At 39.5% G+C, this 288,358-nt stretch overlaps 1 protein-coding gene across 4 annotated transcripts; it reads right to left on the bottom strand.

Annotated features, from left to right (window-relative positions):
- Positions 1-50,083: 50,083 nt before the first annotated feature.
- On the bottom strand, positions 50,084-281,426 carry EPHA3 (EPH receptor A3). Of its 4 annotated transcripts, XM_074597684.1 has the most exons (18): positions 280,996-281,225; positions 262,628-262,692; positions 203,686-204,091; positions 203,431-203,604; positions 129,515-129,670; positions 128,697-129,032; positions 109,616-109,740; positions 102,838-103,000; positions 100,363-100,465; positions 99,833-99,900; positions 95,379-95,504; positions 88,808-88,993; positions 83,377-83,438; positions 80,853-81,062; positions 70,920-71,069; positions 68,803-68,996; positions 53,844-53,999; positions 50,084-52,367 (listed from the first exon to the last, which is right to left on the bottom strand). In XM_074597684.1, exons 1-18 carry the CDS (start codon positions 281,087-281,089, stop codon positions 52,262-52,264), a joined length of 2,880 nt encoding a protein of 959 aa, XP_074453785.1. In that variant the 5' UTR covers positions 281,090-281,225; the 3' UTR covers positions 50,084-52,261. The 4 variants fall into 4 exon arrangements, with proteins under 4 accessions (XP_074453785.1, XP_074453794.1, XP_074453765.1 ...); XM_074597693.1 differs by lacking the exon at positions 280,996-281,225 and adding an exon at positions 281,314-281,426 and having other exon boundaries at positions 203,431-204,091; XM_074597664.1 differs by having other exon boundaries at positions 203,431-204,091.
- Between the last annotated feature and the right edge of the window lie 6,932 nt (positions 281,427-288,358).

Below are 288,358 nucleotides of genomic sequence, written 5' to 3'. Positions count from 1 at the left end.
GAAGAGGCAAATCATCAGCTTACTGTAGGCACTGTGTAGCTTTATGGCTTTTGCAATGCTTCCCAGCTCAAAAGCTTCAAGTATCACGGAGATGGCCCAGGAGAATGAGAGAACAGAGCGCAGTGCTAAGCCAACCCCACACCTTCACAGCAAACAAGCTCCTTAGAAAGACTTTGACCCGCAGACTAACCCTCAGAAGGTCAGGCATTAGCTTCTTAGCTGCAATCAGACTAACCTAGATTTTTGACTCTGTTTTGGTTTCTGTGTTCGATGTGCAGAGCAACAGCCAGGTCCTCTCTCGCTGTAGAAGGGTGAAGTCCAAGCTTGGATACAGCCTTTTGTTTAAGACACAGTTAACAGGAGATTCAGTTTTGGGCTTAATCATTTAATACTCTAAGAACAGAGGCCACCATGAGGTCTGAAGTTTAATAAGGCAAAGATAGAGTCACTATTGTCATAAGTCTCTACCTGAAGTAGAGTACCTGGAAGCAGAAAACACTGTTCTTCCACCATCTCTCTCAAGACTCATGTACATCATTTACTATGATTTTATTTTGTGTGTATAATCAAGGTTCAAGACTGTGAAATGTTTTCCAGGAATTGCAATCGTTGTGCCTGCTGCTTTCAAAGCCAGAACGGCTTGGTTGTTTGAAATGAACCAAGTCCCCTACGTACAGCCGAGGGTGTTTAATGATACCACGTGGACAGACAAAGCTTGTTTTCTGCTGTCGGGAGGAGCTCTCAGTGCGCCTGACTCCCAGATCACCTCCCAGCTCCATTCCTCGTTCCCAAAGAACATTAATCTCCAGCAGACATCTGAAGAACTAATTAGATTGACAAATTAGCACAATACACTATTGCAGAAGAGCCAGTAAAGATAGTTATGTTCTTCTAAGTCCCGAGGACCAGGAGGGTATGCAACTGAATATTATGGTGAATGAATCAGCTCAGAGATTTCCCTGTCAGTGGATAGTCCCCCTTCAGTGCTTGAGAGAAATCACCTGCAAGCTACCACGAGTCTAGCGTGGGGTAACAGCAAGGGGAACGAACGGGAGTCACAGTGTATTTAAAAGCTATTCCATTTATCAACAAAAAAATGTGAAGTTTTGGCAGTCTGTGGACACAAGGTCAGAAGCTGTCCTGCCAATGTCCTCCTTCAGCCTTCTGTTTTGACGCATACCTTCTCTGTTTGGCTGACGCTTTTCCCCACTGTATGTTGAGATCAAAGCGGAGGCTAGACTGCCACCCCCTTACTTGTTTTCCTGTTTGTTAAAGGCACCATCAATAATGTAGGCAGATCTTCAGGAATAAGGTTTGTTATTTAACTTGTGACATTTTTTGCAACTGGATCCAAAAATTGTAAAACATCATAGATGATTCTGTGCAAGTGAATAAACAGTAGCTACTGCTTTATGGATATTTTGGCTTAGAAGCGAAGCAGTTTCTAAAGAGGCACATTCTTCATTTTTCATGAGGGACCTAGGGAATACATCACACCAGATTAGACTGAATTCTAAGGTAAGCAGAGACATAACAGGCCAAACTGTTTACAGTCTTGATATAATAGATCCGACGAACTTAGGCAAAAAAAAAAGAATAAGGTGTGTTAGTGAATTACACTTACTTTGCTCAACACAACAGATGGTGCTAGCTCTCTTTTTTCTTCCTCTGCTTTCTTTTAACTTAAAGGAAAAAAGCTTTGGAGACATGGAAGATGACAGAAAGCCTACATTTTAGCCTAATGAAATTAACTCAACTTATTTGATGATTTTAAGGAACAGTCTTCTGCCAAAGAGCAGGATCTCTCAAGTCATTTGTGGCTTAAGGACATAAAAGTTGGCTGTTTGTGCCCTTCAGCTATCGAACAAACAGGGTACCCACCCAGTTGCAGGGCTTTCACACACGCAGTGTAAAGGAGTGCAGCCAGCATCACCCTGCCAGGCTCAGAAAAAAAAAACTTCCAGTGTTTGTTTCCGAAACCAACCTGGCTCCCAGGATAGGGTTTTATGTTGGTTTTTTTTTTATTATTTCATACCCAGCAAAGAAAAATGAAAGGGTATATCAGAGAGTTGCAAGTATTCAGTTTCATTTAGTCTTGAACACTGCCTGTTCTGATATCTACCAGCTGAGTTACTGAGTGGTGACTTCCAAAACATCAGGTCTGTACTGAGGTTTAAGCATATGCGTCATTAATGAGAGAACACACCTAGACTGCTTCTCCTTGGGGCACCTACATTCACTTCCCCAGTGCAGCAGAGCTGCCCCTGTCCCAGCAGCCCCTACCTAGCTCAGCACTCCACAGCCCCAGTGCCCACCACCCCTGTGGATGGGACAGGGAGGAGGAAGGTGGTGAGGAGAAACAGCAAAATCACTGTCTCTTCTCCCTTTTCCTTGCTTAGGGGGATGGCTCACTACCTGCACACCACCTCAGGGCAGGCCAGTCCATGGCTGGTAGAACACCCTGGATGGCATGACCCCAGCCTGCCAGGGAAAGAGATGCCCGAGAGAGACACTCTTTCACCACTGCTGGATCCAAAGCAACAACAGCTGCTGAGAACCCTAGGTGGTCTTTCTCTGTCTGGCTTAAGGCTGGAATTTTGGTGCCTGAGGCATCTGCCTTCTTTTGCTTATGCCTAAAGCCCATCCTGCTTACCCAGGAGATGCAATTAGCAGTTTCCCCAGCACAGCAACTATTTGAATACCATTTTCTGATAGTTATTTCTGCTTGTTGACTTAGCATAACACTATATTAACGTTTATTTAGTTTTCAAGTTAGCAAGGTTTGTATCCTAATCAGCTTAAATGAGGCAATTTCCATGGCAGTTCTCTTGTCATCCAAATCTGAACTACTCCATCCGAGTATTCAGATCACTGACCCTGAAACCTCATCCTAAAGGTTGATAAAGGAGGTGCATTCTTTATAATGAGTCTCATTCCTGATAAGGATCCTACAAAGTAAACACAACTAAAATATGGGTTTGAAAACTTCCCTACTCCTCCTCTGATTTCTATCTCTGATCCCCAGTTCTGAGGATATCTGCTGAGGTCAATTTGCTGAACACTGCCCCAGATCCCCCTCCAATGGCTTCATACTTTTCTAGGGAAGTTCAATTAAAACAAGCAGCAGATAGAGTAGGTTAAACCTACAATAGTTTTCATAGATGAAGCCTGCAGCTGCAAGACTCACTGTAAGAGCACAGAGGTAACTTTTCACGGGCTTCTGAAACAGGCATTTTTCAAAGCCGGAACAAAGTTCATCTTTGCAAGACCATCTTTAATCTAACAGGCTCACAGACAAATACAAGTGTTAAAATAACCACCCCATCTTATCTATGGTACATCAAAGCCGCTTTCTCTCTTGCACAGTATACAGAGTATATAAGGTACAACTTTTTGGCTGTTTGGTACTTTATGCAGCTGCTTCTCCTCACAGAGAACATAATTCAACACAGAGAGCATCCCTCTGTTGCACATGCATGCCTACATATGAGTGGAAACAGCATCAGACTCCTACAGAGTGTTTAGCAAAATTGGAGCAAAAGTGATTGAAAAAAGTCTAGAAAGTGGCTGGGCTACCAAACCTGGGCTATGTCAGCTCAGCTGAGACGTCTCATTATACTTCTAAAGACGTTCTCGAAGCAACAGAACAATTCTCTTAAGAATAAGTAGTTGATACTAACTCCCAGCTGCCACCTTTACCCTGACGCCAGTCTTCCCATCACCATCGATGCCACAGTCTTGCTACCAGTTGTCCGCTTTTTCTGAGCGAGTTCGAAAATCAGAATGCCTAGGTTGTAACCTGTATCCCAAGCGCATTTTCCCCCATCACTATACCAATAAGCAGGTCAATTTAGCTGGCTGAAATGAGCAATTTTTCCAGAAGATGTAAGCATCTCATCAAATGTTATGTCCTTAAGCAAACTAGCAAAGGTCAAAACAGCATTAACATTGACAACCTGCTTACAAATTGTTTCTTACACACAGAATGCAAGCAATTCACAATACTGTGCTAATTCAATAACTAGAATAGCCAGGAATCTTGTACTACGTTGTGTTTTTAAATTAATTGGTGCTGTATCAATCTTAAATGTCAAGTACCAAGTTTCTAAGAGCTATGCACCATCCACGAACATAACAGAACTGGCAGGTATAATGCATCATATCTTATATACTAATAAAAACACTGACTGCTATGCTTTATAAGGTCATGGCTTACTGCTGTCTCTCAACAAAAAAGCTTAATGCAACACTGGTCTCTGCATGATCTTCATAGTCAGACTTAATGAGGAGGAATCACAATTAATGGTTTTCTACAAACCAATAGATCATAAGTGGCAGGAGCTTATTCACAATTTACGAAGATCTGATTTTTTCTCTTGGTGGGGAGAGGGCAAGAAAATTGCAAAGCAATAACGAAAAATAACTGTTACACAGAATATGGTAATGCAGGTTTATAATCAGAAACCAGACTTGTCCTTTGCAGGGGATTAACAGGCTGCAGGCTTGCAGCTCCAACAGGGATGAGATTTAAGGCACACTGACAGGAAAGTACTTGGGGTAGCATTTGCAAGTAAATCACCAGTGTACAATATGACCTATAGAGGGCATCTTTCCATATGATTTCTGGTTTGAAATGTGAATCAGAAAGGACAGGGAGGAAAGGTACGCGATGGGGCAGAGCTGAGCAGGGAGACAGACTTTCCTCTGCTCGCTTACCAGTCTAGCAACAAATTGGTCACCGTATCAAAAGCTCCTGCAACCCTCAGTACTCAGGCTTCAAAATAAGGCTTACTCCAAATACCCACAACTCAAATCTAACTTGTGGATCCAAAAGCTCATGGCCATCTGTGGCCCAAGTAGAAAAAGCTCCAGTTCCCTGGCCTTTTCTAGTTTTTTCTTTAGAGTGAAAAAATCCTACAAAGGCTTACATTTATACCTTTGGCCATGTACAGCATTGTCGCAGTCTTGACACAGGTTGGTCCCTTGCTCCTTTTTAAAATAAAGGGATTATGATATAGAAATTAGATATTTTTCTGTTTAATCTCCTGTGGGGAGAAAAGGACAGGCAGTTTAGCAGGCGATCTTTTAAAACCTCTGATGCACATTTACAAGTTAGCTCCATGCAGCGTGTGCTGCCAGTTCTTATTTATGTTTAAGACATGAAACGCCTCCACTAGGCAGGACTTCAGTCAGTAAGGCTCAAGTACCAGCTGCCCTCCGGTGGTCTGGGTTTATAGTTTACACGAAGGTGGTTCTGAAAGAAGACTTCTCTTATTTACTTTCTCTGGTCCAATTACTCTTTGGTTCTCTGCCTCAAGTTCAATGAGAAGCATGAAGAGGCTCCAGTCCAAGCTAGCCAGGAGAGCTATCTTCAAAGCAGCCTTCAGAGAGGCTGGGTTGAGGCATTTGAATCAAAGGAAAAAAAGTGGACAAGAAATACCAGCTCCTAGACAAGGACCTACCAATCAGTAGTAGTGAAGCATTAAGCTCCATCTCTTCTCCCCAGCCTTTTAACAGTATTGTCCCTCTGTGGATCACAAGGTCATTTTAGACTCCTCCTAAACTGCACGTAGCTCTGCAAGTCCCCAGGAGACACCATTGCCACCTACAAGAGGTTGCACAGCCACCCTAGAGCTTAGACCAGAGTGTCAGTTGTGCAGTGCCCAAGCTGCTCAGTGGCTCAAACCCTCCACTTCTTTGGCTCATTAAGATCTCTTGTGTGCCAGAAAAGAAAAACAAGATTACCTCCTTTATCAGCTTTAGCTTGAAAGAGGAAAATACCAATGGAAGTATACTGCTAAAAAGTAAACATATAGGACAAGCGGAGGTTCACAAAGATTGAATAGTTCCACTACCTGCATCAGCTATCACAATTAGAGAATTAAACCCCCTAATTCAGTGAATATCCCTCATGTAAAGGCATGTATCCGAGTGAACAGCAATGTCTACGGGGTCTTCCCCTCCCTCCCCCCACCACTTACAGAGAAGACAAACTGGTAAACAAAGGCAATTGGACAGCCCGCAGTCAAACGCAGCAGCAGGTGAGGTCCTGCACCCTGCCACCCTGGAGCAGCTGGACATGGGTTGCCTGGGGTCTGGAGGAAGTGTGACTTGTGGCAAGGTGCTGTGGAGAGTTTGCAAGACGCTCAGTAAAACATGTTTTCCTTGGTTTCTACTGGAGCACATGCCCTTTTGCAGCAGGAGGCAGCGACAGAAAAATATAAACTGGAGTAAATTTGGAAGGATTTTGCTTGCAGTAGACTAATATAAAAGCACTGGTGTTAAGGTGAGAATCATTGGTTCAAAGCTTCCATGCCCACTTCCCTCCTCCTCTCCCCCTCTAGAAGAAGTTTTAGCACCTAAAGCTAAATGTGTTTTCCATCTTAACATTTTGCTTAAGCAAACCCACTGATTGTTTTCCCTGTCGCAGCCAGTTACCAGGGAGATACGAATGAAGGCAGAGTGATGAAACCTGGCATAATAATTCCAGTTATCACATAGATTGTGCACTTTTAGATTAATTATTGAATTGGAGTGATTAGTTACAAAGAGAACGCCTGTTTTCCTTCTGCAGTAATACATGCAAATCGGAGCAGGCAGCTGGTGACATCAAAAGGCCTGGCCGGCACATCTGATTTTCTCCTTGCATCTGCCTAAGTCCACCGATTCAGATTTATACCAGTGTGGAATAGAGAATAATCAAAGCCAGCGTGCACTGTTTGAGTTAGGGCGGAAAATGTCAGCAACCTTAATCTTTATAAGAAATCAATCAAGCAGGGCTTTAATGTAGTCTTGATGTTGTACCCGAATCCACTATTGCATAATGATAGATGCATGGTAGGTAACGTAGCTTGAAAGCAGGGAAGAGATAATTGAAATACACGTGTAAACTATTACACTCTTACTCCCTGCGGGGTGGGCAGGGGGAGCAGCGTCAGGATGGCTTCCAGGTGGAGCTCCTGGAACCTGAACTGCCCAATTGCACCTGGAGGAGGCACATTGCAAGGGAGTGGGGGACAACAATACCCCTTGTCTATTGACCTAAAAACCAAAATAAAGCTACAGATGAACACAATATAACTGCAAATTGGAGCTGTGTCACAGCTGTAGGGCAGATCCTGGCTAGGACCCTGCCGCTAACAGGCTGCTTTCCTTTAGATGGACTGATGGCGGCAGGAGCCTGGGAGAAGGAGGAGGGTGGAAGGAGCAGGGGAGGTGCGAGGGGCTAGCAGAGACAGCATCAGCCATGCCCTGCCCTGGGCTAACTCCAGCTTGCAGCCTTTTAGCAACAAAAGTGACTCTGTTTGGACTACATCCAGCTTAAAGCCAGTGCCGCACAAATCCCACATGCCCCTACACCTTTGCAGCACAGAGCACACGAGCTGAGCCAAACAGGCTGTGTGCTGGTACCACTGCTCTGCTGGGAAGAACCTTCAGAGTGACAGTACACAGAAACAAAACCATCAGTAAAGTTTATGCAGGGGTCTAATGGCTTCTCAATAACAGTAAGAGCAGAAAAAAACACCACCTTCAAAATCCTCAGTGCATCTTCTGCTGTAATGCATCTGAGAGTTCAGCCCCAGTACTTCATTTTTACCTACACTGTTATTTTAGTGTCTGATGTCTGAGAACAGGAACTTCAGAAGTCATCCCATCCAACGTCAAGGAAACAACTGGAAAGCGGATCAGTTTGCCGGGACCTATATGGCATGGATTAGCTATTATGTCTAGTTATTAGAAGTGATAGAAGACAGGACCGCATCTTTTTACACAGAGATAAGTGTCGGAGCTGTCCTTAGCCGCAAAAGAATAATTAGTACAAGAAATAAAGCCGGAACATTTCATATAAACACCCAGATGCACAAATGGTGAACTTGTAAAGCTGTGTGCTCGTTGCAGTGCTGTAGAAAGTAATACATCAGATGTAATTAATCTTGGTTATAAATGGACAAAATGCCTGCACGTTTACCTGTCAGCCACAGCATATGGTCTGGTTGCAGTTGTGATTTCTTCCCCATGTTCCTGGTCCAAGTGGATTTTGTCCATCCTTCCCCCCATCCCTGGCCAGTTCTCATAAAACACTGATAGACGGTTGAACTCTTTCAAACAATGATTCCAGTTTGACACCAAGTTTGTTTCTGCTTTACACTCTGAACAGGAAATAGAGCTGAGTGACGTTGCAAGTGATGACATCAGCATTAATACAACCTCAAATTTAGATTATGTATAAAACATTTCTTCAGCAATCCCCCAAACCATTGGTATCTTTCCTGGCCTCGAAAAGCAATGTGTTGGCCAAAAAAGATGTGCTTCATGGAACACACTTGAGAAAGTGAGCTCTGGATATACTTTGCTCTGGTGATGGCTTGGAGCTGCATACAGCATAAGCACAAGGGAACTGAAACACTACAAGCCAAGCTACCACCTGCTCCTGTCTCCCAACACAGAACGTTGATTCTGGTCTCCAAAACCCCTTTTGCACCTCCACTTTCTCCCACCCTTCAGAGAGCAGCTAAGTGTGAAGCAATGGGGGACTTCTCGGCTCTCCCCAACGTGCAGGGGATTCTTGACCACTGTGCAAGATGGGTATCCCAGGGGGGCTGGCTGCCTCCATTGTAAGCTGGCAGCCCACAGGCAAACACCGTCAGGAGACCCGAGGCAGCAGAGGATCCAGCCCACAGCCCATCACAGGCTGGGTCGATCAAGCAAGTCCTTTTGGGGGTCCACTGGCACTTTTAACCTGAAGATGTTCTGTATTTGTAGCATCAAAGTACTTTCATCAAGACCTGTGCTATTTGATGTGCACATGGTTCTTATTAGTAAGGAATGGTTTGGGCTCTATGAAAAGATTAACTTTGGTGAACTTGTTCATTGGGTAAAAAACAGCTTTCAGATGCAGAACTTCTGTGATCCTCACTCACCCAGGACGATTTTATGATATGAAATAAACCAGTTGCAAAATCAGTCTGCTTCTTGCAAACTCTGGGAGTGAACAGCAATAAAGGGCATATTCATCAAAGGTTAGTGCTCAGAGTGAAGTAGTCCATATGGCTTTAGACTGGAGGTGGAAGGGGGCAGAGGCGAAAGAGGGGGAAGAAGGGGAATATTACACTGAGGCCAAAAATCATGAGAGCTGCTGAACATTTGAATGAGTGCATTGCATCAGGAGGCCTGAATGCTATTTCCAGAGATAAGTCCAACAGGCAGCGACTTTGCCAAATGCTAAAGGGAGAGAGTAGGACTCTTAAAACATCTGGTACTGCATTTACCATGCTTACTAGAGTGGCTGAAGAAGTCAGATGAGCATGCAGATTGAACAATAAAAAAACTCCTGAAAGTAAAGTTATGAACATTTAATTTCAAAATATTTTAGTCTCATTATTTGGATATTTCACATAGGTATTCCTCAAGAACTACTAAATAGTTCATTGTTGCAAGACCCAGAACAAAACGCTATAGGTAAATTTATCCCAAGCAGGAAGACCTCTATTGCCCTGAAAGGTTTCCCTAGTTATTTCAAAGTCATGTAGTCCATACCTTGAACAAGTGTTGAGAGCCTCCCACTGCAGAAAAGGGAATTTATAAATTCTGGATATTAAAGCTGGATATTTAAAGTCAACATTAAAAAGAACTATTTAATTACATAAAAATGAAGTGCACAGACAAAATGAGAGAGAAATTTGTGTTGATTCAATTTAAATATAAAAAAAAAAATAAATCTATAGATAGTAGGCAAAAAGACCTCAAGAAGAAACAGCTGTTCCTTGTCAGTCGAGGATAAGGAAAAATAGAAGACAGACAGAAACAGGGACTTCAGTCCCTCTCGCTGCGGACTACATCAGTCACTTCTAGATGCTTAGCACTCATAGCTGCTACCACCAAAATGGCAATGTAGATTTTTCTCCAGTTTGCCAGCAGTCTGATAAAAACCGGGCAGCTTGTCAGGAGCTGGGGATTAAGGGAGCAAATGGGCCAGTGCCCCAAGTGCATGACCCAAGGTATCATACTGCAGTTTAGCTGGCATTCACTCCAGACCTGCTTCTAACCCATATATCACAGAGAGAAAAAAAAAATAGTTTAAAGTGTCAGTATCATCAAGAGGTTTATAAATGGTGAGGTTTAGTTACAGCAGATTGAATTCGTGTCTGCATCTTATCAAATTGGGGCCAAATTATGCCACAGATCTCGAGTCTAAGGCAAGGCGCGTGGAACAGACGCACTATTCATTTGCATCCAGGGCTCAAAGGAAAGGGCCAGATGTGGGAGGTAAGGTGAAGTATCATTTAGCCATAGATGTTAAATCCAGATCTTAAAGTGTGCCAAGGGAAAAAAAAAAAACAAGTGAACAAACCCATCTGTTGTTGTTGGTTAACTCGATTATAGCCCCACATCAACATGGAAGAAATTCCAATGTGCTGAACAGCTTTTCACCATGATGGAGCTGACTGCATCCCTGAGCTTCCTTCCCCAAGAGGTAAAGGGGAATGCTTTGTGCAACTAAAAGCTATGCGATAGCTGATCACATTTTCTTCTTACCAGCACATGCTGTACAACCAAGAGAGAGTTTAAGTTGGCAGAACCAGTAGTCAGAAAAGCTTGCAACACACTGTCAGACTTCTCACGGCTTCTTTACACTTCTTCATGCTGAAGTAGAATGAAAGTTCTTCCAAAGACTGAGAAATGTCAGTTTAAAATATTCCTGTGAGAATTTGGCACCAGTTATCTTGCTTAGTGTTTTCACTGTAAATTAATTAGCTCTTCTACAGACACATTTTCTATTTATAACACTTTCTTCTGTGATATTGATGCTGACTTCTTCCTGCCTAAATATTAGATGCCATCTGTGGGTTCCCCTATGTTTCACCCACAAGTCAAACAAACAAACCACAACAGAAAGCACTGCTATCAGTGCATTCAGAAACAGAGCTGACGGTATATTTTAACTTTGACAATATATAATGGACAACACATATACCTAGAAAGACAAAAAGAATTACACAAGTAGCTGCCCTGGCCTTCTGTGAAAAAAGGATTTTGATCCACCTTCCCCCCAACACTGAAGGTTTCTTATGCCCTGACAATAGGGATGCATGCATCCCCTCAATCTTTATCTTTCATTAAAATAGCCATTAAGGAACTGAACCCAAACCTGCAACAAAGTCACTAGAGGAACACCCCATGCAAGCTTTCAGCATTCTGAAGTCAACTGGAGAGCACAACATCATGGAGGAATCTTACAATCGAAAAGAAAAATAAAATTCAATTTCTCACTGAATCCCATGGGGAAAGAGAATTTCCTGCTTTTTCCACCCAGGTCTTTGCTTTCTATTGTCCCCATCTCAGATCAGCTGCGGACTTTGGCCATCCCTGAGTAATGAGGCTGTGCAGGTTTATAGCACCCAGCCTGACGGCATTTCTTTCAACCCTCTCCTCCTGCCAGTCACCCTCAGCCCACCCGTCAGACCTGGGGCAGCATCCCATGGGAAACAGGGAGACGACCTCCCTTGTCTGCAGCAACTCTCCTTCACCTCCAGGGGACCAGGCCAGGAATGATGAACTCTGTCTATAAATAATAGGATGAGAACCCCTGTCATCTTGTACAACTTCATTTTACTGTGGACAGCATCCTCCTAGATGAGATAAAGCCAACAATAATAAGCTGTTGCACAGCCTGGTCTGGAAAATTTTTGGTGGGTGGGTTGGAGTTTGGGCTTCTGAATTATTTTTTTATTAATTTATTTTATTTCTCTTTAAAGATATCAGACTCCATAATGATTATTCCAAACTCTTACGATTTCTAGTAGCATGTTTGCAAAAAAGTGCGAGGAAGAAATATAGATATTTAAAGGTCTTTTTCAGCCTTGTCATTCACTCCCTTTCTCCTAGAGCGATATGCAGCTCTTCTACAGCACTTTCATAAAAAAATCTTAAAGGACTGTGAAACTATGATAGTAATATGTACAGGGAACTGAAATAAGTTGTGAAAAGCCACACAACGGACTATAACCAAGCCAGTAAATCGCACATACCCAAGACCTAACTCCATTGCTTTCTTCACTGGGCTGCTCTGTCTCTTCCTAAGGGCTTTAACTTATTAATGACATACAGAATAAATATAGGTTATGAGAAACAAAATGAGAGATAGAAAATACTTTAAATCTTTGCTTCAATCCCAGGAGGCAGAGCTGCCATCTCATAATATAAAATAAATTTCTTGTAATCCCCTACAGATAAAAGACATTTAAATTTACAAAAAGTAAAAAAAAAAAAAGCACTTCAACCGGGAATAGGTAGCTAGTATGCTTCAGCTGGAAGTCAGAAACAGCTATACGAAGCTCCTGCCTGCCCCCGCCCCGAATCTAATGTAATGCTGTCATTATAAATATGTTGAATAAGAGTTTTGCTCCCTCTAAAAAAAAAAATTAAAAAAAAAATATCAGTCTTAACTATTGGAATGTATATAGCTCATGAAAGGATACGGGGGAGGAGGGTCAGGAAAAAAAGGCCAAGAAGTCTTCAGAGGCAGGAAGAAGTGGTGTGAAAGGGGTGCACCTGAAGAACATATATTTCTCTGCAGTGACTTGCAGACTCCAGAGAGTGGAGAACCCTGCATGATGCATCCAAGAGATTGTTGCTCAAGCAACCACAGAGATAAGAATTATGCACTGAAAAGAGTATGAAGAAGCTATATAGGAAAAGGTGTTGTCAGTCTAACAATATTTTTCTTTCTCTAGATATAGTGTGATAGAAAAGGAAAGCTTATTGCCTTCATGAATTCTTATCAACCTTTATAATGCCTTTATGTACCATGCACTAATATTTCACACATTCAAGATGTGTGAAAGTGTCCCTATACCACAAGCATTTTCCCTTCAGCATGCAGCAGGGATTCTTAGAGATGCGTGTTATCATAAACCAATTACTTAGCAAACATTTCTCTACAGCAATTTTTCCTAAAGCTTCATACAAGACCCAAAGTCTGTTTCATTTGATGCTGCACATAACAAAAAATACACCCCTGTGCCCACAGTCTCAATGATCTGAACCCAATTCCATGGATATTGATTAATTTTCTCCTTCACATTCTTATCACCGTTTCTGATTTAGATCCCAACATGAAAAAAAAAAACAAAAACCAAAAAACATCTTGACCAAACATCCTCATCCACCTTGGACAATTGACATGCCTCCAGGTAGCTCACAATAGCAGTATGCAGTTTTAATCGGCTTTTCATCTTGGCCAACACATCATGAACATCAGTAGCTAGCTAATGGTTGTGTCTGTTTCTCTCCTTATAAAACTGGGGAGATGTTAACAAACTTAGTTGTAGCATTGAATAATTCCTCAACCCCATTCTCAGAGATTACTGCCTCCATACCAGACAGAAGAAAAGAAAAAAAAACTAAAATATCAGTCTTCTTCAGCTGCAACTTTGAGGTTCCTCAGTAACATTTTAAACAGAGATTTTTTCAAAAATGAAGCCAATCAGCACCCCCCAAAAAAAATCCTCAACCACAGCCACTTAAGATTGCAAAGTGACTAATTAAAAGATTATTGAAACTCTAAACAGTCACATTCCAGAGGTATTATAAGAACAAGATACAATTTCTGAAAGGCTTTGAAGCGATAATGCTCTTTGCATCTATAGCAAGTGCTTAGATTCAGCAGCTTTGCCTTGATTACACACTTCTTTAATATATTAAAGTCCATCAAATTCCTGCAAGGGCAGCATAACATGTTCTTGGCCAAATGCCATGTAATCCTTGCACATACAAACTCCAACAGTACAAGAAAGTGAAAATGGAGTACAGTCCCATGATTTGTTTTCCACTAGTATTGCAGATCATCTCTTCTTATGCAAATTCTACCAAGAAGTAATGTAATGATTAAATGAAACCCAAGCTAAAAGCAATGAAGATTTCAGAGGGCGGAAAAGGTGGCGGAGGGAGAAGGAAATGTGACAAATAGAAACAGAAGACAAGTCTTCTTCCTCCTTTGACAGAGGAAGAAAAAAAAAAACAAAACAAAAACAAAAACCACCAACCAACCCAAAAGCAGAGGCCCAAAAAAGGAAAAGAGACACATATACGAGAAGAAACTGAAAAATTATGAAGTAAACACACACATGCAAAAAAAAAAAAAAATCATCCAATACAAAAATATCTCAGGTACTGTATTTTCATAAGTTTCCTATTTACATAAATAAGAGATACAGCAGGAACCAAGGGAAAATTAAACGCTAAACTCCTACCCAATCACAAATAGCGGAAAGAAGTTTGTAACATGACTCTCATAATAGAATGGACATACCTGAATCGCTTACTGATATTAAGCTTATTTTATCTCTTTAATATAATGGACATACCTGAATCGCTTACTGATATTAAGCTTATTTTATCTCTTTAAGGACTCTGTCTAGGGAAAGCAGTTATACCATGAGAACAGATACAGTAATTACATACAGGCCTTTCCCCTGCTCAGTGATGAAGTACCATCCACGTCTCGACTCAGCTTGGGGTATGTCTAGCACAACATCAAAAAGGATTGAGCACCCATCAGGTCTCCTAGAAGTCCTCGGTTACTAAATTGGGAAAGCACTAAGTACAAATAAGAAGGGAATGATGGATCTAAGGAGCTATTCTTTTGACATTTATGCTGAAGGTTCTTCCAGAAGCAGTTTATATTCAGGCAACTAGTCTTACCAATGCCCACAGCTTCCTAATCAAATTAGAAAGATTGAGTCATTAGGGTCAAGTGACCAGCCACAAAATGATTAAAGACAGTAATCAAGAAATCGAAACTAATTAGTACCTAAGCCTGTTAAAATGACTTCGAAATAAATTACTTCTACATGAATTTATGTCCATGGGTCCAATTTTGAAGAAGTAATAGAAGTTTCAGAAATTGGTAGGTACGAGTCACAGTATTACCGAGTAAAGTGCACTGGATTTCCCTAAGATACAGCAGAATACAGGAAAAAGTGCATGACTCCAGGTCAGCTTTTTCAGGTGAATAAGCAGACTTTGAAGGGTCAAGTGTCACAGGGCTTGAGTGGACTTTACGCTTAACTCATCTGCATGGAAGCAAGACTACGTCTGTGAATACCTAACTTCAAGAAATTTTACTCCTAGATGTAAGACCAATAAAAACAATCATTTTCAGAAGTTCTTAGAGGCTAAGGGGAGAAAGCTAGAGAACAACTAATCTCTCTCAATTTGTAGTTACTGGAAAACCTCAAAGTCTGAGATCTTGGTTTATGTGAACACCCAGAAGTTGAGGTACCCTCTAGGGCTTGTTTAGCATGCTGAACTGGAGGAGGTGCCACCAAATTTCTAGCCTTTACTAATGGAAATACTGCAAATGCAACCCTTCATCATGGCATTTCAGTACGTTTGTATTTATTCTCCATTAAAACCAAGAAATGGAGATGAGCAGGAAAATCAGAAGTTATGGAGAAGAGAAAAACATCATCCAACTATTTTATATGTCAAGTTCAATTCTGATTTCACTTATGAAAATTATTTTACTTGTTTTTATTAGGAACATGAATCCAAAGAGATTTATGCATTCACTGTAAGTGTTATGCATGAGCATAGACAGAGTGCTTTTGGAGACAACACTTCTAAGAACTGTGAAATTAAGCACATTATTCTTTCCTTAGCTGAGGTTTTCTTGCTATCCCAGTGTCGACTGAAAGCTATCAATACATTTTAGGGAGCACATTTTCTTGCATCTCGGAATACCTTACTTCAAAGTACACTTCGAGATTTTTCTTATGGGAACAAATAACAGCACAGTATGCATAACTAACTGGATAATCAAGAGTAACAATATAGCAAGTATTTTTTAAGTTCAAAATTAATGGTTTGATGGTTATAGACAAGAGCAAAACAGAAAGATTCCTTTTCTATTTTAACCATAGCTAGTCTACTCCAGCTTTTTTGCTTTGATATCTTTCTTCAGCTGCAGCAACAGTAGTAAAATGAGTTTGCTCTTGTGTTCCATAAAGTAAACATACCTACCCAGTACCTACTACCTCCTACAAGAGAGCAAACATCACCTCTTTTGACACAGCAAGAGGATAACTCCTAAGATTAATTATACTGTTTTTCTTTCCCTTTGGAAAACTTACTCCAAAAAAAAAAAAAAAGTGAAAGCAACATCCTTACCGGAAGAGAGAGAGGGAAGGCGCTCCTACTCATCATGCAAGCAGAAACGACACCAGTGAAGTTGTGCCAAGAATATTATACCTAGTTATGTGAATTCTACCTGTGCTCAGGCCACCTTTTCTTCTTGTAAACACCACCAATGCTACTAACTGGGGGAGACAGGGAGGTGTTCTGATATTTTTTTTTTTTTTTTTTTAATAACGCAGTCTGTTAGAATCAGTCTTAGACTATCATTTTGCAATTCTGTCAACTGAAATACACCTGAGCATGTTTGGAATACTGGAACTATAATTGTCTGCCAGACATTGTGATTTCAACTGAATGAGTTTATTTTCAGAAAGCAACCTACTTTCCATGGAAGATTTTATTTAATTTAATTTTTAAATCATACACTTGAAAATTACGTACCTCTGATGCAGAAAGACGTGTCTCAAAGACATCCTGACAACCAGTAAGAACAGAGATTGTAGACCTTATGCCTCATCACCACGCTTTCCTTTAGGAAGTTAAGCAACAGTCACATATTTTATCTTTTAAAGAAATGAAAAATTGTATTCCTTTTCAAACTTTTCTCCTTTCTTCCTTACTTGCACCAGTCCTTACTATCTTTCATTTGCTCACTCAATTCTTGCCTCAGCTTGTTCTCTATGCCTTCTTTATCTGTTCCTTCCCCCTACAAAATCACATCAATTCTTTCAGGGCTATGGCTGCAGCAGTATCTCATCCCCTATTCTGATGGCCCTTTTCCAGTCATTCCCTCGCTCTGTAGCAAATGATGGGGCTCAGTACAAAAAGAACTGTCTGGTACATGTTAAATAAGCTTAGATACTGAGAATACAATTTTTAACTGCACTGGACTATTCTAGCCATAAAAGCATAAAGCACAGTGAACACTAGCTGCAGATTTTGTTCAAGAAGTGCAGAAGACTGCATTGGCATCATGGTCTGAAGGGAGGGCACTGCAAAGGTGCAGTTCCTTTGGCCTGAGGCAGGGCTGCTCCGGTTGGTGGAAGAAGGTAGCTCCAGCTGTGGTCGGGGTAAGGACAGGAGCACATCTGGACTGAGGGGCAGGGAGGCACCGCTGTGCCCCGCTGACTCCATCCATAATAGAGCAGGGGACCCTGAGCCTTTGTAGGTGCCTGCACACACCAGTGTGGGCTGCGCTCAGGTTGGTGGTATTAACTACCGAGATTACTTCAAATTTGTCCCGGTAAGTGGGTTTCTGCAAGTGCAACATGAACCATGCAGGACAGCACACAACTCTGCCTGCTGTCTTACACAGACAAGAGTTAATAATAAAAATGACATGCATGGCACATTTCTCAGTGTTACATGAGATAAGCAGCGTGTCTGGCAGTAATTCAGTCTGAGCTTGTTATATTTTTTCATGTGTGTGCTTCTTGAGGTTTGGCTACCAAATGTTGTGCTCTAATTATCATAGCTTCCTGGCGTTCTCCAGCCCCTGCGAGGTATTTTCGCTGGATGTATTGTGCTCTTTGCAGTAGTAGCAGCTGCTGATAGTCACCTGGATGCATTCATCAGGGCAGAGCTTCTTAACACTATTTCCATCAGTTATGCAGGAAAATCTGTACTAAGCAACACCAAATCTCTCTGCTTCTTGCTTACATTAAGCCTTCAGTCGCTCTGGTTACTGCACTAAAGAGATATGCAAGTCAATTTCTTGTTAGCTTTAGAAATGTTAATTTGTCTCTACTATAAAACAAACCCAATCCTAACAAAAATAACAACAACAAAAATCAAAATCGCATTAAAGTAGTTACAGCAAATTTCCCAGGTAATGAAGAAGGTATGGTCCTTCATTTCCACCTCTATCATTAGTTACACATGTTGAGTTTTAAAATATTTTTCCATGATCATGAACTATACGCCCTGGGAAAACAAATATCTGGGGGAGGGAGAGGAATTTGCTGAGGAACATTTCTCTAACAGTAGTTTTTTCATCCGTTGATTTACAAGCCACTGATTTACAAGCTGTGAATGAATAGTAGCCTTCAACAACAGGAAGCCATGCCATTGAGAAACCCTATAGCGTCAGGTGGAGCCTGGAGACAAGCCTGTCTGCTAGCAGGGAAACTCACTCCAGGAGCCCCCTGTAATCAGAGCTGTTAACCAGAAGGAAATGTCTTCAGTACTCTTACATGGCCCTTAATCAGATACTGACAGAGTCCCTTTGATCAATGCATTTTCAAAACGAGGGTAACTGCAGTTTATGGTATGTCTACACAGATTTCACAGCCAGTTCCCAACGTGCGCAGTCAGAGGAATTACTCTGACTTCACCCTCTGCTCGCCTTTTCTTTTGCTGTCTCAGAAAACGGAGTCAGAGACTTAGAAATTAGCAACACAGAGCACCGCGGATGCTTAATAGCTTTGCCGGCCCCCCATACGCGGCAGGGAGGCAGCCTTCACTTGCGTGTCTCATAGCATTTTACAGCCTTGGGGATGGGGCAGCAGGAGAGAAAACACAAGTGGTCAGCTTATTTTTAACTGGTCCGGGCTGATGGGGAGCCAAGGCTGGAGAATCAGGCTAAACCAGCCTCTCATACATTTACTCTGGTTTAAATAATATTGTAAGGAAAGTATTACTGGAGATTAAAACCCTGTATCCTGGAAAGCTACCTCAGAGTGAATTGCTTTAATCAGCTAACTAAGTATTTGGTGTGTAATAACTTACAGAGGAGTACTGCATGAAAACAACCAACTTTGCCCAGAAGCACGTAGTGCAAAATGCTACAGCGTTTGGTGTGAGAGGCGAAACAAAGAGAGGCAGCTACCTACATTCCCTGTTCACCATTGCGGTGGCATTCTGCAACACGAAAGCTGGCATACCTGGGGACTAAGTTCTTCAACTGTAAGAGTAATTTGTGAAATCTGAAAGGCCTGCGTGCTTTTACTGCTTGAGGAAAGGACCTCTGTTTGTAATGAGCGGAAGACCACAACAAGAGGTTCCACACATTACAGAGAGAAAAGAGTGAAAGAATAGGAGACTAGGGCGGGGGGAAATACGGTTTTAGGTCCCATTCCACTAAAAGAATGTGCTGCAAGCAGAGAGATCATCAAGAAAAACAGCAATGTATTAATCAGGCAGCCATTCCCCATCCTCTTACATCACCTGGTTGTACCTTGGTACAGCAGGGGTCCAAAGCAGTGGGTGATCATACATAGCATATGCAGTGAACTGTGTAGCACATGTGGTATATACATTGCAGAAACATAAGATAAAAGCTCGCCTGCTGTTCTGTGGGTTTCTTAATAGAGTGCCTATGCACCACCGGGTGAATTAAGAGTAGGGTAGCAGCTTTAACTCCAGATTTCCTCACCTCTGTGTTAGAACACTTTTCTTGTTTAATTTAAGTACTTATTAAGTCACTGAGGAAATGAAGGAAATGAAGAACGTGATGTTAAGACAGAGTGTAATTTAAATGCAGCAGTCTTCTCAATTTGATACAACCTTATTAAATAATGATAAAAGACACCCCACAAAACAGATAAAGTAGATCTAGTCCATAGCACATGTACTTCGTAATAATAACAATAATGGCAGTAATTATAAGGCTAAAAAACCCCACAAATGGCTCAAAAAGGTGAAAGAATATTAACACTATTGTTCACAAACACGTCAAGGAATCAGATGAGAACAAAACTAGCATTCAAATGCCATAAAATGCTGCACACGTTCAACAATGAAGTGAAAAGATTAGAACATCAGAAAAAGAAATGGTGTTTCATTTTTAGTTTGATACTGCACCTGTATGCAGTGTAAACATATTTAGTTAGGCATACAATTGATTTGGATGATGGCAGCACCCAGAAAACTCACACCATTTTGTGACTGAGATCACACCTTGAGCTTACTCCTTACCCCTTCCTCCTTTGACTATAGAAAGAGACAAGATAAAAATATTACGCCCCAGACTCATCCCACGTAACCTTTGGTGCCCCAGTTAAGAAAACAGTTTATCAAAACCAAACAATATCTCCATATCTTGATCTGGACCATATAGGAAAGTAGACATTGTGTTGGTCTTTGTTTTGGGCACTTTCCTGAAAGAAAACAATTTTCCTGGACTTCTCCAGTACCAACGCCACCTGACATACAAGGCATATCATATGATCCTGGTTTTCTACTAAATAAATTTTAGATTTTCCTTCATGTATAAAGTTGACTTATCACTGATCCATATGATGTTGCTTGTAGTAAGAATGACTTCTAAATTACCATTTCCCTCTTTAAGGCTAATTCTGCCATTCGTCTGCTGTAACCTTTTACTACAAGAAATTCTCTGAAACAGTTTTCCACAGCTTCATGCATTATTCCATGATATTTGAAGAATATCAACAAACCATAAGAGCAGTTATCTGTTAATGTCTTCTATTCCTTGGCAAAGTATTTTTATCCTTGTTGTCAAGCATCATAGTCAAAAAAAAAAAATAAATAGTTTTATGAGCTACCATAACACACGAAGTAATCCTGTCCTTAAGTCTGCATGTATTTTACGTGCTCCTATTCATCCATATATTCCCTCTGTTTAAGAAAAAGAACAAAGAAATGGTAGGGTGAGATAAAGATATTCAGCGCATGCTTAAGAAAGCTGCGTTGTTGATAAGTGACTAAGCAAGTGTAATACGCCACCAGGAAGTTGCATCTTACAACTCTGCACTGAATTATAGGAGTGTCTATCCCTTGTGTTTTAAGGGACAAGACCAACTTTTGGAAACAGCATTCTTGGTTTTGCCTCACTCTCTCCCCCTCGTCACCTCTCTTTCAAATTTTCAAACTGCTGCAGGGCTCATGCTCCCCAGCCACCAGGAGCAGAGCCAAGTGGCCAAGCAGCCCCTGCAGACCCCAACGCTGACCTGAAGCGGGCAAACGTTCACAATTAAATGGTGCTCAGCGGGAGTAAGAGGCTACTGGGCACTGGGTAGGAGTGATAAAATCCAGAACTTCAACCCATTGTGAGGCTCTATTGCTTCAGTATTTTAGTTCTTGCTCCCAATCTTACATTAAAACTTTTCACAAAATGAAAAGAGGAAAAAAATTAAAGCTTTTCCTTTTCCCTCCCACAAGATCTGTGCTTATCGCTTTCACAGTGAAGTGTGCTCCTTTGTCTTGCCGTGATGTCTTTTGTCTTCTTATCGGCGGCGTGGGCAGGAACTTCAAGGACACATGACCATTTCAAGGAAAACTGAGACCAATGCAACCCATAAGAAAGCTTACACCAGCAGCCAGATATCTTTCCGCCCTATGCCCATTATACAGTATCTTTTATTTCAGCAAAACTTTTTGCAGTATGGAGGGAACCAACCCAAAAGGTGGAGAGGGATGCCTTGATTCAAGTCTTTAGCCAGTTGGGTTCCTCCTTGTTAACCAAAGACAGATGATACAAATTGAAATAAGAAGAGACTAACATTAATGAACCCCAGTATGGGTTCAGCGAGTTTCATTATCTTAGAGTTTTGTGTCTGTCCTGGCAGAGCTCAAGTGCCTTGAGGAGACAGCAAAGTGTGGAAGTGGAAATCCTACTTAGCTGTTGTATGACAGATGTCAGATGTAAGGATGTTGTTGTCTTTGTGGATGTTTATACAAATACATTTTTAAGGCAAAACATAAATAAACAAGTGAAACCACTGTGTAAGCCTAAATACAAGAGCAACCTTGTGTGCTAGCCCATAGATTAAAAGCAGATGTAGGACTTTGTAATTAGGCCTGATTCAAGCTGCCTGAAGTGCATAAAAGCAGTTGTTTTGGAAATTAAGGGAGGGACTAGGGTAATGTAAACACAATTTGTCTTTTTGCTGCACATGGCAACAGATTAAAGGAAATGCAAGCAAATTAATCATGGGGCAAAAAAAAAAAGAAAAAATCTTCAGGGAGGGCACTTACACACTATCATCCTTCAAAAATGAAAGGTTTGAATGTTACTGTTTCAGAGCTTGTATTCTAATTATTCAGATCTGCAACCGGATCAAAAATTTGAACTATTTTAGGAAGTTCTATATTTATTGAACACATGCCTCTGAAAGCATATAATTAAAGTGACTGTGAATTCATCAGGAAGAGATTACTGCTAGCTCTCTGATCCAGTCGATGGGATGCCTGCTTTTGGATCAAGACCTTGTGCTTGGGAAAGATTGAATGCTAGCAAAGGCTTTTCCAGGTGAGTGACACAGACAAAAAACGATGCTTGGAAGAAATCACCGTAGATGTATCACACCATTTCATAAAAGTTTCTGTTGGTTTTTGCTTTACAGAGAATTAAAACACTTCCTACTCTTTAACCAAAGAACTGAAGTGTGACTGCATATCGGCAGTACACAGAGTTCATAGACTGCTCCGATATCCTTTCAAGGTGAACTGGACCCTCTGAATGTTGGATCTAATTATTAAGACTCCTCTGACATCCCCACCTGAATGTGAAATTCCTTTGTTTATCTCACTGCAGCCTACTAGATGCTGTCAATCTTACACAGTACACAAACACATTTTATTAAACTTAATGAAAATGTTACATTAAACACTGAAGTCATGTAGGATAACAATCCATTGCTTACAGTATTATCACACAGTTGAAAAAAAATCCAATTTTTTCTTTGAGAAATAAGATCTGATGTTTATTAACCGCCCATAGCTATACTGAGGACATCAGTATTAGAAACATTCACTATACTTAATCCTCGCTTCCCATTCTCATCACATAACTCAAAATGTTGCCATTACGTGGAAGTAGGATTTTAGTGAAGTAATTCCAAAAGCCAAAGCATCACAGAAGACCTGCACTCCTCCAGGATTAAACACACGCATTCCCACCATGCCTACTTTTGTTATAGCAGTATTGTGCCTCTTTGTCTCCAATTTTGCTCTAGTCAGTGTATAAAAAGCAGACTAGAATAGTGCCAGTCTATTGTTTGATACCAGTTGAGTCACAGTATGCAGCCACTATGTATGCAAACACAATATTCCAGGTTTCTACACCAAACTCCAGTCAAGAAGGAAGGAGGGTGTCGAAGCCCCCTCAGAACAGCAGCGTCGTACCACCAGGGCTCAGCTCCTAAGTTTGCTAGCAACTTTTTGTGTAACCTCGAGCAAGTCACTGACACACACTAATTTTAAGGTTACTGCACTAATAGGCCTTGCAAGAAGTTTAAATCCCAGCCTTCCATTTTTTAAAGTAGTTGCAAGGGCATACGAGTTTCCAGTAGCAAATAAAATTTAGACTCCTTGTCCCTGTGCTCAGAGGACTTATATATATATACACAAAAAAAGCAGATAGAATTGCTCTTTCTCCCTCCCTGCCCTGAGTTTTGTCAGTTTTGTGTGGGATTAGCTGCTTTAGAGCATAGACAGCATATCTTTATCCATATTTGCCGTGGTTTTTGGGAGAAGGCTCCTTCAGTGGAACCTCCAAGAACAAACAATACAAATATTTCTGATCTGTGCCATGCAAGATGTCCTTGGCATCTTGCACCATGAAACTGCAAAGATTCTTGATGTAGCCACAGATGCAAAGAGTTTGGACAGAATAGTAAAAAGGCTGAGGAACCCTCCATCTAAAGCTAGCTTTCCTGTAACATCACTAGTAGTTATTTACTGATGTCGTTTAGTTTTGGTTGTTGGGTTTTTTTTGTTTTGGTTGAATATTGTAGGGTTTATATAGTATCAGGCTGAAAGGAAGTACGTAAAAGCACTTTCATCAGTACAGAGCAGTAGAATGGATTTTTTATTCCCCTTTGGTTGCTACATTTAAGACAAGTTAACGTCAGATTGTTGCCCTGCAAAGGGAGGTGGCACGTTACATTTTTAATGCCTCAAAAATTTACGTATTCCATATTAACAAAAAGAAAAATAACCACAACAGCTTCAGTGCCATTCCATTAGAATTTTAAAACAGGATAACGAGCTAAATATCTCCTTCATTTCTGATAATTAGAGGCTTGAATGCACTTTAAAACATTAGTGATTGGTGTAGCTTTAGCCTGAATGATACAGCAGAGCACATGCCAGTAAAAATAAATCTCTCAGAAGGAGGAAGCGCTGAGAAGGGGATTTTGGGGGTGGGGGTGGCGTTCCTTGAGTGGCACGAGCAAGCAGCACGTGGCTGGCTCCTTGCACAGTCATCATCAACCCTCGACTCACTTTGGTTTCTGAACTATTTACATACCGATTCACAGAAAGCCTACGTATAGCACTACCCACAGAAGAAAAGAGTTTTGCATTGGGGTTGTTTTTTAGTGTTGTGGGAGGTTTGGGAGGGAATGTGGTGTGGGAGTTGGTGTTAGGTTTGGGGTGGCGTCTTTTTTTGGCTTTTGCTTTTTGATCGTCAAGTCCAAGGCAACAGAGGCAGTAAAAGCAGGGAACTCTAACCCACCGCAGTACTAAGGGCTTTGTGTTCCCCACAGTCAGAGAGATTACTACAGCCTCAGAGGCAATGAAGCACATCAGCTCAAGCTGGTACAAAAAACTCAGGAAAAAAAAAAAACAAACCAAAAAAAAAACCAAAAAAACAAAACCCAAACAAAAAACAACAAAAACCCATACAGGAAATCAAACTCAGAGGCTGAAAATGGAGGTTGTTTGTTTTGAATGCAGTGACATTAAATTCCAATTTAAAGGCAATTCAGGAGTCACTGCAACCATTTCAAAGTAGTCAGCCTAGCGGTTTATGAAAACAAGATGAACTCCCACTCAACGCAGGGATCCTTCCTCCACACACAGACACACTTTGGACCATGCAACCCTGGAACAACTTTTTAAGGCGAATTCAGTGCCCTGTGTCACTTCTGAGAGGGTCTGCTCTCTGGTTAGGGGAACCTCTATGCCTACAGTGGGGAGAGGACTGCCCTGGCAAGGACGACCCAAGCAGCAACCCATTTTCTCCGGTGTTTCATAGCAATGTCCTCACCACCTCCTGTGAGCAGCTCTGGCCATGCTTACTGGCAGAAGCGACAGAGCTCAGTACACCGACTCCGTATAATAATACCAGGGCCATAACGGCAGAGAGTCATTTTCTTTCTTCTCCCCCGAGAAGTAAAAAATAAAAATATACGGTGTCCCCAGTTTTGTTTTACTAACCTGTTTCCATTTCACTGACGTAACACTTACTCCAAAAAAAACAACCTTCGATTGAAAGCTTTTGATTTTCACTATTTAGCAATGCACAAGTACTTCTTACCTGAGAGTAAGGTGGTTGTAAGGTGTCTAAGATTATGCTGAACCAGTACCTAAACTACATTGAGCTTTCTTCCATATTATACAAAATAATACTTTCCCAATCCGTATTTCTAGCTTTCTGTCTAAAAGAGTGACTCCAGGCTGGGGAGGAGTAAGCACCGCCGGGGAGCTGCGGTGACTCCAGAAGATGTCACTGTTCTGCAGAAACCTTCCCAGCAGGCCGGGGAGCTCTGCAGCTGGTAAACTGGCATCAGTGTAGTTCAAATGAATCAAAGGGTTTTCAAAATAAGTCTCCAATAAGTTCAGCTACTCTGTGTTTGCTCTCAGTGAATACAGCCCTACCATCTAGGTAGGCCTTTTCTCTAATACATAGCTAATTAATGATTCAAGACATAATTTTAGTCTCTGATCATTTCACATTTGCTGAAATGTAAAAAAAGTTACCCTTAAACTCCCTTTTACCCTCTCAGGATGCACGTTCTTCTCCCAGTATTTCAGTAAGAATAAAAACTGTTGAGTAGGGTGGAGGATGAGGGTTTCCAGACAAAGCAACAGACGGGTACCTCCTCTGCTCCTTCAACCACATACTCCTGGCAGGCAGAAATCTAAACCTTAAGGTTTTCCATCCTCAGGTATTCCTCCTCCCCTTTCCCCCCGCCCCAGTTTAATTCTCATTGCAGTCAACCAATGGCCAGATTTAAAATGCCTGTTAGATCAGCTGGATCATCTTTCAAAAGAGCAAGGTGCACTAGAAAAAGCAAAGGATTTTTCTTCACAGAGCAAACCTGTAAGCTCCGTAAGATGAATGTAGTAGCAGCTCTCAGGCACTCCTTTAGTGTTATTTAGATAAAGTAATTCATGCACATCAACAGATGATTGCTTTATTATGAGTTTTTGGAGTTGTCTTTAGGTCAAGACCTTGTTCTTGGTAGAATAAGCCTCAGGGGAAGAAAAAAAAAAAAGAGAAGTCTCATATCAGGACATTGGGCTGCACAACTGTTTCTGTAACTCTGCTTCTGAGATTTTATCCTCTTTCTACTTTACTGGATTCCTTGCTCTATGCATTAAGAGCACTGCTCACAGCAAAAACGTTGCCAGTATCCCTTGCCTTGAATGCTTATTTGCTCTTACTAGAAAAGCTATGCGTGACTGGACAATCACCTGAAGGCCAGATCAATTGTTCTTCCCTTAGCTGATTTTTATCTCTGTCAGTATTAAAATATTTCAGGACTTGATCATTTATGAAAATTGATTTGATCCTAACAATTTTACCTTGACAAGTCTCCTAGCCTCTGTAAGTATAAAACTCTAAGAGATCTCCTGGTTCAGGGACCTGATACCTTTTAAGGCACGTGTCTGCAAATTGCTTTCTATCCTCAAATATATAATCATACAATTTTTCCTTATTACATTTGCTCAACTGCCAGCGTAATGAACTCTTCGTAAGTTTCCTTGTGGTGCATTAAAATAGTCCATGCCATGAGTCAGTTCAACACATTTTTAGGAATTGTTTCTGCTCAATAAAGAATTATTCTATTGATCAATGTGGTTGTTCAGTGGGAGCCATGAGAGTCTAAGGACATATGGAAGTATGCGAAAAGGTATACTTCCATATAGGTAAGTATATACCAAAAAGGTAACCGAGCTGGATTTCCATCCTTCAGCCCCCTCTCCAGCCCCCCTTAAATACAGACACCCAAGGTTTTGGGCAGACAACCCCGCCATCGATTGGCCCCATCGTCTATTTCTATATAGGATTAACTGAGATTTACTACCTAACGTGAAAGAAAGAAAAGCCGGAATAAACAGTGATATCAGCTTTGTAAAGATCTCCCTTTAATTAAGTCTTTTTGTCCCTACCACAAAGGTATCACTGCATTTACAGAGGAAAAGGAATGGAAGTGCTTTCATGATAATACAAGTAGTTCCAGCAGACACTTAATGCTGCTTCCATCACCATGTTCCCACCAGTGACCATAGTGTTACTCAACCCTGGCACTCAACCCACTGCTACTGCCCCAATTCTACTCCAAAGACAAAAAATGGAAAAAAAAAACCAAACCAAAACCAAAAAACAAACCCAAAACATCAACACAAAAACCACACCACAAAACCTCCCGAGAAACCAAAACCAACCCTCAAACAACACACTCAGACCCAACACACTGGGTTCCCTCTTGCTGGGAGCTCTTCAAGACACACAGTAGAGATAGCTTTCCATTTCTCCTTCATTCAGAGTGAATAAAAAGCTGGGCAGCCATGGGTGAAGATGTGTTACTGAAATCCACAGAAATGTAAGAGGTTTTAAAATTGAAACTGCTGGCCTTTAAGTGGCTGTAGATAATAGCTGAGCTACAGCCATGCTGCTTTTAATCTAACAGCACTGAGTGACAAATGATAGCACTAAGTGGAGAGGAATGTCCGTCCGTCCGTCCCCCTCCCCAGAGTCTTGCTCTTTATTAAGTTTCTAGTGTGCTTACTAATCAAATATGAAAATAAGCATGCCATCAGCAACACCTTTTAGTTTATGAAGGGGCTTGAAATAAAACCTCACATACTTCTCATGCAGTTGAGTTAGAAATTAATGAAAGGTTTTCCATCTGGAAATTATCATTTGCTGTAAACGTCTTTCTTTTTATCAGAAGACCAAACATCAAAATGTAAACAAGGGAATTTGTAAGTCTTTAACAAGCCACAGCACAGTCAAAACCAAAAATGCTATGTAAACTACATAAAAGAAGTTCCTCAGTTCTATCAAGGTAGTGCTCTCTAGCCCTAGCACTTTTTGCAAGACTTGTTTTCCTCAGTGCTTCTCTAACTGCCTGCCAAACTCCACAAGATTTATCCTCAGACTCCTCTTTCTGCCTTTTTCACTAGATCTCATTTGCTCCCATGTTTTTAAACATTCTGGTGATGACAACTGTGCCTTCCTACTTCTGACCCCGCTCCAAGCTTATGCTCAAGACTTCGATTTCTCAGCCTCTGTGCTCTACCATCTGATGATTTTTGACTTTGATTTAACCATTCAGCTCACCACATTGTCCTACAACTTAAATGTTGTCTCTAAGCATGAGTAGTATCTGATAACCGTAAGTACAAAAGACAAAGTTAAAGTTTGTGCAACCAAGCAAAGCAGGAGAGAGCAGCTTTTTTCTCACTCCTTTCGGTACGAGGCTTATTCAGACATCAAAATATCATTTAAATCAGCACTGAAAATTGCTCATAGCAGAGTAATTTTGGGGTACCCCAAAGACTTGGGCCTGTATTAGATTATGCTGATGAGGTCAATGTGGTATTTTATCAACCAGTAAACTGATTCAAAATTGCTCCTGCACAGAAGCAGGTGGTGTACCTTTGCTTCTCCAGGAGAGAGCTGGGTTCTTCACTTTGGTGAGAGGGGACAGTGTAGCTGAAGAAACATGCAGGGGCTCACGTGCAGCAAGGCCTTCTCACACACTAACAGGGCAGGACCCCAAAGCACCCCCAACTCCAGGAGATGCCATACCTGCCTCGCCACATCCAAAAGGAGGAGGAAAACAACACGGCGCAATTCCCCAATACACAGGGGTACGGGTGCCACAGTAGGACAGGCGAAATATTCATTGCCCTGCTCCACTAAGCATTGCCTTTGGCCACACACATGATCCTCATGTATGATAAATTGTACTGTCTCAGAGGACGACATGCAGCTCTTTGTCTCCAAGTACGATTTCCAAGCTTTTCTTTCCCCTTATGCAAAGGGTAAGTCAAAGCTCTGATTTATGTGAGGCTACAGCCACTGCTTTGCTTTGCAAGGAGGTTTTTGATGTGTGTTTTAGACTTCATGCTCACGTCCTGTGCACAGGACAAGCACAAAGGTGGTGACGTTCAAAGGAGCGTAAAGGACTCGCACTCATCTGTCATTCAGTGACAGCAGAGCTTGGACACTTGGCTTCTGCACAACTCTAAGTCTCTGTAACTTAATAAGTAGGTAGGTAGGCTATTTGGAACCCCATGCATCTAGTTTAAATATGTAACGATAACAGAGATGAGCTAGGGACACATTTGGAAAAAAAAGTATTTTTCAGCTCATCTGACAGATTCAAGAGGCTACTGCTATTTTTTTTAGTTTTATTCAGGTGAAGATCAAAAAAAAGGAGCGCATAGATTTAAATAACTGAATTTGCACAATTCACATTAAAGGAAACCCCAGCTCTTCAACAGCAGAGGCTCAGCAGCGTTTGCCCAGAGTGACAAGCACACAATGGTAACATGGATATAGACAAGGCTTGACACGCTCCAGGACATATCTTTGGCAATATTTTATTTGATGGAGCCAAGCCTCATCCTACCAATGCTACTGAACAAAACCTTTCATTGGAAGTTATGTTTTACATCCTCAAAAAAAAAAAAAAAAACAAACCAAAAATGGCCTTCACCTTCAGTGTCGACATACACCCCTGAGGGGTTTAGTTTCCAGAGGCCAGTTTCCTACCCCCCACTGAAATTCTGGTAATGGAAATTTGACATGCAGAACATGAAACATCCAAAGCCACTGGTCTTATTAATTAAGGGCCTCCTGCCTTCAGTTTTCTTCCAAAAGTCAGTTTTTCCTTTAGCTCCTCCAGGCCTCCCTTGTGTTGCTGTTCCAGTTGCTCCAACTTCAGCTCTGCAATGCCTTTACCAGAACTGCAGGGGTATGTCTGTAAGGCAAGGCTAAAAAAAGAAAGTCTAAATCTTTCACTAAAGCTCCAAAGGTTCAATTAGATGAGAAACAGTTAAAACTCTGATCAGCAATGCCTAATTAGCGTAGATGTGGCCCTCTATCCCTCCCTGGCATAATCGGCAGTAAAACATGAAAGAACAAGAGGAAGAAAGGATGGGCTGGAGAGAGAGGCAATCATCTTAAACAACTGTCTAATCATTCATAACCCTGATTCACATATATAGTAAATACATCCTCTTCCTTTTCATCAGCATGTGTTGACACCTACGGTAATTACTCCCAGAAAGTTAACTCTCTGAGGCAATATTTCTATCCTGCTTAATTGCACAAGTACCAACTTGCAGTCTATTGGTACTGATGAGCGGTGACATCCTCCTGTCAGCCAAGTAATTTGTTGGCAGAAAACGCCACAGATACTTTCTTCTCTATCTTTCAAAGCCTCTCATGCAAACGAGGCAGAGTAATTAGCACTGACCTTTGGCTAATGCTGGTTGCCAATCAGCAGTGCTTCCCTACTCGGCTCTTGCATTTATATATCCCCATTTAACAACCAGGAGTACAAAATACGCACACGATGCTCACAGCAGGCAAAGGGCAGCGCTCACAATCTGGTCACCATCAGGGTTAAGGATATTTCCCTAGTACTGCCAGGGACTGCTATTGTGACTGAGTGCCCAGAAGGAAAAAAATTCCGTGACGCTCCACACCTCATAGTATTAAAGGCAAATTTTAGACTAAAAACCAAGAAAACCCACAGACAGAAAACAAAATAAATTTGACAGGCAGTTTTGAGTTAGAAAACTTTTAGCAAAAAAAAATAAAAATGCAGGCAACTGGGAAGTCACAGAAAGTGCAGGCAAACTGAAGCGTTACAGTCTGGTCTGGCAATGGGACTTCCTGGTCTGAGACAACTTTATGGAAAAGGTTATTTGAAGCTTCAAAACACTAAGGTTTAACAGTCAAAAGTGACCACAAAATGCTCCATTACTATTTTCAGAAGTGACTTCCCCAGGACATGGAAGGACGCAGGGGGCCGTCCAGTTCAGGTGGTCTGTCCATCTGTCTGTCCCCCTAGCGAGCAATCTCCCTAAACCTCTAGGGTTTATTCTGAGCTCCCCTGCTCCAGGCAAATTGGTTACAGTCTCGTTCGCTGTCAAGCGAATCCAACGGAAGATAAATCACCCTGCGTTAATCTTTTACAGTCTACGTATAATACAAAAGAGCAGTAACTTGACACTTTAATCGTGGTACTGTTACAAGCTGCTGTTCCCCACCAAGCTGTGAGCGCCTCCTGTGCTTGGGCCCATCGTCACAAGCCACCCCACAGCTGTCACAGAGTGAAAAACGCCATCTCTGCCTGTTTGCAAGCATGAAGATTAATACAGAAGTCAGTGAAAGTTGCTGGTGCCTACTAGCATAGAGGAGGAAGAAAACGGTCCTGGAGCCCAGGTATCCAAGCATCTCCCCCCCACCCCAGAGGGTTTCAGCTTGTGCTGAAGATGCTGAAGTGCTGGCATGGGGATCACCATGATGATATCCAGGGGCTGTATTCTCCATATACACCCCAAGTACCTACCCAAGAGATTCTCTCTCGTGTTCTGCCAAAGCTTGGTCTGACTCCAAATTAAAATAAAATTTGACCCTAGGAAGCCATTTGCCAATGGGAAGCCTTTCTACTTCCCACAACCATGGGGTTAAGGAACTGCATAAACTCTCTCTGGTGTTTTCAGCATCACCAGTCAGTCAAATATAGAAAAAGCACCATATTTAATGGATGGAGAGAAAAAAAGGGTTACTTCAGAAACCCACAAGTAGTGAACTAAATCACAAGAAAATATGTACCTAATCTATCTATCAGTAGTCTACACTTAAAGAAGCTACTGTTGCCTCCATCATAGCAGCTATATGTTTTGAAATCTAGGGATAGCAAGCTGGAACACGTTCATGGGTAAGCTTTATTTGGGGAGGGGGGAAAGGAATATTTCTATTATCCTTATGATTTACTTGCAAACAAGGTCATATTTCTATAGAAAATGAGTCCTGCCCAAAACATTCCCATCAGCCAACAAGGCAGATGTACAGGCTATACCTGGAAGTAAAATTGAGACAAATCCTAGAAGTCGTGCACGCTTCTCTTTCTGTGTTACTCCATGGAACAAGTCGTTCCCTTTGGACCAGATTAAACATTCTTGGACAACTTTTCTTTAGGAGATCCTGAGCCAAGAGCTTTTCAGGGAAAGCTGCAGTTTCTCAACACCTTCAACTACCAGGCAAGCTTGTAGATATACACATATGCGTGGATCATATATACATAACACACACAGAGCTGCAGGAAGATATTTGAAACAGAGTACCCTTTCTTATTTACTTTACAATCACCATGGGACACAACAAATTAACTGAACTAATCAGCTAATAGAGAGCATTAACTCTTTCAAAATCTAGATGTTGTGGTTCTTGGATATGGGAATTGATACCAGACAGTCTTTAGTCACTGACTGTGTTACTGATTATGTCCAATTATGGCAAAGAAAAAGGAGCCTGAAATGCTGGAGGAGAGAGAGAATCTTAATTCGTGCCTTATGTTAGGCAGATCCTCTTCACTATTATAGCGTTATTCAATTATTCACAATCTATTTACCATCAAGGAGACAATCCGGCCATGTGCTCTGTAATATTTACCATTTCACCAAGCTGTCTGATGCTAACACGTTCTATTAATAGGGTACCAAGGGGTGACACTGAGGGAAACTGCACTGGAGTGGTTCAAATCATGTTCAGCTCGCAGACAATTTGTCAAGGTGGGAGGTTGAGTTTCAAGCCTAGAATGTAATTCAATTCAGTGTCCTGACAAGACGTGGCATTAGTGCCTTCTGTGCACAGGGTAAGCGATACTCCAAAAGCCTGCAACAGACCAGAAATGCTATTATCCCACACATCCTCCATAAAGAATGCCTTCTGTGTTTTAGCACCACAAAACTGCTCTTTCTTTTTGCTAAGATAATTAGCTGTGTGATCTTTTTACTTATCGCTGTGTCTGGCATCCATAGTTCTGACACATACACAGCATTTGGCATAAAACATAAAACACTCCCTGCTTACAGGAGGGATCTGGGCAAAGTATTGCTTTAAAGAAACAACTTGTTTCACTGCTTTTCCACTACAGTCATCTCTTCCCCCCACAGCCTCAAGTTAAGAAGGAAAAAAAGAAAAAAAAAAGTAATCAACCTATATCAACTCACAAAAGACAACTTCAAATTCAACAAAATATTTGCAGCTACCAAGCAGCTGCAAAGTAGGTTGAGATCACCACTCTCCATGCTGAGTGCGGTATCTAAAATGCCTCTAATCCCTCACCTGTCCCTAAGCATAAATTCTTTCCCTCCCTCCCCCATCCCATCATGCACATCTTTGATTTAGGAAACATCTTTATAGTGTGTTAGCCCAGCACCCACCTTCCTAGGTAAGGATGGTAAGAGGAAGTCTAGAAGGGAAAAAGGGAAGGCAGTTCTATTTCCACGATGCACACAATATGTGTTACAGGGAGCTTTATCACTTTTTTAAAAGGACTAATACCATAAAGTCATATAGCCATCATATATGTAAACCATTGGGTCTAGCTAACACCAAGAAGAGCCAAGCATCCATCCTAAGGCATATCTAGTTCAGGGCTCACAGGGGCACAGCAAGTCTAAAGAAAACAAATTTAAATCCCCCTACCCTCTACAGTTCAGGAAGAAAAATACTACAAGGATTGAGCCAGAAAGTGAGGCTCAGTGATACAGAGATGGGAAAGAGAGACACAGGAAAGCACGGATTTCTTTACCACCTTTCTGGAGTTGCAAGGATGGCAAGTGGGTCCCCAGCTCAGTGTCCCATGCCCATACCAGCTCTGGGCAACTGGGAAGACCATTTCCCAGAGCCATTGCTCCCCCTCACAGCACAACAGGGGGTTCTGCACCTACATGTGGCTGCCCACCACCTCCCAAGGTACCAGTAGGACAGGGCCTGGGGATTAGTGCCTGGGGAGCAGGGCAAAAACCATAAAGCAGCCGGGAACAGGAGGGTGACGAGGGCAGAGGGAGCCCACGTTAAGCAAAAGAAGGGAGAGGGGAAAAAAGTGCAAGAAGCTGCTCTTTGCACTGCTTCATATTTAAGTCTAACACAGAGTCACCTCCACAAATGCAGAACATGATTTTATCAGCATTCCCATAGCATGGTGCAAGGCTTATCCTTGAAGCACAAGAGGCGTCCAAGTGCCTTGACCAGAGCCTAGGAAACGTTACATGAGGAAAATCCTCAGTATTTTTTTAAACCCCCATCAACACCTCAACTCCTGGCAGCCGTAGCACTTACTGAGCATTAAACCACACGATGAGGATTGGTCAGCCCAAGCTTTAACACACATCTGCCCACACTGTTTCCTTTGAACAAGCACACCAAACACACCAACAAGCCTTTCAATCTCCAACACTAGATGCTACTAAAACATAAGCTATGATAATTTTATTGACATTTTTTTTTAAACTCAAGCGGAGAGCACGACAGATCAGAACAACAGGGATCCATGGACAAGCCTGCGGCCTGCCCAGGCAGGCAGGGACATGCGAGAGGAGGCTCACAAAGGAGGGCTGCCACCACTCCTGGTTTCAGTCTAGCAGCTTTCACTTCTCAAGTTGCAAAGAAATCCCTGCGTCTCACCAAGGCAAGGGCAGGCACAGCAGAGCTCACAGCCCATGCAGTATCCCAAGGTGACAGGGCCAGGCACACACAGGGGCTTCCCATGGAGATGGGTTCCCCTCCATATCTCAGAGCTTCCAGCTTACCTGCAGCACAGCAGCCATGTCAGGAACATCCCCCCTCCCCCCCCCGCCTCAGCTGCCACATCACAGCCTCTCAAGCCAGATTATTAACCTGTGATAGCCTGCAAATTAGCCCATACCATCTACCACGAGACAGCTCTAAATTCACCTCATATTCGAGAGCACCAACTAGGACAATATCGGGGCTATTTTACCTTTTGTCAGCCAGCAGAGAGCAGCCCTCACAAAGTCATGGTGTGCTCAGGCATCAGGGAGAGCCAGCCACGCTTCCCCCACGTTTCTGTAAGTATGCACAGCTGTGACAGGGGAACCTGCATTTACACCCCTGCAAAGAAGCTGCCTTTGGATTACATAGTATTTTAAACAGGTGCTGCGGACTATACATGATAAAAGGCCATAAAAAAATAGGCCCTTTAATCCCAGGGGTGCTTTTTTTTTGTTTCTTTATAACTGTTTTTAATTGATTCTGCAGGATAGAAAGCCAGAGTAACCTATTAATCCCAATATAAGTTTTTCCCTGAGTAAAAGTTTGGACTGGATTTACTTTTACCCAAATCTGTCCCCTGTGTAATTCTGTGGAAGACAATCAAATTACAGCGTGGGAAAATATACATGTTTATATCTAAATGCAAGCTCTCTTCATTATTCACTACAGATGGATGCAGGTATATGTAGTGGCTACTGATACTCTTTAAAAGCTGAGATACACACCTTCCCCTAAAGATATGTGGATGCTAAAAGGAAAAGGTTGAAGCTGCACAGGTCAAATGTTAAGCTCATAACAACAGAAACAGAAGTTCCTGTGACAGGAGGGCAAATTTCTGGTTGCTTAGGTCTCCAGCGTTGCTCCCCGATGACCACCAGGTCCATGACAAGGGACTCCTTGAGCACTTCATGCACCAGGGAATATCCATCTAGATGATTGGTAGATGTGTTTTGGGCCCCTGGGCATATGACATATTTCTCTCTCACATGTCAATATATGAAACCATTCCTTCTGTATCAGATAATCGTTTCTTAAATATTTTCTGGAAGGAGGTAAATCCCCTAACTGCCTTGGAATAAATCTGCAAGTCATTAGGCATCTTGAGGGGACACGGGGCTCCAGCTGTGCCAGACTGGAAGGCAGCGCTCCTTCCAGGCTTGGAATAGCAAGAAAGGGGACAAGCATCTTTTTACTTAAGCCTCAAAAAACATGATACAAGCGCAATACAATTTGATCATCTTTCATTTTTGTTTTTGTTTGGCTGCAGCCCAGTTAGTTTTGATTGTATTGGTTGGGTTTTTTTCACTCTCATCAGTTAACAGGAATTAAACTGAAGGGTAGGCCCCGTGCGTTTGATCAACCCACCCACGCCGTTTTGTAAACATCCAGCGAATCTACATGTGGTATCACTCAGTTAATAAATAGCAGCTCATGCTTTCACCATCCCTGTCACTGTACAGTGTCCTGAAAGGTGGTGTGGTGCACCAGCTCCTCGCAGACAAGAAACAGGAAGCTGGTTTTTACTGAGAAACTGCAGCTAATGAAGAATTGGAGTTCAAGACTGCAGAGATCCAAAATAAGGATTTCACAACACCTTCAGAGGCACACCTGCAAATCTGAGCATGCTACAGACAATGAAGCAGTGTTTCTGGCGGGCTTCCACCTGACTCTCTGTTTCAGAGGCCACTTTCCACCCCAGAGCCACCACGCCATAACGGAGTCTTGTCCTCTTCGTCAGGAAAATACTGAAAGGCAAAGGATCTCAAGGCTATATGGGAAATGTTTTGCCTCTGGATAGGTTTTATATGGCTTGTAGCTCATGAACTTGCTTATACGGAGAAAAAGAAAAGGGTTGGGGCACGACATCGAAGTTTGCACAGGTGACATAAGCCCCTTCATCCCCTTCTGTCCAGCAAGAGGGTTTAACAAGACCATTCTTTTGATGTACACTGTAGCCAAGAGAGAACAAAATTCTCAGCTCTGTGTCTGTGCGTCTCTATGACACCCAACTAAAAACACCGATCGGTTTTGTTGCGTTTGTTAGCTGATCTGTTAATGACTTCTTTAAAAACATCGGTCCTTCACTGTCTGCACCTGCTCAATGCATCGAGCCCTGGGACTGCTCAGCTCTGGTGGTGCCAGCTGCACGTTGCCTTGCTCTGGGGCCCCTTTGGTGGTCCAATAGCAAAATCATGATTTTATGTATACGGTTACTTTTTTTTTTTCATTCAGGGTGAGGCCAGGAAAGGGAGGACTGTGCTGAAGTCCATCAGGAAGCTGATTTCATGAAACAGAAGGTAAAAGTGGTGTGCAGGTGTGTGGGAGCCCTCAGCTGGCTTTGGTACCTGCAGAATGGTGTGGGGCACCAGCACACGGATTTGGTGTGGCCTCATCCTGCCAAAGACTCTATGATTAGCTGTCTTCAGAAACACACCCAAAATCTGTTTTAGATGAATGAGCTGATGTGCTCCAAAAATGAGTCTGTGAGTGAAAAAGAAAATGGTGGAACTCAGTATAATTCTAGTATACACCTACTTATTTTCTTCAATTTCCCAGCACCCACAGTGCAGGGCATAGATGTTCACACGGGTACAAATGAAGATTAAACATCATACATAGTACTGGATAGATCTAAGATAGCTTGTGTCCCCTGTATATTCCTGTCCCACCACCTTGCAGGTGCATGGTTTTTAGCAGGATTGCTTGCAATGCCCTTGAGAAAACACCTTCTCATTAGAAAATGCTGATTTGTGGAAATGCCAATATTCTATGAACATCCCAAAACTGTTTATCCTCAAAGCAACGTGATAAGCAGCTAATAAGTTTGCAGACGTCCCCGCCTCAGTTTCTCTGCTATGAGGGCTGCCTCAGAGTGGAAAAGCAAGGGATTTAAGGGAGCACAGGAAGTCATATAAACTCCAGCTACACATCCGGCCTGAGCCTGGGCTCTTGAAAATTTCCAGTTTCTTGGCAGGTGGGCATGGATAACCACACTCTCCTCCTTTGGGCATCTGGGAGTCCCGCATGTTGGCAGGCATCCCAAGCAGGGCTTTTCAAGTCTTCATCAGGCTGGAAATCCCATTTCTTTTGGCCTCCTCAGGGTTTTGTGCTCCATGGACCAGAAATCCCCTGAGGCCCTGAGAATCAGGAGCGTCCAAAAAAATCCTCCAAAGGTAATGCCGTGGAATCCACAGCCCGATGTATTCTTTTGCTTAAAAAAATAAAAGTAAAAAAATCGGAGGCTGGGCTTTTGCCTCCTTCAAGGGTGCTGCCCGGCCCTTTGGCTTTAGCAGCGCCCTTGGTGGGGTGGATGTGCCCTCCAGCTGTGTGTTCTGCAGCGCACTGGGCACTGCGTGGCTCTACCCAAAGGACAAGTGCTGCTCTCTGCCCACGGCCACAAGACATGTGGCCTTCTTCAAACTTATCAACCACTTCCACTTGTCTAGATGGCAACTTTCAAGCTTTGGAGATGCTGTCACCCCTGATTTTCACGTTTTGAGCTGCTGCTTTAACATCAGCTACCTAAAATGGTGGGTAACGATCATGTACAAAGAAAATTGGTACATACCTGTGATATGAGTGATGTATATTGGTGGCATTGAACACCTCATATTTTCTCTGCTGATAACTGCCAGCAAGAGAATCACATGCTTTGTAATGCTGTATCCACTAAAGAGGTCCTGTTTCTAACTGTGGGAAAAAAAAATCCAAACACATGGTGTATTTTTAACTCCCTGGATTGCTGTCGTGATGTCTAAATTATCATTAAAATCTACTCTGAGCTCCCAGACGCAGGCAGAGGCATTTATTTCAAAACTGGACAACCAGACTGACTCAAACACTTTCTGTTTTTCTTTTTTTTCAGGATTTTCTTTTTTTTTTTACACTAAACTTTTTTTTTTTTTGCATGCAGATGTCAGAAGTTCACATAAATAGGTAGTGTCTCTGGCACAGGCTGGAGGAATTAGTCCTACGAACAGATGTGGATTAAGCCAGGCTAGGGGACCGAGCTAAATTCTAGGGGAACACAGCAAGGTACAGAGCTGAACATAACAGCACTATAATGAGATTATAATGGGTATTGTAAATACCTGGTTGTAAAGGATGATGTCTTTCAGCCCAGTGAAGGGCTTAGAGTAGATACAAACTGAGTACTCTTACAAAGACGGGCCATTGATTATCTCCCATTGCTCTGCCAAGGAATTAACACCAAAGTATATTGTTTTATATAATTTATATATTTTTATTCAAAGGCATGCTCCTAATACCATCAAACAGAGACTTCCCGCAGGAAACTGGGTCATGCTCATATGCACCTTTGCATAGGACTGCAGCTGAAAACATACATACCAAAAAACCCCAAAACCTAGAAAAGCTGACGGAGCAGCAGCCTCTGGGAGCCCATCATTGCAGTCCTGTTCCCAGGCCCTTCGGCAGCCCTTGGATTTCCTGTGGGGGAGTGGGTGGTCGGTCCCTGCTCTGGCCCGTGGGTCCTCACCACACGCCAGGCTGCCAAGGTGGGGCTCAGGGTGGGCCTGGCTTGTCCTGTGGAGGTACCGGTAAAGCCTCGATGGTTTGCGTTATTTTCTGCCCTGTTTTTTCAGCTTGCTCATATCACATGCACCATCACAACAATACCAATAACTACCAAAACTAGTCCTGGCCAAAGACAGGATTCAGACCCTGACACATCAGAGCCAAGTGCGTCTATCGTGAGACTTAGGATTTGAAAAATGCTGGCAGCAAAGAACCCGTCATTGCCTCTTTATAAAATGTTGGGCCTTTTCCTGCCACCACTGTGAATCACTGTCTTATAATAAAAATAAGCTATATTATGACTGCATGGAGCCAGTGATCTGTAGCTTTAATTGCTATCAATGTCTCCCTTAGTTAATTCAAGAACAAGAAAGGTTACAGTGAGTGGGGAGGTGAAAAGTCTTTTCTCAAGCCACTGGACTCTTCCTTCAAGCTTTTGGTCACCATTGACACAGGCTGTAGTGACACAGGTCCTCGTAAGGCTACATTAAGTGATCTTTAACAGGATGTTCTTTAAACACAAATTCAGCAAAAACCAATGCATTCAGCGAACAGTATAAAAATACAGTGGTTTGCCAATACCTGAAGAAATGCACGTGAAATTATTAAAGCTGCAGAAACATTTATTTCCACTTACAGAGCATAAACTTGCCAGCAAAATAAAGTTGTCTGATTGATTTTAGTTTTTATTAAGTCATCCAGGCCTGCTACAGCCACGGTCTCCTTGTTAAAATATACCACAATTTCATTTATTAAACATTAAAAAAAAAAATCATACAAGCAGACACCATACTCTTAAATTTCTTGAAGCTACAATTGACTTGTAATAAAATCCCCCTGTGCGTTACAAAACGGGGCTGTCAAGTCATAACAGCTCTATTACAGCTTCTGCTTCAGTCTCTGCTAGCCTTTGTACAGACTGCCAAAATTTTCACCTACCCAAGGGAAGTCATACTCAACAACAGAGAAGAGGAAATTGTGCTCAGATGAGTTGTTCTCTCGCTGAACAGATTGCGCACGTTGTTCTCTTGTTACGAAAGTGGTGAGGGTGGAGGGCTGAGGGAAAAGTGAGGGAAAAGCTCTCTCGGACTGATGAGCAGCAGGAGACCAATGTGCAATTTTGGTTTTTCCCCCACTTTGCGACTCTCACAGTATGTCAGTATTTTGTAACACTAACAAGGCAAGGCAGAGCAGCCCGGTGGCAGAGGGACCGTACCGGGCGGGAATCAGCCCCGATTCAGGCATCAGAGATATTCATATTCATGTCCACCTGAGACACTTCCAGCAAGTCTTGTCATCTGCCTGTGCCTGGCCTACCAGGGAAAAGGGAACGACGATATTTGTCTTTTAGTCCAAAAGTCTTTTCAAGGGTGGGGATGGGAAGAGCTGCGTGACTATGGGTGAATCATGCAGTCTGAAGCCGAAAAGTCCAAGGGGTTTTCTGCCTTGGGTCATGCCTCAGGTACACCAAATGATTTCTGTGAGATCCCAGTCTACAATTTTCTTAAAAGACTTAAGTGACAAAGGTTTCATAACTGCTTTTGCTGCTGACCGTGAAACATAGCTAGTGTCCAAGTGAAAAATTCTGAATTATCCAACAGCTCCAGCCATCACTATATTTGTTTTTCTATTTGCTGTGATTTAATCATTCCCACCCTCTATATAAAGCTGACTTAAGGCACATTAAGAAGTTCAAACAGAAACAAGAAAATTTCCAGTTGTTATGCTACAAAGTAGGCCTGAGATCTTCCAAAATGCAACGACAAAACCAACAAGAACTAAAGCTACTGAGGTGTTTAATAAAATCCATGCTGCTACCTTGGCTCTCCTCTACTGATGAGGCACAACAACCGATATACACGGAGAACGAAATTTAATGATATTCAAATAAAGAGCATTTTCCTTAATAAAGTATTCTACCGCTGGTTGCTACTTTGCCTCGCCAAAACTGACCGTGCTCCAGCGAGGACTGGGGAATTGTTGCGCCAGGTGCTGGTAACCCACAGGGAAGGCTGACACCGAGCTCACAAGTTTGCAGCCTGAATGAAGCCCTTTCCCTTGCTGCCACCCCCCTGCAGCTGCCGCTTTGGTCCCTTCTCCAGCTGGGAAGCAGGCCTGGAAATCCCAGCCCCAACAGTGAAACTGTAGCCTTCTGACAGCCCCCTGCCCCGAGGCTGTGGCACTGCGGTGTGTGGTGCCATGAACGCGGTGGCTGGGACTCATAACCCAGCTGAACTCATGACATGCATTGGTGTGTCTGACCCAGGAAGATCAAAACAAAGGAAAAAAACCACCAAATTCTACAGGACATTTTCTTTTTCTTTCTTTCTTTCTTTCTTTCTTTCTTTCTTTCTTTCTTTCTTTCTTTCTTTCTTTCTTTCTTTCTTTCTTTCTTTCTTTCTTTCTTTCTTTCTTTCTTTCTTTCTTTCTTTCTTTCTTTCTCTTTCTTTCTTTCTTTCTTTCTTTCCCTCTTTCTCTCTTTCTTTCTCTCTTTCTCTCTTTCTCTCTCTTTCTCTTTTTACCTCTGAGGGTTGGATAAAGTGTGCATGGTCTAAAAAGAAAAATATGTGCACATTACTCTAAGCTTATAATGGTAGCAATAAGTCTCAGGGGTGTTTCTCCAAGTCGCAGTTGGACTTTTACAATATGCAGAACCCACTTGTAAGACATCTCATTCTACTTTCTCACAAATGCAAAGTGCTAGGCAATTATTGCAAGGTTGGAAATGCTGCAACCCTTAAATGACACAAGAGTCGATATATTTTTCTTCCAAGAATCTTACAGTCTTTTGCTCGGCAAAGAGATTTATAGTGCACCGTTCCCATTCCACATGTAAGACCCTGCATAGCTTCTCTGGAGAGAGCGGTAACTTTAGCCTTGTGTCCACACTCATCTAAGGCTAAATGAAGGAAACAGGAATGCTTCCCCCGAGTCCTCTACTTCTGCCTCTGATTTTACTGAGCTTGGTATTTCAGGGACTCAACCAGAGTTGTTTTTTTTCTCACTCTCCCATTGGAAAATTAATCAGTTCTTCACAAACTGTAGGTGAAATTTCTGACAACTCTCCTGAGATTTTTCAGATTCTTTTGTACTGGAAGATATAGTTTTTCACTGCATAGTAGCGTCAATCTCTGCCTCAAGATATAGGGCTAACATTTAGCCTAAAACATTAAGTGCATTTCATACATCTAGCGATCTGAGCCCACGCAATTTTTATTGGATAAATATTTAAGAAATTACAGTCTCCATACCACACTAACTCAGACCATTTACACATGGACCGCCCTGTCACAGCAAACTCAATGTGTTTTACAGTGTGATAAGAACAGTTACTTGGGGAAAGAACTCATATCTGTTGATAAAACAATATCATACAAATAATCGGTTTTGAAAGTTTCCTTTTGAGCAAGCTCCTAAGACATTTTTGACTATTGATTCATTTGGGTCTGTGCCTGTTGAGTCAGGATACTGTATGGGCACCAAGGACACAGACTAAGAAAGTGTCTGATCTGCATTTCAGCTTGCTTCAGTAAATTCAGAAAGATTAGGAAAAGAATTTTCTGAGTTGATTGTTCCACTAGTTTCTCACAAGATGGAAAACTTCTGCTCTGTTTGGAACAGCATCCCCTCCTGTGGCGCAGTATCTACTGCAGCCCACAAGATCTTTCTTTTGAGAGCGGGGAATTATTTCAACTGCAATTTTAGCGCTCCCCTAGCAGGCACTTAGCAACAAAAGACTACAGCCAAAATCATTATATGGTCTCATTAGGAGGCCATATAACAGGTAGTGAGTGCCTATACTAAACTTAAAGATTTGGGACAGGGAACGAATCCTGTGAGACAGGTTCCTGTAAAAAGGCACCTAACAGATACCAGTGAAAACTGGCATGTCATGAAAGCGGGTAGACTGGGGGCATCGGGGAAGAAGGTGTTGTGCTTTTGGTTGCACTTTCCGTAGTTAAAAACAGACTAGATACAGAACTTTTTTTTTTTTTTTTGGCAGCTTTGCCCAAAATGCACTTCAGATGGAGAGTGCTTAAAAACAGCACCAGGTATCGCGGCAGCCAAAGAGAATAAGCTAAAGAGCTACTTGTATCCATAATGGTCACATCCTTCATGCCCAAAATACACAGCTGAACTAATGGAGCCTGGTCTATATAACACAGACCTAGATCACCATCTAGTACCAGGCAACTTTATCTTAAGCACTATGACCGTGGAGGAGCCAGGTAGCATGTGTGTGCTATTAAAGATCTTTTCGCAGTACAAATGCAGAGCTTAGCCAGCAAAGGATATAGTGAATAGAAACCTCAGGAGAAGGGAGGAAGAATACATTCTAGTTTTGTACGTGAAGGCTAGTGAAGGTCTCTGACTTTGACTATTTACCTGGCCTGCTTGAGACATAAGCATCACAAAATTTATAAAGCTGTGTTACAAGGTATAATGGTTAGCTGGTGCCAGGGAGAGAGGTTTGCTTTGATTTGGTTTCTCTGTTTTATTTTATATTATTTTACATTTGTTTGAAGGAATCAAATTATTTCTTTGGCTTAGTTACAGTTCTTTATATTGTCCATGGTGGGGAGGTGTTCACATATGCATTTTTAGTGCCTTTGATATGCTTGGTTTTTCAAAAACAAATGATGGAACCTTATACAAAGCGGATAGCGTATATATCAGAAAGAAGTAAAAGGGGGCAGAAAAATAATTCCTCTGTGGGCCAATGACAGAATGAAAGTTGGGAACAGAGAGAAAGAAAAATGAATCAAGTAATGACAGAAGATTAAAAAAAATAGAAAAACAAACCCCCAAACCCCAAGAAAAAAAATCTATATCTAAACCTCAGAAAGAGATTTTATTTATTCATGTTGTTTCCTATTTCCATTTGACTTCCTTGGCAGGTAGCCCAGCGCTCCATCAGTTAGAGGAAAGGAAGTTACTGTACCACATTGTTGTAGGGATTGAATTTTATTGCTTTGCTATTACAATTAGGTAAGTATTAAGTCAGTTAATGAGGCATAACTTTTTTTAAAAAAAGTATATACAACTGGGGATTGTGGATTAGTCCTCCACTAAAGCCCCAAACAAAAACTTTATGAGAGCGAAGGAGAGAGATTAAAAATAGTAAAATAATAAAAGGTGATAAAACTTTAAAGGGGCATATTAAAAGAAGGGAATCATTACTGTTGATTAGCTGACAACCAGCCTGAGGGGAAGCTGCATGACTTAGCTGAGACCAAACCCACCAGCAAGCACCCAGCTAGCTGTGCAAAAAGCCACCTAGATACTACTAAACAAAAGCTGGGAACACCTAGGATCCCAACTTTACCAGTCAGGGCAGGGGGCACCTATTCACTGTCCAAAAGATGAGCTCGAGAGATACTAGCCCGGTAAGTATCCTGGATTTCTGGTGGATTTTGGGTGTTGTGTTGGGGTTTTTTTTGGGTTTTTTTTTTTTTAATTATTATTTGCTTATACTTTAAGCATAATCTGTTTTTATTAAAATAATACTGTTCTGTGGCTAAAATTATTATTCTACCACAAAATCCTAAGTGGGAGGAAATGTCTACACCGAACGTGATTTACGGGGAAAAAAATCACAGGCAAACCTAGATGTCTAGTGGGACTCCACATAGTTAAACTCATATGGCAAGAGATCAAAAACGGAAAGTGCAGCAAGGCAAGCAACTAACAGTGCAACTTTTGAAATATTGCTTTGACTCTAAAGTATCGCTTTAGCCATCTCCCATCCTAACTTTTGGGTTCTCTGGTAGGTTGGGCTATAAGCCACAGTGGATGGGGACCCCTCTCGCCAGCATGGGGAGGAGGAGGTCAGGACGATGCTTGGTGGGCACGGCAAGGGATGGTGGGTACGCAGCAAAGCCTGCGGGAGGAAGGGGTGCTTTGACACACAAAACTTTAGTGGTCTGAGTCTAATTTTAGGGCCTGTTGAACTGCATGAGGGAAGATGGGGGCTCTGAGAGTAATGAAAGTGAAAAGAGTGAACCACCCTATGAAAATAAATCGCTTCAAGCTGTAAACTATACCCAAGGACTCATTTCTGCTGGGTGGGGAGGGGGGATGACAGGAAAATTAGCCTCAGAGATGCTTATTTGAGTCCCTGGGCAGACTATGGTGCGAAGCTACTAGACCTCCATTTTCTTTTTCATTCAAACAAATAATTTTTAGCACATATATGTTTTTTCTGGCTTCATTTCAGCTCATAGCCTTAAAATTAAATATTATACTCTGCGCTCATGCAAAAGCAGCAGGACCAAATGCTGGGTTTTCGTCCTTGTAGGCCTTGTGCCAGGAGGAGGAACGCAGCCCCGTGAGGACGGCTGGGCTGGGGCCCGCGCGGTGTTTTGGGGTGAGGACCACAGTGCAGCCCTCTGAAAGTGGATGTCACTTTGGATGAGGCGCAGGAGACGCCGTGCCTTCACAGCACACACAGCTGCTTAGCAATACAGAGGCACATGTACTTTGCCAACCGAGAAGCAGCCTCAATGTATAGCTACAGCACAGTTTCTTCCCGGAAGGATATGTAATATTTCTTAGAGTAGCAACCCACAAGCACCTTGCATACACAGGACTAGAGACCTCATGTCTGATGCTTTACACCCAGACATGCTTTACTATTGCTGAAACCGAAATTTCTGCTACATATCATGGCTTAGCGATGAATCAGTTCAGATACGAGCTCAACATTTGCTTCCCCAAATCCCCAAATATTAAGAATATAAAGCTCTGGTTATTTCACACTCTCTTGCAAACATACATTTTTGAAAGGGTTGGAAACTAAACTCACGATTAATTACAAATCCATGGTGGGTAAACTCAAGTGGCGCACCTCACTGAAGAGATTTAAAACTTGAGCTTACTAATAATATTAGGATAAACTGGATGGAAGAAGAGTGGAGATAAAGGATATTTCCCCCCTTATGTAGATAGCAGCAGAGTGAATTAAAAGATTTCTAATGATCCCAGACAGCGGATCCCAACTACCTTCGTAGGATGCTTGACCTTATCATCCCACCTCAAAGTAAGTCACACAAGTAGTGATGAACCTCAGTTGTTCAATCTAATTAAAAACAAATAATGAAATTTGCTAACAAAACAGATGTTACTACATTCTTTTTTAATGGTGACTCATAGTAGTTGCTCGCTTGCGAAAATTCAAGACATAAGCTGAAAACCTGGGCATGCAGGAAAAACATTTGCCTTCATGTACTTTACTTTTATTTTACAATTAGGAATCCTAGGAGTCAGAACAAGTGATCATTGCATTCAGGATTGCAGAGTCTGTGAGATTTACTATAGCAACTAAGAGACTAGTCCAAGGGTAGCCACTGGCTGTTTTCTTGGAGAAGTCATGGAGTCCAGGCAACTGGAGAAGAGCAAAGATCATCCTGACCTTTAAAAAAAGAGAGAAGCAGAGCCAGGCAATTATGGACTAGGTATGCTAACCTCAAATACCCAGAAAGATACATACATATATCACACAATACATTTCTAAGCAGCTGGAGGATTACAGGGTCTTAAGAAACCAACTAAGATTTGTCAAGAATAAACAAATCATGTCAAACTCGTCTAATTTATTTCTGTGACAGGATAATCTAAAAAGTAGTAGATGTGATTTATCTTGTCTTTAGTAAGACTTCTGGTGCTGTCCCACATGACATTCTTATGAGCTAACTGGGGAAAAACGGCCTATTATGAAATCATTGTAATGCGAAAGCAGAGTGACCTGAAAAATCTTACGTACCGAGTACTCTTCATTTATCAGAGGTTCTCTGGCCATCTGGAAAGCATAACAAAGAAGCCAAGAGAAGGCTGTCCTTCGTGTTTCGTGCTGGACGTGTTTCGTAACCTAGATGATGAGCACGTGCATGTTTATATGTGTGAATGAATGAGGTCTGAGAGAAATATTTCTAGGAGAAATATTTTTAAAACAGGAAAGTAAAATTCCTTAAGAAATACACAAAGATTTGGACTGAGGACTGAAAAAGGATCTAAGTGCACACATATAAATTACTGACCAGGCAGTGATAGTTTGGAAAGGATGTGAGGAATTATCATGGCTCAGAAAATGAAGGGAAGTCAATAGTATGGGTATTTGTCTGAATGAACAGGAGTGGCATATGTGAGACAGCAGAAGTAATTGTCTGTTTCCATTTGGCACTGCTTAGTCTTTTACCAGTGTAGATATCTAGGCCTGGGCATCATCCTTAAGAAGGAATGCAAAGAGGAAAAATGTCACTTGGATATTACTTAAAAAAAAAAAAAAGAGGCATATCCAAATTTTGTGGAACTGATTATTAGCAATTCATCCCTCCAGATCTGAGCTGAATAGTGGTGGGCTGCAAGGCATTTGCTTGTTCTGTTGCTCTTCACGTGAATGCATCCTACTGCCACTCCAGAACTGGCTGTGAGTATTAATACCATTTTACAATAAATGCAACAGTTATAAAAGCATTAATATCCACAGTGCCTGTTGCGAGATAAAGCAAATACAATGTACCAGTAAGGCTAAAGGGACAGACGCAAGTCAGTGTAACACAACTGATGAAGTGAAACCTATTCATAATGTAAGTAGTTTGCACACTGCATAGATTAGACCAACAGAGAGCTGCTTCCCTGTCATTCAAGTATAGCATTGAAACCCACTCATTAGAAGTTAAAATGACCCTGTAGGTACCCACAGCAGCACAGCATGAGGCATACCGGTGTTACGAAGAACAAGTGTATTTCAGTCCAGCGGTTATCACTTAAGTCTAATTCTGGGTAGCTCTTTTCGGTGAATCCCCTTTCTATTGAAGATACCAAGACAAAATGCCAAAAAAAGTTTGCCACATCCATGTCCATAAAGTTTATCAACTTACAGACTCCAGGACAGGTATATCATTCATTGTTTTGCACCAGTAAGCACAGTAATATACAAGAGCATGCAAAATCCTTTTTGGTACAGAAAGATCCTGTAACTTCACTCCTCAAGTAACTGGTGAACATTCAAACCACACCTATTTTTTCTAGGAAGGTAATTCCTGAGATGCAAAGTTGAGTTGTATGTTGGGGTTTTCAAAGACGCTGTACTTCAGTGAAGCATACAGAAACAACTTGGTAGGGACATAACAAAACAGGAGCAAAACATTATCTAATACAGATACTCAGAGGCAAGAAATGATCATGGGGTTAAATTACAGTAAGCGGTGGGCTTTTTTATTTTGTTGAAAAGTACATCTTTTACTGGATTCAACATAGTAATAAGATGAAAAGAGGTCCACTGGCAAGGGAGGAAGAAAAGCAAAAGTTTGGAAATACTTGATACAACTAAAATAAATGACAGCTTTTTCAATATCCCATAGGCAGGCTGCAGTAGACGGTTTTCCCGTATCCACGGAGAAAGTAAAGTCTTTGACCGATGCAAGTCAATTTAGCACAAAGGCTGGTCAACCTAGTTAAAACCTGCACTACTTGTTTCTTTTAATAGATAATATAGGTAATATCTAGCTTTCACTCTGAACCCATGCTTTAACATTCAGAATTTATCCATATTTAATTACAATTTTATCACACTTTTCTAATCAAATAAATTTCCTTTGTCCTCCAAGCAATCACCTCAGTATTCCAGTATGTAAAAAATACTTTCATTATGTTTATTATAAAAATATAAATGTTTCCACTACAAATCATTTTACATTAGTAAGAGGCCATCTACAATTGCACAATATATAATCTAAATGAGTAAGTAATGCTTTGAAATACAAGTTAATGTAAATACATATTGCCAATCAAATCACATCTATACATTGCTTATTGAATGCTAAGTAACAGCACAAAACTAGATATGTTAACAGAAATAAATAAAATGGAAACTATATTTAAAGATACAAAACCAATAATATGCCATGTCATTTTATGAGTAGTAGCATTTTGCTTGATGTCGATAACCGATGCAAGTCCTGTACAGGAAGATGGCCACACGAATTCTAGTTTCTCTACTCCACAATGAAGAATTGTACACTGCTATGTATACATATGTACATGGGGACAGGGAGTGTAGGATGCTTGCAACAGAGGCCACTTACAGTACAAATCAACTTTTCACAAGGAGAGAAAACTAAACGTATTTGAAAACTCCCTACTCCTAATAGCAAAGAAAAGCAAAACCGAGTTTATTTTTCCCCAAGCATCAGTGAGATTTAATCTTTTATGCTGAGCATGCTCAAACAGTGGGCAAGGAACATTGCATGGCACTAAGAGAAAATTAAGGGTGGTTGGTGCGAAGTTTTCAGTCGTCATCTAAAACCCTAAGAACTGGTTCTGTGTTTTCAGAAGCATTTCACAGATGTCTTCCCCCCACCCCAGGCCCCTCTCCCCCACCCTCCAGTGGCAGAATGAAGCTGACAAGAAATGTCATGAGGAATACGTTATAAAAAGCTGTACCCACACAATGTCTGCAAATGGATTTTGGTGACTCAAATGCACTAACAACGTCTGACTTAAAGCAATCTCAAACTGAAGAAAAGAAAGATTCTGAATGAACGAAGCACAGGAAAATACAGCTTTTCTATTCAGCATGCTGCATTTCACGACAGGTTTTGGCAGATAAGGAGAAGTGTTCCTTACATCTGAAGTGCTTTATTTTAATTTTCTTTCTTTTTTCCTTTTTTATTTCAACTTACTTAAAGTCCCATTCATTTTTCTTTCAGAAAATACAACAAATTATGAATCTGTGTGTTTCAGATCCAGTCCTTTACAGCATGCTCACTGCCGGCACTCATTAAAAAGTCTCTAATTCTGCTTCTATTTAGCAACGTGTGATAAACTTTGTGTCTCTACATTTTATAAGTCTTGGAACCACGAAGAACAATTTATAAGCTGATTCAGCCACGTAAATCCTAGAAACCGATTCTTCCCTTACTTATGTGCCCTATGCTACAAGGAGCTTCAAAACCCAAACCAATACAACAAAGAAAGCACAACTAGTTACCTGCTTAAACGCATAGCGAAATGCGGCATGCCACATCTGCCTCCCGCACAGCCTTGGACTTACAGGGATTTACTGATGTTCATCAGAATCAGGTTTATATTCCAGCGTGGCAAGTTGGGAATAGGAGTGGTTTCCACTAGTGCCCAAAGCCTGATGTCTGCGTGCCTGGCATCACATCTAGAGTGTTAAGAAGCACAAGAAGTGCCTCACACTGTGATTTAAACCACTCACTTTCCGAGCAGAGAGTCATGTCTGCTCAGAACCGGGACGGATGTGCTCTGGAATAACAGCTTAAGAGCTCGCTACTGGGAAGATGCTGCAGATGGGGGAGGACTCTCGAATCCCACCTTCTCCCTTTTTCATTTTTCCACCAGGAAACATGAATGCTCTCCTAAAGGTAGGCTCCTATCTGCTTTCTTTCAAGGAACAGGTGCCTAAGGAACCCGTGCCAAAAAGTAAGGCTCCTGCAAAATGGCAGCACCTGGGCCGAGGTCTTCTGGCTCAGACTTAGGAAAAATTACATAGCAAAGTCCCATTTCACAAACTTAAGTCATCCTTTTACACTATCCACTTATCCTTGTCTGCAAGTCACCGTCTCGGCGTAACTACCAGTGGCTGCCCTCGTGGTAGTACACTTCCCAGTTCCCAGGGTTGGGAGCAGAGCCTGCCAGATGGAAGCCAGAAATGGCCCACTCCCCAGGGAACTCAGAAAGCATCCTCACTTGACGAAGGATGCAAGCTTGACTATTTTTAATGTTTGATAGGCAAATCTCACACCCGGACACCATTCAAGAACAGGGGTCCTTATTTGTCAGGGAAGCAGGCCTTTGGGAAGTAAATGAGATGTATGTACCTGATCGGGCCGGATACTGATCTAGGGATCGATATGCACACTACTCTGCCAGAACGCAAGCCAGGGCTAAAATACCCCTCCCAGCAAATGGAAGGAATCTCAACAAGTCCAGATGCTTTATCTAGAGTCAGAGCTGGAAAAAAGACCATCTTTCTTTCCTTCTGTATTTCATATATGATGTTATGAATACAAAATAATCTAGCAATTAACCCTCAGACAATTTCTCAGGTTGAACCAATGAAGTTTTGATAACATTTGGCACTTGGCAATAATACAGCCAGGTTAAGGTATTTAAGCATAAATATAAACAATAATGGAAAAAAAACCAAAGGAAATAAATAAGTCTTTTAAAAAATAAGACTTGTTTCTGTTTAAATGAACACAATTAGGGTAGCTAACATAATGGCGAAAATCTTTTGTCAACTAAAAGTCACTACAAACTTTATTTCTGTGTTCCTTTCTGAAGTTGAAATAGCATGTTACAATGACATTATAGTAAATATGGCCAGACAGGTAGTGAGGTATAGTCCTCTATTTTCCTTGCTTTTAAAGAAATAAAATACCTGTTACAGATCTCTTCTGTATAAAAATACTGCAAGTCTTTCTTTCTTCTTGTTTGCTGTATAGATCACATACACAGCTTTTACGTCCATGGGTTTTCATGTTATTCAGTCACTTAATATTCAAATGGCTCTAGGTTTTAGTATCACTGCTTTTTACTTGGAAGGATTTTTTACATATTTTTTCTTTTGAAATTTACTATCTGTATTAACAGTCAGTCAAGAGCACCCACCCTTTAGGATTAACAGATAGAAAACAAGTTCACTCCTATTTTTAAGGCATTTATACTCAATATTTGAGTGTCTTAGTGGGCTTGAAATTTCAACCATTACGTTTCCAAAGCTCTTTCAAAGAAATCCTTTAAATTCTGTCGTTTATCAGCCACTGCTTTTGCCTTGTGATGCAACTTTTCTCTTTTTTCTCTCCTGAGCAACATCATTTTGGTACCTTACACAGGAACGGGGCTGTTCTTTGTATGAGTTTCTAGAGCTTTGATACTGCTAACAATCTTCTTTTGAGGCCCCACAACCGTCACGCCAATTTTCTTCACATCACTGGAAAAAAAGAGAAGATGCACCAGGTGAGTGAGCATACTGCCTCTTGTTTCCTAGGCATCATGTGAGTAAACAGAAATCAACTCGCTCGTCTTATATTGCTGCATTGGAGGAGCCTCCAGGTACGGCAATACCATTGAAACACAAACCTTGGTACGAAAAATACTGAGAGCCATTGTATGAAAACAGCAGGAGGTTGCAAAAAAAAAAAAAAAAAAGAGAAAAAACTCATTTAGCCTTGTTGTGTTTGCTTACCTGGAAGAAAAGACAATGAAATAGTGTTCTCCAGTGATACACACACTGGGACTTGGGGGCAAGGCATTCAATTTTGGGCCAGCTGCAATCTTGAGCCTCTCTACTGTCTCCATCCCCCTTTACCAGCCTGATCGCTGCTCCTGAGCCGTGCCAACATCTCGCTATTATGTGACAGACCTTCTGAACAGTCATCTTAACTCTGGTATCAGCACTGAGATTAACGGCTACACGGCCAAACTTCCAGCATCTACTCTGTTTTTCACCTCCCGTTTCTCCAGGCCGTCCAGTCTCTTTGTTCCTCGTGTGACACAGAAGTGGTTTAACACTTGCAGAGGGCTAACACAGGCTCACAGGAAATTGGGCATTCCTAGAGGAGTTCTGGGCTGTCCCCAAAGGGTAATTGTTACAAAAAGCCATTAGCAGCCTTTTTATAGTTGCAGTAATACACTAATTAACAGCATTGACGTGTTTAATTGTCGATACTGCAGTTGCTGCTTACTTTTTCATAACTTGTCGTGTATCCAGTCAGCCCAACAGGGAGTCGAGATTTCTTTTGACAGAAAGTTCATAACTGTACTTGATGCCTTTTCGGGTGCAGAGAGAACATTACCCTACTCTTCCTTATCACAAGAACAAAGACAGATTGCATTTAAATGTAATAAACTTGCAAGTTGCAAACTTACAAGTTTAGCATGTTTTAATATCAAAACTAGAGGCAGGAAGGAGTTCATCCCCTGAATAATTAACACCGCGTAGGAGGAAAGCAGCTACACAGTGCTTGCTCTGTCTCACCTGGTTTGATAGAATATGGAATGGGCAATAAAGGAAAAGACTGACACACGTTCCAGCTGTGGGGAAACCCCCATATAAAAGGCAGAATATAAAGAATCAGCACAGAAACTCCTAAACGGTGAGTGAAAGAAAGTGGTGCTGGTGTACCAGATGATGCACGGTGCTACTGCATCAGAAGGAATTAGGAATTTCCTTGGCATCAGTGAAAAATCTATGGGACTGTGGCCTTCACACAATCACCAGAGTATCTAGGTTTCCTGCATATGTATTGCAACTACAACAATAATTTACATTTGTGTCTTTAAATGTAAGACTATTTTAGCTAAAAACTGGAAACTCCGTACAAAACCACTACTCTTATGCTTATGTTTGAACTTGTAAAACGCAGCCACAAGCGGTGATTAAGAGCTGCAGTCAATTCAAACTTACTCTGTAGAAATCTTGGCTATTGTATCACAGGAACTGTACTCCACGCCCGTGAAAATATCTTTGCACTGTCCTGTCCGAAAACCATTGAGCCAATCACCCGCCGTGCGGAAGGCTGAAATGTCAATGTTACTTTGGTCCAGGAGAAGATTTGATGGCCTGAAATAAAAAAAGAATGTGATGAAAGTTAGGGAGCAGGGATACATATGGATTCATTTTGTGTCTAACTTAGCACTGGCATCAGCAGGAGCTTCCAGGCTAGATGTGGCTTTTCTGTTCCTCTGTGGAAGTTATCTGCTGCTGAGGCCACCATAGCTACCCACACTGGCAGCTCTGATGAGCGCTACGTAATCATCTTGCCTAAAAGCGCCGGCTTTTCATGCCCACATTTAAATTACCGAAGCATCACCAATTCATGAAGTGTATTGCTATCTTACAATTTAATGTGTGAAGCATTAGCAAAGACAAGCCTAATTTAGATTACATTTATGTAATTCACCTAGTCCCAAATAACACACAAACAGCGCACTCTAGACTCCAAGTTGAGCGTGTTGGTAGAATTTACACATATCAAATGTTCAGAGTATTGGGGCCCACTGACAAGTCCTAAATGCTGCTACTAAGTTAGAAGTACAAAGACACTAGTGGCATTAAAAAACCCGTATCAAGTCTAAAAACCAAATGTTAAGTGAATTTATGAGACAAACGTTAACTGCATGAGACTTGCATTCTGCAGTGCACAGAAGCAGAAATGAGGAAATTTGTTAATAAATACACTTAGCTGAATGTAAAATGCAATTGCCATAACCAGTTTAAAATTGATGCTTACTCTAAGACTGAAACTTTTGTAAGGATATCACAGAAACAATTTAGAAGTAAGAACTGCATCGTCTCCTGGCTTTGAAATTAACGTGGTGCTCATGAAGGATGCTGAAGTGACATGATTTGCATCCGAGTTCTCTGCCTTAGAAAACGATGAAGAAACCAGTAAGAAATAAACAAAACCAATGCAATAAATCAAACAAAACCTATGTCTATGCTTCTTTGCCCATTTAAACCTTTTTCCACCTGCGTAAGTCTACCTATAAGCTATTGAGAAAGACATATCCTTCTCAAAATAATGATGAAATATATAATTTCTTGTCAAGAAGGAATATATTGCAGCTGACTCTGCACTTTTCATATTGCAAATGTCAAAAATGGCTGCTCCCATATTGATCCAGAAATTCAGTTCTGTCAGGTATGAATGCTCTTGTTTTCATGGTCTCGTGAGCATACTGCAACTTCTTATTTGAGAGCATCAAGACTAAAAATAAATGCCAGCCCTTCCCCAAGGAGTCAGTAGTCAGGGTCTACCACACTTCATTTTAGCCATCTAAAAATATCACAAATAGGCCCAGCTAGTTTTCTGAACTGTTGCTGCAGTCCATGGAGAGACAAGCATTTCCAGGCAGGGGGTTTGTCCTCTCTGAAACCACAGAATCACAGAATGGTAGGGTTGGAAGGAACCTCTGGAGATCATCTAGTCCAACCCCCCTGCCAGAGCAGGGTCACCTAGAGCTGGCTGCACAGGAACGCGTCCAGGTGGGTTTGGAGTGTCTCCAGAGACGGAGACTCCACCACCTCTCTGGGCAGCCTGTGGCAGTGCTCTGCCACCCTCAGGGTAAAGAAGCTCCTCCTCATGTTTAGGTGGAACTTCCTATGCTCAAGTTTGTGCCCATTACCTCTTGTCCTGTCGCTGGGCACCACTGAAAAGAGCCTGGCCCCATCCTCCTGACAACCACCCTTTAAGTATTTATAAGTGTTGATAAGATCCCCCCTCAGCCGTCTTTTTTCCAGACTGAAGAGACCCAAATCTCTCAGCCTTTCTTCATAAGAGAGGTGTTCCAGTCCCCTAACCATCTTGGTAGCCCTTCACTGCACCCTCTCCAGCAGTTCCCTGTCCTTCTTGAACCAGGGAGCCCAGAACTGGACACAGTACTCCAGGTGTGGCCTCACCAAGGCAGAGTAGAGGTGGAGGATGACCTCCCTCGTCCTGCTTGCCACACACTTCTTGATGCACCCCAGGATGCCATTGGCCTTCCAGGCAAACAGCTTGGAGGAGACACCCAGTTCTCAGTGAGGTTCTCAGCTGTTCCTCCTCGCTGACTTGCTATTTTTTCTAAGAAGAGGTGTGAGAAGCCCCTGAACAGCAATACAATCAGTAATTTCTTTCTACTGACAAGATATCTTACCAATTCTAATTACCTTTCTCTCTTTGTGCTAATTAGTACAATAATGACTTCCTTGACTAGCCAGATGTTATTAGAGACATCAGCTCTATTTCTGCCTTTTACCCTCCACTGACAAACGCATGTTCATACTGGACAGCTTTTTAGCGCCCACTCAGAAATATACACGCTCCTTTTTAAGTAAAGCACCTTATGGGTGTCTATCTCAGGCTTAAAGCTAAGCATGTGCTTTGCTGTGCTACTATGATGGTGCTACTCATGAGCACAGCAGATGGAACTAGAGGATGTTCAAAGCAGTTAGCACTGCAATTTTACAGTCTATTTTCTGTCCCATAATTCTTTTTCCCCATGGCTCTAATGAAACATCACCTGCACAGGAGTCTGACTACTTCAGCTGTATCCATCTGAAGTGACTTTTGTCACTGGAAAGAAGTGAAAATGAGAGGTGGTTAGACTAACACTGTAATTTAAAGGCAGAGATTACGCAATGTAATGGGTAGGTGACAGTTACTGGTGCTGGAGAACTGATCTGTATTGTAAAACACCCTCTTCTCCCCAAACCCAAGCCCAAGCCATCTCTGAGCACTGGAAAAACCATAAAGGAGGAGACTGTAAAGGCACCAAAAAGAACAAAGTGTCTAAATATCAGCAAATAAGCAGCCTAGAAAATCCAAACAAAACTTCTCTATCCCAAGACCAGTCTTTATTGAGTTTCATCAGACCAGCAGCACTGCAATAGCACACCCTTGCAGTACATCTGACTTGCACTGGAATCAGGAGATACCACATCGGCCATACCGAGAGTTTTACCTCTTGCCTTTGAAGGAAAGAACAATATAGCTTTGCTAGACATTAACTTTTGGTATTTTCTACATACTAAACAGCACCTTTTACTTCTGATGTTTTGCCAATTGTATCAATCAGCTGATTTCTTTCAGGCTCAGAAAATTATTTTAATATCTCCCTCCCTTCTGGGATTGCAGGCCATAATTAAAGAGCTCAATAGATGCTCGAAAATCTTAACTTCAAAACCACAAGTGGACATAACACCACTGCAAATTCACCATCAATTTTCACCAGGTCTCAGGGCAGCGATGTTCCTGATCAGGCACCTTTCGCTTGACTACTTCCCTCTGGAGCCCAGCCAGGACCAGGAGCTGCTGCAAATGACCATGATCACTGGTACCAACTACGGACCTCACGCCCTGGGAACAGCTGCAGATGGAAAGGAAAGCAAGAGAAGACACCAGAAACCTGCTCTGCCCCCAAAACAGTAAAGAAGGGAAAGCACAGCATGGCCACAGTGACGCAAAGACTGAGCTAAGGACACAAGATGCAGCACCCTTCAGGTTACTGTTCTCATGCTAAAAACAGATCTTAGGCACCTACGTGACAGCTTTAAATGATCTCCGGTTAAAGGCTCAGGTTAGATAATCAGGCCCAAAATAATTTTATTCAGTAGCTGTACAGCCTGCATCTCCCTGACTACTGTTTGTCCCATGCAGAGTCAATGCTTTTTATTTGTAGTTTTCTGGGTATAGTGTCTGGAATCCCAAGACATTTATTAAGAGTATTTATGAAGTGTTCTTAGTGATAAAGCATGGAGATTTTTTTTTTTCCAGCCTAGTATGTCCTTTCAACTTAAATCTAATAAAACAAGGCCTGACTCAAGAATCACTAATGAAAAAAAAAAGTATAAACAAGTTGAAATAGAACAGGTCTCTAGGATTAGGAATTAGAGTGGCCCAAAAGAGCTTTTATGTTTATTACTTGGATCAAAGTATCATAAGGACAAAAAATATGACCTAATTTTAATGCAAGTGACCTCAGAATAACCAGCACTGTAAAGTATCATTTTTCTCCTTGTAGGATTCCAAACAAAAATTAGTTACTTTCCTCCTCAGAGAGGACATCTGGACAGTTTATCAATGAACAGGAATTCGCCTCACTGTGAAGAGTCTGTGATGTCTCCTCGCATGCACCAAGGGAAAGCTGGGCTTTCAGAGCATCTGCACACATCGGCAGTTTTTTTTCCCCCTGACCCAGCCCCTAGACAGAAGGTCTGAACATGAAATTTATGGTCTGGGTGATGTGCGCCATGAGCTCACACTTTACTAGACAAATTAGATGGGTTGCAATCCGTGCAGCTGTAAACGACGTCCTGCAGGGTTCCACCTGATCTTTTACAGCTTTTCATAAATCAGTACCTACTAGCTTCAGAAGAGAGTCATTAAAAAGAAATCATGGAAATTACATGTTTGCTCAGGGGAAGTGAAATAGAACATTTCCCTCTGTCTTTTCTTTTCTTCTCCCTCCCCCCCCCTTTTTTTTTAACTCTCTTTATTTTGTTGCTTTGACCAACTATGATATACCCCATTGTGCTATCTTTCAACAGTCATGGAAAGACTTTCTATCCTGTTCATTCTGACTGTGTGTCTATCTACAGAGTTATATTTACTGACCCGTGGTGCCCTGAAAAAAATCAGCAAGACTTAGGTTAGAAAGACAAATTTAACCGCGAGATGCCGGTTACAAAATGCCCTGTTGCTGAAAGCTGTCTCTGGATGTGCCCATTATGTTAACAGTTGGAATTAACCTTCGAGTCATCTGCAGTAGCAGGGAGAACGATAGTTTGTTATCATTAGCACAGATTTTTGTCACAACACAGGAAAAGTTTTGCTGTACCATATAGTAATGATGAAGACCACAGAAAACATCATTAGAACCCTTCCCAATAGGGCATGGAAATCTCCGTCTCTGGTCAGCTGCTGCCTAGCGAGAAAGGGATACATTAACTTGTAAAATCCAGGAACTGAGACAAATAAAAGGAAAATGTCCTGCCACTTCTTCTGCATGAAAGCTGGCATTCTGCAAATAGACAGAGGAGGTGTGCACACATGATCCCAGACTTCGTACTGCAGTAGCCTCTCTCTTTCCATCCCTTCCTCCAAATACCACAACCAACCTCCAGTTTTTAAAGCTAGACTTCCTCTTCCACAGTCAGCTTCTTTTAAAGGAGAAAGCATTTAAAAAACGTAATTTCCTGTGGCAAATTTTAGGTAATTATAAGCCGATTTTGTAAAGTGAAATTGCTCCCTAGGAGGGAGCCAGGCTTGGTTTGAAAACAAATCCTATGTGCTTTGTGATTATGGCAAGCTAAAGCACAGAATTCATGCGTAACAAGAAAGATACCTCCTATTTCAAGAAAAAAAATAAACCAAAAAACAATAGCTGGCATAAAAAGCAAATTTTAGTTTTATCTTCTACAGCAAGCAGAATCATAAGTACACACATGTACTGACAGGAGACTAGGAAATAAATGACATGCTGAGAAGTAGAGTCATGTTTTACTTGATTATCCCTGGACCTTAAAGGTAAGAATCTTTGGCGTTCCAACTCTTAATGCCTATTCTTAAGGCACCCTTAGCAAAATTTGTAACTTTTTGTAACTTAGCAAAATTTTTGTAACTCCCTAAAATACAATTCACCTCTTAGGATGGCAGATTTGCTTTTTCCAAGGGGCTTCATGTCACATTTGCACACTGTCAGAATAAGCAAGTTGTGATTACTTTTTGAAGTCAAAAGAGAGCTGGAGAAATGAAGAGGGGTAATACAAATAACCAATAAGGCAAAGAATGCAGGTAAGGTTGATGGTCTGCTGCAAAATGATACGTAAATGTCACCCTAGACTTCTTATTTTCTGGCTCCGTGTTGTCTGTTGGCAAAAACCTTACCATAGCTTCCTCTAGGACAATGAACAAACAAAATTTCAACTGCCCCACAGGTCAGTCCTCCAGTCTTCCCTACTCCTTTAGCTCTCCCTCAGAACATGCTTTTCAAGGGGCTTATATCTTTTCAGCATCCCGGTGGCGTAATAAATCATACGCCTGGGTGTATCAATGCTCCTCAATTTACTTTTTCCCCGCCACCAAAACCACTGAAGGCAAAAATACCGTCACATTGCTGAAATGGTTTACTTTTTCTTGTAATACAGCTTAAGCTGTGCTTTTAAGCCGCAGAAGTAATGTCACATGGCCATTTCCTGGGATTCGTAGCTGGCCCAGAGACAGACCCTCAACAACAACTAGTCATTATTGTTAGGACAGTCTATAGGCTCTTTAAAAGAAGGAGAGAAAAATGCCTCAGAGAGCTTTTAAAATGCTTTTCTGGCTCTTTCCATCTACCATTTGCTGTGTATGACCTGCCCTTATATCTCACATTTGGCCACGCTACGAATTTCTACAGACTTTCACCACAGCACTCCCGGCATCAGGCAACGGTTCCATGCAGTTTCTTTTTCGAGCATTTGCAGCACAGAATTACCATTAATGCTAATGAGGGCTTCGCATTGTAAACCCGGCACGTCGAGCTGAGAACAGCAGAACAAAATCCCCGGGAATCACAGTAAACAGCAAACGCGCCCCATCAGGCCACCCGCTGGTCTGGCTGCATTGCTATTTAAATTATACAGTACCCAACTCGGTCTGCTGTGAATTCTTGTCTGAGTTTCACCAGCAGAGTCAAATTAGAGGCGCGAAAGTGCAAATAGATATTTTACTGTCTCTGTTAGCAGCGAGCCCCGGCAACTTTTAACTCTGAAGGAACAACGGTTGCTTCGTGTCTGCCTCAGGCACGCTATTAATGACTGCTGGAAAAAGTCAGGTGAAAACAGGGCTTTTCTGTCTCTGGCACGCAAACTAACTAAAGGCCCTAAAAATCTCCTCAGTCCAACTCGTGGATTCCCCCATGCAACCCAAACTACGATTAGACAGACACCAAGGAGTACAGTTTACTGTAATCTTTTACCTTTCTGTGTGATTTGCAGTTAAGTTCCCCCCCCTTCCATAAATTCACTATTTTATGTTTAACAGACTTCAGAAAGAGGGCTAGCATTGTAGGCTTACATTACGTGAATTCTTTTAGAGCAAACAGTCCATTTTAGGACACGGATTATATTGTTGCTGGTTTCTGAACGAGGCTAAAAATTCCTATGTAGCCTTGCGTTATGCAGCATTTGGCCAAACCCGGACCCTGTTGTTACTGCCTGGACAACCACAAAGCATAAGTTTTCTCTGAAACGCTCGAAAAAAAAAATGGAAAGCTCTTTCGTTCAGTCCTCCGGCCTGAAAGTTCCTACCAGGGAGAAGCAGACAAGTAATACTGTGGCAGGTCAGCAATATATGTCAAGCATCTGAAACCTTTTGACCTGAATGGCAAAAATAAAGGGAACTTTTCAACAAAATGTTCAGCCAACACAAATAGTCGGTTTGTTGCAAATATTACTGTAAAAACAGGGCTTGAATTATGCTGCATAATGGAGCAGCCTGAATTTTTTATTTGACCTGTTCGCTGCTCCTACTGAGTTTAATTTTCCCAAATATCCTACCAAGCTAGCATGCTAGAGTTTCCACTGAATCATCAGATTTTAAGTGGAAACAAACTTTGTGAGAAGCAAACTTCAAATTTTAAATTGCAAATGATGCCTCTGGATGTTGAAGAGGAAAGATTACGCTTGACACCACTGAGGGTACCACAACAACAGCCAACAAAGCACATGTTTAGCAGTGAACACTTGCAATCAACTACTTGCAAATAACAGGTAGGCCAAAAACTGCTCGAGGAAATTACTCCAGTGAATAATTCCGACACCACAGCAAATTCAAGAAAATCAGGATAGGGTTGTAAACAACTTGCTAACACATGAAAGAATTCATGAGGAATTATTCATACACATTTTCGAACACTTCCGTATTTTCATCAGGAAGAGCAACTGACCCTGACCCCTTAAATTTCCTGGACTATATTAAAAGAATTTCAGCTATGCCTTTTCTGAAAATAAGTGTCTGTCTTGTTTTTCTAGCCTTAGCTATAACAAAAGTGGTAGAGTTTATATTTTAAATGGAGAACTTCTAACACATAAAAGAGATCTAACCAAATCTACCTCTAATGCTGCAGTACAATCCAGAAATAGTGTCGGGTTGGGTTTTTTTCAATACTGTTACACAGTGTCATGAATTAACCAAAAAAAAAAATATATTTTTGGGGATTAAAGAAAAATCCACATAACTGTTCACAGATTAATTTATTTTTTTTTTTACTTTTTTATTCCCGTAGACAGGCATGCTGCTTCCTCATCACAGAATTTGGACTTGGAAATTAATGGAAGATGTGAAATTTGTATAATAGTATGGGATGTATAATCTCAGGCCTCTGAGTGGAGTTCCAAGGAAGCAACTACACACTTTGTAAACTTCAGTTCCAGCGCCTTCAATAAAATCTTAAGAAGTTTTATCCGTGTACTTTAACTGTCATTCATAAACACAAAGAGTACGTTCAAACTGCATATTCATTATTGTAAATCAAGAATAATTTAATGGAGCTTGATGAGGTACCTCATTCTGGAAAAAAGAAATCTGCAGTTAAATTTTATTTAAGTTCTGTGCACAGAAGAGGTGCATAGTTAACTTGCATAATGGTCTTCATTTTCAAATTAGCATAAATATAATTTTAAATGTCTTTTTATTTTGGTATGCAGCATTGTTTCTTTAAAAATCTGGTTTGGTTTCCCTTTTTCGATTCAACTTTTTACTTTGTCCGTCTATTCAGACATTCTGCATTTTGCAACACATAACATTTATCACGTTATCCGGAGCAAACCAGTGGGCTAAAAAGAATACTTGAAACTACAAAACAAACTTTGCTTCAGAAGCTTCCATACGTAAGAACACAGAATCAGATTTTTAATTCTTTGAAAGGATCTTAAACGCAAGGACTGACTGGAAAGCAGTTTGGCTGGCTGATGCTACAAGCAGTGCTTGGAGAGCAGAGAAGGAGCCTACAAAGTGCAAGGGAGCCAGCCTGGCCTCCTGTTTCTGTTTATGAAATCAAATGGCTTTACTGAAGCCTACTGCCCTTGCTGAACGTGCTCTGTCTTTTCCATGTATTTCATACTAAAGGTAGCTCCGTGCCAGAAGAAACAGATGCTGAATCCTATTAACGACTGCTGGTTAGCCTGTGAGTAACTCCTTCATCTTCAAAGATTTGGGGCAAACTTGCTAATTAATCCTCCTGTGAGGAAGGTAATTTAAATTTTCAGAGAGACAGAGAAGTTAGCTAAACAAAATAATCATTTTAAAAGTCCCGATAAGGCACCTGCCTTTGAAAGGGATGATGATTTGACATTTTCCAAAATAAAATGAGGTCCAACAGATTTTGCAAAATAATCGATAGCTGCATTTCCAAACTGAAAACTGTTTCACAAATGTGTTTGAAACCACACTACCCGCACCTTACAAAAGACAAAAATCACAAGACAATTTTACAGAACTCCCCGTAAGCAGTAAGACGTGATAATGACTTTCCATGTTAGATGCTTGGGCTAGATATGAACTGAGAATAAACATATTGAATGATAAATGTCCCAATAAAATCTCCTTCCTCTGAAATCCTCCTCTCAATTTGCAATGCAAAATAAGTAGCATTTTCTGTGAAAACCCAAAGAAACCAATAAAATTGTCAGCTGTTAACTTTGAGCAACTTGTAAAATAATGATTTTTTTTTACAAGGAAGACTATCAGCTCTTTATTTTCTGCATTCGATATATGAGAAAAAATCTTGCAATTCTTGCACTTAGATATAGCTATTAATACAGCTAGAGAAACAAAAAAAAAAAAAAGAAATATTCTGAATTCTCAGGCAGTTTTCTCCCCTTGTTTGCAACATAAATCTTTCCTCCTCTCCTAAATATGTGCTTGCAGTATAAAGAAACAGCACCAGCAATACTTGACACCAACTTTCACTTTACCAAAAGGTTGTACAGAAATAAAAGCAATTAGAGAAGCGGGTTGTTGTTTTGTTTTTTGTTTGTTTTTTTTTTTCTTTTTTTTCTTGTGGATTCCTTGTCAGTTTTGAAATCAATCAGAGACCTGGCAGAAATTCTGAATTTCTAAAAATCATGTGTTGGAATTAGAAACATTTTTCATTTTTTTTCAAATGCTTTCTCTTGGCAGAGGCTGTGGATTAACTCATCTATTCTTGCTTAACAGCGGGTTCATGAAGACTACGTGCCTTTAGTCACACCCACATCACAGATGTGAACATACACAGCAACGATAGGAAGGCTGCCATAATACTTGGGTTGCCTGAATCCCATATCACAACCCTTGTACCTCAAGGTCACACTACCCTCCAACAGCCTAATTTACTTTGGGACACATAAGGGCTTTAAATATATTTCAAATTATACACTATGTTTTAAATATATTTTTTTCAAATGACTGTGTTAAGAATAAGATTCACATACATAAAATGATAATACACATTGTAACTCTAGAGAACCACCACATATATATAAAAGATCAAAATCTGAAATATAAATAAGTGAAAAAAAATCAGAAATATAAATAAGTGAAAAAAAATGAAACAGAGAAAGAAAATGAAATTTTTTGAGTCCATTTAAGATTTGTAGTGTATACAAAGGATTTCCAGTTGCGTGACTCTTGGGTTACATTTTTTTCCCCACACAAATGAAACCACTAGTAAGCCCTTTCAGACCACAGCCTCACCAAGTGGCTAGCAGGTGGGTGAAGTGATTCTTTCTCTCCTACTCCAGTTGAGAAATCTTTCCATCTGCTTTGTATCTGCATGAAATGTTCACAAATGTGAAGTAATACACAGTGGACTAAAAAATAATAAGCTCAAGAAGAAAAATAATGAACTTGATCAGAACTGGAAGAACTATGAACTCACTTCCACCCTAAAGATATCCAAACAACCGAAGGACTCTGTTATAAAAATGAACATCGTGCTCAGAAAACAGGAAAGAACAGCAAGACGTAAATCAAATAAAAATATCATGGGGTTGTGCTTTAGAAAACTGCATGACTCGTATAACTTTTTGTGTACTAAGTTCTGTTCCTACAGCCCTTTACAGATCTAGATAACTCCAGGCAGCCTAAATGACGCAAAACCCCCACGTGTCCATAACCAGTGCAGGTCTTGTTAGCAAGAGCTCAAGGTGGCTACCTGATTAAAAAGTGGATTTTGACAGGTAATAAAGAAATCAGCCATACTCGGTACTTTACAAGGACTAGGAAAGGAATTTTCATGTGAATTTGTGATGAAACAAAACACCAGGAAAGGTATTATGAAATGTTTGCTGTGCTGAGGTTACAAAAACCTTTTGTCCGTGTAAGGTTCACAAGCACGGAGAACGGTCTGCGAAGAGATGATCAATAAGGATAAAAATGTCCCCTCGGGTATCAAGAAATTATTAGATGCCATGGAGTGGCCAGAAGGGATAAAAAACTGAAAACGAAATACAGAATTGAAGGCTTTGACTCCTCTCCTGTATTCCTGGGAGGTATTAGTGTAAAACGTGCCTGGGCTATGGCCTGGAATCATACGTACAGTCAAGCACATCCTTCAGTTGAAGTCAGTTAACAGTAACACACCAGAGGACAGGGTTATCCTATGCACCTCCAGCAATGTGCTTTTAAATAGGACACAACAGTGCCCTGACTATTTTAAACAAACATCAGCTCTAAAATATATAAGAAGAGACAGGCTTTGCATCTGCAACAGACATCGTGAGGTTAAACATTTATCCTGACCAAGTACATTCTGAACACCTAGGAGCATATGGTGGGCATAAAGCTTCAGCATTCTTCCAGTAGCACCACAGACATGGGTAAGAGAGAGCTGGGACCTCTATAATTTAGATTAATTGCTTATTACGGGTATGGGGAGAGGTGCTGCGGGAGTACTACAGCCTCAAATAACAACTGAGAGCAAGCATTTGAGCCGATGTAACCCCCCCAGACCTTGGGGCTGGGTCGCAAGAGTGCTTTACCTCCACAGTGATGCCTGTCCTTCTCCGGCTGCTGACAGTACAAGGATGCCGGTAGGGATCCAACTGCAGGTCTCCTTCTCCAGGAGGCCCTGACTCACCGCCCTTGCTTATCAGTTACATATTTCTGCACGTAGGGCTACAGCAAGACCCAAACCTATTTTAAGTCTGGCTTCTCATTTTTCTCTGTCAGTCTGTGAGAAGGCGATGCTGGATGGACCTCCAGTGCTCAGTCCCCGGCCAGGAGCACCACCGGCTGCAGAAGGAACGCACGTTACCTACCAGAAGAGTCTCTCTGCAGAACTTGAAGGGGGTCTGGAGCTGGCTGAAGGTTTTCAGCCAGGTCTAAGGTTTGAGATTAGTCCGTTTTGGCAATGGTTACAGGGAGGTGATCACGGACTTCCAGATCCGCATAGGACTGCTCAGCACCCCTCATGTTGTCATACCTTATTCTTGGCCATCCTCAAGTTTAAGGATAGCCTGGGTTGGGCTGCAGACACCGACAGGGGAAGAGTGAGATGGAGAGATCGTGGCTCACATATTCCCTGAACTGCATCAAATCCCTTCCCAGAGGGGAAGGGCTTGGGCTCAGCCATACCTGTGTGCCCACCACCTGGACCCCACAGCCCCCTGTCTGTCACTGGGGAGCGAGAAGCTGCAGAAAAGGAGAGATACTGCACTGCTTGGGAACGTCAAGGGTGCAAGGACGTAGCAGTGGAAAGGTAATTGGGAAGGAGGGAATAAAAATCGCCTTTGACATTCCCCTCCTCAGAAATGTGCTCCACATCAAAGCCCAAGCAGCAGCCTGCCATCAGGAGCATTTTACCGAGAGCTGTGAGAAGTCCTCTACCGTGTCAGCAGCCTTCTTCCTTCCCCACGCTGTGCCATGAGCAGAGAGCACGGCATCCTCGGGCCGATATGCAGCCTCTGCCGCCCGCGCCAGGAAAGCGTACAATGAAAGGGGAGCAAAGAGAGCAAGAGAGAGGCGGGAGGGAGCAATACTGCACACTGCGGTGCTCCTGCCCAGAACCCAGCAGGTGCAAGCCGTACTCGGGACCAAATTTGGTCCCCGTTAGAGGATATCAGCTTTTAGTGGCCAGGTAAACTGGAAATGATGGTTCAACACTGTTTTCAGCTTTGCTGTGGTTCAACTCCCTAACGGGAAGGACAGCGAACAGGGAACATTTTGCTCCTGTTTGGAATGCAAAATATGCAGCACTGGTTTCTGCAATCAAATCCCCAAACCAAAACATGCTAGTCGTGATTCCCGACTCCCCTAATTCAGCAGATTGCTGCAGTAAATCCCTATAAAATAATAAATTGCACCATCCTTTGCCAAACAGGGGCGGCAAGATGTTTAGAAGAAATGTGCTTGACTGGCTTGACTGAGAAGATATTGTTTAAACAGTTTGGTTTTTTTCCAAAAATTTGTTGCTGTTTTTTTTCTTTTCTTTTCTGTTTCTGATACCTGGCAGGTAAGAGAAATAATTGCTTTGGTAAGCATGTTGATTTACTATGTGTTAAATGCACACCAATTAAATTATTGAAACATAATTACTGTTCAAGCAGTCGTCTTATGTATTTTTAAAAACAAAACCCATTAGTATGGCTGTCTTCCTCCTCCCATCTCTGCTTTCTTTGTCACGCCTCTGGAGTGGCAGTAGGAGGTATTTAGAACTGCCAGCCTCCAGCTCAGGAAGCAGCACAATGCCAGGGGGCAGGAAAAAGGAAGCAAGGCCCATGTCACCTGCACAGCCGGCTGCAGCATCGATGCGGTTCTTCCTGCTGCTTTTGCTTCATTTCCCTTCTGTCCCTTGCCGTTCGATTGCTACAGCAAGAAGTGTGCTGCATTACAAGGTCTGAGAGGAATGTTTTGCTGTGTTGCGTTTTGAAGCCTTGCCTCACGTCAGACTCTGGCCCCTGAAACGCTCTCCGAGACCTGGGTCTGAAGTGGCAGAGTGTGTTTCTCCCTGACTCTGCCTGCTTTGCGGGCAGAGGATTTTGCACTAGCATCCATGCTAAAAGTATTTTTACATCTTTTCAGACCACTTCAGTAAGAGTATGACATTTTTTGCATTATATAAACCAAGTCACTTAAAGCCTACTTAACCAAATCTCTTGTTTCACCACATCCTCATTACGTCCTTAGGTGTCAACACACTCTTCGGTTACTCTCTCTCAATGAGATAATTCTTACCTCATCATAGTGATGTTCCAGAGTGTATTGAATAACCAGGATTATAAATGGATGTTTTTAATATAATTAGGAATATTGCACAGACTGCAAGTGAATTCCTTGTTAAGGCATCGATCTAACAGGGAACATAAGTGCATTTTTAAGTTTGTGAGTCCTACTGAAAGCAAAATGATTCTTCATATGATTAAAGTTTAGGTGACGTGTCAGAGCAGAGCATAAGAGTGTAGGATATGTGTTTGGACCCAATTCAATAAGATACTTAGGAACATGGCTAGCTGTAACCTACGAAACACTTAAGCACTTAAAACACCACGTAAGGTCAGAAGGAAGATCCCATGATGGCCAAATCTGCCAACTCTGTTTTTTTCCCAAACCTCTGCTAAATCTTACAATGGGTTTCATAACCTTAGCATAACAGCTTTTCACAGTTTGAATAATTAATGGCATATAATTAATAAAAATAACAGCAATAATAATAATAATCATCATCAATATACTAATCATCATAATAATATTAAATCCTTCTCCCTAAGGGATAACCAGTAAGCTTTCCCTAGCCTTCAAGATTGCAAACAGCTATGGTTTAAAGTTGAGGAGGAGGGTGAACAACGTAAACCAACTCTAATTACAGAAGATGAAGAAATCAATGCTATTTATTTACGTGCAATGTAAGATCTAATATGTCACCTTGCCGCCGCATTGGTGATTATTTTCAGACTGCTGGGATTACGGATCAGCTTATCCAGGATGCTGACAATCTGCTCAAACTTGGGTCTGTTGTTTCTGTCTTTCTGCCAACAGTCCAGCATCAGCTGATACAAGGCAGCTGGGCAGTCCATAGGAGGTGGCAAGCGGTACCCTTCATCAACAGCCTTAATCACCTGCACAAGGATAAAAGTGTTGGAAAACTTAAAAGGCACTCAACTTGTTTTTTATCAGTTCTGTGAACCACATTAGCATGGACATTCTGTGTTTAAACAAATGTGTTTATTCACTACTTGTCTTGTCATGCAATGCCTCTGGTTTGTCTGCAAAGTAAACCAGGCAGTAAATTAGGCATACAGAAAAGGGAGTTAAGATGCGGTATGTGTATGTGACTTTGAGGAAGGTGAGGGTCTAGAAAGGATCTCCAAAACTCATACTTGATTGAACTAAATCCATAAACAAAAGCTACAGTTAGTAAGATGCTTAACTATGCCAAACTTCAAAAGGTCTTGAATATCTCTGGTCTGATCACTCTTAGCAACACACACTTTCCACCCTCTCCAGAGGACACTGCACTCCACAGAAAACCAACCTACCCTCTCACGGGACATTCTGAACTGATAGATAGAAGGTCTTGTGGACGTTCTCACAGGGCCAGAAAATCTATTTTAAAACTCACCACAAGGATAACTGTACACTTCCTATTAGGCAGTGCAGGCCCAATTCTTTTATCATTTATCTAGATTGACAAAGTTTGTTTAGATTGTCTATCACTTGTTTAGATTGATTAAAAAAAAATTAGCCCAGAATTAAAGCTGTTATGAAGCTTTTTAATAAAACCTTTTCACTAGAGTATAACACCTCTTGATCAGTCGTACACTATCTATTGCGCCACGAATGAAACCCCAATGTATTCTAAAAGAAATGATAAAGCCGTATTCTGTTAATCTTTCCTTTTTATCTGGATCAGTTAATTCAAAAGCAGGAAAAACTATTCCAAGTCAGAACAGGGATAGGAAAACAGTCCATAGTTTAAGCAGCCATGAAGCAGAGGCCCATAAATAAGTTAATCCTTCTGTTTCTGATTTTAATATGATATTATTAAAGGCATTCCCCTAGTATATCAGTCTACATAACATGAGTCATTAATCTCCACAAACAATAGAAAAAACATTCATGACTAATTAAAAGAAATACATATTTTTTTGCAGAAGCTTGGGTTCCAGAAGTACTAAGTTGAAGGGAAGTTTTCTTCTTTTTTCCTTGTTTAACATAAAGTAGTATAGAGAATGTCTGACTACATCTATGTTACTGACTTTTTTAAATTTAGTACTAGTAACAACAGATACCAATCCCTTGGAAAATCTATTTGTGTTAGTGACTGTACTTCAGAAAATTTGGTTCATAAGTAACTCCTGTGGAATAAATCTAGGATTAATAAGACAACAAAAAAGAAGCTGATATAATAAAAATCTTATTTGGGGAAATGTCATGCTTCTTACAAAAATACTGGGAGACATCCATTAATCATTTGGATTGCAGGCTTGGATAGTTTACTAATGTTGCAAAGAAGCCTCTATTGGAAGTCTTCTAATCAGATCACGCTACTTCTCTATTTTGTCTGCTGATTACTTCCAGAAGTATTCTGGTTTCATTGAACTCTTAGTAGAAATGCTTTACTTTTCTTTTCCACAAGCTCCAAGAGCTTATTCTGTGTATTTGATATTTACAGAAAACTTCTACAGAATATTATACAAGTGGAACCAAAGGGGATCAACAGAAATTTAGGAGGGTTTTCTAACAATAAGCTAAGGAATGTAAAAGGCAATGACCTCATTGCAGTGGAACTGTTTGAATCACCCTACAGAAAACCACCAGCATGATAAAATTCTCTAAGATGTTCCTTCAAAGGTCCAAAATACCCCACTATAAAGATGTTGGCTTTTTGTTAAGTTCAGGGAGTTTTGGAGATTTTAGTTTCTACTTCTTATTCAATGTCAACGTCAAAAACTCAGAGCCACCTGGTTTCATTATGCTTCGCTTCCTTTCACAGCTTGATCCTTTATTTGAGAACATAACTCAGATAACAATATACTCACATCCTGGTTGGACATCTCCCAGTATGGTCTTTCTCCATAAGACATCACCTCCCAGAGAACAATCCCATAGCTCCATGCGTCACTGGCTGATGTGAACTTCCGATATGCAATGGCTTCTGGTGATGTCCAGCGGATAGGAATCTTGCCCCCCTAGGAGCAAAACAAAATAAAACAGTCCATTTGACTGTAATACACCAAATATAATTTTGCGTGATGGATTATTTTATCTCTGAGATTCTCAGTTATCATTATATTGGTGTAAAGAACAGCATAAGCTGGAAAATGCTATTGCCTTTTGTCATGAAAACATCTTGTACGCTATACAGAGTAAAATACAGTGCAGAATTTACTGAAGCTATATAGTATAGTATACATACTGTATGCATGTACATATATATACATATATGCACACACCTGTATATTTATGTGTAGCATAATATGCACAGATAATAAAAAATGGTAAGTTAAGTATGGTTGATTTTCAGTTACAGAATGTTTGGAAATTTGCAAGACAGTCATACAGCATTAAGGATGAAAAAGCTAGTCTGAGGTCCTTGCTTACATGCTAGAACCCTTGGCACAAGAGGGCTGGATTTGTCTATTTGTAAGGTATTTCAAGTGAATTCCCTGTTGGTGTGGAACCTGCATGGTTTCATCATGTTTTCACCCCATGTTTTCTAGGACATTAAAGGAAAACGAGGGGCCACGATGTTGCTCTGTTTCAGTAAAGCCAAGCCTCCAATTGCACAAGGCAGCGACTGTGACCGTATGCACAAATTTCCCATTCCAAAGCCGTCAGAGACAGTCACAGAAAGACAGATCCGGACAGGGTCATCTGTGCAGAGGGGAGAGTGCAAAAATGTAATCTAGGGAAGCAGTCTTAAACACTTTTTACAGTCACAAGAGGAGCAAGCCATCATTAAATGATGTAAACTTGAAAAGAATTAAAGCTACTGTTACAATTAATATTGCAGTTAGGGGAACATCTCTCTCTGATTATGGCCACCACTTGGTGCCATAGGTCAAAATAGTAAAATGCACACAAGCGGCCTCAGGCTGAGTTTCTGCAAGATGAGACTTAGAGGAAAGAGACAATTTCCAATGGTGCCAGCTTTGACAGAGTTTTTAAGACTGATTTGTGAGTCACACACAAGAAAACAAAGTTCTAAAAGACAGCGGTGCAAAACTTGTTAATGAAGGTAGCTCTGGAATGAATATATTTGAATACAGAAAACTGTGAGAGTTTAAAGTTGGTTCCAGTTCCAGGGATGCACAACATGTGCAGGGATATACTCTGGGGATTTCACACTAGACTAGCTATTTGAGGTATCTCTGCATCACATGTTATACTACAGTCATACACCCATCCTCACAATAACCTGTGTGGGAAGGGAATGCTCTTATTTCCACTGAGTAAGCGGCATAAAGTGTACCTGCACTGAGGGTAGCCATACACTCACCAGCTTTAGATTAACTAGCCTGGTTAACAATAGAAATGTGGACGTTAGCATTAATTAAAAACCTTAATACAGCCTAAATACACTGGAGCCTAAGTATCTGCAATTTCATGGCTAATATTGCACAAATTACATTAAATACAAGCAACACAGGCAGGCCTGACTCAGGCTACAATTTAGACCCCCAAAATGTCACTACATATGTCTTAGAGGCTTGGCAAAGCTCAAAGAGGGAATCTATCTTGGCTTACAGTTTTTTAAGGATCCCATTGTATTTAGCAGACTCCCTATCTTAACCAAAAGACAAACCTTCATTTCACACACAACCCTGAAAATCAGGCAAATTTCCACATTACTTGCGGACCAACAAATAGGACATAGAAAATAAACAGCAGTATTTGAATCCACTGTTTCATCACAGAAGCCAGACTGGAGGGCCTGATGTGTCTCTCTGTCAAACTTGGAAATCTATACGATGACCTTCTTTAGTCACAAAAAGTACATCATATTTTCTATCCATTATAAGTTTATTCACAATTCCCAGTGCTGCTCCATGAAAGTACTGAGAACATAAAAATGATGCTGTTTTTACCATAGTCTATTGAGAAGCAATAGTACACCCACTTTACAAATGTCCAGGGTCCCTCAGTGAGCTCGAGGCACAGCCAAGAAACAAGGAAAGCTCTCCTCTGTCCTAGTGTTTTCACAACAAATCGACTTAAACTTTTAGACAGCGGGATGATAAAGAAATTGATCCCACTTTTTCAATCTTTTTTCTACACATACTAGTAGAGTGAACTTTGATTTCCACTAAAGAATGTCAGTGCTGGGGGAAAGCTATACCCTGAACTTACACAAACAAAAACCCACCGCCATGCACAGAGGGAGTTTCCAAATCAAACATCTCCTGCTCGTCCCACAGGCTCAGAAATCACCCGCAAAACAGAGCAGACTTATAGCGCAGCTGCAAGGCCATGGTGCCCCGGGGCTGCTGGTACAGAGGAGCAGGCAGGGGGAAGCCCGGGCTGCACCCTGAGGACACCAGCCCCCCCAGCACAGAGCTGCCCACCAGGTGCTCACCCACCCCAGCCCATCTCATCTCAACTGCCAGGACAAAACTGCCTCTCCACTACACCCAAGATGTAAACTGCAAAGGACTTTTACAGATCAAACCTAACCCCATGGGTCATGTCTGGAAGGGAAAGTGCAGCTCATGGGGCTGCTGGAGCCCAGGCATGAGGGGCCACCACCATGCCCCGTGGCTTCTGGGGGCGTTCTGAGCTCCATGCCCCTGCCAGGGGTCCCACGGGTGAGCATGTCCAGTAGGCCAGATCAACACTGCCATTCACTTTGAGATGAAACGTTTCCCATTCCTGGCCAGGTGGAGACATAAGAGAGGGAACTGTTGATCCTTGCTACTTCTGATGGTAGCACTGAAACTTCAGACAAGCCCCAAGCCTCCTCTCACCTCTGCTGATCCCTCCCCTTGTGTCCGGAGGCATCAGTGATTCTGGGAAAGAGACTGAGCCATCTGATTTGAAAGAAGCTGAGATACAGAGCTGGGTGTCATCAGGCCAGGCCTCATTCTCCAGCAACTGCTTCGGCTGCATTTGGAATAGAGGGATGGCAGAACATATACGTAGGACGTGCCACATAAGAAAGCCCTCGAGGCAGGGAGCAGTTATATTGTTTTTCTTGCCTCAGCATAGGGGCTGGTTCTGTGAAACACAGAAGTACCGTTTTGGAGTTTTCAGAATCTTACTCTAAAGAATCAGAATTTCTGTGGGTGGCTTTAGGCTCAGTCTTTTAATTTCATGTCAAGACACGAAAACGGCACCCTTCTTGACGAACCCTCAAGAAATAGTTGCCAGATGTCACACACAAAAATGTGCTCATGGCTAGAACATGAGCACTTTGGGCAAGGGCAGGAAATATATTTGAGAGAAGGTCTTTACCTTTGTAATCTTATGGAAAAAGTAATTTATACAATTGGAGAAACACATTTACATAAAATGACGTTAATTAATCTCTGAACATTTTGGGACTACTTTATTGCAGGTTAAGGAAGATCATAAACTCAATGAAACCAAGTTCTTCTGGCTTTGTTTGTTTTAATGAAAAATGAAGGTACATCAACCCTAGATTCCATTACAAGGAAATAAATTTTCTTTGCTAAGTTTCAGCTGTAACTCTACAGATACACGTTGCATTACCATAAACAAGAGTAAAATAAGGAGGGTATCAAAATGTAGCTAAAAAAGAAATCAACTGCCACTGAATGGAGTGTAAAATTATAATTTTGCTATTTTTGCTCCCCAATTTGTGACAAAAATGTCAATCTTATGTTTGTATTTAAAAGGGGACTTTGTTGACTAATTTGTTGAATAATTTAAGAGCAAGAACAGAAAAAAAAAAAGCTCTGGTAAGTATTTTTTAGACAAATAAGCATTTTAACACAAAAACAATTCCCCCCAAAGGATTATGCAACATTCACATTTTAACAGATGTCCAAATATCAATATATGCAGAAAATCCGAAGAGTCATATAAAACTAAATGCATAGTTTTCTACTGCTATTACCTTTGAAAATTATAAGGCTTGCTGTAATTCAAATAGTCAAATTCAAATTTTTTAATTTTTTAAATTAAAAATCAATGATCATTCAGCATTAGAAAATCCCTCTTTACTCCCACCATTTTTGAGAAATACACATCTCGTTTGAACACATATCACCTCTTCAGGTTTCTGCTTTGCCAGAAATCAGGATAATCTTTGCAATATCCTTTGCCAGGATCAAAGATATCTTATATAATTTACCTTTGCATAAATTAAACCACTTTCTCCTAGACCATAGAGTTGGAACTGGAAAAACTAAGCTCCCGTACTTGTTTCTTTACTCACCTCTTGTTTTTTTACTCTTTCTCTCAGTCTCCCGATGTTTAAAATGAGTATCATGATACCTGCTCTGTAAACTGCTACGACAAAAGTGCTAAGAAATCCCACCTGCTTGGCTTTTTAAAATTATGTATTGTGTGTGTACTAGGCTTTCATACAATTCAATCTTTATCTGCTATCTCTGTTGCTTATCCTGCACGGGAAAACCTAAAACTCTAATATTATTGGGTGATATTACTGGGCTCCTACCCTTCAAAATTAGTACTATTGGGACTGAACATGTAAGACAAACTTGCTAAATGAAAAACCATTATAGATATGGCTAGGAAAAAGGTTTGCCCAAATCTGTTTGGTACAGGCTTATAAAGACAAATCTACACGTGCACGCAGCCCTAGCTATTGGTAATATATATATACTGATTATTTTCTGAAGATAAATATGGGTTTTACATATTTTTGCCATAGTTTCCCTTTAAGAGCATGCTCGTCATGAAGCCAAATAAGCTGCCTGAATTTGAGTAGAAAGAAAGCATTACCATTAGAAATTGTAGGAGTTTGTTATTGCGGCTCAAAACCCCAGGCAGTCTCGGTCAGAGAACCCCTCTCGGGGTTTGAAATTAGTGAGACAGCAGTAACCAAAGGTTTTATCTGCTCTAGATGGAGCTGCGATTCCTACGGTATCTGGTTGTTCAGCATAATTCATCTAAAGTCAATGAAGTCCTCAATTTATTTCTAGCGTGTCTGGCACTCCGGCACAAGGCAGCTGTTTCCAGGCCTTCATAACCCATTCCAATATTCTGATTTATAATCTGTTACAGGGTGACTGCCACAGGCACCTAAGCCACAGGCCTGGGGAGAGGAGAATCAAGAAAAATGGATTCTAACAGAATTATCAGCAGAACTTTGCAGGGAAACATGAAGGTAAAAGCCTGACATTAATTCATTACCTGACTTGGGCTAGTTCAGGAGATATCTTACTGGTACAGAGCAAGATGGTTTCATGTGAGTGAGATGAGCCTGACTTACCCTCTTAAGCACCTGAAAATTACCTGATGCTACTTGTTCATCCCCTACTAATGAATATTTTATCTTGACATTATCTCCTTCTCGAGTGGTAAATTATAACAGAGCTCTGCTTCTCTCCTCGTGCTTATCAGGCAAGAGAACTTGTGGTGTTTTTGTTGTTTTTTTTTTTCCTTTTTTTTTTTTACCACACCCTTCAATACATTCAGACTGTATTACCATGTTTTTGCATACACAGGGAAGGAACAAACCGCGACGAATTTCTGTCAGGCACCAGCAGCACTGACGTGTGCATTAACAGAAAGGACCCGCGTGCCCTTCCCTGGGGCATGGAACGGAGCAGCGCCCTGCCGTGCCCTCCCCGCTCAGGCACCGTTACCTGGGGGCACAGGCTACCAGAACACTTGCCATCAAAGCACAGTATTTTTTGAAGTGATGTAAATTTAATGAGGAGTTATCCATGCAAATATAATAACCGGGCAGTGTTTTACATTGAAATGCCACGAACACCAGTGATGTATCCAACTACGCATTTAAATAGTCAAAGTTCGTCTACTGATTACCCAAATATTATGCCTTTGAGAGACATAATTACAGTCCCTCTACATGTGTGATGGTTTAAATTTACTTTCACTTCATACTGTGTCATTAGTCCACCTACTTGTCATACAGACATCTAAAAATAATAAGAATAAAAAGGATCAATTTGACAATGACAATTTTAATACAACCTTGGCCTTTCGATTAAAAATGAATAGGTACGGAGAACATAGATAATTACAGTACATCCCCTCCGGCAAAAAGGCTCAGTTAAAAAAAAAATAAAAATCCAAACACTCAGTCTAATTCACATGCTGGCTTCTGCTTCTGTAAGCAGGCAGACCACAGGCTGCCAAAGGCCTTTTGTGGTATCGAGTCAGTGACTATAATTCAAGAGGTAAAAAATGACCCTGTCAGGTGGCAAAGTTTTCTTACAACTCTTGATTCCCTGAATTTCACATATGCACCTGTGATCTGTGCATTGTCCTTCAGAGCTCTTGCACAATAGCATGAATGTCACGGATTATGTATTGATATATAAAGGGATACATGCATTATTGATATATAAAAGGATAGATATTCATATCCTTTATGCAAAGCCTCAGATACAGCTTCTGAGAACAGAGCAACATAAAATTTCACCCAGTCAGTGGTGTGTATTGAAAGCCTGAAGAGCTGACTGGGCTTCTTGGGGTTAGACCCATCCCGAATTGCAATCATGAATTAAAGCAATGGAATTGTTCTCAGGCTTTGACATTTACAGGTGGAAAATAGGGGTAGAAGAGGAGGCTAAATAGATAAAACATTCTTCTTTGCAGCTAATCGTATAAATTTATCTAGTACCACTGATATTAAATGGAGAACTGGGAGCGGGAAGAGTTGGAGGGGAGGCAAAATCTCTATCCATTAATATAATACGCACTCTTCACCGTTTGAATGTATGGAATTGTGGTTATAACTTGGATTTTTTTTTTGTTTTTTTTTCAAAGATCCTACTGAGTAGTTGTCATCCTTTAGTTGTAAAGCCACTAGATTGTTTGGGATGATGCCATTATTTTAAAAAGTGGCACTATTTTTGTCTTGGTTTTGCCATATAATTAGCGCCTGTGAAACGAGCTAGAAGCAGCCCAGGAAACGGAACTGTATTTTGCGATATGACTAACCAGCAGGAACATGAACTGCCCAGCTTTCTTCCAGTGGACTGGAGCTCTGTTTCATGCTCATGGTCCCCAGTTGTTTAAGCTGAGGATCAAACATACTACCTGAACACGTATACAAGATTCACTTCAAAGGAAACTTGAGCAGAAAGATGAATAGTAAATAGCCTTGTCCTTCTCTCAGAGTCAAGATGTGGCACAGGTATATTCAGCAACTACTTTTGAAGAAAATTAGATTTGTCCTAGGTTGTATTTGAAGGTTTTAATTATCTGAGCATCTTCCTGCAGTAGTTTGCATATACACCATAAATGCCAGATGGAGTTTACTGAACACAGATGATTACGCTTTACAAAATAGTTTCTTTCCATCTGATTTCACAATCTAAATGTAAATAGGCAGGCAGGCTTAGAAAATAGGTGGCAGAAGACGAAGAAAAAAATAATCTGCACTGCACTTGGCCAAAGAAAATTTGCATGTAACACTGGCCAGAAACACTGACACCCTGTGCACCCTGGTTTGTCCTAGGTAACCTGTGGATATAAGTCACTGACATTCACTTCATGTTCAGGGAAGTATGCTTCCCTTATAAAGCCGTATGCCAGGCAGTTTGATGCATCTAAGCTTAAGTAGGACTCAAAGGTTTCTTCAGCTATTTATGTGAAAACACAAAATGTCATTACTAAATTACAGATCAGTTTGCATGCCCAGGTGAATTTTAGAATAAGAGGATTGAACTTCGAAGCCTGGCAGAGGTGTGTGTCCGTGCAGAAGAACAGAAGCCAACCACGTGGCAAAGCTGTGTCGGGGGTGGAAGGAGACATAGACTTTTCACCCATGGAGGTATTAACAGAAAGGGCACGCGTAAGAAACATGAGATAAACATGCCATGCTTGGTGCCGGGGATTAGTATCCCTTTTGGGGCATCACATTTAGGGAAAATATAGTTAAGTTGAAAAGAATCTAAAGGAGACCAGCAAGAAGAATAAGTTTGGAAAAAATACTTAGAAAATAAAAGAATGGAGGGATGTGTGTAAAAAGGATGGCAATCTCCATGCATGTAAGCAGCTGCTTTAAAGCGGTGATCGATCACCTGCCTATAGGCAGTAGTGGTAGGACACAGAGTAATTGCCTTAGCTTGCAAGCGTACATCCCGGGGGAGGGAAGTTAAATATGAGACTAGATAAATACTATATCTAAAACTGTTTACCTCGGAGACACTAACACCCATTACTTTCCCAGGAGTTTTTAAGAAGAGGGCAGGCAAGCTTATCTGACAAGGCAATAAACCTCTGGCTGAATTATAGACAATTTTCTCTTGAGAAATTCTTGCATTATATTAATATTTACTTATGAATGCTGCACCTATATTGAGCATGAAAACTGCTTTCTCCTACTAACATCTCTTTACATTAACCATGAGAGATCTCTACAGACAGTTTTCTAAAGTGGTATATATTGCATATTTCTAACAACATGCCAAAGCTTATCAGAGGTTAAAGAAAGCACTGAAAGGTCAAATAAAGAATGGAGTCTTTATGCCTGGTAAGTTATGAAGGCATGATTGATAAACATGTATCTATAAATGTATGTGTATATAATGTATATATAATGTGTAAGAAAACAGCTAGGATTTCTTCACTCATTTGTCACATGTTATTTTATTTCAATCATGAAGAAGGTAACATGCAAACTACCACAGTAATTGATTGCTCCTGTCAGTGATCAGGAATGAGGAAGCCCTAGAAAACCCACATTAAGATTTTGCTGATACATTCTACTCTAATCTGGTTTGTACAGTGAAGGGGAGACGATTACTAGGCATCACTGCAAATTACACTTGACTAAGATACTGGAGATTGATGCCGTATTTTCTAAAGTTAAGAAAATCCACTTGCAATAGGATTAAAGTGAACAACAGTCATCCCAGTGTAATATCTACATACACAAAGCTAAATGTATGCCTTCAAGGTTTCCACAATAAAACAGAAGCGTTATTCAGGTTAAGAACAAGAGCTGTGGCACAGCTGTATTTGGAAGACACCGTGGCTCTTCTAAGACTCTAAGCCAACAGCGTAGCTTCCAGGTAGCTTTTCAGGCAGAATGAAATCCAGGAAAGAAACAAACAGCAGCGTACACTAAGGGCAGTCCCCTATCTGATAAAAGCTTCTCTGTCTCAGGATGAAACAGTCAGAGGTAAGTCTCCTCCTTGATATCATTACATCTCCAAAAGATGGGTACCACTTTGTATATATGATATAAAAAGGAGAAAAAACAGGAGGCTTATTATGTTGTTAAGCAAGATTTCAGTTTTTGAGGCTGGAAAATTCCGTGAAATTCTGTGAAGTCTTCTATTATTGTGCACTGAACTAACTCATGCCTTAATTGTGGTATTACAGAATCACAGAATGGTAAGGGTTGGAAGGGACCTCTGGAGATCATCTAGTCCAACCCCCCTGCCAGAGCAGGGTCACCTAGAGCAGGTTGCACAGGAACGCGTCCAGGCGGGTTTTGAATGTCTCCAGAGACGGAGACTCCACCACCTCTCTGGGCAGCCTGTTCCAGTGCTCTGCCACCCTCAAAGTAAAGAAGTTCCTCCTCATGTTTAGGTGGAACTTCCTGTGTTTTCACTCCTTTATACACCCAACAGAAAGAAAACATGAATTTTGCATACTTTAAGAAAAATTATCTACCAACAGAAACCACATTTTTTGCTTTATGGTTTATTGACCATCTCTGGGCATGCAAGACTGGATGGCCTCTGCAACCCAGAGTCTAAGCCTCAGGGACTCCCTCAGATTTCAGTCTAACTTTGTCAAAACCAACAAGAACTTTAAAAGGCTAAACAAACACAGAAACTCACCCTTGTGGTGTAAGCAGCTTCTGGGTCATCTTCCAGTACACGAGAGAGACCAAAATCTGAGACTTTGCATACCAAGTTACTATTGATGAGGATATTACGAGCAGCTAGATCTCGATGGACATAACCCATGTCTGACAAATATTTCATGCCAGATGCGATCCCTCGAAGCATGCCTACTAGCTGGATGACTGTGAACTGGGCATCATGTTTCTGGAAAACATTTGAAATGTCATTTCAGAGATTGTTCATGTTCCTCTTTACACAGAACTTTTGATAAAGACCCTGGAAGCTCCTCAAGTGAAGAGCTCATGAGCCAGGGGTCATAATTTAAACTTGTGGAACTACTTTGATATGCGGAGGATAATCTCCCAGGCAGCTGAGGGAAGGAGACAGATTTTCAATTCAGATAAAAATTCATTTTTTCCTTTCTTGCTGTCATCAGAATCTTAATTTCCTAGATAGGAGCTGTGTGAAAGCGGCACATAATTCAAAATTGTGTGTGCTCATGAGACTGGAGTGTCAGGACATTAGAGAAACAGATGTCCAAATTCCCTCAAAGGTCATAGGAATTGTTAGTGAAAATCCCAGCCTTACCCAATGGACTAATGAAAGTTTTCTATTACACGAACATTTTTTCTAACAAAAGCAAATGCTGATCTGATTCAGTGGCTTTCAAATTCCATTAAATTTAAACTTATTCCTCAAAACTTTCTTCAACTTCAGGAACACAAAAATCACTTAAACACACCGTGACTTAGCCTAGAAACCAATAGTTGCACATATTTCTAATTGTCTACTTCTAGACACATGTTTTGTATCTCCCAGCTCTTACTAATGCTGTTTGTTAACATCTAGCTTTGATATTGATATATAGATACACAGCTGACAGGACAACAGTACGTCCTAGTGCAGCTCTCAAACAAATCCCCCAGTGCTATAAATGTATCATGGGCAGCTCTCCAGCTCTTCCTGCTGCTTCTTCCAGAATTTTATTAAATACATGGGAGCTGGCTCTGCCATGTGGGGTGAGCTCACACGAATCAGTCTGCAAGACGGATTGCATTAATTTCACTTTTGATTAATATACTTAGGGGTGATATTAGCACTGTAAACATTAGACAAATATATGGCACAACAGATGCTTAAAGAGCCTCTCAGAATTCTCTTTCATGAAGAAATTCATTATTATAAAAGACTCTTAGCAGTTCCCTGTTATGAAACCTTCTTTAACCAGAGCCAACACAAGAGGATCTATATAGACCCTGGAAAAGATTTAGCTAGAAATCAGAAGAAGGTTTCTAACCACAAAAGGAATAAGAAACTCAGATAGCCTTTCAATAGCAAAGGGGAAAGCAAACTATACAGTTTTCAAAGGCATTTATATAAAAAGGGTTATATTGCCTGGGTTGCCTGTGATATTAATGAGTCAGAAGGTTCTTATCAATGATTCCATGTAAAAGTAGTAAAAAAAAAATAAATAAATCCACACTCAAATGAACGAACAAGGTGAACAACTGTTTTGTACAGTCAGAAATTACTCTCCTCTGCCCAGAGCTTTCTTCAAGGATTTTTAGCCTAAACAAAATATATACAGTTCAGTACAGATATATTTCATTCAGATATACCGACACATTATTTATACGTATTTTACATGCTCCAGTGGACATCATAACATACATAGTACATACTGAAACTAAGGTTGACAATATATCCCCTTTTGGGGTTAAATGTCTAGTTCAGTGTTATGAATTTGGGGGATAATGTCATTCAACCGTGGCAGAACCAAAGCAGTCTCCCAGCCACAGCTGAGTTTGCCCTAACAAATTAAAATTAAACTAGCGTTTCCCCTCAGATGGGATTTCATTTCTGCTACACTTCTTGTTTTGCCACAAGTAAATCTTGGTGACACAGGGAGCATTCAAATTTTTTTAGGCTCGCTACCAACTTTGACAGAAAACAAAGATAAATCAACAACAGTATTAGTATGTCTAAGGCTGGGGAAAGAAAACAGGCTAATAAAGTTTGCTAGCAAAACATTTCAAACACCCTCAGGTATAGGATTATTCCCTAAACTTTTCACGCTTTGGGAAAAGGCTCTTGGCTCAGTACTATTGGTTTACTGATAAAATTTCCACAAATCCATTCACTTTGCAAGTCTCTTGGTAAGACATACAGGCTGACAACCAATAAGCATAACTGCATTACAGTAATAATTCCAGTCCTCAGAAAACCAATTTCCATTGTTGTGTGCCAGAACATTGTTTTGTTTTGTTTTTTATTGACGTACTAATAAAACAAAAACGTTCTTCATTTTATAATACTACTTCCAAGCAAACAGTCAAAAGGGACTAGCAGATCCCTACCTGGCTTGCTAAGCACATCATAATGTACACAAAATCAACTGGAAATAATGAAATATCAAGGAATAAGACCTGATGACGAATCAGAGTAGAGTGGCAGCAAATTCATAACAAAACCAGAACAAGAGCCAGTCCTGCACCATATAATTCTCCATTGCACTTACCCGTAGGAAGCTGTCCAGGGAACCATTTTCCATATATTCAGTAACAATCATGACTGGTTTACCTACGAATATATTACAGGGGTCAAGCATTTAAAACGAATACATGATGATCAGTAAAAAGAGGCATTTCAGAAGTGTGCCCAAATCTTCCAAATCCCAAGGACAATTTTACATTTAGAAAGCAAGCAACAGATGCATGGGCAAAACCAGCTCTGTCCACAACTTAATTGTGATTTCACTGACATCAACACAAATACAGTTGTTTCAACATAAACTGATAGAATTTTTAGCAGCTCAAGTCCCAAGACACAAAGTGAAGCATTTTCAGTATACGGTGTCTCATTCACCACTGTTGAATATAATCCTTCATGTAATTGTTGAATTTATGCAATGAAGTGGGTGCATTCTGCATTTACCCGTGCATTTACCCGACTTGCTCTGGGGGGAATCATAGTTTCCTCTCCAGAGGTGCCCTGGTCGGCACAGGCACGGTTATGATGTTCCTCAGATACTATGGTAAGGGAGAGATTAAATGGTGTACATGGAGGCAATAGCAAAAAACCTTTCCCTCAGGAGTGTATTTACAATGCATTTAAATTGTAGAGCTTCAGTATTTTCCAAACATGAGCCAAGGGAAATGTTGGGGTGGGAACAGAGATGGAAGGGAAAGTGGGGAATAAAAGTAATAGAGGGCATTGGAAAGAAAAGCAGAGCTGTAACACAGCCACCTCCCAGTGCTGGGGGTGAGCCCTCTTTCCAGGCAGTCCTGGTTCCCTCTGCAGCGGCATCACGGATAACATGAACCTCTCCTCCTGCCAAGCACGACTTAGCCAGGGGCTGAGCACGCTGCATCCACAGGGCAGGGGCATGCTCTAAAGAAAGAGCCCTGCATCCTTGAAAAGCCTCTAGTGTCTTTCAAAACTCATCCATGCAGATTCAGATCAGAATCCAGACCATTCTTTCTACCCTTTTAACATAACCAGGTATTATATGGAACCCTGACGTGTTGGGAGAGAAACGAACGCCAAAATTAATGTGATTATGGTGAAGTTTCCAGACAAAGGTCAGCACCCTGCTAATATTTTACCATCATATGGATTTTATTATTTCATAATATTTTCGAAAGCTTTGTTTATTTTCTCTTTGTGGTAGACAGAAAGGTGGGTAAGAGCATGAAGTTATTTAAGGAGATGAATTATTATTTCAAGTATAATACAGGAAAGCATCTGACCATAAAAGCGTGACAAAGGCCTGCATATTGTATAGCAGGCATGGTGATATTTTAACTTTTAAAATGGAACAGCACGAGGCTTGAAAGAGGTACCCAGTATAATTAAAAGCAAGAAAGCCATTATAAAAGTAAAGTAAATGGTAACAACTCCTTTTTTGTTTGTTTTTTTTTTGTTTGTTTGTTTTTCAGAAAATACAACTTCCACCAAATAGAAATTCTTAGAAGAGAAATATTAATTTCAAAGAATGAGTTTAATATAATGAGAAGAAAATCCTTTGTCCTCGTTGTATGGTTTAATGGGTTAAAATATCCTCTTTCTGCTGTGCAAATGATGTGTTATACTGTGGGAGTCACACTAATGGGTAACCGACTCTGTCATCCATTACCTAGTAGGAACAAACTCTTTATCCAAAACATTAATCTTGAATTATATAGGATATGGTACAGATAAGAGACCTAATGATGTAAAACCTCAAAAAAATTTCTGTTGCTTCCTTACTCTTGTTAGCAAGAAATATGCAGTGCAAGGAAAAGTACCTCACGCTGTGTGTGTAACATAAACCCAAAGGCATTTCTGGTAATGCTCAGAAAATGCTGCTGGATCTTTCAAGTAAAAGGGCAGCACACCAACGGGGCTATCCAGAAACGTCTATGATAAATCCACCTACTTTGAAACCAGGAGACAGGTGCCTGGTTTTTGTATAAACTCAGTCAATTTTATGACAAATCAGATGGCTGAAATTAGAGACGTCTAAGATACGTTTTTCAAATTATTAAGAGAGCGTCTTCCTGCCTTGCTCACCCATACTCTTAAAGCCCCAAGTGCAGCATTTCAGTCTCGTTGAGCTAGAAACGTGTCTGTAATAAGAAGCATGTGCTCTGAAGCAACACGGTGCACTTTTAAAAGAACATTCTGCATTCATTTATCAAAGCACAGACGTTTATACGTGATAACAACTTGTGTCAACAGTGTTGCTGAGATTTATTACAATAACAGGCTACAAATTGCTGTAAATTATTAGTAAACTAAGTAGAACATGTGCACTGGTTATTAAGACCACTGCCTACAGCGCACCCAGCAGACTGGTGCATCAGGAACACGCAGAGCAGAAATCAACGTGAAACAGGGGAACAGCTCTGCATTGGAGCTGAGGACTGAAGTCTTATCTGGTGGGTGCAGCCTCCTTCATGCTGCCGGTGGGTTGTCCCACTGGCAAACCACAGCCACACCAGCCTGGAAACTTCTCACAACAAATGGTCCTGTTACAGGGATCGTGACAACTGCAGTTATTAGGAGTTGCTTCAGAAGATCTGCTTAGTATGAAAAGTTAGATCACTGCTAAGGGCCACCTGTCAATAAGACTTTGGTTAATGAAGAAAGGGTCGTATCGCGTGTTTATCATGCATTACCTGTACTGAGAGCAATCCAGCAAATATTCCACAGCCTCTCTACTACTGTACACAAACTAACGCTATTGAGGGTGATTTAATAGCTATCATTAAACAAGACGAACACTTGCCATTACAGTATATTGGTTTGTTTAAAAAAAACCCAACCAAACAAACTCCACAACCTTCTTGTCCTTCTATCACCCTACTGAATGTTAAAGAAAGAAAAGAAATTATTATCGTTACTTGCATTTATGCCATATAATTTTACCCAGTAAAACGGATACAAATAGTCCCAGAGCAGTTTTCTCAACTGCTGCATTCAAGCTGTCTGGAGAGGGTGATGTATCCCTTGGGCTTTTATCGACTTCAGCTGGGAATATTCAGAGCTTGCTCTCTATTACTTAAATGTGACAGGCAGCTGGCACTCCCAGCCCCCCCAAAACTGCTATGAATACAGCTGAGTAGCAAACTTACTAATAGTCACTTCTACAGAATACAGACAGAATTAGTAATGCGCATTCAAAAGCAATGCACAAATTCCTGCATGCACAGCAATTAAATTATTTCCTCAAGTGCCACAGAAATACCAAATGTAACAGAATAGATTTTAGCTCAGCTGTGTACAGACTGATGCTGGCATTTCAAGTAATTTTGGGACTGCAAATGTTATTCTGAGTGTACAAAGCGTGTGTCATTAAAAAGCAGGAGATAACTTGGATTTACACAGGCAGATCTGGCAGTCCTTTCCTCACAGGGACTGTGAGACCTAAGCTGAAGAATAAATTCTTTGTTATTTAAATCAGCAAAATAGACTTTCATGAATCACACCTAGAGAAAGCATTACTATTGTAATTATGTCTCTTCATAATATATAGGGTTTTACATACCTTTCACTAGTTATTTTTAGACACATTCTTGTGCGTTTTTTATTTCATACTATTTATTGCAGTAAGCTATGAAATTCTTTCCTGCCTGCCTATGTTTGTGAAACCATGAATCACGTAATTTGAAAACCAAGATTCCTTAAAACCAATAAAACCATCTACTTAACAAAGTGTTTGGTATAGACGTCTACCCAGTTAAACTGGAAATGTCCTCAGCACATTCTAATCAGTTCACTGAAATGGCAAGGAGCTGCTTTGCCGGCAGAGTCCTCTAGGACGAACCAGGAAACATCCTACCAATTTTTTCCACTCCCCCGAAAAATTTCAGAGCAGTTCTGAATTTTATTTTTTTTTTAGAATACCTCATATAAAATCTTATTGATCTCCTACCTAATAACTACTGCAGGACTTTGATCATTAAATGTGTCACCTTATGCTGCAATGGAAATTTAGAAAGTCTCTGAATTTACATCTTACGAAACAAGCCAGTTGTGGTACTTTATGCAGCCTCTCTTTTCTACTACTAACTATTTCTGTCTTTCCACCTCAAGGTAGAGGACTATGAGCAGCACAAGCAATGAGAGCCAGAACTTGCCTAAATGAGGCAGCATCACCAGCACCAAATCCCAACAGCTGCTCATAAGGAGAAGAGCATGCAGGATCTGAGTAGCTTCGAGGAGGCTACCGTGGCTGCCATGGGAAAGCTGGGGAGGAGCTCTAAGACCGACACCACCGTTCAGGAACGCCTGTTACAAGTTGCCGTTATCTTAATGGAAGTAGAGCTGGAGAGGGTTCTTCGAAAATGTTACTTTTCCAGGAAGGTACCAAATATGGAAGGAGTTTTCAGTTATATTTTTGCCTCAACTCAACAAAGTGATTTGTTATCATAAACATAGACAAAAATACGCTTTAAAAAAAAAAAAACAACCCAAACAAACCCACAAAAAAAAAAAATCCAAAGGCAGATTTAGAAAGTGCCTATTAGTAAAAACATAATTATTATCAAAGAAATAAAATCAATTTTATAACCAACAGCTTAAAGCCCCATGATTTCTTTTTGAGATTTTTACTAAGAGGTGTAAATTCTAGAGGATCAGCATCTTTACAATGCCTCTTAATGGTACATACCGAGTATCGCATTGGAGTATTTTCCCTGCATGAAAACCATGTAGGAAAAAGTTTGGACTTATTTTTTAATATACTAGTATCGGTTGCTGTAGCCAGGTAGGCTGTTCATTAATTCATGCTAATGATAAAATCTAACGATTTAGGTGAAAGCAGAACATACTGCTTCAGTGCAATTAGGAAACCTTAGGACATCAGACACCATGACTCCCAACAGATTATCAGCAAGTGCCTCTTGGCCACTTTGTAGCAATTTGTAGCTTTGGGGTTTATTAACCTGCCAGTTTATTGCGGAGCTCCACTGTTCTTCAGAAACGCTCCTTTTTCTCCATATTCTCTAGGTTGTTTTTTTTTCAAGCAGATCATTTTTATTTCCCATTTTTTCCCAGCTCATTAACCCAGGATACTGTTTTTAAGTTCTCAGCAGCAAGACAGGGAAGGTGCTACCAGCTGCGCTGCGGGCAATTGCCTTCGACAGTATTCTTCATTGGATCCATCAGCGTGGGTTTAGCTGGTGCTTGCACATGGGTAATTTTTTTCCTGCTTTTGAGGAAATACAATATACATTGCAAAAGCCAAGCTATGTGTTTCTGCTGTTAGCTCTTTTGAAAGATATTTGGCCCATATTAACAGGGTTATAACATAAACATTTCTGGAAGGATTTGCAGAGCATAAACATGGATAATTCAGGTTTTTTATTTGTTTTTGCTCTTCCTTGAAGGATCACAGAATAATTTAGGGTGGAAGACACCTCCAGTGACACCTCCTATGCAAAACAGATGCCCCTGTCATAGCTTACTTTTAGTGACGACTCCCTCTAATCGAATGATATTCGGGTGGTCAAACTGTCCCATGATGCTTGCTTCTCCCAGGAAGTCCCTTCTCTGTTTTTCTGTGTAGCCAACTTTCAGGGTTTTGATAGCCACTGAAATTTCCTTTTTAGACGGCAGCTTTAGGCGCCCACTGCACACTTCTCCAAATTCCCCTGAAAAAGTGGAAAAATGACAAAAGATGAAATGTAGTTATTTCATGGGGATTTAAGAAAGACTTAGAGTTCCGCAAAAGTCCCTGAAGTGTGATGTTTACCGGTGGGCCACAGACCAGAGTTCCAAAGAGACCTTCGGACAACTACTTAACATTCCCATGCTTGGGTTCTCCAGCTGTCAAACTGGATAATGTCACTTATTTACACTGCATATCCAGATGACTGCAGAGCAGAGGAATCCATAAACGTCACCAGAAAATTCGCTTTTTGTGTCAGTTGATGCACTTTGAGACAATAGTAGGACGGCTAACTGATTAACGCAGAAGTGGCAGAATAGCCATGCATCCTTGTGAACACTATACTCTTTAATTTCTACAAGACAGACATAGTACAGTTCCCAATTATTTTACTTATTTCAACTAAAGTAGCAAGATAATTCATAACAAAAGAATTTATCTACACAGCTGCAAAGAAAAAAGAAATCCATACAGATTACCTTTGTTCTACCATTATTCAGATGGATGTAATCATGCAAATATATACTGTCACTATGGGACTATGGGACCTGCGAGCCCGCCATGAATATTGTGCCCACTGTATATTGTGTGAGATCCCTAAATAGAAAATGGCAGATATCAGCTGCATGTTTACTTTTATACAATGAGGCTTATCCTTTGCTATGTAACATCCAAGAAGAGTACACAGGGAAAATCATCTTAGCATTCAAATGAGCAAGTATTAAATATGTTGACAAATTTCTGGAAGAAAACATCTCACTTGAAAATTTCTGTATTTAACTAATGATTACATAAAGCATATAAGGAAGTTTCAGTATCTTAAAAAACATTTGAGCAGCAACTAACTTTTGATTCCCAATTATCCAACTCCCCACTTTAGATTTCATACGATATAATAAACTGCACATACTACATGCCAGTTAAAATTACAATAGCAACTTTTTGTCTCCTTTTAATGACAAAATAATTGAAATAATGAAAAATACAATAAAAGCAGAGAATGGATAAAATATATAAGAAAAATGACGGCAAGAATTGCCTACTTGATAATTTATACTTAAAGACAAGGGAAACACCTTACTGAACAGAGAGGAAAAGAAAGGTGTTTTGTTTTGTTGTTTTTTTCTTTCTTTCAAGAAACTAGAGGGTGTCGCTGGAGGGCTTTAACACTCCTTTTCCAACAATACATACCTATTCAGGTTCTTTTGTCAAAATATATGAGATCTAAATATAAATAGCCCCTCATATGCTGTATTTTGTCAAGTGGCCTTGCATAGAAAGTTTGACTTGGAAACAAACAAATCCCATAAATCTAAATCTAGCTGGCATCATTTTTCTGCAAACTGCGAATATTCTTTTTTATTTGTGAGTGAAACATCATGGAAAGAGTGATTATGCTGCTTACATATAAGCTTTTCCTAACTTAATGTGTAATAATCCTAAATGCAATACCATTACTATGCCTCTAAAGAGCAAAGGCTCTTGGAGCTTATTTGCCCACAATGATTCTTTATTTCTGCAGCTGATTGTTTACATTAAGTAACATCTGTGAAAACTAAAATTATCAAAACCCACCCATAAGGTATTTTTAATAGGCAATTTTAAATTGTGTTGCTCTTCGTAGATTTAACGCTCAGAAATACATGATGGATTGACAGCCCTTCGCCATTGAATTCAGACGTGATGCCACATGGGATACACTTTAATGTTACATTCAGCCCATTTACCTGAAATTATTCTTTTCTCAGCTTGCCACCAATATGTCTGGCATTAGAGTCCACATCCCATTTGTGGCACTGAGATGCAGGAATGATAAAGACAGTAATAACAACAACCAGAATCTTAAAAGTCAGGGCTGTATTTTCAAGTTCAAAGCTCAAGGATTGGTGTTATTTATACACAACAAGGAATGGGAAGAGAGAGACATGACAATAGTTTTGGCTTATCAAAACTATGGTTATAAAACGAGATGGACACCAACTCTTTTTTCTATACACAAGAGACAAACTAAAGAATAGTTGCAAATTACAACAAAGGTCAGTTAGATCAGGAAAAAAATTCCAACAGTAAGGACACTTGGTCAGTACAAAAGATTTTTATTTTTTTTTTGGAGGCTATAAACTCTTTTATCTTAGAGACTGTAAAGAATTAGCATCTATCAAGAATGGTTCCTAAGAAGTTCTGTTTAGAGCAAGGGTATGGACTTAATGACCTCTTGAGGTCACTTTTCAGCTTTATTTTCTAAGGTTTCTCTATTAGACAGCCAATTTAACCTCAAAAAACCTGAACAAGTGTGTTACAGGACAATGACCTTTCTCTGTTGCTAACCCAGGCTAGATTTGAGTCAAGAACATAAAAGTGAATGTCACCATATCTTATCAGCAGCTGCTGAGATGCTTCATCCTCTAGGCATGGTACTGTGCTATTAAGGTAATAACCAAAAAAATAAAAACCAGGGTGTATCTTTACATACTTATCTACTACTAAAATAGTACTTACATTACATCCATTATTTCTAACATCATTTGTATTTCAGGCTGCCAAGACAGGCTGCTGCTCAGAAAATATATTGTAAAACCTATTACTAGTAACTAATGGGTGGTGAGTTCTGCTGAGACTTCTTAATTAAAAGTATTCAATCTCTTCAAGCCAAAACGACTAGTATACTTTACCAAGAGCAAACACTGCTTCAATTCAAATACTAATCCCAGCTTAATACTGTCAAAGCACCACAAAGAGGAAGACCAAAGCACGTCTTGAAAACAGAAGGAAGGGGCAAAAAACCACTTGAAATAAATCTCGTAATGCCCAGCTTTGAATTCCCTTTTCTCTGTATTTTAATGGTCGAAAAGTCTGTAACAAGCTAACCTCTTAAAACTATTGTTCGGTTACTGTTAATGGAGAATATAGCTATGATTTCAGCAAGCAGTCCAGCAATCAATCCTTCATTTCTGACCAGAATCATATATCTGATATTTGTTTGACTTCTGGGAAGGAAAAGGTTATGGCTAATGTCCATCAACACAGTCCCATTTAGCGATGGCTACACAATTTAGAACTCGGGTGATTAATTGGATTCCACAAGTGCCTGAAGGCCAGTGGATGCTGCAGGACGCTAAAAGTTGGACCCCTCTTAGCAATGGAGCTTACTGCTGTCTGTGAATATAAAATGGGTTTACTTTCTTGTAATGACGTTGCTGGAAAAAGCTCACTGGGCAGCCCAACTACGTTAACCTTTGGCTCTTTCATATACAGGGCAGTATGGATGCTACACCCATAGTGAAATGCATTTACACTACAACTTTTTCCTGCAAGTATTATATGGTCCCAGTAAGAAATGGACTGGATCTTATCAGATATTGTTTAGGAGGAGTAAGGACTTGTGTTCGAGTTGGAAAGTGGAAAACCTGGCACTGATTTTAAGAGAAGAGGTTGACGGCTTTTAATATAAAGCCTTTCTGAAATGTTTATTTTTAATTATGCTACACACATAAACATTGTACAACCTGCCCTGCAGACTGATATGTCTATTTACATGTGGAAAGCAAATAGATATTATTAGGAGGGCTGTTCACGATATAAATATCTCTCTTCAGGAGATGTAATTTCTTTTTAAATAGGCTACTTAGTGCATCAGTGAATGGCATTTGCTGTGCATTTGGACCCAGGGGACAAGTAAAAGATGACTCTGTGAAATTAGCTACTCCCTTTACTTTGCTGTGTTTTATATTAGGATTGTACTGCTGTGCACAGAACTCCCTCGGAGTTGGAGAGGCACCTAAGCTGAATGTTTCATAAGCCTCACGAACCTCAGCAGCGTTCTACGAGCCCTCACTGAGACACTTTCAAACCTTCACAATAAGTTCATGGGCAGGCAGCCCCTAGATTTTAGAAATACTTTGATCAATAAGATGCTATGCTACAAGTATGTTTAAACTTTGAAAGAAAAGCTTTCATGTTCAGCAAAGCACATACTTAACTCTATCCCAAATCAAGAAAGTACTTTCTGTAGTATTCTCTTGCTATCCAATTGGATTTAAACTTCTTAAATAGCCTGCTGAACTGGATCCATAAAAACAAGTGAGTTGCTTTAGAAGAAAGAATTACTGTAAAGAAAAATCTGAAAAAGTGGCTCCTGACCGCAATTTTCTTATGCTCAGCCTCCCACTAAAATCCCTTGCGTTTTTCTTGAGGTTCTTTTGGACAAGAGTATTTCCTTATTGCATTTGGGTATGTTTCCAAAGCTGCGTAAGCTGCCCTCCATTCTCAGAGACTTCTGGCTAAAGCTGTGAAAAACTACTTGGAAAAGTACCTCAGAACATCAAGATTACTTGCCTGACTTGAAGGTCTCATTACTTACGTCACACTTCAGTGCAGTTAAATGAATCTCTTCTTCTCAAATCACTGTCTTTTTATAATTTCATTCACACTCGCATTTGTAAAGGAGAAGGGCAGGAAAAGACCAAGTCATTCACTCAAATAAGTCATTGACTCAAGTAAGAGACAGGAAATGCCTTTCTGCTTTTGGGGAGGAAAGAAGTGTTACTGCAGGAGCAGCCTCAGAGGCACTCACTCCAAATGCAAAAGCTACCATGGGCTGAATGTGACAGCGGTGTAAAGCGATGCTACAAATGCATTTTGGAAGCTCCCAGCACAATATAGCTTGATTTTCGTTTGTTCTTCCCTGTCTGTCTCTTCCTGTTGGCATCTCTGGCAACTGCTAATAGGAAATGCTAACCGTAATGCCATATGTAGTTTAGGCTATCTAAATCTGAGTTGTGGTCTCCAACAAATGGCTTTATTATGCCTTGAGTTCAAGCTTCAATGTAGAGGACCTGCAGGAACCTACTGTCACTTTCACTGAAGTGGAGTGGAGAAAAGCACTTATTTTTAAACCACCTGATTCTTTTAGGACATATCCCTTTTTTGAAGTCTCTCAGAAAACTCTTCTTCCATTTTTAGAGGCCATATTCGGCAAATTTTGTTTTACTTCTCATTCTCGTGTGCATTCTCATTAAAAATAGGTCAGAACCATGAGATATAAAATATAACGTATCAGTGGTTCTTCTGAATTTGTTTTCTAGATTCATAGACAGCATACAGCCCAAGTTTAGAAAGTTTACATTTATGAACGAAGGCTCCTGAAAGTCTGAGAAAGAAACTTCTGCCCTTGGACTTGGCTTTTCAGTAACCCCCTTCTCTATCCCCATATTAATTCTCTATTATGTGCAGTAAGCAGAGCTTTCCTGCCTTGACTGAAGATGATGGAGAACAGTGCACTCTTGTGGGGCAAAATTAAAACCAGCAAGGAACAAAAGTTCTACCTTTGCGCAAAATAACCTAACTTCATACAAGCAGTTGAGTAGCTGCAGTAAGAGTGGATGAATATGGTTTCTTTTTACTGGGTGATTCAGGAGACGCACTGAGTACAGTAGCTTGGTTCTACATTTTCTTCCAAATTAAAATCTTTTACTGTGCGCTAGAAGTCTGTCTCTCTCATCTCACGATTTTAATTCAAATAGTAAATTCAGAGAGAAGCAAAAAATCAATAATGAAAGAACTAGTAATTTTCAATGGATTAAAAGTCAATAGTATTTCTCTCAAACGCTTTAGTTTAGCGGGAAAGCTAACACTTCATGATCTTCTGACTCAACAAGACAATCTACCCCTTCACTTCAAGAAGCAAGCACACATCCTATCAGGAACTACGTGCTGCATTGCAACATGGACAACTCAGTGTGACGAGACTTTCTGTAATCTGGCTCCTCTGCTACAATATCTGCACATTTTGACAGTTTGTTTTCTGTAAACCCAACAATCTATGGAGTCTGTATGGTTCAGACAATCAGTTATCAGACAGACAACCCTTTCCTCCTAGATCGATAATTCAAATCCAAAGCAGTGACCAAAATCAATCCAATGACCAAAGGTCATTGCAGTCTGATGGATGCGTGGTGACTGGTATGAAATGAGTTTGTGGTTTCACTCAAGGCATAACGGTCAACAGTCCTTTTCAGGGAAAAAAAGAAAACATCTTCACAGTTGATACCGTTTTCTGTGCTGACAGATTTTAAAGAGAAACATAGAAGTGAGGCTGAACTCTCTTTTCACTCCCAACAGTGCTGCATCTAAGTGTGGGCTGATGGGTGTCCTTTGAAAAACTGTCTTGTTATCTCCTTTCTTTGGGGAAAAAAATAGAACTTTGTGCCCTTAACTTTTCATATGCACCGAAGTCAGCTGTAAATATGACCTACTAATTTGAAGACTTTAGAACATTTTCTTCTCAGTCACGAATATAAACCCAAAGATATAAACCAGCATGTACAGCAAAAAGCTATCTTTAGTTCAACGTATCTGATGGTCATTACCTGCTCCAACTACTTTATCAATGGATATATTAGAAGCATCTAGTTCCTTGGCAAATTCATGCACAGCTTGGTTGGGATCCTCATATGTATGCGGATCTACGTAAGTTCTCAGGCCTGGGAGCTTTACTGTGTAAAAACAAATTCAGAGAGAAAAATGTTACTTAGACTTAATTAATCCTTCTAAAGAAAGCTCATGAGACAACAGAAATCAAATCAATAGAAGAAAAAGGTATCCTGCTTCTTCAAATCAAACTGCTTTTGATGGGTCTTCGGGAATCTTAATATAGAGTGAAACCAGAGACACTAACGTAGTTATTGCACAGAAGTCTGAAAACTGATTTTAAATATATCTGCACTTCCCATATTTAACTGCTTTTCAAATATTAAAATACCACCCACCCCCCCCAGCTCACTACATTTAGATGCTCCCTTATATTGTCCCTTTTGAGGTAAAAACAAAAAGGCAAGGAACAAAACGTGTGACACTACAGTCAACCTGAAAAGTTCTTAGGAATATATTACGGTGAGCACATTAACTCAAACTTTTTCATTCTGTGTCCTCCAACTAGATGCATAAGAAAAGAAAATTATACACGAACAAAGGCACCTCTGCCTCAATCCCTCTGCTAGTACATACTAGGGTGGCAGACAGTTGTTATTAGTCTGGTTCTAGCCCTCAGTTACCTTAAAATCCGTGTTATTATTTTGTCCCCCTTTACAGTTTCCTGGCCAGGGATTGTTCTGTTTGCCCAGGGCAAGTGTTAGGTCAAATGACTGAATGATTTTAGGGGCAGTTTCAAGCTTTCCACATCTCTTCCTCCAGCAGGGCGCGGGGTGGAAGGAACATATTATCATTCCCAACCTTTCTCTCCAGCAAAGATGCTGAAGGCAAAACATAGCCTCAAGGCCCTGCTTGTGCTTGTACCGAGTACTTTGTGCGCCTGCCTCTGCATTCATTTTAGAACACAAACATGTTTTGTTAACAAAAAGTGAAATAACCATTACAACCAGCTTGAAGTTTTCTGCTTCTGACACAAAACCTGCATTCCTGGATGTGTATTTTAGCTTTGCCTAACTGTACCAGTTGGTCTTGTAAAAGATATTAACTCTTCCTTAAAAACACTGCCTTAATCCACTCAGGAATATCCTTTCCAGCTTGGCGTTATTAGACTGCATCAATTTGTTGTCTGCTAGAATAGTTAATTTTTTTTTGCTGGGCTTACACAGATGGGAAAAAAAAAAACAAACCCACCTTTGGACCATTAGGTAGAGCACACCATTGTTTTGTCAAACAATGCCAAGTGTACGTAAAAAAAAAAAAAAGATCAATTTCATGGAGATTTATTGGCCTCAGAATTGACAAAGAAATGATAAAACTGAGTTCCCAAGCTAATTGCCTCGAAAACAATGCAAACTAAGAGCCATGCTCTTAACACAAGGGCTGCGTGTGCACGGCATTAAACGCTGACTTGTGTTTCCTTCCAGAGCCTGATGATTACAGAATTACTTGCAAGTAAAACAAAAAGTAATTGGCTGTATATTGCTGTTGGTTAAAAATCTTGTAAATGCTCCTTTCCGTCCATGCTGAATGTACATTACAGGCTCCCTCATACCCCCAATAAAAATAACAACAATTAAAAGCTGCTGCACTGTGGGGTTTTCGGCTGCAGATTTTTAATGCTGACCCCAGAGGTTCCCAAGATCAGGTGATGGTGACTGCAAGGAGAATAATCCCTTCACACCAATAATTAAGGGCAGCCTGTATAGTAACTGGGTTCTGTCATGAAAAACAGATAATAAACACATGCACATGTGTTAAGCTGTACTACTTTACAGCTCATTCTGTGCAAACATAATAATTTACATTTTCATTTTAACAGCATGAATTGCCCTAAAGGTAGCAAAAAAATAAAAAGGGCCTAGCCAAAGAAGGCAAAGGGAGAGGATCTGAGGAGGTAAAACATTTTTGCTCCTTTGAAGTAATATTATAGGATTTGTAATAAGGCTGCAGGGAATAGTTCATGGCTGGAGCCTTTTTTAAAGTAATTCAGAATAAACTGACTGAAATAAACCAGCTGCTGTATTTAAGATGCTGAAAGTTTATGACAGCCAGGGAAGTTACTTTATCCTTTTTTAGTTCATAGGAACAATTTTCTTATTCTTTGAGAAAGACTGTAATTTAGTAGAATAAAGTTTCAACAGCCACACACGTACATAAATACAAATCCTAACAGATAAATACCTGTAAACTCAATAAATAATTTTCAAGAATTTCTAACAGAAATACCAGGTCCACGATCGGCTCTGTTCTTCCTACACAGTGAATCAGCATGGCACTACTCAGAAAACAGTACATAAATATCTAAAGCCAAATTAAAAGCAATTTAATCCACAGGAATTTAACAGCACTGACATGTTTAAGAATAGTGATTGCAGCTTTCCATTGTGTGGGAGTAAGGAGAGCAAACTCTGACCTGTTATTTGTCTGTGACACTTTTTTTACTGGCTGCTTTTATTTTATAACCTCATTAAACTTGGATGATGAAGCATTAATTCTATGGGCCACATGTAACCGTATAGATTATTTTTTTTTTTGAGACTAGCTGGTTCAGCAGTCGTTGGGCTGCACGAAGCAAACCCCTTGTTACAGCTTGTGTGTCTCCTGCCAGGGCAGGGGAAGGAGCGCACGTGTTGTGGATATGCATGCTCTCGGCTCTCTGGAGAGAAGGAGGGGCTCCAAACTTAAAATAATAATAATATGAACAGTCAGAGAACTGTTACTCCATTGTCCCGGGGATTAGGAAGCAGTTCTGATTTCCAACTACTGCAGGTAAATCCCTCATTAAAATGTTAATTCAATTACATTTGGTGGGGAGGCACCCAATTATGGTACCAACAGCTCTTTTCGTGCAGATGGTACGGTGCCACTGTTGTGTGCAAAAAACCCATGTACATTAACCTTATAACATGCTAAGCAATAGAAATAAACGGTTTAATGTGGTTTACATGGTGTAGCAGGATATTTATCTGGAGCTGAAACTGTTTCAAAGACAAACTACTGCTTCTTATTAAAAACATGTTGCTTAGACACCAAGAATTCTGCGGGTGAAAAAAAGGCATTTCCAGTCTTGGTGTTTATGAAGGGCATTATCTTTGCCCTGTAAGATGAAAAAAAATCCAAAATGCAGTGATAAAAACCCAAGAATCCTGTCCCCCCAATAGAATGTTAAACTATCACTTTCCTCTCCCCTCAGCTTCTCCTGCTCCAAAACTAATCTATTTCTATTTTAAAGACGGTATGGATGGAGCTTTGACTGTGATCTAGTCTTCACAATCCACAGCTCCTCTGCTGTGGAAGAGTGCTGCGGGGTTACGCGCATTGCAGAGAGCCTCCAGGATCAGAGAGGAGCTGAAATACTGCAGGACACGACGTTCCCCTCCAGCCACAGGAAGCTACTTCTTCCTGGTAGCCAGGACACGTGCCTGCACTCAGAAAACCAACACTTCTTCCCCTGAGCATCTCCTGGATGGGATCTCGCTCCACGCTGTTCCTTTCACAGGCAACAGCCAAACGACCCAGAGCAGCCATGCATAAAGTCTTGTTTAGCCTTATTAAAAATAAGTACACAAACATCAGAAATAGATAGGCTTGGAGTTTGGCTTTTGAATGTGTTTCAAAAGTAGCCCAGAATCCTCGGGATGAGCAAACTCTCACACCCTTAACTATATACAATTTTTGTGATACAAAGACAACGTAAATCAATAGAAAGTCTCTCTTCTTAGTTCTGGATGAGACCCAAAGAAAGCATAGACTTATTCATTCTTTCAAGTAGGGAATCAGGACTTGAACAACACATGTTTGTAAACAGAGATAGATTAAAAAAATCACATTAATTTGTGAGACACTTGTTTAGTAGATATTCTTAATTTAAGAAACTACTTCAAATCACTTTTCAGCCTATGCTTAGAATAATTCCATACTAAGTTATTAGTGGGTCAACTTTGTCAAGCAAGAAATTTTCACAGTCCCTTCTGTAGTCATCAACACAGGTTTCATTGATTTTATATTTTGCCTTGGGAAAAAAAAACAAAAAACCAAACAACTGCCCTTTCTTAGACTTTATACGGATGATAATGAGGAAGTTGAAGTTACGCTCTGCATTTCAGTAATGCACAGCAGAATCAATATCATATTGCTAACCACACGCATTGTTTGAACATAGACAGCTATGTTTTGCTCATTACTAACCTGAACACAGATGAAAGAATTTGAAACAAAGAATAATTGTTTGGGGAAAATCTCCTTGCCCACATGAGAAGAGATAATTCTCTTCTCAATTTCACCTTGTTTTAAGTGAGGTATAACTTTTTTTTTTTTTTAAATTGAAAAATACCAGTTATCTAGGGGATGAATTAAACAGAACTGAAAGCATTAAAAGACTTCAGTAACTTACAATGGCCATTCCCAAAATGTAGTCTTTTCTCATCAGTGCCATGTTTAGACTTCTTGTATCCACAGAATCTACAAGCAACAGAGAAAAAAAATTAATATAGAGAATTTTATGTTAACTGCAGGTGGAAACAGAATAAAATGTTTTCCCTCCACAATTAAATGCCTGTTTGAAAGTTTAATGGTATTTACATTCTGTGTGCCCTTTAAAGGCACGTTATGTTCTCAGGGAATTTGAGGAAATTGGCTAATGAGAGGATTTGTTGATTTTTGACCCCTACAGTTTAATTTTACAATTGCCTAAGAATGTGTTTATAGCATTTTTTAACAACTGCTGCATGATTGGGGCTGCTAACGTTAGCGGGCTCATTACCGAGCACGAAGCAGTATTCGGAGCTCCTGGGCAGCAGACAAAGGAGAAGGTGCAAACCAGCCCTGCTACTGCCCGACGACACCCCATCTGCCATGCTCGTCAAGGCCCCTCGGGGAAATGGAAGCGGGAGAGCAAATGTGCAAACCAGACGATAAACTAACCTCCCAATCAGGACGTACACCACAACTGTGAGGAGAATAATGGCTACCGCCGCAGAAATGGCAATCATTACGACCTGGCTATTCTCACTGGAAATGGAGAATGCTGGAAAGTTAACACAAAAATATATAAATACACAAGACACTGATTACATCACAATTGACACTCATGTAGGGAACAGACAGATTTAGTCATCACTATCTAGCATTTGGTGTCCTGCCAAATATTTAATCTACTAAGTCATTTTTCATCAGACAAATAAATACAAAGAAAGAAAACAAAAGACTACGGTCATCTTTGACAGTTTACCAAAGTTGTTTCTGCTACAGATGATTTTTACTCTTGCTGATTATAGTAAGTGCTGTTAAACTGATACTTCTATATAAACATGTGTGTAAATACAAACATACATACCATGACATACATACATATATATACACATATATATATAGAGAGAGAGAGTCATGGCCAGTAAGGAGTTTTTCCTTGGCAAGAAATCCTAGCCAGTCAATAATCAATCACTCTTACTCTCACTTCTGCATGATGGAAAGCGCCTTAATGAATTACGCTTTCCAGTTAAGCTTGACAGTATCCCTGTGAAGGCTGTCCAAAGCCATAGAATACAGAAGCAGACAGAAGAATTATCCATGGTTAATTACTGCCTATAGAAAAAAAGAAGTGCTATTTTCTGCCTTACGTCTGATGCTTCCCAGCAGTCCCTATGCATGGAGCTTCGGTGTATTGGACAGATACACAACGACAGGACATCTTCAGATCTTCGGTATTAAGAGCAATCTTCAGCAGACACCCATTGAACTTCACAAGGCGTAGCAGAATTAGGCTCCTTGGCACTATGCTTCAAGTTAGCTGTTACCTGAAAGCTAGCTCACCTGCTCCCCACAAATTGGACAGTTTGTCTACATGACTGCTTGAAGTCACACCATTCCCCTTGGGAAGAAGCCTCTGCCTATTACACACCTACAACTGTACTCACACAGCTATGATAACCTGGCAATAGGAAAAAGTTATGCAATTTGGTGTCTATCTGTATAACTTGTACACTGGTTATCGAGATGTGCACCACTGACTCCTGTCACTTTCCACATTTTCGGTCAGCTACATCATTATTATTATTATTGTTACTACTACTTTGCAGAAAAAACTCATTAACTTCTAAATTATGAAATTTGTTACCACTACAACTGATTTTTTTTCTCCTTGCTGTACTTGTCTGTCCTATCTTGAGTTCCAGTTTCATCCAGTATGCCAAAGCCATGTGTCACCATAACAGCAATTTGTAACTATTTTTTTTTTAAAAAAGGGGCTTGTTTGCTTTTCAGAATAAGAGCTGAGGTGGGGGAGAACAAAGTGAGGATGAAAGACATAATATATCACGAAAATACATGGATGCCAACTGCAAGAACAATTGGCTTATGCTACTCCTTCTCGGTTAAAACTTTGCTGCTTTTAGCAGACCACTTCTTACATCACGGGTTCTCAAGCCTTATCATGAGTATATGAATAAGCCTTATGAGAGTGTACCAGAATTATAGTCCTTAGTTGTGTTATAACTCTGAATGGTGAATATGAGTCTTCTGTGAAAGTCCTACTTTCTCAAAAGCAAACAGCCTTTGATTATACAGCATCAGTCTACATCGGTAACTGGGTACCTAAACAGAGGCTGACTTTTTGATGCATTAAACCACATTCTGCTTCTAGGAAACAAAAGGTCTGATTTACTTTATAGTACCAAGAAAAGTAACTTTTAAATTGATGAGCTCTACCAAGAATCTTTCTGATATAACAACAGAACTTATAAAGAATAACAATAAGGTCATCAGTTAAATAATGTTATTATCTAGGCGTTAGGGAAAAGAAAAAGGTGTGCTGGACCAGTAAAGAAGTACTTAAGGCCACCCAGAAACGTAGTGACAGAGAGGAGGAAGGACCCAAAACTGCCTACTCCCTGACCAGCTACTCAACTGAACGACCATCCTTCCCAGCCTGTGCATATTAGTTTCATTTCAAGGCTGCGCAGGAGAAATCAGCTACACTTCATGGCAACACGGAGAATTACACACTGACACACAGGAGCAACGGACCAATATAATATTAATTCTCTTGGAGCAGGGGTTTACAGTCTGCAGGGTTCAAGCCAAAAATTTGGAACAGCACGTGGCTGTGAATCCAGTTTTCTACCAAACTTCCTCTCTCGGCAGGTATTGATTCTGGCACAAGGCAGAGGTTGGGTAGGGAATGGAAGAAAATACCACCTGCGATATTCATGGTACACTCTTTATAGCATGTTTCAAGTTTAATGATAAAACATAAAGTTGTATAGTAACTCTACTCAGAAAGACACATCGTAAATAGTTATGAGACGCATTTACTAAACTAGAAAGGGAGCAAAAGCAGCCATTCAAAACAGTCAGAAGCTGGGTAGGATGTCAAAATAAATGATTTGAACAAATACATACAATCCGGACTGGTTTCAAATTCAAACTTGCGGCTGTTTGTCCCATATCCAGCTGCAGTTCGGGCTCGAATTTGGAAGACGTAGGTGGTATCAGGTTTGAGGCCACTGATGGTAACATTGGTGCCTTTGGCTCTCAGAATAGTATAGCTTGTCTCTTGTTCCTGCTTTTGGGAAGAGAAATTATCAGATTAAAACCACACCCTAAAAAACAGAAACAAGAGTCGGTTGGTACAAAATTACTACATATCACCTGGAGAGCACCAGTATATTTTTTGAATATTTATACCCTGACAAATGCTTGTACAGCCATTCATTTTCAATCAGCTAAAAGTCTTTTGATTAGCAAGAATTCAAAATCATTAGAGTTTCTACGGCCTTCTGCTAAAAATCAAATTCTAGACATGCTGAGTTTATGACATTTCATAGAATGGTGTGGGTTGGAAGGGACCTTGAAGATCACCCAGTTCCAACCCCCCTGCCATGGGCAGGGACACCTCCCACTAGACCAGGCTGCTCAAAGCCCCATCCAGCCTGGCCTTGAACACTTCCAGGGATGGGGCATTTCATTAAATGGCTTTGCATTGTTTTATCCATAGTGTGTAATACAACAAGAAAATGAAAATTAAAATGTTATTTGAAAACCATAAAACAGATTTGCTGTCCTATAGCACTGAACTAGAAGATGTAAACAGCCAACTTAGACATTTTAGGGCCCTGAAGAGCTATTGCAGGATGTAGTTTTTACTGCCTTACATTTTACAAGACAGTGTTTACCTTTATAACAGTCAGAAGAGAAACTCCACTCAGGCTCCTCACCTCAGCTCTGTGAACAGGCAAATATAACTGGTTTTCTATCATGCTATAAAAATCTATGAGACTGATGCATCCATCCTCATTTGGGCAAAATCCCGCTGAACTTGCTCCTGAGTGAATCTTGGGCTTTAGCAGTCAGAAAGGAAACGTGTGTGTGCTCCTTACTGCTTTTTGCTATAGAGCAAGGTGTATGTCCAGTATAAACAATATGCTCAAAACCACACTCTGATTAATAGTGACCTATTTCTGACATAACGACTTTTTATATAATTAAGAAATGGGCCGTTTTGTAATTTACTAAGTTTGGATACAGCTTCACACTGTGTAAAAAACTAATTCTGATAGAAGTACGTCCCAGTTCCACTCTAAGCACATAGTCTAAAAATTTAAGCATGCATTTGTGGCCTGAGGTATTGCGTATTGTACTAAAGCCATCCTGTACCAAAAAAGCATTTTTGGCTTCCTAAAAATGGCAGCTGGAATCACCTCAGAAAAAATCTTGGACAGCAGCCACACACGTGGGGACGGCGAGAATCTCAGTTGTTCAGGTTTGCAATGACCAGCTTTTTTATTCGGGAGGTGGTGGGGATTTCATATGCTGCCCTTTTACTTTGAACACAGAAATACACTAAAACCATTGAGTTTTGCCTGGTTGAAAGCAGAAACTGAGTTAGTTAACGTATGTCAGATGCAAACAATCTCACCTAATTCCCACTATGTTTTATGGCATTGCGTTAGCTTGCAAGGTACTAACATTTTTAACTCTGAAAACGCTAAAGTGCCAATGCACAAGTGCAGAGGTTGGCAAATACTCACCACACTCATTGTCAAGGCCATCTCACCTTCACATGAAAAGTTCAACTGACTAGAGCTGTTTTAGTGTGTTTGCTCTACAGTGCTGTCTAGAGTAAGAAAGTTAGGTTTATCCTAAGTTAGTAGATTGACATCAGAAACTGTTCATTTTGGTGCTACAAAAGATTAAGTACCCTGTTCTTGGCAGGCTTTGTTATAGAGAGAAACAGAAACATTTACACCATAGTTAGGGAAAATGCCAGAATCTCCACACAATATTCAATGTTATGCATATGAGTAATCACAGTGAAAGGGGAAAAAAAAAAAAGGCAGTTAAAGCCTGTGCCTAAAAGTTACCATCCAGAATCATAGGGTGAGCTGGACCTAGTCTTCAGAGAATGACTATAGAAGTGTTTACCATGGCCCATTTTCATTACACACTAAGAATAAAAAGGAAGTCAGCATTGGACCTCCTCATGGTTTCTCGATACCTCTCTGAAAAAGTTTTCTGTTATAAATTCAGGGGAGAAAACTTACAGGAAGACATTCTAATGAGCTAACAGGGTTGTGTAAAATTATTTATTTTTGAACTAACAAAGGCCTAGTATTATAATTTGCAGGCTTTCCTTATCTCATCATTCAGCTGAATGTAGGCAACTATTTTAATTTCAAAGACATAATAATCTTGTCTTTTAAAACGTGAAATCTTTTGTGTATGCTATGACTGGACATTCATTTTGATCTCACTTCAGGCTGCTTTTATGGAACGCAAACATTTCCTTCTTGTGCAGATACATACGTGCAAGGGAAAATACAGTCATGGCCCTGTCTGTTAATAATCCGCAATGGAACTTGGAAAATAAACGTTTAAAACAATGGTATGGAGGATGTCATGGTATCTTAGTTTATGGTAAGCTTTTTACACACATATTTTGTAAGTCATTTTTTATGTTACTAGTAATCAAATCAGTGAAACACCACATAAAAGCCCAAGTTTATCTTTCTTGGGGATGAAGTAAAACTTCAGAGATACAGCACTGTAGCTGCCATAAGCAGAAGGAATATACAAAAAGGAAAGTCAGTCTTTGCCAAGCAGAAATTTAATCAAACACTCTGTCTGATGATAAATTTGAACTTGGATGCACAAAGCGTATTCTTCCTGAATATTTCTGCATAGTTTACCAGACACAGTCTTTACTGGGAAGCAAATCCCACTGCCGTTAGTGTCTCATTTGCAAATGACATTTTATAATTTTAAACTATGTTTTAGAAAAGACACATTTTGGATACATTTAACATTTATAGTGGCAGTACTAGTGAGAGTGAACAGTATGTCCTTTTTCAGATAAGTACAGTAAGTGTTTATATTATACGAGGAAGAACATTTTCTCCATCATCTGCACATACACTTGAGAGGCAGACCAGACTACACATCTCTGGGAGGAACCCACAGTCCCAAAGATACTGCTTCCCACTAGTGCCAGCCTTGAGCTTTTCGTCGATACGACAGTTCCTACAAACCCTGTGGAACATATGTGGCCTACCTACCCTCAAAGCCAGAATAATGAGGGTTTAAAAGCAACTAAGTGCATTTGCATATAATTTAGTTTTTCAGCCTCAGAAAGAGCTAGATATCATTATTTACTTGTTGGCTTTAACCAGTCTACTGAGTACACTATTTCAATGACGGCAAAGGCAAATCTATTTTACTGATGTGACACTGCAATGAAACCTCACTCATTGTTTGCAGCAGACTTCACCTTAATAAATTGTGTGCAATTTAGTTATCATAATTCTAAGCCACACATTTAAATGAAGCAATTAATAGTTTATGTGTGGTATTTAGGAGACAAGGGCTTTTTGCATGACAAGATACTTCTTCCAGAGAACATAATTATGCAAGCAAGGACAAAATTATCTGCTTGTGTAAGAAAAAAACAAAACAAAACCAACCTTTTGTTATACATACACTTTGATAGCTGGGACAGTTAAAATCCAGCAAAGCATTATATTGACGGACTAGACTGGGTGTCACTTCATACCATTAACGTAACATAAAATGTTATGCTCCAACATAAAATAAGTGCCCCGAAGTTCCACAAAGTACTACTCTGAAAGAACATTTTATTTCTTTTAAATGTTTTGAATAAATCCTAACTGGGGCCTCAGAATATATACTGGCCCTATATATTTTTACAGAAAATAAAATTCTATTCCAAACAGTAAGCCTGAAAATCTGTCACTCTCAATTCACGATGTTATGCATTAGAACCCCACAGGTTCGTTCCAAAAAGTTAAAAGTTTCCCAAAACTGTAGCTCCTAATTTCTCTAGAAACACCACATAAAGCTCTATTCTCTCTTCCTTACACAAGTGAAATCACTATTTAAAAAAAAAAAACAACCTGACTAGGTTAATTAATTACCATTGCAGAAAATAAGTATTTTCCAGATACTTTATGCCACTAATGCATTAAAATAACTACATGCTATCATAATTTAGATACAGGCCATTCTATCTTTATTCCAAATCTGTTCTAACATCCTGAATATCACTAACGTGCAGTTGACCATAAATATCACACATTCTTTGAAATTTACAAACAACTTAAGAAAGTAAAAAAAAAAAAGCCACATTTGCAGGGACAAGGTGTATGATAGAATTGGGCTGACCTGTATTACTCTATTAAGGCTGCATTTATTAATTTCTAAGAGATTACAAAAGGTATGGCAAGTAAAAAACAAGCAGGTGTGAAAAAAATGGCTCAACATAAATCATCTACCAGCAATCAGGTATGACTCGTGAGGAGAAATACCCAGATTGCTAACTGTGAAGGGTTTATTTCTTGGCAGCTGCTGCTTAACAGCAGTGGGGTTTTTGATGAGCACAACCAAGATGATTTCTGAAGGAGAAAATCAAACGGGCTGGACCAGTTTAAAAAGAAATCTCTCTTTTCAAAAGGGTGGTGGGGGGGGACAATGACACGGGACAGGGAGGGGGGGTGACTGCTTAGAGATCTCAGACTGAAAAGCAGCATCTTCCGAAGGTGTTTGGAGAAGAAATGAAGAGTAACAGTCCAGCACGGGCTGCTCTGACCTCAGGTAAGTTTAACATGTACAGAGTAGTAGTTTTCAACCTCTTTCATTTTGCAGACCTAAAAAAGGGCACTGAGTTAAAGCCTCCTGACAACAGATTTGCTTTTCTTAGTTACCTTTCATAAACCCTGAAGAATAGGCTTCTGACCCCCCAAGGGGCCGCAGACCACACATTAAAAACACTGGTGTCAGAAGGTTGTTTTTTTAAAAACCATTTGCTCTAAATGGTCTGGCTCCTATTGTCAAGCAGTTGGTCTAAGAAAGCTGTCTGGTGCATGTGAACTCTTGATCACAGACTTCAAAGGGAAGAAACACATGTGCAAGATCGGCCTCATAAGACTGGTTGTCTTACGAAGCTGTCTTATGATGACCAGTTGCCCCACAAGGCTGGATAGACTCGCTGGGAACAGCAGCCGCACGGTCAGTCTGCGCACACAACAGCATCATCCTGCACCCTGCGGTCCTTGTGCAGAGCCACCCAGGCGAGACTGGAAATGGAGCTGAGACAGGGCTTCCGCAGCTCTTGGAAAACAAAGGTACAGTCACCAGCAGCAAGAGCAGCCAGGTCAGTCCCAAATGAAGCACAAATTAATCGTGCCGATAAATAACCTGGCCCGTGAAAAGCTGCTGAAGCTCTGGGGTCCTTCAGGCATAGGCTCTTTGTGACTACATACCTCTTGCAAGTCTTACTTATAAGCAGCATCTATATTCTTTTCTTTAAAAAAATTGGAAACAAGAGAGTCTAAATAATTCCCGCGTCCCTTCAGTGGTGAGGATGTACAAATAAGGACAATCTGATGTATGAGCCAGTTCTCTTTTACTTCTCAAGCCTAGGATCTGGACTTGATCCTATCCCCATTGAAATAACAGAAAAAAAACCAAAGTGAAAGTCCATAGGCTACTGCTCTATAAGGTGAGACTGAGCTGAAATGTTTAGGAAGCTTTCTTTTCCCCCTTTTATCAGCAGTACTACCCACGGTCAGATTTTTACCGAGGTCTTTGAAGGTTCAAGCGCTCACCAAAAATCTCCACCCAAAATCAGATGGCATCTTAATTTGGGAGAAATCTTTTCAAAATATAGCCTTCTAGTCCCCATTCTTTGACTGGAGATCGGGTGTAGCCTATCAATATATACACAGATTGTCCCACTGGTAAACTCCACAAGAAAACTTTCTGAAGAGTAACTGACTACCCATGGAGTCTTTTTAACAGCAACCTCTAGGTAGATACTGGCACCATGTCTTCCCTGGTACATATGAAATACAAGCCTGATTTCTAGATACGAACAGCATTAGTAAATGCTACATCATTATTTCTCACGCTTTGAAAAAGTTTGTCAAATTCTGTAGCAATATAGTCTATCTAAAAATGGCTAATACCGCTCTTCGCAATCTTTGCATCAATTTATGGTCTTTTTAATTCTACCAGTAATATTTACTAAAAAACCCCATTCTGTTAAGAAGATTTATTTTTTTCTAATACAGATCTATATATGATGTAGAAATCAACAGTTGTAAATACAAGAAAATGTCAATATAAAGCAGAGACTATTTAATAGCAGATTTTCTTTGATTTGTAGTTATTTACATAAATTGTATGTAGAATTCAGTTATTCATGACAAGTGGAAACTTTCATGGTGCAAACCAGTCACTAAAAGGATTGCCCATCTCTGTTCCAAATCATTTTTGTGTAAAAGATGCTTATGCCACGGGGAAGCACCAACACACAGATGCTGACAAATAAATGTATGAACACTGACAGCATAACAGAACTGAGTAAGTAAACTGTACTCAAGAAAAAAAAAAAAAAAAAGTATTACAGCCTGTCCACATTACTTTCTCTATTTGTTCTGATATGCTTGGGGATGAAGTTGGTAGACAGCACAACTTAATTTCACTTCATATTTTCAGGAAGTTCTCCTTACCAAAAATTGAAGGTGTCAACACTTGGTGTCATGGAGGCAGAGTGAGTGAACAGAGGTGGCTCTAATACTTAACATAGGCAAGATGCAACCATTTCATTACAGAAATTACATTTCATTACCAGCACAAAAACCTCCCCTTCAATCTTTCTTCCCACCTTTTCATAGTATTTGACCTCGTAGTCCAAGATGATCCCATTGGGGTGTTCAGGTTCTTGCCAAGACAGAGATACGCTGTTCCTGGATGTCCTGTCTTTCCTTATGACTGTGATGGGGGACGGAGCTGCAAAGGGGATGGGGGGAGGAGGGAAGAGAGAAAAGCAAATTGAGTTTATCTCTGTTCCAATCCTTGGCAAAGAGTGCCGTTTTCCATTTAAAAGACTCACGAGCATAGGTCTGGACTTGTGTCAACATTCAGCAGCTGGATTATAGTCCTAGTACACATGCCTTAAAGCATGCTGGCCTCAAGGAAAATGAACTGAGATTTTTCTGTTAGACTGGTGGACCAGTGGCAAGACAGCAGATGGTTTCGATCTGCTACTACAGAGTAAGCAATGAAATACATTTGATATACTAAAAAAGAGAACAAAATAACAGCACTACCTATTTGTTATAATGCTGAAGTATTATCATTACCAGACTCTGCAGAACTCCGATAACATTTTCATATGCAAGTGTAAAACGGTGCTGGGATGCATTACGTACAAGGACCTCCCGGTATCCACGGCTAGTCGTAACTATCAGCATTCTGCAGAATACAGCCTCTTTTATAATATTATTTGGTAAGCTCTCCAGATACAAATTGCTCCCATATACACTTCTCCTTTACCACATTTCTTTGAAAATGAAATTTGAAGAAAAACATCTAAACTGCAAAGTAACCTCATTTCTGATCTGTATTAATCAGTTAGGCGTGACAACTGATTGCATGCCACAGGCTCACCCACCACCCAAAACTTGGAAGTACTATCAACGTTACAGAAAAAGAAATCATAATTACCTAAGATTCTTGAACATCAGTTCAGCTTTAGACCACACAGCTCTATGCATTGTTCCAAGACCAGGCCTAGGTTTCCTGGACTCACTGAAAGCTATGCATTTTTTTTTAATTATGTTTTCTGTTTCTTTTGGGTTGGCTTCCCACTCCAAATGCTTTTCTTCCATGGCTTTGGCCAAAATTCATGAGACGATAGGTTACAGATCACACATTAAAGGTTGTAACTGTCATTTTAAAAAAAGATCGTTTACCAGTAAACAGCCTTTTATCTTAACATGTAAAACAAATGTGTTTATAAGTTCAACATTGTGCTGTCCTAATAAAAAGGCTCTAGCTGATCTAAACAATTTTATTTCAGTTGAATCCTATGAAGCTTTTACCGTTCATATAAAACTAGAGCCACTTTACAAGCATTACACATTTGCATACGTTAGCCAGTGCCCTTTCTCTTCGGCTTTTCATCCCTGCAAGAGACCTTTCAAAATCCAGGGAGGGGGGGGGAAGTAGTTTTAATTAAAATAAATTTTGGAAAATTCATTCTGTGTTTGATTTTGCTAAACTTCCACCAAAACGTACCTTCTAGCTCTGAGTCATAATCTAAATGTTGACATCCTCCTTTAATTGAGTAGAACATCTAGGAAGCTACATACACCCACACAAGCAAATACATATACACACACTTCCACATTTGTTCTGGGTTGAAACACATCCTCTGAGCAGCACTTTCACATGTCACATGGTTCACAATAGCTTTCTGAGAGGATTAAAAAGTTGCAAAAATGCTTTTTTTTTGTGGTCTTTTGCTTTTTCTTTTTTCTCCCCAGCAGGAAGACTTTATCCTAAATTTAAATTACTGAAATCAAATTTTTGAGTTATTTTGGGGCTTTAGTTGTCGTCTTTGGTTTTTTTGAAGTAGAATGGGAAAATGTCTCTTTCTGTTTTACTTGGACTCACCAGATCTATGCTTGCTGAAGAGCTGAAAAGCATCAGGGCAAGGTACACAGGACCGGTTTATAACCAACATCCTTCAGTAATTCTACTTGAATTCCACTTAGGCACAAACCAGTGCTACAGCCAAAATACAAAGTGGTTAGCTGGCTGGACTATTCTACCGTAGCCAGCTCTATGTTAACTCACATACACATGCTCGCTGCTTTTATGTTCTTGTAAGTCATTTTTATGTCTTCTTTTTAAGACAAGCTGTTCATCTTTTTTTGTATGTGAATAGATTGCCAAGCTCAGTACCCCAGCTGGTAACCCTTCCCACTAAGGTAACATTAATACAGATTTTTTGAATAATTAATGCATGATTAACAGAAATGGCTTTTCCGCTAATAAATTATGGTAATTTGTACTATAACAAATCCTCATGGCAGGCTGAAATAATCTTATATGCTCCAATACAGATGTGCTTCAAAAAAAGCTTTCTTCTAACACAGTATTAATTATTTTGAGCTCATTTACACACATCTCCACAGATGCTACCAGTAACTTATCTCACAGCAGTTTATTAGAAAAGCGTCTGTTCTGCAGTTATCAATAACATTATAAAACATTCATATACCTTTTCTAATCCCCAGGGTTCCCAAAGCTGCTTAGAAATTACACATACAGAGTGTCTGGAAGAGACAGCATCCCACCGCATGGGCAAATGGAGGGGAGATGGATAATCACAGGGAACGCAAAGTTTTAGGCACTTTTAATCCCACGCACAGAATGGATCCAAGTTCTGCAACACAGCGCTGCACACCAGGCCACTCCAACAGCTACTGAGCCCCTGAGCTACGGACATTATGTATTCCAAACAGTCCAGAGTCTTGCAGACCAGCAAAGAAAGCTTATGCCATGTACTGTACTGGTAATTTAAGACAACATATTGTCCAGATGACTTCTAACTTTATGCTTAATTCTACTGCAGTCAATAGATTTAAGATACAGGAAGAATTAAGGTAAACTGTAAGTACGTACTGTCCTGCCCAGGGACGGTCACATGACAACAGAAGCGCCTTCCTGACCTACGGCCCCAGCTCAGGTTTGGAGCATTTAGGAGGAACAGCTTGACATTTGCACTAATTTGCATTCATTTCTTCATGTACGCATCCCTAGAATACAATGTAATACATCAAAACACATAACCTGTGTTCTAAAACGTCTTCTGATATATACTTATTTTAAAAATAGGGTGGGGTTTTTTCTTTGTTTTTCTCAAGTGTTCTTGAATATATCCTATGAAGCAGAAAAGGGCTACCTCCAATCAAGTCAAGCAAGCTATGTTAATCTCAGAGCAACCATTTCTGGCCCAAAGTAGAAGTCAGCCTTAGTTTCCATTTTGCAGCACAGCTAGTCCTCCCTCCTCACCAGCAACTGTATTTTACTGTTCACTTGGAAAAGTCTGAAATTCCAGCAAAGAGAGAAACTGCAGTTAAAGGAAGTTAACATTATAAACCATTAAACAACAAAGGCACCACCATGAGCAGTGATGCGCATAAAACCAAAACAAACTATCTGCATATAAAGACTATATATTCAGTGATTCTTATAAAAACTGTAGGTTTTAGTCTTCTGGACGAGAAAGAGGGACCTGAGAGCTTCCTATTTCCTGAACACCACTAAATAACCACGGCAGAATGAGACAGAATTCAAAATCAGGCTACAGAAAAGAAGTATTTCATATTTAGAATATCCATATTTAGAAGTTCCAGGATTTTCTTTTCTTAAATTGAAAGACAATTAGATTGTGCAACAACAGAATGCTGGAACAAATATTTTAAATGTCTGCAGCTCCCATTGACAAAAAGAAACTTGTCACTATGGCTTAGCCAAAAACGACACATTACTAAGATTTTTAGATAAACAGAAGTTTTAAAAATTATATTAAAGCATCAATATCAACACAAAATTAGTTTAAATTAATATATCATTTAGAAAATACACATTTCAAGGTAAAACTTAAAAAGAGTACTTATTTAGACTAAGAAGTTGAATAAATGCAGTTTCAGTGATTTTTGGATAAATCTTGTGGCCAGGCCACTCCAACAGCTACCGAGCCTCCGAGCTATGGACACTATGTATTCCAAACAGTCCAGCGTCTTGCAGACCAGCAAAGAAAGCTTATGCCATGTACTGTATGTATACCTCTATATATTTACATTTTTATTGCTGTTTTGATTAATGTATTAGTGCTTTTAACTTCTTCACCGAATAAGAATTGGGTTTTTTTTTTTATAATTTAGGCTTGTGTGGCCACGCACTAAGAGGTTTATTCTCAAAAGTCACATGAATGCATATAGTGGCATTTTTATGCATCAGCTGGTTACTATTTGTCTGGTACTACAGGCTAACTGGTTTATGACTAGTTTAAGCAGTTAATATGAACTTTCAAAACTCCCTGGAGTTACAAGGGGAAATGTACTTTGAGCGCTCAATGCTGTTAGGTAGCATTTCTGACAACTGGGAATGTGGACGTTGAAAAGGCAACGAACGCAATGATCCAGGGAGCTTAGACTCACAAGTGTAAAAACCTCCTCACTCATGACTATTAAAGGTGCAAGCAAATAACATGAAGGACCTAGCAGAGAGAACAATAAAACTCTGCTCAAACTGATTTCCCAGCGAAACTGACCCCAACAGATCATTTGTTTTCCTCCAGTTTAATAGCACCGGTATATAAATCTCCTTATTGACTTTTTCCTTATTTCTTGGTTATTGTTTTCATATGTGACTGGCTTACAGATGTATACTGGAAGTAAATTCCCTGTCCTGTGACAGACAGAACTCAGTATTAACTTTGGGAAGCCACGTGTGTACAACTGCTGAAATATTTAGAGTCCTGTTGTTTCTTTCTTAGGTCTCTAGATCACAAATTAAATTTTAGGGAAGGACCTCGTTCTAAACTAACCATGGCCTGCTCACTTCCAGCTTTTGCTTACAACCAGCTATCAGCATTAGAATGTAAAATATTCCAAGCTATGCTGAAAGATGGTGACCAAGAACATATCTAAGCCAGCAGAACTGACTGTATTACCCAAATTGCAACAACTTCTGCACCGATGAATAAATGGAAGGCTTGTTCCTTTTTTTTTTCCTGCAGAAAACTGATGATTATCTAATCATAATACTGTCATCTGATATAATGTATAAATTTTATTTAATGTCTATGAAGCCTCTAGGAGGTAACGTGGAACAAGAGCAGTAAATAAAGATCATAATCTGAAAATTAAATCTGCAGCCTCTGACAGTAGGATCCACCGGGACTCAAACCCAAATCTGTAAATCTTAAGAGGGCTCCAGTGTCCAAACCACAAAACTATTGTTGGAGTTAAAGTGGAAATACCAAACTGATCTCTCGCTTAGACGTAGTTTCTCTAGGAAACTCACATCCACAGAGTCAGGCTACACGAGGGAACTCACCCCGGTGCAAGCATTAGGCGCCCGTGCATGGCTGGGTCCGGCACTGCTCATAACGCTGCACATACACATTTCACTCGCGCAACGAGAACTCAACATCTGGGGCTTTGTGAACCAGCCTTTCTAACGTTAGGTTCATCCAACTGTTGCACTACCAACCAACATTCAATTTGTGACAGAGTCCTACGCAACGACTCGCAAATCAGTATAATGACGCCACACCGCCATGATGTGATCGCATGAACACAATGTCTGTATGAACTGCTACTCTTGTCCTTGGATCCTTTAGATCTCCAACTTCTAGTCTGTGGATTAACATTGAAGGGGTTTATTACAGAAGCCTGCTCACAGACACAGAAAGCAGGAGTTGCACTATTTTAAACCTTCTCTGATTGCATTACTATTTACTTTCTCCATTAAGTGCAGTTAAAGGTGCTGCCTCCCTCTAGGCGGTTGTGCAGAAGCAAGGCTGATACCACAGGCACATTCCAAGAAGGCTCAGTCAGTCCTGGGTCCCCAGGTGCCTCCCAGGAGGCAGGAGGAGGAGGAAACAGTTACGCTTTAACAACACTTTGGAAACCTGCTAAACCCTACACGCTCCTCTTCCAGATACAATTACCCACCTCTTCAACGTGCCTGCAGACACAGTCCTTTGCCCTTTAATCTGCAGGACACGTAGTTAAACTAGCACAGTACTTGTGTTTGTGTTCCTGCACCTTTTCCTTGAGCTGAAGCAGGCTCAATATATTTTTATGACTCGGGCTGTAAAATGTCATCTGATTCTCTAACATCATTAGGTGACTGTCAGCCAGAACGCAATGCACCTTCCCTGTCCTTCCATGTCATTAGGGAGTCTAGCCACCCCAGCAGCAAGAGGCCCATGTCAGTGTCAGGGACCCTCACGCTGGATCCCAGCAGGATGCAATCATAACAAAGCGGGTGAAAAGATTCCCAGTTTCTGGGAGAGGGCCATCAAGATCTGGACATTTACACACATTCTCAAAACGTGTGAGAGAGACCTTATTGCAGCCTTTCAGTACTTAAAGGGGGCCTACAGGAAAGATGGGGACAATCTTTTTAGCAGGACCTATTATGATAGGACTAGGGGTGATGATTTTAAACTAAGAGAGAGAAGATTTAGAATGGACATAAGGAAGAAATTTTTATGATGAGGTTGGTGAAACACTGGACCAGGTTGCCCAGAGAGGCAGTAGATGCCACATCCTTGGATGGTAGGTCAAGGTCAGGTCAGACAGGGCTCTGACCAACCTGATCTAGTTGAAGATGTCCCTACTCATTGCAGGGGGGTTGGAAGTAGATGACCTTTAAAAGTCCCTTCCAACCCAAACTATTCTATCGTTGTATGATTCAAAATGAAGGAGGAAAAAAATAGGACAAAACTTTAGGGACAAATAGAAGGAGCCTAACTTTGGATGAAACAAAGCCCGTGTGTGAGAGCTGCGAATGTTTCTCCCAGAAAAAGGACAAAACATTTTAAAAACTGACTTGTTCATGGTTATTTTAATGGATGATTGCCTGCATTATGGCAGGTAATGCATCTGGAAGCTGGTGGACTCCAGCCTGTGGTCAGAGACTCCAGAGCGGTTGCAGGCATCGCACACGTGCCATGAAGAAAAGGTAGTAGGGAACTAGGAAGGGGAAAACAAGCAGTTTCAAGCAGGAATTATACTAAAAGGCGGCTGCTTGATTTTGCTCTCAAGTGCAGAGAAAGGCAACCTTCTGGGCAGCAGCTGTCACCGGACAAATAATTATCAGAGCTCATTTCTCACTCTTACAAATAAATTCTAAATTAAAAGCAAACTTCATTAAGTGTTGCACATTCATGTTCTCATTTCTCCCTCTTTTTATTAAAAGAGATAGCAAATGCCTTCCACAAAGCAAACAAAATGTTAGACTTGCTCATATGTTTAACACGTGTGTAATAAATCACAGAAATGCCATGTCCATTTGGGAAGTATCAGGCCGCACAAGGCACTCGCTTCAGAAACTGAAAATTATGGTGGCATGGCGGTCACAGCTGTTATTTCAGAGAGGAGACAAACGCCTTATATGCTTTCATAAGGATTCAGCCCAAAGGTACTCATAACACAAATGTTATTCTTTCTGTTCTCTGCTTGAGATGGTGGGAGCTTCGCAATACTTCATATTTTTCACTGAATGTGTTTAAGACCGTATCAGTTTAAAATAAACAGTTTTGCTTTGCCTTTCCTACCCCATTGTTACATTACTTTATAGAACGTTAGAGCCTCAGGCTTCCTGGTGTGAAGTTTTCGGAATGAAGAATTTATTCACCATGCCCATAACATCAACTGTCAGGTGCTGAGTAGGCTCTCCCTTTCCGGGGAAGTTTAGTTCAACCAGAGAAATCCCACTCACAATCTAAGAAGTATACTTAAGAGCCACCTCTAGGAATGCCAGTATCCAAAACTGGAGAAGATAAACACCCTCCGATAAGTAATTTATGATATAAAGTATTTCTCTGCTTTTAAGTAATTGTCAAGAGCTCCTGAAGTGGTCTGTCAGGAAGTTCCATCAGCATCTTTTCAACCTGGTCAGAAAAGACTATGAATGGAAACAGTGGTTCTCAATGTTTCTGCCTGTCATTCTTTGGTAGTTTCACCAAAGCAATCAGACCGATTGCTTTTGCAAAGGTTAACCAGGACAGGAGGATCTCTGATGGAAAAGACTTGAAAGGTGATCACATCTTCTTTCAATTTCTTTTGGATTTGGGGAGGATTTAACCTTTATTTTCACTTGGTTTTAAACATTTTCTTTCTATATAGAAGCATAGTTTACTAGAAAGAATGTACAAAGAAAACTCTTTCATACGTACCCCGCTGTAGAATTAGACCCTGCAAGAAAAGTAAAAAGAAACAAAGAAATATAACTTGCTTGAGGGATTTCTGATGTTAAGCTTTCAAATTCTGAGGACGCTCACTTTGCAACACTGGGAAGTTGTCACTAGTGAGAAGAAGCAAAGTCTTTAATTTTCAGAACAAGGTCTACTCCCTTCAGAGGGGACCTGTCTTCACGAGCAGGATGACACATCCTTGGGCTCAAATCGGCTTATGTAGTTGGTGTGAGTAAACCCAAAGCTGCACGTATGTGAAGACTGTAACATGCAGGGGTGCATAACTTTTAAACTATAATTTGGTTTTATATTCAAATGCTTTAAAAAAAAATTATTACGTTAATAATTCCCATTGACAGGAATAGTCCACAACCCCAAAGAAATAAGTAACATTTTTTCCCAGCTGTCCCCAGCCTGCAAATTGTCTAGATGGAATGGCTTCCAGAAGCAAGGGAAGTTGATCGCTTTGTTTACGATCAAGAGGAACACAGACTACTTCCCTCAGTGATTACTGAGAATGCTAGAGCAGATAAGGGAAAGAGAGCCAGAAATCTAGGGAATATTATTTAACCGAGTGGTGAGCATCCTGTTTACCTACATTTCTTTATTTTTACTATTTTACCAGACCGAGATATTAAATGAGAATCCACATGCAGCCTCATGTTAAAGACTAGAATAGAAGCAAGTAAAGAAAACCATTATCCACTGATTGCTGAATACAATTGCACCACGATCTCTGGAAAAAGGTAGCTAAAAAGCACTGGAAGTGAAGAACACTAGCTGAGCCACCAACTTCACCTGCGAACTTTCTCTAAGGTCATGAGCATTCACAGGAGGATCCCGTGAGCAGGAGAGACCAATGTATGTCACAGCCTTTGAAGCCTCGGCAGAGCTTCCTTGACGTTCAGGGGAAAAGGGATCAAAGGCTTTGCAAGCAGAACGTCTCTAGCTAATAACAGGCTATGCATGGAGTGACATTGTTAAAACACTTCCCTTTTATATCCCTAAACGAGGAGTTTTATTGAGTTAAAATGATCCTTGAATAGCCTCCGGGCTGAACTGTAAAACACATTTGAAAAGCGTGAAATCTTTATTTATGCCAGGAATGTTTGAAACTCAAAAGATAAATGTCACTCAAAAAACCAAGCATGTCCTAGGTATTCAGTACGTAATGGGGCACAGCTGTAATAACAGTCAGTGAACCAGAGACTCCCTACATCATGTCATTAGCTCACTTTTAATAAGTCTATCTTCTTGTCCTTTTTATAAGGACCATAGGGAAAAAAAGAAATATATCACACACCAAACATCTGTGGCTTTCTCAAATTGTCTCACTTAGAAGACAGATCTACTTAAGGGACCTGTCTTGGGATATAGATTGTAAAATGCACACAACCCTTTCTAAATATGGATTTTATTTAAACAGGGAGCATCACACATCGTTTGTGAGCTGCTGAAGACAGTGTGGTCTAGCTTAAGAGAATAAAGGCTGAATGCATAAATAGCATCACAGTTCCTGCAAGTAATCAAAGACATATATTAAAATAAAGCTTGGTACTCAACTTTGTGCTGAATTTATTGCCTTAAAGCCACAAATTTCAGGCAAATACAATTCTAGTTCTGAGGAGGTTTTAACAACTTTTTCTGAGACCCAAGTGAGTCTTTGCTTACAATGGCACTGAAAAATTTACTGATTTTTTGCTCCATTTTAAATGTTTAGCCCCCAAGCTGAAACTAAAGGTTGGCTTGAAATTTTCGATCTGCAAATGACGCATGTAGATCAAGATATTACAAACCAGCAAGGTCTACACTTTAAGACTCTCCTCTCAATGATCTTAATTTCTGTACTTAGTGGTCAGTTTTGTTCTCAAGCTTTTTTGAACAATTTTCATCCTGGCCCCTTGCAAAAAACTCCGTAGTACCTTATCAGTTACCTTCTCCTTAGGCAAACATAAACATACTGTGTTTCAAAACTGCTAGATTTGACAACTAATACGTTTAAGAAAGAGACAGAAAGAGGAGTAAAAATAAATTTGATTCAATGTATGTACCAGATTGGGCTGTGTGTTTACACTTGTAGAAAATACCTGGTTTATGTGTTTTTATCACACTGCTATTCATTAATCCAGAAAAAAAAAAAAAAGAGAGAGAAAAAAATGTATTAGAGGCAAGTTCCAGACCTGATACTGCCACATGTAGGGGCACATGCACAGCTACTATTGCAGTCATCTGTTTTCCTACACTTTTTCATGCACAAGTTACATGATTAAGCAAGACGATTAAACAGGCTACATGAATTGTTCTGCTTTGTGGGTTTTAGAAATACAAAAAATAAAAGGAGGAGACACCTGATAATCAGACTAATGCTCTTCTAGGGAAGCCTGTGATGAAATAGGGTATATCTGTTTTTTTGTTATTCTTTGTACACTAGCTGTGCCTAAGTGCCTCAGTTTGATCCAGGGGTGGTTATCTTCTTCAAGCTTCCTATACGAAAAGAAACACACTGAGAAAGGAATCAACATTTTACAAGAGCGCAACTGAATTGTGGGGAGACCAAAACTCAGGTTTAGGCATTTTTAGGCCCTTAACTGAGAAGTATAATCACTTTCTATAGTTACTAGGAAAAGACTGACATCTCAAGGTAGAATTTAGCCCACAAAAAGCCACCCGTGTTTCCTTTGCATTTCTTTCTACAGCAGGTAAGCAGAGATTCCTATTTATACTCCGATTTTAGGGGGTTTTTGCAACTATCTGAATCCTATATGGACTGCACGGAAGAGCTGGGTTGCACTGAGGGCAGAGTTTGAGGGGGTCTCTTGTTACAACATGTCCCCTTTGTTCCTCTCCTGATGCCAGGATATGTGACAGCACAAAACTCTCTGGAATCGATTTAGTACTGACCCTGGCTTATTGTAGCTGAACTCAGTTGCTACCACCATTCGCAGCTGCACTGTTGAGACTTTGGTTTACAAGGCCTTAAGTCCTTAAGAACTAATCAAACATAAAAATACATTTAAAGCTGTTACACTGTGCATTTAGTGATTAAAAGAAAATAGTCTATTTTATTATCAAGCAGGCATGCAGTGAAGACCTGAGGTATAAAAAAAAAAAAAAAAAAAAGATTTGTGCATCAGCACAGGTATATTTATAAAATATAGAAAACGTAATTCTTTTCATTGAACTTTGTTGCTAATAATTATTTTGCCGGAACCCTGGACACTGAGTCATATTGGAAGTAATAGAAGGGATAAGAGCTCCGGAAGATGCACATGCCAAGTTGGGGTTTGGAGACAGAATATTCAGCCTGACATGGGGTAAGCTGCCCTATCCAGGAAAATGATGTTGCAGAAGGAGGGTCATAGACTTAACCCCTTATTCTCACCTGTCCTGTACAGGGTTTTGATTTTGCTCACTCTCTTTCGCATGCCCCTATGGATCCTCTGGTCTAACCTAGACAACTGAATTTGCAACCCTACACAGTGACTCAGAGCCACTTGGATATGGTACATAGAAATTAAAACTGTAGACAAGCTCTCTTGGGACAGCAGTTAATTTTCTAGAGCTTACACAGTTCGTACAGGTAGGAAGCCCAAAGACATCTTCAAACATAAATTATCTGTCTCCATAGTAAAACTGTACTAGTGTAATGTAAACTTGTTTATAAACTAATTTGTTCAGATCAGTTCAAATCCCAAAATGGGCACTCTTCCTTCAGAGTGTTCCAATTAATTTAACATGAAAAAGTGGGGAAAAACTAATTCTTAGAGTAGCACAAGTGTGACTATGCGAGGTTCGCAGCATTTTAACTGAAATGCTCACATGCAATTTAAAACTGCTTCCCCCCATAATCAGATATCCTAACATCCACACGGGGAAAGCTAGTCAGTGGAAAGTAGGTCTCAGTTTGCTCATTGCTGACTTCAAGGGGAAGTACCATAGCTGTTTGCTATAGCACCACAGCATACAATAATGCTTTACAATACACAAATGAATAAGACTGGATCCCACAGTCTCTCTGATGAAAAAGCTTAGGAAGGAGGTGGTAACCCACAGGCAATTTAACTAAATAAAAGCTCTCTCTCTAAAGCCATCTAGTCTTACGGAGGTATTCTGTACAGTAAGCCAACCCTACTGCAGTTTTCCATATTCATCTGTGCATAAACTTTATGTGCAGTGACAAATGGTGAGAGTTTTGAGGTTGCTAAATACCTAAACAAACGATTCAACAATACTCTCCTGAATTTCTTTGAAGCAGGGATACTGAGGTTTATAGCCCCTCTGCACCCATAGGTTTGCTCTCTCTCCATCCTGAGTAAGCATATGGGCAGTTTACTCCCCAGATTTCATTGAGAGGGCCTTGCTAAGTGGATGAAAAGGTCAGAGTTAAAAGAGGACAGTAATTACTGAACAGGCCCTTACCTGGTCTCTTTCCAGTTGCTGCGGTCTTCTTCACACACAATCATCGCACATAGATTGAGATGGGAAGGGGTCTCTGCAGATCACCTAATCCAATCCCCTGCTGAAAGCAGGGTCACCCACAGCAGGTTGCTCAGGACCGTGATTAGGTTTTGAATACCTCCACAGATGGAGATGCCACAATCTCTTTGGGCCACCTGTTCCAGTGCTCAGTTACACTTAGAGTAAAAAAGCTTTTCCTATGTTTAAAGAGAATTTCTTGTATTTCAGTTTGCAGCCACCACCTTTTGCCCTGCCATTAAGCACTACTGAAGAGACCCTACCTCTATCTTCTTTAAACCCTCCCATCAGGCCTTTACATACATTGATAAGATACACATGAGCCTCCTCTCCTTCAGGCTGGGCAGTCCCACCACTCAGCCTTCCCCCATATGACAGATGTTCCTCTCCCTTAATCATCTTAGTGACCCTTCACTGGTCTTGCCTCAGTATATCCATCTCTCTCTTGTACTGGGGAGGGGGTGCGTGTGTGAGGGCACTAAGCTGCACACACCACGTGTGGCCTGACTAGTGCTGAGCAGAGGGGAAGGATCACCTCCCTCAATCTGCTGGTAGTGCTCTTCCTACTGCAGACCCAGATGCTCCACCAAGACCTCCAGGTCCTTCTCTGCAAAGCTGCTTTCCAGCCACTTGGCTAAAGCCCGTACTGGTGCACGGGGTCAGTCCTCCCCAGGTGCAGGATGCACTCAACTACAGGAATGCTAAAGATTGATGTTGAAAATAGCATGCTGGAGGAGGCTCACCAGAATTACATTCTGGACAGTTAGGAAAATACGAAGACTCTAAGCTTCTTCACAGTGCCAAAACCATGATTGTTGAGGAAGCGTTCTGTATCAATTTTACACATTATCTTATTCAACTCTGGGACACACACCTAGCATAAGAATTCTTTACAAACCGATTCTAACACCTTCTCCAGATAAAACTAGAGCATCTAAAGGTAATGGCCAGTGAACACTACCTGTTTCTGATTTAGTTCTTAAGCAGGCAAGTACATTTTTTATCATTAGATATATGCTTATATCCAATAGACTTGTATGGATTGTATTTACACAGATACTACATTTATTTGTTAGACAGGAAGTGCAGCCCTCTTCAGGAATATGGCAAGTTTCATTTGCCATTGCTCACTTTGGGACTTCCCCAAGATTCAACAAGCTGAGGATGCTTTCAGTATCTGTTTTGCTTTACACAATAAATACAGCAAGATTTGCTGTATTTGTTATTTATTAGTTATGCCACTATCATATTATTTGCATGAGTTTATAGTTGCTAGAACTAATGAATACAAACCTAAATAAAACTAAGCAGATTTTAGATCAAACAAACAGACCCACTTCTTGTATGGTAAACCTTCTCACCAGATCTGCTGTGAGGAAAGGCTGGGGACAGCACTGTGTGTACTGGGATACTAGTGAGATGGATAAGGCTTCCTAAGACCTACCTGATAGATCAATGTCTGCTAATGGTGCAGATTTCTGTAAGTTCTGAAAGTTCTCCTTGTCTCCTCTAGATCGCAAAGATCACTGCAGAGAATATGTCTAATTAAAATGTAGTTAAGTTAATAAGATCCTTGGTTAAAATCACAGAATCACAGAATGGCAGGGGTTGGAAGGGACCTCTGGAGATCGTCTAGTCCAACCCCCCTGCCAAAGCAGGGTCACCTAGAGCAGGTTGCACAGGAACGCGTCCAGGCGGGTTTTGAATGTCTCCAGAGTTGGAGACTCCACCACCTCTCTGGGCAGCCTGTGCCAGTGCTCTGCCACCCTCAGGGTAAAGAAGTTCCTCCTCATGTTTAGGTGGAACTTCCTATGGTCAAATTTGTGCCCATTACATCTTGTCCTGTCACTAAAATATTAAACTTTTGGCTCAGCATTCCTGAGTCATAGCTGCAATCCCTATGAGAGTGTGTGATACCATAAAAGCAGTGATATGGCAGAAAAACTGTTACTTTCTCATGCACCATTGGCAAAACTTATATATGTTGGCTGTGTTTTGCACTGGAAAATCTTCTCCCTCGTTGTTGTAAACTGATTATCCAGTAGTTAACAGTGTTGTTCCTACCAAATCATAGTCTTTCTTCAGTGAATTCCACACCCTATTTCCATTAAAACCTATGTGGGCTCCAGGGGAGTCTTCTGCTTGCTACAGCCCAAAGGCAGTAAATGCAGAACCACCCTGACCTGGACTGGATGTCTTTTCCCTTTGGGTTATTTATAAAGCTCAAGGAACGCACAACTTTCTGGTTGTTACAGATAAATGTGTTTTTAAAAAGCCCATAAACTGTGCTCAGAAAACGCAGCAAACCTAGAATATCTGTGCCCAGATCCCCGATCGCACTAGCGACAAGCCAGGCAGCATGGCACAGCTGTCAGCCTCTCTGCGTGGCACATTCACAATTAGCACGCCACCTCCAGGGGTACCGAATTCCATATCCTCTCCCACAGCAGCCAGTGACCCTTTCTAAACAGGGTTGATTGGCGTTATTAGTAGATAACATCTGCGTGGTGCAACATATTGACGTGAAGTGAGCGCCTTCTTTGGGCAGCGGCAGACCGCTTCAATATAATTCAGCGGAAGCCGCATCAGGCAGCAATCGAAGGCGTGTCGTACAGTGCAATCAAAGAGGATGATCAACAAACTAAATAAAATTGAAACATGTGTCCTTTCTCTTTTACTTCTACACCAAAGACAGAAAGACTTATAGAAATTAGAAATATTCTATACCTGTCTAGCCATATTTTGGAAGAGACTTTTTTTTTTTCCCCAGAGCTCATTAACCTTTGCTGGAGCAAAGTTCAATATAAGCACAGCAAAACTCAGGCCAGTCAGTTGGAAGAAAAATCCCAATCCGTGTTCTGAAATGATTCTGAATTTCCCCCAGTTCAAAGGAATGGATCTTGGCTTTACAACAGTTTGGTACTGTAAAAATCCTTGCATTCACAGCAGCAGCAGAATCAAGACTCTGGATGTTTCAAACCTTACAAGTAACAACAAAGCATGCCTTTCCTTTAGTTCTAGACAAGGTTTGAAAACTCTCCAGGAAAATCTTATTGAGATTCTTAGTTACAGACTCTAGAACTCACAGTCACTGCAAATCTATCAGAAAATTTTTCAGCAACATTTAAGGTGACCCTTTTTGTGTGTGTATGTATCTACGTGTATATGTAATTTACAAATATGTGTATGCATGTGTGTATATGATGTGTTTACATACAAAAATGGAGCTGCTGTGCAAACTGATTGACTCCTAACATATCAGCTGAAACTATCTGAACACATTCTGGCAGATCTCCCAGTTGCTGCATTACAGAAAATTAGTACAATACACGTTCTGATCTATTAGGCTGGTGATGGATTCATAGGCAGAAATGCCCACGTGTACAGTGAGAAACATGGAAAAAAATGTTTGTTCATTTTTCAGTGGGCCTTTGGAGCTCAGAGACCCATCAAACATAACACTAACTGATGCCTGTCTTAACTAAATTCATCTGAGTAAAGATGTACAATATCTGATTTTTACCACCAAGACAACTGCCACAAAAAAAAAAAAAAATCGCATTTTTGTCATTAGAAAATATAAAACATTCTGCAGTTCTGCTTCAGGGTCTTGGAAACCCACATGCTCGAAAACCAGCATTTTGGGTGGGTGAGGAACATTCTGCAGAACAGCTTTCACTAAGCAGGGATGGGCACTGTCAGTGCTTGAAAAAAGCACATGGATACTGAAAATCCAGGATTAAAACTGCAACTTCATCACACCCATTGCAAGGGTACAGAGCTCTCAAATCAAGGTTGGCAGAAGTGAAACAGCCTGGATTCAGGAGAGACTGAGGAGATCCGGGTTGTAGGGACCTTCTATACTTCAATCCTCCCTCCGAAATTCACAGCCTATTGACTGACATTGTTCCTTCTGCAGGGGCTTGCTGGGGGCTCTGTCCCCAGGATCTTGCCGGCCATACTGAACCGTATCACCCCATGTGATACCCCACCCACAGAACAACCTCCCAAAGAGATACGCCTCTCCTACTTCCTTGTGTCCAGCAGAGTTCAGTCATTTAACCAAAGCTTTACCCAGCTGGTGGATACCTCTGGCCTTGAAGGAATGTACCTCAAGTTGCGCCAGAGGAGGTTTAGACTGGATATTAGAAAAATTTTTACACCCAAAGGGTTATTAAGCATTGGAACAGGCTGCCCAGGAAAGCGGTTGAGTCACATCCCCGGAGGTATTTAAAAGACGGGTAGACATAGTGCTTAGAGATACGGTTTAGTCATGTTTTTTGTCAGAGTTAGGCTGATGGTTGGACTAGATGATCTGAAAGGTCCCTTCTAACCCAGGCAATTCTATGATTCTATAAAGTCAGACAGCACAAATAACAGCCCCAGAGTCATGACTGGCTTTTGGAATCTTTTGGTCTCTTCCAGATCCAGCTCAACAGTGCTTTAATTTTTTTTTTGAAACACTCCCCGGTTAAACCCTTAATTATATTGTAATCTAAGATCTTCAGACTTTCTCTCCCAACCTCCTGCCTAGGTGTTTAAGTATGACATTAGCTAAAAATATGCTTCTGGTGTGTCCCTTTTTGTGATCTAACCAGAAAAGGAATGCAAGAGAAATTGCATTTTTGTAATTCTGCTTTAAAAGATTACTCATATACATAGTTAAGGTCTAATTTTAGCAACTGCAGAACTTCTAGGGGAATTCTAATACAGTAAACCAATCGGCACGATCAAGAGATAGCACAATTAAGCCTGCAGCGTCCCACACCACCTAAATGTACTTAAAGCAAAAATGGGCTATCTATGCATAAAAGTAGAAAACAAACAAACAAATTGCTTAAGCAATTTGCACGGGCTTAAGCCCATGGGCTGCACTAAACAAAAGTTGCTGTTGCCAGAAATGCACTGGCTTTGCCACGTCACAGGACTTGCGCATTCCAAAACAAAATCAAAATCCACCTGGCATGGCAGTGCAAAGGCAGCCAGCTCTGGGCCCTGGGGAAGCACGCTGCAAAGCAGGAGGGCAGAGAAATACCTTTCACTGATCCTAGATGGTTCATTCTACGGAGCATCCCCGGGTGATTTCTAACTGCTATGGCGAGGAACAGGCTGAAAGACAATATCTCTGATACAAAAAAAAACAACAAAAAAACCCAGAAGAGAGCAACTAAACAAAGGCTGCTCCAGTCACTGAAACAAATATCTAAAAAATGTAACTATAACAGTAGCAAATTGTTTGGAATAGACATAAAATGCAAGTTTCAGAGCTGAAGTCACTGCCTAGATGAGAAAGAAATCATGAGAAGATGTTTCCATTGGATAGATTCACCTCTGTCTGCCTGCTGCATAGTCAGACAGTCCTCAGAGCATTTGGCAATGTAGTGACTGCTGTCAGGAAACAGTCTGTTCTCACATTTTTATGCCTCCCAGTAAAGCTGATCTGTGATCTGAGGAGAAGAGATACATCCTCTACAGCGAAAAACATTACAATAACACAGCTCACTAGGAGAACATCTACTTAGAATAATGTTAACTTGGTTTGTGCTTTGAGGAAGACACAAACGCAGGTATTTTGGGGATGGGGTGTACTATGGGAGGAGGCAGGAGAAGACTTGCTGCACACACACATGCTTTCAGTACAAAGCTTCCTGATGGTGAACCACATGGAGCAGAACTACAGAAATTCCAGGATCTAGCCTTTCTCTTCACTGGCAAACATGGCTCCCGAAGAAATGGTACCTAAACAAATGTGAGAGAAGAGTCTAGCTTCTTCACATCTTTCAGGTGAATGGAACCTTGTCCAATGAGAAGCAAATCGCAGAATAGCGCAGCAGTGACAGACAAAAGCTCTGATCCGACAGTCAGGGCATACTGCTGTGCTCACGCAGGGCCCCAAAGACTTTAATAATCCTCCACAGAAGCAAGGCAATCTCTTTGCACACTATCAACTACGACACCAGGACCTAATTCAGTATTCAGCTCCACACCCCCATCATGCTGGCAATAATTCAGAGTTGGTGAGACAACTTGTAAAGGGGAAAAAAAAAAAAGCAGTGTTTTAAACCTCTCTAATTTAATCTTAGCTTTTTATGTGTCTAACATCAAAGCATTTTTTCACTTCTATTTAATCAAAATTAATCACTAAGATTACTACAGTAATTTATGTTGGAGATTATTGAAATGAGTGTTTTATTAAAATCTGGTTTTATTAATAAAACACATTCTGGCTAAGGAATCATGCGAGTCTGCTATTAGAGACTATTAACTGGGAACTGGGAGTTAATCATAACAGTCATGCTGCCAGGTCCTTTGACAGCAACACACACTGGGTTTGTTTCTGCTTTTACTTCTACTAGCATATTCAAGTCAATTAGTTACCCTAGCACACGAGCGGTCAGAGTAACTCCTGTAAAACTGGGAAAGGAAACAAAGGTCCATGCACCTCAGTAGCTTTGAACAAAGAAACGGTAATCAGAAAGAGACTCACCAGCCTGATTAGTTGTGATGCTGACAGCAGCAAATTGTCTGGAAAGTGTACTCAAGTCAGATACCCCATTGACTGCATCAATCTCAAAAGTGTAATTGGTATGTGCCAAAAGGTCCACTACTGTCACCGTGGTGTTGGTGAGTCCAGTCTGACGAGGTAAGAATCGTACGTTGTCACTACACGGCTCGCACATCTTGATGTTTCCTCCACATTTTTTGCAAACGATGTTGAAAGTGACATCTTTCCGACCTCCAGTGTCAAGAGGCCAGCTCCAGTCCAGGATAACAGATGTTTCGTTGATGTTAGAGATAACGTTTCTTGGAGCAGATGGTGGTCCTATACAAGGAAACAGGAAATCAGAGGGATGAGATTTTCTGTAGTGCTCTGAGACGGAAGTAACAAGGGCACAAAAATACAAAAGTCAAAACCATAAAAAACCCAAACTCTTCTAGTTATTTTCTGTAGAGACTCCTGAAATATTTCACTGGACCACATGCCTAGAGTATCAACGACCATGTTTTCTTATAGACAGACAGTACCCTCAAGGTGCAGTTCAGGATTGAGGGCTGAAAATATTGGTAGCAATTTAAAAATCCTAGCCTCTCCTTCTTGAGCCTGACAGGGAACAAGAAGGAGGAAATGAAAGTAGAAAGACATAAACCCAGCCCACCAATTTTTGGTAGCCTGTCCAGCACGTAAGAAGACATGGGAGGCAGTGGATGGCTGACTGCAATGGGACATGAGAGGAAGCAAGCAAGCTGCTGAGATACAGATGGAGGAGCAAGATTGACAGCCCCGAGCGTAGTGATGCTACTCACTGGTGCAAGCCATGGATGGAGGGTCTTTCTCAGAGCGAAAGTAATTCTTTTCACACCTGCAGTTCAGAGACGCATCTTCATAGGTAGAGCTGTGAGGTGGGCATTTGGCACACTTCACGTTGCCGGCAGAGGCTTTGTAGAACCCAGGTCGACAAGCTGCAAAATAACAGGAGTACAGTTTTAAATTCCATGGACATCTCCTCGATTTTAACATGCAGCTTTGTTACTGTCAGGGACCTATACATATGCAGATCTCATTTTGCAGACATTTATAGTCTAAAAATACAGATTTTTCTCATAATGAGAAAAATCTGATGGAAATAAAGCCTCTCGTTAGAATAGATATCTTCATGCATCAACTTGGATTTGCGTTTAATTTTGCCTGGAAAACAAAACAGTGTATTGCACCACTAAGGAGAAACATTTTCTATGTTGCATTTTGAGAACTTCACTTATTTTTCCTCTCTTCTGGTTAATTTACCAAATATTGTACCTATCCTGTATAAGAAGCTAACTTTATCCTCTCTCTGCTACCAAGGTTCGCTTACAAGGGCACACTAATTGTAAACTATGTCTCATCGGTTCAGCAGGACTAAGCAAGCCAAACCCAAGAAAACCACCTGAACAGTAAAAAGGTGTATTCCATTGCTGAAGGACCATACATCAGGCTCAATGAGCTGCTTCTGATACTACAAGGAACTTGCATGGTCTGTATGAGACGGATGCTTTTTACATTAACCCAGTCCTCTAGGGATGGTGCTTGAACCCTCAAAAGTTGCTTCTGAAAAACTCTGGGTGGTGGTGTTTCATTAACACTGGCACACTCTCTCTGTTTTCATTCCTGTTGCATTTCAGACTGATTCAGGGCCATGTTTGCATCAGAAGAAAACAGCCTTTGAAGTAAGTTACAGAAATGAACAATTTAGCAAATGAACAATTTATCAAATAACTTTTTATGAAAAAGCCATGCAGTGAAATAACACTGTTGACTTCCTTCCACCAAGATGATATCACCATTAAAAAAAGAAAAAAAAAAAAGAAAAAAAAAAAGACCAAACCCAGATAAGAATTCAGCAGACTCTTCTGTTCAGTTGTTGCTTCCCCCAAGACACACATCTTTGTCCAAATGGAATTTGCCAAGTAAAAACATTGTGGCTGACACTGGTCACCCGCAGACCTGTACTCATACCTACAACAACCACACACAAACAGACAACGTAACAAAAGGGAGCACATCTTAAAATGCGTTCACCTTTTGCTACACTTGGGTTCCACAGCAAACACTGCCTAATGCACAAGCACACCAGGAAAACACCAATACATTCTCATTACAAATATAATGTAAAAAAAAAAAAAAAAAAAGAAAAAAGAAAAAAGAGTAATACTGATTAAAACATAACTTCTTATTGTGCCTAGAGCCCAGAAATTTAGGCTTAAATAAAATTGTCCAGGACCTGTCACAGAACTAAATGTTAATTTGAAGCCAAAAAAATGGGTTCACCAGTCTTAGCATAAGCCTAAACAGGGACACCCTTTTTGGTTTTGCTTATGGAGATGAACTGATTCATAAACGTAGTATAAAATCCAAGATACAAGACTATATGATCTTTTGTGTTCATTCATCCACTGCCTAAATAGAAAAGTGTTTGTACGGGTAGCTGGAGGTGGAAAAAAAGTTCAGAACAAAAATCCTAGCATCTTTGTAAGTGATGGAGGAGAGAGGGAAGCTGCAGCATTAAACTGGATGTTCAGCTTCCATGTTATCCAAATCTATAACCAAAACCTAACTGAATATCCAGTTAGGAAAATTTGTTGATTAATTCCTGGTGCCAAACACCAGAGTAAAATGCACGGACAAGTAGACAGAGAACAAGACCCTGCACAGTTGTATGTCCCACTCCAAAACATCTTAATAAAGGAAACCCTCCTCAATACCACATGGAACACGGCGCGAGAAGCACGAAACCTTTTGCAAGGAAGCGCTAATCTCAGCCACTCTTCACCACTTCACAGCCCTTGCAAACCAAGGTGCCTGGCTGCAGCTGCTACCTCCCACTTCCATGCCAGCAAAGCAGCTGGGAAAGACGCCTCCCACTCCAAGTCCTCTCCTGCAAACCCTGAGGAAATGATCCCGAGTTTGAGCCTCCGAGGCGTGGGCCCACCAGGCAATCTGTGAAAGCCAAACTGCTGAAAATGACCTTGTGATGAAGTTCCCAGAGCCTAATGCCACCCCGATGGACCTGGCACAGTCTGTCCCCCTTCAGCCAGCTTTCCTCATGTTTCTGTCTCCTCAAAAGCTGCAAGGGCGTGTAGGGATTTCTGTTTAACTTAAGGAAATAAAGGAAACCTCACCTCCTCTTAAACACCTCCACTAGAAGAAAATGCAGCAGGAAACAGAGTTGGCTTTTTTGGTTTCGTTGTTATTGTTGCAGTCTTTTAAGACTCTAATCTCATTCCCTCCCAAATCCTGCCCCATGACACATGTGCCGTACCTAGAGCGAGCCTCCTCAGTCTCCCTCTGGCTGACAGAGGAGCCTCAAGTGATTTTACTGTCTCTGGGCACGGCACAGCTGTTTCTGGCCCTAAGACAAGGAGCTAAGCAGAAAAGAACGGTTGCCAAACGCACTCTTACCAGCTCTAGTAACTAAGCAAACACATTAAGGAATAAACACTGCACTGCATCTGTCCAGCTAATTACACAGCACTTTCAACAAAACTTCCCATGGAAACTTACTGCCAGGTGTTAAACTCAAATGGTTTTGTTGAGCCGTATCTACTCAGCTTGAAGGGACATTTTTATATTTATGGGCAGGCATACACGAGACAAAGATGAATTTATGAATATATACAGTACATTTTTTTTTATTTTTTAGTAATTTTATATACCAGTTTAATGGAAAGATTGGAAAAAGACTAATAACCTAAAACTGAACCTTTGTCATGTGGTTGGTCTTCCTACAAGACACAATTTCCACTGCTTATTAAGCATAATTTATTCATAGCATCATAACACGTGAGCGTTCATTTACAGGATGGAACTACAGTAAGACTAATTATCTGGGACACTTTCAAAGCACCTACCACTACCATTTTAATAAGATAATGAATTTAATATAGGTAAACAAGCTTGCATAAGAAGTGGACATACTTTGTGGGGTGAGAAAGAGAAAGGAAGGAATCAAACTACTCCATTAATAAACGTCTGTCTCATCCCTCGGGTGGAAATCCATAGACCTCAATTAAGAAAAGGGGGCGGTGGTGTGGGGCTAGAGAAAAAAGGAAGAAGAGGAGCATGCAGGAAGCGTCCTGGTAACATGAGATCAGGCTTTTGCTTTTCCAGAGGGACAGGGATTTCATCATTTCATGCTTCTGCTATCGCGGTACAGATTGAGCAGTCGTGGCAGGGGGACGAGCGGGTCGAACCCCTGCTGCCCTGGTATGCCCTAGCGAGGGCATCCCAAACTCCTGTCTTCCCCGCAGGCTGTCTCATGCTTTCTGTCTTTGTCTGTCAGACAAATTCACAACTGCAGCCCAAAGGAGGAAAAAAAAAAGCAATTATATGTGAAATTGAAGCTTCAAAAAGAGGGTGACAATAGAAAATGTTGTCAATGTACTTACTGTTAGTATTTTCCTAGATATTTTTAAATTCTGATATATAAGACAAAAAAAATGAGGCCACTACTTCAAAAAGGCATTAATTTTTTTTCATGTCAGAAAAATTGGATTACATGAACTGATGGGAGAAGGTTTGGCTTTTTGAGGTGAATACCATGGCTTTGGTTTCAGTCAGGTTGAAAATAAAAGCACTAGCACACACAGAGTCTTCACAGAATCTGTAATTTCAGCATGGGAACCAGCTGTGAGCAGCACTTGCTTTTTCTCAACATTTTCTTCCAGAAACTAAAAACTTTTTCTTTCCCTCACAAGAGGGAAAGATGCGAGAGGAAGTAGATGCAATAGGCCAGGAAGAAAATCCTCTCATCACACTAAAAGGGAAACTTTCAGAGTTTCTACATTCATGATATAAATTCTACAGCAAGGCTGTTTGGATTTGCTTTTTAAGATCTCCTCAAGTCAGATGGCTGATCTCTGTCAATCCTGGTAACTGCTATGATAACTCCAACCTGAAATATTATTTTAAAACTGTATGCAGTCTGATTTCAATCTCTCTTATTTGAGCATGAGCCACACTGACTTTACTGAAGTCACCTCCTGGTAAGAGTTTCAGGACTGCTATTGTCCTCGTTACTGGATGAAAATGAATTTCCTTAAGCTATAACTGATGAGTCTGTCTCAGTGACGGAGAGCAGGGAAAGTTATTTCAGTGAAAGAAAAACAAATGCATGCAGCAATCTATGGTTGTTACCGCTAAAAGAAATGTGACTGTCTTTTCAACAGCAAAGTTAATTTTGCCTCTGTTTGACTAATCTGTTTGAGATGAAAACATGGTCCTAATTAAGGGTTAAATGATTCATTTCAATTTGAATTAACTTTAAATTAAAATATAAAGCTGTTAGCAAATAGGAGCATTTTAGTATTCAGACCCTGCAGCCCCTACACACAGAGCAATATCACCAATTCCCAACTGTAAACACCAACTAACACCCGTGCCCGTGCTGCTGGAGCAGATGAGTTCCCAGCCCCGCTACCCCAGGCCTGTCGGAGCCCATGTCCCTGCACAAGGTCAAAGAGATTCTTTATGTGCAAAACGAGCCGCGCTCACCGGTCCTACAGGAACTCTGCATTTTGTGCTCTGAATAGAGGCGCGGTGCTTCGAGGCAAGGCCCAAGCATCACGGCGCACCGGCAGCCAGCACACGCAGCCAGGAAACCGGGCATGCAACGGGCAGCATCCACCAAGCGACCGAGTGGTTCCTTCCGTTGTTCCTCTGCTCTTCGATAAAAAACCCCGGGGGCAAAACACCCCTCTGGCATTAAACAGCAGCATTTAGAAAAAAGGGAATTCAATCATAAACCCATACAGCTCACGGATACCTTAACTTTTCCCCATCGCGTGCATTAGCAAGACGGATGACAGCAACCCTGGGACAAGCCTCCTGCCCCTATCCCCTGCAGAGAAGGCAGGGAAGCACCCCCCATGCATGTGGTCCATGTTAGAGGGGCTTTGCAAACCACTCCCACTGTCACCTGTGGAAACAGCATGCCAATGAGCAGCAGCAGAGGTCCTTACACTTGATCTGAAGCCACAGGACGACCTTTGGCTGTGCAGGTGTGCTGGGAAATGAATGCTACCGACTGGCTCACCTTGATGCCTGCGTAGAGCCTTGCAACTTTGCAATGTTCTCAAGTCGCTTTAAAAAACATTTACATGGCTCTTTTTTTCACTACGCATATTATGGTCGTGTTCTGGAGAGGCCAACAGCACTGTGTTTATCCCCACTACTAGAATTGCACATTCACCCACCCATACATACACACGCACATGCAAAATGAGACGTAACACAGCTATCAGCTTGTGAAAACGGATGGCGTAACAAGCAGCGTAGATTAACCTTATAAAACTCTCAAAACCATTTTATTTTCCTTGGGCGAGTCATTTCCCTTCTTGCATTTGTTCGTATCTTTGAGAAACAACAAAAAGGTGAAAATCATGATTAACTTTAAATGAAGATTTTAAAACTGTTCATTTCACACTTCCGTCACAAATTATATCCAGCCATATGTGTTATTCTTGCTATATTAAAAATCACACTATATAGGTACAGTATAGTTCTGGCTCAGATACATCAAGCATAGGAAAAGAAGGTTGAACTCTGCCCTGAGTTGTCCCGCCCTCAGTTTGTATCACGTGCCATTCGCAAAACTGGAAATGTCTCATTTTTTCCTCCCTTCTTCACTACGGCACCCCGCTCCACAGGACACAATGCTTTATAATGCAGGTTATAATGCAGGTTTCCCGCAAAATCCCGCAGAGCAGGGAAGCCACCTTCAGCAGCTCTCATTGCCCTTTAATATGTGAAAAGCCACATGATCTATGGCATTACATACGTGCACATCCTCTCTCTCTCCTGGGCCTCTAGGTACCTTCTTGCACACCCACCTAGCCCAAACGGGTTTCTAAAAATTACAGTGTATCTTTGATTCTTATTTCCACGGAACTGAAGGCATGCTTTTTGTTACCAGATCCGAATAAACAGTAAGACACCACTTAAGGGAAGAGGTCTCAAAGCTAAGTGCTGCTCCTTACAGTAGAAAAAGAGGTTCAGGGCTGAATGTCAGTGCTACGCTTCAACAGCTGAGGAGGAGGAAGAGGAGGGAGGCAGCCCTAATGCTTGTCAGCAGGTGGGGATCCCCATGGAAGGCTACTGCTGCACAGGCAGAGCACGCTTTCTCTTTGCTGGGCTGCGGCGCTGGCACGCACGCTGTCTGTGCTCAGGAGAGGATGGAAATTAGATTGAGAAAGACTTTCATGGGGGCTAAAAGCTCTGGTGGGTATGGGCCCCGTTACTGCCAAGGTAAGACTATCTCCAGGTCAAGGTAAGGACATCGTCTCTCTTTCATTGCCCATCAGAGTCTGTTCTGTTTGTTGGGGAAATAAAAACTTAAAATTATTCTTAGCATTCTTTGTGTTCTTACATTGTCGTGCCTGTAGTCTTCAACACGCTATACATAATACCCAAAGTAATTACAAAACAGGTAGCGCTGGAACCGGCAGCAGAAGCAACCCAGTCATTTTTGCTAAGCGTTACAAACAAATTAACAAAATCTCACATTGCATTTTCTGTGCACAAGATACACTTTTTACTCTGAAAATCCAGGCATAAAACTAAAAGTTGCATTTTAAGTACTGAAGTGAATTCCCACCACTCCTTTCATTATTAGCTGTGCAATAGCTCTGGAAAAATGCAGCTGGTTATTACTATAATTTATCTTCGGGGGGAAAACTACTGCAGATGGAAACATGCTTCATGTATGCTTTTGCATCTCTAGACTGGAAAATACAGTAATCACAGCCAAAGCCGCTGACGGATTTGGAGAACTAGTGCAGCTGTCCACTGCTAGAAGAAATCAACAACAGAGCTGGTGCAATGTCTTCCCTATCACTAGGCCTCCTCCAACAGTAGGAGGCCAATAACTGTGGGCTCAGGAAACGATCTGTCTTCTCTCCGCTGTTTCCTGCCCCTCCAGCCTTTGTGCCAGCAGGACGGACCGTGTGGTATGCACAGGGCAAGGATTCGGTGCAACGTGACACTGAAATGCCTCTAGAAAAATCCTCTTCAGAATGAGCACTTTTCATTTTTTTACACCTGAAATCTGCTGCTAGCACAAAACACACATTCAGTAGTATTTAATCTTACTCAGGAGTAAATTTCTGCTTTTTCCTCCCCACTTCATATTTTATGGTGATCTGTGACCTTAACGTATTTTAATCAGATGCTTTTTAAATTGGCTTTACTCCCAGGTCAAGTCATGCAGCAGAAACAATTCCTGTTCTTTGTTTAATAACTGTTACTGGCAGACATATTAATTATATGTACATAAGAGATAGCTTTATCCTGAGGGAATAACACTGCACCTTTCAACTGCAGTCTGCAATAGCTCCACATTATGCCTTGCAGGCTTCTGTATCTCTTTTTACGAAGTACATTACAGACACGATTGCTACCAGCAATACTGTTGAAAGTGCAATGTCAAAGGTAGTAGGGCTAAACCACAGCGTTACAGCAAAGATGCTCTCGCTTGTGGGTACACAATATCCTATTTCAAAATGCATAAGGCATTTCAGCTGCTTTGCAGGCAGTTTTAGGGAAAATAAATCTTTCATTAATAGGAAAACATGGAGAACCACAGCCTTGATTCAGAATTAAAGCAAGATAAACAAAGTTCTACATTAATTCCACCCATGCTTAGTGAATCATTTAAGCAAGTATTTAAACAGGGAATTTAATAAACCTATGTTTACACGCACTGTCTTTCACTTTCCCTAAACAAGATGTTTTCCTGAAGCAGAGCCTGGACATGCTGAGATCTATTAAGCTATCATTTTGTCAAGCAAAGAAATGCCGCTTTCTGTTTTTTTAAAACTTAATTTAATCTATACAGAGATGAAAAATAACTTTCTAATTCAAGAAGCATTGTAATAAGTAAATAAATAAATAAGTCTAAATTAAAGAAATACCAGAAAAAAAAAACGCACCAGCATCAACTTGAACAAGAAAAAAAGGTTGTACAAACACACACAAGGAATCTGGAAGTTTTAAATGACCATTTGGCAAGGATAAAAAGTGAAGAGATACTTTTTCCTTGAACTAAAATTACACTATGGACTCCTCAAAGGCAAACTAGACAAAGGACCCCAACAGCTTCAAACAATAAATGTTTTCTAACGTCAGGTCGAGAGACAGGGATAATCACAGTACCACTCTGATTTAGTCTTTCCTCAACTTCCCCTCTCTATGTCAGAATTTTTAAAAAAACAAATACGCAAACAAGAACAACCAACCAACCCACCCTGTCCCGCAGAGCAAACCAAGCAGACCTGGCAGACACGGCAGGCCCTCTCCCACAGGACACGAGCTCCTGGGAAGATGTTTCCTTTCCAGCTCAGTGGCAAAAACAAGATAGTGCCTGGCAATCCTCTCGGGCTAGATCTGGCTAGTAAGTGAAAAATCAACTTTCATAACTTCAGGATGTTTATACAATTTCTTTGTGCCTGGAACCAGGTCACATTAACAGGTTAACAAATATGAAAGGTAATATAAATAAAGAACAAATGAATTGTCATACAGATTACATCTAGCCCTAGCACTTTCCCTGATGCCTATCTTGCATCTAACAGTAGCACCATATAGAAAGTGCAAGAGAGAGGCCAATAGGGGATGATCATTTGCCACCCCTCATTATTTCACCCTCATCCCTACAACCTAGATATTATTTCAAAGACTTGGTAACCCAAGGCTTGATATATGTGCTATTTTCTTTTTTAACAAAGATAAATTGTGATAATCCTCCATTGTACTGTCCTTAATATAGCACATCCAATGTTTTTTTGCTAATTATTGGTCTCAATAAATTTCTCTGACGTTCCTCTCCAGTCTAGGTAGTCGATGTGAAGTAATACATCCTTCCATCAGTTTACCTTCAGATTTGGTAGCCTTTTAGCCAAATCTACGTATCCTTGGTTTTTATGATGAGACAGGGAGAACAGCTGTTCCTGATGTATTCTCTCTAAGCCATTCCTTACTGTACAAACATCTATCATGAACTTATCTTGAACAATCACAAACTTTCCAATCAGCTTTTAAGGGAATATCTTCTACGGCTTTGATTATACTCATCTCTAGTTCTGCAGCGTCATTTATCAGGTGGAAAAAGCTCTTATTCGTTTCGTAACGCTCCTGATGAAACCGATTGATTTATATATTGGATTACACTTTATCTCTTACCCTCTGTTTCTAATACATTTGGGATTTTGCTTTGTTTTTTATTTCCAGCAATCCATTGACCAGGCTTACCTCTCCCAGTCGTCTGTGTCAATGCACATATCCCAAGCCAAAATAGTTAATTCAGACATACAAAAAGTTTACATTTTCCCTCTGGGCAGAAGGGAAAATGATTTTGCATTTGCTGAGGCTCAATGTTCTTTTGCAGCTTTCCACCCTTGTTAACGCATGCAGAGGAGTGTTGCTGTCCCCATTTTGCAGGTGAAAAAATTAATGCAGAAGAGGCTTCAAACCCAATGTTCTTTCTTCCAGTGACACCTCCTAATCAAAATGCTGCCTGGTGGGTTATGCCATGTTACGAAGAGCTCAGCCCAGCTCCCCAGTGACATAGGTCCACTACTGCAATTAGCATGAATTAGTACTTTTGTTAGTAGTCTCAGCAGAGCTGTCAAATTAATTGGAAAAGAAATTTAACAAATGCCTTTCTCCTTAGAGATATTGTGTCGGGTCAGGGTTGAGGCACATTGATTGAGCAGTGTGGGGGAAGCTTATGTTCCTTACGCCCTCACTGAACCTGTTTTGTTGATAAAAAGAGAGAATTTAGGTTTCTGGAGCTGTTAATCCGGTGCCTGTCACAAGCAGCCTACTGACATAAAAAAGACAATCAATTTTATAATACTGAAATATTCCAGCTGCTGGTAAAAACAAACAAACAAACAAAAAAATAAAGAGGCTCAATTAATGACCACTGGCTAGAATATATATACATTCATTTTTTTCATGAACTCTAACCTTCTCACACCTCAAAGTTAGTTCTTTCAGTTTATCTCTTAATTGGCAGAGGTATCCAAAAGATAGTGCACTATTTCCCCAATTTTAAGATACTTCTAAATTCAACCTCCATAGGCAAGACAGGGCTAGATGCATGCCTTAAAGTTTAGGAAGCGAGCGCTGAGGATGCTATACTGTCCTCCCTTACAAAGAAAAAAAAAAAAAAAAAGTTGGCATTTTTAAGCACTTGGATTACCAGGAGATGAAAAGTTAGAATCGTGTGGCTATGCCTCATTCGATGAAGGCTACTGAATCCCTTACTGTTAGTTTCACTGCCAACTATTGACATATTGCTGCTTGAAGTCACTGAGAGGCGATGCTGGGAAAGAGAAGCTCTTAAGAAGAGAAATGGTGCTGCAATGGCAGGTGCTTAAACCTGCTGTATGAAAAAATTCCTGCGGTTTAAGCTGCTGGCATTATTTGCTGACATAAGTCTGGGACGTAATTTAGTGTATCAGAACACGGTTGTAATTTGTAACAGCGTGCAAGAAACAGGCATTGCTTTGCTAGTGATGTTGTTAATGTCACTTAATGGGTGCATCTACATAAGTGTTTTAGTTCAGATCTGGAGAGCACTTCTGAAGCAAAATCTCTCTTCTCCTCTCTTACCATGATCTGGTTCACAATGTAAAGTGGCTCCAGAGCACACAAATAGGTACATTGGTGACGCATTCCCTGCTACAGGCAGTCTACTGGACCTGATTAGAGGTATTCTGGAGTGAAACACATTGAATTGGTCATGGTATTGTGCTATATGGAAGGTAGGGTCCTTCATATCAGCTGCTTAATGCTACTGATCTGCTCCTACTTGGCCACGCTACCTGCTAATGCAGACTTAACTCATAATTACCAGCCTTCAAATATGTCAATGCAGTCAGCGTTGATGAAATTGTTAGATATTTCCATACGAAGAAAGACTCAAATAGTCCTGATAATGGGGAAAAAAAAGGATGATTTTATTATTGGTAAGCCATTAAACATATAAACAGCAAATAAACAGACATTATGGTCTGTATTTTACCATGTTTAATAGGACGTGGAATAGGCACAAAGAGAGGTTTCAGTGATTACTAAAGAAAGGCTTTAATGAGAAGACCGAAACATTATGGCTCATCATCATCCTAACAACCTCTCTTCTTCATTGGCCTTTTTCACTGACTGTACTTTCATCCTTCCAGTGGAAAGCCTGAAAATTAAACAGCTACAGCCTCTGGGGACATCTGTGCGCTGACAATCTCCTCCTCACAGCTGAAAGGAAAATCCCATGGCTTTTGCAAAACTATCTAAACAGTCAAGTGCAGTATTTATACACTGTATGCTTTAGCTTTTATCTGTGCTTCCTTGGTATTTTGCCTTTTTTAAAGAGAACTCTTAATTACTTAACATGCATTTTCTATGCATGCATTAAAAATGTCTAGCTTTGCAGGGTAAGCAATTATCTGCCGAACAAAAACCCAGTTACATGTAAATTTAAAAAAACCCCACAGTTCAGCATTTTTATTTACTCGCCTGGTACCTGTGTGAATTCAAGGGGGGTAGAATCTCAGCTGTTTAGAAAACAAAGAATCTGATGTATTGCATTTTACAGGGTATTTGCTACAGAATTAAATCTGGTGTAGTGGAGAAACTTTAAAACAGTAACAGCAACAAGAACTCAATATTCTCCAAAATCATTCATTTTGCAATGCAGAAAATTCATCGGAAGGGAGAGGAAACTAAGTTTCCAGTATTGCATTCTGTATATATTTTCTCTAACAAATGGTAGCGTGTGCTAGTATAAAATGCCACATGTTCAACTAACAGTTTTAAATTCTACTGCAGCTCAATACTAGAAGCAACTGAACATGACTGCATTTTATGGGGACAAGAACTGAAGAACAGCATCAAAATATATTTAATGACTCTGCATGGTTTTATACAAACACTTATGCTGTGTAGACATCATACCATTTTCTGACTGAAAGAAGAATATTGTGAACGCAAAGGATTTACCTATATCATTGTTTTTATTTTCATTTTTACACTTTCTGCCTTAACAATTCAAAAGCAGAAACCAAGGAGGCTGAAAGGACATACAGACCCCACAAAAGTTAAAAGCATTTAGGCAAAACCACCATGAGATATAAAATTCTGCATCTATCAGATCTATCTATCATCTTCTCCATCAACTGATGGAGAAGAAGGGTTATGGTGGGATTTTTTCCTACTAGGAATATTCCCATGTACTCCCACTAGAATCCTTTGGTGTTGACTAAGAGTTTCGAGACACGTTCCAGTTGAGCTGAAATAATTTTTTGCTTCATCTTGGACATAAGAAAGTCAAGTTATGGCTGGTTACTTTGCTTAGCAAAACTCTGATCAGAGTACTGTTTCTAAAAGACCTATTTTACTTTTTCTGACCAAATCAGGTCATAAAACCTGATAGCACGTTTGATAATGAAGTAAATTATATGGTAGGATATTAAACCAAAATTGAATCTTACCGGGTCAGGGCAGTCCATTGCTGTCTAGGTTATAAGTGACATGCCATCACAGTGATGTATATAAAACACAGGAAATTGTTGCATATTAATAGAATAGTAGTTTAATCAGCCCTTTGAAGAATATCCAATATATTCAAGCACAGACATATTTTGATCTGGTTGTAACTGTAGTGAAAAGCCTATATTTTATCATTTAATAAAGCCTTTTAAATCTTCTATTATGTATGAAAATTAAAACAAGTTACAGCTATAGACAGTGGAGAAAATCTCAAGACAATGAAAAAGGTTTTCTTTCTTGGCTAAGTCTTATATTCAGTATTCGTATTTATTTATATTATTTTAAAGAACACAAAAGGATCTAGAAGGAAGCACTCTGCACTCTCTAAACTTACAGCCAAATAGTACAAATTAGCACATAAAACCAAACTTTATCATGTTTGTTGTGTCCAAGAGACTGTCCACAAACTATTTGTTTTATTGCTAACGAAAAAAATCAAATTAAACAAATCAGTTCAGATAACTGAAAAATATTCTTCTCGGATTGCTTTTGACAAAGCTATAAGAAAAGTATGCCTATGTCCTCTATTCTTTTTTCTTCCATCACTCTGTATGCCATACGGCAAGAAACTCTCTCCCTGCCCTGATTCTCACAGATGTCCTTGCAAAGCCAGGGGTGTCCAGAGGTTCAAAACAAAGCAGGTGGAGGCTGCGAAGGCACAGAGCCTCACTGAGCACAGTATCCCCCACCGCAGAGCACACTTCTGAATGCACTCTCAGCAGTCCTACCCACACCAATAGATAGTAAAGGATGGATGACCCCAACATAACAAGGGGTATATAGCATATTTCTAACACCACCAAGGGTTATGCTGTTGAACATAAACAGAGTAGCTATTTTCTCCAATTAAAACAATCAAGTAAAGAAAGTCTGTTCTTGAAAAATAAAGTTATAACAGAAATAATTTTCTGATTATTAATGTGACTTCAATTGGGACAACTGGTTTCCAGCATACACGACACACTGGGCTTTTTGTCACTAAATACTACATTTGAAAAAATGGCCAGTTGAACATCCAGAAGTAGACAACACCAAGTACTGGACAAGAAACTCCCCTTCCAGACCCTGATTCTTAAATCAGAACCGCACTGAGACAGATAAAATGAAGGAAATACCATAAAACCATTACCTTGCTTTGCAGAAAAGATCCTAAGTTACGCAACACACTTGAAAGGATTTTTTTTTTTTTTTCAAGAAACAAGATATAAAATCCAGAGACAAATGAGATCCTAAGAATCCCTGCTGTCCTCCCAAGCAGACAGAGAGGAGAACAGGAAAAAGTTTCCTCCCTGTCTCAGCAAACGGTTACACGTCCCACACCCATTACTAACCACGTGCACTTCTGAGAACCCAGGACTGATAGATTGAAATCTACACCTAAGGTAAAGGCTTTGCAGGTTAGTTACATCATATATAAACTTCTTGGCCACAGCTGGAACTCCCAGCCCCATGCTGGGATGGTGTGTGCGACGCAGGCAGGAGCCAGCTCCGGAGGCAACCTGCTGTAGCTCGTCCAGAGCCTGCTCAAGGATTCAGCTTGGGACAGCACTGGACTACTAGAAGAGGTTATCAAACTGTGCCTTTCTGCAAAGCCATAGTCCAGCAGATCATGAACTCTCATTTCATCACCAAACCCCCAGAATAAGTGTGTACATCAGTAGTGAGCATCCCATATGCAGGTTTTCTCCTATATAAGCGGCTCTGTGCTTCAAACAGATGAATCCAGTTAGTTGAAGTATCATAGAAACCTTGCAACAGTAAATGCAAAAACTTTCATAGACATGCTCTGCAGCCAATATAAACCTTGGTGCCCACATAAATCAGTAAAGCTTTTATATATTGTTTTTCTTGCTCTTCTTGCTGCCTGCGCTGTATGTCAGATTAGAAATATAGAACAAGCGCTTATGATAGGCAAGTATAACTGTATTTTGAAGGTACTGTCAAAGTGCATTAGTGAAATGCAATATAAGAGCTTAACTAATCTGAAACGATCTTCCACTAACATGAATGTCACTAATACTGTGGTCTGCTGTACTGACACCATGAGGTAAGACTAAGACAGCTTTCCACAGTTATAAACCTGGCACCGCAAATCCAACATCACGCTGTAGCAGCTTATTAAGCACTCACATCCACACTGGTGCCAAGAAAATAGCACAGACAACCCTTCATTTTGGCTTATAAGATGGTTCCCATCTTATAAATTAACTGTGCAGAGAACCTCCTTTGGACTGCCTTCAATTCCGACAAAATGCCCTTATCTGAACAATGCCTGGCCAGCAACTTAAGGGCAGGTAGCTTACTCAAGTACTGTCACAATTTCCTCCACTGCTCTGTGCCACTTGGGACAGGGATTATGAGCTTCTATGTTCAGGGGCACATAGTCCAGCTATAAACAGGGACACTGATTTGCACTGACCGGGAAGCCAGTCACTTTCAGATACAACTATAGTTGAATTTCTAACTCTTCCCTACCAAGGAAAACTTTGCTTCTGCATTTTGCCCTTTTCCCACTTCTTCTCTTGGTTACAGCAAACACTGGGTTAAATGTGTGTACAGCACATACTTGAAATAGGTTAGCAGCAACTAGCCTTGTTATTCTTGATGAATAATGTAACTTAAGAGCTGTAATAAGCACAACTGATTTAATAGCTGCCAACAGTCCCAGTTTAGAAAAGAGTGATGCAATGCTTGTAAATTTGTCTTGAATCATATAAATCCCCCCTGCTACCTTGCAAGCAGTTGGAAACGTAATTGCCCTGCCTGCTTAGCAGCACCCTCCTTTTGCTTTGCTTTATCAGTAGCAATGGTTCTCTGACTCCTGCCCTCAACTTTTCAGAAGTTACTCAGAGACTGATACCACCATGATCAATTCCATACGAGACTCTCACCCCCATTTAATAGGTAGCCACTTACAAAGTTCAGAAGAAAAGATTAAACTCAATGGATCACTGTGGGGAAGAATCATGGAATCATAGAATGGTTCGGGTTGGCAGAGACCTTAAAGATCACTTAGTTCCACCCCCCTGCCACGGGCAGGGACACCTCCCACTAGACGAGGCTGCTCAAAGCCTCATCCAGCCTGGCCTTGAACACTTCCAGGCATGGAGCATCCACAGCTTCTCTGGGCAACCTGTTCCAGTGCCTCACCACCCTTAAAATAAAGAATTTCTTCCTAAAGAAGGAACAGCACTTGCCAGCTGACTTTTCTAATGAACAAAGGGACACTTGGAGCACTTTCTGCACGTCCTACAATTCTTTCACTCTGAATCTGCAGGGGAAAAAAATAATTATCTAAAATTCACCACAAGAAACATTCAGCTGCCTAGCGGCCAGGACAGAAGTTCTAGACTTCTGGCTTGTAGGACAATTTGTACCTATCAGTCTTTGTATATCTGTACAACTGACAGCTCTGAAATGCAAGCTAGTTTCAGACACGTGACTGCTTAGAGAATCGAAACTGCTGTTACCAATTCTTTCTATCCTCTTGAAAATATCAGTTGTTAATATCACATTAACAAACTCTAGATTTGCATTTAATACTGAAAATACCCCCCTGCCCCTCTCTTCATTCACTCTTTGAAGTCTCCAATGAGGTTTGGACTTTATTTTTCTCTCATTCTTCTTACAGTCTTTTCTCCATCTTTTACAACTGTGGCACATCAAAGCCAGAACAGGAGTTAGGGCTCAACCACCAGTATATTCTGTCAAATATGTTCACTATGTTCTATAAAAAGCAACTTCTAAAACTCCTGGGTTACAACGTGCCCACCTCACAAGCTTAAGGCAACACAATTCCAGCCTCTGCAACAGCATAACGAGACTTCCAAAGTGGTGGGGGAAGGAAAATAAAGCTCTCAGACATTAGGAATGCTTATCCATGGTGGTTCATTCTGTATGGCTAACGTTCAACTATTTTAAGAAAGCCGTAACACCAAGCAAAACCAACCCATCTTTCCCCTTGCATCTGAAATGTGGGGAAAGATACAGTGGAGCTCCCTCTCCATTTTTCTCTACCCTTTTGTCTACTTCAGGTTTTCTTACAAAGAGAACTTTCCCTAAGAAAAGGTTTTTAAAAAAGAAACCTGTGGCTTTTGATTAGATAATTTCCATCCCAGAAAAGCGTTGTACAGCCAAAACAATTTCAAAATGAAGCCTGTGAGCAAACGTCAAGTTGGACTTTCTAATAGGTGAAAAACAGAGGGAAGGAAATACATAAAACATAAAGAAAACAGTAGAAAATAATCATAAAGCAACAACAGGAGAGACTACATATTATTAATTAGCATTTTACCCATCTAATTTCTATCATTTTTGAATAAGCCTACTACTTCCAACACTGATTTGCACTAAGATACCACAGTCCAAGTACAAAGTAAAAGCTGTGTGCAATATCTAAACAGTATCCTTCCTAATAAACAGGAAAAAGTTACTGTGGTGTTTTCACAGCCAAATATTCTGTGAATCCCAGATTACCAAAATAACTCAGTTTTATAAGAGCTCTTGAAGCAGTTCCAATTTAAGCAAGAGAAGAGTTGGCCTGAATGAGCAGTGAGGAGTCCATGTGATTATTCAGCCTTTGCGTTCACTAAATTTAACATCAGCTCTTTGGGGAAGGACTCCCAGAGATGAGACAGAAGGCGGCCAGTTAGACTCTGCCAAGTTCAGTGGTGAAAAACTTGGAGTGACAACCCAGTTATCTAATTGTTAGCAGCAGGCAGCAGCAGCAGTTTTAAGTAGCAAATTAGTATGTTCAGGGGTTATGCAAAACAAGAATAATTCACAACAAACTGGTATCCAGAGCACTTCTAATCAGCCACAATCTGAAAATCCTGAATTCCCATTAAAATAAATTGGAATTGCATTTGCTTCTACCTAGCCTGATTTTAACTGCAGGAGTGTTGAGGGCTGAAAACACATTAGCAGGGGCTTGGCTTTATCTATAGACTTTATCTCTCTAATTATATACTCAAGACAGGGGAAAATGAGCATGCAAAATAACGGAAAAGTTATTAAAAAGTTATTATACAGGCTAATCTTTTGCCCACATATGGAAAACAGGGTCCAACTTTGAGTCCAGGAGACCCCAAATGACTGCTCAGCTACTGAAGCAGTGGCTTAGTTCAGGGGTAGATAAAGAGAACAGAAAACATACAAAGAAGAACAGGGGGGAGGGGGAAACCTCTGCTCTGCCAAAATTTAAAAGGTCATTTCCAGGGGTGACAGCAGTGAAAGGGCACATGATCAGATTGTAAACGATAAATAACCAGTCAACATGGGAAAAGTAGGTAAGGTTGATCTTGCCTCTGGGGGGAGACTGAAAGTCCTATCAAGATCCCTGCCTGCCCACTTTGATGGCCCTGCACTAAGGTCCTTCCTCACTCTCTCTCTCCGCTCAAGACAGGGCCAGGAACTTTTTGGATGGGCCTTTAGAACCCATGAGAAAGAAATACTTTTTCATCATCACATATTCACAAGTAGAAACACAGACCACAAATAACAAGCACCTAGGATTGATCACTGCCAGAAAAAAGGACACTGGACTAGAAAACCACTTGTCCCCATCCATTCTACATGGTAGTCCCTAGGTTTTGTAGAATTACACCAGTATAACTGGCTAAGGTATGTTTTTCTCTTTCCGCAATTGCTATAGAAACTTCCATGTATCAATATTTTTCTTAGCTATATCTTCAAACTCTAATCTGAAGGTTTGCATTTTTATATCCAGCAATAAAATAAGACCACTCCCTCCTTTGCAGCAACTGAAACATATTCCCAACGGTACTAACAAGTACTTGTAAAAAACATTACAAAAAAAAAAGCTTTCAGAAAATCATACAAAAATATTCGCTTTCTTATTATTATTTTGGCTTGGGCTGTGTTTAGAAGTAGACAACAGAGTTCAAACATGACTGACACCATAAGAGGTTATCATGAGCAACAGTTACCGCATTTGTGTATGTTCTTCACCCGCTGTAAATATGTGACTGTAAAATGCAGTTTGTGTAAGCTTCCTTCATTGTTTACCCTGGGCTACAGGCATGGCAGATGCTTGCCCGTCCCCCACACCATGACTTACTCAGCTGCAGTAACTCCTATGCACAGGTAAGCTCTAAGAGAACAACTGCAACCTGTATTAAACCATTGCAAGAGGTTTCAGAAGATCCAAAGTAATTCAAGCATGTATCTGTGCTCTGCGTGGAAACATTTAATACAATTTTATTTTGTTTTGCTGATGCTAATCACATCTCAGATAACAACTAAAGAAAGATGGACCACCTAAACGTGCGTATTAACCTATTGTAGTTCCATGACTGTAAATCTCTCTGCACATCTTTTGCTTAACAGTCGTTTATATCAGCTTATCTTAAATAGCTTCTTAATCAATTCCAGTTAAAACAAAATTAGCCTGAAATTAACCCAGGATCTATACAAGAGTAGCACTAGCTTAAATAAATCAATTTCAAACAGCAACCTCCCCTAAAGCTACACAGCTTGCTGATGTGCCAAACAAGAATATAAGCACTAAATCCAAGAAAGAGTTTCTTAAATCAGAATAATGTCCACATCTGTGTTTGCAGTTATCTATTTAAGCTGTTCTCACTAATCGGGACATCAGCATATCTAATGGAAAAATCTGGATGTGAGCGAACAAGATTTCCTGATAAACATAGATCAAAAATCTATGCTAAAATACATACTACAAAATGACTGATTCTGGCATTTCTAAAATTTCTGTGGGAAAATCACAACACATGCTGGAAAGAGGCCAAAACCATACAAATGCTACAGCAGTAGTTTAATTATTTGATTCCCAAACTTTAGGATAGGACTGCTGAGTCCCATCTTATCTGTTTTTTCCATTTCTCACTGTCATTCCACAGTAGTATCCCAGGACTTCTCTATTTTTTCACTTTGCTTTCTTTACTTAGTTGAGCATTTCTTGAGTCTTATTCCTCAGCTCAGAGCCATGCCACCATTATAGCTCCTGTGACAGCTCTCACACATTTGGTCTGTCCTAGCTGGTCACCCTAGTGTGCAAAATAAACCACACCAAAACATCACAGTTGTGTTCTCATTATGTTCTCCTTTTCCTTTCACCTGTGCAATTATATTACAAGAACCATTTTCTGTGATTTCCTAAAGGCTTATTATCACATAGATACAGCAGAATATTTCCTTAATTTTCCAAAGAACAATTTTTAATTTTTCTTAGAGGTGGTGGCCAGGAAGGATTTCCCAGTTCTCCTACAAACAAGACTTTTGTCTTCATGGCTGCATCTAAAGTGCAAGGCACCCATCCAGCATTCTTATTTTGTAGCTGGTTTACTTGGTGCTTTATTTCCTTTAACGTGAAGTTTGGTGAATGCAGCTGTTTCTAGGATAACTTCCAATTTGGACAACGATTGATTTCTGTCAGCTTGATCTATGATGATTCAAATGGTTCTTGTTAACTGATATTTTCCCAGACAAATATGAAAATATATATTTATTTATATGTATAAATATGTTTTGTGTATATATAAGGAGAAATGTATAAGCACTAATAACTAAATGCAGTAACATTAGTTGTGGGAATTTCTTATTAGAAAGAACAATGCATATATTCCATTATTTACTGTTTTATATTCTTAAACATAAAGTATTAGAAACTTAACGCAATCATTTCCAGTGTTAGTATGTTGATTTCCTTTAGCTATCTGCCGTTTAATTAAGCTAAACGTAGTTGTTTGAATATCTGAGATACAGAGTTGACAGACATCACTAAGATCAACCTGTGGTACTGTGCAGAGTTTCAGGTTCTCTTCCACATAAAGCTGATTCAAGCAGCAGACTACCAAACATATTCCTATTTCAGAATAACCCGTTGTTGGAGTTCAAGATTTCTATTATCCTACTGTGAGAGAAATGACCTACTGAGTTCCATCCTCTTCCATCTCTTTGGAAATATTCATTCATTAGCCAACTCCAAGACCTACAACTCCTCCTTATACAGCTCCTGAGGCTGCAGGTTGCTGCTACACATGACGAGCTGGGCACAAGCAATGGAAAGTCCCTTTGTTACTCCACCCACCAATTTTCTGCCACCAAGATTAAGACCTAGCACAGAACAAAGCTAAGAACAACATTCTCTGGTTTATTTTACTGGTGAACTTTGGTATTCATAATGAATGAGGTAAGACCCAAAAAAAACAGAGAGCAAGAAAGAGAAAGATGATCAGTTATAATAAGCTGCTGAAGTTTTATTCAAATAGAAAGGATCTGACGTATGTGAGCCATTGAATAAAAAATAAAACAGTCTTCGGAAAAGCACTGCCAAAGTATAAGAACCGGCACGGACAATCTTTCCGAGATAAAGGGGTGAGCTGGCAGAGCAAGCACATGCACTGACTAATGTGAAAATAAATACAACCACATTCAGAGACATACTGGAACGTCATCAAGGCAGCATCTGAATTCTCCAAGGACAACTCAGCAACTCCAAGCATATTACCCATCCCCATAAAATGTCCTGGGCTAATGCTATTGCAGATGTGGCAAATGCAGATGACAAGACTAGATAAATGGATTGAAAACTTCAGTCAGCCCATATGAGGCATTTCAGAGAAATCAAGGCTGCACAGAGAAGACAAGCTAACCAAAAGCAGACAGTATTAAACTAAGGCCATAAATAGCTGTGCAATGGGATACTTCTGCAGAAAAAAGCCAACACAGGGTTGGTGTGTTGAATGATCTGTTGCTTCGAGATCGTACTTTTGAACTTCGTGCAATAGAAAGAGCAAAGCTACAACCAAGGCATCTTACATTCTTACCAAAACCTTAAAAAATACTATTGTATAAGGGATAGGACAATGAAATGTCTCTTTTGGAGTTGAAGAAAGAGCACCGTTCCCAGGCATGTCCAATCTTTCACCCAGTACGCTGGGAGAATTTGGTCCATCTACCCGTTACCTGGCGGTGAAGTGAATGTGTACTGTGTTTAGACTAGAAATGCTCAAACCTGTCCAGAAAAGCATCCAGAAAATTTCAGGAAACAAAACGTGGTATTTGTTTAGAAAGTCCAATTTTTTAAAAGTGGTTTCAACAGTTAACCAGAGGAAAAGAAAAAAACTGCTAAAATGTAACATTATTTGTAAAAGCCTAGGAGGTATTAATAAAAAGTGAGGCAAGCGCAAGAGAAAAATGCCTGTAGTCAAGAAACTAAAGCTAACATCTTAAAAGATGAAAAGGAAACTACTAAAAACAAATAGTGTAATGATTTGGCAAAGGAGATTCTGAGATCACCGTTTCAAACAAGTTTCAAGGTTGGATGTGACAAAGAACTACTGTAGAAAACTAGCAGTGCTATCATGTAGTAACCCAAAGCTAAGTACAAAATGACTCCAGAAGCTCTTTTCCAGCCCTAATATCTCTGTCTCCTACTTTCAACCTTTGCCATGACATGATTTTGTTATAAACAAAGAAGCATAATGACCTTGCTGCCTGTCAGCCATTAGACAAGCAAGTGTGAGCACCAAACACTGAAACGTGGTTACGACCCACATCTTGAGAACACGTGTTCTGGGACCTTGGAGTCTCCTCTGGCAAAGTATAATTTAAATGACTTGAACAGCTTTGTTCTTACCAGCTAAAACTCAAGTGTCTTGGCAGAGTGGTTGAGAAACGCTGTTGCAGCACTTCCCTACTCTAATCCTGGCATGAGCTACTGTTGTTAATCCTTTGCTTTCCTAAGAAAGAAATTCATTATTATTTTAAATAGTCATGGCAGATGCTGAACTGGTGCTATTCATGCACGCACAGAGAGATGGAGGGGCTTCTCTTTTTGCCCAAGTGATGCAACTGCACTGAAAGTTAATATCTTTCAATCATGCCCTTTAATCCTAATATTCGTGTAAAGAAGATACTTTGGACTCTTGACAAAAAAAAGGAACGACATGGATTTAAATGCATAGTAAAAAAGAGAAAGATTTTAAAGGTAGATTTCAGACTGAGCAAAGCGTTATCTACAGTCCACTTTTCGTATTTTCAGATAGGACAGTGAGATTCTTCAGAGTCTTAACTACCAATATGAAATTAGACAAAAACAAGGAGGGGGGGGGAACGTTACAAGAATAAAACAAATAAATACTGTGACAGATCCATGTGAATTACACCAGAAATATTTTGCTTGTATGGCTGTGGAAAGTTTGAAGAAATTATCTCCCTTTCTCTGATTATTTAGTTATTGTGTGTTTGATAACCCAAAAGAAAGGTGTCAAGGTAGCTGCGCAAGCACCCCCCAATCCTTTAGTTAGGGCTATATCACAAATAATCCAATCTTTTCAAATTAAATTCCTTCATTTTAAGTAATCATTCTCAATAAAGACAGAGAAAATGAAATTCCTTTTTGATGTAGTAATTCCTTACCACATTTCCACTGTACTTCAGGAAGAGGCTGCTATGTTGCAACTACTACAATAGGACTACTTTTGAACCTGTAACGTATAAGTGGGTGAGATGTAATACTCACAAACAGGAGGAGAAGAAAAACAGTGGCAGAAAGCAAAAAATTAAGATAAAAACTCAACCACCCCCAAAGGAGAGAATAGCAATCTTCAGGAAAAAAGGAATGCTATTAGAAAGCTGAAGATGCAATTCCCATTTTAAAAATGAAGTGTTAAATAAAGCCATTACTCACTGCCCCATGACAAGTATATAGCTTATTTTCTGAGAAATTATATAGTGTCTTTTTTGAAGTACTAAAAATTGAACAAATTTTCCAAAAAAATGGATGCATCTTACCTTTTAGACATGGGAAAAGGAACCTCTTATTGTACCTACACCGTAGTTATACTAAAGGTTTAGAAACACAGAATCTGGAAGTTATGCTTTCTGCCTCTAAAAAGAGGAAGTAGACAAACACTCTACCATGGGAAGACTTTTTTTGATATTTTGGTATTAGCCGGGTCTTTTGACAGTTGTTTTGACACTTGAACATGCTACACTGCTGTCTTCCTTTAATTAGGTGGCTTTCCCCTGCTAGTAAGCAGCATCTTCTTGAGAACGCTGTTTCAGTCTGCATGGCCTTTGGATTGATGAAGCCACTATTTGATGAATATCTGGATGAAAACACTCTTTAGACATTTCTTGTTTCCCGTGTCACCATTCCAAAACTCAGCACACCATTCAGAGTTTCACCCTCCCATGCTGAGTAGTGTTTTAATCTAAGACCAAAGGCTTCACAGACCTGGTGCTGCTGCTTTGACTTTCAAAAAGCTGCGGTAACTGAATGCTTAAACGTAACAGGCAAGAGACATTTTGATGGGAGTCGCTAACTTGGCATGAAATGGTAACAAGTTGCTGCCTATTGCTGTTCAGTCTACGCAAAAACAGAGTGCAGGTGATCATCAAGACAGAAATGCAGTTCACCTTACCATGTCAAGTTTAACCATTATTTTATTTCAAGTTACCAGTCACTGCAACTCGCAAAGTTGCTGCTCAATACCCAGCACAGGAGTGCTGCAGGACTTGTCCCTTCCAAATGGGCTTAGCTGGATCCTATGTAGGATTTGGGGTTCAAATATCCCTTTCTATGCTACAGTCAAAAGCAACACTGAGAACAAACGAAGTGTTGTACTCAGACGGTCAGAAACATATATGAGCGGAGTCAGATAGCTGCAATGAAGAGGGTCAGTTAAAAACCGAAGGGTCAGTTACTGCCTTCACAGTTCCCAGCTCAGCGTACCGGGGAGAAATGTCGCGCGCTGAAGCTCTGCTTTTGTAAGAAACAGAAATGCCAGGCTTTAGGCTTTCTCCTTAATTGTATCAGATGTTAGGAAAAATCTAAGGGTTGAAATTACATGTGGAAGTAGCTCTTTTTATGGGATTTCTTGTGCCAAATAAATTAACACTACTTTGAATTCTGACTGGTGCTATAGGATAACCAGAGAAATTAAAACAGAAAAAAAAAATTATGGAAATTTCACAAGGCTTTCCTTCATATAGCCCATTAACTCGAGCACTGGCAGGTGCCAGTATTATTTCTTCAGTTCCTTCTCCTTTATTTAGTTTCAGAAATAAGCCTGACTAAACAAAGTTGAAAAGAAGCAATGGTGGAGGCTGCAAAGGCTTTATAATTACACTAGAGGGAAACAGATGAGAAAGTGCTGACTACGTATTACAACATCTGAGATCACACTACAGCAAAAAGCTGCCCAGTCTGGTGTGTACAATAGCGAGAGAAAACTAGTAAAGTTTGTAACAGCAGCATTAGTGCTGAGTGAAAAGAGCACCCTCTGATGTATTTCAGTGTACGTCAATTAAAAACGTTCATCTCCCGAGGCTTATGGAGCAGAGGGACCTCAAGTGACAGCAAGTCTCTGCATCCACTCAGGTCCAGAGGAAAATAAATAAATAAAAAAAAAATCAATCAATCAATTCATATGCCTGTGGTTCAGCTGGGATGTCAGCACATTTGTTAAGATTTCACTGCCAGCCATCTCCAATTTATCTCCACTGACTGGGCACTGAAGCTGTCATGGGGCAGACTGTAAACCTGCTCAAAATACATCAAGCCTCTTGCGAAACAACAAGAAGTTCATCAGGAGAGGAGAGGTTTTCATATATCATGCCAGTCGGGCACCTATGTCACATAAATCAGGCCAAACTTTTAGCCATGCAAGACAAAGTTTCTTTCTTTTTGCTGTCAGTAAGTGACAGAGTTATAAAGTGCAGGAAATGATCCTTGCACATAATCTCATGCAACGTTGCACTTCAAGGTCCTCAGTTAGTGGTTTAATAATAACCCTTCAGCCTAAGTACCTAAATTGCCTAAAAGGTATCTTGAATGTGCAATCTTGTTCTGATCTCATTATTCAAATATTCTGGAAAAAATTCTCCTGTTTCCTCCCCTTTCTTCCAGGCTTGGGCTTTTGTTCAGGACTGAAAGTGCATTTATTATTTTCCTTAAGCATCTTTGCATATACATCAAGCTGTTCTACATAATTAGGTTCTGTGGGTTTAGAACATCACGATTTTTCTCCAAGCCAGGCATCCCTCGCATGCCTCAGGAATACTAAAGAAAGCAGCTTCTTGTATAACTTAGATGTTTACAAATGCCCTCTCCTTTGGGAAAGGTGAGGATTAGTCTTCTCAGAACTACGTGCCCAGTGAGAAGTGCTAATAATTGAACATTATAGATAAACTGCTAAAGGTACCTACAAACACCCTGGGAGCCAGGGTTTTGATTTGCTCGCTGGGCCAAACATTTTGCCTACCAAATAAGCAACCACAGATACAGCAACAACAGCAAAAACGAGTCCATCGTTGTCACTGACTCAAGTCCGAGTCTCTGAGCATGTCACCTCGTTTCATCCATTTTCCCAGCTTTGAAATAAGGCCTTCAGATGCCTCTGAGACATCATGTCCTGTTAGCAGAAGGCTTTACTATTTCCTAATATTGAAAGAGTTTATCCGTGAAAATCCCTTCTTGTGCATAATGTGCTCGTTAAGCTTTTAACTTTTACAAGAAATAGTTTGATTTATTTTAACTCCACTAACCTTTATACACCAAATTACATTCACTTACATGGCCAAATGCCACAAATTGGATATTTTCATGGATGATGCAAAAAAGGATATGTTCCTTTCACTTCTTACCACTTTGCGAAGTTACAGAAATAGGTAGCATCCTGGGTCACAGAAAATCAGCTAGGCTTCCCAAAATTTAGCTTCCAAAGCAAAAACTTGTGCTGGTAGAATACGTTCTATCTCACATTATATTCTTAAAAAGCGAAAGCATTACAAACTTCATGTGGCCGCAAGCTGAACTTTGAGAGAACCCATTATCCTTTTATACAAAATAACTTTAGCGAAACCCATCTGATCATACACGTATGCACAAATAGCTGAAACATATTTTACAAAATTTACAGATAGAATTTTGTAAATTATACTCAGGCGAAAAAAGAAAACTTACCCCCACCACCAAGAAGCATGACTTCAAAAATTACAGGACCAGTTTATTCAAATCTAGAATTCAGCTTTGCCTGGGGATAAGGCAGAGCTCTTCCATACAAAATACTTTTTGTGTATAATATATTATTTCCCTGTCATACTTGGCAGCCAAGAGAGACATGGCGTTTCTGAGAAGCGTGCAGGGGGAAGCTCCTATTTCTGCTAGACAAAGCTTAAAGTAAAGCTTAACAAACTAACCTCTCCCCACAAGACCAAACTAAAGGTATGGTAAGAGAAAAACGAGGTTAAACATGGTCCTTTATTCAGAGCTGTTCAGAAAACTACTTTAATGAGAGACTTTCAGGGGGAAAAATACCTTCAACAACACAGTGCTTTAATGAGATGCAGTGTACCTACACAGGCAGCCTAACACAGAAAATTAAAGGAATTCATATTACAGTTGCACAATGACATTTTCTAATCAAGACTTTCTGTACGAATTGAAAAACATTTTTTTCCAATGTAAGGTGTTCAGTTTTGTATTAAAAAGTTAAAGATTTCCATTCAGAGGAGACATTTATCAGAATTAAAGTTTCTACCAAAAAAAATATTTTTCTGCTGTAACTGAGCTCTGGAATACTATTTCTAACCATAGAATTAGGCACAGAGTTATACCTATGTTGCCAGGTATGTGTTTCCACAGCTTTGCAAGACCCTTGTGAAGCAAATGGAGTCTCTGTATTCCACAGATGTTAACAGTCCATGCTTGATTTCTCATTGAGTTCCTACCCTATGCCTATATCCTGTCTAATAAGGAGAAATTTATTATATACTTTGCCATATAAAGGCAAGATTACCTTTCAGCAGGAAACCAAAAACCCTTATCAGCAGACTCACAGGTCAGCATAGGCACATCCTTTTCTTTTTCATGTATTCATATGCAGGTCCAAACTGATCAAAATCCTTAAAATTCTTTGTAAGAGTTACCTTTGTAAGATGGTAGCTGGGTATCATCACCATATTTTTATAAATGTTTTAAAATAAAAGAAGAGGTTAAAAGCTTTTCCCTGGTTCATACCAACAGTCAATGGCAGAAACTACTACAGGCCTCTTGATAGCATGTATTTTAGATCTGACATAATGACAAGTCTTCTGATGTTTCAGCTGATGCCTTAATTTTCCACCAAGTATTTACATCAGAAAGCCCCTGTGGCTCTTTAAAGAGTCAGCTGGAGCAAGGCCATGTAAAACATATATTCGAAGGTTTCTAAAACATCACAATTTCATTTCAAAGGTGCTGTCTTAGGTTTTGCTGCTTCACATATACCTGCATGATACCACCCCTCTCTGGTGTTGTGGGGTGCTTTGTATGTCCACGGAGAGACCAGATCAGCAGCCCTCTCCCCTACAGGAGGCTGCAGAGAGATCGCTTTAAAAATAACCAACTGCATGGCGAGCTGCTTTTTGGAAATTCATTTTTTTAACCAACATCGTCTTCTCAGATAAAGGTATGTGATGACAACCACATGGAAAATGCCTGAATGTTCCAACTAATTATCAGCTATTAAAATAAAGTTTTCACCCAATTAGGCCACTCAAAGGGAATCCCACTAAACTATAACCTGAAGACATCCATTCTACATCGATTCAGTCCAGTGAGCAGATAAAATGCACTGCGCTGCTGCTCCCGTCCTCGTTACAGCAGCGAGGGGGCCAATTCAACAAATCACACAGTGTAGTAAGATTTCAGCCTTTGATGCTGAGAGGAAAGAAAAAGGCTTTGATGCTGAAAGGAATGAAACAATATGTGTTAAGAAAAAGACCCCCAGAAAAAATCTGAATTTTTTTTTCTCGGTTTTTCTCCCCCTCAGGTCTCTATTACCACTGCACTGCCACATGTCTTAAACCATACCATGCACACACACTGTTATGTACATACTCTACATCAAAATATCATCCTAACTTTGTCAGGTTTATACAACAATAGCATTTTTCTTCCATTAATGACTGACACATTTTTCCTAGCCAGTCACATACGGAGAGGCATCTCATTCATAATACGCTTTTCATTCTAAACATCTGCCTAAATGGATGCCAAATACAATTTCTGGGTAGGTTAAATATTTAACTGGTAACATGCCTTCTCTGACACAAATGAAGTACTATGGTGCTCTACCATGTTGGCATTTACAGCCCTTTTCATAAACTATCTCAAATAGCTGTAGAGAATATGAAGTCTACCGTACTGAAGCACTTGTATGCAAGCAAACACAGTGGTCTTTATACGATGAGCACCATTACATTAATGAATGTTTGCATTAGTAACATTTATTCTACAAGAAACTGAGAGACAAACAAAAACTTGCACTTAATGCAATTCCAGTGGCAAAGACCTACATCTGTAATTGAACAATGCTCTAGTATCACCAGCCTGAAATAATGTCCTACAGTTTGCTACTAAATGCTGCTTTTGTAAGGCTCTTCACATTCATGCAAGCATATCAAACACAAGCACGCTGTAGTAGTTACAACCATATTTATAGTTAGACGTGGTTTAGAAACCTGTCTTATCACTGCACATCATACAGGGTAGCTCTGGGATTTTTGACCAGCTCTTGAGTATTATCTCCTTCGGAAGGTTGGGAATCTGCAAAACCACACAAATGTTGGATCCTTTGCCCCTTCAAGCGCAGAGATTCTCTGCTATTTCTTAGCTCAGGGAGCAAAGGAAAGGATCCTGGCATACCCCACTCTGGTTCCTGGGCAAGGCTTGGACACAGCCGAAGTCTTGAGAAGGATGTGCTTTTCTGGTGTCACAGAGATACCATTTAGGCACCTACTCTGTGCGACTCCAGCCCGATCTCTTTTCAGTACACTGTTCTAGCCCTCGACCCAGCAAGGCAGCCACCCTGTTCCACATAATTATCAGCTTGTTAAAACTGAGTCCATGCCCAATTACTTCATCTGAGAGGTCACTCCCTAACCTGTAATCTAACACCATCCACTCATATTGATTGGCTGTACGAAAAACAAACTGCTTGGCTACTCCTGTCAGAGCTAAAGTATCGAAGCTGTCAATTCAAGATATTGAGATCTTGTAAGGCACACAAAAACCATTATGGTTTGAAGCCCAGCTACCACAGGTAGCTTCTCTTAACCTCTATTGACTAATACCAGAGTCACGCCAAACTGGCTGTAAAGAATAAAGATAGTTTATGGCAAATCGTACAAGTGTAGTTTGAAAATCTATAATTCATCTCAACTCCAAGTTAGAAGAATAATTTCTCATCAGTGCAATAACATTTTTGGCTTCTGAAAATGAACATAACACCTGCACAGTCATAGCTCTTTCCAGAATCACAGCCATTTTAAGCAGTTACGTAAGGTAGCTAGTGCCAGGACAACTGGCACATTTGCATTTCATACAAACCACTTGTGCTAAGAATATGCTCACACATCTACAGAAAAAAAAAAACAACCACCAAACAAAACTAAAACCAACCAAAAACAGAGAAAAGAAACAACCCATCATTGTGTATTACATTAAATGGAATTCAGTCACACCACAATTAATCTCAAACCCATTGCTATCCATCAGATATAAGAGCTTGGTACCACAGACAGGGAACTGAGGCAGAGACAGAGGGATTCAGTTCTCAAAAGTATCCAAGACAGCCAAAAACTCAACCACACAAACCTCAGGGATCTATTCATAAGACTATTACTCCTCACCTTTAAAAGGAAAAATCAAAGAAAAAATGAAAGATATAATAAATCCATTATTACGTTGATCACCTAGACAGCCATAATAAAACTAAATATTTTCCCCCCAAAACATCACCTGTGACACACTTCACATTAGAATCTTGCACAAACCACTTAGGAGAAAGAAAACACAAAAAATTTTACTCTTTCATGAATGGAAACAAACACCCCAACCATATTAAATTACAAAGGATGCTCTTACATCAAGCAAGATGCCAGAACCAAATAATTAAATTTATCATTAAAAAATGCCTAGAGAGATGTTAACACAACCTTCCCACATTCCAAGAAAAGCCTTAAAAAGTTTACAATTAGATAACAGTAAAAACTACTTCCTGATGAAGTCAGGAAGCTTTTTCTTTTCAATTCCTGCAAGATAACCTGGGATCTAAGGTGGAAAGATTCTGGAATGCATGCTGAAAATCAACTACATCGAGACATTCCAATTAATTAAAAACAATTATTGTTCAACTCAACTATTATTTACAATTCCAGTGGTCTAGCCATTACAAAAATAAAACCAGGACAAAAAAAAACCCAAAACAACAAAAATCCCAAACACCAAAAACTCAACTCCAGACCAACGTAAAAGGAACCCTCCTCACTCTTCTGGAGTATTTTATCAATGTCACAACTTAACGAAAACAGGGTAGAAATGTTGCCCAAGAACAAGAGCAAGGGATAACAATTTTCCAACTAGTTTTAGATGTTCTTGTTTACAGACACAGTTCTAAGTTAAAAAATATTTTAATAGCATTTATATCAATTGCTTTTTCGATTTCAAACTATTAAAGACTGTTGAACATCACTGGAGAAGGTATCGGAATGCATACGTAAAAAGGAGCTACACTGGGTACTCAGAAATTCCTACACTGGGTACTCAGAAATTCACGAAGGCTAGACTATGGTTCATCTCATGTCAATAACATGATGTAGATGTTAGTCATCTGACAGCTTTTATCTTGAGAACATCATCTGTAAAAGCAAGCCTACTGGTAGACTTGGGAACAAGAAACTTTCTTTTTGGTGGGCAGCCTAGAGAACAGAACACAAAGATACTATTAAACTTGGCACACTGAGTAACAAGCCAACCAGAAAAAGCAACAATTTTGTTTCCTCTACCTGGCTGCTTTCTCCGGAGTTTTCACAGTCACCGAACTTCCTCTAAGGCAGAACAACTCCGATGCAAGAAAACACAAGCCAGTGTAAGCACGCTCTTTTTAATAAGTAAAAATAAAAAAAAGTCAGACTGAAACTCTGTCAAAAAACATCTCTCTGGAAAGTGTATCCAGTAGGATACAAAAATGGAGAGTGTCCTCAAATTAATCACAGAATCACAGAATTGTAGGGGTTGGAAGGGACCTCTGGAGATCATCTAGTCCAACCCCCTGCCAGAGCAGGGTCACCTAGAGCAGGTTGCACAGGAACGTGTCCAGGAGGGTTTTCAATACTTCCGGAGAAGGCTTTTTAAGGAGGCTTTTTAACGTTCTAATTTTAAAATTAAGCATCAATTTACTAGTCATTCTTAGTCATGTTTCACAAGACATTCATGGAAAAATTACTAAGATATTGAAATCTTAAGGTATTTTATTATATAATTCATAAATAAATTTGGAAAGAAGAAATAAATGTCCTGCAAATAAATAACTTCTAGGAGTACTGGATTACATATATAATTTTGGAATAGACATTTTATGTTAAAATAAAAATCAGGAAAAGTAACCATCAGAATCCTGAGGAGTTCCATTTATTAGTAACTGAATACTAATAAATAACTGCTAGTTCTTTAAAAAGATAAAACAGCGTACGTGTACAAACTTCATGTCTAAATATCATTTCATTAGCATACGTAACAAACATTTTTGAATGTATTGTAATAGAGTGATATTCAGACACACTGTACTGAGGCAACACCCAGAAGACAAGGTTTTAAGATTCACAGCTGCAGTCCTGGGCATCTCCATCTTCTTGGTATCTCCATCGCACCCTCCAAACCACCAGTGAGCCTGTGCCATATAGAACATTTTGTGAAGGGCCACCTGCCTGTCTCTCTCCGATCTGTGTTGATGGGGTGATTTCTTATCATCAGCTTTTTACTGAAAAAAAAAATACTGTCTCAATAGATATTTTAAGGCAAAGAAATTTAAAGGAAGGTCAGAGACAGAATGATTTGAGTTGTCATTACAGAAATTCAGTGAAGATGCGGTATTTTTAGTTATTTGTTAGTAGAGAACGAAGAGCCCATCATAAACGCTTTTGCACTGAAGACAGTACGCTTATCAAAGACGCACAGGACTGCTTGGATGGTAAGAACCTCGGGGCTGGGATGAGGCTTTAAAACCTGCAACAAGGCCACAGATAAGGAAATAGGAAGAGTGTAAATAATATTACTTTGCATTTTCTGCCACTTTTTTCCCCCATGTCTTAGAGACATTTATACAAGGGGGTATAGTTCTTATTGTGTATCTGTGGTAGCTGAGACACTGCGTGGATGAATAACACGTCTAAGGTTATGCAGTAAGTCAAAGATGGAGCAAGGGAGCCAAGAAGCCTCGATTCCCGCCTGCCAGCTGCAACTTATCTTTTCACCGCCTTCTCCTCTTTATCACTTTTATGTGCTAGAGCTAGAACTGGGTTTCTGGAGGCACTCAAAGGTAGCTGTACTAACCACTGCCAACAGCCTAACTTCAGATGTTTGAGTATCTTCCGAAAATTAACTTGCTGCAAATGGGAAATAGCCAAACAGTATATGCATTTAATACGAGTCCCCAGCAGAATGTAAGTGCTTGCATAAAATCACTAAATAAATAAATAAAGGAATATCTCTTCATTCTGACTAGAACTGTAACATACTGACCTTGGAAGGTGGGGGGGGGGGAGGGGAAGAGGAAAAAAAAAGGCAACTTTAATGTCTGTAGCCTGAAGGCAACATTTACCACTGCCACCCAACAAAATAGTCATTATTAATGGTACAGACTATGTAACTTATAAGAAATATACTTTGACAGAATTTTGTATAGTTTTGGCACAGAGGCTTTGTTAAAAAATAGATTTACCATGACAGATGTCCTCATTTTCTTCAAAATTCAACAGTTCCTACATGCGATTCCAATGATAAGGAGTGAAGAGGAAACAGTGTCGATTAAACCCTCCACTTTGGCTATTGTAAAACTTGCACAACATATGACTATCAGTTTACTATATATCAGTTTCCAAAAGTGTATGCCACAGGAACATTTCTGCTTAGCGCTGCTAGTGTCTCAGCTGGATTTCTTGTGCTGTATGACACATAGCAATTGAAACCTGTGCAAAATGAATGCAAAGCAGTATAAAATACTACCACTGTCACACTTTTCACTCTCTTCTTCCCCGAGTTAATAATGACATAAAATGCATGGTAGGTGAGTATCACAGTCTCACCTATATCTCTACAGATTAATAATGCCTTTTGTTTTTTCTTTCATTTTCTTTAAAGCAGGATTTACAATGACTGAAAATCCTGATGACTTAGGCACCAGATGACTGAGCAGAAAAATCATGAACAATAGATCTCATATTTTCAGATTACTTACTGCTGCCCCAGTGGGCCAACACCACCATGGAAATGTTTGGCAAATTTCTCAGTCTTAAGAGGATGACTTTCACTGCTGCGGAACATATCAACACTTCAGATAACAATGCTCATGGACGCTGGTAAAAAAATCAAATAGACATAAAATTGTATCATCTTCTCTGTTTTCCGGCTGATCTCCATTTGAAACCCATATGTATGGTTGGAGTATTACCTAAAACCTTAAATAAATACAGGACGCCATTCTTCATGGCTTTCACCAAGCAGGAAAACAGAAGAGTGAATCTTTCTGTCTTCCTCAGCAGCACATTACAACTTTTATTTACTTTACAACTCAATACTTCTCCTTGTCAAAACACCAGAAACTGAATATCAAAATTGCAGGTAGTAATTCAAACAGAAAAGATATTAAGACAACAGGCAAATATTCAGCTACAGACTTCTCTTGTTCTGTGAGTTAGAAACTCATTCCCCACTGGCAAAACTTCATCAAAGCCGATGCAGTGAACACAGGTGCTGAGCTGCCTTCATCTTGTGCTGTAGCTGCAAAGGATTCCAACAGCAAAATCTGAGTCCCATACAATCAGCTATGTTGGAGTGCCGAAAACAGTTAAGTTTTTGATTCAGTCACTGTTTAGCCTCAACTTTGACTCAAGCTGTTTTAATTAATTTTTTGCCTGAGGAAGAGAAAAATGATCTGAAACAATTTTGGTTTGCCATCCCATCCCCAGGAAAAAAAAAAAAAAAAAGCCTAAATTTCTGTAATGGTGAGGACAGATGATCTTTGAAGGATGATTACCGGCTATGTGTCCTCCTGCTGTGAGAAGTTCTGGAGGAGATATACTCACTTATCAACTTAAAATCTGAAAGAGTTCACTAACTGGTCTAGAAGACCATGATACCGCAGAAGACCTCAGCTGAAAAAGTAGTGTCTGATGAAATGACCATAAGCCAGCATACTACTACCAAAGGTGACACAGCTTCACCATTTCTCATCTTTAATTTTCATCTTCAATTTGCATGTGTTGCTTTTGGGACTGAACCTTTAAACTTCTCAAAATTTGGCTCTGTTGGCTGCGTGTGGCATGTCTGCCTTCAGCAACCTGGAAAGAACCAAGGGGCCAGGCTCACCAATACTGCAAATACACCTGTGGCTTCTACCCAACTCCCACATAATTTTACTTGGTCTCTCTTTCAGGTTGTTGGATCAACTGATTAAAAAACATACAGTGAGCACTCCAGCACTTTCACAGCATGTGTGCATTACACACATGCAACAATGCAGAGATACATAGGTATTTACACGAACTCCAACCATTTCCAGCAGTACTGATGGGGCTCACAATATGTCTAAAACCCAATCATAGGACATCTGACACTGAAAAACAGTCATTCCCTCCAGGATAGTTCACTCAGCTGAGATCGATAGGAATAGAAACATCACTTGTCACTGCTGAAGCACTTTGATTTGTATGAGCTGTACAACAGGCAGCAGAGACAAGACGACAATGTGTCCCTTGGTTTGCTTCACCAGACCCTGGCAGCCTTCATATTGATCTGGTGTTAAATCTGAGATGCTCTCCATACACCGCTGTCTTGAGGATGCAGACAGGCTGTCTAACAAACGCAACACTTAGCCTTAGTCCACATAAAAAGGTCTCAGAATTCTAGACTTATTTTTCTCAATTTCTGAGGAACAACTTGCTGAGACTTTTGTGAAATATAATGTTGTACTGAAAGAATTCCAGAGGGTTTTCCAGAGACTGAATAATGAATAGCATGAGTAAAAGTGATGGATTTAATGTCACTCCATGCATTTACGGATCATGGATACCCTTTAGATTTTTTTTTTAGTTTGCCTTGTACTTCCCAAAGAACGGATCACAATATGTCCAGACATCTCGGTTTGCAGTTCTTGTCTTACTAGCTTTCTGCGGTTTTACTAACTTCACATAATATATACTGAGGAGGAAAAAACATTTTCTTTAGGGAATTTGAGAAAAAACAGTTGTTATTAATTTTTAATTCTCAAACGTAAGAATAGGATAGAAAAAATAAAGTAAGCTAGAGTAATTTACATCTGCAAAACAGCGTTATCATCAAGAAGCAGCACTTGTGTTGATTTAAAAGGGATTAAGCATATTCATTGTATTGAAGCCATATATTCTTCTCCTTTTAAAACATTCCAAAATAGACTGAAAAGACAGTATTTTTCAGTTTTGCATGTAGTTATGCTGAAGACACTAAACGGTACTCCTGATGGTCTCTATACTCAGTACTCGTGTGTCAGCATCTTATCTAGTTTTAAAAGGCTTTAACCCCAGCTTAAGCTAAAAAAGAATGAGGACAAGGTAGAGCACCTAAAAGGCATAATGCATGTTTACCTTAGGTATACTGTAGATGTTGTACCAACTACGCACTTTTATAGGACACTACTGAAGATGAATGCCCTCATTTAAGAAACAGTGGGATGTCGCTTGTGATCAATTAGTCAAAATCCTATGCGTACAACTGGCTGACGCACCAGCTTATTTCAGTGAATACTGAGCAAATTGAGCCATTTCTCTGAATTTTCAGCTCCATTTACTCTAGGCATTTATTAAACAAATCTTTAAGCCCTTAACCAATTATCTATAGACAGCTCTTTAAAAGGAAAGTATAAAATTAATTAATGATGGATAGCTCATGATGTTCCTTTTACAAATTAGGTCTTATCTGGTACTTTATCTGTAAATATTACTGTACAGCAATTGTACCTCATTGACCTTTTCCATCTTCTCCCCGAAAGACAAGCAGAGTGCAGCTATTGTATTCGCCAGGACTGCACAACCTTTTAAGTATATTTCTTACTGCTCAGAGAAGAATCTATACCTGACTGATAACAGCTTGCTTTTAAGTCAGAAATGGCCACTTTTAGCTTAACAGAACATGATACGTTTCATTAGGAAGAAGGCTACTGTTTCTGGTTACAAACACATAAATAAATAACAACGGAAAGCACCCTGCCCCTCTTCAAAAACCTTTTAAGGGATGATTTTTAAGAGGGTGCAAAATTGAATGAAGAAAACTCTCTCCTAATGAATGTCGATGTCAGATAAACATCTTGAAAGTGCCCTTGAAAGCCTGCATAAATAGTTTCTGTTTGTTTGGGTTTTTTTTCAGTTATACTGCTGATAACAAACTGGAAAATATGAAAACTACATATGACAGCACTTCTGACAGGAATGAGTTCCCAGACCGTGTTCTCGCCATTACACAGCTCCACAAGGGCTATCCCACAGCAGGCTGATGCCAGATCCTGCAGCCCTTTCTATCCCCGAGTAGTCTCGTTCACTGAGGGAGGACTGGTTCATGAATGAGGGCAGCACATAGCAGTGAACCTATGATAAAAGTAAACAGGTACCACATTTCAGTTCCTTGCTGACAGTAAGTGAAATTTATCACTGTGTCTAACCTGGGGAGCTCCTTAGCTGCTCAAAATAGCGAAGGACGGCAACACCTGGAGCTAGAGAGACCCTTCTTTATTAAATCTTGCACCACATTCTGTGTTAAAGATTTCTCGTGGCGACACAACACTTTTGGGCTGCAAATGTCCCATATCTAAGTGCGTATCAATACACATTTTCCTTACTGAGCAAAATATTTTAAGGAGAACTATAATAGTCTGATCAAGATATTCTGTTACATGCCAGCCTTCCCCATTTTATTTACACACTAGTTTGTTCATATACACAACAGCAAGAGAGCAAGACAAAAGAGAACTGACAATACAGATTCGTGACACCAACTAGATCACAAAACAACTTTCTGGTAGAGGAAATCAACGGGGAATCTGGAATGTCCTCCCGCTGGGTCTACACATGGTATTCTACTCAGTGAATGAAAAACTGGATTGTTTCACTGTAACAAACACAGTGAGCAATGGGAACCCAGAGCTGCAAAAGTTTTCATTTAATGAACTCGGTAAACTAATCATGTTTCCATAACTCAGTCTGACAGGTTGATTTCCCACCTGAAAGAAGGCAGCTTCTTCGACCTGAAACCACCTACAGAGCTAACCACATGCTCGCTGCCGCCTTTATTCAAGAGAGATGACATGCTTGGATACTGATAGGGAACCAGCAGAGCACTGGAATAAAATCAAGCAATATGGCTTGCATCATGCTCCAGCGTGCTTGGAGATTAGAAATACATCTTCAAAAAGGGAAAGGTAACCAAGAAAATTTATCACAAATCTGTCTTCGGAGTAATCTTCATTCAGCAACAAAGCTACCAAAGTCCATTTTTAAAAGGTTTCGGGAGAATTCAAAAGGTGCTATTTCAAAGACATACTGTAAAAAGTACAAACCCAGTGTGAAGCTTCTAAAAGCAAAGACAAATATCATCTGTGAATCTTTTTTTCTTTTTTTTTTTTGTACAGAGAAGCATGACCAGCTACCTAGTAAAATAAGGTGTTGCCACTCTTCTCATAAAGACTAAAAACTTTGTGAGCTGAGTTGGCATCTCACACAAAATTTCCAGAAACAACATTGTTTGAATATCAATTGTATTTAGCTAGTGAAAATCAAGATGCTGTGAATTTCTCCAACTTGTGTTTAGATTTATCAAAAGTTCAGGTTTTTAACCTTCTCCTCAACTCCAAACTATTTTTCGATGACAAGTCACTTTCTTCCCCATTAGAAAAAGGCAGACAGAGATGTCATGTCCTCAAGTTAGATCAAAGCTTTGAAAATACGAACTGGCACGACCGGCTGTTCTTTCTACAACAGACACTATTCATACTTCTTAAAAAATCTGAATTCTGTTCCCTTTCCTTGCCTGACTTCACTGTCTCCTTATTTTTTGGTCTTTATTGTATGTACTCCAGGAGCTCTTGCTCTCTACAGCTCTGATTCAGGAAGTGTGTTTAAAGTATGCTTTAATTTAAGCACATACCTACATCTTGTGGAGTGAGTCATATACTTAAGTGCTATTCTAGATGAATGTCTTTTTCCCTCCTCTCTGCCACTTTTATCCCCTACAGGGTCTTTAGTAGGTAAAACACAGATCCAGTTGTGTAAATCCCACTAATTTAGGGTTTATTCAGAATGAATCAAGACAATTTTAAACCCCTCATTGCTTAAAAACTCTTATCTTCTCTCATGTTGATACTGCACGTTAGTTTTAAATGTACATGAACTAAACGTATTCAACTTCTGGTCTTACACAGCTGGAAATTAAGGTGAACAGCACTGAACTTTCATTGTTACAGGAAGAAAATGTAAAAGGAATCCCTTTTTTGATCTTAGGTACCCACAATCTGGGAAAATAAAGATCCATATCGAAACAGGAAGTGGTAAGAAACTGTAAAAAGCTGACAACTCATTACTGCAGGACAGTACAAAGTTCTTTTGGAAAATCTAAAAGGTATGTGGAAATGCTCCTGTAATTTAAGCAGAGTTAGGAGAAGGTGATAATTTTAAATGTAGCTATTTGCTAGCAATAGTAACACTTCAATTCTGTATCTTTGTAAATTAAACATGTGTTGTTTGGCTGTTAAAGAAAAAAAAAGTTGCTTGAATACCTGAAACTTCGAAAAGTCTGATTTTTTTGTGTAAAAACATTCTTTTCAGAATTCTCTGGAATTAAACATAGCCCAGGACTGTAGCTCAAGAACTCATCCCTGATTTTTTCTATCACCTTTCTTAAGATATTATTTCAATTTTGAGCCTTCCATTCAATGACAAAAATGCCCCAGCTAGAAAATCCACAGTGAGACTTCCTTTTAAACACGAGCGCCTGGTCTTCCCAGGAAGAGACGACCCTCAGCTGCCAAGCCTGTTGATTTCATGCTGTACAACAAATTACAATCTTTAAAATTTTAAGGGAAGAAAAGTCATTTCATAGGACAAGTAGTTAAAAAATGTTACTGCATTAAAAGATACGAGTTTAATCCTTCAACGCGACATTCACTAAATGTAAACAGAGAGAGCACACAGAGAAAAAAGCTACTGTTACAGTTTCAGCCAAAACACGATCTTCTGGAATTTCTGTAACAATCTATGTTCACATTTTGTAAATTGAACAGTAACTATGAAAGCAAGCTTGAAATAACATATCTTAAATCAGAGTTTCCATTTCACTTGGAGTCCTTGCGCTTTGCCAGACATCAGGGACAGAATGTGGCTATCGACTGCAACATCACAAGTGCACAAAACAAAAGCTCAAAGACTAATTGTTTGAGCAAAGAAATAAATTTCTCATACGAAATACTGTACTTTACTAAAAAACAAAGAAACGAAGAGCTATCAAGATGGCAGAAAAGAAGAAGAAGGTGGCTTTTGAAATATTCATGCTGGAAGTGAGCTCTAACACTTACTGGAATCAATGGCATGTGGGGAAACAGGGAGTTGGGGAATTATTTAAGATTACAGATTAAAACTAATTGTCTTGTTTGAATCTTCTGTTAAAGGTATTTGCCAAAGACATATGTAAATCCATCCGTGGCTATTTTTTTTTTTTAAATGGGAGTAAAATTACAGTGGTTTGGATTAGTATCACAGCTGCACTCTCTCAGAACATCAGTGACTCACAGATAAGTCTTTTAATGCAGAACACTTTCTTTAGTGTTACAGAAAAAATACACGATTTCCTGTGTTCTGTGGGAACTTTGGCTTCCTAAGAGCACCGTTTAGCTTGCTCTCATAAATCTTCCTACCAAATGCAGAAAGCTCAGTAAAACTCACTCTCTTACTTAATCAACCTTATTTTATAAGGCTTTTTTCAAACAACATCTAAGTAGTTAAACTACCTCTCTACCGTTCACTGCTGCTTTCGGCTCCTGTGCTTTTTTCATTTATATGCCCATGTGAAACTGCTGTATCAAAAATTGAGGACAGCAACTTACCCTCGCATATGTTATTATTCAGGCTTTAATTAGACACATTGTATAAAGGATTTACAATACTATTCTCCTCACAGGCAGGCAGCAACCATTTCAAAATCCTCTTCCATTCCGTCACCTTTTACCCTGTCCATAACTACCAGCTTGTGGCAGGTAGAATGATCAATAATCCATGAAGGCCGGATGGGAAGTCTCAGCATGGCACATGGCTTTTTCCTCACACTGAGAACTCAGTTGAAACTTAGTTAAGAGCATTTCAAATAGCACACTATTTTCACTGCTGTAGGTCAGGTTGTGTCAGCATTACCATGATAAAACCCTATTCTTCCTAATTTGTAACTTAGACAAAGGTGGCCAAATCACAGAAGCGACTTCAGATTCAGAGAAACGAAGCTAGATTATGAAATAAATTTATGGCAATCACCTCACAGCACTATTGACAAAGCAACAAAGCTGTATTCCAGACACAAATTTTCCAGCACTATTTCGGCAAAGCACTGTAACCTGGAATAAGACACCTAGCATTAGGAAATGAGAGGGTCAGTCTCTGCGTCCATTCAGCCCTCCATTAAAATTTGTAAAGGATGAAGATTATTCTGCCCTGTTTTGTGAGGTACAAACTGGACCTGCACTGAAAACAACATTGCATAGGAAAACTGTAACCATAGGTTAAATAAACAAACATATTTAAAAATAGCTTTACACAATTCAAATGTATACTGCCAAACCTGTATAGAAATTGTGAGAGTATCAGAAAACTTCTTCCTTTCAAGTGATTCAAATTGATTTTGCTCAAAACAATGACAGAGTCTTAGCGAACGGTAGTTGCCTAAATATAGTTCAGCGCTGTAAGAGATGTACAAGAACAAATTTCTAATGCTACATTTAATCTTCTCTAAATTAGGCATGAAACAGAGTTTGTAGTCTTGCTGTGCTTCTCAAGTTCCTTAAATAAAAAGATAATCTATAACTCATTATAAACAATACCCAAAAAAAGGCACACACATACAAAAGAGACATTTCATCCTCGTGTCCAACGATTCTCAAGGGAATTTTCATGTGACTACATTTAAGATGATAACCCATTTACAATAGCCCTAGTTTTAACAGTGAAAGTATCCTATTAGCCCTTTGGAAGCCCTGTTGGGACTTCAAACAGCAGGTTTTGTGGTTACATGCAAGCATCACTGTGCAATTGTGATGAACACAATTGTTGTACTCCTATTTCACTTAGCATTAACTTCGCAATCTCAAGTATGGCTCTATGAACACTGTTGACAAAATGGTAAAGAAACTGCATTTCATTTGTTTATGATAGGATACATTTTTAATTCTCAATCCAAAAAAGGCTTTCCTAAAACCTTGGAGAGAGCCAAAGCTTTTATTATTTAGTACAAGTGATTTTTACTTTAGAACATCATGTTCCCAAAGAAGGAACCTTGTAATTTATTCCACGCTCCCCCCAAAAGACAGATCACAGTCAGTATTTTCAGGAAGAGAAGACATGGCTATGTGAACAAAGAAAACATCAGTAAGTTACTACATATCAATAGCCACAGTAGCAGGTTATTCATAATAAGCTTTGTTGATCCTTTTGGAAAACGTCAGGTTAGAAGATAAGTTTTCTTCCAGGGGAACATTACTTATTAAAAATAAAGGGGTCACCTGTAAAAACATTAAAATAGGTTTCCTCTCTTGAATTGCCCAGGAACACTGCTCTGAGATTTCCTCTGTTACCTTAGTCATTATCAACTGCGGGATATGCCTAACCCCTAAATACTTGTACAGGGAAAAAAAAAAAAGGTAAAAAAAAAAAGGAAAAAAGCATCGGACAGAAAGAAAACAGCTCAGACCATGACACAAGAGTGACCAGCAAAACCTATGATGCAAGACACAGCATTCTACATCAGAGGTCTGATGGAACTTCTTCTGTTTTCTACAATTATGCGAGCCAACCGTATTATCTGGGTATCACGAAGAGAAACTACCTTGTTATTGCAATGCACTCACCAGGATAGGGAACATATGGTCCTTTATAGAGATGGAATACTGAGGCCCCAAAAAAGTCTCTAAACTATCGGAAGAATAAGGGAAGGGGATCTGGTAGAGTTCAGGGCTCAAACCCTTGCTAATAAAGCACTTTTCTTCTGAAACAACAGCGGCTTGCCTATTAGCCCTTCAGCACAAGCGAAAATGCATAATTCCATGCCATTCCTGGAGTGAGAGGCAGCAGGTTTTGGCAGTGGTTTTTCTGACTCAGCCTAGTAAATACCAGCAGCGGGAAGGGATTCAAGTGTTTTCCTTCCAGAACTAAAGCAATTCTGCTGTCAGAAAAGCTGGCATTTCTGCAAAGCTCTAGATGCAGCGAAAGGCAGGAGGACAACCTCCTGCCTTCAAGCTGCCCTGTTCCAGCCTCAGGCATACGAATTACGCATGAATACAGTGCACTCCTGGGAAAAGCTAGGAATGCAGTCAATGGGTGAAGAGACTCAGTGTGAGAAGCAATGGTCATTAAGATACACTGCTAAAGGATGCTTCAACAAAACATCAAAAAGGTGGCCAATGGTGCGAAAGGCCACAGAACACAGATAAACATCCACCAGACAAGCAATGTGGAAGAAGACAACATGGACAATAATAAAGATATATCAACCTTACAGAAGAACCACCCTTACCGATAGTTTATGAAAAACATTTCTTCCATGAATCCTCTGAACAGCTTTGTTAGGAGAGACGACAGCAGAACTCTCCTTAGCCACAGTTATAATGGAAAACCATTCGATTAATGGCAGCTCTAATTAGAAAATGAGGGCTTGTCTACAGTACAGTTCACATGTTCGATTTAGTATCTCAGACTCTGAACTACTGCCCAGCTGTATTATACATGACACTCAAACACCTCCTTACAGTAACAAGCATCTCATTTCTATGGCCTTCCTCTTGTCTTCCATACTATCACACTGACTCCCCAGGCCCTGAAAGCGAAATGCAAGGAGCAGTCGTAAGAAGGTAGGTACAAAGGAATAAGAGGAATGATACAGCTAGCAAACACACTACTCACAACACAAAGAAACAAAAGCATTGATCATGCCATGATCTGGCCATCCATGTCATGTAAAAGTTTTACAGTCTCACATTTTCCTTCCACTCTGCTTTATGACACTGGGAGAGGCTCAATACGTATCTAACACACCTAAAGAATATTAAACACCGAGAAAATGAAGGGAAACCAAAAAGGTAGTATCAACTGGAAGCAAAAGGGGTTGAAACTACAGGGAAAAGATTTAATGAGTTCCATAAGAAAGAAATACGTATGTGAGACTGACATCTCTTAGACCCCGGAATAACTTCTCAAAAGAAACAATGGAACCCAGCACTTTGGATCTATTTAAGGTAGGATCAAGCAAAGCACAAAAACCCTTGTACTGCAGGGAGCAATCAACACTGAAAGAGAAAGACAGAACCACGAGGTGGTCTTTCATCTTTAGCTTAGATGTCTCTAAATTTGTCATTAGAAATTTTTGCTATGTATTTCCTTCTTTTTTTCTTTTAATCATTAGAATGATTATGAAGCAATTGAAAGTGAAATCCTTAACGCCACAGGCATGCTGGCTTGTCTTTGAATAGTCGAATAGTCTTCATAGCTTCATTTCATTTAGGAAAATACTAAAATATCTAAACATAGTCTCTAAAAATATATATAACCAAAATATAATCTTGACGATGCTTCTTTAGAAAATTCTTTGAATGGCAAAATAAATAAATCCCTCTGAAGAACATTCCTCACCTGTTTGAACAAAGAGGAAAGCTGATATTTGGAGGATCTGTGTTCAGCCCTGAGAAGCTGTTAAAAATAAGGCTGTGTGAAATGCTTCCGTCGAAACGCAGACCACATAACCCTTACGCCATGAGAGACTTTCTCCAACCTGGTTTCTGGTTTTATTCAAGGATTTGGACCAGTTTTATGAAAGATCTTGAAAGTAGTCTAATAAATGACTTCATATAAAAATTATGCCCTACTTTCATACCAATGCTCCTGCATAACCACTGAAGCCGGAGAAGCTCAAGAGAGGTGCAGAATCAAGGCGTACAAGCAGTGAAACCTGAACACCGATTTTTCACATTCCTGACTGATGAGGCTTTGCGCAATTCAGTTCATCTGTAAAAAGAAACCAGCTGGAGTCCAGAAAGCACTTAGGGCAAACACAGAGCACTGACAAACAGGACAGTCCCAGGAGCCGGCCCTCCTCCCTGACCCACGGGTGCCACAGTCCAACAGGTAGCCCAGAGGCTGTGTCCGGTTGCCAGGCAGGATGCCTGCCTCTGCCTGCAGCGGGAGGGAAGGATAGGGATGGACTGGACTCCGTGTCCCAGAGCTGGGCGACCAGCTGAAGGAAGGTGAGACTGAGGCAAGAGGAGGAGACAGAACAGTATCCCAGCATGGGGCGGTGCCTGCTTTGCTTTCCCAGGGGGACTGATTTAAACCATTCTCTAATCAGAAATGGGTACAGACCCACATCACAGGTCAGATCTAAGCAGCTTAAAAAAAGTACACAGGCCTCAGGTAAGGTCTAAGGCAACAACAAGGAAAGTTTCACCAAAGCTGCAAAAAAAAGATGAACCCCTTAAAAACAGGCAGAGCCAAACAGAACAGGATATGCTTGCTAAACACAAATGTCAATCACAAAGCAGATCTTCAGGTTGTGACACCACATTACAGGTGCAGTATATCTTCCTGCTATTTGTCACAGAAACTTTGAAAGCATGTTGAATTTAACCAATATAGGTTAAGTAACACTGTCTAGCTGATACCCTCCTTGCAACTGGCACACCAAGGCCTGAGCCCAGCCAGCAGTTCCTGACACTTATTTCCTCTTCTAGCATTCCCCTCTTTGATTTCCAGCGGGAATTGCAGTGTGGTTGCTCATGCTGTGCATCTCAGGAGTATTTGCTGACTCCTCAATTTTTTAATGAGAATATCCCAGGGCCCCAATAAGCCTATTTCATAGATTCATAGAAGCTGGAGATGGAAAAGACCTAGGTCGTCCAGCCCATGCCTTCGCTTCCCCTCCCTCCTTCACCTTTTCGCCAGTATGTGATTGTTTCCTACAATGTATTTCTGTCCTGTTTGCTGGCCCAGTAATGTCTGATTTATCCACTGCATAAAATAACCGCAGATAATTAATTACATGCTTTCAGTGAGTATACAGCAAACTGCCTACCCAGAACTCAAGCTCCCACACCAGCATACAGCCGACTGAATTCATTTACAAAGCAAACAATAATGTTGCTCACCAGCTCCTTAAATTACTTCTGGAGGCCTTGGAACATTTTCTGGAACTTTCAGAATTTGGCTTTCTGAGGATAAGGTTACTTTTTCCCACTGATCCAGTTTGATTTCTACTAATTTTCTGCTACATGTTTTACTCAGTTTCATTTACAATTTAGTTACCAAAGAAAATGAGCAGTCTCAGGGTCTGGGTTGTATTTTTTTCCCCTTCTCCTCAGCTTCTACCAGCAAGCCTGGCTGTGTTGTAATAGCAAGAGAGCATAAAATGTGTCTAAGCAGTGAATAATAACTGAGGAAAAGAATGTAGGGAAAAGAGTTTCACTTAAGAAAACTCTCATTTGGCATTTTGTTTTAAATATTTTTTTAAAGGTCAACTACTCTTGAAGGACTTTAAAGGTTGAGGAGGAGGATCTCAGTATCTGAGCAAAATAGAATATATCATAAGGTAGTGAAGCAGTGCAACAACGTTATGCATGGGGAGTTTGACAAATTACAAGGTCAGTGATCATCATACTTCACCTGCTTCATTTTTGCACTTACTATTTACGCTCCATATTGCAAAAAATATATAGTTTTTCTTACATTTCTTTTGCTGCTTCACACACAGTCTCTCTCTCTCTCCCCCATACGCGTATCAGTCAGGAATACCAAAGCCACAGTACCCTTGATTCACTTTTTGCTACAAAGGTATCCCCAGCTTTTTTTTGAGAGGCACCTTTCCCTCCCTCAAAGGTACAACAGGACACCTGTAAAATGTGGCAAAACAGCAGACACCTACCTATGTCCTACGTTTTCAGCAAGGTCTGTTCAGTGTAGATATTATCTGATCGCACCAGAAGAATACAGACTGCATCGATGCATTTTTCCATGTCCAGCAATGTCTGCCCAGGCCCCACTTTTTGGCCCTAGGTAAGCATTTTTAATGTCTGGGACAATTTTCATTCCAACCCTGGGGAAACAAATCCATTAGTGCTGACCTGGAGCTGTTAATTCTGCCTGGAATTAATGGGGAATTTCCCAGTTAGTAGCTACTCACAAGTCTCATTCCACTTCTCGACTCTCTTGCATGATTTCCTCTGTCGGTCTTTGCCTCCTTTCCTGCTTCTTCCCCCACCAGTCTCCTGAATCTAACTCTAAGACAGCATGAAAACAAGCAGGTAAACTGAAGTATATGAGAGAATAAAAAAAATTAATACCCATCTCATTTTCTCTCACATTTCGGCTTGCAGTTCATTTTCTGAGGAAACGAGAAATAGATAATCTTCTGAACAAGAGGACGGACTTGCACAGATGTGCGGGAAGCTTCTCACAGTCCAGCTATCTGAGGGAATGTACAAGTAACCTGAAGAGCAACCAGAGGACTCTCAAGAAGGCATGCTTCATTCTCTTTGCAATAATAAACAAAAAATTGCTGCATCTATGAACTCTTCCTTTAAGCCACACAGGATAAAATTTGTATAAAACAAATTATACTAAATAGGGAAAAGACGACGACAGGAGGCTGACTGACAGTAGGTTAACAGACCAGTTCCTGTAATGTTAGGAAAAGGCAACGCTCCTCTTAGGATGTCACGTCTCCAAAATAAGCCCCTCCATTTGTGAACTGGGGACTGGTCTACTTATTAAAATAAGCCATGTCTTCTGCTATGCCCTTCAAGCCTCCAAAGGAGAAACAGCTAACAGTAAATTGGGTTCAGACCAATAATTTCCCCAAACAGACTGACAGAAGAACACATATACATTGACTATCTATCTCTTGGGTCTTATTTTCATTTTGTATCAAGAAAAGCATTATGTATATAGCTTTGCATATCGGCCAGCGACAGGATAAAAAAAAATCTGACTGCCATTTAGGAGTACAAAATACTTTGATACCTCAAAGATATCCTTAATGCATCTGAACATTCCTTCACGGACTTGTTTCACTCTAATCCCTTAAAGGACTTTCAAATCCAGCTCTGAAGCTGCCTAGTCCTAAACCTGCAAACTGCTATACACTACTGTGCCTTTGACTGTAAATGTACTTAATAGAAAAGCACATCTGGAAGGTCTGGGGTGGCGGCAATGATAACACAACACTATCAGCCTCTTTGAGGATGGGAGGGGCAATCCATGAGCCCCTGTGATCTTCACTAGTATTTTCTAATGAGATGTGTGAAATACTGATATCCAGCCCTTCAAGTTTACAAGCCTTTTGACTTCAGAATTTCAAAATCTTTAAGCCCCAAGTCCATGGTTTGGGATGCTATCATTGCATAAGGTGGACTAGACTTCCTCCTTTTTCATTAACGCAAAATGTGGATGAAAGGCCCCGTGCAATTCAGATTATCATAAATTCAATTTCCTCAACTGCTAAAACCAAACAAGATACATACACTATGTGCAGGCTTGCTCTGAGGACAGTCTTGCCTTTGAAACAGCTGAGATGCAGTGCAGGTTGACAGCCATTGGTTTTTAAATGCCACTGGAAAGAACAGCTTAAATTCAACTATTTCTTAAAGACACCCACCATATCCTCATTGCATAAACATACAGACCAAACTTTAATGATTTGCACTTCAGGTTGGGTTTTTTCGTCCTGAGAATCTTCCTGCTATCACCAAGGGTTTTTGAAGCTCGTTCAAAGCCACAAATATTCGGAAGTGCAGCCTGTGCTCTACTAATCAAGGCAAGTGCTTATTTATAACATCCCTGCCCAAATCAGTAATCTCCCCAAAAGCCTCCCCTCTTTTCTTATATGTGAGACCTGAAACTGGCCTTTACATTTAATACACCATGAAACCAGGATCTGATCTCTCCCCTTTATACATAGGGTCATTTCTGAAATACATTGTTTTTCATGAATTCAATCCATGCTACAGCTCTCAAAAGACAAACTGCAGTTAGAGCACGATCATAGCAACTAAGGCTTACTCTTGAGTCCTTAAAAGTTTTGGGGTTTTTTTTCTCCCTCTCTCTCTCTCTTTGTTTGGATCGGGTTTTTTAATTCCTTTCTTTCTTAAAGAAAGTGGTGGGTAAAAGGAATAAGAAGTATTCAAACTATTATGTGATGGTAATTGTTCTTATTTCATAAGCCTGAAAATCCTCTTTTTTCATATACTAAAACCTTTTCAGATCCTGAGCACAAATGTACTGGATTAACTTCTATTATGCACCTAGGAATCTCTAGGCCAGAAGAGGTGACATTAGCTTCCACAAGAAAAGTCTCCAGAAAATAATTTATGGTTATTCACAAGGGGAAACTTTGCAAAATCTTCCAAAAATGCAAGCATGCCAGCAACTCCTGCTGGGATCAGGAGTATCACTTGCAGCACTGCTTTAACCACCGTTTCACCTCCACACTTGTCAATGCATAAATCTTTCATTATCGCTGGGAATAACTGAATGACACCTGGGAACAGTATTGAAGGAGGATGAAAAAACACCCTAAAGACTCCCACGTCTCCTTAAACCAGACGCATTTGAGAGGAGATTTATCCAAAATATTACAGTCAGGCTCATCTTAAATATATTCATTTTATGTTCAGAGCATTCTTGAAATGTCAGAAGAGATAAAGAAGTTCACGCCCTACAGTTAACGAACACAGTATTGTAATTAATATGGACTGAATATTTCATTAGCAACACTGAGAGCCCACGTATAGAGAAACCATTGTTCTCACATCAAAATATATTATAACTCCATTTCTAAATAAAAAGAGATAAAACTCATAGGGTTTCAAAAACCAGACTTCGGGTTCATTCTGGTGATTCACTAGAGGCAGTAACTGCTAAAGACGGGCTTTTTACTACTGTGGAGTTTACTGGATTAATGTTTAGGATATTAAACATTTTAGGAACAGGAATCTCATGGCATGGTTCGATCTTCTTTCCAATGTGACATCTGAAGTGTGCTCTGTGAGAAGAACATACGCAAACTATTGAGATTATATTTGAAATCTCATCCATGTATCAATCCTATACAATCAGATCAGGCAGCTTTCTCCACTATTGCAAAAATCCTGGTAATTTAAATTCTTGTCACTACTAGCCCAATATATTTAAAATATAATAAATTTCTGTTCTCAGGAACATATGATAAACATACAGTCAAAACCTAAGGGTACCATAATCTCAGTGTCAGCTATCAAACTTTTGGAAAGAAGGGTCTAAAATAAAAACATTTATGTCTCTTATGCATTTTGTTTTCAACCTATAGTTCTTGGACAACTTCTAAGGTACTCTGGCAAAAGTTACTTAAGAAAAGGAAGCCCACAGCCAAGTTTAAATTCACTATATAGATATCTGCTCCTCCAGTGGAAAAAAAAAAAATAATCAGGATCTGAAAATCCAAAAAAATGCTGAAAAACATTAATTTGTGCTGTTGCAGGATTTCTCTGTTGTGTTGGGCTGGTAAAAAAAATTTGAGGATGCAAGGTGTCCAGGGAAGGAAGCCGCCTGTCTCCCTGTGTTTATAAGGTATCTAACTGTTAAAAGCACACTGAGTGTCAAAGTAAATATTAACAAAATTGTAACTGTCATTGTCCTTAATAGCAAAAATATTACTCCATCAGACAAAAATCTGTCTGTAATCTATATATCTCAAAGTAGATCAAAGATATGTACATTTAGATTTAAATAATAATATATAGTGGCATTTCAAGAACAAACCTTTATCTCCGCATACTTGTGAGCCACTCCATTAAATCTGTGACAGATACTTAGTGGGATGACCCCGTATAAGGCCTTTATGAATGCACTGTTTGTGCATTCCTGGACTATTTTTTCATTTTTATTTAGTTTCAGTAAGTATCATTTCTTATAGCTGTGATAAGCAGACAGAAGCTGGGAAGGCTGTCCTTCGTGGTTCTGTCCACCAAATGTCCCTCTAGAAGCAGCCACTGATCAATTCCAATACATCACACGACCTTCCCAAACGACACTCCTGGCCCAGCTGGGTCACATTTCTACAGTTCGCTAAGCTGATGGCTGAGCATACATCAATTCCATTTGGACAAATTCAAATACAACATTTAAACAGACCGAGAACCTAACAGTTTTGGGACAGTCATGAGTATGCTTACACGGAAAAAGTGAATGCATTCACCTTTATTTTTTAGCTACCTCCCATCTCACGTATTAATACCTCATTTGAGTATTTGCTGCTGACTGAATATTCAGCTCAAGGTATAACTTCAAATGTACAGATTTATATTTGCCGTACTTCATTACAGTTGAGTAAGCATTTATGGTATAACATGTTAGAAAATACTTCATACTGCTGTTTTAAAATGTCTTTCTGTTTCTCATGCAACAACTCTAAAGAGGGTAAAACACTTTTGTTAACAGGTTTGCTCCAACTAACCTACCTTTCTTCAACAGAAAGGAAATCTCGCAAGAGTTTTAGAGAAATTGTTATACGTGCATACATATAAGCATTTACGTATGTACACTCACACACGCAGAGGATGATATTTTGGCAATTAAGGTATTTCAAAAGGGATGCTACATGAGACTATTCCTCTGCTTTTCTTGCTCTGTCCAGATTCTTAAATAAATAAATGAATGCAATATAGTGTGAAGATGGGAGATACACTTATTAATGCATACATTTGTCCTGAGCCTTCAAAAAATTAAAGCGACCTTCAAAGCCGATCAGAGCGAGCCATGGTTGTATTCCTACTAGTCACAGAACCAACAATGAAAGTTTAGCATCCCTCTGAGTTAGTCCTACTCTTTCTGCTTCAATTTATATCAGAAATAACTAGATGACTCTGTGCTATTAGGTATGGGCTGAGTCCCCAAACAGATCAATCTAAATTTTATTAAAAACAGAGAGCCAAACCATGGTCCTCTGGGAGAAGCAAAAGTCAATGGAAATCCATCCATGAAGAGACAAATTTATAAATGAAACATCTATGCATAACTCATAATTGCCTAATATGTGTAGCCTGATACAGACTAATGGAAGGAGATTTTTTTTTTTTTGTCAGGGGAGTTTTTTCTTTTAAAATTAAATTTTTTTAAAACATTACATGGAAGCACATGGCTTAACTCAGCCACTACTTCACTGAAGTTTTCATATCAAAAAAATGCAACCATCTCTTCTTGAAGCTGCTTTTCTTGAACAGAGCAGGACGGCTAGACTCTAAAGTTATACATCATCAGAATCCAAGCCAATAGAAAAGTCAAAGCATGATGAAGAACAGCAGGGGGGAAGAAAGGGATGTTTATCAGGCTAGTACCACACCTTTTTGTCTTTTTAACCTACTGTTTCAGTGGAGGTTGGAAACACTGTTTCGCGGTCTAATCTTGCATTGAAATACACCACAAATGTGTTTCAGAAAGCAACGGAGATAAGCAATGTGCTGTGGTATCTGTTTCTACCATTTTCTTCTTCTGTCACAGGAAAAAATAGAGAGGAGTTGATGAACTAGTGCATCTTGTCTTGCGTGTTACCATTTGACAGGAACAGTTTCCAGAAAATGAACTCCCTACAATACAAGAATCGCTGTGAAGACGACTTTTTTTTTTTTTTACAGCATGAATTCAGTCATGTCAGATTTATGACATATTCCTCTACAGAATATTTCATATCACTGAGCATTTAGGGGCCCTTTTACTGTTGACTGAACTGTTTTTAACTTGTTTGCCGTTAAAGAGGCTGTAGCTTGCACAGGGTAGACGGGAGCACTGACCAGCATCCAGATCTCTGCTGCAGCTTGTGCCAGTGACTTACCTGACCTACATAAAAATACCTTTCCTGAAGAGGCTTCTGAAGTGCTATACGCCACCCACAAGCCGCACTAAGGACCAAATTATTCATTTCAAAAAGCCAATTATTTTTTCAAATGTTTCCCCCCTCCAGATCAGCATATAACCTAGTACATAATTCCTAAGCATTCAAAACAATGACATTGTCTCTCAAGTATTTAAGCATATGGAGACCTGCACCCCAGTGGGCAAGATCGGATGCCAAAGATTAACACCAAAGACTGCTCACCGAGGCTTCCCTCACGACCCTCCTACTAATGTGTGATTTTAACAAGCTGTTACACTTTCCTCCTTAACCTGAAGCATGAGGAGAAAGCCCATCCCCGGTGGGGCTGGCAGACGGCCCCCTGAGCCTTCGCCTATGTTCAGATGTCAGTGCTGCCTGTGCAGCAGGTCCTGCCCTCCGAGGGATCAGCTGGCTGGAGGGAGACAGACATGAGACCTATTAGCACCTCCACAGCTCAGGCCAGTCTGCCTGATTACAAATTCATTGAAATTAATTAATTTTTAATTTCACACTAACCTCAGCTATTATAAATCAAGCCAACCAGGCCAGGGAAACATTCACTGAAATATGAAACTGTCTGTCAAAGAAGCGCCTGATCACAGGTTCAACTTCAGCAATCTGTCACTTGAGAGACAAGAAGAAAGCAAATTACTTTTCACAGAAATTATTAGAAAATATTGCCTTGATTAATTACGCTGTTTCAGAAAGGGCACAAAAGGAAAAAAATATAATACCAGTTCTGAGCTCTGTAAGCCAGGGTCTGGTATTCCAGCCTGACGAATGGTTTAATCATCCGGAAAATCTATTTAAAAAAAAAAAAAAATAACATTTTTTTTTCCAAACGAAGGAGTAAAACTTCTTTTACACAATAAAAATAATGAAAAATAATAGAAAATATTAACATCCCTGTATCTATGAAAATAATATCTAGGCTCTTCATAGATGTTTTTCTCACTGGCCTCAGACTTCTCTACCACAGCTCCAGGGAAAGGGAAATAATCTTACTTAGAAATATTGACAGGTTCGATAAAGATTGAGTTGCTATCCTTCCTGCCTTCTGGTGCTTTGTTAACGTGAAGCAGTTACCCATCAAATACATCTCTACAACATGAGCATGAGTCAGTTCCATCAGAATTAAATCTCATCCAAGATACACCACCTCCTCTCATCAACAAAATTCAGGGGCAGGGGGGTGTCACTTGCTTTCTAGTTTTTGAAGTTCAGATCTATTGTGTTGCAAATATGAATTCAAACCCTGGTTAGACTTGGTCTGACCGCACTGGAGTATATGGAAGAGTAACTACTTTCATAAACTTCTAAAAATCAAGGTCACTATATGGCTGTTCAGCACTTTAGCACATATACAAGGAAAGGATCTTTTTTTTTTCCCTATATATAAAAGAAATGTAGTAGTTTTACAACCTTAACCATGGTCCTCCTAGGATAAAAACAGAAGATTCAGTGGAAAGGCGGGAATTTTCTCTTTCCCAGGAGATAAAACTCTTACATCAAACTTTGTTGGCATTAGTATTTCATTCTAAATTTAAAAATCACTGATACCTTTAATAATGGTACCAATTATGCCAATTTAAAACTATGTTACTTTTAAGAATAGGGAAGTTATCCCTGATTGAATTTTGCTCTCCTTCTTCTTTGGACAGACACTGTTTCAGTAGGAGGATTCAATATTTGAAGCAGGAAATTTATTTCTTTTACAAAATCAGAATGACTTCAAAGCTACTCAGACATATAAGGTTATAGCTGATTGGAAAATCCTTCACCAAACAATTTTCTGCTCAAAAATACTGTTACATCAAGATTGAAATCCCTTCTCAAAACTGACAAGATGTGTGCATGTGCATACATATTTGGGTGACTGTGAGAAAGTAAATGAACAAGCTATGCTTAAGCATACAAATCCAAGAATGTCATCCTAAAAAAAAAGGGTTATTGGAAGCTTACCATCTGGTATTTCAAAAATACTCATTTTTTGAGTGTGTTTAAAGCACGGATTCTGATATTCTAACCTGTTTCATATTCCACACGTACACTAGCCCTACATTGTCAGCTGGAAAAAAAACATTGAGCTGTTATGACAGAATACGCGTGAGGCACGATCCTCCTGAACAGATAGGAAAGGAGAGAGTTTAAAGACTGCTCACGGCTGCATATGATATTTCAATAAAACTATTGTGCCCTGCCACCGTTATAAACAGCCCAGTGCAAATGTGTGCAAGTGCATTTCATAGTTGTGCCAATTACATACATGTATGCTACATGCATGTAAATACGGGCACAAACACATAGGCACAAACTGCTGAAAAGCTCTGCTCTGAAATGCACGCATACAAGCAAATTTAGACGCTCAAAGAACCCTCACTGCTCCCAACAAAGTGCCGGGATGAGCAAGATTACAAAAGATCAGTGAACTGGGACCCATATAAGCACCGCAGCCCACCACTAGAAGGCTTACACTTACCTACTTGGCAATTACTCAGAAAATTCACTATGACAAGAAGTAATTAAAAAAAAAGAAAAAAAGAAACAGAATTAACCTTTTTCAATATTGTCTTTGTAAGTACCTTGTGTTACATATCCTAACTTTTGCATTCAACTTTATCTTATTTGATTCCATTTCCTCTTGAATGACTGATTTTTCCTTGTACAAAATACCTAAAGATAAAGTTTTTAAAACAACTGTCCACAATAATTTTTTTCATCTCTATATGTTTAAAAGCGCAGCAGCCTGGAGAACACAGTAGCTGAATTAATAATAGAATCATAGAAACATTTAGGCTGGAAAAGACCTTTAAGAAATAATACCTTTGATTTGGAACTTAACCTTCAAAACCAAAGTCCAATTAATGTATCTGCAAAAAACACAAAACGTGAGACCCTTCACTAAACTTTTATTTTATTTTGTAGAATATGAATCAGGAATAGCACCCATTACATTCATACATAATTTACTAAGCAAATAAATGCAACACCTCTTCTGTAAGTCACTAGGTAAATGAATTATGAAAGTTAAACCTCAAGGAGAGCCATTTTAGGAACAGCAGAAGTCAGCTCACTGTTGTTGCAAGGGGCTTTCTCATATGATCTCATCCATAGTGATACTGCATTTATTCTCTTTCATTCAACACGGGAAAAAAAAACACCTCACTTCTCATTTGTTTCAGGCTAGATGTTTTCCTCCCCTGAGAAGGTTTAAACACACATTATGAGCTTGGTCTAGTAATCATTCAAAGCAAAATTCTGACTCAAGCCTGCAAGAACTTTGTCTGTGTAAGGACCACAGGCTTGGCCTCTTGCGAATACTTTCACTTAATGCTGAAAGGCTTCATTGTTTACTGTATTACCAGAACATGCATATGCGCTTATAAATGGGAGGCATTTATCATTCTCAAACAGTGATGAGGTGGCCACGGTTCATGAAGCAAACAGAGCGATGAGACTCAAGAAATCTGGGTTCTGTTTCTCACTGGGCGACAGATTTATGCAACCAAGCAACTGCATCTTTTCCTATTTTAATACTCTATTTGTAAACTGTAGATGATATTTTATTATGCTGCAGAGTGCTTTTAGATTAATGAATTAAATTCCCTGATTGATCATTAAACAAAGAGACTTCTTCGCAAATATAATCATCAGCACAATGAAATATGAGACACTCTTTGATGAGATGCAGAGGAAGTAGGAAATCTCTCATTTAACAGAGCTACAGTATTTCTGTAACATCAAGATGTATTTTAGTCCACCTTCACTAAAAGACCATTTTCTACAATGACTGAATTTTGTGGCCTTTATATGGAATTCCAATTTTACTGTATTTATGAAATAGAGAAAGAAAAAAAAATAAGTATATAGGTAACTTGAGCCCTTACAGGGATGCAGCCTCTCACAACTCTTTTGGGGTGTAGTACGCCCACCTCCTCTTTGAGTGGCCATGTACCTCAAGTCCTTTGAGCTTACAGATGTTTTAGCTTTAGCAGCACCTGTACGGCGCAATTGCTGCCAGCCCTTTCTTATAGGTCACATTGGTCTCATCACAGTCCGCAACTCTCCCCAGCACAGAGCTCCAGCGTGCCTGGGACCAAGGCAAGCTCAAGGCAGGACAGCGCAGGAGCACAGCACATCAGAAAAAAAGAGCTCTCACTACTGGGAAGTGACTTCTCTCGTGTGCACCTGTGAATCCCAAAGCAGGCAACCTGCCATCGGGTCTGAAAAACAGCAGACTGGCTGTTTCTGTACCAGAGAGGATGTGCTCTCCGAAAACTAACAGTTCACTACAGTCATCTTTTTAACACACTTTAAACAAGAATAGAACATGGTGGAGGAGGTCAGAAAGTAATAAGCAACATTATTCTTGGAGAGTAATCTTCCCCTACAAAAGTCCCTGGGGGTACCAGAAATGCTAGCAGCAATGATTTTCCTGAATGAAGAAGATGAGCTGGACCCTGTCAGTTCCTGAGCTTCGTTTGAATCCAAGTGTGATAAGAAAAGGTTGCATGAACAGTCAAAAAAAAAAAAATAAAATGCAGCATTGGTGAACTATACAACAACTGGGTACTGAAGAAAGGGAGGAAAAAAAGGAAATGGGTATAAACACAAGAAAGAAGGCAGGAAGCAAACCGCAAGTACGTTATGAGACGTACTCATAGTCACAGAGGAGCTTGCAGGAAAGCCCAGAAGATCCACCTGGAGGTGAAGGTGGGAATTCAGGTGTGGAGCAGGAGTAGCACCTTGCACAGCACTGGAGCCCGGCACCCGCATCTGGCTGGAGCCATCGCCTTCAGGTGCCCGATGGCACGCAACAGCTATATGCATACAGACGAACTATCAGAAAGAGCTTTCATTTTGCCCCCTTCCAAAAAGGGATGAAATCCTGTATGAAACTTGCTTGTATGACAACACTGTGATAGGGAACAAGTCTCTTTCACCTGTGCAACCAGCAGTCACGGGGATGTGATCATCCAGGCTTGCCTCACCGCAGGTGCCATCCACCCACCTCCCCAGAGGATCCTGGGGCAGCTTTGTGCCTGCTGCCACCTCAGATGCACCACAGGACTGGAGGGGACAGAGCTGCCAGGTGAGCACCTCAGCTCAACAAATCTACCAGGCATCTGAGGGAAATCAGAGAATCACAGAATCGTTTTGGTTGGAAGAGACCTTTAAGATCACCAAGTCCAGCTGTTAACCCAGCACTGCCAAGTTACCACTAAACCATGTCCCTCAGCACTACACCTACGCGTCTGTCAAACACCTCCAGGGATGGTGACTCAACCACTTGTATTTCAGCATTAAAGAAAGTGTGAGCAAGAGACTGCAACTTAAAAAGAGAACATTTCAGCTCTCATAAAGAACATATAACATTTGTGAACAAAGCTGAGAAGATACGAACTATAAAGTATTAATGAAAGCCACCCATTCGGATCATAATAATTTACTGCATTATTTGAATAATTATTTTTGAACAGTGCTCTATAATGAATTATGAGCTTTCCTCAGGGAAAACAAGACTAAAACAGCTGTTAAAAATAGTAACTGAATCACAGTTCCAATTAAGCCCAGCAAACAAACGCTTTTTGGCTACAGACACTAGAGCTGCTACAGTGTTTAAACAACACTAATACTTAATTTCCACACCAAGTTTTGATTCTTTTCACTGCATATGCCTTGGTAGCTAGATCTTCAAAATAGAGTTTTAAAACACACTTCCCACATTTAAAAGTGTTAATTATTATTTTACGCCAAAGTTTGTCTCTCTCCATCAATTCAGTTAAATTCACATAAATTCAATTTCTTTTTGCATTAGCACCATGTGTTTTTAGATGAAATGTGTAACACACATTAGTTGTTTTTGAACATACCTTGCATTAGGTGAAATTCCTCAATTGCAAGTTTTGTTACTTGGCATTACTGACAGGACAATACATTACGTGGCAGCAGTGGCCTGTGAGCCAAATACGTCCCCTGGTCACAAAGCTTAGTTCACGCAGACTGCCAGCCCCAGCATGGGGTCATCTAGCCTGATCCAGCAGCTTCTGTTCAGGTTAAGATGGAGCCTCCCATGCTGGGACAAGTAGCCTCTTCAGGCTTCACCCCCATGGTTTCCATATGTTTTCAAATAAATCTCCCTGTCCTGTATTTCATAAATTACTCTCACAAGACATGCAAAGTGAGTAAAGGCCAGTCTTTCAGTTCTCTTTGTGGGATGTATCTATGTATTTATAAATATCTGTACAGAGATATCTGTATAGGTATGAGAGAGAGAGAAAATATATATCAAGACAAAAAGAGGGGGAAAAGGACAGTTTTTCTTTTAAGGCATTGAAAGGACTTATTTGAACCAGAAGACCAGACCCAAAGCCCTCAGGCATGCTGGAAATGCAGTCCTGTGACTGTAGTAATTTATGCAAATTTCTAAATTATAGGGAAGTTGCATGACAGTTGCAAACCATTTCAATATATTGCTAATTGAAGCATTTTTCATGCACATAGCTATAACAAAACTGTGATCACGAGGAATCTGTAAAATAAAAAAAAGCAATAAAAACAAAGCCTTTGGGTTATTGTGATTCCTCTGTAACAAGACATTTGAGGACAACTGGTGATATTTTTTGTAACTGATAGCAAATATTTATTTTTTAAAAAGTCTTGATGTACAAACATTCCATTAAGTTTCTTACAAATACCCAGTATACATAAAGCTGGCAGAATTGGACCCTGAACAATAAAAGTTGTAAAAACACCAGTGTGTACATAGATAGCTACCTATATTCTAACCTAAGTTGCAGCTGGACCAAATTACATCCACAAATACACTATTATTGCAAATATTTGTGCTGGTGAAGCTCAGCTGCTGCTTTTTTAAAAAACATTTTTTTACATTGAATACTTGCTAAAGAATCTCTTTAATTACTTATTTGTTTATTAAATTGATCATTTGAAAGTTGGACTCCATCTATTAGTAAAATCACACAGCCAATTGCTTTTGTTTTCTAATTGGATAACATGCACTTACATTAGTATCACACAAATGTTACCTATGTCACTGAAAAGTTTGTAAGTTCACGTTGATGTTAGTTATAGAGGCCAGCCATCTGGAATCTAAAAGAATACCACTTGACTAATATCACTAGCTCACCAACTGTCTTGTATTTTAAATTACAATATAATACAAAGTGGTTTTGAATCACTGAAGCTAAAGATCTTCACTAGGTAAATTGGCTGAACAATTGATTCATTCCTAATTTTGCAGATTTCATAATCTGATTTGTAAGGTATTTCATAAATACAAAAAGAAATTTATTCACTGATTTATTGTACTGCTTTCCCTAACTGTAGAGTGATCTGTTGCTATTTAAGAGGAATACCATTTTATAAAAAAGCCATATGTTCTCATCTCTCCAAGAATTTCTTATCGTTTGAAACATTTGGCTTGCTCCCATCCAATCAATGGGAACTTTGCAACGGATTTCAGAGACGGCACGAGCAACCCCTATATGCAGTCAGAGACTTTGCATGTAAAATGTAAAGACAAAAGAAAAAAATATACTCCACCAGGCAACCATTCCCCCATGCACCACCTTTAGAGAAGGTGAAAGCAAGCTTTGCTGATGAGGAAAGCATTCCTCCTCATTCAGGCCACTGCCGTTTTCAGCTGACAGACTCCAGCATGCCATCATCTGTCTCTGTCACAGGTTCCACTGACTCCTACTGAGAGCCAGCAACGAGCATCAATCCTCAGCCAAACAGCCTGCCAGCTATTTGAGATGGGAAAGCTGGCTTTCTCTACCCACCACTCTCTTACCAAAACAGGAACAGGGGAGACAAGGATAAAAAAGGATCCTGTGCAAAGGTCTGCAGGTCCACCACAGCATGAGACGGTGAAGTAAAAAGTTATGTCAACAACAACAAAGAAAAAATTATTGCTTTGATTTTATGAATAGCTGCTGATGCAGAAGGTGAGGCATGCTGCATGCACCATAACCCCTTCCTCCTGCCTTCTTCACACATGTCCCCATTCCTCAGGGAAAAGTAGCCACAGAGCCACTGGCTATTTTTACTATTTTATTTTCAGTAAACTCCTTCAGAATGAACGATCCTTTATTTTTTTAGGAAATGCTTTATTAGAAATTACGAAAGCCTTGCAAACATGCTCTTGATGAATCTCCAATGGGACTCTAAAAAACTTTTCATATCAACCTCTATCAATGGTTGTCTTCATAAACTTTTTTTTTCAATTTCTATACAAAAATCTCAATCGTCACACCTTTTCATGTTTTCAACTTGACATAAAGGAAACTCTTAATGGGACCTGGTGTGAATGATTCTGCTTACATCCAAGAGTCTCCAGTATGTAACAGTCAAGTTTGCCTGATTCCAAACTTCTTCATAATTACTAAAGGAAGGAAAGAATAATACTTTCTCTTCAACTAGGAACCTCCTCAGATTACTGCAGGACATGACTGTTATCCAAAAAGAGCAAGTGTTTCTAAATTGGTTGCAGAGACAGTAAGCAACATAGGTTTTATTCTTTGGTTTGTTTTTGAAACAACCTTTGGCTACAGTCAGATTTTCAACTCCTAGAAACAGTCCACAGAAAGTCAACAAAACACATCATCAAGCACCACAAAACAAGCTGCAATGCCCCAAATCAGATTTACAATCCATAATAAAAGACCAAAAGCCATGACCATATCAAAACACATCATCGCTAAGATGTCAAGAGTATTTCTGAAGTCCTAGGCTCATAGCAATAGCAAATAATTATTATTTTTTATAGAGTCTCCCAAATGATCGTACAAAACCAGACGTATCCCACAGTACAATGAATACATAAACTCATGTTCACATGTGACTTGACCAAACCAATCCAGGGAAAAATCCCCTTCCTGTCCTCAAACCTCAAATCTAGCAAAAAGATTAATGTAGAAGGCAGGAACAGAACATGGCATCAAAGGTCCCTAAGAAAAGTCAACTTGAGGAACGTCAATATCCTTGAGCTACATATGATTGCTAGCTGTGGCCAAACCAATGCTTCAGAGGAAAATAAATGATGATTCTATGATTCTATGCAACAACTCAAAAGCCAAATTACTATGTTAGAGTGGAAAAAAAATCCTTCCAAATAGTGGAAATTTTAAATCATGGTATGAAAATAATACAGACTACAAATAGAAAATAATTTATGAAAAATCACCAAATCAGTATGCTTTTTATTCTGCTATCTTTTTGAGACAACTATAACCTGGGACTTCTTTATCTGGTAAACTACTTTTACACCACCACATATGTATTCATGAATGCAATATAACATATTGTATATATTATACTGCATTCTTGAGTAATATATTAGAATATTTCCTGCCATACAAAAAGAAGAAAACACCTTTAGATTGCATCATTGTTTCACCTTGGTGGATGTGCAATCTGCGGATGCACATCTGGGGATCTGATGCTAACATGCAAGTGTGAGGTAACAGCTTGACTGCTATGACTGCAAGACAGACAAGGAAGCTTCCCAACAGATGGATAACTGACAGGCTATAAAATAATCCCTAATTATAAGAGAATTTGGGATAGATGGCATGCCTGGGTTTTAAGGCGGTAATTTAAACATACTGGCCCTGGAAACTAATTATTGCACAGAAAAACAATGTACTCTGTTCCAAAGAAGCCCTTAATCCATGTTTAAACAAGCTCTCTACTAAACAGACTTGTGCCTGAACACCTGCTTTTACCATAGGATTTAGAGGGTTTTGTGTGTTTTTCAATTAAAAGACTAATATTTAACTTTTGGGGGAAGAGCAGGGTCTACTTGTTCAGAGAAGAGATTAAGAATTAAAAGGTTAGGTTGTTATCACACTGCAGATGTGAATCAGAAGTAAAACTAGAAATCTGACTGAGTGAAAACTAACACGACTCGTATCATGAGCACATTGTAGATTCGCTGTGGATTAGAATGGATCAGTAGCATGGCTGCAGTGTGGAGGCGAACAAGGATTAACTCCTACCCAGCCCACTGCTACCCTCTTCCTCCAGCCTTCTCAGGGATTCATCACCCAATATCCTCCTTGTCAGAGGACAGAGACTGGGTGGACTCAAGCCTTCCCCTGCCACAGCCCTGCTCCACATACACCTCCTCCCCGGCCACAGCAGCTGTTTGCCTGCCAACATGCCATGATGCAGCTGTTCCCAAAGGATGGGGATGATAAACTGCACCTCTGAATCATACTTACAAAGGGAAACTATATATATACATGGCCACTGGCAAGTGCTTTATCTCATGTCCCTCTATAAAGTACTCTGCAGAGCAGGGCTAAGTCCACAGGACAGAAGGCTCTTTGAATCGCTGTACCATGAAAAAACAGTCCACTGAGTTCAGGACAAGATACAGCCCTTTGGCTTCAAAGTCGTTTCCGTAATTTCTGAGACACTGCTAGGTACATACTCAGATCTCTTGAAAATTCAGCGATGTAAAGAAACATCAAGGAACCATTCTTAAAGTACTGGTCAGAAGAGAATCAGAACATTTGCCTACCACCTTCCTCTGAAGGGAAGGCTCTTGAGAAAACAAGAAATCTTTGCTAGACTGCAACTTCATTTAGACAGTTATCACTGAAACATAGGAGATGTGTTCCCGTTTACTGTAGTTCAGATTAGCTTTAATCTTCAAGTGTGACACACTCATTATTACAATTTTATTATCATTATTTGCAGAATAATTCCGTGAAAGACCTACCATATACCCAAAACACAGACTGCAGTCACCACATTTTTCCCCAGTGAAACTTGAATATCTTTTTAGCAGTTAGGCACAGAGCAAACTTGTAAAGACACTATTAAATCATACTCCTGTCCAAACTCAAATCAATATCCTTCTTTTTCTCAAAGAGCCTCTTAATTTTTAACTTTTTTTTTTTCTTTTTTTTTTTTAAAGAATACTAACTGCAGCATTTAGGCTCCAATGAAACAATTACATAGGTATATTTACTTACCATGGTATATTTTTCACTCCATTCTTCTCTCTCCTCTTGTCCTCTTTCCTTTTCTGACCCTTTTAAAAAAATGTCTTTAGCTTTCTTTCTTCCACCATCTACTGTGGTTAGTGTGGGTAGAGAAAAGATACAGAAGCTGATTTCCCTTTTACTGTTCATTTCACTGCCAGTTCATCCCCTCACACAGTATGAGAAACAAGTACATCATTGCTTATTAAATGCCATAAACAGTTAGCAATTATATGTCTTTCTAATTCCGCCCCCTGTGTTAACAAACACATACTTGTACCGCCTTGAGGTGAAAGCTCTGGACACCCTGTCTTCACAGTCAGAGAAGTCAGAGAGTTTATACACTATAAAAATGGCAGCTTAAGGAATGGTCTAATAATGTATGAAACAGAAGGTTCGTTAGCCATGATTAACTGAGATTTTGGAACTTTTTCTTCTTCTGCTAGTATGTTCTGCTTCCTACCCAACTCCTATTTTTTTTTTTTTTTTCTTTCAGGATGAACACCAGTTTTACAGCTGGAACAGTGATCTCACATTCATGGTTAATACACCTTGACTTCACTTCAAGTCACAATCCCTCAGCCCTGCTTTAGTTTTCCATATTATTCTTTTGAGAGCACAACCTGGAAATTCCTAGAACAGATTTGAAGAGCAGCTTGTTAAATAACTGCCCATAGCTGTCATCTCAGTATTAGGATCCCATTACCAAAATAAGAAAAAAAATCCTGTTAGACCTTTAGAGAATCCAAGTTGTTTTGTAACCTGAAGAGGAACATTACAGCAGCTAAAGATGCCCCTGTTAAACTGGAACTACATACTATTGAATAATTTGCTTGTATTTGTTTGTATAATGACTACATTATGCCATTAAATATGAAAACAAAGGAGCAATTCTTATTTAGTGTCCTACAGCTTCCTACTATTAATGTGACATTAAAAAAATGCTACAAAACACATTTATAAATAAAACAATTCTATACATGCATACCTAAATCTTAGAATTACCTCTACAGAGACTAAGGGACTGTTCAGGTTAGGTCAGATCGTGTATGAGTGAATTCTGTATAAGGTTGCAGAACATCAAAGAACAAGTTTAATATCTGATTTTAATATGTTTGCCAAGCGTTATGTCTTTTCTACTTCAGCTGGGTAGCAGATGACCATTTCAACATATTTCACTGTTTTATAATAATCACCTTAGAGATTTTTTTCTTTTTTTCCTAAGAGAATGAAAGAGTTTTTTTCTTCCTTAAACAACATTTTTGTGCCACATCCTCATCATATAGAGGGGGCGAACAAATAAAGATGCATTCTTTGAGGTAAGTACACTGTTGGTGGAAGGGTTTTGGTCATTTCTTTACTGGCATTTCTTAGAGATAAGAGCTGGGTACTTCTGAGTAATTTCTTCCATTACTCGCCTTCCATTAAAAATCTCTGCCAAATCAAAGAGAAGAGAGTCTTAAGCATTTTTCACGTAGAACTAGTTTCTGTGAAAAATGGTTTCTCCAAACTGGAGGACAAATGAATTCTTCCTAGGATTTTGAACTCCTGATGACTACCTTACTCCTACACATAAACTGACCACTACAGCCTAGGCTGAGCACACTAAACGACTACTTTCATTAGGTTTCACACTACTACACTCAATTTATTAGAATTTAAGTATGTGTATAAAGGCACTGTGACTTAAGTGAATTCCTAAATACTCTGCTAAAAAGCATATGAACTCAGGTATTAGACATCCCCTCCAACAATGCTTGTCATTTTGGTTGAAAATTTTGAAGCAATCGTTCTATGAAACTTTGATAGGTTTTTACAGCACAAAGAGTGGCCTGGACAGGGTTACGAACAAACTGTATATTTTTAAAGTCCGTAAGCCTTGTCTGTCACTTAATCACCATTATTAATAAAAATATAATATTTAAAAATAACTACAAAAGAAGTCTCATGGGATAAGGTACGATACAAAAAAGCGTACAGATTGGAAATACCAATGGCAAGTAAAAATGCATTACTTCAACCATGTTGTTGAAGAGAACTGTCCTGTATCACTTCTGCAGTTATTCAGGCTTGGCACAGCGTCAACTTCTACCATATGGCTTTTTCTTCCCTTGTTGAAAGTGAATCTTTCTGTCAAAGAGCAGCTGTTCTAAATTATCACATCAAATTTTAACCTTACAGTAGACAACCACTGAACCCACGGATTCATGACAGTGAAATAGTTTGCCTCCTTGACCTATGAAGGATTTGTCGTTGCTTAGGTCCGTTTCTGCCTTAGCACAACAGCTACACCAATCGTCAGGGTATCCGATGCAGGCAGGTACTTACAGCTGAAGCTACAAATAAATTTGAGGCAACGAACATCTCATCTTCTCTCCCCAAAAAGACTGTGTGAAGTCCAAGTTAGTATGTTTCTGTTGTGCTATCAAGAATAAAACTGCAATTTCAAATGCAAAGAAAATGAGGCATTACAAACGCAACCCTCGTTATTCAGTTTGTAATCCAAAGAAACAGTCAAGTCTGATTCTTCTCCTGCAGTCTAAGTATTGCAATAAAGTCTGATATCAATTACTGGTTATTTAGATGTCTGCCAACAGCATGTTTTGACAACATCTTGTGCTTTACGCTGAGAAGCAGCAGACATATAGAAGATTCTTGTCGTCTTGTACTCATCTTTCAAGAAGGTTCTTACTTTAAGAGCATTTTCATTGAACATTATCAAAACTTACAGTTCTCACTACAATTGCTCTCTATTAAAGTCTAGTACCAGCTGTCAGTTGTAATGCAAAGCCCTGTTAGCCTTTATAAGTTCCACTCTGGAACTAATAAGGGATTGTCAAATAGCTCTATACACAGGCGGGAGTGGCAGAGAAACTGATGGAAAAAGCGTGTGTTCAACAAATTCACACCGACAATACAATCTTTGTGCAACTCTGAGCTAAGCTGATATTGAAAGTCACCAAGGACAGTACAAGCAAAACATGCCCAGGATGATACTATTAATTTAGTTTTTAATCTTTTGAAAGCCTGCAAAGAAGCGAAGCCATTAAAATGAAAAGGTTAAGGAAATGCCAGCAAGATCCCTTAGGATTCTCTGTAATAGACATCCAAGAGATATTTGCAGTAAAATCCTGCACAAAAATTCAACAGTAGTGGTCTTGAACATATAAGTGTCAGAGAACTAAGGCAAAAATTTCTGTGTTAGAAAGAGGAAGCAAATGTCTCACACATACTTGCTAAACCGTAAAGAGTCTGGATCAATATCCAGTATGTTCCACTACTTTGGGACAGGTTTGTCGGGGGTTTTTTGTTGTTTGGGTTTTGGGGGTGGCGGGGTGCTTTTTGCTGCTTGAAAAGCAGGTGAGGGGACAAGGAAGAAATTGCCAAAATATGCAAAATGTGGCATAGCAAGCACCAACTCTAAACTGGTAAGAGATCTGTATTGAACAAATGTACAGCACAACTGGATTAAGTTGCATTTTGTGAGACATTAGCACTTTTGCAAATATTTGATTTTCTGAGTGAACCTTTCCATTTCCCAACTAGGTTCCAATACAAAAATTCAATTCTGAATTACCTAATTATGTCATATATTGACACTGTAGCACTGAACAACTTGGAAAGAAGTATTAGGAGAGCTTTCTTAAAGAACACTAGCACTGGTGTTCTTTAATGTTCCTAATCATTGAACATTAAAAACTGAATAGAAATATTTATAACCATGTTTTTGTTTAAATATTTCTATCACAATCCGCAAGAAGTTTAGTAAAGATTATTCTCAAGTAACTAGAGCACCAAACCCACATTCTTCTAACTTGAGAATATGTATAATGTTGTATCAAAATAATGTATATTCTAGTAATTTCAGATTGTTTCTTTTTAATTTTTGCTTGTTTAGGACATGTGACAAATGTGCTCACAAACTGTAAGATCCTGCCTAAGAAATTTTGCCTTTAAAACGTGTATTTTAAATCTGTGGCTTATGACTGACAAATTATAGAATATTTTCAAAATTTGTAACAGTGAGAAAATGTTACATAAAAAGTTGGCTGTGATCTTTCTGAAGTATTCAGTGCAGCATAATTCTTCCCCTATGAAAAATCATCTGGATATCTCTGACATAATTTTTGTAAGAGTTAAATAAATTCTAAGCAGGCAGGTAAATCCTTCATTGCGTGCTCTGTTTAGAATATAAAGCGGAGGAAAACAATGAATATTTTACAAATAAAGTGATTCATAATTTATAGCTGCTGTCATTTTAGTTTACTAGCTTGGAAGATTAAGAGTCCCTTTTAAAAAGCATCTCTCTTGCTTTTTAAAATCAAAACAATACTTCAAACCGAAAGAAAAAAATACACATCAAACCTCTGCTTTAAAAAATATGAATCCCTGGCTTTTTCAGATTTCATGTAAAAGCAAATGCTCTTAATAGTTCTGTTATTATACGATATATCATATGATTCATTCCTACATTTTATTAAACATAATTGTCCCTATACAGAGCGCAAGAGTTAAAACCACACACTTTTGTAACCACACATCCAAGCCACTCGGCTATTTCCAAGAGAAAACGTTATCGCCTTTGCCGTTGCAGCAAGCTCGTGTGCCTTCCGTCTGTTTCCACTTGCACAAACTTGAGTAGTTCCTCACACTACCTTTTTCTCTTTATATGTAAAATTATCTTTTATCTACTGATATAAGAAAGGAAAAAGTATATTTACTTATGCAGAGACAAAACAGTTATTTAAAGCATAGGAAAAAAAAAGAAATCTAGAGAAATGGTTTTCATCCTTAGTATTAATGATGTTTTCCATACTTTTATCTCAAGTACAGCATTCGTTCTACTGAAAGAATTAAGCAATGTATGCGATGGCTCAGATTTAGCAGCCACAGATGGCATTCCTTTCATATCTCCATAAACTCAGAGAGAGAAATATGATTTCGGATATGCTCACTATACAACTTGAAGCACTGAATAATTTAGTGTTAGGGGAAATTTTGTGAAGTCATTTTTGCAATAACCAGGCACAGTGGGCGAACTTCACCTCTGCCTCTTTTACCCCTTACTCCCTCTTCTCCCATTCAACCACCTGATTAATTGCTAAAAATTATATACATAAGGAAGGACTGTTGGATTACATTCTCTTTTTTCTTCTGGCTTTGTTATAGAAAATGTATCAGTCACTTGTGGTTAAAACTTACAATTTTATTAGATAGTATTACACAGAAAATTTACAATTCAGACTTACTCAATTCCAGCAACTAAAATTTAGAAATTATACCTATGACAGCATGCAGAAAATGTATGTCTGTGCTTTTCAAGTCATTCTGTTCAAGCCCACCAATTTAATTTTCCATTTGACAACTGGAGCCACAAAGCTTCATTTTGGTCTAAAGGGTCACCTGTTGGAAGCATTCAAAAGAGCATCCAAGCTCTCTCACACTCCCACATGGATAAACAATTGCCCACTGCATGTGTTCTAATTAAGTATATCATCATGAAAAATATCATTCTCCATGTCCAGCTAGTCTTTCTGAAGTGCATGAAATAAACCAAAAGAATAGACACATTCAGGATGGAATAGGTTTATTAGTCCAAGCCTTCCAGTGGAGAATTTCCTTTATCATCTGGCTACTGCATTTTAAAAAACATCTCCTGAAACGAGGTTCCATTATTTCTCCAAGGAGACTTCCAGATTATTACAGAACTAAAGACATTTTTTCTACCATTTATCCTACACTTTCTCATTTATTTTGATACTATTACCCTAAATAACCAACCTTCACATCGTGAGATCTATTTCCTCTCTCTGGCATTCAAAACAAAACTGAGCCTAGCTTCTCCACATACAAATCACTCACTGGGCAGGTGATGTGAATGCTCCTTTTCCTTCATTGATCTTTGGGTTGCTCCAAACACTATGCCATTGCATAATCTCCTGGTGTACTTGCAACAAAATTTGCACACACAAACTTCATTGCCCTTTTCATAAAAATCACATTGTTTACTTTAAAGTTGTACAGAGACAGTCAAAGAGGATGAGTAGAGGTATGGAGCAATTAGCCTGTCCTCCAAATAAGAAGGCACTAATCGAGAGAGAGAGTTGGGAAAACAGGTATTAGAGATAAGATATTAGACATGAAAGAGATCTAGAAAATTGTTAACAGGGAAGCTGAAAAAAGAGCAGTTATTTTCTCACTATATGAGGAAAACCTTACCCAACTGACTTAAAACTGAAAGCTTAAACACAGCAAGAAGATATGTTTTTCACACAAGACAAGTTATGGCATTGATTACCATACAAATTTACAGAGATTAAAAATATAAATGAGTCAAAAATAGACAAATTAACAGGTGCCAGGTCACTGATTCCTATTATACATAGATTTTCTTACAAGATGTATCTTAAGTCTTAGGAAGTCAGTAGTTGATTGGCAGAACCTGGAAGGTATAGCCATTAAAGCACTGCTTTATACAGTTTCTTACACTTTTCCTTAAGAACCTGCCATTAGCCACTGTCAGAATATTAAGGCAGATCTGATCTACTATGGCTGTTTGATGGGGAACAAATGGAGATGATGAGTTATCCTTGTTGACTAGGGAATAGCATGGAGACTATCAGAGAGCTTTATGTTCAGTGTGCAGTTCCAGACAGTTGTTTTTTTTCCTAATTAAAACAAATTAAACCACAGTAATTCTAAGAGAGGAGATGCTATGAAGATGTAGTTTGGCCAAAATGACATTAAGACAACGATGAAATATTACAATAAGATTAAACAGACAGGACCACTATGATGCAAGTACTAACAAAGATGTAATAACAAAGAGTCTACAGCAGATGATATACACCATATTTAGTTAACATATGTATTAGCTAAGGAGGGGAAAAAAAGTATGAAAGAGTGGCTTTTCCAACATGCTCCCCGACACATCTTACCTTACCTTATGCAAACCTATTCCCTCCAAAATCCTGAACAGGTGCAAAAGTCTTTGCTAGAGGAGGTGTTAAATCTTAAGCTGTTATCCTAAAGTATACCACAAAGACCAGAATTCCTCAAGGTGAGGTATACAACTCGCTTTTGAGAAATCATTTCTACACATGGACACACACACTAATGAGGACAAAAATTGTCACAGCAAAATTGGTTTGGATTCTTTAAATGACAGGTATGTATCATATGTGTAAAATGCTTATTAGTTGGTAGGACGCAGAATAGAACAACAGTCTTTCCAACAAGAACCAGTATTCTAACTAAAGACAACAGTCCAATCTTAGCTTTTCAGAGCTTAAAGGCAAATTTGTTATAAAAACATATATGTTTATATATGTGTACATATATACACCAATAACAAAAAAAAGGCTTGAGCCTTATGTTGTCTTTTCCTGGGTATGCCCAAAAAGGAAGCAGTCATGTAAAATGGTACAATTTCTGCTATTTGAGGGCATCATTACGCCTTAATATTCTTCAATGTACCAAGAAAAGCTGTTCTGAATGAAACTTAAATAGGCTGATCATATACCATTAAGGTCCTTCATTTTAATCAGTAGCGATAATCTCCTGCTAATGCAAAATGATACTGTTTCTGAAAACAGCATTATGGAAACAAACAAAATTAGAAACAGTCTGAAGGGATCACATACTGACAGACAGTAAGTTGTTGAATGCTTCCAACTACTGTGAAGACAAGAATTTGTATTACTTATTACTCTTTCAAACTTCAGATGAAACATTTTTTTTCCTAAATTACGACTTCATTCCAGTCCATGCTTTTAACACCAATTCTGTCTCTACTATTCTTTTGTTGACAAAAACCCTAAAAAAACTAAAATCCCAACACCCTGAAAGAAGGAGCAAGTGAAGGAGAGAAGAAAAAGAACAGGAAAGGTGCAGGAGCAGCCTTGAGCCTGAGGTCAAAACTGAACTCTTTTTTCGAGCTTCTCAACTCCTGCTGCGTTACCAATGCTGACAAATGGGAGGTTTTGAATTACTGACTGCTTTTAGAGTGCCACTTCAATCACACCACACTGAAAATATTTGATAAATATGACTTCCCATAAAAGTTAGTAGAACATTATATGTTAAACCAGAATAAACCAGAATGACCTGTCACTATTGTTAATGGTTTCATCATATATCACTCCCTTGATCAACAGTTGGTGAGGGAGTAAAAGAAAAAAAAAAAAAAAAAAAAAAAAGGTTGGGGGGGAGAAGGAAAAAGAAAGAAAAAGGGAGTAGTCCTACGGCCTGATTTTATGCCTTCCAAATCATGTAGATATACTTACACATGGATGTGAACTCACTCAATAGGAGCTGCCTTGCCTACCCCAAATATCTGAGAACTGGTTTTTAAAAGAAACTATTTTATTTTACTTTATTTAGCTCAACTTTTGCTTAATTGTAGTCTGATACTTTCTGGAGTGATTGTCTTTTTGTGCTTATGTGTAACAAATTCTAAACCAACACCTTTCAACCATTTACAAGTACACAAGCTCTACAGTAAGCAAGACTACGTACAGTGGCTAAATGGTATTGATAACATTTTAGCATTTTTAAGTGTAGCTATGGGAGAAGCTATAAAGCATTTATGGATAATAAAATATCCTCTTCTGGATTCAGCTCTTAACAGAAGAGTTTAACTTGTTCTTCACAATATCAAGCATGCAGAGTAAGCCAAAAAGCATACTCAAAAGACCCAGCTCCCCAGTTTATTCATTTTGAGGGGAAAAAACAATTCAAAATACACTTAAAAGCAAAACCAAACGAAATAAAACACACTCTTACTCCTTTCCTCCCACACCTCCCTGGCAATTTCTGAGAAAAAGTCACCTTAATTTGAGCAACAGTTTTCACAACGACCTGGCTATGGTTTGGTGGGTTCTGGTTTGGTGAGCTTCTAGTAGCTTCCCCAGACTTGCCTCTTTGACCTAAAGATTGCTGTAGGACCAATGAAAAAGGAACAGGTGCTCTCTCAACCACGTTCAGAATACTTTAAAATTCTGTTCTTATGGATGCATGCATATGCACACGTACACAAACATACATACACCCCCCCCATATCTCAGCTACTACTCCTTCCATCCATTATATTTCTAGATATTACTGTTTAACTTTTAGTTAATTATTTAATGGAAGACCCTTTGCCACAGCCAGCACCCTTTAAGGCACTCTGTGAAAAGAGGTTTAAGATTCAATTAGCAAAAACCTTCAAATCGTACTTTTGTAAAAAGCAAAATGTGGACCAACATCACTTTGGTTGACACTGAAACTAGGTAAACATAATATGCATTTCTCTAATGTTTAAAAGATCATTTCTGTAAAAACTCAAAATCCCTGGTGTAGTCTTGTTCTTGGGAGCATTCACATAACCACAGTTTGCAGAAACCAAAAGTATGGAGAAAATTCTTTTGAGTTAAATACATGAATATTCATGAAAATGAAATTTTGAAGTTCAAATATTAATTTTTCAAATGTATCTGCACTTAGGAACTATGCTACCTGAAACAATGTTACCTGTTTTTTTTCTGACCAATCCCAATTAATCAACACAGCTCAGTAGCAAATATTATACATCAAGCCACGAAGTTTAAAAAAAATCACACAAAAAATTCAAATATTTTGACACAAACAATGCATTTGAGAAAACTATAATCTACTGAAAGGAAGTCCAAGAGTGGTAAGAGAGACTAGATTTGCTACATATTGTATTAACTAAAAATCAATTGTTGACCCTTATTAAATATTTTTAGCAACTTACATTATTTACACAGACTAAACAAACCCCATTTTCATGGTGATTTCATGAACTAATTTATTTCTCCCAAGAATTTGGAGAAAATTAACAGGATCCAATACACAGAGTAGGGACATAAAGTGAAGCCCCTGTTAGTAATTGAACTATGAACATGGAGGGCATTGTTACCTTGGCACGCAAAGCCTCTTTCTTCATAGCCAGCATTACACAAGCACTTCCCTATGGGCACTAGCCATTCTCCTTCTGTACTGCAATACATCTTGGGTGGCTCTTCCTCCTTGGAATGATTGACACAAGAACCCCGCACCTCCACCAGTGACTGGGAGTCCATGGGTACTGTATCTGGAAACATGGCGAGGTTCTTGACAGTGAAAGGGCACTTTTTGAAGTACACTCGCACCGAGACTAAGGCAACACACGCACCTACATCTTGAAAAGCCAAGTAAAAGCCTTTCCTGCTGACAGGTCCCACCTCGCGGACTTCTGTATTCAGCTTGAGAATTCGGTCCCCAAGATCCATTTGAGTGAAGCTCTCATCAGCTGCAATGGTGTCAATCTTTGTAAACTGATGCTCTCTGAACTTTACCAAATGGTCATCATCAGACTCCATATAATACAGATTGAAGGTCTCTTTGCAAGTGCCCAGAACTAGAGGGATACTATTACAGTCCCTCAAGGTAAACTTGAGCTCCACATATATCTTCTGAGCTGAATTGCGTGGAATCCAGTTTGTTCGCAGCCAATTGTTTTGACTATGATCCATAACGTTGCATACTTGGTAAGTTCTGATTGGAGTATAATGCTCATCAACACCACTAATCTCTTCCCACTGGGGAAAAAAAAAAAAAAGAAAAAGAAAAAAGAAAAAGGAAATATTTTATGATTCATGATTATACCAATAAAAATCACATTTAGAGACAAAAGCTGTGAAAAAGCAAAAATCAGTTTGCTTGGACATCATTAAAATAGACAACAAAGTCTGGCTGAACTTGCACTTACTTTTTTCCTATTAAAAAATATAATAAACATCTTAAGTGAACACAGAATTCACCATTAGAAGTCAGTTTTTACCCAGTTATTTTAAGGTGGCGTGAAAGAGATGCTACAGTTGTTTTGCATTATTTAAACCCTGTGATTTCTTAAAACTATGTGCAGTGCTGTCCTTTCAATCATGATCCCAACAAGTCTTTCCTACAACCCCATTCACCTCAAACAGAAGAGTTTCACTAGGACAACATCACATTTTCACTATTAGAATCAATTGGTATTTCAAAGATTAAACAACATTTAAAAACTTACCAAACAAAAGCCAATGGCTCCCACTGAAATTCCATATAATCACGATAAAATGTTACGGTTTTAAATTTATTCAAAGCATGACAATTGATTTTGTTTGGGATACACGTCCTCCGGACAAACAGTCAACCTTAGCCCAGTTTTCAGCGTTATTAAAAATTACCGCCAACTTACGATAAGTATGTTGATTACTGAATTCTTCTACAGAACTATATAGGCTATGATGCTAAAATGTTTTTTGGAGAATACATAGTGATCATTTGTTTTTACATCAGTCATCAGCTGACAAACTTACTTGACCCAGACAGGGAAGGAGTGGGTTTCCTATTTGTGAATTATTCAGGTACCAGTACTACCTGATTTCTGAAGTCACACTTAGCAGAGAGGATTATTTAACAATTATAGGAAAAAAGAAATCCTACAGGGGTACTTGAAGTAAATAATTACTGTTAGTCATTTACCATACACAACTAAGTGACTTAAGATGCATCTTTCTCTGCTTTCTCCCTGAATGGATGACTAGGACTAATTTATTTTTTTTTTAAGGTCATAATTCCTCAGCTTTTACCCACACGAAAACCACAGCTGCTCTATATTCTGAGTCTTAAAATACAAAATGAAGAGCCTTACCACTAAAGTGCTAGAATTAAAACTAAAGTGCTAGAATTAAAACTAAAGTGCTAGAATTAAAACCCTTCCAGGTCTTCTAAGGCCAACCCGCTGCTCATGCAGGGTCAGCCAGAGCAGGTTGCTCAAGATCCTGTCCAGCCAGGCTTTTGAATTTTTCCATGAATGGAGACTTAACAGCCCCTCTGGGCAGCCCGTACCAGTGTTTGATTGTACTCAGAGTAAAAAGGTCTGTCCTTATGTTTAAATGCAATTCCCTGTATTTCCGTTTGTATCCATTGACTCTTGGTCTTTCACCGGGCACCAGAGAGAAGAGTCTGGCTTCATGTTCTCTATATCCTGCCATCAGGCATTTACACACACTGGTAAGATCCCCCTGAGCCTTACCATCTTCTGTTCTATGCTTCAAACTTTAATTACACATATAAAAGAGGTAAACTCCTATCATGACAATGACGCACATACTAAGAGAGCACATGGTAGCACAGCAGCTACAGAAGTCTCTGCTTCACTGTCACCCACACCCTCTGCAAAACACACAAATGCTGCCCCACACAACCAGATGCAGTGCAGCTGGGGAGCAGCAGAGCTTCAAAAAGAGCTGCTGCATGGTACAAAAACTGGAGATGTGAAGTAGACAGAATTAAGTACGTTGGGAGAAATCACTGCCACTCTTGGGGGATGATGACAAATAAGAACTCCAACCAGCAAAACATCTTCCCTCAAAAATCAAGTCACATCTCTGCTACATTTAAGATCTCAGTCTAACAATTATTAACTGTACATAAGCACCTTTTGTTGAAGGATCCTAGTGTACTGCAGAGCAAACATTAGGAAGGTACTACACCCGCTCTACCAACACAGAAACCGAAGATATAAGTGTTAAGTGTCTTTACATTTTCCTGATTTTACAAGACATGCATCACACACACACAATGAAAGAAAGAAAGGGGAAAAAAAGCGGCCATACCAGAGTAACATCTGAGAGTTCTCAGTCCCAACTCACTGACTTAAGGAAGTTTGCTATGACTAAGGGCTGGTCTGCACAATGAAATTGTCCATGCATCACTGAAGATGTGATTTTAAATAATGTTATTAAACCAGTAGATAAACACAGTATAAATACTCTTCCTTTAATTGAAACAAAGTTTATTTTACTTCACTTTACAGATCTGACTGTACACAAGTTTTATCTCTTCCTGACTAGTTCAACAGAGTTAAAAACACAGTCTTGGATGTGCATTCAGCAGCTGAAATGTTGCGGCAAGCCATAACATGCTACATCGTCAAAGCGAGCTAGCAGTACAGGGACTTTCTGAGTCAAAGTTACTACACTGGAGCTTATGGCCATTTGGGAGTCGGGTGCCACATGGCAGCCCATCATACAAGGACAAGCTCTTGCCTGCATAAGAAGCAGCTGAACCCTGTCTCACAGCCTTTGCCAAGTTCCCAAAACTGAGTGGAGGACCCTCCTCTAACAGATGTCCTTGTACAAATACAGCCCCTGAACCAATAATCTAATCCTGTGGCAAAAAAACATTCAGATACCATAATTGCCTCCCATGAAGCTGGATGTACCTTTTAACTACAGGTCTTACCTGGACACATAAAAATTCAGTTACAACAACTGGATGAAACTAGATAAGATTATATAATGAAACATAATTTTATGGACATTTAAAGAAGCTCACACTGACTGCTAAGTGAAATTATTATTATCTCTTCCATATAATTTCTAATCAGTTCAACATATTTTACATGTCCAGTGGGAGACAGAAACAAAACCAGGAACTTGCAGAATTTAAAACGTCTCCACAGCAGATGTTATTTTTCTGAACAAATCTCACTGCAATTTTTTTTCAGACGTTTCTTGTCCAACATGCTTACACAGACAGTTAAATGCAGATGTATGAATGCACAATAAAGGTGGCACCACTACTATGTTCTTCACCTAGAAGTTGCAATGTGCAGTTATCATTTCATTAATTTGCAATGAAGACCAAATTGCTTCGAAACAACTGTAGTCCATGTCAGTCCTCTTACATAAACAACAAAATTTAAATCTATCATTTAACGCTGAAGCATTGCTGAATGGAAGCACCAATTTCACACTGGGTGCTGACTTGACAAAAATACTTTAACTGTTACAAAACTATGGGGGATTGCAGCTATTGCATTAGAAACAGTTAAGGTGAAATAAGTCACTGAAACCACAGGAAGAGTGTCCAAATCAGAACACGTACAAGATTCAAGTCGATTTGTGACTTCAATAATTATTATGATAAAAATAAAAAATAAGCAGTATGTTTGCATTGCTCATACACTGCAATTTTTCCTAGTAAGCTATCATATTGCCATCCTCAAGTGATCTTAATTCTAAACCAATTATCAAGAACATCAAGACAATTTCCCTTTTGTGACCCATGAGTTTTTTCTATTGGGGTTTCTCAAACACCTATGTTTGTAGTTGTTTTATTTCTGTACTTGTAATTCATGTGTTCAACTTGCTCTGTAAAGTTACAGTAGTTACAAGATTACCTTCTTTAGGGGGAGAAAAAAAAAAAACAAACAAAACCACAAACCAACCAACTAAACAAACAAACAAACAAATGCAACAAACCAAGAGAGAGAGATATTCTTATTCCAGGGATGGAATAGAGTTGGAAGGGACCTTAAATATCATCTAGTTCCAACCCCCCTGCCATGGGCAAGGTCACCTCCCACTAGACCAGGCTGCTCAAAGCCCCATCCAGCCTGGCCTTGAACGCTTCCAGGGATGGGGCATCCACAGCTTCCCTGGGCAACCTGTTCCAGTGCCTCACTACCCTTACAATAAAGAGTTTCTTCCTAATATCTACCCTAAATCTGTATCTCTCTCAGTTTAAAACTGCTATCCCTTGTCCTACTACTACACTCCCTGATAAGAGAGTCCTTCCTTATCTTTCTTGTGGGCCCCCTTTAGGTACTGGAAGGCTGCTATAAGGTCTCTCCCTGGAGCCTTCTCTTCTCCAGGTTGAATAACCCCTACTGTCTCAGCCTGTCTTCATAGGAGAGGTGCTCTGATCATCTTCATTGGCCCCCTCTGGACTTGCTCCAACAGGTCCATATCCTTCTTACGTTGGGGGCCCCAGAGCTGGACACAATACTCCAGGTGGGGTCTCACCAGAGCGGAGTAGAGGGGCAGAATCACCTCCCTCAACCTGCTGGCCACACTTCTTTTGGTGCAGCCCAGGATGCGGTTGGCTTTCTGGGCTGTGAGCGCACATTGCTGGCTCATGTTGAGCTTCTCATCAACCCACACCAAGTCCTTCTCCTCAGGGCTGCTCTCAGTCCATTCTTGGCCCAGCCCGTATTTGTGCTTGGGACCGCCCCAACCCACGTGCAGGACATTGCACTTGGCCTTGTTGAACTTCATGAGGTTTGCACAGGCCCAACTCTCAAGCCCGTCAAGGTCTTTTGAGGTATCATTTGTAAGGACCTCTCAGCACAAACCTGTTCTGAACACACATAATCAAAAAGTTCCATATTGTTTTACTGCTGCAAAATGCTAAACTCATGCCCACTTCAGATCAAGAGGAGAATACACATGTCCTTTTTAATGCAAAATCACGTTGGTTTAGCATCTCTTATTCTTTTCCCAATGCTGCTCCTGTAACACCACCTTCCCCTTATGCTGCACTTTGTTCTAAAAGCTCTGGTGCTTTTAGAACAAAGTATCAGATACTACCCAAACAAGACTGTGCCTCTCACAGCATTTCTTTTCAGCACTAAAAATCTATTATTATTGTATAGAAGATAAAAATCAATAAGCAAACAAACCTTTAGCAGTTGAGAATGTATACTTTAGCTTTATAGAGAGGTATTGTCACAAAAACATGCTGGCTATTAAGAGGCGAAGCGGCAATACGAAGCAAACCTCCTGTGCGGCGCCGCCACGTAGCCTATCCAGTATCACAATATTCAGTGCAGTTTTACTTTGTATAGGCATCATTCTGACCTATATTCCCGAACAGCTAGCTGCAATAACAGAACAACAAGGTAGGAGTTTAAAGGTAAAAGAAGAGATAACTAAACAGTAATAAGTAGGGGATAAAGGTTATTTTCCAATCTTAGAGAAAAGCAGACTGGAAAAAAACCTAAGATATTCCTTATAATAGAAGACATAGATCTTCCTTACCACAAAAGCTACAGAAAAGGCGTCCTTACTGTAGGAAACAGAAGAGACGCAAAGAGATGAAAGAATTAGAAGCAAAAAGTATCTAAGGTATTTTAAACACAAGGAAAATTCTGATCTGCTTGGAAGTAGGGGGTAAATCAGCTAAAATAAAGAGTCCAGAGTGACTATGTTATAATTAAAAGGAGTCTTTGTGTCTTAGGGTACAGAAAGAAAAGGACAGCATTGTAAGTAAGCAGGAACCTGGATAGCTAGGGCTTGAACAGGTCAAAAGGCAGCTAGCTATAATAAATAATAGGATACTGAAATATCATTAAGAGGAAATCAGCCAAAATGGAAATGAGACAATGAATAACGCAAAGAGAATAACACAAAAGAGATATGAGACATACTGAAAGAAAACTTCAGATGTAAGGCAGACATTTACTCTATACAGTGCAACCAGATGACAGAAAGGGGCATGCTTCTTTTCACCTCATGCATTGAGTCCAGTCTGTTGTAGTCTCAGTTTACCTTCTTCCCACCATCAGCTTCCCAGAACTACTCCCATCCCATGGAAAAGTAGAATGGGGTGGGGGGCTAATTTCTATTGAATCAACTCTCATGCAACCATGCAACCACTAGTATTTCTGCAGGAACAAAAATGTAATGCAGGCAACAAGAAAGCATCCAGAAAGAAAGTGTGGCCTCTCAAACTTAGTTACCATGGAAGCCCACGTGGAACTCAAAAAAAAAAAATAATCTATTTCTGAGAATACTGCATTTTCCCATACAAAATTTCATCCTGTTGAGGCTTTACTAAGAGAAAGTATGAACAGTTTAGGCTTTCATCCTCCAGATAGATGGTAAAGATAAGCCAGAAGGTATCAGAACAATACGTAGAAAGATGAAGGAGAAGCTGTCACAAAGAGACGGAAAAACTACACAGCAGTGACAGCTGAGAAATACTGCAGAGAATATGGGCACAGGCACTTTCCCAGAAGTTAGGAAAGACCTAGAGAAGGTTACCTGAGCCATGAAGGAAGGAACTGGCGCTGTGAAGTATTCCATTCCACCCAACTTCCATTAAGCAGGAAGGGCAATGGTGGGAGTTAGGCTGAGAACTTAAAGAAAATCTGTTGAGATGCTGACAGAACAACTGTATGAAAAATCTGTATTTATACTGTATTAATCAACAATGGGGGGACCCAAATCCAATTCTCACATGCAATTACTTGGGTAAATCTAGTCCATGGGGCAGTACACTTCAAAGGTGTCCCAACTGGGACACCTTTCTTCCTTTCAGTACCGTACAGCTGCAGAACAAATGGATGTTTATCAGTCCCGGCTATGTTTATACTGGAAATTAGTAGCCGGTTTCTAAATAGTGGAGGAATGAAGCAAAACGACCATCTTCCAAGCAGTACAATAGGGATGGTAAATCCAATTTTTTTTAAGAAAGAGGTTTATAAAATTATGTCAGGGATTTTATGACAGCATGATTGGGGAACTGGAAATCTGAGGCTGTGATATGAGGCTTTGGGTGCTGGATTTGTTGCTCTTGTCAACAGGGAAGAAGCAGAGGTGTGACCACCATTTCTGAATTCACATTATTACACAGTACTTATGTCATATTACTCTAACACCTTCAGGCACCTTCAACACTTTTGAAACATATCCAGGAGAAGGGCCATAGCACCACTCCCTCCCCAGCATGTAATTTGGCTTTTAGAAAGTGTTCTTTTGTTTGCTTTTCATTTTTTTAAACCTTCTTTGGATACTGCTGATGGCAGGAAACAAGAGAGCGCTTTCAGTGGTATAGAAAAATCTCTGAGATCCCCAGCAAAAGGGTTTAACTCATATGCTCCGATTATATGGACTGGCAAAGTTGGGACAGAAAGGATTTTCTTTTCCAGAACAGACACAGACAAGTGTGCTGGACTTCTAACTTTGTTTTTTTTCTTCCGTTTTCTTTACAAAAGGGAATGTACAGAAGTGAATGTAGGCCATTTCCTACGATGCCATGAGCAGTCTCACTAAATAGTTCCCCCTCTATGTGGGAATCTAGGACATGAGTGATCTCAATTCTTACAACATTCCTGTGGCATACTTCAGTTTTTGTGATTTTTTATCCTTCATATCAAAAATCTTAAGTTTACATTAAGAAATTGAAGGCTATTTTGTAATTTACCACACAACACATCTGCAACTGCATGATTCCAATAAAGTAAATTTTATCTTTTAGTGTCACATTAATATAAAACTCCTAAAGACTATACTAAAAGACTAAACTATAAAATTCCCACTAAAAATGGAGTTTGATAATTTTTCAAGGCCCCAGTGGAACCCAGGCAGCAAACTTCCCAAGACTCAACTGGCAATCTCAGGCAATAGCCTAACAATATTTATTCACAATTTTATTTTCCATTAAGAAATTCGGTATAATGATGTATTTGGTATGATTTAGAATCATAGACTGTGTTGGGCTGGAAGGGACCTTTAGAGGTCATCTAGTCCAACCCTCCTGCAGTAAGCAGGGACATCTTTGGTATGAGCACCGTTTCAGGTAATGTCCAACCGTCTTTTAATGTAAATTAATAATTTTAATAGTGGCTAGATGGGACATAAGTTAAACTACATAAACACTGTGCATGCTGGAACACAGACTGGGAATACAGTGAGGACACATCAGAAGAAAAACAGTGACTGAGTGAAATTACTTTGAAACCTCGCAAAACCATCTTCATGTGCTAGGATGCACCACCCTTCCTGAGCAGTTGAATAATTGCTTTTTTCTAAACTAATTTAAAAATATCTTCTTTTGTCAGTTTAATCGTTTTTCACTATTTGCCTCTACAGAACCACCATTCAAATTCTACCTGAAAAACACTTTTTGTTCTAACACTGAAAACTGACCCTGCTGTACTCTACTGGTTCTTAGTATTCAGTACAGTTTTTCAGCTAGCAAAAAAAATTACCTTTATTACGCCTTACTGAGCAATGACAGAAAAGTATGCATGCCCATGTATGCACACTTTTTGCCTTCTGCTATTTATTCAAGCAATTCCCTTCCCAAACAAAAAGATCATTATGATAGGAATCTCACATTTCAGATAGTCAGTGCATGCAACTTTTCAACATTTCACTGACAGAGTACCAACTGGCTAATAATCTTTGCGCTTTTTTTCCCCCTCTCCCTTGGTTGCCAGGCAATCACAATAAAAAGAGGCAAACAAACAAGCCATGCCATGCGCAACAGAATTAATGAAGCCTAGTTTCCTACAAATCTGTGTCTCATGCTTGGTCTCCAACATGGACACTGATGTCTAATAAAAGGTGAGTGCAAAAAAGTCTCTCTCACTGGGGGCATTAACGCCCTCTCTGTCTTTCCGCTTCTTCCTCTGTCTCCTCCTATTGCTTATTTTCATAAGTCTTGTAAGGACTTAAGCCTTTGAAGACCTCTGCTCCTCTGTGAAACTGCTAAAAACTGTGAAACTCTCAGTTCAAAAACTATTAAATGGGATCTTCCTTTCCCTGGTATGTACACACACTTCAGTTCATACATGTCTGTGTAGTTTCCATTTTCTCCAGAGATTATGCTAAAAAGAAGGCAATGCCTTTACATGCAGGCCAAGCATAGTACTTAAAACTGCTAAGATTAGCACAGACAGTATGAATTTCTATTAAGGTTTTAATAGAAAAAAATATATATTTACAAGCAGAAAATCAAAATGGTCAAAATGTTCTCAAAGTTAGGCATATGAGAGTTTCATGCAGCACTTGGAAAAATGCTGAAATATTCTAAAGCTGCATAATACACATTCAACTCCTACAAGAACTGAGATCATCAGTCAGCAGGCATTTGAGATATCACTCTATTTTATACTAATAACATTTAGAATTAGTATTTTCCTCAGTGAGTAATTTTATTTGAAATTAATAATTTTTTAACGAAAGGAAAAAAATTACAGCTTGCAGTTCAGTAGAAGTCCTGAGTACAAGCTTAAAAGTAGACACTCCTGGTGAAAAGTCCATTCCGTTGGAAATAAGACATCGACTTCTACTAAAAAGTATTTGACTTCTTTTTCCCCTCATTTTTTCCAGAACTATATTTCTCTGTGCCAGAAATGTATAAACATTACGTTCACCTTCATATTTTGGAAAATGGAAGTACTACCAACAAACATTCTTAACCAAAGAAATTCAGTTCCAACGACATCCTTGTCAAGTTGATATTACATCACATTGTATTGTATATTTGTTTCTGTAATAGTTAAGCATCCTTCAACGTTACACAATGGTGTCTCCGATTTAACTTAAGTGTGGGAAATTAATCCTCACCGATATAAATCTTCCACTTGCTTTTTGGTGTATATCTGACACTTGCCTAAGAATCCTTGATTTTACTCTCAAGGGACATTTGTCATTATGTTTAATAAAAGCATGAGCATAGCCTGAGTTGAAAAGTTGAAATAAAACCCCATCTCCTAACGAAGATGCCTTGTGATAAGCAGGACTTTCAGAAAGGACTAAAAACTGAAGAGATAACATTGGGCGGGGGGACACCACAGCAAAAAAGACAAACCATCACCATCACAGACATTTGTATCTTTACAAAAGAACCGAAAAGACCTACAAGTCATTTTCTGACAACTTTGTGCTTGTCACCTTAATTGACTGAAAATGTAATTCATGTTAAGTATGAAACATCTGACATACTTTATACCATGGCAACATAGCAGGCTAAAATTGAAAGTTTCAGACATGGGAATATCCATCACACACCTAAATAACATTTGTATTGTGTTGTGTTTTTTTTTTTTAAAAAAAAAAAAAAAAAAAAAAAAAGAACTTTGCATGAGACAGCTTGACCTAAAAAATTTTTCAGTATGCTAACAGGGAATTATGTCAAAATTAAACATACATATGTGTTTCAGTCTAACACTTACTTTCTCTGTTGCTCACTGTCCAATATTTCAAACATTTGTATTCTGCTGAAGCACACACTTGGGAAACAGGTTGCAGGATTTAAGACAAGATGAATAACTTTGATGCCTCCTTTGTTTTAGCACTTAGATCTTCTGTTGACTTTTTTACCGTAATGTTAAATATGTCCAAATTCAGATCAGTAAGAGAATCAAGCTTTCACATATGTTGAACATGATTCTAGCGTACCGTACTCAACGTCATAGCCAATACAGAGAGAAAAAGGACTTTTTCAGTTACTTGGAAGTGAAAATGTATTCAAGGAGATACTTCTATAAAGAGCTGCCAAAATTCTGAGGAGGAGTGAGGAAATCAAATAGCCAACAAAAATTAGCACACATTTTAGGACAGCTTAAAACTAAGAATAAAATAATTCAAATCTAAATGAGAAGTGGAACCTTCCCATATATACTGTATAAAAGTTTAACAAAGTAGTAACAGTATAAAAGAGCTCTGAAAGCTTGCTCCTAACAAAACCCCTGTAATGACCATATCATAGAAGAAAGCATTCCAGATCAGCTCATCAATATGAAAACATTTTACTCATAACATCGGCGAAGGTGCTGATGCAAGGCTCATAAATACCAATCAGCTTAGATCAGAGGACAGAAAATGATCTGATTTGGGAGTTTAATAAATTTAGGAAGTACCACTGTAATTTTCTTCTATATTTAGCTTTTAAAAGTCAATTAAGTTACCTGCTGGTACTGGGTCTCTCCCCAGTTTTTATTTCTAGTTTTTTCTAAGTTGCAAATGAAAGAAGAGGAACTTGCACTGCAAGAGTTTTCCAACTAAGTTATACACACAGTGAAATTATCATTACCATTGTGTAAATCATCTAAACACAGACTTTGATACACTTTCTTTTAATGCTGTTTTACTAGTCTTTGATTTTAAATCAGCCAGTCATAACTGTTACATGAAAAAACTCTACTGTGATAGAAAATAAGCATATTAGAGAGAATTTAAGGATGAAAGGAGGATATACTGGTACAAAATTACATGCAACACTATTCAATCTAAGATCCACCTAGTATTACCGCTGTGTTCTTCTCCCTCTCTATCCAGTTATCCACTGAAGTCTTCACATTTGTGCGAGCAGATGAAACACACCTGACAGCATATCATCGTATTCAGGAGATTTTGTTCCTGTCATAGAATCCCCTAGGTTGGAAGGGACCTTTCAGATCATCTAGTCCAACCATCAACCCAACTCTGACAAAAACCATCCCTAAACCATATCTCTAAGCACTATGTCTACCCGTCTTTTAAAAACCTCCAGGGATGGGGATTCAACCACTTCCCTGGGCAGCCTGTTCCAATGCTTAATAACCCTTTCAATGTAAAAAATGTTCCTAATATCCAGTCTAAACCTCCCCTGGCACAATTTGAGGCTGTTTCCTCTTGTCCTATCACCTGTTACTTGTGAGAAGAGAGTGACCCCCATCTCTCTATAATCTCCTCTCAGGTAGTTGTAGAGAGCAATAAGGTCTCCCCTCAGCAAGCTAAAATTTGGGGTTTCTTCGTAACTAAGCAAAGCAGTTTCAGAATTAAGACCAAAACAAAGTCTTAATTTCTTGTCTGATGAGAGCTCAGGTAAAATGAGAAACTCATTGAGAGTATCCAGATATTAAATTTGGCCAAAAAAAAAAATGAGATATAGCATTTTGCCATACAACACACAGCTCCAAATTTACCCCAAATTATCCAAAACAACCAGGTCTAATGGAAAACTCTAACCTGTTGCATGTTTTGGGGTTTTTTCCACCTTTTTTTCTTTCACTACAAGCAAAGCCAGAATAGTGAAATTCAGGAAAATAAAAACAACATTTTTCATGTTGGCTTTTTTAAAAAAAAAAAAAAAACAAACAAATAAAAACAACCAACTAAACAAAAAAGGCAAACCCACCCTTCTACTCCTGACAACAACACATTGTTCCTTGCATGTGACCTGACAGGGGACTGGAGAGAAACTGTGTCCCATGATGTGACCGTAGAATCATAGTTTGTCAGAAATATAAGACCTTAAAAAAATACTTTTAAAAATAAAGAAGGTGGAAAGGGTGAGAACCTCCTCTGTCTACCTGTTAAAACTGCATTATCCTCTACTACCTACAGCACAATATATATTACCACAATGATCTGAGTATCTTTCAAAGTAAATAAACCTCATTTCACCAAGCCATAAGAAATATGTACATAATTTAACATAAATCTTGACCTTCTTCTCTCAACTGGTAAACAAAAATGCCAAGAGGGTTGGATGCACTCATGTCTCTTGGTTTTTAAAGAATCTTCATCAGGGAAGTAAAATAACATAATAAATACAGTTAAAAAAAAAATAAGTGCAACTGTATTATAGGTACTAAGCACACATAAACACACAATATTTGAGAAAGCAAGAGTGCACACCTTATCATGGGAATACTAGACTAATAATTAAGCTAAAATGCAGAAAGATAAGTAAAGCCATCTTTTTTTCCCCATCTCTAATTGCTAGACAGCTGAGGACGTCATCATCAAACTTGTAAGGACAGCTGATTCTCACCCTTTCCAAGCAAAATCCTCTAAATCACAGTGAGGTAAAAAGGTCACTACAATGAGGAAAACATCTGACTAACTTTCTAACAGACATCTGAATCCAGCATTCAAATGCCCGTTCAGAGCTTGGACAAGCAAAACATTTACAGCTTTATTTTTCTCTAGGCTGCATGTCTCCTTGGGAAACAGGTTTCAATGTTATTTATCTCACAGGTTAAGTAGATTTTCTGGGAAGTTCTTAACACAACAATCTCCATGATTGAAATCTCTACTGAACTACCACTCACATAAAAACACCTTCCATCCATGAGCACCGTACAAACTAGGTAAGGTTCATCCTTTAAGCGTAGCTGTTTCAGAGACAGAAATAAGCAGCTGTTTAGCAAAATAGGTACTTCAGCAAGCAGAACTGTATCCAAGATGGAACACACCCAAGGCTGTGGACATGGCAGTCTAGTGAAAAATTTGGTCTTCAGTAATTACAATTAGACCTGATTTCGCACTTCATGTTAGACATAACACTTTCAGCTATACGGCTCGTAGCAATAAACTCCTGTTAATATTTAACAATAATACAAATAAAAAGCATCACGTCCTCCAGCATTGTCCTCTGCTTCACCTAAAGCGCTACTTCTGGATGTAGCCAGACAAGTACTGATGGCAAACCTTTACAAAGAAATGACCATTGCATACTCATTCAAGGCTGGATGGAAGCCAGTTCTCTGAACTATTTACTGCTTAGGTAAATCTGAAGATAACCCTTGTCCAGATTTACACCTCAGTTTTCTAATATATAAAAGGGGAACAAATTAATAGTGGGGAGATATATTTGCTACTATTTTAGTTATTATTTGGATTCTAACAAAGAGTCAATCATGCCTTCATTAAAAAAAACCCAAACCATTAGCAAATGGTTTCAGAAGCAGCACCAAGCAGGAATTTTTAAGCATGAAATCATTACTTAAAGAGGAAAACACCACCACAACAGAGAAAGTGAAAAACATTCATGGCACAGGAACACTTAAAAATTCACATTTGAAAAGCTTCTGCAGTTTGTTGCTTTGTATTTGCCAGCAAAACACATAAACACAAAAGTATTTACATCAAAATGCAAAAAACAGGTGCATAATATAGCATTTCTGTGGTACAGTCAGTCTTTGAAAACAGTGTGTTTTTACACAATGGCATTTCCTACAGAAATCCCAAACCACCCCATGTTCTCCTATTGTCATTAACACAACAGTGAATGTACAGTGAAATTCAGTAGTGTTGTGCTGAATGTAACTGTAAAAAGCACCAGCTGGCTGTATTAGAAATGGCACTCTTCCAGGTCTCAAATGTCTTATTTATATACAATGGAATCCTGCCAGCTGTTTAATATTTAGGGCTAATAAATATAATTGGCAGTACTACTGCATAAGGACAAGTAACACAAATACACATAAAAGTACTTCCCAACAGAAAATCCGATTTGTTCTTAGATAATTAAACCAAAGATGGATGCAGAGTTCTGAGCAAATTTTACATAGATGTCTTTTTTCTTTAATCCAAACAATATTTGCTTGTTTTCTAAGTGCAGAACTGAACAGAAAAAAACACCAGGCATCGTTATGCCAGCTGCTCTGAGACCAACGGAGCCTTCAGCCAGTATTTTCCACAGACCATGAATAACGAGAAATTGGCAAGGGCAGTGTGCTGGGGTAGGGAGACAGGGTACCACAAAGGTTTCTGGAGTGGGGGGCAGTTCATTATTCATTCCACAGAAGGTGCTGGATCATTCCAGAAAACAAGTAGACAGTACCAGTCAGTCCAGAAGTGATACCTATTCCACAAGCAATTCTTCTACCCATGTGCAGGACAACTTTATCTCTCAAAAGCAGATGAACTCCGTGTTGAGTGGAAGGCGAGTACAATGCACTTGAGAATGCAAACATAACAGAGTTGCCATATAGACATGCTCTAAGATTTGTGTTTCTATTTCCAGCTTTCTGGCAGACTTGATGTTGGCAGGGCCAACATTGTTGCCAGAGTAACAGTGCAGATTATTACTGAATGTAGTAGTCTTCTCTCCAACTCAAGAGGGTCAGCAAATCCAAAGAGTTGGGCGCATTACAGCTTCAGAGATTCTGAGGAAAGCTTCAAGATCTGTGGCCTCTAACATAATAACCACCTTCAAGATCACACCACTTGATGTAATCTGGCATAGCAGACAGTAAAAAGCAAGTACTGTCACTCTTCCCCTTCCTTAAGACCTTGATTCCCTCGAAACCTTCTTCAACTCCCAAGCACAACATAGATGGAGAACTAATCTAGAAATGGGAAAGATTAATTTGCATGAGTGAAGCATAGTTAATGCTTCATAACTTCATACGAGAGAATAATTTAATCTGCAAACTCAAGAAACTTCCATGACAGGTGGAGCCCACAGTCAATTCCGTAAAAGGCTGCTCAGTGTAATTACCAGCATTTAGAGGCATTTGGGTTGTTTTGTTTTTACATAGTAATGCTCTTTTTGGATATTCTTCTGCTAAGCAGAATTCTACACTTACACATCTCCATGCTCCCATCTTCAGCATAATTTCTTAATAATAACTTGAAGAGTCATTCTTTTCATTCATTGTTTCACACTTTCATTTAAAACTGCACTATTAAGTATAGTTACTTAAACTACAAAGTTCTGTCATGATTACCAGTAGAAAAATGTTAAACCGGCATACATTAATGTTAGTCATTAACCGCCACTTCTTCAGCCTCAGCTTCAACTGAGCTGATGCAAGCAGCTATGGGCGTCCCATTGCCTCGATGCTCCCTTTCATACAGATGTTCACCCAGGGTCCAGACTTACCCCTCCTACAAATCCCTGCCACAGATTTCAGCTGTAGCAATGACCATAGCCTACACTGCCTCCCTTACCCTAGCTGCACACCTAGAGCTTTCTCTTTCAACCTCCTTATTCAGGCCCTGAGGAAAGCTTGTAATCAGAATCGGTGTCCTTACCCCCACAGAATGGCTTTCAGTCTGGTACACTAACATGGCCCCCACCTTCCCTCATCAGCTCAGAATCAACTGACTGAACCTGTGACAAAAGTTTAACAGAAGTCAATCAGCAGTTCTGATGTTAACAATGTGAAGTACTTAATATTATGACCTTCCTCTAAGTCATCAATAAAACCAAACGTTTTTCCTCCTAAGACTGCCTTTTGATTCCTATAGAAGGCAACACACATACTCTTTTCTTAAAGGAAACAACGTGAGAAATCCTGTCTCTGCCATTATACCTTCCCTTTTAATGGGAATAACCCAGAAATAGTTATGAGATGAGCCTGAAAAGGATAACGTTTCCTCCAATCCCTTGCTTGGAAAGTACTGCAAAAATGGCAATAAATAAAAATAGTACAGGTATTACTTTTTAAATCTAACTATCACATAGGGTCTTGAAAATTAAACACGTGTGATGTTGAAATCAGAGAACAGTCATTATGCTGAAAAGGCTAAGTTAAAAATACCTCTAAAAAGGTTATTATTCTTTTGTCAACTGCTGGGTCAAAAGAGTAATTATAATTACTATATTTTCACTGTAATTCTATGTAAATTAATTTTCTCACCATGCAATTAGGAAAAGTTAGTTCTATGCACACATTTCCATAGTTATTTTAATTGAAAAATATGTTTAATACAGGAACTCATAGCTTGACATTTCATATTTTCTAAAGATAAATTCACTTCAGTTCAACAAGAAGCAAGTAATTAGACTGGGAATTCTGGAGATAGTCCAGATATCTTCTCAACCTCTGCCTAAGTTGCTCTTAATTTCTCAAGGCTCTGAAACATTATTAAACAATTACTTTTCATATGTCAAGCTAGGGATGAAAGAGGAACTCATGCCTAATTTAATATGAGATAAATAAACAGAAGTAACAACCAGGACTTTAACCAAAGACTCTTGAGGAGCAAGAGCATTAGCTAATTTTCACAGTTCTACACTGCAGCAGTAAGTTGGAGATGCACCATTTTCTAAAAACTCTCAGTTCATTATTTGACAAACTGTGCACACTGGGAACCGCAAAAAAGTACACACATCATCGAAATATGCAGTTTTACATGTAGGAAAAATAAAACAGTTAGCCATAGTCCTATAGCAATTGGGCAGCTTTCAGTTTCAATCAGTGTCAGTCTCAGGTAAACAGAAGCTCATTAGATAAAACAGCTCACAAACATACAAAAAAAAAATAGAAAAAAAACAGTGATTCATACCACATTATCTGCATCTTGCAAAGCATCTTTGCTGTAGGCCTGGGTCACAGGTCATTGCAAGCCCAAGGAGGAGTCAAATGTCTCCAGGGAATAGGATACATGCAATACTACAAGTACTGTCACATTTTAGAGAAGCCTGTCAAAGAACCTCAAATCCAAATCCTATTATATAGGTATATTTGTATACCTGCTATGTGGGAGGTTGACAGACATTAGCAGGAACACAAACTCCTGACCTATAGTCCTACTAACAAAATTCCTCCATAAGTCCTTGTATGTAAATATGAGGCTTATATTTCATTTTTTAGCTTACTATGGTAGAGTGGAGCACAATGATGTGCTTCAAGAGATATGCTACACTAATTATTATCATTACTATCAATACCTTACTGCAGAGATTAAACACAGTTCAGAGATTTACTCTAAAACTAAACAGTGCTCATTAGCTGTAATGCTGAAAATATTCCTGTAGCTTACTTCTATTTACTCAAGCTTCATTTCTTTGCCATAGCTAGCTTGGATATAAACATATTCAATAGTACAGCACTGCTGGTTTTGTATTCAAACATTCAAATTGCCTCACTTCTAGGTCCTGTGGTTGAAAAAAAAAAAGTTAACCTTGTACTGCTCTCAGTAAGACACTGATTACACACTGTGACAAGCTCAAAATGAAACTGCTCAAACTGCACAGGAGAGAGGGTTTTTTTTTTCCACAAACCACAGCACTAAACATGAATGAAAGCCTGCTGGGAATGTGTATCGATAAATGTGAGTGTGTTTGACTCTGTTCTGTGCGTTTGTGACTGCATAGGGAAAAGAAGTGTGGGGGGGGAAACCAGACAAAGATTTCACTGTTTTATTTATTTTGATGAAATGTGACTTCAGAGGTTAAAGTTTACGCAGAACCAGAATACAATGAGACCCTCTATTTGCCAATAAGGTAGCCTCGCAGTAGTAACCACATGGTCTTCCATATTGTCATGACAATGACCTCAACAGGAATGGGTGAATCACAACTCAAAGGATGAGAGACAAACTAACCTTCACACTATCTCATTCCCCTGGGCTTTTCCTGCCCAAAGGCCAGGAACTGTGTCAAATTATTTATGCTTCTGATAAAGACAACTCATTCTCAGGGCTCTGAGATAAGACCATCACAGACTTTCTATGTAAGTAAGTCAAGTCTTTGAAGTACCATAAACCGGAAGATAAAAATTACATTTTAATATATTTGGTTAGGAAAGCTACCATATATAGGCAACTGTTCGGATCTTCGGCTTTAGTCACTTGCTTCCTAGTGTCCCTCTGAACATGCTGTGAGAATGAAATTTAAGGCACACGCATTTCTAATGGAGAACCTGAGCTGTCAAGAATCCTTGCCGTTGCTGGAATCAGCACTCTCTCTTACAAGACGGATGGGACCTAGTGAGAATCCCGTCACATGAAAACATTTGGAATGTGCTTCAAGCCACAGGAAACAGGAAAAATTCAGGATCGCTACTGATTTATAACCCATGAAATACAGCTAGTAATACAGATTTACTGATAACGCAATAAAGTTCAAAAGTGCATTTCATAGTTGTTTCACATTCACATGTCCCAGAGCCAACATCCTAATTGGCAATGTTTTGGGAAATGAGAACTACAGCTTGAACCCCATATGCCACTTACAGCTTACAACAGCAGAAAATGAGATGGAGAACGTAGGAAGCTAATAACCATAACATGCAGAATTCCATTTTTGAGAATATAATGAACAAAATTATTACAGATGAATCTCTGTGGTACAATATCCAAAACCAAAGGAGTTAGGTAAAAAAAAAATAAAGTGTTAAATATACACATTATCTTTGATGGCACAAAAACCTATACTTCATATACCAGAACGTCAAGTCAGAGAGGTGAATGTCATAAAAATAGTAATTTGCCCCCCAAAACAGCCCCAAAATATAAATCTGTTTATCTCCATTTCATTTTGTCAGGAAAAAAAAAAAATTCATATTAAAAAAAATAAGGCAGGATTTAAAACTAAAAAAAATCCACAACATATTTTTGAATTCATGGAAGTATTTTACGCAGGTGATACTAAATACAAACTTTATGCCCAGCTGTTTTATAATTTATGCACTAACCATTCTGGAATATTCTGGTCAGCTAATTTTAAATGCAGTATTATTTCATACTAAATGAAAAAACGTGTTTGTGTTTACCGTAATTCCACTGCATCTATTTCACTCCATAAACAAGAATAGTTCCAATAGGAAAATCTGTTTCCGTTATAGATAAATAATCAATTATTTAGTTAAATTGAATATAAAAGGTCAGTGAAAATACTGAAAAAACATACTTCACAAGTCTGAATATAATTTATTCAGATTTAACGCTTCATTCACTATACGCAGAAATTTTGGGAAGAAAAAAATAAAATATTATTTACATGTCTACTTACACAACAGTCTTAGAAGACATTACTTAGACTTAGAAGTATTGCTAAATATAATTGTGTGGACGCAGAGCCCAAGTAACTAAAAATAATACAAGAACTTTTTTTTTTTAAAGTAATGAGGCATCAATTTTCATAGGACGTAATATATATATCTATTTTGTGCTATAATTTCTCTTTTACTTAAAGCATTTTTGAACTCTATGAAAACTGAGTTTGTCACAAAAAATGCTGGACTGAAAAGACAAAAGCCTTCTGCTTAGGAAAAGGGTGACAAGAGAGTAAAAGCACAAGTTAGTTATGATTTATACTACCTTTTACATTTGCTGCTTTTTGAATTCAAGTATAACACTGTAATTTTGTTCTTGAGGGTGGGGTTTTTTTCTTTCCTTTTTGCACTAGCAAGCAGATAGTACTTTGAAAAAAGCCCAAACTTAGTTTCTATTTACTCTTGCTGCTGTTGTTCAGGGGTTACATGTTGCTTTTAGCAATGGTTTTGCTTTATTTCCTAGAGTTGTAAGGGGGACAGACAAGAAAAGCAAGCAAAACAGTTTTCTAGGTAGATGTTTGACAAAGTTTTTGTAATCCTAGCAAAGAAACAGAAACATCAGCATGCAATGTATGCGATTAATCACACAGAATGTCTCATTGTGAGCCTCCCGCAGCTGAAATCTGTTCACACAAAACATTCAAATGATATTTATGAATTATTTCAGTTTGAACAAACTTTTTTAGAGAAGAAACATAAATGCACAGAAGAAATTATAAATTGTTTTTACTGCTCTGTCTCAAAAGGGAAGGATATTTTTTTCCAAGCAGAAAGAAAACAAAAATACAGATTTTAGGGAAATATATAAAAAAAAATTAAAATAAAAACCCCAGAAGCCTAGGTGGGAGAGAAAAAGTGGGGACAAAAGGATGTCAAGCTGACAAGACTAGGCAACAGAGAGAAGGACAGTAATTAAGTGACAAGAAATGAGGAAACAAGAATGCTGCTGCAATCAGAAGAGGGAAAAGAATAAATGATGGTATAAAATCCAGTGCAAAAGTGGGTATGATTCAGAAACTACTATGGACAAAGGAGTCGAGGAAAGAAAGCTGTAATTGAATCAAGTGAGAAACAGACACAAACAAAGAATGAAAGTTGGGAAAAAAGCAGGCATTGTAAGCATGGAAGTGGTAGTTTGTACAAGAACTATTCCCAGTCACTTGGAAGTGTGGGGAAGAAGCAGAGAGACCAAGGTTTGGATCAGGAAGTAGATGTATAACGAAGGCCAGAGGGAAAGAGAGGGTGGAGCAAATTCATCCAGCTTTCCAAAAGCTAGGAAGGCAACTCCTAATTAAATCAGAAGGCTGTGAAAGTGACAGAATACGGAGGCAATACACTCCGGTTCTTTGGAGCCAAACTGTTGCCTCCTTACAGCAAACCGGATACCTCCAGATGCCAAACGTGGCAATTTAGGTAAGAATGACAATCTTGCAGTATTCAAGATGGGACATTTTGGACGTGAGTTGTTGTGAGTTTTTTTTCAGGACTGTCTCACACAATGTTCTGAGGCATAATTCAAAATTCACTTACTGCCAAGACACTGTCCTTCAGAAAGAACCACTGCCTGACTACTGTAACAGCAAGCTGCAATTAAAATACCACGAACAAAATACCATGCCATAATACTCTATCTGACATCCTTTTCCTGTGAGGAGTACAGGAACATGTGTGTGACCTCTAATAGCCACATGGAAAACTGATTGAACTTGCACAGTAAGTGAAGTCATGGCTCTACAACAGCTTAACTGCTGATCCAGCTCTGCCCTACTCTTACTTTCTCTTCTGCTCCCTGCGTTAGTGTTAAAGTGTCAATGCAGGGAGCTGATACAGGGAAAAATTCAGCTGAATGACAACCTGGCAAAAATACAACAAAAACAGACCAAAGGCAAAAAAAAACAATCCAAACCCAAAACCCCTAAATAAAGCCACAAGAACCACTACTATGATCAATGATCACAGTGTTAATGCCAGTTCCACGGTTGGGGCAGGAAGAGAAGGATGGGGAGTTGGGAAGACCTGGGGAACTACAGATTGGTCTGCCTCCATGCCTGGGAAGATGACAGAACAACTAATCCTGGAAACCATTTCCAAGCACACAAAGGACAAGAAAATCATCAGGAAAAGTCAGCACGGCTTTACCAAGGGGAAGTCATGCTTGATCAACTTGACAAACTTCTATGATGAAATGACCAGCCCGGGACAGGGGCTAAAGGAGATGAGGGGCTATTGTCTACCTGGACTTCAGTAAGGCTTTCGACACTGTCTCCCACAACACTCTCACAGAAAAAGCTGAAGAACTGTAGGCTAGATGAGCAGACTTCAGGTGGACCGAAACTGCCTGAACCGCCAAGTTCAGAAAGTTGTGATCAGTAGCACAAAGTCTAGTTGGAGGCCAGTAACTAGCAGTGTAGCATCAGTAATGGGTCCAACCCTGTTCAACAACTTCATTAATGATCTGATGATGGGGCTGAGTGTACCTTCAGCAAGTTTGCTGATGACACAAAACTTTGAGAAATGGCTAATATGCCAGACAGTCATTCTGCCTTTCAGGGGGACCTTGACAAGCTGGAGAAATGGGCTGACAGGAACCTCATGACATTCAACAAAGGGAAGCGCAAAGTCCTGCACCTGGGGAGAAGCAACATATTTGTAACGTTTACTTAGCAAAATTGGATTCCCCTGCCCATAAGCACATCATCAGTTCACCATGACCCCAACATAAGCAGCTAGCTTTGGTAAAAAGACACCTAGATCCACATACTCGCTTTCTAGATTTTTACCCCTTCCGCACTGATGTCATTCTATACAGTGCAGCTAAGAGTTTATAACAGATCCAGCACGGCTGGTTTCCTGCATAATTTATAGAGTGACCTCATTCCGATTCTCAGAAGAGCACTCTTTGTCTGGCACAAACTATTTGACTGTGCAAGTGAAGTTGTCCATCTCAGCAATAGCACCAGCAAGCACAGCACAAACTGCAGTTTGCAGGTGATTTAAGGTTAAACCGGTAACTTAGTAACTGCACTTTATAGCATCTGTATGCATACAGGTCACAAAGTTGCTTCTTTAAATTATGAGTGAACTGTGATATAAATCAAGGATGAGAAGCAACAGTCTGTTAAGAACACCTCTCCAAGGTCTTCTGTTCTTACATAAAAGCGCTTTCACAGACACCTTCTTCTATGATCCCTTAGACTCAATCAACAACATTTTCTGTTCCACAAGTCTGTACCCTAAGGGCCCCAGCCTCTTCACCAGCAGGGAAGGTATTCTCACTTCATAGTAGGAACACAATTTCTGTTAACTCTTTCCAGGCTATACTTGACAGTCATTTTTTTTAAACAGTGCTAATTCAGTCATGATAGCAATTTTGGGGTGACTGCACATGTGTGATCCAAGTAGGGAAGAATGAAATGAGATTGCATTTAACAACAACCCATTCATGACTAAATAGTACAAGCAAGCATGTTCAGCTGTTCTCATCACACTATGCAGCTGAAAAAGGTCTTGCTGAGTTGTTGCCATATTGAAAATGCATAATTGTAAGAAAAATTATTTGAATTACCTACCTCATACCAAGCTTGGGAAAAACCACAGAACAAAACTAGCAGCTAAAAATCAGTAGCAGGAAAGGAGCCTATGCCATTTTTGTTCAGGCTGTCTTGTCACTATAAAAAAGCCCTTCTTTTTCCATATCATTACTGAACCATCTGGAGGTCACTTTCCCTTTATCGCAGGTCTTCTGGAAGAGTAGCAGATCATGAAGAGACTGGAAGAGTTTTTCCAGTTTAGAAAGCTGCAATACATTATTTTTAGGTACTCAAACAACATTTCTTTTGGCATATAACACCTGCTACTGTGCTTTACGTGTTTTAACAGTCAAAATAACAATCAACCAAATCTCCTACAATGAACAATGTAAATAATCTAGCATGAAACCATGCTAGTTAAAAATTAATTTCTAAATTTTCAAAACAATCTTATTCTCTACATTGATGAACTTAACACAGAAACAACCTAAGATCCACGTTAGTATTCCTGTTTCACTATTATAAAATACAGCGCTAACTTAAAATTGAAGATTTACCTAGAATTAAAATTATTTACAATGCACTAAATGACATAGAAACAGAGATTTACACAACAAAGAATACAGACAGATTGGTTGTGGAAAAGGGAAGAACTCTAAGAAGTATCTACCCTACAAAGTAGGTCACCTACAGAAAAAAAAAAGAAAAAAAAAAAAAGAAAATTTAATGTTCCTGCCAGTAAGATAATGGTACTTTCTATAGGAGATAAGTTCAGGAAAAAGTATTTTTACTTCTTAATTTATTACTTGAAAAGCGGTAGTACTAAGAAGGAACAATCCCATTGTGCAAAACATAATAGGAATATGTAAGAATGACTCATCTCTGCCCAGAAAAAGCTTTCAGCCTGAATGGTAGATGCTATTTTATAGCATAGATTTGAGAGAGAGGGTCCCATGCCTTTTTACAGTGAATTATCACAGCAAGAAGAATACAACACACCTCAAAACAGAAGTTCACTTTTTATCATTCTAAGTGTCCCATTTTACAGTAACTGTAATGTCCTGGTTTAAAGTAAATACAAATCAGAAAACTCAAATGAACATTTCTGTAACATTTGAATGCAAATATTTATACATACAAATGGACAGAGTCAGCTTTTATGCCACTATTTTCTGAAAACTGAGACCTTAGCTAAGAAGACATAACTAGATGAAGTTTGGCTAAAATCATCTTTTTGTTTGTGCTACCAGCACTCATTCACCAATACTTAGCTAACAGAAAATACACGTTGCAAATAATACTAAAAATTAGGTCAGAGTGAAATTTTTCACTCAAATAACTTATTGATAAAAACAAAACCTGATCCTGTTTGGGGGCAATCAAAGAGATTCCATGCACTAACTTTGACTGAAACAGTGGAGAAATGTTCAAACAAAGCACCAAAAGAACATTTTGTGAAATGAATTGTTTGCTTTCATTGTTAAAAAAAAAAAAGTATGTTATAAAAAATATTTGGGTTTTTTGTCTTACACATGTTAAGAAAAGTATTAAACATGACACAATGTTAAGTATTTATACAAAACAATTGAAATCCATGAAACTATACCACTTTCAAGTTAATCTGGACATTTTTTCAGTCATACTTTAGCCAGAAAGTTTCAAACAAACACTCCAAAATCTCACTCTTTTTCTGTGGAAGTAAAATACATTATTCAGCACTCAGGTAAAAAATGAAAAAATGTATTGAACTTTCTGAAAGTCAGTAACTTCTGAGCACAGTATATTATAATATAATGCAGGAAATAAAAGGAAATATTTTCTTTGCTTAACAACTTCATATCAGACCGCTCTTCCACTATTCCATTTATTTTCCAATGAAGAACTGGATTCCTTAGCAGTAACTTCTTTTGGTATTCTGTTGTTTTATCTTTGCTTTGTTTCGCTTTGGTTGCTCTTTCTCTTTTTAAGGAGAGGAGTGCAGGGGAAGCACAATCCAGCAGCCCTCAAGTGATATGAAACATTTGCCTGTTCATTCAGACAGCAAAGCCCCTTTAAGTACACTTTGCATAAACAGACCTCTAACAGCCTTGCAATTATCAGTAATTTGAATCAAGTGACCAAAGCAAAGGTTAACTTGGAGTAAAAGAAAGCATGGCAACTAATTAATACGTCAAAGTAGCACTCTCTCTTCTAAAAGAGTTAATGAAGCTTGTGAAGGACACATGTGTGCCTTTTGTTGTCCAGGCCTGCCTGTGCAGCATGGTGCAGCCGAGTTAGGTTAAATTGCATGTCAACTTACCTGGCTGTCAGCGGCAACTGGCTGCCTGTGCCAGTGTCCTCTCCTCCCCAGCACCCCACCTCGGCCCTGCACTGCAAACCGACGTGGTTAGGCAGCTAGTAATAGCTGAGGATGGTTAGCCCCACAATGGGCTCCTGGCTTGGCAATGAAGAGCAGGGATACAAGACAAATGACAAGGTTTTTCTGTTTAGGCTCATATTAAAAACTATCATTGAAAAAAAAACAAACAACCAAACAAACAAAAAACCCCACCAAAACCGAACAATGCGCCCCCCTCCAATGTCTGTGCGGCTATTAGCATATATAAGAAGATGCTAATAACCTTCAAGCCAGCTCTTACCGTAGTCCACAGACTGTCAAGGACAGCCTCAGACACTAGGACAACTGAATAGCCTTTGAAGGCTAAATTATATTTACTTATATAAGTCTGTTAAGATTCCCATTTTCATTACACTGAAAATTCTATGGTTTTTTTTAAATGGCTGCAAAAGAGAAATAGTAACTCCCCCAAAACTCAGGGTTTTTCAGACCTTTTCTCCAGAAAGCAAATTAGGCCTATAAATCTCTAAGCTATCAAATCCTTGCAGTAACACTGCTTCCACAAGAAACAAAAGAAAAAAAAAACCTCAAAAATTAAACATCAATTACGTTAAGTTCAAAAAACACACATAAAAACCCCAAACAAACATTCTGTCTCTTTCTACTCAGCATGAGAGCACTTCTTTCCCTCAGAAGACATCATTCATTCTGATTAGTTTCACATTTGATCGGATTCAGCAGTTGATTCTTTTTCCATGGATGTCTGCACTTATATTTTGACACCATGAAATCGAACCTGCCAGGCTTCCACCTGCAAATACATTACTCAGGACAGCAGGCACTGCTGATATCTTTTTCATGCTTTAATCATGAGAACTATCAATTGGTCTTATTAACCATCAACTGAGAAATCCAGATTTGCGTCATTTTGACCCACTGACAAATTAAAGAGAAATATTCACCAAGACCCACCTCTTCAGATAGCAGGTGAGCCTGCTATGAACATGGGCACAGAGAAACTTGACTGAGAAACACATCTACCTACAATCAAAAATCTCTTCTATGTCCCTTGTCAGCTGGGACAAAGAACAGCAGAATTAAACTGTTATAAAACAAAGGTAATAGAGCAAATTTGAATTTCTCGAACTCCCAAAACACCCTTTTGTCAGGCAAATTGCATGCTTGACAAAGAGATTCCTATGCACATAATACTGGCAGCAGTATTTGCTCCAGAAGGTACACATATTTTCTCAAGAATTTCTCCAAAGAAGGCGTTCAAAGCAAAGGCTTTTAGCCTTTTTCTCAAGATCCATGCCATCCAAACTCAGCAGAAAAATTATGGTGTCTAAAGGTAACATTTTACTAGTACAATATACTCCATGTAACTCCTGATACATGTCCTACATGAACCTCATCAGGTGTTCAGGGAATAAGAAGCTGACTACCACAAGTGATTTCACACATCTTTCAGTCCTAGTCAGACCTGTATGCAAATTTGACACTTTTTGCATCAGACAGATAGACAACACATTTTGGAGAACTTTAAGATCCCAAACCAGCTGATAAGATTCAGCTAATCACACATTACTTCCTGTGCAAAAGGCAGAAATAAAGGTGGTTTAGTCTGGTTTCCTCAAGACACAAGGCTTACATATTATGCCAATCATTTTTTTTCTTTTTTCTCCTACCCACACTGCTACCAATAACTTTGGAATCTATTGGCCAATTGCAACTAAATTTTAGAAGACTGGGCTCTCAAAGGATTTCTATGGGCCTTGTAAAAGTCAGCGGACAGGTAAATACAATGAAACACAATGCCCCTTTTGAAAGGCAAGGCTACAGTGTGGTTTAACAGCTGCTGCTGCTTGGCCTGCAATCCATTTAGTGTGCACACACACACACACGCCCTTTTTGGAGCTAAGTTCAACATAAGGTGCCCATTGGAGTTCAGGGGGCAGTGAAGGAAGATGACAAGTGTAAAATGAGAAAGCTAATGTATACAGGAATTAGTTTGAAACTCTACAAAAGGAATGACAATGGACGCTAGAGTAATGGCACTGCTATGACTAAGAGAAGCCACAGGACATTTGCAAGCAAGCTAGGATTAAGATGTCAATCTCGAGAAAATATAAATGGCTTTGTCCTGCCACCTGTGGAACAAGCCACTAAATTTAATTGTTACAATATAATTCAGTAACCCGGCAAAATAGTCTGAATTTCATTACATATTAAGCCACTGCTCATAAGGAAGCACAGCTGAGCGAACTGGAGCAGGCATTAGCATTTTGCAACATGTTGCAAGGTTTTCAAGAAAGTAAAAACGTACATAAACGTTGTGATTATAAACAGCTTTTAACAACTTACAAGAGGTCACAACCTATTTTTTAATTACCTTAGTCATGCTAGTTTGAAAAAAGACATTCATCCAGTGCTCCAATCATCATCTTTTAAAAATTACTGCACTATCAGCTAACATTTTTGCCTACCAAGAAACACTACCCTTGTTCCATCTCCCATGGAACACCAAGTGGTAACGGAAAGCAGGACTGAATCAAGACGCCGGGTTTGCCTGCAGGTCAAAAGACCCTGACAGTGTAGAAGACAAATGGCAGGCTGATTCCAAAGCTGCAAACTCTCTACTAAAAGGCCAGTAACACTTACTGAAAGAAAGCATCCCTAACAGATCCTCAATAAGACAGGAATGCAGAAAATAACAGCATTTCCTCTCATTCTTCACAATGCCACTGAAATGTCAATCAATTGTATGCTCTTTGAGACACGGAAATCTAACTCTGCTCGACTGTGCATATGCGTTATGATACCACCTAATTAGGTGATTATACATCTTTTTTCCCACAGGAGCTTTGTGTTTCAGGACAATGGGAAATCATGCTGAACAGTAAGATCTGGCCTGGATTCAGATATTCTGGAAAGCGCCAGATTACAGGGCAACCAGAAATTGTATTCTGACTTCTGGCCACAGGTCAAGACGCCCCCGGATTTGGTACAGTGGATATGGAGTATCCGCTTAGATACATCTTAGGACACCTGTTCAGCAGAGAGCCCAGGCCGCAAAGAGGCAAAGCCCGAGTATGGTCAGCTTCAGAAACTGACCACAGAACCTTACCAGTAACGGAGAGTGGCAGGATCCAAAAAGCTCTCAGCAGTCTGGCTGTGACTGGGACAGAGCATTTGCTTTGGCATTTTAACCTAGTAGCGTCAGGACTGTGAGGAGTTTTGCATCTGTGATCTCTGGCAGTTTAAAGAATACGAAATGATCCGTGCTAGTTAGACATTTTGTCTCTGAGTCTACAAGCTGAATGGTGCTTACACACTGAGTCAGCATTTAATACTTGGGCTCATTTTTTTTAAGTTTCTGAACTGATCAATTAAAGACTCTGAACATACAGCTATTCACAATGTTTTCTTTCCTTAGTCTCTTCCCACATTAATACCAAGCAGCAGATGCAGAGACCACTGAGATTAAACAACAACCAAACAAATAAAAAACATTAGCTATTTTAGAGGATTTGGGCATGGCCCTGAGAGATGTTTACAAGAAAAATCACTGATCATACGAACATATCATCAGAACAAAACTTCTCTTAGGAAAAGGGATTTTGCTTAGATAGGCCAAAAATTTATTTATATCCATACTCTGCCAAACACGTTCACAACACATTAGAGCTCTGTAGTGGGTACTATCCACACGGGTTTAAGTTTCTGGGGCAACATTAGGATTCTCATTAGAAAAATCACTAGAAAAACATTAATTACATATGGAAGCAGAAGATGGAAGACTAGGCTAGAAGACTGAACTAAACTCCTCCTATTTGAGTTTATGCAGAGTTTAAGATCCAGTCAAATGCCTAAAATGTGTTGTCACCAAGAAACTCCTTTAAAAGACAGCACATGCAGCAGCAGCTGACAAGCTGGAAAATTTAAATACTCCTTGTAACAGCTTTACCTGAAACACCTAGAGACAAAAATAAACAAACAGCTCAGCTCACAATTTGTCAGCTCTTCTGTCAAATTTGTACCTTGTATTTCAGTCTGAAAAAAATCTTTATTTACAACCATATTTGTTTCAGAGAACGTTGTTCCCAATGTTATAATTTCAGTATAGTAACCACAAGCCACATAATCTCTGCATTGAGATTGCCAGTCACAATTAAGGTATTGAGTCACTGACCTGAACACTCTTGTGCCCTCTTCTTGTTTTATTCATTTTATTACGAGCAAACTCAAAACTATTGAATTCTTTCACTACATAAAAATGAGCTATATTGAGCATACTAATTGAAATGTGTTGCTTCCCCTCTTCATTAAACACTTTCATTTAAAACTACCCTCATATTCATCTGCATCTAAAACCATGTAAAGTCAATTACATAGATGAGAAACTGAGCACTCAAGCCAGAGAAAGAAACAAACACCCCTGAAGACTCCAGAAGCATTCTTAACTAAGTTACAGTGCATGAATCCAAACAAAATCTTTTTGTTTCTGCTTTTGCTTTTCCCTGAGTAATGATATACAGCTGTATTCACACCGCTGAATATTTACGTAAAACGTGCCTGCAACCTATGTAAGATAAGCAATGCATTTTGCTGTTGGAACATTAAGTTTTGACTTTTCTGACCTGTGTGTTCAAAATGTTCCGCCTTAAGGTCTCCTTGATTTTCTTTGGCCTGAATATCTGCGCACACAGGCTGCAGAACTGTTTCGTGTTCGCAATGCTAGAATTCCTAGCTGTGCTTTGATCATGGCCCAGTGAGTGGTAATTTTCTACCTTGAGCATGTCAGCCTAATAAAATGAACAAACTGTTCCCAGTCTCGGAGATTTAAAAACAAAAAATCCACAGTTGCCAAAGTTATCTGCTTCTTATCAAGATCCACGTTTGGCACCAGATGCATTTGATTCATTCATCATTGTCAGTGCACTCACAGACTAATTATTTCAAATTGTTTCCTCAGGCAGAGGTCTAGGACAAATGCAAGCAAGCCAAAAATAGCAGTTATGAATAATTATGCGTAATTTACCTCAAGGCCTGGGCCAGTCTATCATTAAAACTTCTTGCCACCTGTGATCCAGGCTAATTGGGGACTTCAAATTAGTTCAAGATTACTTTTTTTTTTTTAATACAATGCCAACATTTAACCTTTCTATTAGTAGTTTTCTGATGCTTTAAACATTTCCAATAAAATCCCCATTTCCTTCTTTTTTTAACAATGTCTTTGTATTTCATAACCCGGCAACAAGTTTGCTAACAGGAAAAACTTCAGAAACAAGGTAAACATGTGCAACTTAACTGTAAGACTGCAGAACAAGTTTCTTAGAAAAGCACAATTCTTCTTCCTCAACCTCAAAGTAAATTCTGATGCTCCAAAACTAACGCTTTTTCAGTCCCTATAATTTTACCTGTTATAGTTCTAACTCCTTAAGGAGAAAAGAACTTTCATAACACTGACATTTCAAACAACAATGACAAAAAAAAAAATATAAAATACTGACTCCTGCAAACTCAGAAGTATCTGTTTAATTTTACAGATAGCAAACTCATTAATTCTGATGGGATCCAAAGAGGTGATTGATGCAGGTGTAGAAGATTTTGCAGAACCAGAGCCTTATTTCATTCATTGTAATGACTGTACCTTCCACGTTGTTGTGCTGCTTTAAGTATACAAATTGCAGGTTTAAAATAAGAACAGCTGAGAGAAAGAAAACCCACCCTAAAGACTTCTAGGAGAAGAAACATGTATCATACAAAAAACTAAGTGTACACACCACTGATAATTCCTCAACAATACTCCAGTTTGGGAACACAGTACAGATGTTTCACTTTCAGGGAAAACAGAAAACATTTAACAGTTGCCAGAGCTATCAATGCACAAATTACAAGTGTTGCTTACTCAGGGAAAACCATCTATGAATTCCTCCATTCAGGTACGAATACACAAACATGAGACCTCTCAGCAACGATAAATACTCCGGTGTTCATTAAACAGTGTAAGACATGCAGTCTTACCAGTCCAGCTAAATTCTGAAGTTGTTTAAGCTAAGGATATCCTTATGTACTTTCCTGATTCAAGATAATAAAAAAATATTAAAGCAGAGGCAAATTTTTAAAAATATTCACATTTGGTAACAAAATATAAGATAACTATTGAAACAGAAACACACACAGGAAAACATGAACTCAAGCTGTCTTCTGGATAGCTACTTAAAACAATAAATACAAATAGCTCTTCTATTGAAATCAGATATTCCTAAGATATTAATGGATGAAGTTTACATGGTTTGATCAGTCCTAAAGCTGACACACAAGCCTGCATCATCAACAGACTCTTGACAGCAGACAAAGTAAGCTAATGTGTTTTAAGTTGGAGCTTACCAAGTTTCCCAAGCAGGAGAGAAAAAAACAAAGCTTGCCATGCAACTCTTTCGAGTAACAGATGCGTTGGCATCTCCACCTGATTTAGAAAGACAGCTGCATTCGATGGCTTTGCACCACATTATTTTGTATTAGGGCATCTCCTGCTGAACTATACAGAGCAAACTGTATATTTCTAACCCACAAAGTAAACTGAAAAAGGGTGGGAATGCTGAAGAATGGATGTGGACAAGGAAAGAACATAAATTCACTTCCTCTACAGCGTATCCCTGTGGCTGCGATGTCATTAGTCTCTTGTGTATGTAGTTGATAGAACTTGTTTGACATTTCAGGTATAAAGTGATTATTATCAAAATATTTCCTATTGGAAAATAATGTTCAGGAACTTTCATTTACATATCTTGCCATTTTGCCCATGTCATGGGCCAATTCCTAGGAACACCTGCAATTCTACATAACAAATTTCCTGTTGCTGAGCGATGATGCTAACGTCTGATCTCAATTCTGTGTCCAATATAGTTGTGGCTGGTTTGCTATTATCGATCTTATACTATTGATGTTTATTTGCCAGTCTACTTGTGTTTGTTATAAAGAGTTAGGAGGTGCTTTGAAATTTGTAGATGTCTCCAAGTCTTTGAAGACAGAATTAATGCAACCACGATGGACTAATTTTGGGGATTCGAGTGACCTTTTTCCACTTTTATTTTCCATAAGGAGGAAACAAAAGCATAAACTCATTTTTCAGCTGTTTTCTGTCCATCACACACACCTTCAATGCGAGGTGTAAACTGCTAAATGCTTTTCAAAGCAGATTTATTTTTATCATGAACAACTTGAAACCTTTGTTATGAGCCAAGATTTCAAAACAACTAGAACCAATAAGCAGTATAAATACCAGTAATCATAACTTTTCTTTCTTGCCACCATACATGAAATTTACAATTGATATATAAACACAGAAACTAAAGTCTAAGTTGCATATACAACAGAAGAATTAATTTTAATTTTTAAAAGTCATGGAATGTAATTTAGAAACATCTGCATGTTAATCACTCAACCAATACAAAAAATGAAAGGTGTTTAGAAGGAACTAACTTTTCTCTTTGTCACTTTGTGATTTTAAAGTGGCAAAAACAAATGAAAAAATACAATTTTCATAAAATGAAAGAATTACAAATTCAATTGGACAACAGGTAGCATTTATGTCGAAACCAGTTATTTAAATCTTAATCTGGCCTAATCTCCTTTTCTATAAGGAATTACATTTTTTAAATTGCAGGGTTAAGATTATAGTGCACATTACTTCAAAACGTTTATGAAAAACATTCATGAAATTTCCCGTTGTTCTCTAATTCAAGTATGTTGGAGTCACAGTTGTCAAAGCCCAAACTTAGAAGGGTTCTTATGTCCCCTATACAGGAAGGATTTCCTTCGACAATATCAAAATATGACAGTTATTTCTCCTGCAAGTGATGAATAGCACCTGGCATTCCTGCTTACTGTATAAATCAGTGTGTTCCCTCTTTTACTATCTTCATATTTCTAATTTACCACAGTTCAGTGTAACTTCAGCTTTGTGTATAAATTGGATGCAAGCAATTAATAAATCATTAATAAACTAGTACTTTCAAGGAGAACTATTATTTTTCAAACATTTTCCATGATTCACTGGATTCATTCGAGCAGTCCCTTTGCAACCACTGTTAATTCACACATTCTCATTCCCTTAAATAGTCACCTGACCTTGTCTTCATTGCTAATCATCACTTATTACAGGTGAAAAACTTTTTAGATTACTTCAAATGATACCTATGCTTCCATCAGTTCAAAACTAGGAGACTAACCAGTGAGTTTGCTTTTCACTACTAACAACAGAAAGGGATCAATAACAGCAGAAAACCCAAAGGAAAAAACAGAAATGGAAATTGGGTAGACTGATGCAACAAACAGGAGTTAGCGCACTATGTATTTTTGCTAAACAGAGCAAATCCAAAACAGCTATTTACCCCTAACAGCTATTTAAAGTGCAAAAAAATACAAAAGGACTTCTTTCATATGATTCACCAGGATAAAATTCAGAACGCACTCATAAGAAAAAAATCCCATTAAGAAATAGGAGACTGATTATTAGCAAATAATTCATAACAGCGAGAGATATAAAGCAGGCTGCAGAAAGATCTCCCAGAGGAATCCCATTAGCTGAAATTTTAAAATTAGGCTGAACAACATATAAGAACACATACTTCAGGGATACAACCTGCTCATCTAGGGAATGGAAAGATGCCCGTTCAAGTATCTTACTTTCCCAGTTTAGTTGGATTTATTTTCTTCTTTGTGTGATACCAGATTAGAAAGTCTGAAATGAGAAAAGTACTGAGAAGAAAGCCAAGCAGTAGGACCACCTGCATTACTTCAAAGAACAGAGAATAGCCCGAGTTAAACAAATAGCTCATTCCAGCATGTTTACATGTTGATTGCTAAACAGAAAGAGTAAGGAAAGAACAGTCTTTTTTATTGCAGTTACATACTAAAAATTCCTGTTCCTATTTAAAAAAAAAAGCTAGAAAACTGTCTAATACCATACAAAAGCACCTCCTGGCCGCAATTCTTAGAGGCCTATTAGCTTCTCTCCAAGAAGCCCAACATAACAAGATTTAAATAGTTAAGGTGGACTATTGAAAATGTAGCTACTAACAAAATTTCCACTAATCTTATACATATTGCTGCAGTAGCTCTATGGCTAATAAGGTGCAACCATTAGTGAACAGTCCTTAGGGGAATGGTTTTGACGCTTGTTTGCATTCTCGCCTCCTGGGGTGGGGGTCCACAAGGCTGGAGCATCCAGTTATGGCCTCAGTTATTTTAACTCTTTTCTACCTGTAGCATTCTTTTAAACATTTTACGTATCAGGTAACACAAGAAAGATGCAAAGGCAAGTTGAAGACATATTCTATACTGTTACTTTCTACAGTAGTGTTGAAATACAACTCTGCTGCTTCAAGTGCTAGCTACTCTTACCACATTTTTCAGAAACAAATCAGTGAAATACCTTGCTGTTGATCCAAGCACAAACACTCACAGTCTTCTAACCTACAAGGTCTCACACCGCTCCTGTGGTAGCACATTGGGCAAAAACTCCACGGTAAACTCTGTACTTACAAAGCACATTTCTCCACTCTGAAAACTCCAAGCCCAAAGGAAGGGGCAGCGGGGTAGGGAGGAAGTAATGAGCTTTTGTACTTGTCTCTAAAAAGTTCATCTGTTTCTGATACACCTGTTCCCTTTCAATCTGAAGCTTTTTCTTATAGTCCTCTCAGTGCTCATTTTTAGTACTAGAGTTACCTACAAATATTATATCCTTGTTTTATTACATCCAGATACTGTTCAGGAATGAATGAAATCTTACCATAAAGCAGATTAATACAATAAATTATACTATGAACTTCACTATAACATCAGAGTAGCCTTAAATAAATGACTCCCAGTAAATTTCACCAAAATAAACACATTTGGGTTTTCAACTGCAGTGGCATGATACTGCTGGATTATTTTTTCCCCATATGCCTCAGTTTTTTCTCCAGACAATGCTGCTCTCAAGAGGCTTTATTTCATGTTTCTTCAATGCTACACCCTCAAATTATTTGTCACAAAACATCTGCTTTGAGTAAACTAATATTTATAGAAAAAAGATAAAATCCTGTTCACTGCATTTGCACAAGTAAGCTAAAAACAACACGACAATGAAGTATCAGGTATTTATGACAAACTCTGGAACAAATTCAGAGATGCTGTGACCTATGGTGTCTGTTACATGTAGTGAAATACATATAATTCAGGATGAAAAAGACTGGCTGATGTTAAGGAACAAAAAGACAGACTATTCCACCCTCCAAAAAAAAAAACCAACCAACAATACAAACACACACAACCAAACCAAGCCTGGAGGGCTGTTTTATTTCATGATCGTAAAACAGTCTGCAATTCAGTTTTCTGGGAAAGCCTGGAAAACTCTGCATTGCACTGCTGCCTCTATTTATCATGGCCATGGACACAAATGTATCTAAAGACTGCCTTAGGAGAGGACGAAGGAAGTTTATCTCGGCATTTGAGACCACCATGCAGTAAGTGCAGAGAGTAGAAGAATACAGGAGAAAGTAACAAAGCCCCGCCTATCACTCAAATACAAAACTTGTCAGTGTTTGACCTTCAATTGTTTTGAGTTTTTTCTTTTTTATCTGCAAGCTAATTTTCCATTTCATTTTTCTACATCCATGCTGCAGTTCCTGAGTACAGTAAATCTCTTTTTTCTGGAATACATAATCTCTTTTAATATCCTGTGCTCTTATCACACTGTGGTCCTCCCCTGTAATATATTGTCCATAAATTTTCCAAATGATATAAACTTTAACAGCTATAGATGTGATTGAAATACAATGTCAACTATTTTGCTCCCACAAAAATATTTTATGGAGGTCCACATTCGTCCTTTACACGTAAGTAACATCTGGATCATGCAAATTTAAGAAAGGCAAGAAAATTATTTTAGTCTCAAACTCCAAGTCATAAAAGACACGAAACAAAAGATGATCCTTTTTTTCTGGTTTCCTCTGATTTATGATATACAGTTACTTGACCATGATGCATAAGCATTTTAAGTAAAATACATATAATTAAAATGCTCAAACTCAAAAACGCGATGTGTCATTGTGACAGCTGATAAATGTATCAGTCATAAACTTATCATGTGTGCATGGCATGCAGATCACATAGCACAAATGAAAACTAAAATTAAATGCAGTTTTGTTGAGGAACCTAAAGTGTTACATAATACTGTTTAAAAAATGGACAGTAATCCTCAATTCTCCATGATAAAATGCAGTTCTTTCTAAAATGATCCCCCTCACCCACTGAAATACTTAATTTTTGCTACTTTTTTCAGCTTCTTCCTGGGATAATTCCACCAAACACAAACACTTGTATTTGATGAACTAAAACTCTGCCTTGGGTCCATTCCAGCTAAGCTTATACCTACTAAAGCAGTATGATGTCTTTGGAATCTTGCAATTTATTTTTCCTGCCCCCAGCTTCCAGGTACATAGTATTCCATTTTTGCACAACCCCCCAGGCTATACTCTATATAATGTAGGCAAACTATCACAATTTGTCACAGAACCTCAAATACATGGATTTTGCTGCAAGTTGCACTTTCAAGGAGGGAGTGCCTAAGGGGATACAGTTCACACAAGATGTTTCTGCACCTGTAGGTCCAATACCCTCCTAAATTGAGTTAGTGATCCTACACTGTTGAACAATGTTTTACTAGTTAACTTTACACAACAAAAATGCCTACCTGAAGCTCTTCACTGATACCAAATTTACTATTTACAAATACCACCACAATAAACCATTATCTTGTCGTTTAGAATGTATCAAACCATGTTAAAAGAAGATCAAAGAACTTCTGCTCAAAATTACATTACAGAAGATCCAAAAATCAAGCCTAGGGATTGGACTTGTAGCAACAGTTACACAAGTTATTGGTCTCCAAATATCAAGACTCTTCATATTTTTGAGACATGCTTAATGATATAATAAAGATCACAAGTCAAAGTTTTTCAGATGAAAACTCCATACCTCACTAATTTTACTTCCTATACCATTTGTTTAATTTTAAATCTTATTTTATACTACAGCAACTGGCACAAATCATCACCAAAAACCAGGAAACTACATTCTCATTAAAAATTACTCTCTTATTCACCTTCTCATACCTTCAAAAATCCTACGTGTTTAATATGATTTTTTTTCTGACAGCCCCTGGCTGGCATTTTCCTTTTTTCCCTTTTTTTTTTTTCTTTAGAAAGAAAACATGCTAGTGAGACATATAGCAGCTACGTGACGAACAAATTTTCTCTTGTTATTTCTCACCAAATAACACAGATTACTAACTTCATTTCAGTAACCAGCAATACTTCATGTTAAAAAACTATGTGCCTATGCCTTAAAAAAAAAATAAAATTAAAAAGGGTGGGGGCAGGGAATGAAGGTTTTTGAGAATAATCAAACCTGTAAAATTAGCCAGTCACAAATAAGTATCGTAACAACAGCAAAAACTCACAAAGTTAGGATTCTAGCTGTTATACTTTTACCCACTTAGATTTAGCAATTGTCTAATAAGAAAATGTTACTTCATTAACAGTACTCTAAAATAAGCATTTATTCTGGTTATATAGTGATACAACCACAGCATCTAAGAGCTGTTCCTCGGAAATCATCACACTAATGGTAGTAAAACTGAGATCAGACTTGCATCCAAAGAATTTCCTATTAATATTTAAATCAACAAAGAAGAGGAGGAAAAAAAATACAAATCACTAAAGCACGTGCATGCACATTCAAAACTCTTCAGACACTATGATTATAGCTGCTATTGAAATTACACTGCAGCCCTGGAAAAGCTCATTGCAAATTGCCTGTCAGTCAGAGGCATATTCTGTTTTCATGACTTTCATATCATAAATGGATTTACTTTAACACCACTGGAAGACTCAATGCTGAGTTCAAAGAATGGCTGGTGAAAATAGTTCCGTATACCAACCTTTAGTAAGACCAGAACCTAAATAAGAACCATACTGTAGTATATTGAATGAATTCAGATTAGAGCTGGTAAGTTGATGTCACATGTCACTACAAGTTACTAGCGTAGAATAGAAATAGCTCCTTCTTTTCCCTCAAGAAATACTGAGATGTATTACTACATTTTACTACTAGGAATTACGATTTGACCAGGCTTGTGATATGGAACATGACTCTCTGTCTATTAAAACTAAGTTGCCACGATCAGAAACACTATTAATCTAAGCTTGACAAAATAGATATTTTTTTCCCCATTCCACACCATTATTCCTACATCTCACCCGAAATTGTTATGTAGTCTGAAATGACCATTATTTCTAGTAAGAAAGTCCAGCCATTAAAAGATTTTGCACAATATGCAACTACTTTCCTTTACACTTGTAATAGATAATACTTTGGGTTTTCTACTTTGCTATGAAAGTGATACTTGAGAGACATTTATATGGCTACACCTTGCAGCCAGCCCTTAAAGCAGATCTGAACAGATCAGAGGAATACCCAAAAGCTCTGAACAGTATCTACAACAGTTTTCCTACGCCTACAAGCACCAAGTAGCCAGAGGTAGCATCATGAAAAACTGACATTAAACTGAACACTGTATTCATGTCTAAATGCTGCCTACACGGCAACTTAAATTCCGAAGTTTTTAAAATAAATCACATTTATGTGGTTTGATGACTTTTCAAAGAAACTATGTGAAACTATTCAGAGCTGTGGAACAAAGGCCATAGACCTAAAGGAGACAAATTAGAGAATACAGAGCAAGTAAACTTGTCCAAGGTACAAAGAAGAGGAATTTATCGCCTAGACTTCAACTCTGCATACATGAGGAGATTTTTATACACATAATCATCCAGTAAGTCTTATTTTGTTATGCAGACTTCTGAAGCAAGGCATTTAATCAAGACTTAATTTCTAAAACGTAAATTTGGAGAAAAGTGGTCCAGGTCAAACCATCTAATGCCAGTGAAACCAAACAAGTTGTTCAAAACAAGTAAGGAGAGCAAGATTAGAATGCTTGCTTCTCCTTCACATTAAGAAATAAAGTAGGAAATAGAGTTATAAGGGATAACCTTTAACTTTAAAAGTGATAAGGCGGCAGTCAAACTCTGGAAATCACATTTCACATTGTCAATACATTGCAGTACGAGATCAATGACTATCAAGTTAATTTCACATTCACTCTTGTACCATAAATCATAAAGAACTTGGTATCAATACAATGATCCAGTCTACAGCCTTCATTTGAATTAAACTGAATTCTTTTAATACTTAATGTTTTCTCTGGGAATGGTAGGACTTTTTTTGGTTTATAGGGTTTGGTTTGTTGTTTTGTGGTGGTGTTTGTTTTTTTTTATTTCCAGTAAAAATAAAAATCTGATTTCCAAGACTTGACAGTGTTTCCTTCAGTTCACATTCACTTCACTCGGATATACCAGCACACTGCTTAGCGCTGTAGGTTCTATTGTAATAAACATTACTTTATGAAAAAGTATGCATACTTTTAGGAGATTCTTTTAAAAATAGGTTTGTATATACTTTTTAAAAAAACGGACATGTTTGCATGATAAGATTCATATAGCAGACTGTAATGATAAAAACCCTTGATCTGTGAGATATTTTTGTGTTTAGTGCCACATAATTCAGATAATTCAGTTCATAATTTTTAATTGAATGCCATAAGCTATAACTATGCTCCCAGAGTTGGGGAGTTGGATGTTACTGGTGTTTGTAAACTACTGGCAACAGCTCATTTTCCAGTGGGAAATTCTTAATAGGAAAGTAGAGCTAACATGTTGGCATATGGCACCAAGCACCAAAAGGTCAGTTGATCGGTAGCAAATACTTCATAACACTGACTTTCTGTCATGAAAGTCATTCAGATATTCTATTTCCCTGTTATTGATTTCATCAAATTACTGAAACAAGTAGTACAGTCTCCTTAAAGCTTACCTGTATTTCCAGAGCTGAAAGTTAAAATGCTGTACGTAGAGCTTGCCCTTTGCCATCTAGTAGCAGATGTCAAGAGTTTTTGTACTGGCTGCCAGCCACATGAATCAGCAACTTGGAGAATTGCTTTTTCTTTTATTACTGAATAGTAACTGTGATACCTGCTGGCGCTCCCACCCTCATCCTCCCAACCTCAAAGCAAGACCACAGCTGAGAGAGATCTTTCACCAGCTTAGCACACCAGAACCAAACACAGAAAGAACTAGATAATACATATGAACAAACTCCTCTTCCATAAAATTGGTCTTGAATGCTTTAATCCAAAGTCCTAAATTGGCAAACTGTATTCACAAAAAAAATTGACAGAAGAGCCCCTTGCAGATCAAGGTACTGATTACCTTGAAATTCAAGAGCAGAAACTTCATCTCCATTTCTGCTCCTGGGGACTAGGTACAAGAAGCAGGAAGAGGGGAAGGAAAGAGAGAACTTGGGTCTCCATGACAATCAATTTAATTCATGTTAAAATCCTAAAATAATACTTGTAATGAAGGGGTAAATCATTCTTACGTGTGTGTATGTGTGCATGTACCACAGATATCTGATAAAGTAAAAATGTGCAGAGAAGAAACTCCCACAGCACCCAAACATTAGCACTGCTTTTGCAAATTCCCCAGAAAATGCAGCCCACATGCCGTCAAACTGCACATACATTTTCCCTGCATAGTCAGTTCTCACCCTCCCCCTTCTTGTTTATTGTGTCGTACATAAACATGGAGTCCTTTGCCTTTGCTCCCAGCACCCTTTCCTACCTGAAATATAAGCTGCATTGATGGAGCAAGCAAATTTCTCAAAATTTGCTGCTATAAATCTTTTCATGACAAAATATCCAAGCTGACTCAAAAACGTCATGTCCCTAGAAGTTTGAAACCTTAATAAGGAAAGTGAAACATTTAGGAAGATAAATGGACAGATGAAAAAACACTTGCATCCAGAAGAACTCAAGCTGACATTTAAAGACTTAAGTAAGTGTGAGAACTAGAGTCACATTTACTAAGTTCCGTGACCTGCTGCTGAGATCTGAATTCATCTCCACACCACTAGAGTCTAGGAACACCCCTAAAGGGAGATGATGTTACTTTTGACAGACAAGAGACGCTACCCACGTGGAAAAGGGAGATGTGGTATCTTTTATATTAACAAAATGTTTTATATTTCTTCCCTGCATCCACAGAAAAGCCTTCTCGTACATAAAACAAGAAAGAAATTTAAGAATTGCTTAAAGCAAGCCAAAATAGCAATTGTCCATAGCCAACTGGATTCAGTCAATTCCGGGCTGGGCAGACAGATGTAATACTTGTTATACTGCACATACAAGTTCTGTGTCATGTTCTGACATTCAGTCCTTTTACAACTGTGACCACATCATCTTTTTGACTCTGTCAGAGTCAATTTGGGCAAAAATTTATTTTTCGCAATCCATGACACTTAATTAACTACTTAGCTTTCATTTTCTCTTCAATGTTCCAGAAACAATCTATCTGTGAAACTATGCCTGAAAGCACCTGAAAATTAATTCATTAAACAAACACATTATAAACCAAAACTGTCAAGACTTATGCAGCTCACAGATAACAAGTATGTCACGTAAGGCTATGAAATACGCTAGGGGGAGGAGTTTACAGACAAAAAAGGCTGCATACAGTATTAAAGGTATGTAACTTCACATTATCATGTTTTTCAACTACTTTATCAGGCAGAAGAGTCAGTACGTGTATGTCTATAAAGGTCTCTGCATTTGGGTGTCCTTCATAGAAAAAAAGACCCCAGAGAGCTTCTACTATATTCATAAAAGTGTAGGCAAAGAACTATAACAACTTTGCTTTATACTGTTATACTTTTGACGAGGACTCTGTATTCACTCTACCCATTAAGGTATCTGCTGAACCTTGGAAAACAGTAATTTTTTTAAAAAACATAATTCCCAGCAGCAAAAACAGTGTTTCAGAATGGCACAGGAGGTCTTACAGTTGCTAGTCATTTTTTAATTACTCTCTTCATTGAACAACGGAGAACAACAGACTCATAAATACAGAGCAATGCCAACTGTTTTAAAGCCATTGGTAAACTTTTAAAAACATTGAGTCTTAACATTAAAATTCAGAGCTGATGGTAATTTTTAATTTATCAACTAAATCAAATTTTATGTGTATGACACAAGGGCAGTTATGATTTGGGGCAGGCGTTACTCAAGAGGATCCAGCAACTGCTGCCTGCCTACCTTCTAGTCTCCCACTCCTACCCACCACCATTCCATTCTCACCCCACCGCTACTTTACAGGTCCAGCAAAAGGACTCAGCAACTAGACAGAGAGTAACACCCCAATGGCACAACATGAAACTGTCTACAGCTTCTGAGAGAATTACAGAGGGCTGCTATGGAAGGAGTCACTGCTCTGAGAGCAGCCCATTGCTCACTTTCACCTTTCAGGTGAATACTTAATCTGTAAGCCACGTGGTTCTCTCCCACTTTACAGCTTGCTCATACATAGCTATATATTTCAAAGATTACATCCTTCATTTTTCTTTTTTCTCCCTCTTCCTGAATTTCCTCTCTTTAGCTTTTCTTCTCCTTAGTTCCATCTCCTTCTGTGCAACGTTTGCTGTAAATGCCTATTGCATCATTATCTACTGTTTTCACCCATATCCCTGCTCTTTTCAGTGCACAAAATGTCAAATGTCACCAAAAAAGCCCTAATACTAAACCATTCCCACTGTCAGTTAGCCCAGTATGATCTTTCTTGCATTATTCTTGGTTTACACATTTTTAGAGATTTGTGGACATCAAAACAATGCTTTAATCTAATTTTGGTTTTATGCAAATTCCACGTTAATTAAATTATTCTGGGTTATTTCTAAGATTCTTCACTCTTTCTTTTTTTATTAGCCCATTCTCTCTCAGATAATACAATATGTCTTTATTACTTATTTTGACCTTTTGTCACTCTTACTTTATTATCATTTTAATATTGCCATTAACCATTCCATAACCTTTCCAGTTGCCTAGTATACTATATACATTGCTCACAACAGCCACCAGTGATTGCTTATTGCACTTCTGTATTCATTCTGTCTTCACAACAAAGGCATTTATAGTCATTTTGAACTAATGGTTTCTCTTCAGACATTTATTTCACCTCTGTCCTTTCCAGCCATGACTTTATCCCACTGAATGTCTGACACAAAATGTGGTACCAAAAATATAACAGTTTATATTCATTTCAATTAATCACATTTACAAAACACTACTCACATTTAGGATGACGGGGGGGGAAGTCTACATTAACTAGTCTCTTTGCATGTTCAGTGCAGGAGCATTATTTGCATGAAGCCATATTATACTCTTAGTTACAATGTAAATCCAACACAATTTGTATGTCTAAAATGGGTTCACAGGTAGGTTAACAACAACTTTAATACACTAGAGCTGGACCCTAGAGATCGGTCCAGCCTTCACTTTGTCCAGAGTGGCAGACTTGCTAGGATAAAAGGGATTCTGTCTCCTGCTAAGAACTAAGTTTAGGAAATTTATCAGTGTAACTCTTCAGACACCCTTTATGCTATTCTTCTGTTTTTCTACATAAACCTTTTCAACTATTCCACTTTGTTAAAAGCATTTGAATGAGAAGCAATTATGTCAGCTATGGTAAGGATTCTGATGTTCCTTGGTAGGAAGCAGAGACCACCTACCATCTTCTTGTCATCTGGCATACCTAAGATGAAAAGGTTTGCGTCATTTATATGTACTAAGAAGCAGTTGGTTACTTCCCACCCCCAACTCCAATATTTTACTCCCCTATCACTTTCTTCTATATTATTAATAACAGATAGTGAAGAAGGTGTTGTTCTTGCATAATTTTCAAATACTGTTAATACTCAATGCAATTTTTTACCAGCATGCAGAATCACATTTCAATGGAAAACAGTGAGCATGAACACACATCCCTAAGGTGCTTCTCTCAAACGCAGAATCACATGCTTGAGATTTTCTAAAGGATAACATTGACTTTCAAACACACACATATTTCTAAGGCTTTTAAAATTCTATCCACACATTATGGTTTTATGCAGTAAAACAGAAATGTACATCCTGTGTGTGGTCATACCTGTCACTTGACATTGCACCTTGCGTGTAACACTTTAGAAGCCCTCCAAATTCAAAGGAAACTTGCCAGAACAAGTAATTCCTACGCATGTGAGCACTAAGGAAGCCTGGCTTCATACAGATTTTTATCTGGTGCTCATGTGACTTTAGGCTTAGGGATGCAGAGCTTTATCTAAATTATTTTCCTGATTTGGACTTTTATAATGGTTGCCCTCCATGTAGATACTGCAATGGTTAATAACTACATCTTGAGTGGGGCTACTCAACAGAAGACTAAGTCCTTCTTAAATGAAATGTAGGAATTAAGGAATTAATGTACATTTGAGACCTATGCTGCCTGGTGCCCTCCAGTCAAATGTGGTTGAAATCAGATTGACAGTCTTCAAAAGTTATTAAGGATGGATGAAAAATAACAGAATTTATATCAGGATCACTAGAACCTATTTCCTTAATAGATCAAGTTAAACATGGCAGGTTTTGATTCTAATATTGTAACTGTGTAAATGGCCATTTTTTTATCAATTATACTTTATCATCATATTTAGTAATACAGCATACAGACACATGTATCAGTACACACATATGTTCCAGAGATGTGCACCAACACCACAGCTGAAGAACATCCTTTCACTGACAACGCATCTTACAGGATCTTTCAACCTTTGACAGAAGATCACCAAATCAACTCAAGAATGCTTGTATCCTAAAAGAATAGCTGAGGCATAAGGCAATACAAATGACATTCTTCCAGAATACCCAACTTTGAGAACACACACAGTTAATTCTGCACAATCCATAGAAGAAGACCTCTGCCCTGTTCCCATCCTACAGGGACTTCAGGAGCCTACAGGCGTGGCACTCAACTACATCCAGCAAAGTCCTCCCATACAATTGGTAGAATTTCACTGCACATAACAAGAGGAAACAACTGGACCAAAGCATTCACTGGCAAGACACACAGACAGGAAGATTGGCCTGTTCTTCCTGTAATGGTGAAGGAGGGAAATTTAACAGTGAAAAGATAAGTTGAATGGAACGCTATCACTCACGGTTCTATTTTATTTCCCCTCCCTCTTTTTTTTTTTTATAAAAACATTTTTATTTAAAAAAAAAAAAGAACAGAAATTATAAGCAGACCGTTTCTTGTCCATTTCCTAGGTCTTTCCTGGATGAGTACCTTTTGCTGAATTTGAACAGACAAATAAAAGAAAAAGAACTCGTAAAGTTTTTATTCAAAATCTCTGTTTTACAGAAGATTGCAAAAGAAAGATTTGAATCTGTGTATTTAGATAATTTTTTCTAAACAAGGCATAACCAAATAGAAAATAAACAGTGCACTAGTTACTAAATGAACTTGATTTCTAAATAAAACACATTGCAAGTGTCCATGCCAAAACTTGTTTACATTTGGTCACAGCACTGCCTTTAACTCAACTAGTAAACTAGGTTAAACAAACCTACATCACATTTGACCAGTGTTTGTAAATACCTCTAACATGCACCAGTTAAAATGCATATGGTTTTAAAAAGTTCACTTCCAAACATGTCAGAAACAATTAAATATATATTTCATATTTAACATAAAATACGATGGCAGACATAATTCTGCAAACTTTTGTACACCAGTCATTGCAAGAGTCCATGGGCATACCTTCAGTTCAGATACTTCCTTGCCCCACTGTTGAATTACGTTCATTTTTAAAAGGACATAAACACAGATTATATACTTAATACAGATTATAGACTTAAAAACAAATTGTATTACACTTTTATACCTTCTCTATGGAGACCTCCCATTCTTCAGATTAAAACACAACTCCCAGTCTGTTTTCTTGACTCAGTCCTCAAAGTCACCACATTTCAACCTACACAACACAAATTGCGGACCTTTCCTTTGTGTCTCTATTAATAGTGGTTTAATCAAGTAAGTTAGCTCTATGAGTTAAATGCTGCCCTCCACCTTCTAAATCAAGACATTGCACTAGTGCAGTCACACGCAACAACTGAATTTTCAAGATGTAGTATGCCACATATCTATTACCTTTCCTAAAATCTTAAAAACACCAACACTCAGCATTTGCTTTGTATTTCCAAAATGTTCTCCATTGTCTCAGTTTCTGCTTACATTTTATTTATCAATACCTTAAAATAAAATCACAAACTCTTCAGGAACTCAGAACGCTACAGTGTTCCTCATGCTACAGCATGAGACAGACAATGCATAGCCTTCTCTTAAAACACTATGTAAATTAAAGGTGTGACAGTACTGACATTCATTAAACAGTTTGTTCCAAGATTTGGGAACTGTCATCTGCCCATCCAATCCCATTCTCTGTGCTTTAAAGCCAATACCTCTGTTTAGTCACATGTGTACTTTGGAGATACCTCCAGTTAGTTCCTGAATAAAGAGTAATCATGCAGGAGCCCAGTGGTCCTGGCAAATCAGTCACATAGCACAGGGAAATTTTCCACCTAGGCTGCACATTCATTTTGTGCACTACTTTACTACCACTACCTGTCCTTCATCCACATAGTACTTTTCTACCAGCCTTATTAACGTTCACCCCTCTGGATGCTTTCGTTGTAAGAGGATGTTCTAATCTGAAAACCACTTACTTCTGAATACACGCTGCTGAATTACAGTGCCATCAGGAGAAGCACAGCTCAGCTTCTCCTCTAAAAATTTCTTCAGGCTAAAACACTTCTGCTTAAATGTGCTACAGTTCAAAAATTTATTACCAGGTTTCAGAGTAAAATTAAATTACTGTCATGGATATGTTCATATGTTTATTAATAAAGTGTCACAAAAATATTAGTGAAAGTTAAACAGGTAACACAAGGATATCACAGAACATAAACGCTCAAGTTCCAGTAGCAATGTTTGCTTTGCCAGGTTACACATCCCGTAAGTTTGATGGAATGTATTGCACATTATGTATCAAACTACATGTCCAGGAAGAAAATTAACTTCTGAAGTTCTGGTTGGAATTATAATTTTGCATTAATTGAAAAAGCAAGAATCCTGTTTGTTTAAACTTCTAGTAAATTTTTTACACAGAGGTTCATGAAGTCAGAATTTTGAACAGATGATAGGCACAAACATCACTGAACCAAGCTCTGCAGTATGAAGGAAGGAGTCAGTCACAGGGAAGGTAGAAGTTAGCCCAAGCTCTCTCCCTCCCACAGAAGCCAAAGGGTCCTGCCTCTCCTCTGGAACATGATAGTTGTTGTGGCATCTTTATTCCCTACTGTCACATGGGAAAGAACCTCCAAGTCTTCCAGATGGAAAGCAGCAGGAACAGCTCCAAACGCAGTTTAAATCCAGGCTGCTTTTTGCAGATTTCAATCTTGATTCTTCACTTGCCCTCACACCTGAAACCTCTCTCCCCACAGGCTTTGAGTGTTTACTGTCATTCTACCCAGAGTTCTCATCTTCAGTTCAGCTGCCATTACTTCCTCAGCCTTCTTTTTTGTGCCCTACTCACCCTCAGAAAATGTTTGCCTTTTTTTTCTAAAAAACAAAAACAAAACAAAAAAAAACAACCTATAAGAAAACACTCAAATCCAAAAAGCACTCATGCTACTGAATCTTAGACAAATAAAATCTCCCCTTCAGGCAGAAGCTTAAGATTTTTCACTGTCATGGAAAAGGCCTTGAAAACATTCCAATTGTAGACAAACATGTCTCCCATTATAAGTGTTTCTGGACAACAACCTAGTATAGGACCCAACTTCTCATTTTTACGAGCTGTGGAGAAGTAAGCCACACTATGCTGTTATCTTCTCTTTCCAAGAAATCTCAACTCCTCCAGAACCCCTTTAGCTTCTACTTGTCAAGACCCTGGGTGGTAAAAGGAACGCAAAATACAATGTTGCTTGTGAACTGTTTCTGGACTGAAACACTTGATCAGTTACATAGATTCTGCACCTACACTCCTACTTCATTCCCATTCTTGGATCTTTACTGCCATCCTAGTAGAGGTTTTCCACATGCTCATCCCCACCCCGTTAAAGAGGCTACTATGGTGATGAACACGACATGGTAACTTACAAGATTGCTCAATACCAAGACAGAGGACAAAAGCACTTGATGAGAGGAAGCAGGGCTTGTTCAGTTTTGTAGAAGAAAAATGCTAAGGAGCAACCTAAATGCAGACTGCAACAACTTGAAAGGGACTTAGCACAGCCAGACTGTACTCAGTAGCGGCAGATGGTGTAAGAAAACAGCCACAAACTGTGTCTTGAGAGATTCAGATTAGGTATGAGGCAGAATTCTGTCCACTAGAAGCCTGTGCAGCACTGAAACGGGCTGCCTAGAGAGACTGCGGTATCTCTATCCTCAGAGGTTTCCTAGACTCTGCTATCCAAAGCGGTAGGTGTTGACCTGATAAAATGTTAACAAAAGTTCTGCACTGAGCAGTAAGACTGGGTGGCACTTTTATGATTTCTCTGATAATCTGCATCTCTGAACCTGAGAAACATATCAGTATCAAACTTTAAAAAAGACTCCAAGTGAAAGTACATTCTGATTTATACCATCCTGCAGTCTGATCCATAACCAATACTAGCGTTATCTACTTCTTCCATCAGTCATAATTTTTGGGCAATGTCAGAATTTGAAATGAGTTAATTCACCACATTATTTTTTTTTTTGTCAACATCAATGAAGTCTAAGTAGGCACTAATTAAAGGATTGTTGGTCAAAATCTACCTACAATGTTCTAAGATGAACAATTGACAAATGATACAGAACCCGTAATTCCTAACATTCCCTAGCTTTTCTGTACAGAAAGCACTGCATGTGAATGCTGACATCCAATTTAGAAACTAAGCTCCAGCTGCCGTAAACAATAACTGTCCTGTAGATTTAAAAGATTCACTTTGTGTTTAGGTTTTATTTTGTTTAAAAACAAGAACATAGACAGCACAATCAATTTTTTTTTCCCTGGAGTCTAACTAAAATCAATTGTCAGCCCCTTGAGGAAGGATGGTGTTGACTGCCCCTACTTGTCTAATGCAACAGCATGCAAACCACATAGCAGCACAGCACTCATCCATACATACATGTGCTAACAGACAACTAGCAATCATTCTGTGTGTCTTAATTACCCTTTGGGGCCTCTGAAAACCCAACAGCTGGAAATAAAGTTCTAGTCTGAGAGACATCGAGGAATACGAGGGCAAACTAACACACAGATGCAAGGACCAAATGTCACAGAGTAGAACTCACAGATTTCATCACCATATTATGAATAAGATAGTATCTACACACAGTCCAAAGAGCCCTTAACCCCAGCCTATTCTTCATAGAGCCCAATCACTGATTAAAAGCAGAACACAAACATGAAGCATGCATTTCACCATAACACCTTCCGCTCCAAACCGAATCAAATCAAAGAAAAACAGAAATATCAGCAGCTTGTTACGTTCCGGAGCTGGACGGCATATCTAAAAGGAACCACAGCAGCTGCGTAAAACGACGTGGCAAGCCTAACCATGCAGGAGCCAAAAGGTGCCGGCCATTAGCCCAAGATCCCCCCCACCCTTGCCCGGGGTGCCGAATGCGGCTGGCAGGCACAGCCAGCGGCACAGCCCGCCTGAAGGAACAGCGCCACCTGCCGAGCCGCCCGCCACGCTCCCGGACATGCGGGGAGGCCGGGGCCGCTGGGCCGTTTCATTCGGGGCGAGTCGTGACAGCCGTGCCCCGCCGGCTGCACCCTTTCGCCGTTGAATACTGCTCCTGACACCAGGAGGGCCGTATCAGAAGCGCAAAGTACTAGCCCCCTTTAGCCTCCCCCTAAGGTTTTTAACCCTCCCCCGAGGCAGCCCGTGGCCTCCTGGCAAGGGCGGACACGCAGCGGACTCCCACCGCCGCCCGGCCGGGCGGTGAGAGGAAGGGTGAGGCGGGTCAGCCGCCCCGCTATACTCCTCTCCCTCCTTCAAACACCCACCTCCCGGACGGGCGCCGGGGCGTCTGGCTGAACCCACCGCCGGCGCCTTCGTCCCTGGGGAAACCTGCCGCCCGTGTCACGGCGGCCGCCAGGGTTGGCAATGGGCCCTGAACCCCGACGGGATGGCGCTGAGGGAGGAGGGGGAAGGCGCGTAACGGGCTTAACGGTCAGCCCTGCGCGGGGCGGCCGCTGCAACGGCCGCTGCTCGCGCAGCCGTTTGGGCGTTAACGGCCCACAGGCTCTGACAGGAAGGGAGGAAGCGAAGGAGCTCCCAGTTGTCCCCCGGCCCTCCTGGCTGCTCCTCACCTGCCCCCGTCCGCAGCCCCGCCGGCGCGGCAGGGAAGGGAAAGCGCGGGGCCCGGCCGGCAGGGCAGCAACCCCCGCACCTCCCGACTCGCCCCGGTCACCCTCCGAGGAGCGCAGGCTGCTTCTCCCCGCCGCTGCTTCCTCCCGTTTTGGAAAGGCTGACAAGGACTTCTCTCACTCTGGAGAAGTTAAACTCTACGAAATTAGGAAATTAATTAACAGCATCCTCACGGTGTTTTCACAAACAACTGTGAAAGGCTGGCGGGGGGGAGCAACACGAGGGTCTCCTGCCTATAAACTTCTGCATTCTCAGTCTTGCTATTTCAGCGCTGTTTCAGGGCAATTATATGCCTACTTTCCAATACCTTTTAAAAAAAGAACAATCGAAATTGTAGAAAAATACTATTTACAGTATTCTATCATTTCACACTGAATACTTTCAGAAATCTGGAAAAAAAAAAAAAGAATATATATGCAGAATAAATTACCTACCAAAACTATTTAGACCATAAAAAAAATAATGCAGAACCACAGCAAAGCTACCAGGCAAAAACGTTTATGAGCATTTTTAACTGGAGACTGTAGTTACTCTTCTTGTGGTCTTGATGCTATAAAAATAGTCCTAAAACCGAGTGTGGTGTGCCCCTGTGATAAATAATGTTGCATTTCACAACAGTTGCTGTATTTACTTTGTTCTATTCTGGTTTATGCAAATAAATTCAGCACAAAAGAAAATGAATAAAATTATAAATAAGCCTGTCTTTACAAAGGGAGAAATATCTCATGGTGATCAGGCCATTTGAGAGAACTTCTCACAAACGGCCTGCGTTTACACTGACAGGGCTGACAGAAAGAAAATTCTGCCCATGAGGAGAATGATGTCGTTTGTAAGCTTTGAAAGTTAAAAAGAAAAATTGGAAGCTGAAGTATCTGCAATTCCAACTCTAAATAAGATCTTTATTTAACTCTTGGAATAAAAGCCAAAACTTGCTGCTTTTTTTTTTTTTTTTTTTTAATTTGAAACCACAGAAAACCGATACCCAACCTTCAGCAACCTATTACCAGTGAGTAAAATGACTGATGAGGCTAATGAAATATGGAGGGGTTTTCCATATTTTTTCTTTATAAAAACTGGTACAAGGACACTGCACATATTGTACATTTAGCTTTTTGTTGTTGTTCCATTTTTTTTTAAATAGAAATCTCAGAATTTGAAGTAACACAGTAAAAATGCTAGTTTCAAAAAGAAAGGGGGGAAAAAAGGTATTGTGCCTCTGTTAATGATGATCATGGAATAGAAATTAGCGCACTTTTTGCTTTATGTCAAGTTAAAAAGCTGTTTTTAAAATGTACCAAAACACAGTACTGTTACAATCATACTGATTTTTTTCAAATGAATGCAATACAGACTACAATTATCAAAACAACACATATAAAGAATATCACAGTGCTCCACATTTTAAAGAGGCAATTCTTTCTGGTAACAATTCATAACAAGAGACAGGCATAAATATAATTCTGAAGTAATACGCATTATCTCAATTTTTTTTCAAAACATTTCCCTCATTTGTTTAGTCAACTCCACCTAATTTTTTTTATTTAAACTTCCATTTTAAATGCATGCTTAATGCAAGCAGCTGAAGACAGTGCACAGATGAAACAAAAGTCAAAGCCAGCTAAAGAGCACCAAAAGTACATTCTACCCTTGACTACTCGCATACTGCTTCTGAAGACACCCACGAAACTTTCATATTATATTCAGAAAGCAGTACTAAACAACGATGTCATCAGTTTAACAATATTCACATAATTAAAACAGTCATCTGGCATATCTCATAGCTTTATATTGCTAAAAGTAATACCTATCAGAAAGGGTACACTACAAGTTTTTGGGGTTTTTTTGTCATGTTCAGATTTCATGTAAAAGCAGCTCCCAGAGATAACCCACCACTGTTCAAGGCACTGAGTGTGAATGAAGAGATTTTCATTTCTCCAAAGCAAAATCACTCACTTTACAGTAATAAAAATAAATTCAAATAGTTTTATTCTAATAGGAAGAAACCAAAAAGTCTAAAAAATGAGAAATAGAATATGCTTCATTACAGAAAATTGGAGGTGAAGGGAAGAACTTAGTAAAACTACAGTAGAAGCATTTTTATTTTTTAATACTCTCACTTTAATTATTTAGAAAAAAGGAGAATAAAATGAAATAAATGTACTTTAAGTACACCCCAAAAACAAGTACCTTAGTGAAAAAAAAGAAGAGTATATTAACAAAAAAATTACTTTCTCAATCAGCCATTCAGTGTAAGACGAAACAAAGTCTATGATTCACAAAAGCAGAATCCCAAGTGGTTTGTTTGACTTTCAATCGCCAAAATAGTCTACTTGCATTTCAGACCTGATACACAAGACGTGAAAGGCAGGGAGACAGTTGGAAATACAAAAACTTGTAAGGAGACAGAGCTCAGGCAAAACATAGATAAATCTTGGTTTTAACAGAATGCATTGTTTTAAGTAGTACTAAGGAAATTCCACTGCTAACGAATAGGAAAAAGAAAGTGTATAATAGTATAACATGCCTGTTTTCATTTTGGAAAAAGTACTAAACTTTTGATTTTACAAAGACATCTTTCAGTTTCAATCTTTTGTCTCACGCCAATTGTTTGATATTATTTGTTTTACTTTGAAACTCATTTTCACAACCACCTGGAGATTTTGGTAATACTCCCCACTTCAAATACAGTATCAGAAGTTGACAAGCTAAGTTTGCTGTCTCAGAGAAAAAATGAATACAGACCAAGGTGTCAGTTGGTACCAAAAGAAAACTGAAATTAGGTTGTTTCATAAATTTTTGTATTTGTTGGCCAGTTTCAAGTTTTTTGGACAACTCAGCTGTCCTAAGATTCTGCAGTGGTGTGAAACTCGGACACACATGTAAGGAAGAGAAACTCTCTGTGTGCCCAGCTGAGGGGAAGGCTGAAGCGCAACACCAGAAAACCCACCGGCATTCGGGACCTACTGCAAAAAAAAAAAAAAACAACCTTCAATCACAGGACGCAATTAACCGCAAGACACAAAGCTGCAGGAAAACAAACCTCATTATTTCCACCCCTCATGGAAGTACTTACGAATCTTGAAAATGTCTTTCATATAAACAGATAAACCTTCTGTTCACAGTGGCCTGAATAACTGATTCTTCAATGCAGCTTATTTGAATGCACCTTAATCACAGGCAAAAATCTAACTCCGCACAAGTTCTCCTCTACCTTCACACAGTCACAAGGGATATCCAAACGCTTATCCAGTCAGCCTTCTTCAGTTACTGTGTCCACGATATCCCACAAAAAAAGGCCAAAAAGTTTTTACAGTGCCACACATTAGCCAACTATTTAAAATCAGAACAAATGCAGCCTGGGAGACTGCCACTGTCTAAGCACTGGTAGGCAGTAATACAGTCTAATGTGACAAACTGCTTTCAGGCTTTTGAAATATAAGAAAGGAGGTATTTTCCTCATTTTCGCTTGGATTCTAACCCAATTTTCGTTGATGGAAAAACTATTAATCTATCACACATGCTCTAGCCTTCCTAGCTCAACACAAACTATTACAGAAGCAGAGAATGTTATCCTGCTGTCCTCTAATACTTACAAACCAGCTTCCATTACTGAGATGATCAGCTTGTTTTGCCCAAATGATCACGAGAGAGACCACTAAGAAAAAGCAAAGTTATTCACACCAGATTTTCAAAGCTCTTCAGTGTACAGTCAGCAGCTGAAGTCTATGCCCAAAAGTTTAAGGTACTGAGCACAGCCAGCTCTCAAAGAAGTCAGATGGTTCTGAAGAAACTCAAGGATCTAGAAAACTGTCATGATCAAAGACAGTATCTTTATTTCCCAACCAGTCTTTTAAAGTTTTGCCCACAATTAACTAACTTCGGTCACGTACAGAACAGTTGGGGTTGGGTTTTTTGTTTGTTTTGGGTTTGTTTGGGGTTTTTTTGGTTTTTTGTTGTTTTTTTTTTTTTTACAGTTATCTATTACATGACAATAATAAATGCCAGAGCATTCTTTTCTTTAGCTACAAGCAAAACGAGATAACCATGATTTCTCTTTTACTTTTGTATTGACTACATTAAAAAAAAAGTGCCTAAAAATTTCAAGTCCATAAATACGAGTAATAAACATGTAAAGATCAAGTCACAAGTTGGGCGACTGCTGAACGATGTACTGTGATTATGTCACAAATTTTTTTTTTTTCCAAACTTCCCAAAGAACACGGAGCTAGAGTCAAATTAGAAACATCTTTCTTATTAAAAAAAATTATGCTGAAACCAATACAACTACTCGCATGAATATGCAGAGGGGGATTTAGACTGTACTCTTTTTGTCCTGTATGAATTATCCATCACATTTCTATTGTATATTATTAAAGTGACTTGCTTTTTTATCCTCCCAACCCCCACATCTGTGCTGCTGTAATTTACGTGAATTGCAGTTAATGATCACTTGCGTTATGCTTAATCAGCATATCAATAATATACTCTGCACAGACTAAGTAGCTCTTCTTTCTTTCCCCTTTAATGAAACCTATAGAAATGGAACTGGTATTTGACTGATTGGCATTACAAAAAGGTTGCCTAGGCAGGTGCTGGAGATGGTAGTACAGGATACAGGCCTTGTGGCTGCTGCCAATCATGCTCAAGCATCAGCAAAGCCCACTATTATATTTTTTAATTCCGTTGCCTTGCTATCTGGAGGGGCTGATGCTTTGTACTTAAGGGATTTTAATGAGCTTGACCAGATCGGTGTTACTGACGCCAAGACTGTGGCTGTGTGGGATGGTTCAAGGAGAGATCACATTCTTGCAGGGTGATATTATTAACCGTGGTCTAAAACACTGCCATTAGTGTGTTCTTATACAAGACACAGAAATCTTTGAATACAAATGAGCTATAAATCTTAACCTGAATATTCAGGAATTTCTAGAAAGCTATTATTATATATGCCCAAGTCAAGACAGACTTAAATGAATAAAGAACCACCACTGAACGCTGAAAATGACAACCAGTCAATTTTGGTCGTTTTGCCAGAAATCAGTCAATACCATCTATCGATAAGATAAAATTATTAACCTAGTAAGAGGTTTATTAAACACTTTGGCTAAATTATTTTTTAAAATTCTGTAAGTCACCAGCCTCAGTATACTGACATTTATGGCTTCAGATGAGAACACTGCTGCATGCTGGAGAAGAACTGGCACAACACCAATATTCTCATTTGTGAATCACAGCCTCAAGTGTAGCTCTATTAGCTTTACCTTGTAAATCACCACTATGCTATTAGCAATCTTTCATTGTGATGTGACATCTTTATTATAATGTTTTTCCACTAAAGTTTAAGTTCATATTTTAGTTAGCTCAGAGACAGATGCAGCCATATTTACCAGGTTTAATTAATTGACTATAAATAAAGGGCTGTAAAAAGAAGGCATCTCTTTCACATGATGTTCAAGTTGACAGCATTTTACAGCAAAATACCAATTCAGATAGGATAGATGTTACTATTTCTATACTTTATATCCATGTTTCAATACGTAAGCCTCAGCTCTCTTACAAAAACACTCACAGTACATGATCTACATTACTGTGCGATTTTTGACTAAAAATTTCATTAACTTGTAAGAACATCAGTACAATTCCATGATTTACTTTGGCTTTGATATCCGTGGATAGTACATTAAATAGGAACAGCACACACAGACACACACAAACAAGTTGTGCTGGATTTACCTGATAAAAACTTGCAGAAGCAAATAAAACATCTTTGAGGAATCTAGGGGCCCTTTTTGGTGGGGTAATATAGCATATCTGTTTTTCTTATAGCCCCCAAGATACCCTGTATCTCTCCCTACCAACTGCTTTAGGCATCCAAGGGAAGAGAGGCACAGCTGCAGGGAGTAGAGCAGTAGATCTGCACAGCTGCAAGGAGATGAACAGAGCAGAAGAGTAAAGGAGAGGAGGACAGGGCAGCTGGGAAGAGAAACAAGAAGGAAAAAAAAAGGCTTAAGAAAAAAAAATGCAAGTGGAGGCAAAAAAAAAAAATGATGAGCTAGAAATTGCTGGAGAGTTCCCTCTTGGACATCCTGTTTATAGAGGTTTCTTATTGGGAAAAGTCAGCAGGAACAGCCACTAGAAAGAAACATGAACCCTCTTCCCACTTCTTCCCCATGAGAATGGAACAATTTGTTCAGAGACACAGACAGAGATCCACATATAAACTCAAAAAATAAACCAAGCCTTAATCCTCAAATACTGCTAAACACCTGCATAACACTTAATATCAAAAAGGCACTCCTTAAATATTAACAACTGAATCCCATAAGGCAGAGATGCAAAAGTACTCCTACCATTAATCTCTGCAGAAAGTGATAAAGGCAAGTAACAGCTTGCCCAATGCTGCAGAAGAATCAAAAAGAGGATGTTCATGATCTTACAAACAAACCAATGAGCAAATACCCTGCCAACACCAAGAATTCAAAATGCAGTTGGTTTGGGAAAAGGACAATGGTTGGACTCTTAGCTAGCCACTCCTCGCCCTTACCAAGACTAGAGACAATGATTTAGAAGTGGCAGTACTCTCTGGCAGAGGTTTACTCTCAGGGTGAAAGACACAGGCAGACTGAGCTACATGAAAGCTTCTAGGAGTTGTCATCCTAAAGGTAGAAAACCAAAATATGACTGCCACAGAGGAAGGAAACAAAGCACCATGACGGCCGGCACAAGTGACAGGACCGCAATAGAGGAGCTACAGGTCTCCAAGTGCCTTTTTTCAGCAAAGACTTGATGGCCAGCCTTCTCTGCAGGCGAGGGAAGCTCCAGACGCCACAGCTTCAGCCTGCCAAGTGTTGCGTTTTGTTTTGTTTGGAAGACACAATGAAGGAATACAAGAGTCTGCTTGCATACCTGTGCTATGCAATGTAGAAAGATTGTTCCTGCACACACACACATATACATTCCGCAGACACAAGAAGCTGGAGAGTGACCAGATATCAGCACCACTGGATGGCTATGTGCTGATATTAAGTCATCAAAAATTTTAAAAAGAGACATGTGGCATATACTATTAAAAATTATGGAGTTAACAAGTTCAAAAACCCAGGTGCTCTAAGACTGCACTTTTCCTTCTCCAAATAGTACTCCTAGTTTCATTAGATCTGGATACAAGGTAAATAAAATAAACCCAAAAGCTCAACAACATTATTTAGATAGTTCTTTAATAACATTTTAACTTATAAGTAACCGTACTTGAAGAATTCATCACAAAAGTTATCAAATAAGTACTTACATCACCCGCTTATGTCCACACATTTCCCATCTTCCGCTATTTCCATCTGAACAAATGACCAAGTAATACCACGAAACAGTCCCATGATATCTTTTTGAAATACACACTGCGATAGAAGGAGGAACAAGTACCTAAAGACAATCTTTTTTTGCTCAATGCACATCTTGCTTTCGTTTTATCCAATAAGAGTGAGCTCTTCCTAGGGATTACATGCAGTGTGATGTATGTTCTAAAGAGAAGGCACCATATCTGTATAAGCCATATATGGCAAGTTTAGAACAGACTATTTTTGAAGCTCCAAAGAACCAGCGGTATTGCACAGTGTCCTCTGAAGAGGAAACAATGGTTAAATAGCACATCAGTCTGTAGCAGCACTTTTCCATTTCACAGTCTAGTGCACTCACCCCATGTGATGGGTAGGAGATCCATCCCAGCTCCCCTTGAATTGTTTTTGAATCCAGCAGATTAACTACAAAAGAAGACAAAATGAAGAGGAATGAGTTTCGTTTGCCTCCGTCCAGTTAACCTCAGTTACCCGTACCAAGAGACATGTTTATTTGGGGACCTTGTGAGCAGTTGATTTGTTCAGGTGGCCTGGCAGTTAGCTACAAAGAAGAAAAAAGACAGACAAATGAAAAGGATCGTCTTGTTTATCTTAAAACATGGTATGAACAGCAGACGGGGGAACTTTTCAAAACAAAAAAAGTGACAAAAAACAAACAATGGATCGCCCGGCCAAATTAATTACAGCAGGGGGTGGGAACAGAGCGCTTCTATCAGCTGCACAAACTACAGCATTTTCCCCTTGGATGCCTGAAATTTGGGTCACTGCATCTAACTACATAGGTGAGAGCTGAATATTTTAATCATTATTTGATTAAAGGTCTGTATTTGGCATATATAATTTTCTCAGAATACAGGAATAAATAATGAATGCTGATTAAAGTCTTTCCTGCAGTTCTTTCTTCCTTCTGATCTAATTTGTTCTCAAATTGTCTTGCAGTACTGAAGTGTTTTTCTAAATGTCATGTGTAACACATTAGACACAAAAGTAATTATTTACAATGTTACAAGTTCAGACAAACCTACTTTTAAAGAGGGCCATCAATTCATTGCTAATCTTGCTGTTATTTTTTTTTGAGGCATGCAACATTTTTCAGAGTAAGAAAGATTTTATTTGTAAACAGTCTGATACAGACATTTTCCAGTCAATCAAATCAGTGTTTTTATACCCATTTTGAAACATGACAGATAATTAAAATAAGTAAATGCAAATTAAAGGATAGTCACCTTTGGTGTTTACTTTTTTTTTTTTTTTTTTTTTTTTTTTTTTTACAAGCACAAAACTAAATTCTGTTCCTTATCCTGGCCTTATAGTCTCCAAGAGCTTAATCGCACAGCTCCCCAACTGACCATTTCTTTATTAACATGAAGCAGAATAGCCGAATTGATACGAAGTATCATACAAAAAAATAGCCTCTATATAAATACACACCAATGAACTATTACATACACAACATGACAATGCTGTTCGCAAGTGCACCAATCTGTGCAACTTCAATATTTATTACCTGCCATTTGGGCTTACTTCCATTGTCCATCACTGCCCCCCCCCATTTTTTTTTTTTTTCCTTCAATATGGAAATTATTGACAATGAGAAAAGAAATAAATCATAACATATGCAAGGGAATTTTAACACCTGAAAATGATGGATCTATTAGAGGTGGCTACCATAGCACTCTGAGCAGCTTCAGCTTCTATTTGTAAGCCTGAAGGGTTGTCACTGCTCCCAGAACCAGACAGTCTGGGTATTAGTGCTCAGAGAAAATAAAAGAATAAAACTAGGAAGGGAAAGAATGAGGGAAATTATCTATGAATCTGCTAAATTAAGATATTTGTATTATTTCATCATGCTCCTTTTAATTGCTGTTTAATTTCGGACACCACTTTGAAAAAGAGAGCAAGGAAGGCATTATTTTTCCTGGTTTTGGGATGTACAGGAAGAGACACTGTAGGGAAAACCAGGTGTACAGTATTAGAAATAAGACCATGTTATAAACAACCATAAATACACACATATACATAAATATGTTTATCAACATTTGTGTGCACACACATTTGTGTTGTGTATGTGTACATATGCAGTGATATATTACTGTGAGTGAGCTGCTCTGCCATGTATATGAATAAAAGTGTTTCCCCCTGCAGTTACACACCCCTTTAAAAGAAAACAGTATTTTGAGATTTTACCTACATCAATAAACAAAAAATCATTCCTAATCTCACAGACAGAACATAATCCAATATTATGTATTTCTTAGCTCTGAATTTATCAATAATTAAATTTTCCATCACCTACACAAAGAAAAACCAGTCAGTCCTTTATTGAGTGCACAGGGCCCTAGGTAGACTATTCTGAAGCAAGGTTTGCATCTATAAAAAGGAAACACTAACAAAAATTCAAAAGGAAAAAGTGCACTTCTTGCTTTTGTGACTACAAATTCCCACAGATTATGGATCTCCTGGGATAAGACAGATATGTTTGTTGTGCGTCTGCAATACATAGTGGTGAAGGAAGTATGACTTCTGAGGTAAATTACTTGGCAAAAAGTTGCTAGGGCAAATCACTCAGGAGTAGACTTAAGTAATATATTTATTCTTTAAGAATGAGCTTCTTGAAAACATGATTGTAGCCACTCTGAAATCTATGAATTCAGTCCAAATTCATCAGCCTCATCTGGAAAAAATAAAGAGGCGACAGACTCACAACCTAGTGACAACTTCCCTCTCTGGACCTGCCAAGCAGCCTAGCAGCTTGAGCATGCCCTCGAGGTGCAGAAGATCAGAATTCGGCATCACTGTCCATATCTCTCTATGCCACCTCCAGCAGGCAACTGCCCACTGCCTGCCTATCCCTAAGAGCAGGGTTACCAGGTTACCTGGGGCTCCTGCAGGAAGCACCCACAGACATTACGATAGGGTCACGGCAGGCAATTAAATCTTCAGTGCAAGACACGTGCCCCACGACAGATAGATGCCTCAGCCATGGGGCAACTTCTGTTGCAATACATCGGGATCAAATCTGCAAAACGACTGTTTTTTCCAGCCTCTCTCCTACATTCCACCTTCCTTATCTTCCTCATCTCCTTCAAACTGGCACCACAAGGGACACTATTTTTCCATGCTCATATATGTTTCACTACATTTCACAAATCCTTAGAACAGCGGTTTTCACACTGAGTACAGTGGGCTTCTAGTTCAGATGCAAGTCAGAGAATGCAAGTAGGTACCTAAAAAGAGTGGTATGAATGCTTCCATTACTGACAAAAAAAAAAAAAAAAAAAAAAAAATCAAAGCAAAGCTACGTTCCAGGCCTGTGACTTTATTAATACGTAGTTTTGTGTAAACATATTTAGATGCTTTCATACTGCACAATCTTCCATTTCCTCCATTTCCCTTTGTGCAAGAAGGAACAAAGCTTGCCATGTCAAGTAACTATTTAATATCTAGCAGAATAAGATCAGAAAACGTTAAGTTCCTTCACCTACCTAGACACATGGTCTTCAGTGATTATAAAGACCACTTGTTCTTTTTTTTTTTTATTTTTTTTTTTGTGACATGTCAAGAAATAAAAGACCAGGAGAGGCGAAAAAATACCACAAGAAAGAAAACATAATTATACTGACCCCGTAGATAACTGTCACTTTGCCCGGATGTCTTTATAATTTGCCTAGTAAAAATTATATTACAGGCAAGCAGAAACACAGAGACTGTCTGAGTGCTGAAATTGTTTAGAATCCAACTGATTTACATACAATGTTATTAAAAAATTTGGAAAAAAAATACTTTTCACCAAAAGTGTACTGTTCTTTAACAGTATCCAAAACTCAAAACATATTTTCTTTCAGGTAGTCACCTGAAAAAAACACCTCCGTCTCCCTGAAAAAAGCTTCTCTGACACTCACTTTTCCTGTGACTTCAATAGAGAGTTGTACACCTTGATAGAGAGCAGACAATTAATACAAAACTTACGTAGTCCCTAGACAAAAATGATAGGGAAGGGCAGTGTTACAATTTGTCATCATATGTCCTACCATTACATATTAATCTGGAAATTGAAGGAGAAAAATAGCATTTCCCTACACTAAGACTGAAGAAATAGATAATGAGTGGATTAGATGTTCATTGTCTGGGGTTTTTTTATTATTTTTTTTTTTGCATAGATTTGTAGGGTTAGGTAAAGAGTGAAAAAGTAAAACTCTACACAAGCACTTGATTGGTACAATGACTCATTTCAATTTCTTTCAACCCTGATATATCCTCTAGCGTAAGAAAATTGTGCAACACAGTTCACAAAACTGACCTGACCAATCCATGAAGTGTATCATGAAGATACATTCAGTCAGATCATCATCATCAGGAATCTATCAGTGTGACTCACATTTTTCCATATACAATTAAAGTTAAATGAAAGCCGATGTTTCGGATGGATTTACCAGATGAAAGAGGGAACTGGAGAGAAGAGTTCAAACCTCTCTTGTGTCACTGTCCAGTGCAAGCTCCAGAAACACCAGCATGAAGGGAATTATACAACTTAAGAAAGGACAACAACAAAATAAGAGGTCAAGCTACTTTGTGGAGCAATACATTTTCATTGTTGCAAGTGTAACAACCAGGTATCCCAGAGCAACTGGCCCAGTGTAGAGCACAGCTATGCAAGCAACCGTAACTGCAGGTCAGGTATGGTCCTAACTCCGGAGACTGACTACCCACAACTCTCATGTTCTTAAATGGGGTATTCGGGGATAGAAGAGGACGGATTGGCGTATTATGTCCCAAAAATAAAGCTAATGACTCTTCCTCCTTCCCATTACTGCTTTCCAGAAGACAGTGAAGAGGTAGTTTTACAACTCAAGCCACATGAGAGAGAATCAGGATTTCCAGGGTCTTTCTGAAGCTTAAGCATTTCTCACACAACTCGTTTACTCTCCTTTTATTTCCTCCTCCTGCAAAACTGTGTGAGTATCATTCTGCTAGCTCTTACAGAAAGCGCAGAGGTTGACCAGCCAGTTACTAAGAGTAACAAACTCGCTGAACAGTTTTGTTGCTATTGACAAATCTTTCCTACAGAATGCCTTGAAAAGGATCACTGGTTAGGCTAAGGAGACAGAGAGGAGTTCTCATAAAACAAGTTTAAATAAATAAAATGCTGTCTAATAATTTTGGTGTCCTGCATTGGTTCTCATAGTGTAATTAACTCTCTTTAAAACTAGTGGAGAATTTACTGGTATTAAAATACCACACAAATTGAGAAACCACCACTTCTGGCCCTGAAAATCAGTGACTTGGTCTTTCCATACCACAGCCTTGCCCGCCGTACTGTACACTGCAGCTATTTCTGCCAAGTGTCAGCATACCAGCAAAACGCCGATTAAAAACATGTTCTCTTTTTAGAAGCAGTCTCCTGCCCAACTCTTCTGGCCTTCCCCATTCACAGCTGCAAGACAAAGCATTATTAGTTCCCTCACTACGCATTTCTGCCCCGGGGCTAAAGATGAATCTCTTTCCAGCAACTGGAGCGGGGAGGTGGATGTGAAATGCAAAGCTTGCTCGCTCTCCTGTTCGTGGCATCAGGCAGAAGACCAATGAAGGCTCGGGCTGAATTTGACACATGGGCCTGCTCATGCTACCAGAGACTGCTTCCAGTTTGGGAGCCATGGCAGAGGGCCTGCTGCAAGGCTCGCTAACAGCAGGTTTCATCAGGAGTAATGTCAGTGAAAGAGAGAGAACTGTAAGACTAACAAGATACCTGAATACAGACTGAAAGCAGCAGCATTTCCAGAAACACGTGGAGCAGCGACTGCTACAATGAACTGAACACAGTATAAATACCTCCCCCAGTAAAAAGTAAACAAACAGATGTTGTACCAGGTAGAACCACCCCAAGATCCTCTCACTGCCTAAGAAACAGAGAGGAAAGCCTGCTAGGAGGCAACGTGCAGTATCTAAATAAGAACCTACAAACAACTTCACCACCAGGAAGCACTTCCAAATCATATTCTTTACAAAGCAAATAAAAAGCAATAGCCAATGAAGTAACATATATAAAATATTTTTTTCCTTCAACTAATTAACATTTCCAATTAAAAGTTAAAAAAAAAAACCCAAAGAACAAGAAACCACCACGTTTTTGTCTTTTCCTGTTTGGCATCAAACCGCCAGTTTAGAAATACGCTAGTTACTTATTAAAAAAATGCCAACAAATGGGGAAAATTAAATTTGCTATGCAACCAAAAAAAAAAAAAAATGGTGAATGCCCATAATTGAAACGTGTCATATAATCCTGAGCAGCAAAGAAAATACTTTGTGGCAGGATGTCAGCCAAAACTTGGTTTTGGGGTGGGACAGAACGGAGTCAGCACAAACCCTGATGTACATTTTTAGAATGGTAGCCTCGTCCCGGTAAAGGGGACTCGCACCTGGATTTTCACCCTCCTGGGACTACAGATCTGAGTCTTTTCAACTCTCTGTTCCCCCAGCAGTGGTGAAAGTGAAATAAGAGTGGCAGCAGATCAGCTTTCTGTCTTTGGTTTATTCTGAGGCCAGAAACAACATCTCCAAACGGACAGACTGGGCCCAGGCAAGGCCAAAGCTGCACCTCGGTGCATTCACCATAATTGCCAACTAGGGTCAGCTATCATGCTGATGTTGCTGAAATCATGCTGAAGTTTGCTAAGGTAGATGACGAAATCTTTGGGAAGGGACAACAAATAAATAAGTAAAATCAGTAGATAAGAAACGACTCCATGAAGCATGCTAAGCAACAGAATACACTCTTCATGGAAGGGTGTCCAACAGTGAAGCCTGGTTTGGGGGCCTGATTTGCAGCTTGTCCATCAATAAAAGTCAAGTCTGCTGTAATTTTATGGTCCTGCATTTCTCCTCAAATGTTGTAGTGAAGATGTTGTTATTGCTTGGAAGAAAAAGATCTCAGCATAGGAGAGATGTTCTAGGCCTCCATCTACTAGCTCTGCTTTTAAAGCTTTGTCTCCTTCCAGCCTGGGACACTCTAGGAAGCAAAGTGACACAAAGCAACATAAAGTCAAGTCTCCTAAAACCAGCCAATAGAACGTACTTTGTAACACACACTCAACCCAAGTGCCAACAAAATTTGGCCCGTTTACTACACAACTCTTTTCCAAATGCAAGATTTCTCAGTGAGATTTCTGCTACAGCTCAAAACTAGACTACAGTCCTTCGAGAGGCACAATGCTGTGAGGTCTGCACTTTCAACCCTTCTTGCCTGTACCATTATACTGTACAATTTAAATATGATTTTGTGCAGAACATTCCAAATTTGGCAACTGTCATGCTCAATCTGTGGTTAAATTGCTGACTGAAGAACCTCACTAGGGTAGAGGCAAGAGACGAACAAAGAAGGGAAAACCAAAATGAATTAAAAAACCAGTTGTTCCGATACTGAACAGAGGAATCTTCACAAAAGAAGACTGGATAGCCCAAGCCTCCATTATTTTCATTTGAATGTTCATTGAATAACTGTTTCCAAAATTAAGAGACTGGGTTACAAATCTGAGATGAAAAGACAAAAGGCTAGCAATAAGTATCAAGTTACCCTGTAGATTATTGCTTCTATAGAACATATAAGGTTCCTGTATCAGTTTGGATTATTTGGCAAATTCTATTTTTATGGCAGTTACCCTCAGCTTTTGAAGAGGAAGAGTTTCATTTTCCTCCCAGATTCACTCTTTTCGTCAAACACACTCCCCAAGAACATCTGAGGCCAGATTTAGATACCTCGTTTTTTCCTCCAGCTGAATACTAAAGCAGCCAAAGCAGGAGCCTCACTGCAAGCTTCTCTCAAAAGGCTGCCACGAAGGAGGGAACGCAGGACAGCGATAAGCAATGCAGGAATGCCTATAAATAACGAGCATGGATTGTAAACTGCAAAACCAGAGCCGATCAGGGAGGCTCTATCACTGCATAGCAGCCCTCTCCCAGCATGAATGTCAATACTGCTAGGGACCAGCGGCACTCCTGTGCCCCCTTCACGGGGCCTCAGATGGTGCTAGCTGGTAGCCACAGCTCTACGTGCGCCTCAGCCCAGCCAGGCTGTCTCTTATCACCTGCATGCGACGCCGAGCAGAAGCTCTCCAACAGTCTTCCTCCTTTCGCGAAATATGGAGCCTGGGCAAGGAAAAGCAACAACACTATCCTGGGTCTCCCAAACAGACAGGACAATGACAGTCAGGTCCAAAAATGAAAGCTTCACATGAGAGGTTTCAGAGAGCAAAACCACAGAACTATACTGTTCCTTAGCAGACAAAACTGGAACTGATTTCAAAGCGGAAACCAAGTAAACATTTTGCTGCTACAAATCTTAGGAGTGTTCACGTAACACCAAAAGCTGTTCTCCCCCATCCTACCGTGGAGGGACTCCAAGCAATAGCTAAGGCAATGCAACATACGTAAAGCGTTCATCTTATGCTCTCATCAATCTGTACCGAGTCTATATATATATGCAGACACATGCAAACCTCCTACCTTAGCACCTTCCAGAAGTTATTCTGGCTACTGTAAAGAGAAAACAAAGACAAGCCATTTCTGCACCCATGATGACATATGAACTAACAGCTCTTTTTGTAGGAGTAAGGTGACAAATCTGTATGCTGCTTTTTCTCAGAGTACCTGTCTGCGTTATGTTGACAACCGCCCATCCATTCTCATGGATGAACACAGACAAAACAGATTTTATTTCTTTTTTAGTAGTTTGAAACATGAGAGTTCTCTTGGTATTGTTAAAGTGGCGTAAAGCTCAATTTCCAACTATGCAAAAACATATGACTGGTGGGCTGGAATGCAATGTTTATCAAAGGGGCCTAATAAGGTTTTGGTTTTATTAGGCTATTTCCTGTAAGTTGATATGTGCCAGTTCTTTTCATTAAGACAAGGATATAAAAATTAAAATGGATTAACCTAATGGGTTCCAAATTACTGTGTCGCTTTCACTTCTTTGCACTAATTTTTTTTTTAAAAGAGTTCCAATTGGTCCTTTTCCAGTACCTCCTACAAGAGGCATAAACCCTTAGATACCTGAATTGCTGTTCAGCTGAACTCACATTCAAATCCAAATTCTCCAAATTTCATTCTACGTTAATACTATAGAGTTAAATCTGACATCAGCGAAGCACAGTGTTACACATGCAAATGCAAAATGGGGGCCACTGTGTTAAAAGGGAGTTTAACTTGCAAAACCCATGGCGGGGGAAGAAGAAAAAAAAAAAAATTATACCAGAAATTAAGGATGAGATTCAGTTACCTAAACCCATCCACTTCAGTAATATAAGCGTCCCAGGGCAGGTGGGGCAGCAATAGAAGTGGGTCTCTTGCAGGATGTGGTCACGTTTGCCAGTCCTGTTGGCTGCCCAACTCCTGAGGCACATAAAATGGCACCATATGCCTATGTCTAGACAAAACTCAACTGCAAACATTACTCAAATAATTTTAATAAGCTCTAAAGCACTTCTCAAAAGGGCTTACACACAACTAAGTCTTTTTACTTCTGCGTTCCTCCTCCCTTGGGAAAAAAATAACATTCAGCATTCACTAGTTCTGCAGAATTGAGCTCTCTGGAGACCTGATAGAGTTGGGGTCTACCACAGTGTCACAAAGATCCCCCTTAGGATGGCTTCTAGCAATTTAAAGGGGAAAAAAGATGTTGCAACATAGTGTCCATGTTCACTTAAGATAAACTGAGAATTCAAAACCTAGTATGACATGCTCCGTTTCTAGAATTCTAGACACCAAAAAGTGACATGGTAAATACACCTGGGTCCACGCAGCACCCATGACTAAAAGTTCCTAAGTTGCCACAAATTTTACTGCAGTTCAAAGGTATTCAAGGCCCTGAAATCACCAAAAATCACAGCAAATAATTAATACCTCTTTGAGGACAGAAATTTTTGAGACAGGGACCAGAGCATAAGTCCAGCAAACAATCATTCATTTGTCAAAAGGGCTGTGATACCCCCAAAGTGAATGAGCCGGCAGCATGCCACAACTCAGAAAAAAATCCCTACTTTTACGAAATTCCTTGCATGAGACACAGAAAAATAAAACCCTTGCAATATAGCTGTGTTGTGTTTGGTTGTGGGCTGTTTCATTTGTTTGTTTGTTTTAAGTTTGAAACACAGAAGTTAAGACTTGTAAAAAAAATTCTGAGAATCCTAAGTGCTGTATTTGGAAAGCCACCTACTCAGGTGTGCCCTGACAGTTTTGTCAAGCTTTTCATCTCTGCTTCCACGAATCAAGGGCTCCAGCTTGCATGGGCTATGAAATGCTTAGGTCCTTACACAGTTACTCCACAGATAAAATAAACCCACAGAGCAAATGACTAAACATCTCCGTGCAAATTGGGGGAGTAAAATGCCAATAGCATAAGAAATCTCCTCAAATGTCATGTTGAGAAAATCAAGATGCTAAAACCAGTTTTATTTTCCAATACAGTGATGTCACCAACATGATATTTTCATTGTTTGCCAGGTTAACAGAATTTATGGAGGTAATTAATGCAGAACATGTGTGCTGAGCTATCCATATGAAAAATGGAATTGCCCCTGACTTCATTTGCTGCCTTTGCAACCAAAACCCCACTAACATCTTTTTTCACTATTTCCATATGTGAGAAATACAAATATTTATAACAAAGGTAAATGCCTAAATGACTCTTCTATTTCCATCTACCCACGAGGCAGTTTTTCAGACCCCTGTCTTCTACTTATTTCTCTACTTCCATTCCCTCCTCACAAACAGCTCTAGTTTCCATTATGTTCCACAAACTAAGCATGTTCCTCACACCTCTTCTCCAGAATTACTCTCCTTGGTTAGCATGGACAACTTCTGCTTTGATTTCTCAGATGCCCTCTGTCCAGCTTTAACCCAGCTTTCGGGATCAACACAACCAACTAACCATGGAAAAACCAATGCCATTAAACATGTAATTCTTTTCCTGTGTCTTTTTTTTTTTTTCTGGGCATATACAGGATCAAAGCAACTCCCTTCTGGGAAACAGCGTTTACTAAGAAGGAACGGACACACGGTTCCTCCCAGTCACTGAGTAGGGAAAAGAAAAGATGATCTTTGTCTTCTACTCTTCATTGCTGAATGTTGATTTATGGGAAGGAAGAGAGAGAAGAAAAAGCACAGGCATGAGAGAAAAGACTGCAGGGCAGTGTGGGTGGGCACACTGGGAACAAAATAGACTGATGAGGTTTCCCTAGAGTTGGGTTATCTCTAAATGGTTTGGGTGAGCACTGTACAGTCTCCATAGCCGTAACCACATTCTCCAGGAAAACTGAACTCTCGACCACTGCTAGGACATTTGCTCTCCAAAGTAAATCTTATGTGGGAGAAAAGTTTTTGCTAGATAAGGCCTTCACCATCTCAGAACCTATTTTGACATAAATGCCTTAAGTGGGTGTTCTCCACAGCTGGACATGAACATTAAGGCTGGACAGACATAATTTTGTTTTCTTTATTTTATTATTTTTATAGAAAGCACTGTTACAGAAAGATTAAATAGAATAGTAAAAATGCCTCTACCCTGTCTTAACTGCAGGCTCTGTTGAAATTCACCACTGGTAAATCATAGTCATAAGCTTACTAATATAAACAAAGCTTACACTTTCAGGGAGGCAAGGAATTTCTTAATTTGTGCTTTGCGCAGTGTTCAGACCATTGTCAGCACTGAATTCTGGGTTCCTAACACTGACATTAATCGGACGAAGCATGGAATTCCGTCTGATTTTTCTAAGATTCGAGTCCAACTTTCAGTTCATCTCTGCCTACCTATCCTCTTCCTTTAATCCTTCTCTCCCCCTCCAAAAGAGATCCCTCAGAAAGCCTTGCCTCTCCACAAATCAACCAGAGCAAAAACCCTCTAGCTGCCTTCCAGCTTCTCAAGAGCTAAATCAAGAAACCCAGTGTCACTCGTTGCTATTTGTTACTGCCTAAAATTTGAGGGAAGCCTACTGTAGACCAAAATATATTTTTGTGCTTTAATTATTATTTATTTAAATGGTAACTCGTCACTCTAGGGTGGTGGGGTTTTTTTGGGTTTTTTTTGTTTTTTTTTTTTGTTTTTTTTTTTTTTTTTTTTTTTTTTTACAAACCCCTCCTTTCTTAGGCACTGACTTAAAAGTTTTAGTTTTTAATTATTGTCCTTTTATGTGAGGCAGCTTTGGTTTAGCAGGTTTTTTTTAATTACTATTTTAAAAAATAAAAGAAATCAATGCAATGCAAACCTTTCCATCCAAATATAGATATAAAAATGGTATGAGAAACCAGCTGGAAACAAACAAAAAAATGGACACCATTCCCACACCTTATTACACTAAACTGCCCTGACTGAACCTTAACATTCATCCTATTGTTCACTTAATTGCTAGCAAGTTTCAACCACTGTTCGTTTGGTCTGCTATTCTTCTTTCATCAATATTTTTCCAGCAGATTAATGGGATTTTCCTCCATATTTTGCCTGAAACAGCAGGACACAGTAGTTTAATGAAAAAAAAAAAAAAAAAAAAAAAAAGGAGTGTGGCACTAACGTTTCTGCTTACAGTGTGTCTGGTTTAATAACATCTCTGCAAATTAAAGGCTGTACATGCTGGTGTTTCATTCAGGCTACCCGTCACTCTCAGACTGGAACTTTTTTGTCACCGTCCCAAGATTTCTTTCAGGCAGGATTATCTTTATTTCTACATCTTTATTTCTTTCACTCATTCACTGCAGAAATTTAAAAGGAATCTTCAGTTCAAAGGACCAAATTTTAATCTTAGATCAGTTTCACACTGCAAAATGAGTACTGACGCTGCAAAACCAGTACTCGTGCGAGGATTTATCAAGCAACTAAGAAACTAAGAAGCACAAGACTACCAGTGGGGAATACAATCCTAACTCAGCAAATTACTACCACGTTCTGCTTCCAAAATTACACCACTGGGAGTTCATATCTAATCTTCTGAATTAAACTATTTTCTTTTAAGTTTTGGTTCTTGTTTAGATCAACTTAAAAATAAAAAAATAAAATAAAATAAAAGCTACTGCTCTAAAGTGTTTATGGAAATAAGGGCTACACCACTGCAGTGAATTTTTAGCAAAATGTATCACTTAACAAATCACATGGATTTGTAAACAAAACTTCTTCTGTTTCACTGTATCATTTCTTATTGCAAGGCTCTTCTTCCTCACACATATATTTTCAACAATGCTTCAGCAAATCAAACAATATTTTTTTCATGGGAAAGGAAATGTTAAAAAAAAAAAATATTAAAAATCCCTACATCTCACTCCAGAAAAACAATTCTTTGGATGCTGCAATTATCTTTTAGAAAGGCGATGGGTTAGTGGGATCCCTCTGCCCCACCTCTGAAGTTTTATCTAACATCTCTGGACAAGTCCAGTCAATTTTGCACTTTAGGGTATCAAAATGACCTTTCTGTGTTTCAATACCAGCTCCGCTGAGTAGAGCTTTGAACTTTAACAAGAGTAAGGACATGATTATATCTCCACTTATTTCAATTTTTTTTTTAAGAGAAATCAAACATCAGCTACAAAGCGGTGGTACCTACGTGAATTGTAGGTACCCTATGGAACTAACTCAGGCTCGGTACAAAAATCTACAAATGGTACAGTTGTATTCGCTAACAGCTCTGTAGTGACCCTCACTGGTGATAAAATCCAGAGCTCTGAAAACAAGAAAATGAACACCTGCATCTGTATTTCTAAACTTTCATCAAGTGCGGATTACAAGAACAAGAGCCATTACATACGCTCCTAGAGGAAAACTTACAAGTTCCCCAACAGAATCAAAAGTAAGTATACTAATAGCAATTTACTTAACTCCAGCGGATAATTAAAAAAAAAATAAAACTAATTTGTACATCTTCCCTGATGGGAATGAAAAATTTCAGTTCAATCAGCAAGCACTCCTGATTTGCAAAGATTTCATGTAAACAACTGTTAAACTTAGGGAGCCTATTATCTGTTTAATGCTTTCCCTCCTGGTAGTGCCTCTGAAGCCTGATTTCCCGAGGCTGAGAGTACAGAAGAGTTCTAAGCCGTTTCTACGCCCTGACTGCTTCGCTGGGTAACAAATACGCTGTATCCAAATTACCTGCAATAAGAATTAATCGCTGTGTCCAATTTGGACATCTTTGTATTTCAAACATCTGCTTTAAGTTTGCTGTAGACAACATAGTGATTTTTCTTTTTAATACACTGTATTGAAATCAGCAGTAAGTCAAGACAAACTTCAGACAAACAGAAAATAAATTATTCCGTGTGTTACAGCCTGCTATCAAAAATGTTGTCAGTAAATAAGGAATTTACCCAACTTACTTCTCCTGTTGCACAGGATTTTAAAAACATCATGGTGTGAATTTTAAAACATGTTCATTATTTGTCTAATCATACAGCTTAGGATTAAGCACAGAAGCTTTGAATAAAACACAGCTGTATGAAAAACAGCCCCCTAGACCCCCATGACTCTGAGCTTTCTGAAATTGAATTTTAAAAGGTATCACATTCAGATTGCTAAACCTACGTTTAACTTCCTTTGCAGATAAACACTCAAGAGCAAGCTGGAGGCACCAGCAGGAATTGTGTCACGATAAATAAAGACTTATCCTGACCTAACGACACCTGACATACAGTGAGGAGAGATTGGTAAAAAGCATTTCCCCGTGCAATCCCTTTTGATTCTCCTGAGAAGTTCCTAGTACTGCCAGCCTTTCCCAAAATTACATGCCAAAGTTGGGCAGGCATTTTACTCCACGTGCAAACACCGCATTTTCAAAACCACGCCAAGAGCCCTCGTTACTACAAAGGCACAGTAAGTCGTCTTTAGCGACTTTAAGTGTTAACAGAGACCAGTCCAGATAAAATGGTGCATTTAATTCCGCAGTTACGCAAAGTTCTGAGATGGTAATCAATGAATAAAAGACAAAACCACATCTCCAAATCCAATACAGACTGAAAAGAGAGGCTGATTGGAACCTTCTTGCTATAAACCAAAACAGACACTATTTGAAACCAAGTACTGTAAGCAGATTTACTGTATTGATCTTTTGGTAGCTGTGTTCGCAAGAAATTAATTTTATGCTAGATTGAGAGGTTACAAGAAGTTTCCTGTCTGCGCAGTCAAAATATTATTGAAGCAATTCAGGTTGTCAGTAAAAGCTTAAACAAATTTGCTGATAATCCTGTTAATGACCTAGGTCAAGTGTTAACTGTTGTGGGTTATAAAACAGCGAAATTAAGGTTGCTGGTACCCTCAGGCGGGCAATATAGTTACAGAAGAGAATGAGGAAAAATTATTAAATTACAGAATGATATAGCTCATTCGATTTCTTGATACCGTAGGAATTATTCAGAAAGAAATTGCATCCTTCTAAGAAAAAACCCACAATCCTCCCTAAGCGGAAAATATCCAACAGAACAGAAGAGCAGAACATGTGGTTTCTATGCACCTACGGGGTTTGGTTTGCAACTTCAAACTGGAAAAGTCAGATGTTAAATCTTCCTGACATTTTCCTGCCTCGCAGAAAATGGCACACACCTTACCACTGCACATAGATAAATCTGAACTTTAGAGAACCTTCTTGAGCTCCTGTGATTACGTAGGTAAAATGCATGCAGCTTTGCGATCAGCTCGGAAGACAGTTTAAAAATAAACTCAGTGGAAAATTTTACACTTCATCAAGAAAAAACTCGAAATAAAACTTCTCTGGGATGAAGCAAATTAACAAAAGCTCAAGCATTCCAAGAAAAAAAGAAAAAAAAAGGACTGCATTTAACACCACAAAGTGAAGTAAGCCAACAACTTGCCTTCAGCCCCTCTTTCATCCTTTTCTCCCTTCATTCCATCCACTTCCATTGCAGTATTAGTACTAACTCAGACTGTCATCAGTTTTAATATTAATAGTAAATGTTAACTGAAGTTGTATTTAAAAAACAGAAATAATTCTTTCAAGTCAAATCAGTTTAGGAAATATTACTGGTAACTCTGAACATACTCTTGTAAAGTGCCTATTGCAACATACGCATCCCCCAGAAGTTAGACAAAGCTATATAAACGCGCCAAAAATTAGTTCCATCCTTTCTTAAAATAATCTATGAGGAGAATTTCAACAGTAGCTTTAATAAAAAGTGTAGGAAAAAAAAGCATACATTTTTATCTATATACAAATGTTAACAATCTCTATCTGAAGCATATCTTTTTTCATTTCTCAGTAGTGGAAAATGAAAAGTTTTCTAAATACCCCACAGAAACGCAGAAATATCTATCTCTAGTTTTGTGAGGAACTTAACGGTAATGAAGTAAGCGAAGTGGTGAGAAAAAGATTATTTAAAAGAGGAAAACATGATCTTCTGACATGATTTAAAGCTGCATGCTAACGCTTGATTGTCAAACAAATTAGCACGTCAGCAAATTATAATAATTCAGATTTCTAAACTCACATGGTCATCCTAAATATGCTCTAAATAAATAAAAGAATGACTGAGATTTCCTAAGTGGGGGGAGGAGGGGAAGGAGTCCTTTAAAGTTGATCTCATTTTTAAAAGGAGCTGTCAGTGATTTTTGTTTGTTTTGTTTTTTTTTTTTGAAAGGAATAGCAAAATACATACTTCAAAAAAGTAAGCATGCAAAAGTGGGTTACTGTCTGGTTACTGCATTTATACTGTTGTTTCCCTAGTCATTTTCAAAATATTGCCCATATCGCACAAGTTCTTGAAGCTGAAAAGAGAGAATGGAAGCAGCATCTGCTGAAAGCAAGACTTGGACAAGTATACTTAATGTGTGCGCATTCAGTGTGATACCAATTTTTTTTCTCCTTTTTCAATTCCCAGTACCAGTGATTTTAAACAAAGAAACAAAAAAGTGTGTTTTTGCAAACTAGAATGCTCTAATATCTTTTTTGCATAATTAGTCTCAGTTTACAGACTGTGACTGTCTCCCACTGCCATGGAGGCAGAGCTGCTCCGCTGACTGACAGAACTACATACATTCCCAAAAAGCTTTTAATAATAAGACAAGAGTAACCCCTACTAACGCTCTTGTTTTCATTTCTGAAAATCATTTGTGAAAGATGACAATATTTACAAAATAGCATATATCTGGAGTCTTAAAAGTGACCAAATATTAAAAGCACATTCTTTTAAGCAACCTATAAAGCACTGTGCATGCAAAACAAATTTACATAAAACATACAAATAGATGATACATCACTCTTCTGGTATGGTGGTACCACAGCTTTCTTCCTAGCAATGAAACCACCTGATACAAGATTATCCAGGACTTATAAAGTTTGAATCTTTCCTTTTTTATATATATATTTTCTTTCTTTCTCCTTCCAAAAATCATTTAAAGACGTCATCTCACTGCCTTATCCCACAAGCACCCAGAATATCAATATGTACATCAGCATTATTTGTACAGGAAAAATTATTGTTCTAACACCTTTGATATCTGCTTCTTTACACAAACGCTACAACTCAAGCAGGTGCAAGTTTTACAGGATTGTTTGATGCTAGAAGTTCTTCACAACCTTTGGCCTCTAGATTTTATCCCTGAAGATGATTACACTGGACATCCTGGTCATTCCGACTGCCTCCACTGTGCAAGTAAGCAAAAGCTGCAAATTTTTTTTCTATAGGGAAAGGGCAATTTTATCACTTTTTTTAAAAGTATTTCAATTACTTTTTCAAACAGTGTCTAGCAGTCATTATTTTTCCCCAAAATCTAATGTGCGTTTTCAGTAAATGTCATCTTAAAAATTAACCATAGCAAAGAAGAAGAAAACACTCCTGCTTTGTTTCCGAAAATTTACACACATTCACATACTCACACACCATTTTAACAGATTTAAAAAAAAAAAAACACAACAGATATGAAGAAGCTACCGAACCAAAACGGGGTTTTACAGGGGAGTGAGCTTCTTTTTTTATATTAATTAAAAGTTTTGAAACACAGGACGACTAACGGAACCGCCACCCTACACACATAAAAGGGCTCCCAGCTCACTTATCGCTGGGGTGAGGGAGACGGGGGGGTAGCCGTTAGCCTTTATAGCTTATTTTTAATTAATTAACAAGCGGATCTGATTCCTACCGCTGTCAGCCCAGCTACTTGAGGCTACAAACGAGGAAGCGGCTCGCCCTGACCGCAGGGACGCCGGGCACCTGTCGGGGGCTTCGGTCCCCCGGCTCTGGCGGGGAGGAGACGGGACCCTGGCCGCTGCCGGTCCGCGATGCGCCCCCCCCCCGCCCCACCTCGCCCCCGGGCCCTGCGGCTCTCTGCGCATCGCCCCGCCGCAGCCCCCCGAAGGGCCGGGGCACGGCACCGGCCGCCCTTCCCTTCGCCAACTTTCCTCGGGGGCGGGAGGGGCGGCTGCTCTCTCCCCTCCGCCCCCACCCCCCCTTCCCCAGCACCGCACCGGGCGGCGGCCGCTCCTCGCGCAGCGGTGAGCGGAGCCGCTCTGCCGGAGCGCAGGGCGAGGGAGAGCCCGCCCTGTGGTCCCGGGGCGAGGAGCCGCTGCCGCCCCGGACCACCTTAACCGGAGGGGAAAAAAAAAAAAATTAAAAAGGGAAAAATAAATAGGAAAAGGGGGGGGGGGGGGGCGAGAAACGTGAGAGCGCGCAGCGGGTCCCCCCACCCACCCGTCCCCGGCGGGACCCGGCCGGGCCGCGGCTCACCTTCGTTGCCGGGGCGGGCGCTCAGACGCCCGGCGGCGCCGAGGGCAGCGCAGAGCAGCAGCGGCAGCAGCGGCGGCAGGCGGCGGCGGTCCATGTCGGCGGGGCAGCGGGCAGGCAGAGCCGCATGTCTCCGCGCCGCATGCCACCGCTCCGCTCCGCGCTGCGCCGCGCCGCCGCCGGCACCGGGACCATGCCCCGCGCTGCGCCCGCCCGCCTCCGCGCTGCGCCCGGGAGGGGCCGCCCCCGCCCGGCCCGGCCCCGCCGCTGCCGCCACCGCCTCCGCCGCGCCGCCCCGGGCCCTAGCGCCGCCCCGCCCACCTGCCTGCCCGCCGGGAGCGGGGGTGTGCGGGGTTGGAGGGGGGGGGGAGCTCCCGAGTAGGTTTTCCGCGGGACTTGCGCGCTCGGAGGTAGGGGAGAGGCGGGTGCCGAATTCCCGACGGTGCAAAGCAAAGAGGGGGGGAGGGGAAGAGCGGAACTGCCGCCTGAGCCCGAAAAGATGCCCGGTGGAGTGCGGTGGGGTGACTGCAGCACGGGATGACACACAAGTCACATAAATCGGAATCCTGGGTGGGGTGTTTTATCCAGCTACAAGCCGACCATGGCCAATTACCGCTCTTTCCTAGGCTGAATACAACTGCAAAGTAGCAGTCAAGCCTTTGGAGCTTCAGCGTGCAGCTGTAGCAGGCTCACTAGAAAAATGCCAGTTACATCATTCACCGCTTTGCTGCCCACGGTGACTCCAGCCTGGTCTGCTTCACGCGGGACCATAACTCCCACCCCAAAGAACAGACTTACTTGGACCTCACTAAAGCAAACTGGAGCCTTGGCGGTGGTAGGGGCCTCCTCCCAGCGGCTGCTCTCTGTAGGGATGTGCAGATTTACTCTAGAAGTTACCATTAAAATGTGTATTTTCATAACATCTTCTACATGTGCGCACCTTACCTCCAGTCCTCTCAGCCCATCACAGGCCCCAGAGTACCTGTCAGAGCAGAGGGCAGAGCAGCAGGCAGGCAGTACTGCTCTTCCACCGCTCCCAGGAGGAATCACTGCAGAGCAGTGCTTCCCAAGCTTCCCCTTCTGTGGATCATTTCTTCAGAAAATGGACATCTTGCCTCCCAAGTGGCTCGTTTTGGGTCTCCAGGGCCACCCAGCATGGTTCTGTGGAAATATTTATAAATGAGAAAATATTTGAATAATATTTAGGTCAAATAAATGTTTTACTCCACGTAGTAAGAGTTCTTGCTCTGAATGCGTATGCTGTCTGCACAGACAGCAAGCAACAGGCTGGGAGGAAAGCAGCCTTCGGCAGCAGATGTGGAAGTACAGGGCAGAAGGAACATGAAAAGTCTTTGATGCCACAGGAACTGGTTTCACAAACCGCTATGTTAAACACCCAAACAACCTTCCTTTTCATGAATGCAAAAGAATTGCCCTGTGTGTACACAGGTTCTCAGAGTCACCGGTATCAGCAGGACAGCTGAGAGCTGCTGCCCCCAGCATCCGAGCTCCGAGTTTACCAACAGCAGCGCTGCCTGTGAGGCAGCGCTGCAGCAGAGCACTGCCAGCTCGCTTCAGCAGCAAAAGAGCAGCTTTCCCTGTCTCCAGCAGCAGAAGAGGAGCTGTTGGGCTGGCTGCAAGGCAGGGTCCATGCCAACGCCTCTCCTGCACAATATTGGCATACTCCAAACCACCTGGTTTAGCTCCACCAGGTTAACACTGCGCGAAGGGGCTTGGAAAGGTAGGTAAGCCAAACCAAGGGAGAGATGAGGCCGTGAGAAGTCAGTCTCAGCCGGGTACTTGTTCCAAGGGAGTACCAGTTGAGGACATGAGCCTTGCTTTCCATCTCCTTCTCTGTTTCCAAGTTTGATTATTCAATTAGATTAAGGAACCATCAAATCTAAGAGCATCTATTGTTTCATGTCTTCAGCCCTTCCTTTCGCTTTTTGTATTGTTGTATTTACCATCTACCATTTTTATATTTACCATCTACCCCACCTATTTCCTCTCTGGTCAAATTTCCAAAAGGAGCAAGAGAGATGCTCAGGGCCCTTGAGCAGGCACATCCAGGGGCAGAGAAAAGAGCAGGATGGTGTGACTATACAGTTAACGGTGTATGGCCCAGAGAAGGGGACCTCTTGTCCTTCTTTGTCTTTCTCAAGTCTCATTTTGTTATACCTTTTCATTTATTTAACAAAGATGCTTTTCCACAGAAAAAGGTAAAAAAAAAAAAAAAAAGCCCTAATTTCCTCAAAATGTTCCTCTCCCTAGTAGTAAAAACTGGTTTGTTTTGGTTTGGGGTTTTTTTGAAGACCTTTTCCTAATCTTTTCTAGAATACATGGCTGTCTTCCTTGAGTTCTTCTGTACAGCAGAGGCAAATCTGCTATTTAAAACACTCCTAAACTCTTAGGACTGATAGTTTTGATGTCTGTGGAACTACATCTTTCTTTCATGACTCCAGGTAAATGTTTTTTTAAGGTGGAAGAAAAAGGGTGAAGAAAGATAACAAATCCCTGTGAAACAAAACAAAACAAAAACAAAAACACCCTTCTGATTTCAATTAGTGGAAAAAAAATACTTCCAAAGAAGGGAATTCTTGTTTTTCAGTCTTCAAGTTGTGTGCGTATATAACATCTGCACCTTCCAGCTGCAGCACCTGATTCTACTCTTGCTCCCCCTCTGGGAGCGGGAGGCTCAGCACCCATCATGGTTTTACCACGCAACAGTGATTTCCTGAAGAAGGAAAAGACAAAAAGAAGAGGCAACCACATTCAGCTGCCAAACCTTGTTTCTCCTCCTGGGAAGAGCTGCAGCTTTCAGCGTTTCCCTTCCCGTGCTCCTGCTTTGTAAAGGAGGAGCTTTTACAACACATGAAGAGCAGAGGTGGGAGAGGCAACTCCTTAGAGTCCATGAGGAGTGCATAATCTCCAGCTGGTTCCTAACAAGCAGGGTGCAACACTTTGCCAAAGGCTGGAGCGCAGCCCTCTCCTTCTACCAGCGCACGTGATCCTCCTGGTCCACTGAGCCACGTGTTAACGTGTCCATAGGGCCGGTGGTCATGGGACACCACAGATGGCACAGCTTTGCCTGACAGGAGGAAAAGAGCTCCTCCAAGGGACCGGGGGTGGCAGCCAGCGCCTGAGCCCAGCCCCAGCATCCCCCCACATTACCCCACCCTGTATCACACTGCAAAGGTTGGATTGACCAGCATCCCTCCAGGCTGGACACGGTACCACCTCAGCAGGGTAGCTGCTTTTGAACTGCTCACAAGCCGGCACCACACCTGTAGGTCCGGGATTGTTCTCACGACTCACCCACCAAAGCCCACATCTGAGAGAAACGGCTTCAATCTTCGGTTGTGGTGTCGTTTTCTACAGGTACAAATTTGTGATGTTATTTTCTACAGGTACAAATCCAAGCTAAAAAAAAAAAAAACAACAGGAAAATGGAAAAGAAAAATGTGGTAGACAGGATTGGTGGATTGATGGAAAAAAGAGAGCTGGTAAGAAAACATCATGGAAAAGTAATACATGCTACAAGCGACTATGCTCAAATTATTGATGTCACCTTTAACTGGTCAGTTGTAAGAAAACAAAAGGTGGATATTAGAAATATCTATGCAACTTTTTCCAAGATAACGATGTGATTGCCATGTAAAGATTTTGTTAAAAAAAAAGGTAAAGGAGATAGAAGAAGGAAGGGGAAGAACAAATTAAGAGCGTGTGCGCACACACATATATTTTGGGTTAGTTTCACCATCCGTGCCTCAAGGTGTATTTTTAAGCCTTCTTTTTTCCTTGTGAGGGTTAGAAATGCACCTCTTGGAAACAAATGAAAGGTCAGATTTTCATATTATATTGTGGACAGCTGTTAGAGAGTTTTCTGACAAGCAGCAACATGGATAACATGGCCAAACACTGAAGCTGAACTCTGCAGAATTTTTTCTCCAGATTGGAGAAACATTACTTTAAACAAATATTTTGAGGTTACTTATAGGAAACACATTCTGAATTCGTAAATATCTTAGCACCAGAGAACTCATCCAGGAAGAAAAGAATATTAAACTGCACAATCCATATAACATAGATTTTCAGTATCAAACCTTTACAAAGGATGCCTTTCAAGCTAAAACTGAATAGCTAAAAATTTGGAAAATCTTAAAATAAAGGACTCGCTTTAGAAAACTGCAGGTTCTGGGAAAAACCCTCAGCAGGAAAGAAAGAGAAAATTCATTACAAATTTTTCACTATGCTTTTTTCCCTGTGACACGTAACCTGGAATGCGTTGTGTTAGTTTTGTGCAAATTGCATGTTTACTCTATTAAGAGTAATTTTGTGTGAGCTTAAAGGGCACCTTTGAAGAAAGAAAATAGCCTCTAGTGGCATTTCTACATAACCAGGGTGCACATGGTAATATCTTTGCCCTAGCATCCATAAAATCATTCTAGAGAAACACATAACCATGATTTATGATTTTCTGCCAACCCTGGACTTTAATTTCTTTAATATATTGAAGATCAAAATCCTTACTAAACACAAATTTTATCTCTTACATTTTTCTTTTGTAAACAGGGAAGTGACACATTCTGTGATTGCATAATGGAAAAAAGAAATCATAACACATGGGCAGAATGCTCCAGATCTCACGTTTGCATACTAAATAGGAAAACAACTTTCTGCTTAATGAAAAAATGTTACAGATTATTAGGAACAGCCACAGAAGTAATCAATCAATTTATCCAATGGACTGGGCCACAGTCTGCTTCCAAGAAGGCTTCTTAATGTTTACGGCTCTTGAGTTACATTGTTTAATTAATTGAATGACGTGAAACTTCTAATCTTAGGGATTTAAAGATAAAATATTTTCCTTAAAAACAAACAAAAAGAATTAATGATAGGTTCACTACTTATAAAGAAAGGTGGCCGGACAATCCCCCATTTATTCGAGGAGGAGGCAATGCGCACAGCAGAACAATGCTCCCCATCGGTAGATGCCTCGATGGGATTGTTCGGAGGCGTGAGAACATTTCCTCCTCAATTTCTGGGACTTATTTATGAAGGTTCTTGTTTGTGATGTTGATACCCGCCCCCCTCCACGGAGACCTGGACTGACACAACGCTTCCACATAAATCATACCAAAGGGGCAGCATTTCAAAGCCGTTCAGGGATCATTTATGCCTCCAAATAAGCATATCTGCATATCTTTTCAGATTAACTATTTAAGCGTTTAGCTACAAATATCATAAATGAAAGCACTGCTGCCCAAATTCATCATAAGGCAGCAGTCCACTAGTCTTAGAAATGATGACCAAGGAGGAGAAACCCTCATACCAGCCACCAAGTAAGGAGATCTACTTGTTTTAAGTATTCTTTGGGAGTCATTTTTATAACCTAAAAGGTCTTCTAACACACAAGGTTGCCCTGAAAATGCAAGCAGATGAGAAAATGCAGGATGTGGAGGAATAAAAGACAGGATGCAATAAAAACAAATGATAAATGAAGTGTGAAAAGTTACTTTAAATAAGTCAGTTATTTAAAGCTAAGCTATAGCTCTTTCTAATCAATACTTACACAATAATTAAGTGAAAATCCAGAAAAATGGATTAACTAGGCAGCATAAGAAATTCAGCTTTGAGCAGCAACATAGCTGCAATTGTAATTACGAAGCGACTGCACACCAATCCCATAATGAAAAAAAGCATGACTTATTATGGAGATGGAATACAGTAGAAAAGCATGCAAAATGCAAATGCAGTTTGGCTGCAAATTTTCCCCATAAAGGCTGAATCATTTGTTAAGTATGCAATAAAAAGGTGACACTCCAAGCACTTAGACTGAATTTACCTATTTGTAAACAAAAATCTATAGAAGCCATAAAAGAAAAGCTTCACTAGCATTACTGCCAGTTTTCAGAGAAAAGCAACATTTCTGTGCAGGAGAGGGTACTACTATATAATGAAAAAGCTTGCCAAATTTCAGCTTGGACTGAGCATTTACAGTAGAAATCTATGAATGCTGTAAAACCAGACTGTATTATGTAGATACTGGCAGACGTCCATTGAGGTGCATAATGGCAAGTTTGATTATTTTTTTCTTGCAGATCACAACGAATGTTCAGAAAAAATTCCATAGTAAGAAAAAAAAAAAAGATACTAAGAAATGAAATTATTGTCATGTATTTCAACTGACTGCCTTTTTTTTTTTCCCTTTCAGAAGATACTGTCAGGCAGTACTGAACAATAAATAGGCAGACACATTTTAAAATAAACGCCGCAGTACCTCTAATACTGGGGATCAGGATCCAATTCAGGGAATGTACTTGGAGAGTGCACAGACATATTTCTGTGATCTGGCTGAGCTGGACTGGGAGTATTCCCTTGTCTTTGCAGAGCCAAGCTTGTACATTGACAGCAAAACAGGTCGTCTATTTTTGCTAACTGAAAAACTAACTGCAGAAATAGTTATTGTAAACTGCAAGTTTAAATAGCATCATGCAAATAATTTGAAGAACCAGTGCTCACAACATGCAGAAACTCCTTGACAGTTTCATTTCCACAGTGAACTTTTTGCATTTGACAATTGATTGTGTGTCTTATTGCATACTTTTTAGCTATAATAAAGAATACCTGAGATCCCATATATAAACTTCATCCTTTCATATTTTGTGTGCATTTGCTGGGTTTTTTTCTCGAATCCTCTCACTTTCTCCCTTGTAGTCAAAGATGGGGGTTTCTCCTCTTTACCGTCTTGGAACTGGCACCACGAGTTTTATTCACGGTCCAAGGAAGCATCTGGGGATGATGGAATAAGATTGGTAAAAGGCCATGAAGTAGCATTATCTTAGAAGCCTCAACTTCACGTCTAGAACAAAGCTATGAAATCATTTCACACCTTTGCTCAGAATGGAAGATATATATTTGATTGCATGGTGTACGTGTAATTAATACTTTCTAACTAAATGCCTCCCTCAAGAAGAAAATCAGAACCCAAAAGATGGCAACCTTTTTCAAAAGACTTGTTCCCAACTGTAATGACTGCATGGCGGTGAAGAGTTCCTATTTATTTCAAAAACTGGTTACTTCAGGTCTTTGGGGAGAGATGATTAATTAAGTTGGCGATGGAGAACAACATCATGTATGATGATTAAGAGCTATTTAAATTCACAACAAATCCTTGTCAGGGCACACAGGTCTTTTGGAAGTTCCTTCGTGGAAAAAAAGGTGGAAAAAAAACTTCCAGCTTATATCCAAATTACTGAACTTCCAATCAAAATACAGCCAGAGTAACACCATAAAGGTCAAGGGAACGCCCTAATCCTAGCCCCCCAAACCAGACTTGCCCTCAATCATTGTCAGCAACGTTTGG

The sequence above is a fragment of the Larus michahellis genome, chromosome 1, assembly GCF_964199755.1.
Source record: "Larus michahellis chromosome 1, bLarMic1.1, whole genome shotgun sequence".
Lineage (NCBI taxonomy): Eukaryota > Metazoa > Chordata > Aves > Charadriiformes > Laridae > Larus > Larus michahellis.
This window is presented reverse-complemented; position numbering and strand designations above follow the sequence as displayed.

Excerpts from the sequence above, each read along its gene's own strand:
- EPHA3 (XM_074597664.1), bottom strand. The coding sequence starts at position 281,089 with ATGGACCGCCGCCGCCTGCCGCCGCTGCTGCCGCTGCTGCTCTGCGCT. Across the intron at positions 100,466-102,837 it reads ATTTGAAACCAGTCCGGATT|CATTCTCCATTTCCAGTGAG; the intron begins GTATGTATTTGT and ends TTAACTTTCCAG. Across the intron at positions 88,994-95,378 it reads TGATAAAGTAGTTGGAGCAG|GGGAATTTGGAGAAGTGTGC; the intron begins GTAATGACCATC and ends CCACTTTTTCAG.